This window comes from Dromiciops gliroides, chromosome 3 (assembly GCF_019393635.1).
Source record: "Dromiciops gliroides isolate mDroGli1 chromosome 3, mDroGli1.pri, whole genome shotgun sequence".
Classification (NCBI taxonomy): domain Eukaryota; kingdom Metazoa; phylum Chordata; class Mammalia; order Microbiotheria; family Microbiotheriidae; genus Dromiciops; species Dromiciops gliroides.
In genome coordinates, this window is record NC_057863.1 from 497,955,903 (window position 1) to 498,193,023 (window position 237,121).

The window sequence follows — 237,121 nt, forward strand, 5'->3', positions numbered from 1 at the left end:
TCAACTTTAAAAGGCACAAACGAGGCTAAAATATGAATAAGAAACGGAAAAAAAAAAAACCTTCACCATTGAAAATTACTATGGCGACAGGGAGTACCAAAACATAAACTCAGAAGAGGACAACGATGTCAAAATGCCTACATGTGAAGCCTTAAAGGGGAAAAGGAATTGGTCTCAAGACCAAAAAGCCCTCTTGGAAGAGTGGTAGAAGAAAAACTGTGAAAAGAAATAAGAGTTATTGAAGAGAAAGTCAATAGCTTGGAAAAGAAAATAATGCCTTAAAAAATACAATTGTACAAATGGAAAAGGGTACAAAAGCTAACTGGGCAAAATAGATCCAGGAGGGACAATTTAAGAATAATTGGACTACCTGAGAACCATGATCAAAAATAAAAAGCCTGGGGGCAGCTAGGTAGCGCAGTGGATAAAGCAGCAGCCCTGGATTCAGGAGTACCTGAGTTCAAATCCGGCCTCAGACACTTGACACTTACTAGCTGTGTGACCCTGGGCAAGTCACTTAACCCCCATTGCCCCGCAAAAAAAAAATAAATAAATAAATAAATAATAAGCCTGGACAGCATATTTCATGACATTATCAAGGAGAACTGTCCCATTGTCTTAGAACCAGCGGAAAAAATAGCCATTGAAAGAATCCACTGATCACCTCCTGAAAGAAAGCCCATTTTAGTAAAAGAAATTAAGCAAGCCATCAATGAACTCCCTAAGAAAAAAATCTCCAGGGCCAGATGGGTTTACAAGTGAATTCCACCAAACATTTGTGATGGGTAAAAAAACTGTTACAGGTAAAACTAAATGTGTGTGGTTATCCTATCTGTCCCCTTGTGGGGAAAGCTAACTAGGACAACAGTTTAACAGTTTAGGTATTAAACATTTATTAAAATATATTAGAGGTTAACAAAGAGAGAACAAGTGTCTCTGAAAGAATAGGAAAACCCTAACTAACTCAACCACTCCTAGTTCAGTTGCCAACCCCACAAGGTTCCAACCACCAACTGACAAAACCAACTGCCTCACACCCTGCTTCAAGCTGATTGGTTGAGAGTGGTCTCATGTTGATGTGAGGTAACTTTGGGACACTGAACCTTAGAAAGGTCAACCCATGCTCTCACAGCAGGGGGCCTCTGGTAATAATAATATTCTCACACATTTAAAGAACGATTAATTCCAATACTATACAAACTATTTGGAAAAGTAAGTGAAGAAGGAATCCTACCAAATTCCTTTTATGAGACAAATATGGTGCTGATACCTGTGATGTTTAAAATCTAAATGTGTGGTCGCCTTAAATTAGAAGCTTTAGCACCATTAAGCATTTATTAAAGCATACTAGGTATTAGAAAAAAAAGGGAACATGTGGAGTTAAGAAATGGCCTATCTAGCCTAGAGTTCCAGCCTGGTCGAGTTCTTCCTCAAGTCCTCTGCCACGAGCCTGCTTCAATCATGAACTCCTCTCAAACTGAGTGTGGAAGCCTTTTATAGGTCTGGAGCAGAGGCGGTCCTTACACACTGCTTCAAGCTGATTGGTAGGCATCATCCAAATCCATTGGTTCACTGGACTTGAAGGTGGTCTCCAGTTGAGTTCAAAGTCCTCAGCTTCTGAGAACAATACCTCTTTAAGGGCCAGCCAGGTGTGGTTACAATCTAATTAACTTGAAGTAGGCTAATCAGCAAAGTCAATTACTCTCACTTAATTCAATCAGTTTAGATTAATCTGCAGGTGGGCCTTTGAGTATCTGCCAAATCCCATTACTTTTTCACATACCTAAACCAGGAAGAGCCAAAACAGAGAAAGAAAATTATAGACCAATTTCCCTAATGAATATTGATAAATAAAATATTAGCAAACATATTACATCAATTTATCACCAGGACAATACACCATGACCAGGTGAGATTTAAACCAGGAATGCTGGACTGGTTCAATATTAGGAAAATCATCAACATAATTAACCACATCTATAACAAAACTAAATGAAATCATATGAGTATCTCAATAGATACAAAGAAAGTTTCTGACAATATACAGCACCCATTCCTATTAAAAACAGTAGAGAGAGGGGCAGCTAGGTGGCGCAGTGGATAGAGCACTGGCCCTGGATTCAGGAGAACCTGAGTTCAAATCTAGCCTCAGACACTTGACACTTACTGTCTGTGTGACCCTGGGCAAGTCACTTAACCCCAATTGCCTCAGGGGAAAAAAACAGTAGAGAGCATAGGAATAGATGTAGCTTTCCTTAAGATGATAAACAGTATCTAAAACCATCAGCAAGCATAATATGTAATGGGTATAAGTTAGAAGCATTCCCAAAAGGATTAGGGGTAAAATAAGGATGTCCATTATCACCACTATTATTCTATATTGTACTAGAAATGTTAGCCATAACAATAAGAAAAGAAAAAGAAATTGAAGGAATTAGAATAGGCAAGGAAGAAACAAAACTATCACTCTTTGCAGATATTATGATAATATACTTAGAGAATCCTAAAGAATCAACTATAAAACTACTTGAAATAATCACCAACCTTAGCGATGTTGCAGGATATAAAACAAGCCCACATCAGCATTTCTATACATGACTAACAAAGTTCAGCAGCAAGAAATAGAAAGAGAAATTCCATTTAATATAACTTTAGACAATATAAAATATTTGGGGGCCTCCCAGCCAAGGCAAACACCGGAGCTATATGAACATAATTTAAAAATACAAATAAAATCTGATCTAAACAAATGGAAAAATATTAATTGCTCATGGGTAGGCTGGGCTAATATAATAAAAATGACAATTCTACCTAAATTAATTTACTTATTCAGTGTCATGGCAATCAAACTACCAAAAATTCTTTCATAAAGCTAGAAAAAATAATAACAAAATTCATCTGGAAGAACAAAAGGTCAAGAATGTCAAGGGAACTAAATGAAAAAAAATGCAAAGGAAGGTGGCCTAGTTGTACCAGATCTAAAACTATATTATAAAGCAGAAACTCTAAATTATTTGATACTGACTAAGAAATACAGTGGTGGACCAGTGGAATAGGTTAGGCATACAAAACACAGTAGTAAATTAATAGAGCAATTTCCTGTTTGATAAACCCAAAGACTCTGGCCTCCAGGATAAGAACTCACTATAGGGGGCAGCTAGATGGCACAGTGGTTAGGGCGCCGGCCCTGGATTCAGGAGGACCTGAGTTCGGATCCGACCTTGGATACTTGACACTTGCTAGCTGTGTGACCCTGGGCGGGTCGCTTAACCCTCATTGCCCCACAAAAAAAAAAAAAAAAAAAAAAAGAACTCACTATATAGGGGGCGGCTAGGTGGCGCAGTGGATAAAGCACTGGCCTTGGATTCAGGAGTACCTGAGTTCAAATCCGGCCTCAGACACTTGACACTTACTAGCTGTGTGACCCTGGGCAAGTCACTTAACCCCCATTGCCCTGCAAAAAAAAAAAAAAAAAAGAAAGGAAAAAAAAAAAAAAGAACTCACTATATAACAAAAACTGCTTGGAAAACAGTATGGCAGAAACTAGACATAGACCAACATCTTACACCATACACCAAAGTAAAGTCAAAATGGGTACATGATCTAGACATAAAGGGTGATGCCATAGGCAAATTAGAAAAGAAAGGACAGGGGCAGCTAGGTGGCACAGTGGATAAAGCAACAGCCCTGGATTCAGGAGGACCTGAGTTCAAATCCAGCCTCAGACACTTGACACTTACTAGCTGTGTGACCCTGGGCAAGTCACTTAACCCTCATTGCCCCACCAAAACAAAAACAACAAAAAAAAGAAAGGACTAGTTTACTTGTCAGATCTATGGAAGAGGGATAGAATTTATGACCAAAAATGAGATAGGGAACATTTATGAAATATAAATTGGATCATTTTGACTACAGTAAATTAAAAAGGTTTTGCACAAACAAAGTTAATGCAAACAAGATTAGAAGGAAAGCAGAAAGCTGGGAAACAATTTTTACGGACAGTATTTCTGATAAAGGCCTCATATCTAAAATATATAAAGAACTAAATCAAATACATAAAAATACAAATCCTTCCCCAATTGAGAAAGTCAAAGGATATGAACAGTTTTCAGATGAAAAAATTAAAGCTATCTATAGCCATATGAAAAAATGTTCTCAATTACTACTGATTAGAGAAATGCAAATTAAAATAACTCTGAAATGCCACCTATCCAATTGGCTAATACAACAAAAAAGAAAAATGATAAATGTTGGAGAAGATATAGGAAAATGGAACACTAATGCATTGTTGGTAGAGCTGTGAACTGATCCAACCATTCTGGAGAACAATTTGGTACTGTGTCCAAAGGGCTATAAAATTGTACATACCCTTTGACCCTGCAATACCACTTCTAGGTCTATATCCCAAAGAGATCATAAAAAAGGGAAAGGGACCCACGTGTACAAAAATATTCTCTTTTTGTGGTGGCAAAGAATGGAAATTGAGGGGATGTCCATCAATTGGGGAATAGCTATTCCCAAGTTGTGGTATATGAATGTAATGGAATACTATTGTGCTGTAAAAAATGATAAGCAGGTGGATTTCAGAAAAACCTGGAAAGACTTACATGAATTGATGCTGAGTGAAATGAGCAGAACCAAGAGAACACTGTACACAGAATCAACAATACTGTGTAATGATCTACTATGATAGACTTAATTCTTCTCAGCAAAACAATGCTCCAAGACAATGCCAAAAGACTTGTGAAGGAAAATGCTCTCCACATCCAGAGAAAGAACTATGGTGTATGAATGTAGATTGAAGCATACTATTTTCACTTTTGTTTTTGCTTTTTTGTTATTCTTGTTTCTTCTTTGTTGTGGTTTTTTTCCCTTTTATTCTGATTTTTCTCTTACAACAAGACTAATGTGGAAATATGTTTAACATGATTGTAGGGGGCGGCTAGGTGGCGCAGTGGATAAAGCACCAGCCCTGGATTCAGGAGTACCTGGGTTCAGATCCGGCCTCAGACACTTGACACTTACTAGCTGTGTGACCCTGGGGAGTCACTTAACCCCCACTGCCCCGCCAAAAAAACAAACAAACAAACAAAAAACATGATTGTAATGTGTAACCTATATCAGATCACTTGCTGGCTTCAGGAGTAGGATAGCAAGGAAGGGTGTGGAAAAATTTGGAACTCAAGATCTTACAAAAATGAATGTTGAAAACTATCTTTACATGTAACTGGAAAAAAATAAAGAGATTCCCCCTCAAAAAAAATACAGTTGGTCTCCTTTAACAGAGTGTAAGATCTCTGAGGGCAGAGACTGTTTAATGTTTGTATCCTTAGCTCCTAGAACACTGCCAGGCACATAGTGGGCATTAAAAGAATACTTGGTTGATATAAACCTACCTCTACTACCAGTAGAAAAAAAAAAGCCAGACCTGGAGTCAGGAGACTTGGGTTCATATCCCTGTGTGATCTTGGGCAAGTCCCCAAACCTCGCTGTCCCCTCCAAAAGGAGAATAATTCCACTACCCACTCATGGGGCTGTTGTTAAGAAAGGACTTTATAAATCTTAAAGTGCTATAGAAAAGTCACAAATTATTGTTATCACTAAGAAAAAAAACCCAACGTCCTATTAGGGTCCTCTATGTGGTAGCAATTTCACAAATAAAAAACAATTTTAAAAAATATATCTTTGCCTTACATTTGTTCATCTTCAGAGCGGGGACTGATTATGTTTGCCTAGCTCTCTTTGTTACCCACTGAGCCAAATGCAATTAGGTATTTTCTGATGGTGCTAATGGTGTTTTGTTGCTGTTGCTCACAATAATGCCAACTATAACAATGATATTAATGTGTGCTCCCGACTGGTTGCTCCTTTTGTTGTACCCATCATTCTAGGTACCACTTAATGAACAGTAGCTCTTCACCTTGGGAAGCTGCCTCACAGGTAAGGCTCTTTGCTAATGGCTGAGAAGAAAGATCAAGATTAAGGTTCAGAACTGCTACAGGTCTCCCTAAGGAGACCTAAATTAGATCTGCCCCATTACTGTGCATCAGCTTTTTCCCCCTTGCTCCAAGATGAAAAATCTCTCTCTGCTGCTGCTGCTTCCATAAGATCAAAGCTTCAGTCTTAGTCTCACCTTCTCTGGCTAGGGAAAGTTAGGGAACATTATCATTCAATCAAGTAACACTTCTCACTGTTGGGAAAACTGCCTCAAAGTCTAGAGTTTTCTTTTCCCACTGGAAGTGAAAGTCTCTTTTGCAGCCCCTTTGCCTGCATCTTGGATCTCTCCCTTAGTCACTATCTGGGTAAGGGCTACAAACAGAAGGTATTCTGATTTTGCATAGCGTTCTACATCCCTAAGGAAACACACAGTAAAATTTCTGAAACAGGAGAGAAGTGGGGCACTGTTGACTGATAACTCTTTGCTTAGCATTCAAGACCCTCTAGAATCCCCTGGTGTTACCCCCTTTACAGCCTCATTTCATATCATTCACCCCCTCACACTCTCTCTTCCCAGAACATATGACACTCTTTCCAACCTCCAAACCTTTGCCTGACATATAGTAAGTGCTTAATAATTGCCAATTGACTGACTGAATGATTGACACTATGCCTAGACTTTCCCACTCTTTGACTACTGAACACTTAGCCATCCTTTAAAGCCTAACTTAATTATCACCTCTTCCAGGAAGCATTCCCTGCTTACCCCCCTCACCTGTGTTGAGTTGTAAATTGTCCCCTTGGGTCTCATGTAATACTTTGGTTTGTATCTTTCTAATGGCCTCATCATGTAATGTTGTGGATTATAGTTAACAATGTTGTTGTTCAGTTGTTTTCAGTCATGTCCCACTCTTTGTGACCCTATTTGGGGTTTTCTTGGTAAAGGTACTGGAGTGGTTTGCCATTTCCTTCTCCAGCTCATTTTACAGATGAGGAAACTGAGGCAAAGAGGGTTAAGTGACTTGCCCAGGGTCACACAGTAAGTGTCTGAGGTCAGATTTGAACTCAAGAAGAGTCTTCCTGACTCCAGGCCCAGTGCTCTATCCACTGCACCACCTAGCTGTTCATAGTTACCAATAATGTTATCTTATCCCTTTACTAGACTGAGGGTGCCAAGAGGACAGCAAAATGTGTCTCATGTGTCCTCCAATACCTAGCAGAGTGCTCTGTACACAGAAGGCACTTTACTAAATTTTTACTAAATGAATAATAACTTATATTTACCTAAGTCCAAAAAGTGCTTTCTTGAAAACAACAATGTGAAGTAACATAAATATTATCCTCATTTTACAGATAAGGATATTGAGGCACTAAGTTATGTAACTTCCCCATGATCACACTGTTAGTAAATATCTGAGGTCGAATCCAAACCCAGGACTCCTAACTCCAGATTCTATAGTCTACCCAGTCTTCTGTGCTATAATATATGAATGAGTGAGTGAGTAAGCGAGCAAGTGAACAAATGAACGAATGAACAAATGAATGAAACTAGTCTACAGAAGAGATTTAGGAAACTGTTATCCTTAAGTAGCACATCTGACGTTTAGGGCTCACCTTGAGTAGATTGTCTTCAGCCCCTATCACTTTCCCTTTCAGATGGCCCCATCTATTTTGATAGCCAGTCCCCAGGTACACAGTGTCCTCATATTTCCCCCACCCTGGTTAGGCAAGGCATCCTACAGTGGTCCTCACTCTCAGAGCTAGGACTAGGGAACAACAAAATAGATAATGACCAGAATATATAAAAAGGAAGCACAGTGGGCACTTAGAAATTCCTTTTATATTTGCATATGATTTTTAAAGCCTTCAGAAATATACTCTGTCTGTGGCAAATAGCTATTTCCTTCATGGTAAGTCAAGTCCTATTTGTTACAGAGAAGGTGCAAAGCCTCTAATGAAGAGTAACAATCAGTGGGGCGATTTTCAAACCTTCGCTCTAGTATACAAATGTCTTGTCCAAATTCTGGTCACCCTAACACCATGTCAATTAGCCATCTTCAGCAATGAATGTCCTATGCTCAGGACTTGTCCCTTCCCTGTTCTCATTATAAGAGTACTGACTGAAGACGAGGATTGATTGATGAGGAGGAGGATTGATGGATGATGATGGCAAAACATATGGTACTTTGCTGGGCTATTGTGAAGTTATCTGTTACTGTTGTTCCAATAATCAACCTCATGGATTCATTGTAAGGAAATCTCTCTTTAAGTACTATATAAATGTAGTTTACTATTTTTTAAAATGATGAGCAGGATACTATCAGGAAGACCTGGAGGGACCTGCATGAGCTGATGCAAAGTGAAATCTATTATATACAAAATAACAGTAATATTGTGAGATGATCTGCTGTGAATGACTAGGTTATTTTCAGCAATGCAATGATCCAAGACAACTTCTAAGGTTTTATGAGAAATGCAATCCATCTACAGAGAGAGAACTGACGGTATTTAAATACAGATTGAAACATAATTTTTTGTTAGTTACTTTATCGGAAACAAAAAAATGATGAGCAGGATGCTATCAGAAAAACCTGGAAAGACCTTCATGAACTGATGCAGAATGAAATGTACTGTATACAAAATAACAGCAATAGTGCAAGATGATCTGCTATGAATCCAAGATATGATCCAAGATAATTCTGAAAGACTTAAGAAAATTGCAATCCATCTACAGAGAAAAAATTGATGGTATCTAAAAACAGATTGAAGCATAATTTTTTTTGATAGTTCCTTAATCTGAAGTTTTGTTTTTGTCTATTTTCTTTCACAGCTTGGCTAATGTGGAGATGTTTTTCATGACTACTCATGTATAACTTTTATATTGAATTCCTTGAGTTCTTGGGGGGTGGGGAGGGAGGGAGGAAGAAAAGGTGGAACACAAAGTTTTTAAAAGTAATTTGGAAAAATAAAACTCTAAATAAATAAAAAAGAAGAAAAAAAAAGAAACCAAACCAAGCAGAGCCGCTATTGGAAAATGGAGCAGAAAGAAATGTAGTTGAATGGAAATAATACTGAATTTGGTGCCAGAGGACTTCATTTAGAATCCCAGCTCTATTACTAAGTGTGTGACATTGGATATATTACTTTATTTCTTAGAGATTCAGATTCCTCAATTGTAACAAAATAGAAGGCAAATATCCTTAACTTTTTTGTGTCATGGCCCTTTTTGGCAATTCAGTGAAACCTATGGGTCTCTTCTCATAGCTTTGTTGTTGTTATTGACTAATAATCAGTTGTGTTTGGTTCTTTGTGATGCAATTGGGGGGGGACAGGGCAATGGGGGTTAAGTGACTTGCCCAGGGTCACACAGCTAGTATGTGTCAAGTGTCTGAGGCTGGATTTGAACTCAGGTATTGTAACGATTGGAATAACGCCACCTGCTGGATACTTACTGTAGAGGAGTTCTGCCCATGAAGGGAAGGTCTTTGAGGGCAAGACCAGGAGTCAGGAAGTGACGCGGGCTAGTGGGAGGAGGAAGGAAGAGACTGGCGCTCAGTCTCGCTCTTTTTTCCTCTGGACTCTGGTGGAGAAGGGAGCTAGAAATGTGCTCTCCCTTTAATAGATAGAAATCTAGGCCTTTCTCTTTCTCTTTACCAAATTCTTATTCTCCTTAATAAATGCTTAAAAGTCTAACTCTTGCTAAAGCTTATAATTTATTGGCGACCACTCATTAGATATTTTAGACAGTTTAGCTAGAATTTTAGCCCTTAACAGTATTCCTGAATCCAGGGCCAGTGCTTTATCCCCTGTGCCACCTAGCTGCCCCCTGTGATGCAATTTTGAAGGTTTTCTTAGCAAAAATGCTGCAGTGGTTTGCCATTTCCAACTGTGTTGTTTAAAATCTAAATTGTAGGTTCTAATCTGCGCCCCCCCCCCCAGTCTTGGAGGGAAGCTGGCTAAAATCACTGATAAATTCAACAAGAGTTTAGGCTTTTAAAGACTTATGAAAATACACATTATAAGTTAGTGAAGAGAGAGATTGAAAACAGATTCCTTATAGCATGGAAATCCTAGTGGATTTCTAATTGGGTATAACCGGAGAGAACGAAAGCAATTTTCTTTCCTAGTAGCCCATGCAAAATCTCTCACCACCACACAGGTGTCCAAATGACTAAGAGGGGCCTCCCCTGTTCTCCATCTGCTGCCATGCTCGTTTCTCGGTTGAACAGAGGCTGATCCTCAATGGCTTCTCCCAGAAGCTATCTGTGAAACAGGAAGCAGGGCTGTCCACACACACAGCTGCAACCTAATTGGCTGATAGCTTTGATTGACATGACTACAGGAAATTCTATAGACATAACTTCTGGATGCCAAGTCACATGCTTTCTCCTCAGGGTGGAGTTCTGATTCTCACACTCCCCACCTGTGCTTCATGTGGAGAAACATTGTTTCCTTACATGAAACAATAACATTACAGATGCTTATCACTAACAAAGTAAAGGGAATGAAAAGAGAGAAAAAGAAATTGAGTGACGCATTGACAAAGGCTTAAGGGGGCAATCCCCTATTAGCAGGTAGACATCACAAACAGAAAAAACTAAAGGGGGCACTCCCCTTTAGTAAGTGGACATTATAAATAGTGTATACAATGTGGAAAAGGAAGGACACCTGTGTGGTGGTGAGAGATTTCACGTGGGCTACTAGGAAAGAAAATTGCGTTCTTTCTCTCTGGCTATACCCAATTAGAGCTGACCTAGGATTTCCATGCTATAAGGAATCTGTTCTCAATCTCTCTCTCTTCACTAAATTATAATATATATTTTTATAAGTCTTTAAAAGCCTAAACTCTTGTTGAATTTATCAGTGATTTTATCCAGCTTCCCTCTAAGACTGGGGGGGGGCATATTAGAACCCACAATTTAGATTTTAAACAACACACTTCTCTAGATCATTTTACAGATGGGGAAACTGAGGTAGACAGGGTTGGGTGACTTGCCCAGGGTCACATAGTTAGTAAGTGTCTGAGGCCAGACTTGGACTTAGATCTTCCTGATTCCAGATCCACTACTGCACCACCTAGCTGCTTCTCATATAATGTTTTTAAATGCATAAAATAAAATACATACAATTTCAAAGAAAGCTAATTATATTGAAATAAATATGTTATTTTTCCCAAAAAAAATTACCAAAAAAAAAGAGTACTGACTCTTAATGGTCAAAATTTCTTGGAGCTTAATCACAGAACATTGAAGCTGGAGGTAAACAGAGACATCCTCTACTTTACAACTGGTTCCACTTTGCTTTACAGAGAAGAAAACTGAAGCCCACAAAATGAGGCAATTTGCTCATGGTGGCATAGCTTTTTTTTTCTTTCTCTTTTTTTTTTTTTGTGTGTGTGTGAGGCAATTAGGGTTAAGTGACTTGGCCAGGGTCACACAGCTAGTAATTGTTAAGTATCTGAGGTCAGATTTGAACTCAGGTCCTCCTGAATCCAGGGCCAGTGCTCTATCCACTACACCATCTAGCTGCCCCACACCATCTAGCTGCCCCGTGACATAGCTTTTTAATGGCAAAGTTGAGACAAATCAGGTACCTTGGTTCTCAGGCTGGGACTCTTCGACTACAGGTTGCCTTTGGCACCTCTGTGGGTCCATGGTGGGATACTTTTTTTGATTTGTTTGGGAGTAAGGCCTTCCAGCACTTCAAACCATAAGGCAAGTTCCAAGGAGGCACCATTTTTTGGTCATTCGGTCATGTCCAACTCTTTGTGACCCCACCGGAATTTTCTTGGCAAAGATATTGGAGTGGTTTGCCATTTCCTTTTCCAGCTCATTTTACAGATGAGGAAACTGGGGCAAACAGGGTTAAGTGACTTGCCATGGGGCATAAAGTTAATAAGTATCTACTGCCAGATTGAATGCAGGTCTTCCTAATTCCAAGCTCAGCCCTCTATTCACTGCACCATCTAGCAGCCACATTCAGTCTCACCCTCAACTACCATTCATCCACTGTGAGTTTTAGGGATGTTAGGCAGTAATGGAATCTGCCCAGGAAGGATGCCTATCGCCTTGGTCAGAAATACTGCCTGAATTTGTTAGGCAGCAAAAATCTATACCTTCATCTTTGTGTATATTTCTAAGCAAAGGGCTCTGACATGAAATTATAACCAAGGATATGCCTAAAATGCAGGCACTGAGGTTCCCTTCCTGGGAAGAGCAGCTGGTTTATATCACAGAAAACAGCAACGTGAGCCATGAATTTTAAGGGGGAGACAAGGAGCCAGGCAGCAAACTTGCTGTTGGACCGCGCTCTCCCAGTTTGGTGTCTCTTGCAACATATCCTCTAAAGTGGGCTCCACCCAAAGCCTGCCATGTATGGGTTATCACCCACATCCAAGGGCCATAGTATTTAGAACTAGAAAAAGCCTTAGAGAGAGAGCCCCTCATTTTACACAAAAAGCAACTGAGGCCCAAACAGACTAAATCATTCTCCTGGAGTCAGAGAGGGAGCCAACAGCAGAACCAGGCTTGGAACTTGGGTCCTCTGACTTCTCATCCAGTGCTCTTTCTCCGACATGGTGCTGCCCCAATGATCTTAGCTCATCAAAGACTGAATTCCCCTATAAGCAGCCTTGGCCCTATTTTAATCACCCTCCTTAGGAACAAAAATATCAATAACACCAGGGTCTTCTTTCCTACCTTAAACCCTTCTTCCTTCCCAACCCTGAGAAAATGCTGAGCACCCCTAGAGCCCTACAATAATCACATCAAATTCCAGTTTAAAAACGTTCCATGGTTCCCCATTGCCCCCTGAGTAAAGCCTAGAATGCCCAGCCTGGTATTCAAGGCCCTTTGCAACCTGGCTTTAACTTTCTAGGCTTAATTCTCAGGGTTCCTACATTCCAAACATACTAAACTACTTGCATTCTGAAAACAAACTCTTTTGGGATCTGTTTTGTTCAGACCACTACTTATACCCACATATCCCCCCACATTTGGCCCACTCTTCCACTCAGTACTACAGTACCAATGTCTATCTACTATCCCAGTTGTCAGCTCTGTGAATATTTAACTTTGTACTCCCCTCAGACTTGGCACAGCTCCATTTTTGATAAATGGTTCCATTTTATAAATATTGTTGAATTGACCCTTAACAACAATGAAGTATAGTCAGTGAATGATTTAGGATTGACCTGTTTGTGAAGGTTAAAAACAGTAAAGCCCATGTAACTGGAAAAAAATAAAATACTTTTATCAGAAAAAGAAAAAAAAATACCAGTAAAGCCTGTATTTACTCTGAGAGGTAAATCAATCTCACTTGAGCTTTTGGGGATTCTGCTGGTCACCTTTTCTGTCCTATCCTGAGGGATCTAAAGTTTGCTGAAAGAAAAGAATGGAATGGGGACTTAGTAGAGTCAGGACTTCTAAGTACCAGCCCTAAAAATAAAAAGAAAGTTAGGGACTAAGAAAGATCAGGTATAACTACATTCATATGCCTAAGAAAAGCAAAGCTAATTATCCAGAAACAAACTGACTTCATGGATAAAAGACAGGACCACAAAGTGAGGAGACCTGGATTTGAATCCCGTATTAGATACTTAGTGTTACTATGATAAGTCATTTAACAATTCACTGCATCAGTTTCTTCATCTGTAAAGGGAGGATAAAGAACAATTACATTTGTACTAACTCCTTTATAGGATTGTTGTATGGAAAAAATGTGAATAATTATCATTTCATCTGGCACACAACAAACTGGTCATTACCAGAAAGTACTAGCAAACTTGCCAAAAGTTAAAGACCTTTTGATTATGAGGTTTAATTTTCCCAGAAAGTTCAGAACAAAAGTAGGAAGACAGCAAGCTTAGCGTTACCAGTATTAAAACAGTATTACATGGGGGAAGCTAGGTGGTGTAGTGGTTAAAGCACTGGCCCTGGATTCAGTAGGACCTGAGTTCAAATATGGCCTCAGACACTTGACACTTACTAGTTGTGTGACCCTGAGCAAGTCACTTAACCCCAATTGCCTCACCAAAAAAATAAAATAAAATAAAATAAACTGTTTGCTTCTAGATTAAAAAAATAAAAAACCACAAAAGTATATCAGTGGAATAAACTAGATAAGCAAGGACTAGAAATAAATAAGCATAGTAACCTGGTGTTTGATAAATTCAATAACACAAACTTCAGGGGAAGAGACTCAATTTGATAAGAATTGCTAAGGAAACTGGAACGCAAATTGTCCAAAAATTCATTAGACCTACATCTTATACAATAAATCACCAAAAAGTTCCAAGCAAATAAACTGACCTAAATATAAAAAGTCACACCATTAAAAAAACACCCTACAACTATAGACAGAGGAAAAAATCATAACTAGATAAAGAATAGAAGAAATAATATAAAACAATAGACAATTTCTACTGGTAAAACTGAAAAGGTACTGTGCAAATAAAATCAATTCAGGCAGAACTGGGGAGGAGGAAGAGCAAAGAGTCTTCATTCAGTATCTTAGCTAAAAGTCTGGCATCCAAAATATATGGGAAATTGACACAAATCTTCTAAGATTAAAGGTCATTCTCCCAAATAATTAATGGATATGAACAAAGAGTTTAAAAAAAAAAAAGAAATGGAAGCTACAAACAGCTAACCTGAAAAAAAAAATGTTCAAAATCACTAATAACCAGAGAAATGGAAATTAAAACAACATTCAGGTATTACCTCATACCCAAAGATGGGAAAAAAATTAGAAAACTAATTGTTTGATGGGATGTAGGAAAACAAACAATCATTCATTTCTGTTGAAGCTATGAGTTAGTTCAACTACTCTGGAAAACAATTTGGAATTACGCAAGGAAAATTACTAAATTGTTCATATTCTTTGACCCAGATATTCTACTACTGGGAATACACCCCAAATATGTTAAAACTACCCAAAAAAGAGCAATTTGTAAAAAATAATCCATAGCCACATTATTTATAAGAAAAATGGGGGGGGGCAGCTAGGTGACACAGTGGAAAAAGCACCAGCCCTGGATTCAGGAATACTTGAGTTCAAATCTGGCCTCAGAAACTTGACACTTACCAGCTGTATGACCCTGGACAAGTCACTTAACCCTCATTGTGCCACCTCCCAAAAAAAAGAAAAGAAAGAAAGAAAAAAGAAAATTTGGGGAGGGTTACAGAATACTAAAGTGTGCATATCCTTTGACCTATTGATACCAATCTAGGCCTATGACCCAAAGAAATAAAAGTGAAAAGGTCCTATGTGCACAAAAAATATTTATAGTAGCACTTTTCATAGTGGCAAAGAACTGGAAACTAAGGGGATATCCATCAATTGGTGAAAGGCTAAACAAAGGAAAGGTTTTTAATTATTTTAATTTTTTTCAGTTAATAGGCAATTTTTTTTTCTTCCCACCTCTCCTACACACTGAAAAAGAAAAAGAAAGAAAATGAAAAACCTTGTAACAAATATAAGGAGTCAAGCAAAACAAATTCCCATATTGGCTATGTCCAAATATATGTACCTCATCCTGCATATTTAGCCCACCATCTATCAAAAGGTCAGTAGTACTCTTCATCATCAATCCTTGTGGATGTTTGTTGATCACTGTACTGATGATAGTTCTTAAGTCTTTCAAAATTGTTCACTTTGACAATGCTGTAGTTGCAATATAAATTGTATCCCATTTCTGATCACTTTACTCTGGATCAGTTCATAAAAGTCTTTCCAGGTTTCTCTAAAAAGTATCCCCTACATCATTTCTTTTTGGGTTTTGTTGTTTTTTTAGGGGGTTTTTTGCAGGGCAGTTAGGGTTGAGTGACTTGCCCAGGGTCACACAGCTAGTAAGTATCAAGTGTCTGAAGCCAGATTTAAACTCAGGTCCTCCTAAATCCAGGGCTGGTGCTTTATCGACTGTACCACCTAACTGCCCCGCCCCCACACACATCATTTCTTACACCACAATAGTATTCCATTACAGTCATATTGTAATCTGTTTTGTCATTCTCCAATTGATGGGTATTCCCTTAGTGTCCATTACAAGAAGAGTTGGTATAAATATTTTTAAACATGTAGGATCTGTTCCTCTTTCTTTGATTTCTTTGGGCTCTACTCAAAATGGTGGCATTGCTTGGTCAAAGGGTATATACAGTTTAGTAAGTTAGAAGGCATAGTTCCAAATTGCTTAAGATTACTGTGCCATGAGACATTATGAAAGGGACAGTTTTAGAGAAACATGGCAGGACCTCTATGAACTGATTCTGAGTGAAGTGAGCAAAACCAGAATGACAATTTACACAGTAACAATAATATAAAGACAAACAACGTTGAAAGACATAGGAGTTCTGATCAATGCAATAACCAACTATGATTCCAGAAGACTGATGATGAAATATGCTACCCACCACCAAACCGAGATGTGAGGGACTCAAGATGCAGAATGAGACACATTTTGGAATCTAGCCAATTCAGGAATTTATTTTGCTTAACTATGCTTATTTGTTACAAAGGTTTCCTTTTCTCTTTTCTTTTTCTCTTCTGTGCCAAGGGGTGGAGTGGCAGAGAAAAAATAAATGCTTAGTAATTGAAAAAGATAAAATTAATTTTAAAAAAGGAAAAGAAAAATGTATACCAAAAATCTGAGAATAGCTGAACGATAAGAATCAGGAAATAATATAATAAGGAATAACAAACATGAACAACTCAAAAAATATAAGACTTGTATAAAGTAATACACAGTGAACTAAAGAGATATTGGGGCAATTAGTGGCTCAGTGGATAGAAGGCTGGGCCTGGAGTCAGGTAAACCCAAGTTTACATCCCTTATCAGGAACTTACTAGCTATGTTACCCTGGGCAAGTCAATTAACTGCTGTTTGCCTCAGTTTCCTCATCTGTAAAATGGGAATAATAATAGAACCTACCTCCCAGGGTTATTGTGAGGATCAAATGAGATAATAATTGTAAAGCGTTTGGCACATAGTAAGTACAATACCAGTGTTAGCTGTTATCATAATTTATAGATTTTTTTAAAACACCAACTCTGGTCAAATACAAAGATCAAAATTAGACTCTATTATCAAAATTAGAGGATAAGCTTTTCTTTTTTTTAATCATAAAAATATTTTAGTATTTTCCAGTTACATGTAGAGATAGTCTTCAACATCTGTTTTTTATAAGATTTCTAGTTCCAAATTTTTCTCCCTCCCCTCCGTCCCCACTTCCCAAGACAGAAAACAATCTGAAATAGGTTATATATGTACAGTCACATTAAACATATTTCTGCATTTGTCATGTTGTGAAAGAAGAATCAGAACAAAAGGGAAAAACCTCAAAAAATAAAAAACAAAAAACAAAAAATGGAGAAACAGTATGCTTCAATCTGCATCCAGATTCCACAGTTCTTTTTTCTGAATGTGGAGAGCATTTTCCATTATGAGTCCTTTAGAATTATCTTGGATCATTATATTGCTGAGAAGAGTTAAGTGTATACACAATGTCGTTGATCCTGTGTACAATGTTCTCCTGGTTTTGCTCATTTCATTCAGCATCAATTTATATAAGTCTTTCCAGGTTTTTCTGAAATCCACCTGTTCATCGTTTCTTATAGCACCATATACCACAACTTGTTTAGCCATTTCCCATTTGATGGGCATCCCCTCTATTTCCAATTCTTTGCCACCACAAAAAGAGCAGCTATAAAGATTTCTGTACATGTGGGTCCTTTTCCCTTTATTATGATTTCTTTGGATGTAGACCTAATAGTGGCACTGCTGGGTCAAAGGGTATATACAGTTTAATAGCCCTTTGGTCATAGTTCCAAATTGCTCTCCAGAATGGCTGGATCAGTTCACAGCTCCACCAACAATGCATTAATGTTTCAATTTTTCTATAGCTTCTCCAACATTTATTATTTTCCTTTTTTGTCATATTAGTCAATCTGATAGGTGTGAGGTGGTACCCCAGAGTTGTCTTAATTTGCATTTCTCTAATCAGTGGTGATTTAGAACATTTTTTCATATGGCAATAGATAGCTTTGATTTCTTCCTCTGAAAACTGCCTGTTCATATCCTTTGACCATTTCTCAATTGGAGAATGACGTGATAAGCTTTTTTTTAACCTCGTTTGGGGGGATATACTTTGTAGAATAAGGGTTATTTAGATATTTACTGGGCAGAATTTGTGTTATTTTTTAAAATGTATTAAGAAATTTTAAATAAAATATTAAGTTCAGAACACATTTTCTCCCTTTGTCTTTTTTTTTTTTTTTTTGCAGGGCAATGAGGGTTAAGTGACTTGCCTGAGGTCAAACAGCTAATAAGTGTCAAGTGTCTGAGGTCGGATTTGAAGTCAGATCCTCCTGAATCCAGGTCCAATGTTTATCCTCTGTACCACCTAGCTGCCCCCCATCTTTGTCTTTTTATAAAATGAAATCTCTCACCTCTACCCTCTACCCCAATCCCCTCACACCAATTCCTTTCATATGCATCACACTGAAAGTCTGAAGTTTAGTGAGATTCTTTGGTGACAGAGTAGATAGAGTGCCACACCTTTTGTCAGGAAGACTCATCTTCCTGAGTTCAAATCCAGCCTCAGGTATTTTTTTGTTTGTTTGTTTGTTTTGCGGGCAATGGGGGTTAAGAGACTTGCCCAGGGTCACACAGCTAGTAAGTGTCAAGTCTCAGGTATTTTCTAGCTGTATAACCCTGGGCAAGTTACTTAGCCCTGTTTGCCTCAGTTTTCACATCTGTAAAATGAACTGTAGAAGAATATGGCAAACCACCCCAATATCTGTGCCTAGAAAACTCCAAATGGGGTCACAAAGAGTCAGACATAACTGCACAACATGTTTCACTCTATACCATGTAAGCTCTGTGAGCCATAAAGCAATGCATTGTTTTCTTGTTTCAGTTCTTAAACCAATTTCAAATAAAATGTTTCAAAATTTTCAAACCTATCTGCTGATTTCCTTCTCATTTTTGGGGTCTTTTTTATATATTAACAATACTGGCAGTTATTCTTTTCTTCCCCATAAAAGTATTTTATTATTTGCCAGTGACATGTAGAGATGGTTTGCAACATTTGTTTTTATAAGATTTCTAGTTTCAATTTTTTCTCCCTCCTTCTCTTCCCTCCCCCCTCCCCAAGACAGAGAGCAATGCAATATAGGTTATAAATGTACAATCACATTAAACATAGTTCTGCATTAGTCATACTGCGCAAGAAGAATCAGAGCAAAAAGGAAAAACAAAACAAAAAATAGAGATAGTATGGTTTAATCTGAATCTAGATTCCATAGTTCTTTCTTTTTTCTGGATTTGAAGAGCATTTTCCATCATGAATCCCCTGGATCTATCTTGGACCATTGCATTGCTGAGAAGAGTCAAGTCCATCACAGTTGATCAACACACAATGTTGTTGATACTGTGTACAACATTCTCCTGGTTCAGCAGTTATTCTTAGAAAAAAAAAGTACAATTTATAATGAGTTTTAAGAATCTCTTATTACTGAAAAGTTTCCCAAATCTGTTATTTTATTTCTCCTTCCCTGAAATTTCTAGCAGAAAAAAATCTCAGAAGCTGAAGTTCTTATTTGAACACAGGAGGGGAGGGCAGCTAGGTGGTACAGTGGATAGAGCACTGGCCCTGGAGTCAGGAGGACCTGAGTTCAAATCCAGCCTCAGACACTTGACACTCACTAGCTGTGTGGCCCTGGGCAAGTCACTTAACCCCAATTGCCTCACCAAAAAAAAAAAAAATACAGGAGGGGAAAGAGAAAAGATCCTATTATAAGGTAGGCCTAGGAGAAAAACCTAGGTGGCATCTGGTTATGTAACTCTAAGAAAATGTGGGGGGCGGCTAGGTGGTACAGTGGATAAAGCACCGGCCCTGGATTCAGGAGTACCTGAGTTCAAATCCAGCCTCAGACACTTGACACTTACAAAAAAAAAATGTTAAGAAAAAAAGAAAATGTGAAGAACAGAGCTCGAGGGACAATCTTTGGGGTCTGTAGAAGAAAAAGAAAGGGATAAACAGGAAAATACCTAGAAATGAAAAGTATCCCACTTAAGTAACCAAATTTTAGAGTTGGAAGGACCCTACCTTTCTTCCTGTTTTATATATGAAGAACTGGACACCCAGAGAAGTAAAAGGTCTTGTCCAAGCTCACAAAGTCAGGTAGAGGCAGAGGTGGCACCACAATCGTCTAGTCCATGGCTTCTGATTTACTCCAGTTCCTTTTCAGCACCCTACAGTTCCTTTCTAGTTGAGTATAAGGAACAATGCGGGGGACAAGGTCTTTGGGGACATTGCAGTTGTTTTGGGTATAGTGAAGGTATGAAATGGAATGGGGAGCCTCTTTGGATATCATTAGAGACTTGAAGAGCTGTGGCAGCAGTGAGCCCATGTTTCTTACTGATATACTCTTCTACTGGGCTATTGTTTTGTTTTTGTTTTTGTTTTTTTTTGCAGGGCAATGGGGGTTAAGTGACTTGCCCAGGGTCACACAGCTAGTAAGTGTCAAGTGTCTGAGGCCGGATTTGAACTCAGGTACTCCTGAATCCAGGGCCGGTGCTTTATCCACTGCGCCACCTAGCCTCCCCTCTACTGGGCTATTGTTAAAGACCCTGACAAGAGCTGGAAACTATTCCCAAGTAGATAGCAAAAACAAGCCCCTCCCAGCATGTAACAGCAGCTGTCCCATGATGTCAGGCAGGGACAGCTCCTGATACAATTTACCACCTGGACTTAACCTCATTTCATAGCTTCATCTGTCCTCTACTGTCATCCAGCAGGCTCAGGGATTTCTGAGTTCCTCAATAATAAAGTGTTTTCCTCTCCAACCAAGTTCATTTAAAATGGGGCCAGTCTCATATCAATTTCTAGGTACTTTATAGTGTGTAGTTATTTTGCTCCTGTGATTCTCCATCAATGGACGAATGTCACTAGTGCATGTGCTAATGTCTACAAACCCTTGTCTTCAGTGCCAATGCTTGGCCAAACTGCAAACCAGATGAAATTTATCTTAAGTGCCCTTCATTTCTCCCTCTTAAAGTTCATCTCTTGCCTGCTTGTACCACACTACCCAGCTGATGTTCAGTAACCCCCTGGCTGCCCAGAGCCCTTCACTATGGCACCAAAAGCATTCTTTGTGATCTATTACCAATTCTTCACTTTGTCCCATCAGAGCCTGTCCTTAGCTAACCACAGTTAGAAAGGACCAATAAAATATAGTTTACTATAAAACATTTATGTGTTATTTATCTCTACTGGAGTACTTGCACTGACTCCAAAGAATCTTTCCACTTCTAAATCCGTGATCCTATGATTATCATGGAATTTCAGACATCAAAAGCAGACCTGTGAAAGAAGTATTTTAGGGCAGGGCAGTCTTTCCTAATGCCCTAAAAATCACACCACTCATGTGCCTAACTAATAGCAATAAGTAAATAAGTAAAATAAAAAGTACTGCATACAATGCTTTATGGCTCCTAATTTTGTAACACATTTGATACTCATGGCACGGTAAGTAGTTCAAATCAGCTGCTTCCCTTAAACCTAAAAAAAGACAATGTGCAATTGTATTAATTTCTAGTAAGGGAATACATTCTCTGAGTTACTCACCAGGTGGTACTCAACTTGAGCCACCAGTCCAGTAGTAAGCAGTGTCATCAGAGTGTGGGGGATGCATGTGTGGGATGACCTTCCTTTAAAAAAATGTAATATCCCCACTGGCCACCAGAGGACACTCAGCCTAAAGATGCCTAGATGGTTCACCCCACCTTCAGGTCTCAGACTAAGCAGGTTTAGAATTGAGCTAGGGAAGAAAATGGAGTATTATTCAGAATGTAAAAATATGTAATCTATGGTGAAGAAACAGCTCTAGAGACTTCTAACTCTCCTCTCTCTGGTCATGATTCCCCTCACATCTACTGAACTCAGATACTTAATATACAATGATCATATAGTATATTGAACATAACAAAAACAGAAAGAAAATAGGTTAAATGCTCCTATATGGAACCATCTGCCTAAAACCATCTTATAAACCTCCTCCCACTTGCCCTCCTAGATTTCAGACAGGAAGGTAAAATTCCCAAATCCAGTATGGAAAGGAATAAGACAGGACTTCGTGTGTATCCAGACCCCACTTCTGGATAATAGACAATGGCAATGAAAAGCAGAAGGGGAAGAACATTCATTGGGAACAGGAAGAGAACAGAAGGGAAAGAACATCCCCATCTCAGCTCACCCATCTACCCAGAATCGTGATAGTCGGCAGTCTTGGCACTCAGGATACCCTCTTGCCCTGGCTTATACTTCCAATACTAGCCCCAGACTCAAAAGCTCCTCATTGGCCCTGGTCTCCATCAGTCACAATCACCACAGGATGGGCTATGATAGCCAGTCTCTTTTGTCTGGTCTATGTCATGGAATATGAGCAGTCCCAATCCAACAGCAGCTGCTTCTTGCCTACAGATACCCTCAGGGTTGTCAGAAAGTCAAACTAGCAGAAGAAAGGAAAAGCAGCCAATCCTGGAGTCCAAGGAACAGATTCCATGCCCCTTTATCCTGTCTTATGGCTTCTTGCCTGTCATGAGCTAGAAAGCAAATTCACAAAAAGAAAAGGGGGGGGGAGGCAATTTAGACTAGCATCTCATACCATTTACCACAATATATTTCAAATAATATTCCTATAAGAAAGTCACATTATTAAAAATAAAATAAAAAAGAAAGAAAGAAAATGGAAGGCTATATTAGCACTCCCTGGGGAGAAGGGCAGTCTCTCCTGCATGACAAGATCATTGGAAATTGCTTTGTCAGTCCCTCTCTCCCCAAATCACCATCACCCCAGTTGCAGAGGAAAATAATAATTTAGGCAGATAAAAAATCAAAGTTTGAGTATCAGTTATAATGCCTTATGTACATGTCCATTCAGTGACACATTTAGTCAGTCAATACGCACTGGGGATACAAAGAAAGGCAAAAGACAGTCCCTGACCTCAAAGAGTTCACAGTCTAATGGAAGAAGTCAATACATAAAAAGAAAATTTTAAAAAGGAGGGAAAGAAGGGGCAGCTAGGTGGCTCAGTGGATAGAGCACCAGCCCTGGATTCAGGAGGACCTGAGTTCAAATCCAGTCTCAGACACTTGACACTTGCTAGCTGTGTTACCCTGTGCAAGTCACTTAACCCTCATTGCCCTGCAAAAAAAAAGGGGGGGGCGGGACAAAAAGGAGGGAAAGAGAGGATACCAGGCAGGAGCAAAATAAAGTCCTACTGCCTCATGGAAAGGTGTCTATTTATCACCCTGTACAATCAGAGGAAGGGAGGAGCACTAAGGGCAGAGGATACCAAGGAGGTATGAGTTTCCAGAGTTGAGGAGATCATGCAGCATGATGGATTTCTGGAAACCATGACAAGTCTGGGAGAATAGCCAGTTGAGAAATGAGATGACTGCCCTCAGTGCCCTCCTTAATTGGAATATCTGGGAGGAGCTCTCATTTATTAAGAGCCTCTCCTCTGACACTACCACCACTCTAATACAGGCCTTCATCATCTCACACCTTGATTACTATAATAGCCTGCCGGGTGGGTCTGCCTGCCTCAAGTCTCTCCTCACTCCAATCCATCCCTCTTTAGCTGCTAAAGTGATTTTCCTAAAATGCAGGTCTAACCATGTTATACACACCCCACCTTCACCCCCATTCAACAAACTCCAGAGGTTCCCTTACTGCCTCCAAGAGCAAATATGAAATGCTGTTTGACATTCAAAGACCTTCATAAATAACCTAGCCTACTCTTAGCTGTCCAGTGTTCTTACACCTTACTCCACATTATATGCATTTTCAGCTCCCAAGACCCCCATCCACCCTTCTCTAAAGCTGTTCTAGGAGCATCTCAACCTCCCCTATCCCCCTACCCTATTTTCCCCATAATAGATAGATAGATAGATAGATAGATAGATAGATAGATAGATAGATAGATAGATAGATAATCTTGTCACTGGACCTAGATGGCCCTGAGGAGAGAGTAAGGTTGGTGACTTTACATAGCCCTCCCTCACTTAAAACTCCAATTCACTGCAAGTTATGACATCATCCTGATATCATGGTCCTCTTCAAGAATGAAGGACAGGGCAGCTGGGTGGCCCAGTGGATAAAGCACCAGCCCTAAATTCAGGAGGACCTGAGTTCAAATATGGCCTCAGACACTTGACACTTACTAGCTGTGTGACCCTGGGCAAGTCACTTAACCCCAATTGCCTCACAAAAAAAAAAAATTTGAAGGACAAACAACAAAATCCTACCTTTTACAGGAAACCTTTCCTAATACTTCTTAATTCCAGTGATTTCCCCCCTTTTGATTATTTATCCTGTATATATATATATATATATATATATATATATATATATATATGTGTGTGTGTGTGTGCGTGTGTGTATACACATATATATACATATACATACATATATGTATATTTGTTGGTATGTTTTCTCCCTTGTTAGATTGCAAGCTCCTTGAAGGCAAGGACTATCTTTTGTTTCTTTTTACAGCTCCAAAACTTACCACAATGTGTGGCATATAGTAGGCACTTAATAAATGTTTATTGAATTCAGGTGAATTTTCAAATGAGGAAAGAAAGGTTAAGGGACTTGACCAAGATCACACAGATAGTGATAGAGGTTAAATTCAGATCTTCTGACTTCTTTCTCAAGCTAGCCCTGTTAGCTATGTGGACTGGTTGTGATTCAGCATGACCACAATGGAAAGAAGAGGCTTTCCTAACTGGTTTCATTTTATAGCAAACAAAAGAATTCTTAGATCTAGAGCTATTTTTCTAGGCTCTCTTTAGAAATGTCTCCTTCCTCAAACTTTTTCTAACCCTTTATCTTTGTCTTCTGTGAAGTATGATATTCAATTTTCGTTTCAGGGTATAGCAGAACAAGTACTATGCTTTGAAGCCAGAAGTTGTTTCAGTGTTTCAGTCCAACTCTTTATGACCCCTTTTGGGATTTTCTTGGCAAAGATACTGGAGTAGTTTGCCATTTTCATCTCCAGCTCATTTTACAGATGAAGAAACTGAGGCAGGGGCAGCTAGGTGGCACAGTGGATAGAGCACCGGCCCTGGATTCAGGAGTACCTGAGTTCAAATTCGGCCTCAGACACTTAACACTTACTAGCTGTATGACCCTAGGCAAGTCACTTAGCCCCAATTGCCTCACCAAAAAAAAAAAAAAATTGCCTAATGCAAGTCTTTCCTATTGCTGAACAAATTCATTAATCTGGTCTACTTTAATTCCTTATTTTTCTTATTCCTGGATTAACTATTTCTTCCTACAATACAAACTAGACTTTTCTCTCTTCTACCACTAATGACATGGATTCATTATTCTGGAAAGTTTGGCTCCATCTAAAGTCCCTAAGGTACTGGGTCAGATCATCTGAAGAGGAAAAGTTAAGGTCTATTTGATTTATAGTATCCCCTCTCAGAACCTCCATAAAAGATGCTCAGTTGGTAATTTACTCCCACAATTAACCTCACATCTAGGCTCTAGATCTTCTCTATATCTTATTTGGAATGGATGTAAATATGGCAATAGCATTACATTTCACTTCAGTAATCTAAATGAACAGAAATTCCTGGAGGGCAGGAACTGTTTCTTTTCTTTTTCTTTCTTTTTCTTTTCTTCTTTTTTTTTTTTTGGCTGGGCAATGAGGGTTAAGTGATTTGCCCAGGGTCACACAGCTATTCTTTTCTCTTTCTTCCTTCCTTCCTTCCTTCCTTCCTTCCTTCCTTCCTTCCTTCCTTCCTTTCTTCTTTCTTCCTTTCTCTCTCTTTCTTTTTTGTCTTTGTATCAGTGCCCAACACAGTGCTTAACACATAATAGGTGCTTAATAAATGCTTGTTGCTTGCTTGATTAAATTAATTGATTCCTTTATTCAGCATAGCATTTGAGTGCTATGAAAAAATGGGTAGTTGTCTCCTCTCAAGGATATAACAAATCAATCATACTCCTCCTGACCTGTTTGTAGGACAAAGGTCTCAGATCCCCTCCTCCCCCTCAGGCTAACAAAATCACATGGTTCAAGGAGCCCTGGTCTCAATAAGGTCCACTCAGGAGTTGTGTCCATAAAAGGAAATATAAGGTTCATCCCTGAGTTATGCCCATACAAGGAAGAAGGGTGGGAATACTGCATTAGTAGATAGTAGATAATGCAAAGAATTAATTGTTATTTGAGGTTTTTATGCCTCAGCATGCACTAGCCTGGGGCTCCGAAAACCGAATGGTGCTCCACCCACTGGTTGTAGCTGTTGCCATGGCGCTGGCACCTCATGTCATCACCACTCACCAACATGGGCCTGGCAAAATTATAATGATTGGAAGCCTAGTGAGGGAAGTCATGTGACTGTCAGAGCGGCCATCCCATTGGCTGGGGCTGTGTGGGGTGTTTCTAGGTTTGGGGGAAGAGAATTGGGCATTCTAGGTGGAAGCTGGAAAGCGACAGGAGTTCTGCTGCGTATTTTCAGCTAATTCCTGGGTGGTGGTATTTTTTCAAGTATTATAATTTCCCTTTCCCCATTTTATTTCCTTTCCCTTAATCCTACTGATCCTGTTTGTGGTTTTTTTTTTAAGTTCGTTCTTGTTAAAATAAATCTTGTTCTGTTTTGAGGGAGGCTACCGGTCTCCTTCCTTGCCCCAATATTGCGGCGAGCCGCTTAGCTAGGATTCCCCAATTAAAAATTGGTCCCCACAATTGTAACCCTTGAGTAATTGGACCAATGATGAAAAAGGGGAGGGTCCATTCGCATTAGGGACTAGGGTATAAAAAGGGGCTGCGAGCCCCCTTTCTTTGCACCCACTAGCTGCACACTAGGGTCCCTCCTTTTCATGAGAAGGAAATAAAAAGACCCTTTGTCACATTGCTACTGAGTTCCTGAGAATTATTGAGAAGAGGATTGTTTTTCCCCTCACAAGTGCCTACTATGAGCAATGCACGGTGTAAGGGGCTAAAATTCTAGCTAGTCTGTCTAAAATATCTAATGAGTGGTCGCCAATAAATTATAAGCTTTAGCAAGAGTTAGATTTTTAAGCATTTATTAAGGAGAATAAGAATTTGGTAAAGAGAGAAAGGCCTAGATTCATCTATTTATCTCGGGGAGTTACAGTTCTCCTGCTAGGCTCTCCACAAGATTCCTCACGAAAAAGAGTGAGAGTGCCAGCCTCGCCCCCTCTTCCTCTCACAAGCAAACTTCACTTCCTGACACCAAGGAAAAACCACATGTCTTGCCTTCAGGTGCCTTCTCCTCATGGAGAAGCTTTCCTATAGTAAGTCTCCAGCAGGTGGCATCATTCCAATCATTACAACAGTGCAGAGCACTAGAGGGTTTACAAAGATGAGTAAATCACAGATTGTATATTCCCTCAAGGAGTTTATAATCCAGTAGGACATATGGCATACACCATAAATATGACGCAAACATAACACTGGTTCTCATAATACAAAATAAGAGTATGATAAGTAAATGAGAGGTATAAATAAACAATGCAAGAGGAAAAAGGAATGATGGATGGAGTAAGTTCCTAGAAGAGAAAAGAGATCAAACCAAAGGCAAAAATGAAAAGCAGCAGAGGAAAATATCATCTCCTGTCATAGGAGGAAAGAAGGATAAATGAAAGGATTGTTATGGGCCCATAGCACCCCAGAAGTTCTCTGGGGCACATCAAAGAACCTTCTCTTTGAGAAACTAAACCAGAGGAAAGACACGCCTAGAGAGATAAATGGAACTAGATCTAGGGGCAGCTAGATGGTACAGTGGATAGAGTACCAGCCCTGGAGGCAGGAGTACCTGAGTTCAAATCCGGCCTCAGACACCTGACACTTACTAGCTGTGTGACCCTGGGCAAGTCACTTAACCCCAATTGCCTCACTAAAAAAAAAAGAAAAAGAAAAAAAAAATGGAACCAGATCTGACTGAGCTAGGACTCCCACCCTTCATTCTAGTCTCCCTCAACCCTGGGGAGATAAGATTAGGTGTGGCTACTTCCTTTGTACCCAACTCCTCCAGCTACCACCAGTGGGGGATGGTCCTCCCTCACTAAAGGAACTTTCCACAGTCAGGTGGTCACCTCCATCAGTCCTCTATAAAAGTACCTGCCAGTCTCCTGCTCGAGGAGATTGGTATCTCAGAGCCACTCTCTCTGTGCCATGCCTTTCTCCCCATGAGAAGTCCAAAGATTTCTCTCTTGGTTTCCTTTCCCTAGCACCCTAAATAAACTATTATTTTATTCTAATTGGTTTTGTGTGCAAGAGGGTGTAATTATTTAAAGAAGAATTCCTAAGAACCCCTACCCCAAACCCCCATCTATTCTCCCCATAACAGGCAGCTGTCCATGGACAGAATAGCAGAAATTTGTCTAGAACTTTCTGTCACCCAGTAACTGGTTCCTTCTTACCACTGAGTCCCTTCTTTCTCTCTTTTCTGCTAGGTGTTAGCTGATAATGAGCTCTTTTTCTTTCTTTTGTTTTGTTTTGTTTTGCTGGGCAATGAGGGTTAAGTGACTTGCCCAGGGTCACACAGCTAGTTAAGTGTCAAGTGTCTGAGGGCAGATTTGAACTCAGGTCCTCCTGACTCCGAGGCCAGTGCTTTATTCACTGCACCATCTAGCTGCCCCACCCCCATAATGAGCTCTTTACAGCCTTAATACAAATTAGTCCCCTCTATGAATAGTCCAGCCAAGTTGGACTAGATTAGAGTCTACCCCAAACTGGTCTTCTTATTGTTCCTCCTGCCTTTCTAGCTTGTCACAGGTTGTCTCCAACCATGATACGCATTCCCTCCTCACCTCAACCTCTTAGAATAACTAATTTTCTTCAAAATTCAATTCATATGCCACCTTCTTCAGGAAGACTTTACTGATTCCCTAAATTGCTGGTACCTTCCTCAACAAAACAAAACAAAACAAAACCCTACCTTCTATCCATTTTGTATATACTTATATATGAACATGTTGTCTCATGTATGAACAAACTGGACACCAAAACAAAATAAGCTTCTTAAAGATAAGGAGGGTCACTTATATCTTTGTATCCCCAATGCCTAGCATACTGCCTGGAACACATAATGAACATTTGCTGATTGAAGGTCTCCTGTTTCCTAAGAGCATTTGTATTTTAGTGGGAACACATAAACTGGAAAAGCTTTCTAAAATTAAAGGAATGAGTTTCTGATGGAGGAATTTCAGGCACAGTGACTGAATGATAATGAGTGGGGGGGCAGAGTTGGGGTGAATATATCAATGCAAGGTAGGTTTCTAGGCATTCCTCAGTAATGTAGTGGAAAGAGGACTGATTTGGAGTAAGAGGACCTGAGTTCAAATTCAGACTCTGTGATATACTTATTACCTGTGTAAGGCACTTATTAAATGATAATTGACTGGGGCAGCTAGATGGCACAGTGGTTAAAGCACCGGCCCTGAATTCAGGAGTACCTGAGTTAAAATATGACCTCAGACACCTGACACTTACTAGCTGTGTGACCCTGGGCAAGTCACTTAACCCCCATTGCCTGCAAAAAAAAAAAAAAAGGAAAGAAATGATAATTGATTGAAAATATATGACTGAGCTCAATCAATAATGGTGATAGGAATGGTGTGTCTGCCTCAGTTGGCAGGATACATTATTCAAGTCCTGGGGGTTTCTCCCCCCCCCTCCACTATTTCTTCCTTTTTCTTGCTGAGTTAACAGTTAACCAGTAGAGCATTTCTCACAGAGAAGAACAAACTACATAATCCAAGCCCTAAAAGCTTATTCCCTCTCTCCAAAATTTCCCTTCCTTTTCCCTGCTGAGTCAACAGAGGTTTTCTAAAGTTAGAGAACAAAAGATTGTAAAATCCGAGGGTCTAGTGCTCCGTGGTGGGGGCAGCAGCGTCACATCTTAGGGGGTGGTGTCTACATATTTATAAGTGTCATGAAGAATGTGAACCCAGATGAGGGAGGGACCTTGTTAGATCTAGGATAAAAGGGAGAATTTCACTGGGACAAATTGCAGCACTCATCTCAGGGTGTCTGCCGGTTCTTGCAAGACCGAGAATAGATGGCCTTCCTGCTTTGCACCAGATTGGGGGGGGGGTGTTCTGCCTCAGTTTACCTGTTTCTTACAATGGTAATCATCAATAACATTTATGAAGCACCTACTATTTGCCAAGCATTGTGCTAAGTGCTAGGGATGACACCATTTGGTGGTGGTGCTGGGGGGGGAGGGTAACGAAAATGAGTGAAGTGCCAGAGAAGCCAAGGAAGTTCAAATTGAGTGCAGCCAGGTGAGAAATGGGATTGTAGGTCTTGCCTCCTTCCTTAAAATGGAGGTTGAGGAGTTCATGGCTCCACCTTCCAATCAGAGGGGTAGAGTGCACTTGACAGGTATGAATATCAAGGCTGAGAATACCAAGATAGGTTTCCCAATGATGAATTTACCAGCAGTATCATTTAACTTCTCTGCATCTCAATTTCCTTTGTCTATAAAATGATGGAGCTAGAACAGATGAGTAGGACAGCTAGGTAGTGCAGTGGATAGAGCCCTGTGTCTGGAGCCAGGAGGACTCATCTTTCTGAGTTCAATTCTGACCTCAGACACTTTCCAGCTGTGTAACCCTGGGCAAGTCACTTAACCCCATTTGCCTCAGTTTCCTCACCTGTCAAATAAGCTGGAAAAGGAAATGACAGACCACTCCAATATCTTTACCAAGAAAACTTCAAATGAGGCCATGAAGAGTAGGATGTAACTAAAAAAGAAGAGGAGAAAGTATAGCAGACCTGAGAGTTAGGCTAGACTTTAATTGAAATGTGCATCTGACACTACCTGTGTAGCCCTGGGTAAATCACTTCTCTGCTCTTCAGTTTCCTATTTATAAAACAGGCATACTTCAACCACTCGTATTTCACAAGACTGCTGTGAGGGAAGCACTAAAAAAATGTGAGCTTTACTGTTACTGTTGTCCCTAATCATAATGTGGGGCTTTTTCTATAGCTCCTTGCCTTTTCCATTTAAATTTTGTCTCCCAAACCATTTTATGTTGTCTCTTTTCTAAAGCTGAAACAAAACTTCCTGCCTACAATTTGAATTACTCTGAATGGATCCCTTGGAATCATTCCCACTGATTTAATAATTAAAGTTTCCATCATAGAATCTCTATGGGAACATTTACTTATTTTACTTGTGTATTAGATTATTGTGACACAAAAGTCTTTGGGTAGAGATAGTTAAGTGCCTGGGCAAAGAAAGACATATGTATTGTAGTGGCCCAAAGACAGGTCACAACAAGCCTGGGAGGAAGAGTAGAGGCAGGAGAAATGAAAGAAACAGTGCCCTACTCCATGCCAAGTACAAACAAGACAGGACAGACCCAAAACTCACAGTCATTGCCGCCCCTCCTCCCCAAACCCCCACACCCCACCTCCGACTATATGTACAAAGTACATATTAAGGGCCCAACAAATACTGGTTGATTACTTGACTAAGTTAGAAATAGAGAATAGGAAGACAGGACTAAAGGGTAAAGAAGATAAATAGTAGATGTGTGCTTTAAAACTGCAATGGGGAAAAAGAGAAAGAATGCAGTGAAAGGATAATTAAGAAAGAAAAGCTGGGGAGGAAGCAAAGAGAATTCTTTAGTTTTACCTTTATTTTTATTCTGGGTCACTGCCATCTGCTGTGAATTGCAAAATCTCTGGGGGAAAGAAATTTTGTCTGCATTTCAATTAGCACAGTGCTATGCATACTACTAATAATAACTAGTATTTGTATATTTATTGCTTTTACTACTACTACTTTGGTGCTTTACTGCATATTAAAAGGGAAGAAATGGAAGTGCAAAGAAGTTAAATGACTTGCCAGGATCACATAGCTAATGTGTCTTGGAAAAGATTTGAACTCAGGTCTTCCTGACTCCAAGTCCACCACACTATCCACTGCCATCTAGTTGCCCCTACAATTGATGGACAATTCAATTCAATTCAACAAATATTTACTGAGAACATATCTGCTAGGCTGAAGCAGATAGTTACAAGTCCTTGCCCTCAAGGAGCTTATAATCTAATAGGAGAAACATTCAAGTAGCTATTATATTGAGAGATCTAAGGTTTGCAAAAGCCTTTACATATGTTATCTCATTTGATCCTCACAACAACCCTTCTTATCCCCATTTTAAAGTTGAGGAAAACAAGACACAAAGCAAATGTCTTGATGTAGGAGGCAAAAACGGGGTTAACAGAAAAAACCTATGACCCGAGCTGATTTAGATCTGAGTTCTAAGAGGGTTTCAGACACCAGTTAATGGATAACTTGAGATCTTGGGCTCTCATCAAAGACAGGGCCTAGATTCTTGTTAACTGGTACCTTGAGGTCTGGCTTCTATTAATTACCCCACATTAATCACCACCCACAACAAAAACATAAAGAAACAGGTCATAGAGACCCTAATTACAACAAAAATGCAAAGAGACAGATCACAGAGACCCTAGCTGAATACCCCCAAATCAGGCCTAGGAATAAGAAAGAGATCAAAAACACCAAGACACTCTGACCTTGGCAAGTTGAGGTATGCTTTTTATGAACATGTGCAGAAAAGCTCAGATTTGTCCCCAGATTCACCTTATGACACGTAAACGCCCAAAACACACCTCCACAGAAAAAGGTACCCACCTCTGGGGTTGGCTTAGGACCCCAGGAACTCCAAATTAGGATAAACCCTCCCCTGCACCTTCCTAAAGTCGAGATTATTATAATGAGACTGATAATCAATTTATCTATACTATAAATATAACTATCTTTTCTTTCCCTATTCAAGAGATACCTTTCCATATTTCTTTTTCTGGTTCTCTCCCTGTGGTCAACAGTCTTTCAATAAAACTAGGGAAACTGCGTCACTGAGTCTTGTAATTCTTTTGGGACGACTCACAATTGATCTGCTCACCCTAATTCCATCCGACATCAGTCTGGGGAAGTATTTGAACTGAGGTTTCCAGACTCCAGGATCTGTTTTCTCCACTGCACGACCTAGCTGTCCCAAAAAGACTGAGCAACTTCTAAGGATCCATACATTTATCAATATAGATATTCCCTCCACTGGCACAGATTATAACTCATCCTATGCAAGTTTCATCCAAACTCTCCAAAGGGTCTTCCCCTGGATTTCTTCATGTTTCATGGGTGGGAGTACAACATGTAGGCTACCCATTAGTTATCCTTCACTCTGGATACAAGATACAGCTTCTTTTTCTTAATCACTTATTTCCCTGATCCAACTAAATCCAACAAGGCGCAGGGCTCGATGCTGGGGACCCAAAGCAAAAGCCAAAAAAATTGTCCTTACCCTCCTGGAACTAAAGTTCTACTGGAGGGATGTGGTCTGGATACAGTAAGCATAGCCAGCAACTAGGAATCAGTGAAGGCCCCTCAGAAAGGTAGTTTCCTGATTTCAAGTGATCCTTAGCAATATGCTATACATTATTTACACCCTTTAGGGGTTTTGTTTGTTTGTTTTCGGGGCAATGAGGGTTAAGTGACTTTCCCAAGGTCACACAGCTAGTAAGTGTCAAGTGTCTGAAGGCACATTTGAACTCAGGTACTTCTGAATCCAAGGCCTGTGCTTTATCCACTGTGCAACCTACCTGCCCCTATGGTTTCTTTTCTTAAAGGTTCATTTGCATTAAGTAGTTAGTAGTTTCTGTGCCCAACTTCTGGAGCAGTCTTTTGGTTTTCTTTTGTTCTGTTACCCCATAAAAACCCTGTCCTCGGTTTCCATCTTTGGGTATTCCTAGCTTCTGGCTTTGCAATACCACAAGGTATGGTTCCTCTGCCCCAGTTAAAGACCTTATTTTCTCCTATGTTGATTGTTTCCTTAATTTACAGGTTAACAATGCTTGTATGAGGGGCAGCTAGGTGGCGCAGTGGATAGAGCACCAGCCCTAGAGTCAGGAGTACCTGAGTTCAAATCCAGCCTCAGACACTTAACACTTACTAGCTGTGTGACCCTGGGCAAGTCACTTAACCCCAATTGCCTCACTAAAAAAAAAAATGCTTATATGAAACAAATTTGAAATGTAAAGATTTACAAAGAGTTAAAAATGAGGGGCTAAAGAAGAATCCATTAAACTTCAGGTGAACTCAAAAAATCAGGGGTAGCAAAGTATGATTTCTGACCAGTCTATGGTAAAGCAAAACTGTTAAGCAGGGAAACTACATTATGTATAGAGGCATCACAGATGAGTGGTATCAAACTCAAATAGAAACTGAGGCCACTAATGCATACATGAAGATCCCTGGAGGCCACACATTGATGGAGTTTTTAAATGTAATTATTATCTATGTTTTAATATATTCTCATTAATTTTGTTAAATATTTCCTATGAGAAAAATGACTCCTGCTCAATAATTCTCTGGAACTCAGCAGCAGTGATATGTCAAAGACTTATTGTCACTGTCCCAAGAATGGGCAGCCTAGTGTATAGTTGGTGGGTGCAAAGAATGGAGGCTCACAGGCCCCATTTAAAACCCTAGTCCCCAGTGCAAGTGGACCCTCCCTTTTCTCATCTTAGCCAACGGGAGAGGTGATACAGGGACAATTCTTCAATTCCTCCCTTATATGGACACAGCTCAGGAGCCGACCTAATTGAGACCAGCTCAAGGTTTTCTTGAACCATGTGGGGGGAAGGAGGGGAGGAGAAGGAAACCTTTTTCCTCAAACAGGTTCCAAGGAGTGTAATTTGAATGGTGACTATTACATTCTTATTGAGAGGAGACCAATCCCCATTTCCTCACATTTCCCAATTACATTTTAATCTTAGGAGTGTTGTGGGCTCCATGCTGCCTGAGGGTCATGTGTTTGACACTTCTGCCACTGATAATAAATCAATTTCAATACTTAATATGTACTAAAAAGCATTGCACCTAAATACTTAAAATAAAAGCTAGGGGCAGCTAGGTGGTACAGTGGATAGAGCACCGTCTTTGAATTCAGGAGGACCTGAGTTCAAATCCGGGCTCAGACACTTGACACTTACTAGCTATGTGACCCTGGGCAAGTCACTTAACCCCCACTGCCCCACAAAACAAACAAACAAAAAAACAACAAAAAAAGAAAAGCTAATCAGATTTCAAGGAGAAATAGTAAAGCTATAACAGTGCAAGACTTCTAGATATATCTATCTAACAACAAAGAAGGTAGGGACCTAAATGAAACTTTTTTAAAATTAGAGGTGATAAATCTCTAGGAGTCACGAAGTAGAAAGAAGTTTATATATTTCTCACCCACACATGACACCTATGCAAAAACTGACCATATGCTAAGGTGTAAAAGCCTCAGAAAAAAAATCAGAAAAGCAGAAGTATCAAACATATCTTGTACTGACCACAATGCAATAAAAATAAACTTAATAAAGGGTCTTTGAAGAATGAATTGAAATATAATTATGGAGTAAATAGCTTAATCCTAAAGAATTGCTAAGTGAAAGAATAAATCATAGAAAAACAAAAAAACTATCATCAAAGAAAATGACTACTATGAGATAATATACCAATATAATAAAAATAGCAATGCTACTTAAATTAATTTACTTACTCAGTGCCATACCAATGAAACTAGCAAAAATCCTTTTTATGCAGGTAGTGAAAATAATGAAATTCCCTTGGAGGAACAAAAGGTCAAGAATATCAAGGGAAATGGCGCGGAAAGTGGAAAAGAAGACCTACTAGTACCAGATCTCAAACTATATTACAAAGCAGTAATCTTCATAACCATTTCATATTGGCTAAAAAATAGAGCTGGATTAGTGGAACAGATTAGGTATTGTGAGAAAATAATAGGGTATGGGGACCACCCAAAGGTCATCCCCCCCCAAGGGACTGATTGGATTGGGGGCAGCTAGGTGGCACAATGGATAGAGCACTGGCCCTGGATTCAGGAAGACCTGAGTTCAAATTCAGCTTCAGACACTTCACTTAACTAGCTGTGACCTTGGGCAAGTCACTTAACCCCAATTGCCTCACCAAAAAAAAAAAAAAATTCATTGGATTGACTAACTTCAATGATTAATTCACTTAAAGTTAAGTCAATTAAAACCACACCTGCCTGGCCCTCAAGAGGATGTGTTCTCAGAGGGCGTGAACTCTAACCTCAAAAAATCAGGACCAACCTCAAATCCAGTAATCTAATAAATTTGGTTGATGCTAGTGTTATGGGCCCATAACACCCCAGAAGTTCTCTGGGGCACATCAAAGAACCTTCTTGAGAAACTAAACCAGAGGACTAACATGCCTACAGAGAGAAGTGGAACCAGAACAGACTGAGCTAGCTCCAGGACCCCCACCCTTCATTCTAGTCTCCCTCAACCCTGGGGAGATAAGATTAGGTGTGGCTGCTGCCTTTGTGTCCTAAGGAAAGAGATGGCTTGAGAGATCTGCAGCCACCCCTCACCCAACTCCTCCAGCCACCACCAGTGGGGGATGGTCCTCCCTCACTAAGGAAACTTGCCACAGTCAGATAATCATCCCCATCAGTCCTCTATAAAAGTGATATAGATTGCATAACTACTTCAACCCTCTATTATATAAAGGAGGGAATGTAATGGAATTTATTAATTTGATCATTGACAATGCTATGCTAAGGTTTAGTAAAAATCCAGCAATTAAAACAATTAAAGAAGAGAATCCAGCTTTCCAGACCAGAGTCCAGAATCCAGTTTTCCAGATCAGAGTCCAGAGTTCAGAGCCCAGTTTTCCAGACCAGAATCCAGTTTCCTCCTGATGACATCTTACCACTTCAAGAAAACAAGAGAACTCAGAAACTTTATATGAACAGTTTTGTTTTGTTAGTTTTTGTTATCTCCTTCTGTTATTATATACCATCTGTAACAGGTACTCTCTGCAGAGGCCCGACCTCTACAAGACCAATGTCAAAGCATCACGTTCATGAGAGACTGCCCCTCTGGACAAAACTTTTCTCTCTCCCTTTTTCTATATTGATATTAACATATTATTAGCTAGCATAGGATATTATTTTTGGCTGTTTCATTGAGCAAACTCATTTGTTTTTCAAAAGGGAGGTCCTTCAAAAGCCACTTCAGTAGCATGCGCTCAACTCTCAAATGATTCAGCTAAAACTTCCGTTTTTTTACCACATTCCCCCGCTTTGTTTCATTTGAAAGTTCGGCCTCTCTGACTTTTCAGCTTAGCCGTGGTGGCGCATGCATTTGGTGTTTAGTGCTGGTTCTCGGCCTGGCAGGCACTTTGGGATTCGGTGAGTTTTATAAAGGAATATAGACTAAGTTTAGATCTAAGATTATTCATTTGTATATCTACTTTCCTATTTCCCTAATTGGTATCACCTTTTGTTGTATAATTAATTCCCAAACAATAAAAACTAATCCCTCACTGATTAAAGCTCAGAGGCGGGGGCAGCTAGGTAGCACAGTGGATAAAGTACTGGCCCTCAATTCAGGAGTACCTGAGTTCAAATCTGGCCTCAGACACTTGACACTTATTAGCTATGTGACCCTGGGCAAGTCACTTAACCCCCACTGCCTTGCAAAAAAAAAAAAAGCTCAGAGGCTTCTTTTTCTTAGTGGTCTGGGAGATATATAAGGGAAAAGTTAAAAGGGGGAGTTTAATGGTCGTATATCCAATTTTAAATCTCACAAGGGAAAGCTTTGTATCAGATTTCTCTAATAAGATTTCATTTCCAAGATTTAGAAAGAACTGAATCAAATTTATAAGAATAAAAGCTATCCCTCAATTGAAGTTAGCAAAAGAAATGAACAGGCAATCTTTCTTTCTTTCTTCCTTTCTTCCTTTCTTCCTTTCTTTCTTTCTTTCTTTCTTTCTTTCTTTCTTTCTTTCTTTCTTTCTTTCTTTCTTTCTTTCTTTCTTTCTTTCTTTCTTTCTTTCTAGTGAGGCAATTGGAGTTAAGTGACTTGCCCAGTGTCACACAGCTAGTAAGTGTTAAGTGTCTGAGGCCGGATTTGAACTCAGGTACTCCTGACTCTAGGGCTGGCGCTCTATCCACTGTGCCACCTAGCTGCCCCCAGCTATTTTTTAAGAAAAAAATCCAAGCTATCAGTAGCCATATGAAAATTCTTTCAAAATCACTAAGAATTAGAAAAATAAAAATTAAAGGAACTCTGAGGATCTACCTCACATCTAGCAGAATGGCAAAGCTGACAAAAAAAAATTACAAATGTTGGAGAAGCTTCAGGAAAACAGGCACATTAATACATTGTTGGAATTGTGAATTGGTCCAACTACTCTGCAAAGCAATTTGAAACTATATCCCAAAAGTTACTAAAATGTGAATTCCCTTTGACCTAGCAATATACTACTAGGCCTATATCCCAAAGAAGTCAAAGAAAGAGGAAAAATATCTATATGTATAAAAAAAAATATTTGTAGCAGCTCTTTTAGAAATTAAGGGGGTACCAATCAATTGGGGAATGACTTAAAATATTGTAGTATATAAATTTATGTAATACTATTGTGCTATAAAACATGATGAAAAAGATGATTTCAGAGAAACATGAGACGACTTGTATGAACTGACATAAAATGATGTGAACAGAACCAGAACAATTTATGGAATAACAATGTTGTACAGGCATACCTCAGAGATATTACAGGTTGGGTTCCAGACCACCACAATAAAGTAAATATAGCAATAAAGCAAGTCACAAATTTTTTGTTCCCCAGGGCATATAAAAGTTATGTTTACACTATACTGTAGTCTATTAAGTATGTAATTGTATTATGTCTAAGAAAAGTACATACTGTAACAATTGGAATGATGCCACCTGCTAGAGAGTTACTGTAGGAAAGCTCCACCATGAAAAGGCATCTGAGGGCAAGCCATGTGGTCAAGTTCCTTGGCGTCAGGAAGTGACGTTTGCTTTGAGGGTACTGTCTATCAAAGCTACCAGCCAATCAACTTGAGAAGCCTCCCATTTCTGGGAGGAGAACACAAAGTAGGAAGCGACCCTGGCAGAGGGTTTACTTCCTCTTTGGGCTTGGTGGCAGGACTTTAGGTGGGAGGTTAGGAAGGTTAGGATTTCCATGCTATAAGCAATCTGTTCTCAATCTTTCTTTCTCTTTACTATCTTATATCTTTTAATTAACCCTTAAAAACCTAAACTCTTGGTGAATTTATCAGTGATTTTAGCCAGTTTCCCCCCGAAACTGGGGGGGACAGATTAGAACCCACATTTAGATTTTTAAGCAACACAATACCTTCATTTAAAAATACTCCTGGGGGCAGCTAGATGGCGCAGTGGATAAAACACCGGCCCTGGATTCAGGAGTACCTGAGTTCAAAGCTGGCTTTGGACACTTGACATTTACTAGCTATGTGACCCTGGGCAAGTCACTTAACCCTCACTGCCCTGCAAAAAAACCCCAAAACAAAAAATAAAAATCCTCATAAAAAATGCTAACCATCATCTGAGCCTTCAGTGAAGAGTTGTATTCTTTTTGCTGGTAGAGGGTCTTGCCTTGATATTGATGGCTGCTGAGAAAAAAGAAAAGAAAAGAAAGAGAGGAGGATTATTGAAGTATCTCTTTTTAGAATTCAGGGAAAAAAAACAGACATAAGGTCAGAAAGACACACAGACAAGCAGGACAACTTTGAAAGCTATAGGTTGGATTCATTCTATTTTGTTAGGTTACAATGAACCTATGTGGAGAAAATACTTTAAAATAATAGTTTCTTGAAAAGAGGAATTTATGAGGGGAAAAAAATCCTCTTCTCAATAATTCTCAGAAACTCAACAGGGATGTGACAAAGGCTTTTTATTTCCTTCTCATGAGGAGGCACCCTAGTGTGCAGCTAGTGGGTGCAAAGAAAGGGGACTTGCAGGCCCTGTTTTACACCCTAGTCCCTAACTCAAATGGACCCTCCCCTTTTTCATTACTGGTCAGATTACTCAAGGGTTACAATCTACAGGCAAAAACTAGCTAATCTGAATGCAGTATTCCCACCCTTCTTCCTTGTATAGGCATAACTCAGGACTGGACCTTATATTTTCTTTTATGGACACAACTCCTGAGTGGACCTTATTGAGACCAGGGCTCCTTGAACCATGTGATTTTGTTAACCTGAGGGGGAGGAGGGGATCTGAGACCTTTGTCCTATAAACAGGTCAGGAGGAGTATGACTGACTGTTATATCCACATTGAGAGGAGACAACTACCCATTTTCTCACTCTCTATATATAGTCAATTTGCTTGAGACTAAGGAAACAGATTTTATATAGTCAGGACTATTCAGTTATCTTATACTGTTCTAAAAATAAAGCTTATAGAATCAGAAGAACTTATTGGCAGTACCATTTATAACACATAGAATAACAAGACCTTGTACATAACACCACCTACAGCACACAGAATAATAAGAATTTATATATAATACCCTTCCAAAAATGTACTTTGTTCTATTGTGTTTCCAAAAGCATATGACTACTGTTAACTCTTTATCAGGGTTCTCTTACAACTTAAAATTTAAAGCAAACTGCACATAATAGAGAACTGCAGTTTTATGGACAATCCTCTTTTTTCTGTTCTACTATGTATATGGAAATGTCTGTTTTATTTGGCATTTCTTCCCAATAACATTTTTAAAAAATAAGTATGTATTAAGTGCTTACTATTGTGCTAAATGCTGATGACTCAGAGAGGCAAAAAAAAAAGAATGGACTGTGATGCCTTTAAGTACATGGGACTAAATTTTGCATTTTGTATTACTATGCTCTCTCATAGTCTAATGTCTACTTAAAGAGTCAACTAATTTAAATTCAACAGTTTACTAAGCACTCTTCAGTAGCTCTAATGCTCCTTTCCATCTACTCTATAATGTGTTTGGTTCATACATTCTTATTCACAGATTAAATTAAAATTTAGGCTTCTGGAGGGAAGGAAAGGGACTGTTCTTTGCCTTACTTTATACCCCTAATACTTAGGACAGCACCTCGAATATATTAAGTGCTTAATAAATATTTGTAAATTGATATTCTTCTACCAATATGATGCTGTGGAACATAGAAACTACTTTTTCAAAGAATGACATTGAGTACCAGTCAAAGGGTATTAGAGAGTCTTAAGCAGGCAGCAACACACTACAAAATAGGAACATGGTCACACAATTCATCTTTTATTTTGTACATACTAAGTCTCTGATACTGACATGAAGGACAGATGCAAAGATTTAGGAGTCATGGGCCAATCTCTCTTATTAACAGAGCTGGTCATTGAATTGATGAGACTACCACCAATATAGTGATAGACAAAAGTACTCAATATTGCACAGTCATAGAATCCTAGAGTTGAAAGTGAGAACTACAAAATTTACTGAGAACTGATTCCCCACCCAGTCCCCTTTTCCCAGACAAATGAATTGCCTGGGGCTGACCAATCTTTGTCATTTCCAGACTTTTGATTACTTATGGATCTCCCCCAAACAAACTATCCCCTCCCAAAGATTCCCAAGCTTACTTCCCAGACTTTAGGTTATTATGTAAAAAGACTAATTTACATTAAATAGTTCCGGTCAGTGAGAAACTTACTTTTCCCAAGGGCAGTTTCATAGCTCCCTCTATTCTGTAACCCCATAAAAACCCGGTCCTCTGTTCCTGCCTTTGGGTATTCCTAGATTCCGCACTTTGTGATACCTTGAACTATACTTCCTCTGCCCCATTAAAGACCTTATTTTCTCCTATATTGATTGTTTCCTTAATTTCCAGGTTAACAAAAGAGACCTTGGCTTCCAACTAATCTGACATAAATGAAAGGAATCCCATTACAATATCCCCAACTATGAGGTGTCTTGAAGAACACAAAATCTACCCCTTTTTGGACAGCTCTAGACCCAGTTTGAACTGCAATTTCCACCCCAGTGTTCCTGGTACAGCCCTCTGGGGCCAAACAGCACACATTTACTACCTCCTCGACAGGATAAGTCCTTCCAATACATGAAGGTAACTATCTTGTCTACCCTAGTGTCATGGGGTGCAGAGCACCTCAGAAGTTCCCTGGGCACATCAAGGAATCTTCTCCTTGAGAAAGTAAACCAGAGGACAGATACGCCTAGAGAGATAAGTGGAACCAAATCCGACTGAGTTAGCTTCGATCTCCACCCTTCGTTCTGATCTCCCTTACCCTGGGGAGATAAATTTGGGTGTGGCTTCAGCCTTCTTGTCCCGCAGAGATCCTAGCCACCCCTCACCCAATTCCTCTAGTCACTACCAGTGGGGGATGGTCCTCCCTCACTAAAGGAACTTTCCACAGGCAGATGGTCCACCCCCATCAACCCCCTATAAAAGTACCTGCCAGTCTCCTGCTCAAGGAGATTGGTACCTCAGAGCCACTGCTTTGCTCCATACCTATCTCCCCATGAGAAGTCCAAGGATTTCTTTCATGGTTTCCCTTCCCTCCCCTCTTCCCTTCCCTTGCCCCTAAATAAATTATCATCTTATTCTAACTGCTTTTGTGTGCATTAGGGTGTAATTCTTTAAAGAGGAATTCCTAAGAACCCCTACCCCTACCCCTGTACCCCATTTTCCCCATATCACTAGGTCTTCTCCAGACCAAATATCCCTAAGTTCTTCAACCTTTCCTCATATGATGTGGATTCAAGGCTCTTCACTCTCCACATGATTCTTTGAACACTCTCCAGCTTAGTTAATTGTGACACCAGATGAGGTCTGACAAAGGTTGAATACAGAGGGACTATCACCTCCTTATTCCCAGAAACTATTCCCCCACCCACCCAATACCATCCAAGATTACATTAACTCTTTTGGCTGCTGCATCACACTGCTGACTAGTATTTGGCTTTAGTGCATTAAAACCCTTAGTTGTTTTTTTCAGAACTGCTGTCTCACCATCTCATACTTGTGAATTTTTTTTGTGTGTCCAAGTGTGCATGACTTTACATTTGTACCTACAGAATTTCATCTTATTGGATTCTGCTCAATGATCCTGAATCAAGATCATTCTGGATCCTGACTGTCATTCGTTGTATTAGGTCTGTGTTATCAGTCAATAAACATTTATTTAGCTCCAAAGAAGTGTTTGGCACTGGAGATACAAAAAGAGGCAAAAGGCATTCCCTGCCCTCAAGGAGTTTACAATCTAATGTCACCTACAGATTTGGAGTGTACACCATCTAAGGCTTTATCTAAATTAATGATAAAAATGCTAAACAGCAAGCTAAGCACTGGAGAGTGATGGACCCATGTAACTGAACCACTACTAACTACTCTTTTAATCCTGGCCATCTAACCAGTTCTGAATCCATCTGATTATGGATTTCTCCCCTTCTCCATAAGAACAGTATAAGATATTTCCTGAAAAGTTTTACTAAAATCTAGGTAAATTACATCACAATACCTTCTAGTTTAGTCATTCTGTGGAAAAAGAAAGTGTTAAATGTTAAGGAATGGTAAAAGTACTGCTGAGGCACACATTCTTCAGAAGAAGGTAGATTATTGATAACAGATGGACAGGCTGAGTTATACTAAAAGAACCAGGGGAAATATCCCAGGCTGCTGGCTGTATATCTTTTTTGGAGAATTTATGGGAAAGAATTGCCCAGGATAGGAACTCCAAAGCTACTTGGAGAGGGAAGAAATCAGGGGTCCACCAGACCGCCCAAGGAAGTTTGCCAAGTGCCTACAGCAGTTAAGATCAGATGATCCAGGGCCAGCTAGGTGGCCCAGTGAATAAAGCACCGGCCCTGGAGTCAGGAGGACCTGAGTTCAAATTTGACCTCAGACACTTAACACGGAGTTGGCTGTGTGACCCTGGGCAAGTCACTTAACCCCAATTGCCTCACACACAAAAAAAAGAAAGGGGAAAAAAAAAGATCAGATGATCTGTGAGAGCATCAACCCAAATATTTTCAAGATTAAAACAACAACAATTCACAATGACACAAAGCCCTTTTAGCGAAGAATCATCTGAGGCTCTTCCTGAAGAACAGCAGCCAAAGATGTGCAGTTTATGGAAGGAACTCCAACCGCACCTCGCTCTGAAACTAAGGAGGTGTCCTCTCTAGTATGAGTTCAGGGGAAAGTTATAACATGTTTAAAACAACAAGGGAGGGAGGAAAGGACGGAGGGAGGGAGGGAGGAAGGGAGGAAGGGAGGAAGGAAGGAAAGGAAGGAAGGCCCTGCCCTCAATGAGCTTACTGAGTAAGCTACCGAGTAGTTTGTTTGGAATTCAAAGGCAGGGTCGGGGAATACAATGCACAATGACCCTGGGTCTGGAGGGGTGCAAACAAAAATTAAAGGTATCATTTCTCTTTTGTCATTTGGGAACAGCACATCCTGCTAATTTACAGTAGTGTCAAGCAAGAAATACCAGAAACTGTGTTGGAGGAACCCTTGCAAAGCCCAGCAATATGCTAAGGGAAACTTTGGCTCCGGGGTGTACTCCAATGCTAGAGCCTACCTCGCGGGGCACTTGACACCTGACTAAGAGGGTAGGGTATTCAGAACACCAGAACGTCCAGAAGGGAAGTCTACCTCGCTTGGCAGCTCCGAAGATCGGTAAGAAATCTCCCCGTAGAAAATATCTTCTTTTCACTTGTAATGGAGTCAAGCTTGCATTTGGTCGCGGGAAATCCCTCCTTGGGTCATCTCAAATTAAAAACTGGGACTCCCTCCCGGTTGTCGGGCCCGGTTAGATCATGTTTGTATGTGTAAATACCTTCCCCAGGGTGCACAATCAGTAAATACGTGAAAGTACACATTCATCTATATAGTGCAACTGTAAGTGTGCTTCCGATACGACTACGCTGAGGCGTTAATTTCACGTGTTTCTCCCGAGGCACGGAGAAGTTAACTAGCGTGCACAAGGTCACGCTAAAGTTAGTAAGTGTCAGAGCCAGGAGTCTAACTCCGTGCTCTCGAGTCCAGTATTTGACCGCAAGGAGCTGGGGGAGCCAGCTCGCCTTTCTAGCCTACTGTTGACCAGTTTTCGGCTTTGGAGAGCAAGCAGACCCAAGCATACGCCTGCGCGCTCCCTCCCGCCCCGCCCTCCAGCGGGCTCCTCCCAGCCCCTCCACCTCTACCACTCTTCCCCGGCCCAGTCGCCTGCGCAAGGCATTGTGGGACACAAACAAAGTGCCCCCCAAACAGGCTGGAGTGAGCGGAGCCGCGACAGCGGCGGCGGCGCCCGGGCCCCGCACGCGCCGCGACCGCCTCCCCCCTCCCCCTAACCTCCCCCTCCCCCTTCCCCTCATTCCTTCCCCCCCTTCCCCCTCCCCACCCCGCCGGGAGAACGCGAGCCGCCTCCACGCTCCCCCAACCGCCAACCGCCCCCCAACGGCCGCCAGCGCGAGCGCGCCGCCGCGGCTCCCCCCAATCCCTCTCCCGCCGCCGCCGCCGTCGTGAGGGGGTGGCTCGCTCGCCGCCTTTCCGCCCACCTCCGAGACAGCTCGGCCGCCGCCGCCATGCCCGAGCCGCAGGCTCTTCACGGGCCTAGGCGCGGCGGCCCGAGATAGGGTCCCCTCCGCTGCCGCCCGGGGGAGGAGAGAGGGAGAGCAAGCCAACCGTGCGCTCCGCCCCCTCCCCCTGGGGCTGTCGCTGCCGCCGCCGCCGCCTCCGTCGGGCGGGGAGGAGGAGGAGGAGGAGGAAGGAGGAGGAGGACCAGGCCGCCGGGCCCCAGCACCGTCGTCATCACCGTCCTCCACAGGTAACGGGGAGGCCACGGGAGGGCAGCGTCGCCGCAGCCCCATTGGTGTGGGAGGGAGAGCGCGAAGACCCCACCACTGTCTCTCCGACCCCCTCGAGGGACCAGACAGCACCCCACCCCCCGCCTGCCTGCCTCCCCGGGCGCTAGAGGAAAGGAAACCCCATGCCTTCCCATGCCCGTCTGTGGGGCGACCTGGACCGTCGCTGGGATTCCCCCCCCCACCCCCATGACATCTAGTCACACATCGAGGTAAAGTCTCCAGCCCCCTTCTATCCTGGAAAAATCCTCTCTTTTTTGGGGGCGGGGAGGAAAGCATCCCATTCTTTTCCCTTTATAGACAACATCTTTTTGGCATTGGGAGAGCAGGCGTCCCGTCTTACCTGTATCGGGAGGACTTGGACCAGAGGAGCTCCCTCCCTTTCCCCCCCTTCCTTCCTCAGTAGAGCAGAGGGACGGGATGGCACTTGTTAAAAACAGAAACAACCCCCCCCCCGAAAACCTTCTGTTTCCCCCCTCTACTGAGTGATGACAGGGCGTCCGTTTTAATTTTAGTGCCGGGTTAGCTATCTGGAAGAAGCTACCCGAGAAAGTGAATGTCAGGTAGAGTTAGAAATGATGAAAGAAAACTGAATATGTTTGGAGGTCCCTCATTTTATAGGTAGATCTTAAAAAGTTGGATGGTTTTGTATTTCGTTGGTTATGTGTGGGAATTAAAACAATTAACCATAATTTTATGCTTCCTTTAGTTGTAAATTGCTCCAAGAGTCAGGGAAGAATTCTATTCTACCTCCCCCATAGTTTCTTAGTGTGTCATTCAGACGTTGGCTAGTACCAAATTCTAGCCACCCAACTTGATGAACCATTGAACTGATTCTTATGGCTAGTTTACACAGGAAATCTTGTTAGTTTCTTCTTTGCAAACTTAGTGCACTCATCTTGGAATGTAGAATGAAAGAAAGAGGTGTTTTCTGGTGGATCGTTTTAGTTTATTAAAGGTGGATGTAACCTTTACACGAGGAAGCCATTCACACTTAAGGGTCACCAGCCTGAGGTGATCCTAGAGTTGACAGAGTGGAGATATATACTCTACTTTTTTTTAAAGGTGAAGTATTCTGTACGTCTGCAACTCTGCCTTCACTCATACCTGTGATATTCTTCACACATCTCAGTTGCAGAAAGATTTTTCAGTGGATGATCGTAGCTACTTTTATAGAGCAGTAGAGAACTGCCTTTCTTTAAAGCTCTGCAATGGCAGAGTGATCTCCCAGGGAGGTGGAAAAGAATATAGATTTTACTGACTTGAAAATCAGAGGGGATTTTTTAAACTTCATTAGGTTCAGAAAACTAGACGTGCAAATTTAACTTAAATCCGTCTTCCAAGAAATATTTGTAGTGGAAAGGATTTTGTAGATTTGTCTACTTATATCAGAAAGTATAAAACTGAGAAATGTTTGTTCAGTACGAAGGAGATGAGTTACATGATTGGTAAACACAGTACAGATGTTTTGATTGTACAGAACTGAGTAGGAATTCATAAATATGTGGTTCCAAGTGTTGCCTTGGATTTTGGTTTGAGAGAAATAAGCATTTATTAAGCACCTACTATGTGCCAAGCAGTTTAAAATGTTACCTCATTTGATCTTCTCTACCCTGTAAGGTAGGTGCTTTAAGTTCAAGGGATCAGAGGTTGAACATAGCAGGCAAAGCCAGCTTAGGCAGTTCATCCACCTTCAATTAGCTAGGTGCCAAGAGGCTAAAGGTATGCCTATATTCTCCCGCTATTGCTTTAGTTCCTTATATGTTGGATTCGGTCAACAACCTTTTTTGTTTCAAATCCAAAGTTTGCAGAGATGGGGTTGGAGAGAGGAAGGCAGTAAATTAGATACTTATAATAATCAATGGTGGAGGTCTGCTAAGCTGCTAATGCTATCACACCAGACTGAGTACCCTAGTCTTCTGACAATATAGTTATCTAACCAGCCTGGAGCTACATTTGTAATCTTTATTAAGCAAAAGAACTACATAACCACCATCTATCTGCCCATTACTAGATATTCTAATACTAACTTTGAGGAGGTGCCTGGTTTTGCAAACCATAATTCACATTTGTTTTTGGCTTAACTTTGTCACCTGAGATGTTTGGGAATTGAATGCTTATTTTAGAAACAGAGGTTAGAGGAATGCCAGTGTCTACAAACCCTGGGCAGCTAGGTGTCAAAGTGGATAGAGTGTGAGGCCTCAAGTCAAGACTCTTCCTGAGTTCAAATTTGACCTCAGACACTTTAGCAGTGTGAACTTGGGCAAGTCACTTAGCCCTGTTTGCCTCCGTTTCCTCATCTGTAAAATGAGCTGGAGAAGGAAATGGCAAATCACTCCAGTATCTTTGTCAAGAGAACCCCAGATGGGGTCATGAAGAGTCAAGCACGACTGAACAAACCAAACTAGTGGAGTCACGATTAGAATTGTATAAACATTCTTGTTATCAGCACTATTTTTTTTCCCTTTCAAAACAAAAGGTGTTTTGAAAGAGAGAAAAAATTGGGGGATTTTGAAAATTCTGAACCATGTTGTAAATTACCTTTGTTGTTGCTCAGTTTTTCAGTCATGTTCAACTCTTTGGGGTTTTCTTAGCAAAGATACTTGGAGTGGTTTGCCATTTCCTCCTCCAGCTCATTTTACAGATGAGGAAACTGAAACAAACTGGTTAAATGACTTGTCCAAGGTCATATAGCAAGTAAGTGTCTGAGGCTGGATTTGAACCCAGTGTTAACCTGGAAATTAAGGAGAAAATAAGGTCTTTAATTGGGGCAGAGGAACTGTAGCTCATAGTATCACAAAGCTCGGAAGCTAGGAGTACCCAAAGATGGGAACAGAGGACAGAGTTTTTATGGGGTAACAGAACTGAAGGGAACCTAAAGATTAATGTAAATAAACCTTTAACAAAAGAAACAATAGAACTCCTCGAGTTAAGTATAGACACTACTAACTCTAAATAGAAACTACTTATAATGTAGGTGGACTCTTTTTACATAATAACATAAAGTCTGGGGGAGTAAGGCCAGGATCATTTTGCTTGGGGGACAGTACAAAAGTAGATCTAGAGTCTGGAGTTGACAAAAGATTGGTTGGCCCCAGGCAATTCAACCTGCCTGGGTAAAGGGGGCGGGGACTGGGTGGGGAATCAGTTCTCAGTAAATTTTGTAGTTATCAGGAAGATGAATCTTCTTCACTTCAGGCCCAGCACTCTATCCAATGGTCCACCTAAGATGCCCTTTAAATTATCTTGTCAACTGGGGGGTGGGTGGGGCCTGGTACACTGGAGGAGGGGGTAGTGGTTTTTTTAGATATTTCTCAGTGGTTACCTAGAATGGGAAAATCAAACAAAATTTCAGAGTTAAAACCTGTTGTCATATCTGATTACTAAACTAAAATGTTTGAGAGCTAGCTGATTTGCATGAAAATGGGTTGGGGTCATTTTTTAATCAGGTCACTGAAAGGAGAAGGCACATTTGTATTTTATTGAGCCTTAATTTACCTTTTGTTTGTTATTGGGCAAAGGTGTTAACTGGCAAACCTGTAACATGGCAAGATTACTTGTATTGCATTCATATTCTTGAAACCTAAGTCATGGGGCAGCTGGGTGTCAGAGTATTTAGAATACCAGCCCTGCGGAGTCAGGGGGACCTGAGTTCTGGGGGCCTCAAACATTTACTAGCAGTACCCTAGGCAAGTCACTTGACCCTGATTGCCTCCCCCCCAAAAAAAGAAGAGATCTAAGTCATTTAGACTTATTTTCCTAGTTGCAAAGTAACAAAAATTATATTTTTCATCACTTAGCATATTAAAACTGAAAAGACTCTTAAAAGGTTAGCCCAACCCCTATTATTTTGCAGATGAAATTCTGGTCAGGAGAAGTTGAATGACTTTCCCAAGGTCACAGAGCAACGGAGCCTAACTATGAACTAACACCATTTTAACTATAAATGCAGGGTGTCCCAAAAGTCTTAACTTTTGTATCAGTTAATACATGATTGTTAGATGCTCAATGGTTAATAAAGTAGGAACTTTGGGTGGAAGCTTTTTATGATAGAAAGAGATGTTGACCTGACCTCTTAATACTTGTATGACATTGGACATGTCTCTTTTTTTTTTGTTTGTTTTGTTTTGTTTTGTTGCAGGCAATGGGGGTTAAGTGACTTGCCCAGGGTCACACAGCTAGTTAAGTGTCAAGTGTCTGAGGCCGGATTTGAACCCAGGTACTCCTGAATTCGGGGCTAGTGCTTTAAACCACTGCGCCATCTAGCTGCCCCCGGACATGTCTCTTAATCTTTCTGAGTTTCGTTTTCTATATGTGTAAAATAAAGGGATTGGACTAGATGATCTTTAGTGTACCTTCCAACTCTCCTTAAATCTGTGATCCTGATTTTTAGTTATGGCGTCAGATTTTGACTCAACATAAGAAGAAACTCCATAACGGTTCAGAACTATACAAGTGAAATGTGCTGCCTCTGGAGGCATACTGGGGTTTCTCATTAGAGGTCTCCACATAAAGACTAGATAAGGAGTTGTTAGGGATTGTTTTTTAGAATTCTGATTTAAAGGTATGGGGGGCAAGGGTGGGAGAGGAGTCATTCATGGTCCTCTGAGTTCCTTCCCATTCAGATTCTGTAATTGTAGTTAAGGAAACTTGTGATTTGGAAGGGTCTTTCAAAAGTTTCTCAAAGCCGTGGGAAAGTGGTATGGATAGGTTTATGAAATACAGCCATAAAATTGGTTGTGCTCAAGCAAAATCTGAATGGTAATAAATGTTCAATTGAATGGTTACCTGTCGGAAACATTGATAGGTATTCCTGCATTATGTTTAACTATTATGCTTTTGAGATGTTTCATTGATGCTTTTTTTCTTTTTACATCGTGTCACTTCCTTCTTGCACCTCTCACTCAATAGAACCCTCCTTTGTAATAATAACTGCAAATCATTACCCCCCCAAATCTACACTTTGGTTCTGTTAATTAGTAACCTCATCCCCACACCTTTAATCTACCACTTTTCTGCCTAGGCATGAAACATACTTCACTGTGAATTCCTGAAAGTCATTGGATCCCAGACTTAAGATGGAAAGGACCATAGAGGTCCTTGTAGTCCAGACCTCTTATTTTAATAAAGTGATTGAGCCAAAGAGTTGCCTAGATCAGGGCTTCTTAAACTTTTTCCACTCAACCCCTTTTTGTCTGAGAAATTTTTACTCGACACCAGTATTTAGGTATATAAAATAGGTATACATAACCTTTTACTGTTGCCAATTTTTTCAAGACCCCCTCCCTCCCATTCAGTTACCCAACAGTTTAAGAATATAGGGCCTAAATCACAGATAAAAAATTTCAGAGACAGGATTTGAAATAGGTCTTTGATTCCAAATCCAGTGTGGTTTTTTTGTTTTGTTTTATGCTGTTTTATTATTGTGTAAATTGTTCTCACTGTTCTACTTTTTTCTTCATCAGTTTCTCTGAATTCTTCAAATTTGTCATTTATGGCACAGTACTATTACTGCTCACCTTGAAAACCCTTAATTGAGAAAAGCTTTGAAGGACCTGTCCAAAAGTCAAGTGAGCTGCTTCAAAAAGATAAATTATATTAGATGACCTCATCATTCATAATGTTTTTGTCTTGTTTTTTGTTTTGTTTTGTTTTAATTACCTCCCAAGAAGGACCCTTTTTCTTATTTTGTTTTTGTTTTTTGTTGTTGTTGTTTTTTGTGAGGCAATTGGGGTCAAGTGACTTGCCCAGGGTCACACAAGTAATAAGTGTCAAGGGTCTGAGGCCGGATTTGAACTCAGGTCCTCCTGAATCCAGGGCCAGTGTATCTACTGTGCCACCTAGCTGCCCCAGGACCCTTTTTCTTGGGGCAGAGTAAGTTTAGTTCTTATCTTCCTTCATAAAAGAGATCAAATCATAGAACTTTTTCTTTCTTCTTTGTCTCTGTGGAAGATTCTTGCCTCTTTTCCTTTCTCTTTCTTTTCTTTTTTTTTTTTGCGGGGCAATGGGGGTTAAGCAACTTGCCCAGGGTCACACAGCTAGTAAGTGTTAAGTATCTGAGGCTGAATTTGAACTCAGGTACTCCTGACTCCAGGGCTGGTGCTTTATCCACTGCGCCACCTAGCTGTTGCCCCTCTTGCCTCTTTACTTAACCTTGTTTGAAAAAAATCTCTCAGAATATCTGACCAATATATTCAAGTCTTATTTCCTATATATCCTTCCTCTTTTTTTGTTTGATTTTAGTCTCAAGGGCCAAGCATTCAATGCATTCATATACGTGAATTTTGACAAGTTTGCCTGTATCTATTGTAAACAGTTGATGGATACTTGGGGAAGGGAAGGGAGAGAGAAGCTGCCTTATTAAAATACTGACAGATAAAAAAATAAATAAAATTGCCATATCAAACAAAACATTGGAATTACCATTAGATCTTTCTTGTTGGGAATCATTAATAACATTTTACAGGTTAACAAAAGACTACATTCATTTCTGTACTCTGGAACTTTGAGGGGTGACACTCCTTCCTTATATATGATTATGATTATGTGGTCTACACTTTGGCTAGTTTATTTTTGCTGACCAAGTCCTATACATTCATTTAAGTGTCCTTTATTTTATCTCCTCACCCTAGTGACTTTCTATTATAATCAACCAATAACCATTTTTAAAGTGCTTGGTATGTTCCAGGCACTATGCTAAGTGCAAGGGACACAAAGACAAAAATGCCCTTGCCTTTGCAGAGTTTACATTATACAGGGAAAGATGTAAATCTATAAATATTTAGAATATATACAAAAATAATACTAGTTTTGGGAAGAAAGGGACTAGTAGTTGCAGAGGATGTGGGAAGACTTCAAGCAGAAGATGGTATTTGAATTCAGTTTTGAGGGAAACCAAATTCCAAAGGGTGGAGATGAGGAGAGAGAGCATTCTGGGTATGGAGGCAGGTGAGAGAGGCTGATTAATAAGAAATAGCTTAGTTATTTCATTTGATCCTCACTACAGTGCTATCAAGTAGGTGCTATTAATATTCCTATTTTACAAATGAGGAGACTGAGCCTGCAAAAGTTAAGTGACTTGCTCCATTCTCTGATCAAAGGTTACACATTTACTGAAGTGTCTGAGGCAATATTTGAACTCAACTCCAAGTACAGCAGTGACACCTACCTGCCTACAAGAGTACAAAAGCATTGAGACGGGAGATGGATGGAGTGCCATGTGTGAAAAACAGCAAGAGTGTGAAAATGGCTGGATAGAAGAATAACATGTTTGTTTGTTTGTTTGTTTGTTTGTTTAACTGGAACAGTAGGAAGGGGCATGGTTGTAAAGAGCTTTAAATGCCAGACAGTTGATCCCAGAAGTAATATGGAGCCTTTGAAATTTATAGAGTGGGGCAGCTAGGTGGCGCAGTGGATAAAGCACTGGCCCTGGATTCAGGAGTACCTGAGTTCAAATCCAGCCTCAGACACTTGACACTTACTAGCTGTGTGACCCTGGGCAAGTCACTTAATCCTCATTGCTCTGCAAAAAAAAGAAAGAAATTTATAGAGTAAGAGAGGTTGTCATGGTCAAACCTGAACTTAAGAAAAATGACTTTGGTGAAGGTGCTTAGTGGATACTTGAAGTCCGGCTGAGAGGTGATTAGGAAGTTAAGTAAGATAATAGTTATGTGATTAGAAAGAACGGGACAGTATTGGGGAAATGCTGTGGAGAAAGAAGCAAACTTAGGCAAATGGTTGGAAATAGGGGTGGGTAACAATGAAGAACCAATGATCAATCAACAGGTAACCTAGCCTCCTGTATGTCAGGCACACTATGATAGGCAATGGAGATAAAAGTTCAAAAAAAATGAAATACTGCTTAAAGTGAGTTTAGGTCAGGAATATCATGGGTGACTTAGGAAGGATGGTGGTATCCACAATAGAACTAGAGGAGTTTGGAAGAGGGAGTAGGACAAGATGAGTTTTTCCTAGGAATGATGAATTGGGGGGACCGGGTTAGGCAGTTGGGGTTAAGTGACTTGCCCAGGGTCACACAGCTAGTAAGTGTCAAGTGTCTGAGGCCAGATTTGAACTCAGGTCCTCCTGACTCCAGGGCCAGCGCTTAATCCACTGCACCACCTAACTGCCCCTAATGGTGAATTTGAGATGCATCAAAGCCAGAGAACTCTCTTCCCATATCTGTCCTCTAAACATCTAGTTCACAGTGTCTAGTGTTGGTTATCTGGTACTAGACCAGCTCAGGAGAATGATTAGGACTGGATTTGTAAATCTGGAAGTCATCTATCAATGGAAGCCAATGAGATCATCAAGTATGAGAGTGTTGAGAAAATAAAGCTTTGGAATATATACACGTTGGGCATTTGTGACATGAATGATGCTTTGAAGACTGAAAAGGGGCAGCCAAAGAGGAGTATCAAAAGAGTAAAGTGTTTTGAAAACCTGAAGATGGAGAGTTTCCAGGGTGAGAAGATAGTCAACAGCCAGCATCACATGCTTCTAGAGATTCAAGTATGAGGATTGAGAAGAAGCCATTAGATATGGCAACCAATTAAGAAATTGTTGGATGGGGCAGCTAGGTGGTGCAGTGGATAGATCACCGGCCCTGGAGTCAGGAGGACCTGAGTTCAAATCTGGCCTCAGACACTTGACACTTACTAGCTGTGTGACCCTGGGCAAGTCACTTAACCCCAATTGCCTCAAAAAAAAAAAAGAAATTGTTGGTAACTTTGGAGAGAACAGTTTCACTTAAGTGAAGACTTTGGAATCCAATTTGTAAAAAGAAATTGGGGTAGGGGGCGGATTCACAACTGAAAATAAAATTGAATTGAATTTTTTTTTTTTTTAAGTCAGGCAGTCCTCCACTAAGCAAGCCCTACTCAATATGTCCCATTTAGAACTCAGGGTCTTCTGACATAGATTGTCCTCAAACATAGGTTTTTTGTTTTTTTTTTGGCGGGGCAATGGGGGTTAAGTGACTTGCCCAGGGTCACACAGCTAGTAAGTGTCAAGTGTCTGAGATTGGATTTGAACTCAGGTACTCCTGAATCCAGGGCCAGCGCTTTAACCACTGCGCCATCTAGCTGCCCCAAACATACTTTCTTAATCAACTTCCATCCCTTTGGGACTTCTAGTTAGCTACATCTGGGAAAAGTGGCTTCTAATTCATTTTGTCTTCAGTGACCAACCCAAAACTTCTCTTTGTTATAGTAAGATTTTCTTTTTTTTTTTTTTTTTTTTGGCAGGGCAATGGGGGTTAAGTGACTTGCCCAGGGTCACACAGCTAGTAAGTGTCAAGAGTCTGAGGTCGGATTTGAACTCAGGTACTCCTGAATCCAGGGCCAGTGCTTCATCCACAGTGCCACCTCGCTGCCCCCTATAGTAAGATTTTCTGAGGAATGTTTTTCCTACTTTGTATTATACCCTACCATCTCCTTTATTTTCCATTGTGTCCCCTTACCAGGTTACTAGAAACTTTCTCCACTCTGGACTTTGATCTAATATAACATTCTATATCCCTATTACTTTGATTGTTTCTTGACTTTACCCTGAACTCTACTTGTTGAAGTGTTCTACCTATTATCTTTATCAGGTCAGGGCTTTGGAGGGTGGGGGGGTGTTTTGGGCATCTTTATAAAGGCTTCCTCACCGATCTCTCTATTCTCTGTTCCTTCAATTTGCAGATGATGGTAACTATCTTGTGAATCCCTTTATTGATTACTTTAAAAGTTATTCCTTTGGCAGGTCCCTACCCTTTAGGACCTCACAGATTTGCTATTATTTCATTAAATACTTAGTGAATTTTTTTTTAAACCTCCATTCCTTTTTCTCCATGTTTAATTAATTGTTTGGTTCTTCCTTGTTATTGCTGATTTCCACAAAACCTAGAGATAAATTTGACTATTACTATTTTCCTCTTCAGAACTTCTCTTTGATGTGACCTTTCTCCTGTCAAACTTAGAACCTGTCATTCTTTTCTAATTTAAAACTTGGTTATCCCTATTGTTCCCCTAGGACAGTACATTCTAATTATATCTTGGGGTTGAATTATTAGTCTTTGGTATCTAAACTTAAGGACATCTAAGTGATGCAGTATATAGAGAGTTGGGCCTAGAGTCACAAAGATTCATCTTTTTTAATTCAAATGTGGCCTTAAATAATTACTAACTGTATGACCCTGGGCAAGTCACTTAACCCTGTCCTGTCCTTCTGTAAAATGAGATGGAGAAGGAAATGGCAAACCACTCCATTATCTCTGGCCAAAAAAACAAAACAAAACAAAACAAAAAAATGGAGTCACAAAGAGTCAGGCATAACTGAAAAATGACTGAGAGACTTAAGAATTCTTCCTCTTTTATTCATAAGTTAATGCTGCTATCCAGTGGTCCTATGCATAAGAGTTGCCCCTTTTAGTTTTGTAAACTCTAAATACTTTAAACATACAGTAATACAGAAGCATTTGATTGCAAAGTAGACAATTGAACTTGATAGATACACTCTAAACTCTATTTTCACTTGTTAAAAGTGTTTCATGTATGATATATTTTTTTTCTCTTCATATCTTGGTATTCTGTAGACTTTGAGTGTACACTTTTCATAATTTGACAGACTGTTAATCAGTACCAGTCATATTAATAATGCTAGCTCTGTAAAATCACACTTGACAGCAGTGGCCTGTGGCAGATAGTGGTCTGCCATAATATGGACTACCCTTATCAATAGTTCTGACCTTTGTAAACCTGACTGAAGAAGAAATGGGTCTGAGAAAATGCATCAAAAGCCAGAGAACTCTCTTCTTCCCATATCTGCCCTCTAGACTGCTTGTTTCTCCCTCATTTCTATCATAGTGCCTCCCTACCAAAAGAGCACTTCACTGAGGAATGTCTGACTTAATGGTTTGTTTTTTTTTTTTGTGGGGCAGTGAGGGTTAAGTGACTTGCCTAGGGTCACACAACTAGTAATTATCAAGTGTCTGGGGCTGGTTTGAACTCAGGTACTACTGAATCCAGGGCCATTGCTTTATCCCACTGCACCACCTAGCTGCCCCAGCCTGGATGTACTTTTGATCCATAAATACTTAAATATAACATTTTAAATCACCATACCAAATGCTCATAATCTCTAAACTACATTAAGTGAAAAGCTTTCAAAACAGAGAGTGTATGAAAACAAAATCATAGTGAATCCTTTCAGTGTATCCAAGTTGTCTAATTGCAAAACCAATGCTCCTTCCATCTGACAGCATTTTGCCCCATTCAGGTGAGAAACTGAAATTCTTCAACAGGAGAGGATTACCTGGGATAAAAATCCTAGCACAGGACTCCCCACACTGCCAGAATTAAAGTGGTCCTAATACAATGTGAGAAAATAATGGGGTTTTGGGACTCCCCAGAGGCCACTTGAGAGAGCTGGGCCTGACCTTTCTTTTTTTTTGTTTTGTTTTGTTTTTTTTAGTGAGGCAATTGGGGTTAAGTGACTTGCCCAGGGTCACACAGCTAGTAAGTGTTTAAGTGTCTGAGGCCATATTTGAACTCAGGTTCTCCTGAATCCAGGGCCGGTGCTTTATCTACTGTGCCACCTAGCCGCCCCTGGCCTGACCTTTCTTAAGGTCAGCCCAGAGTCAGGAAGTTACCTTACTCAAATCCACACCTACCTGAAAGCCTTGTTCTGCCCAGAGGATCTGTTCTCTGATCTCAACAGGATTGCATATCCAGTGAACCGATAGATTTGAGTGATGCTAGCCAATTAGCTTTGAATTATGTGTGTGGACATGCTCTGCTCCTCCCCTCAGGCAGCTTGCAGAGACACTTAATCTCTTTTGGTGTGTGGGGAACTGGGTGAGTGCAGACACAGTCCTCTAAAGTTCCCCATTTACTCTCTTCTCTAGGCTTTCCTATCTTTCAGAGCCATGTGCCCTCTCTTTATTAATATTTAATATACTTTAATAAATGCTTAATGCCCCAAAACTGGTGTAGTAGCCTCTAATTTCTAAGTAGCAAATATATGATAAACCCCAGCTAATTTTCCCTACACTTGGGACAGTTATAGGACGACCACATTTAATTTTACTCATCACACCAAGAAGGAGGGTGGAGCAGAATGCAAGGGCTGATAGAAAGAGAAAAGTAAATCAAGGACAGGTCAGGAGATAAGAAAGAACAAATGAAAATGAACAGGGGAAAGGTTATGAAGGCTGGTGAAGAATGCTGGAAAAGGATAATTGGAAAAGATGGAGTGATTAAAACTGATAAGTTATGAGGATAGGTCAGGTTACGCGGGGCAGGTGGGAGAACAGGTGAGGAAATAAAGGTGGGACAGGTTTGGAGAATAACTCAGTAGGATCAGTGAAATCTGAGCTGAAGGACTAGTAAAACTGGGATAAAATGAGGGCAGAGCATCCTACATACCCTCTATTCACAGACAGGAGAGAGGTTTTTTCAGAGCCAAGATGATGATGTCAGAGCTGGAGTGGTGATATCAGAGCCCAGGCAGTGATGTCAGGGCTGGTGCTGATGCTGGCAGTGCAGTGCCTTATGGGCAGCTCCCTGCTTCATCATCTCCACTGCTCATATAACTCCCTTGATCCAAAGTCATGGAGCCTTGGGTAGGATGGGCCTGAAGTAGAGGGAGGGACAATTCTTCCTTCCTGTATACTGTGATGTTTAAAATCTATGTTGTGGTCACATTAAATTATAAGCTTCAGCACAAGTCTTTGGGCATTAAACATTTATTAAAGCATACAGGTATTAACATGGAGTTCAGAAAGTTAAGAAAAGGCCTATCTTCAATAGAGTTCCAGCCTGGTTGGGTTCTTCCTCAAGTCCTCCTCCAGGAGCCTGCTTTAATCAGGAACTCTCTAGCAAACTGATTGTGGAAGCTTTTTATAGGTCTGGAACAGAGGCAGTCTTTATACACTGCTTCAAGCTGATTGGTTGGCATCCTCCAAATCAATGAAGGGCTAGCCAGGTGTGATTACAATCTAGTTAACTTTGAAGTAGGCTAATCAGCAGTCAATCACTCTCACTTGATTCAATCAGTTTAGATTAATCTCCAGGTGGGTCTTTGAGTATCTGCTAAATCCCATTATTTCATCACATTACCCCCTTAGTTTCTTCTAGGAACAGCTGTTCCTTGATGAAACAGTAAAAAATAATTAAATCTTTGGAAGTCTTTTCTCAGTTCTCTTGTCTTCTTGGAGTGGTAAGATGTCATCAGGAGGAAGCTGGATTCTGGTCTGGAAAACTGGGCTCTGTACTCTGGACTGGAAAGCTGGATTCTCTTTAACTGTTTCAATTGCTGGATTTTTTACTAGACTTTAGCATAACATTGTCAATGATCAAATTTAATACAATGAAAGTTCTTAAAAACATGAATTGAGAAGACAAGAATTATGGGGATACCATAAAAGAATAGAGAATTGAAGGGATATGAGCATTCCTACACTTGAGGAATATATACAGCCCATGCAGTATGTCAGGCTTAAAATAGGTGTATGGGATATATGTCCATGCCACCAAACATATTGGAGGAAACTGAGTCAGGCTTAATCAGATGCATGGGATTGAGACGTCCATGGCATCAGGCATATTGTAGGGGAATAGAAGCCAGGTGTAGAATGAAATGGGTGGGATGAAAACTTCTAGCCATCTGTGCAGTACCTGGACTTCATAAGTGTCTCCCCTTCTGTGAGAGTTCAATGCCTGCTCCTGTATGTATTCCTCTCATGGGTCAAGGCAATTAATGTCTTAAATGGTAAATTCCCATAATCCAAGTCTCATATGGATTTAAAATTTGAGGATAATAATGATCACAAAAAATGTGAAACAATCACAAAAACTGTGAATTTGCTTTGACTCAGAATATAAGTTACAATGTACAATGATTCCAAATAATATTTTTTGTAAAAATAATATTTCTAGAATTAACTTACATTTGTCATGGCAATCAATTTACCAAGGAAATACTTTATATAATTTGATCAAATAATCAGTTGGAAAAACAAAACACAATCTTAAAAGAATGAAAATCTCTATGAAAACAAACTTATACTATTAATTTCAAAATGTGGATACAATGGCATAAAAAATCATTTATGTAACATTTGAACTGACATTTCTCTGAGTGAATTTAGAGCATTTTTGATTTCGATATCTAAAATCTCCACATCTCATATTAATATCTTGCTGTCTACTTCTGCATTTCAGCAAAATATGTCCCAGTTTATGGCAATAGAAGCAGATTCTTGAAATATGATGATGATAAAGTTTCTCTTGTCTTTCTTCAAACCGTTTTTTTTCTCTTTCATAATAATAATGCTTTATAAAGTTATTAGTTAAAGACAAAAACAGGTAAAGATAAACCAAAATAGAAAATCCACAAAAATGAAGCATTAACATACTTACAAACATAAAATTTCTTACCCAATGTGAAGATCAGAAGGCTGAGGGGTTCAGCAATCCCTTCGTGGTTGCCAAACTGATGTTTAAAATCTATGTTGTGGTCACATTAAATTATAAGCTTCAGCATCAGTCTTTGGACATTAAACATTTATTAAAGCATTACAGGTATTAACATGGAGTTCAGAAAGTTAAGAAAAGGCCTATCTTCAATAGAGTTCCAGCCTGGTTGGGTTCTTCCTCAAGTCCTCCTCCAGGAGCCTGCTTTAATCAGGAACTCTCTAGCAAACTGATTGTGGAAGCTTTTTATAGGTCTGGAACAGAGGCAGTCTTTATACACTGCTTCAAGCTGATTGGTTGGCATCCTCCAAATCAATGAAGGGCTAGCCAGGTGTGATTACAATCTAGTTAACTTTGAAGTAGGCTAATCAGCAGTCAATCACTCTCACTTGATTCAATCAGTTTAGATTAATCTCCAGGTGGGTCTTTGAGTATCTGCTAAATCCCATTATTTCATCACAATACCTACCTCCCTTTCCATCCTCCAGGTAGAAATTCTCCAGAATTGGTTTTGAGGTTTGGGTGGTTTTTTCCCCCACCATTGTCTGCTTAAGGTGAATTTGTCCTGGCTTTTCTTGGCTAGAGTGATTTCCAAGGTTAGCATGTCTCAACTTGGTTCTCATTTTTTTCCTATACTCAAATGTCTCACATTTGGTTTGCATTAGTGTTCGACATTACTATGTCTCACCTTTACTAATTCTTGTCTTTCCTCAGTTACTGTCTCTCTCTGTTAATTTTTATCACATCTTTTTTACATTAACATTCCATCTTGGCTAGCATATTTCTCATAGTAAATGTATGTCTTAAATTACCATTGTGTCTCTTTGGTTAACCAACATGTCACATTGGCTAGCATGTCACTCTTAATGCTAGCCTATTTTACTTGCCTATCAAGATTCCTGTGATCAGTTTATTTCTCTTCTCATATCTAAAATGTTTCTCTTAATGGTTTTCCCATAGATGTCTTTCCTCTTATTGCTGGTGTTAAGGGCTAAAATTCTAGCTAAACTGTCTAAAATATCTAATGAGTGGTCGCCAATAAATTATAAGCTTTAGCAAGAGTTAGACTTTTAAGCATTTATTAAGGAGAATAAGAATTTGGTAAAGAGAGAGAGAAAGGCCTAGATTCCTATCTATTAAAGGGAGAGCGCATTTCTAGCTCCCTTCTCCGCCAGAGTCCAGAGGAAAGAAAAGCGAGCCTGAGCGCCAGTCTCTTCCTTCCTCCTCCCACTAGTCCGCGTCACTTCCTGAAGCCTGGTCTTGCCCTCAAAGACCTTTGCTTCATGGGCAGAACTCTTCTACAGTAAGTATCCAGCAGGTGGCGTCATTCCAATCGTTACAGTCCCCCCTGTTGTTCCTCAAGAAACAAAATGTTTCCTTGACGGAACAGTAAAAACAATATAATAACTATTGCTAACTAATAATATGTGAACAACAATATAGAAAAGGAAGAGAGGAAAGTTTTGTCCAGAGGGGCGATTTTTTTTTTTTTTTGTCCTCATGAACCGACGCTTTGACATTGGTCTTGCAAAGGGAGGGCCTCTGCAGAGAATACATGTTACAGATGGTGTATATTATAACAGAAAGAGAAAAAAAACCAACAAAAACAAATCAAAACTGTTCATTTAAAGTCTCTGAAAGTCTTTTCTCAGATGTCCTCTAGGTGTAGTCGTGGAATGGAAGTCTTTTCAGGGGTTGAGGTATGGATGCTGGTAATCAGCCAGGAAATTTCCTACAAAATTGAGCTTAACACAACTTTAAAATAGCTTTGTCAATAATCAAATCAAACAATGAAAGTTTTCAAAAACATGTCTAAGGGAATTCAGAATCTTAGTTGTTACACATGAAACATATAATAAAACAAAAATTGAACCATTCTTTAAAATTATAATATTACTATAGTCCCCCCCTTATGGAGGGTAATTGAGAAGACAATTGCTGCGATATTAATTATTAAAAATAATTTTTTTATCTTTGTTTCATCACTTTTTGCATCATCTGCCTAATTATCCTCATGCCATTATGAGAAATTAAAAAAATCTAATATAATTGGTAACAGGTGTCAAGGCCAAATTCAACACTGTATTTATCATGACACCTGAGATAATTATGGGGGTTACCATAAAAGAACAGAGAAATGATGGGATATGAGCATTCCCACACTTGAGCAATATGTACTGCTCATACAGTATGCCAGGCTTAAAATAGGTGGATGGAATATATGTCCAAGCCACCGAACATATTGGAAGAAACTGAGTCAGACTTAATCAGATGCATGGGATTGAGATGTCCATGGCATCAGGCATATAGGAGGGAGCATAGAAGCCAGGTGTAGAAGTGAGATGGGTGGGATCAATACTTCCAGCCATCTGTACAATATTGTGGGGAAAAATAAAATAAAATATTAAACCAAGAGAATCCAACCTCAACATTTGTCAAAAGCCGTTCCCTCGGCCATACCTTGACTTCATGCATGTCTCCCCTCATGTGACAGTTCAGTGTCTGCTCTTGCACGTATTCCTCTTGTGATTGGACTGGCATCTGATAACTCAGAATAAAGGCAATTAATGTCTTAAATGATAAGTTCCCATAATCCAAGTCTCATATGGATTTAAAAATTGAGGATAATAAATGATTGCAAAAAATGTGAATACATCTTGACTCAGAACACAATATATAGTTATGCAACAATTTCAAATAATCTTTTTTTTTACTTAGTATACAATTACTTTTGTGAAAAATCAGAACATACTTAAATACAAGTTAAAGCACAACAGAATCTCAAAGAACTTTTTTTTGAAAAAAGAAAACTTTTACAAATGTTCCCCTCTTTTTTTTTTTTTGGAATATGCTTATCAAAAATAATACTTCTAGAATCAATTTACACTTGCCATGGCAAACAATTTGCCAGGGAAATGCTTTAAAGAGTTTGATCAAATAATCAGTTGAGAAAAAATAACAAAAACAAACAACTCAGAATATGGGAGCACAATACTCCTAGAATTAACACTGTATTATGAAATCAAAACCATCTTGCAATTTTTTCAAAATTAGATAAATGAATAGAAGAAAATACACATGGAACAATAAAAGACAGTGAAATTCAAACTAAGGAAATCTAAATGAACTTGAACTTAAAGAGTATTATAAAATATAAACTTGATCACATGACTAAAAAGCTTTTACAAATATTCTCCTTGTTTTAAAAACTAAGTATAAGACACAATCTCAAAAGCATGAAAATCTCTATGAAAATAAACCCATACCATTAATTTCAAAATGTATATATAATAGCATAGAAATCCTATGTAACCTCTGAACTGACATTATTACTCTGAGTGAATTCAGAACACTTTTGATTCCGATATCTAAAATCCCCAATACTCATATCAATACCTTGCTGCTTACTTCTACATTTCTGTAAAATATGTACCCTTCCATGGCAAAAGAAGCAGAGTCTTGAACTATGGTGATGATTGTCATTCTTATTCAGCTTAAGTTTTTCTTCTTTAACCCCTCTATATTGTCTGTCAGTCTTTTCACCATACAAATGCTTTATAAGATTACTAATTAAAGACAAAAGCAGGTTAGCAAAATTATGAACAAAACAAGCATATCTGGAATTTAAAGGGCTTTCTAAGGTTGTCTCAGAAGCACAGCCAGGCTGGGGAAGGGCTGAGCCTGAATCTGCAAATGTAGTTAGAGAAAGTTGAGCATGCGCATCAGATCTCTGGACTTCCCAGGCAGGGGAAGCAATGGGCTTGGCCATGGGAGGAGTAGAGGGTGGGGTCTGTAGAGGAGGGGAGGGACCAGCACAATTTGAATCAGACTTGATTTTGAACTCAGGCCTGGATTCCTCTTCCCCCACTTTGCCTCCAGGTGCTAGGGGATTAAAAGCTTCCAGAGGGTGGGTCATTGCCTCCAGGCATGCAAAATTAAAGCAACAATTACTGTTAGAACTGGGAAAAGCTGCGGGAATCTCTTCAGGTTTCTCTGAAAAAGCATGGTTGGGAGAGGGAGAGATATTTCCTTGTGTGAGTAAGTTGCTGGCTCTTTTAACAAAAATAAAAAGAAAAATAGAAAATCCACAAAAACAAAGCATTAACATGATCTTATCTCCCATTTGTCTGGTTAAACAGACTAAAATCAAAAATAGGATAATTAGGGAGTTTAAAAGGTCCATTTGAAAAAATTTAAAGGGAAAACACCAGGCAATTCAGCAGTACTTAAGATTTAAAGGGTTAGGGTAGGGAAAATTTCTTACCCAACCGGAAGATCAGAAGTGAGGTTCAGCTTTCCTCTTCGTGGTCAGCCATCTGTTAAGGGCTAAAATTCTAGCTAAACTGTCTAAAATATCTAATGAGTGGTCGCCAATAAATTATAAGCTTTAGCAAGAGTTAGACTTTTAAGCATTTATTAAGGAGAATAAGAATTTGGTAAAGAGAGAGAGAAAGGCCTAGATTCCTATCTATTAAAGGGAGAGCGCATTTCTAGCTCCCTTCTCCGCCAGAGTCCAGAGGAAAGAAAAGCGAGCCTGAGCGCCAGTCTCTTCCTTCCTCCTCCCACTAGTCCGCGTCACTTCCTGAAGCCTGGTCTTGCCCTCAAAGACCTTTGCTTCATGGGCAGAACTCTTCTACAGTAAGTATCCAGCAGGTGGCGTCATTCCAATCGTTACACTGGTCTCCTGTTATGCCCTTGGCAAGCATGGTTTCTCTTTCAACCCAAAACCCATATCTTTCCATGCCTGGTGTAGTTTTTCTTCCCTCTTCAAAATGTTCTCCAGATGGACTTGCTTTGGGTGGGGAAGGAGGGGGCCCCAATGAATGGTATAGATGACCTTTTCCCTCTCTTTTTTTTTCTTTTTCTTTTTCTTTTTCTTTTTCTTTTTCTTTTGCAGGACAATGGGGGTTAAGTGACTTGCCCAGGGTCACACAGCTAGTAAGTGTCAAGTGTCTGAGGCCGGATTTGAACTCAGGTACTCCTGAATTCAGGGCTGGTGCTTTATCCACTGTGCCACCTAGCCACCCCTCTTTTTTTTTTTTTTCCAAAAGAAAAAGTGTTCCAAAATTGATGAGAGATTTTGTTATGAGATCATTTGAGATAACCAAAGCGTGTCTTAACATTCTCTCTTTTTTTTTTTTTGGTGAGGCAGTTGGGGTTAAGTGACTTGTCCAAGGTCACACAGCTAGTGTCAAGTGTTTGCGGCTGGATTCGAACTCAGGTCTTCCTGAATCCAGGGCCAGTGGTTTATCCACTGCGTCACCCTAGCTGTCCCTAAAGGGTATCTTAAAACCAAGATTGCAAGTCATAGAATGTCAGAGTTGGAGTGGGCATCGTTGGCCATACAGTTCAACTCATCCTGAAAAAGATACCCTCCATAACATACTGAACAAGTGTTCAGTATTTGCTTGAACACTTCTAGTGAGAGGGAAACTACTACCCCCTGACACAGCTTGTCAAATTTTTTGATAGCTCTAATTGCCATGTGTTTTTTAAAATCAAATTTGTTTGCCTATTGGAGACTCCCATTCCTTGTTCCTAGTTTTACCTCCTGCCAAGAAGAACAAATCTAATCCTTCCATGCAAAAAGCCCTTTCTAGTACCTTGAAGACAGCTAACATGTCTCCCCTGATATTTCTCTTCTCTAGGCTAAATATCTCCATGTGACTTAGTCTCTTCTGTTTATCTTCCTCTAAGACACTCTTCAGATCTTCCTAAAATGTGCTGAGAATGTCAGATGTGGCCTGACTAGAAGAGAATATAACTCCTTATCCATGTTTTACTCCTGAGTTTATAGTATACTGTTAACCTGGAAATTAAGGAAACAATCTGTATAGGAGAAAAGGTCTAATGGGGCAGAGGAACTATAGCTTGTGGTATCTCAAAAGCTGGAAAGCTAGGAATACCCAAAGATGGGAACGGAGGACTGGGTTTTTATGGAGTAACTGAACAAAAGGGAACCAAAAGATTGTTCCAGAGTCAGGTAATGCAAATGAACCTTTAACAAAAGAAACAATAGAACTGCTCCTGATTTAAGTATAGATACTACTACCTCAAAATAGAAACTACTTAATGTAGGTGGACCCTTTTTATATAATAACAAAGTCCTGGGTGTAAGGCCGGGATCATTTTGCTTGGGGGAAGGTCCATAAATCAATCAAGAGTCTGGATTTGACAAAAGATTGGTTAGCCCATGGCAATTCATCTGCCTGGGTAGGGGGGACTTGGTGGGGAATCAGTGCTCAGTAAATTTTGTAGTTATCAATACTGAAACCTCATTTCTTTTTCACTTAAACTACCATCTAGCCATGTTTCCCCATTTTGTATTTGTGAAATTGTTACTCAGTTTTCCTTAATGTTCTAGCCCATTAAGACTTTTTTCAATCTTTTTATCCAGTGTATTCCCCAACTCTCGTGTCATCTACAGATTTTATAAGTATACCATATATTTATCCAGTCATTAATTTAAAATGTTAAAACAGAGATCTGTGGAGATTTTCCTTCCAAGTCAACATCAAACCATTAATGACTGTTATCTGAATCTTTCCTCCCCTACCATAAGGAGGAAAGAAGTGCTTTTCCTCATCTCATCTCCAAAGCCATGATTAGTAATTATTGACTGTTATGATTATTCTTGTGCCAGCTCTTTGAATTGGGGGTGAAGTTAGTCACTAGATAAAACTGTTCAGATCTATCTTGTTGACTCTCCCTAGAATCCTGCATTTTATGTTTACTAAGTATGACTTTGGCTAAACCCCTTAACCTTTCTGGACCTCAGTTTCCTCATCTGAAAAAAATGAGAGGTTGGACTAGATGGCTTCCGGAGATCTCTTCCAGTTTTAAATCTGTGAGCTCCTGTATGCTTCTCTCATTCCCTTTCCAGCCTGACAGACATGCTAACTTCAGATAGTTCTTTTGACCTGTTCTTGATTGTTAACCTGTAAATTAAGAAGGTCTTTAATCTGGGCAGAGGTATTACAAAGCCTGAAGCTGGGAATACCCAAAGATGGGAACTGAGGACAGGGTTTTTATGGGGTAACAGAACAAAAGGAAACAAAAGAGTGCTCTAGAGTCATTTACAACTACTTAATGAACTTTTGACAAAAGACTATAGAACTGCTACTGAGTTAAGTATAGATGCTACTTAACTCTTAATAGAAACTACTGAATGTAGATAGACCCTTTTATATAATAACCTAAAGTCCTAGGAATGAGGTGGGGAATCATCTGGAGGGGATACTCTAAATAGAAACTACTGAATGTAGATAGACCCTTTTATATAATAACCTAAAGTCCTAGGAATGAGGTGGGGAATCATCTGGAGGGGATAGTTTTCTTATGTTTGGCTATAAGATTGGTTAGCCCCGGGGAATTCATTGACCTGGGAGTGGAGAGTAGGTGGGGACCAGTCAGTTCTCAGCAAATTTGTAATTATCCTGATGAACTCTTGTTCTTTTGATTAATATGTTCTAGAATTTTGTCAGGAACGAAGTCAGACCCATTTACCTACTCTGCACTTTTGAATTAGGTCCTGAGCCATATTCCAGTTATGAATCTTATTTCCACGAAGTCTTAAGTTAGATTTGAGTCATTATACTCTCTAGTTCATCTTGCTTGATAGCATTTTTTTCCCAGTTGGCCATATTTTGTTCATTTGTGTACTGAAAGCTGAGGCCATGGGTTTTTTGACTGACTCTTTCCTTGGATATTGTACTTTTATTACTCCTCCACCTGATTTCTCTGTCAAAACTGCCCACAGCCCCTGTTCCAATACTTTGTTCTCAAGCCTTCCATACTTATGATTGACTGAGAAACACTATTCTCCTGGAGCTCCCTTTTCTCCATATTCTGCTTCTCAAAACTCCTTAACTTCACCCCATTTTCTCTTTATTTAAGCATCTGGTGAAGAAGTCTCTTCTCCCAAGTCTAACCCATCTACATTCTACCCTGGATCCCATAACTTTCTCCCATAAATGTCTTCCACAATTCATCTCCTTTACATACACTCAAGTCTCCTCCATTCTTTTTTTTCTTTTATTTTTGGTGAGGTAATTGGGGTTAAGTGACTTGCCCAGGGTCACACAGCTAGTAAGTGTTAAGTATCTGAGGCCAGATTTGAACTCAGGTACTCCTGAATCCAGAGCCGGTGCTCTATCCACTGCACAATCTAGCTGCCCCAAGTCTCCTCCATTCTTAAAAAGTTCCTTAGTAGATAGATCTACCATCCCCTCAAGTTTCAACAGTCAAACTCCTTTTAAAAGGCTGCCAATGTTTATTGCCATCACTTTACTCAATTGCTTTATTCCCATTTGACTTCCATTCTTAATGCCAACCTGAAAATATCATAAAAATGTATATATATGTGTGATGTGTGTGTTTATATGTATGTGTGTGCAGAGATATATATCTATATAGATATAGATAGATAGATATATAAAAAATGGTGGGTTTTTTTCCTTAATAAAAATCCATTTTACCCTGTCTCCTGGGGTGGAGTGAGGTAGTGTCATAGGGTGCAGAGCACCCTAGAAGTTCTCCGGGGCACATCAAGGAATCTTCTCCTTGAGAAACTAAACCAGAGGACAGATACCCTAGAGAGATAAGCGGAACCAAAAAAGGACTGAGCTAGCTTCGATCTCCACCCTTCATTCTGATCTCCCTTACCCCTGGGGAGATGACATGTGTCCTGAAGAGACATCAGTAGCCACCCCTCACTCAATTCCTCTAGTCGCTACCAGTGGGGGATGGTCCTCCACTCCTCACCCAATTCCCCCAGCTACCACCAGTGGGGGATGGTCCTCCCTCACTAAAGGAACTTTCCACTCCCCCCATCAGTCCTCTATAAAAGTACCTGCTGTTCTCCTGCTGGAGGAGATTGGTACCTCTGAGCCAAGTGCTTTGTGCCTGTCTCCCCATGAGAAGTCCAAGGATTTCTTTCATGGTTTCCCTTCCCTTGCCCCTAAATAAACTACCACCTTATTCTAACTGCTTTTGTGTGCAAGAGGGTGTAATTCTTTAAAGAGGAATTCCTAAGAACCCCTACCCCTAACCCAAACCCATACCCCATTTCCCCCTATATCAGTAGGGAGGAACAAATAAGCATAGTCAAGAAAGACAAATTCCTGCTTTGGGGATGTATTCACACACACCCAGAGCAGACAGACTAGTTAAGTAGTTCATGTATAAAAGAACCGAGGTTTTTAGTCCACTGCAAACTGGAGAGTAAGACTGAGTCTATATAAGTAAGGAATCTTTCATTCTGTCTTTAGTATCAGTCACTTCTTAAAGTACATTGCTTTGTTTAGTACTTGTTTACTGACTGACCTGACAGAATCCAGTGAACATTTCTCAACTTCATCTTTCTTGACTTCTCAGTTGCATTTGACACCCTCTCCTCCTGGGTTCCTGTTTGTTCTCTCTCTCCTCCCTCCTCTTTCTGTCTCTTCTCCCTTTATTCTCCCTCTCCTTCTTTCCTCCTACCCCATTGCTTTTACCCTGTATGACTATTCTTTTCTCAGTCTTTGCTGAATTGTCCATATCCTGTCCCCTTAACAATGGGTATGCTCCCAGGCTTTGCTTTGTTCCAGGTCTTTTTCTACTCTCTTTCTAGACTTCTGGCTCCATGAGTTCAATTGTTTTCTGTACAGATGCAGTTCTATACATTTAGCCCTAATCTTCCACTGAAATCCAGTCTCATGTCACCAGCTGCCTGCTGGATTTCCTGTAGGTATTAAAAACTCAAGATCTCTTAAGAAAATTTTTTTCTAAAACTCCCCCCCCCCCCATTCCATCCCTCTTCTCAACTTAACTTCCCTTTTAAATGTCTAGGTTATGATATGACCAGGACACTCTCTCACTCTACCTATCCAACCAGTTGCCAGGAAACACAAATTTACAACACAAATGTACTTTAGTATTTGCTAGGCACTTGTTGCTAATAAGCACTGAGGATAAAGAAAACCAAAACCCTGGTCTCTGCCTCTAATAGCTTACCTTCTAATGGGGGAGACAACTACAAACAGCCTTGTTCATACAAGATAATACAGTGTAAATAATAATATATAATAAATAAATGCAGTGTGAAGAGAAGACACAGTTTATGTTTGGAGAGACTAGGACCAGAAAAGTGTACCTGCAGAAGGTGGAATTGAATTTTGAATGAAGTCAGGAGGCAGGCTTGAGGTGAGAGAGCATCCAAGGTATATTGGGACTGTTACTTACTTGTATCTGCAACAATATATTTCACATCCAAACCCCTTCACTCACTTAGTTACAACTCTAGTGCAGGCTCTCATCACCCCTCATCTAATTAATATAATAGCTTCCTATTTGGTCTTCCAACCTCAAATGTCTACCTTTTCTTATAAAAAAGATATTCTAAAGCACAAGTCTGAACATGTCAGTCTCCCTCTCAGTAAACTCCTGTGATCCTTTTTACTTTTTGGGGATATAAACCTAGCAGTGGAATTGCTGGATCAAAGGGTTTTTTTATACAGTTTTATAAGACCGCTTATGCACAGTTCCAAATTGTTCTCTGGAATGGTTGGATCCATTTTGTGACTTTTTAAGTTCTGAACTGTCTTCCTCCCCATTCCACACTAGAGAAGGCCGCACACACGCATGTATGTGTGTATGTATCTGTAAAACCACACTATGCATATATAATATCAGTTCATTCTCCAGAGGTAGATAGCATCTTCCTTCATAGGTTCTTTGTAATTGATTTGAATATTTATAACACCCAGAATATATTAGTCATTCACAGTCATTTTTCAAGCACTATTGTTTTTATGGTATACAACATTCTCTTGGTATTCTGCTCGTTTCACTCTGTTATTTTATGCAGGTCTTTCCATGTTTTTCTAAAATAAGCCTGCTCATCATTTCTTACAGCACAATAGTATTCTATCACAATGTTATTATTTGTTTTGTTTTGGTTTTGGGGGGGGGGGGTTTTAGTGAGGCAATTGGGGTTAAGTGACTTGCCCAGGGTCACACAGCTAGTAAGTGTTAAGTGTCTGATGCCAGATTTGAACTCAGGTACTCCTGACTCCAGGGCCGGTGCTCTATCCACTGCGCCACCTAGCCGCCCCGGACAATATTATTATTAATGTGACTATGGTATGGCCAAGTCTCTTGGGAACTTGATATAATCTTAACTTCAGCTGTTATTCAAAACTTTGTGCCATCTACATATTGTTTTTTTTTGTTTTTTTTGTTTTTGTTTTTGTTTTTTTGTTTTTGCGGGGCAATGGGGGTTAAGTGACTTGCCCAGGGTCACACAGCTAGCAAGTGTCAAGTGTCTGAGGCCAGATTTGAACTCAGGTACTCCTGAATCCAGGGCCGGTGCTTTAGTGCCATCTACATATTCAACCAGTATTTCATCTTTGTCTTCATTCAAGTAATTAATGAAAATGTTGATTAGGAGACTTGCCATAGATGTACTATTAAACTGCTTTGCCAAAATCTCAGAAATGCTGATGAGTTTAGTCTAGTTGTGTGTGTGCGTGTGTGTGTAAATCTGTTTTTGATGAATTTATGATTTAACAATCATTGCTTTTTCTAAATGCTATTGTGTTCCAGAATTTGGCCAGGAATCCATGTATGGCCCCAGATGTAGTAGAGTTAGCAGATCAATCAACAATCATTTATTAAGGGTCTACTCTTATAAGACACTGTTGCATTTGTGAGAAAATAATTATTAAAAATTGATTTCTTGGGGGACCCAGAGATCAGTTTCTCAGTGCATATTCTCTCTCTACTCCTCTCCCCCCCACTCCAGAAAGTTCAGTTCTCCATGGGAAACTTTATTCAAGCTCATTTGGGACAAACCCAAGGAAGCAATTCTGAAGGACTGGTGGGATTAAACCACACCTAGATAATAGACTTTGCTTTGGGCAACTTCAGTGAGGGTCTTTTGCATTCTTTTCCCTGATGTCATCTCTAGAGCTCATTTTAAATGTAAACCACCTTCAAATCATGTCAACCAATGGAATTGCATAATGCTAACCAGGTAGCTTTGATCAATATATAATGACCCACCTCTATCTGAAGAGGACAAAAACCTTTGGAAGACTATCAGAGGCCTTCTGGGAAAGGCTCATTTTCTGTTAGGACTACATGGTTCTTAGTGGGTTCTTTTAAGTCTTTTGAATTCTCTTGTATCTCCTTGAAGACCACATGTTGTCTCTCTGGGAGACAGGATGGATCCTAGGGGGGCTTTTTCCTGCTCACTCTAACTGGCATGGTGAAGCTGTCTCTTTTCTTTCTCTACCACAGAGCCTGAGACCATGAGAAGTTAGGGAAACATGTGCTCAATCCTTTACTGGTATGATATTAATAAATGAATTTGTGCTTTCCCCAAACTGATATCTAAAGCAGTAATTTTGAAAAACATACATCCTATCTGTTGGATAAAACAGGACAAAAGTTAGGGGGTGAAAATGGTGGTGATGTAAGATGGGTTTAGGGTCAAATTGATCGTGAGTTGTCCCAAAAGAATTACAAGACTCAGTGACTCAGTTTCCCAAGTTTTGTTGCAATACTGTGAGTGACCACTGGGAGACAACCAGAATAGTGGAAAGGTATCTCTAGAATAGGGAAAGAAAAGATCTATTTATAGTTTGGATAAATTGATTATCAGTCTCATTATAATAATCTCCATCTTAGGGAGGTACAGGGGAGGGCCTATTCTAATTTGGCATTCCTAAGGTCCTAAGCCAACCCCCAGGCAGGCACCTTTTTCTGTGGAGATGTGTTTTTTGGGGTCTACACATCATAAGGTGAATCTGGGGACAAATTTGGCCTTATCTGTGCATGTCTCTTTTTGATTCCCACAACATCTTCATTTTTCATTTATTTTGAGTCTAAATTTCTATAGCCTGTCATTTTATCATTGTTACAGTTTTGGGTCTTCATGGCCTCCCTCCCTCTATTCCCATTATGGACTCTGATTTATGTGGGTAAGAGAACCTAGCATCCTGACTTCTAAGTTATTCATTAACTGGGGTCTGAATCCCTTTTAGGGTTCATGCTTGGGTCTTAGGTTTTTCTGTTAACCCATTTTTTTCCTCCTACATCAGTAGGAGGCCTTTTGTTTGTTTTTAAACAAGTGGATGAGACCTTTGAGATCATCTGGTCCAACTACTTCATTTTATAGTTGAGGTTCAAGTGATTTCAGACAGTGGTAGAACCATATTCTGAAGTAGGGCCTCTAACTTCATATCCAACATTCTGCACCACACTACTCCACAGAACTCTGCCAAAGGAGAGGCAAGCCAGCCCAGGTCAGAAATGGAGGTAAAAGCTCCTGTGCTAATCACAGTGGGCCTGTGTGGGATCTATCTCATCAGTAGCCCCTGTACTTCAGGTCTAGGCAGGAAAGAAAGGACTTTTTCTTAAAAGTTTCTTTCTTTTGAGATTATCATGTTTACCAGGGATGTGCTGGTGTTTAACATACTCTGGAGGGAAAAGGGTAATGGTACCCTTTTAAATTTAATCTGCATGATTAACATTTTCTCCATCACTTAAGTATAGACAGTCAACAAAACATCAAACCCTGATTTGTAATTTATTGATTTCTGAGGTATAAAAGCATAAAGTGGGCTCCAGCATATACCTGCCTGCATTTTTGTTTGCATGTCATCATTCCCTTTAGACTTAATGAGATCCCAGAGAGCAGGGATTGGTGTTTTGGTTTTGATGTTACTTTTTCTTTGCATAGTTGTGATTAATGTGCATCCAAATATTTCTTTACTAAGTTAGACCCACCTGCAAACCTCTACATAAAGATGTTTTTATGTAATTCGAATTTGCCCTTATCCACCTGTGTCATTTAAAATATTGGGGGGCTAGCCTGTTTCTGTCCAAATTATAGGGGAACTAGGCTGGGGTTTACTAAAATATCATCACTTATAAATTAATGGATATTGCACCCATTTAGGTAGCAAGCATTTATTAAATCATATTAAATGTTAGGAGAGCATTGACAGCATTTAACACAAGCCAGAACCCCCCCAGCACCATATTGTCTCTGAGAGCACGGGCTCCAAGCAGAATTCAGAAGTAAGTCCTACATTATCTATAGAGAGCTACTGGACAGCCTTCCTGTCAGGCCACCCAGAATGGTGTTCACCTTGTGATCCCAGTCTCTATTCCTCTTCAGAAAGAAGTGACTCTTATACACTGATCAAAGCTAATTGGCTAGCATCATTCAGTTCCTTTGGTTGACCATGACCTGAGGGTGGTCAGGATCTAGTGCAAAGACAAAACCCCCTGAGGGCAAAGGCCCTTTTCAGATAGGCTTGGTTTGAATCTCCATTTCTATTGATCCCACCCAAGGACCCTCCTGTGTTGGTCCCAAACAGTAAAGTGGGAATGGTAAAGTGGGAGTGAAGAGAAAGCTGACTCAGACTGGGACCCTGTGTCCCCCAAGAAATCCATTATCAATAATATTTTTTCCTCACATACCCATTTCATTTAGAATATAACAAAGGCATACACAAAATAATACCTTTATATAAGTCATGAAATGTACTAAAAATATTTGTTGTCAAATCATGTCTAACTCTGGGTTTTCTTGGCAAAGATACTGGAATGGTTTACCATTTCCTTCTCTAGCTTATTTTACAGATGGGGAACTGAGACAAAAAGGATTAAGTGACTTCCACAGGGTCACACAACTACTTAACTGTGTGTAGCCAGATTTTCATTCAAGAATATGAGTCTTGGGGGCAGCTAGGTGGCGCAGTGGATAAAGCACCCATCCTATATTTAGGACCCAAATTCAAATCTGGACTCAGACACTTGACACTAGCTGTGTGACCCTGGGCAAGTCACTTAACCCTCATTGCTCTGCAAAAACAAACAAACAAGAAAAAGAATATGAGTCTTTCTGACTTCAGGCCCAGTATTCTATCCACTTTCCATAAAAGTATGCAATCTTATTTTAGTTTCTCTTCCTTACCTTTTATGTGAGTAGTTTGATCCTACTTAGTATAATGATGATATTAAAAGTACGTTTAGAGATATTTGATCCAAATCGAAATCTGTAGTTCTAAAACAAGAAAGGGAAAAGAAATTGAAAGAGGAGAAAGGACATACATTTATTTTAATAAGCTTTAAAATGCAGGCATATTAAATACTGTACTATGATAATAAAAATGATAAATAAAATTATGAAAGGAAAGGTAATGATAAAGTATGTGCAGTACAGTTAACATAGGTATGTAGTATGTTGCCTCTTCCCCACCCAGGGCATCTATCCTTTTTTATCCCTGGTGATTGGCTGCACAACTTTTTGTTTTTTGTTTAGTGAGGCAGTTGGGGTTAAGTGACTTGCCCAGGGTCACACAGCTAGTAAGTGTTAAGTGTCTGAGGTCACATTTGAACTCAGATACTCCTGACTCCAGGGCTAGTGCTCCACTGCGCCACCCAGCTGCCCCCTGCTGCACAACTTTTTTAATGAAGCTATTGAGAGATGCAGTGTGGTTCGCTTTCCTTGTATATTTGACTATATATATAAAGCAATATTATCCTCAACTAGTCTTTGAGCTATCTTTTCAATACAAGAAAAAAATCCACTTGTGCTTTTGCCAAATATTTCATTATGAACCTCTTTGGTTTGAACTCAGGTTCCAAAGCTTCCCTTTCTTCTGCAATCTTCAGCTTGCAGCTCACTCAGTTCCTCATTTGACATTTCTTTACCATGAGACTCAGTCAGCTTCACATCATTCTCTTCCACTTCTAGCTGCAGTTCTTGAGCTTATTTCGTAATCTTGTTGCTCACATCTTCATATGTTTAATCTTTGTCAAATTCATGAAAATGGGGAACAAACTGGGGGCACACTTTTTTCCAAACTGTCTTAATACATGTTTCTGTTACATTATCTTCCCATGCCTTAGCAGTATTCGGATTGCACAGTATTACAGAACTTCCAGAACTCTTTGAATCTCGAGTCCTTATCTACATCCAAACTTGCAGTTTGGATGGCCACATGTAACATATAAATAATATGCTTTCCAATCACTCTGTGAGCCATAGGTTGTAATAATTAGTGTTAAACATTAGATGGATCACTTTTACATTTTCATTAAAATCTTCCAGATTGGGAGGGTAACCTGGGCCTTATCCAAAATAAGTAGAATCTTGAAAAGAATGCTATTATCATTACAAAATTTCTCAGGAATGAAGCCCTGTTGTTCAAAGATGATAAAGGGTTATCCATGCCTTAGGGTTAGTGAAATAATACTCAGGTGGTGATGCTTTACTGATTCCTTGCAATGCTCTGAGATTTTCTGAGTAGTGCACAATAACAGATTTTAATTTGCAAACTCCACATGCATTCTCTCCAAGAACAGTAACTATTTTTTGAAGCTTTATGCCCCTGAATAGTTTTTTTTTCCTCCACCAAGATGTATGTTTGAAATGGCATTCTTTGATAAAATAAGGTGGTTTCAGCTACATTAAAGATTTGCTGCAGCAAGTAGGGACCTTCATCTGTTATTTTATTTTATTTTTTCAGGAACTCTGGGAACTACTTTGCTGCTTCAGTATCTGCACTAGCAGCCCTTCCTGACACTTGTCAATCATGAAATCCTGTACGATTTTTAAAGTGTGCGAACCGATCCCTGCTTGCTGTAAATACCATTTTCCTTCAGGGTACTTTACCTTTAAATTTTCAAAGAGGCATCTTAACCTTGGCTGGAATTGCTTTCAAGCTTCAAGGAATATTCTGAGTCAAGTAGTCTATCCACGGACTTAATGGTTTCTCCATCCTTAGAACACCACCTTGTTTTTGTTTCAACGATAAGTCAACTTCATACAAGACTGCTTTTTGCATGCTGCTTTATTTAGGCAGCATCCTTCACTATGGTGTTCACAAGCGACACCACAATCCGTGTTTATTGATGACAGTTTTTGTCCTTCCTCATATTTTCATTTACACTTAGGAGATGGTTCACTTTTCCCCTCGAGCACTTTTTGGTGAAAATATAAGGATCACTATTGAACACGGGGAGAGGCACAGTATCACTCATTGTCAGCAGACACCAGGGTACTGACTTAAGAAATACTTTTCAGCTTCCCCCCACTGTTAATGATGATCACATCATGCAAAATCTGCTTTGAGTAAGGTTTTTTTGGTAATTTTTTGGAATGCACATCTTTCAGAATTCTTTATGTAAAGTTGAATTTGTGTAATGTGAATTTATATGAAGCAAGAATTTTTGTATGGTTTGGGGGGGGTGCAATGAGGGTTGAGTGATTTGCCCAGGGTCACACAGCTAGTGTCAAGTGTCTGAGGCAGGATTTGAACTCAGGTCCTCCTGAATCCAGGGCTGGTGGTTTATCCACTGTGTCACCTAGCTGCCCCTGTATAGTTGTTTTGATTCCTCCCTTCCCCCCTTTTTGTGAAGTAGATAATATAGGAGCAGTTTGGTACAGCTGAAAAAACACGCGAATTTATATAAAGCAAGAATATTTGTATAGTTGTTTTGAGTATCTCTCTCCCCCCCCCCCCCCAAGCTCCCTTTTTTGGTGTAGTGGATAATATAGGAGTAGTTTGGTACATACTGAAAGAACATTTGTGGTTAGAGAACTTGGGTTTGGATGCCACTTACTGGGAGTGTGATATTGGGCAAGTCACTTAGCCTCTCTGTGCCTGTTTTGTCATTTCTAAGATGAGAGAATGAGACTAGATGACAGTAGAGGTGCCTTCTAGCTTTAAATCAAGATTCCTGTATTTACACAGCTATATTTTTTGAAAGACTATATGCAGTGGTTTGCATTAAATGGTTTTTCAGATAGGATAGAAGGAGACTTAAGATGTGATTGTCTAGGCATGTGATGCTTAGCATCCTGAAGTAATGCAGTGACAGAGAATGGAATGGAAAGGATGTGAGAAACTTTGAAGGGGACTAGTGTGGGAAATCCGTAGCTATAAAAACTCCAACTGTTGCCACTGAGAGGTTAAATTATTTGCCCATGGTCTTCTGTTCAGTTCTGAGTTTCTGACAATGAAGAGTCTTCATTCTTTTGAGTGGGTGTCTGTGTATGTTCACATGGTGTGTACTTGTCAAAGGTGTTTGCCACTGTCACAGAGATGGTCCAATGTAGAAGTCAGGTAGGGGTGTGTGTGTGTGTGTAGGGGTGTGTGTGTGTATTCCTAACATAAGATTGTCCATGTTGTTCCTATTTGTGAATGACATTTGTTGTTTTCAAAACACTGCTGAGCCTCCTGAGTCCCATAGTTCAGCCTGACAGTCTATACAGAACAGTAAAGTGGATGAAGAGTACTTATTGTTTAAAAATATGAAGTTAGATTCTCTCTCTCTTTCTCTCACTCACTCATATCATGGGGGTTCTGGAGGTTATCTTCTTTTAAGGAATTTCCCCTATTTGAAATTTGCACTGTATTATCTCTGTGACTGAGCACCAACTCAAATGCATTTATAATTAATAAACAATGCACACAATGCTTTTTAAATTCTTTGCACCTTTCAGTCCTTGTGTCACTATAAAGATGTTATCTGTTAATGAAAACATTGTTAAAGTCTGCCCTTTTTCATGCCTTCATCAAAGTATGATCTTTGATATTTGTGTAAATTATTTTCAGAAAGATTTTTTTTAGAGATTAGGAAATATTTGTATAGCTTGTATAGCTTAACAATACTGTGAGGTAGGTGGTTGAAGTATTTTCTCATTTTATAGATCCATAAATTGTGGCCTATATTGTGTAAGGCCTCATATCTAGTAACTGGAGTCAGGGCCTTAAATTCAGAGCTCCTAATTCCAAACTAAGTATTGAAGCTACAAGTGTTGAGTTATAAGGACTGGGAAAGGGGCTTAATTTGTTACCATCAGCATCTAGTTTTAATGTGTGATTTGCTATTTTTCTAATAGTATGTACATGATTTCCTCCCCAGCAAATAGAAAAGGGGAAGAAGAAACTAATTACCAAGGACTAGAGCACTGTACTTGATGTTGAAGGAAATAGAAAGTTTAGATGAGACACCATACCTACCTTCATAGACCTCTTTGGCAAATACTTATTAAGCATCTGTTCTATACTTGCCTGAGGAACAAGTTAGAAGGTTTACATAAGAAACTCATGGTACTTCCTGGTGTAGTACCAATATAAGACATGCACTTAGTGTATACATAGCCATACTATGTAGAACTCTGCTAAATGATAGACAAAGTATAAATAAACCACAAATTGTTCCTTCAGGGAGTCTTTATTATAGTCTTATAAAGTCTAGTATAAAGCAGATTCCTTTCTTTGTATAGACTTCCCTTTCTTGTACACTGCGTGTGTTTGTTTATTTTTTAGATGCGTTTTCTAAATACAAAAAGATTTCTGGGTTTTGTTTTCCATTAAATTCTTTGATCATATTCCACCTCATTCCTTTAAAAAACAATGGCAACAGAGGCAGCTAGGTGGCACAGTGGATAGAGCACCGGCCCTGGATTCAGGAGGACCTGAGTTCAAATTCGGCCTCAGACACTTGACACTTAGTAGCTGTGTGACCCTGGGCAAGTCACTTAACCCCAATTGCCTCACCAAAAATTAAAAAAACAAACAAACAATGGCAACAGCTAACATTTTATCTGGTGCTTACTATGTGCCAAGCATTGTGCTAAGCTCTTTACAATTATTATCTCATTTGATCTTCACAACAACCCTGTATGGTAGGTATTATTATTATGCTAATTTTACATATTAGGAAACTGAGGCAAACAGAAATTAAGTGACTTGCCCAGAGTCACTCAGCTAGAAAGTATCCAAGGTAAAATTTTAACTCAGGTCTTCTAACTCCAAGCCTGAAGCTCTATCCATTGGTCCACTTAGCCATCCAGAAAAGCCCTACTCAGAAAGCTTTGCCTTGTAACAATGCATTTTTTTTTTAATGGAAGGGAGAAAAGTCTACTTCAACAACCATATCAGTCATCTGACAATATATGACATATTCCATTTCCCCATAGTTCCCTACTTATGCAAAGAACAGAAAGAAACAGAGCAAAACATGAATAGCCATTATAATTATAAAGCATTTAGGGTTTGGTTTGGTTTTGGTTTTGTGGTGGTGGTGGTGGTGGTGGTGGTGCTTCTTTCCGTTTCCATTGTCATTGTGTGTGTTATTCTACTTTTGCATACTCTAGTTTGCATTAGTTCACATAAATCTTCCTATGCTTCTGAATTTTTCATGTTCATTGTTACTTACAATAATATTTAAATGCTTCCATGTACCATAGGCTTTTTGTTTTGTTTTTTTAAGCCATTCATCAGTTGATTGCTCTCAGATTGTTTCTACTTGTTTGCTCCTACAAGAAAATGCTGCTTTGACTATGATGGTACTTTGATGTCTTTGGTGCATATGTGCCTGGCTGTGTCTTTTTACTTTTTAAGGAGATCAAGTATTTACAGGTTTGAAGTGATTTCTAGACTCTTCCTATCTTTTTGTTGTGGCAACAAAAGGTCAGTTAAACCTCTCTAAGAAACATAGATAGTCAAAGATGTCTTTATTTTTGCTCATTTTACCTTTTTGGAAAGAACAACTTGTGTAAACAGGTTTTGAACTGCTATAAATCATATTCATTGTCTTCTCTTTATCAACCGTTTCCATTGATTTTGACCTTTGCTTCAGCTTCAAGAGACCATAGTCCCCGCACTATATCAACAGGAATTCCTTCTGTAATATATGTAACAAATGGTCATCCAACCTCCATTCAAGAAGAACTAATTCCAGAGACAGACCATTTATTCCTTGCACTAGCTGGTTAATAGTTTGAAAGCAAAGAGAGCTTATTTTACTGTTGTCAGTTTCATTCTCTATAATGTATAGTGCTCATCATATCTGGCACCTTCTATCTTCTTGAGGAAAATAAACAGACATGATGCCTTTGAGTAGTTTACAGTCATATGTCTTTAAATTTATTGTTCCCAAATCATGTTTTTCAACTTAACTTTCACTTTCTTCCCTTGTTCTCATCTTTGTATTAAAGCCACCAAATAACAATGTACATGTTAATTTAGTATGGAAGACTTTGTCAAGTGCTTAGAATTTTTCTACATCTTCATGATATCTGACTAATGTTGGATTGAGTATCCTCATAGTGATCTCTTTTGTAACAATCATCAAGAGCACTATAAAATGAAATGACCAAATGTTCTCTGTAATATTTCTTGTTGCTTTTGGTTATATTATGAAACCAACTCTGCCAATTCCTTTATTTGCCTCTATCTCAAAGGACCTGGGAGTTGACCTTCCTTCCATTCAGCTACAACTTATTTATGTTATCTGGTTTCATTAATGGCACAAATCTGTATGGATATGGTTCACCTGTAATGTTTGGTTTTTAGACAAAGAACATATACGAATGCATATATACCCTCACACTGGAATGTTTTGTAAAAGGTACAAGAATTGTGTTAATTCTTAGTACTTTTCTGCCACCATCACTACAGAAAAGACCTGTCAGGCTTGAAGGCCTTTTTGTAGCATTTGTACTTCTCTTTGATTAGTAGTTGTATTTTTAATTGCATCATCTAGAGGCCAGTTTTCTGATGCTGAGCTGAGCATCTCTGTATCAAATAGATTGGTCCTTAGGCTTTTACTGGAAGCCTTTCCATCTTGGAATATAATCTGCTGCAGTAAGGCCATGGAAGTATGATTTTTATGGATATTTCAAGTTTTTTGATAATGTGGGAAATGCTACAATTTTACATTTATACACATAGTATTATCTCATAGGTTTCTATTATCTCATCCAGATGAGTAAACTATGGCTTACAGGTGAACAGACTTTCTCAGGGTCTCACAACTGGTAAGGGTCTAGAGGCACATTCCAACTCTGGTTTGTCCTGACTCCCAGTTCCATGGTACTTTTCTCCTTTGCTAGGCTTCTTTTGCTGGTAATGGTTTTGGTAATAGTGGGGTTTAAAACTCTGGTAATGGTATTTGGGGTTCCAAAATAATAGCATTAAATTATCCCTAGGTAACAAACAATAGAGCAGGGATAAAACTTAACAGCATGTCCAAGATGTGGAAGTCTGAATCAGCATTGTCAAAAACAAAACAAAACACAAAACCCAAGAGGCAAAGGTAGCCTTAAGAATCTAATTCAAGAATCTAAGCAATTGGATGGCCAAACTAAATTGAACTCATCCTCTTTTCCCACCCCTTCCCCTAATACACATAATATACATCACCTTTAATTTTCTCAGTATCTATTACTGTGTAAAGCTTCCCATTGTTGTTAGAATTTTCCACATGCATTTCCATAGTTGAATTCCCAAGGGCAGCAACTATGTGTAACGTACCTGTGGCAGAATTGAAACCATGATAATTAAGAATTGAAATGGAATTTAAATATAAGATGGTTCAATGGTAGATATATTAGAAGGGCCTGTAGTGGTAGATGTGTAAATAACATTCAGATTAATCGATTTTTAAGGTGGTATATTTTTTTATTTAACAGTTTGAAAAGTTTTGGGGATATCATTTTATGTATATCAGAATCATTGTTTTTTAAAAACAGATCGGTATATTTCATTATCACAGTAGTTGTTCAGTTAATACTGCTAAGACTCAGCATTTAAAAATCTAAGTTTTACAGCTATTTTGACTTTTACTCATTTTGTTGCAGGACCTGCCTGGTTTTTCATCATTTTGACAACTTAAAATGGTATTTACTATAACAAGTCATAACTTTTTTTCATAGCAATCTGTTTCTTTTAGTTATATAAGAAGGGGTTGTCACTTGTAGTTTACTCAATTTGAACAGATTGCATATGAAGGCTAGAAATATTGAAATTAGAAAAAATTAATAAGAAAATTAGCATGACTGGAAATTTAATTATTTCTACAGTATTATCAAATCTGGTTTTTAAAAAATACCAGTTTAGGAAGATTTGGTCACGGTCCTAAAGATTTTGTGTATATCAAAATAGAGGCAATATAGTATATTAGAAAGTAATTAGTCTTAGATAAGATCCTCATCCAAGATCCACAACTAATGTGAGTAAATCACTTAGTAATCTTTAAAATGAGGTCGTTGAACTTAATTGATCTCTTATAGCTCAACAGATTACCTTGGTTTTTTAATTAATGCTAAAGAGGCACATCCCCAATTGGGAACAGCACACAAGCTAAGAACTAGGAGATGCCTTTGTCATTCTTGTTAATATGTAGAATGGTGCAATATCAGTGAGGGATCGGCCATCACAGGTTATTAACATAATTCATACCCTAACTGGAATCCCATATACAATTTTTTTTTAAGTGAGGCAATTGGGGTTAAGTGACTTGCCCAGGGTCACACAGCTAGTAAGTGTTGTGTCTGAGGCCAGATTTGAACTCAGGTACTCCTGACTCCAGGGCCGGTGCTCTATCCACTGCGCCACCTAGCTGCGCCCCCCCCCCCATATAGAATTTTTTGGACAAGGCATCCTGCCTCTTCTTGAATATCTTCACACACAAAACTCATGTTATTTTATATTTTTATAGTGCTTTCAAGTTGAAAAAGCTCTTTTTATTTTATCACTTGAGCTCTGTAAGTAGTGAGGAAAGGTATTATTCCTATTTTTAGACAGGAGGAAACCAAGTTTCAGGGAAATTAAGCCTAAACACACTTTGTTATTCTATAGTCTCTGAGGGCTTAGGTTCCATGCCCATCTTAGGGTGTGCATGTTGGTTACAATGAGTATATTGGTCCCCTACTTTTTAAGAACAAAGGATCATAAATTTCAAGGTAGTGGTAGTCTTAGAGATCATCTGCCTTCATTTTATAGATGAAGCATTTGAGATCAGTAGAGGGGAAGTTCATTACTAGCTGTGTGACCCTGGGCAAGTCATTTAACCCCAATTGCCCCACCAACCCTCAACCGGGACGGAGACGATTAATAATTGACACATCAGCACCACCTTATGGGTGAATAATTGTGTGCGATTTATTATTCAGGATAGCTCAGTATTTAAAGCAAAAACACCACAAAGAAATCAAAGTCTCTGCAAGAATAATTCTAAGAGAATAAGAGTAATTTTTCAACCTTTCAGCTATGACATGTCATAACTTGTTCCAGACCTTAACAGGGCAAGGTTAGCACAGCTGAGTCCTGGGACCCTGGGAGACCAGCCAAGCATTGTCTCTGGAAACTCTTGCTGTTTCAGTGACTATGGCCTAAGTATGGGGAGGGGGAACCTCAGAGGGGCAACAGAAGCCTCCTGTGAAACAAGAAGCAGGGCAGTCTCAACACACAGTTCCAAGCTAATTGGCTGGTAGCATTGATTGACATGACGTACAGGTGGTCTATGAATAGATATAACTTCCAGAAGCTAGTCACATGCATTGGGGGGGGGGGGGATGGGGCATGTCACCCAGGTTCTTACAATGTCTTTCTCAGCAGGGAGTGGCACCCTGATTCTCACATTTCATCTATCCTGTTCTTCATCTATCCAACCCCCTTTTCCCCCTCTCTTTAGTACATGGTGCTGATTAAACTCATTATTAACATATTTCATAAAACCACAACATTGTAGGAAAACAGGTACACAATAAGTATCTGTATACATTTGTTGATCAAAAACAGACTGACATTTGGAAATTAACACTGCTAAAGCTTAAGCACTAATAGTGTTTATCACTGATCATATGTTTAGGGGCAGGCCTTCATATGGTGTATTATTTTCCACATTTTACAGACACAGAAACTGAGGCTCAGAAGTTAAGTGACTAGCTCAAGGTTATAGTTCATAATTTTTTTTTTAATTTTTGGTGAGGCAATTGGGGTTAAGTGACTTGCCCAGGGTCACACAGCTAGTAAGTGTCAAGTGTCTGAGGCTGGATTTGAACTCAGGTACTCCTGAATCCAGGGCTGGTGCTCTATCCACTGCACCACCTAGCTGCCCCTTCCCAGTATACTTTTTACTGTTCTATATTTCTTAGTAAACAATCATTAGGGCCTTCACTAGCTTCAGTCCAGAGATTCCTCAGAAGAACTTACCCAAGTTAGCATCTAAGAAGCCTTCTAGACTAGACCTGGTTTTCAGGATAGCTTCAGGTCTATTTCAGTTCAGAGCTGGTAGTTAAAGTAGTTAAATATTGAGCACATTTGGAAAGCTAAAGTGTGGCTTATGTTATATTACACTTTATCATGGTCTAATAGTAGAGGTACCATGAAAACCCATAGCATAGTGTCTATTACATTGTAGATAGATTTTGAAGAATATATAACGGCTTCCCAATGCTTAGCACATCAAATCCTCATTCTGGCAGAATGTGGCCCCATTTTACCTTATTCGGCCTTTATTTCCCCCTCTGTTCCAATTAAACTTGTTTTCTTCACTGTTCACAAAACTTGAAATGCTCATTCTTACCTTAATGCCTTTCTTCATGTATCCCTTGCCTGATCTATATTTATTCCTTTTTCTTTCAAGACCCTTCATTAAGCCTGCTTTCACAAGACTTAACTAATAAGGATCTTACTCTCTTGAACTATTTATGGAACTGATTGTCTATACCTTATGGCTTTTGATCACGGCTGTCTTATGTTCTCTTTATGATACTTTAAATTCCTGAGGGTACAGTGTTCCTTAAAAGTTTAGTATACTAGCACAGTTTAGTTGAAATGAATTTAGTAGTAACTACCAAAACTTTAGAAAACTTAACTTTAATTTCTTACTATTTTACTGGCCACATCTTAATTAGAGTTATGCATTTGAAAGGGACTTGTGCCATATGCATTTTAAGGTATTTTTTTCTTTGATTTGAATTGCAGTTCAATTTTAATTTGACTATAGAATTTTATACTTAAACACTTGAACACCAGGTCTTCCTGACTCCAAGGTCACCTAACTGCTAAAAGAGGTGACAGAATTTAATTCCATTAGCATCCAGATTATGGAAAAATTATAGTACTATTCTGTGCTCCTAAAGTTCACATGTAGTTAGCCTGTTGTGCCACATTTTAAGAGAAATATTAACAAGCTATAGTGTGAGAAGAGGAAATGAGGGATCAAGGATGTTGATTCATACATGAGATTGTAGCCTAGAAAAAAGAAGATCAAATTAGAAACTTTTGCAGATAGTTGAAGAATTGTCATATTCCTGGCACAGAGAAGGCACTTAATAAATGTGAATTCATTGACAGACTGACAATTGTTGCTCCAAAAGGCTAAACTTGAAAAGGCCAATGGACAAAAAATTGCAGAGAATCTGATTTTGGCTCACTATTCATACTTTCTAAAAGCCAATACTGTACAGTAATGGAAATGGTTGCCTCTTGAACTAATGATCTCTCTTAGAAGTATTAAAGTAAAGATAGATTGGCTATTTATATGGAGATAATACAGAAGGAATTTTTCTTTGTATCCGTGAGAAGTTGGAATAGAGCACCTCAGCTCCCTTCTATGGAATTCTGCAATTCCATACAAGAAAAATTTTTCTTTGCAGTTTCCATATAAGACCTGACTTTTCTAGACACTGAGGTTGTTAAGAGAGCTAAGCCTAGGCCTAAAGGATAAAAAGTAAGCTGAACTAACTAGAAATTATAGTGAAAACAAGGAAACCTAAACTCCAGGCCCTATCCACTATCCACTCTATCCACTAGGTCAAGAAGACTCATTTTCCTAAGTTCAGATCTGTCCTCTGACACTTAATAACAGTGTAACCCTGGGCAAGTCACTTAACCCTGTTTGCCTTTCCATCTGTAAAATGAGCTGGAGAAGGAAATGGCAAATCATTCCAGTTTCTTTACCAAGAAAATCCCAAATGGGGTCAATTAACAGTTGGATTTAACTGAAACAACTGAACAAAAACAAAGCCCAGTCCTATCTCAAGCTAATTCAGTAGTTCAGGTTCAGAATTGGATTGAAATAAGTTACTCATAGCCCATCTTAACTCTTTTTTTTTTTTTTTGGTTTGTTTTGGTTTGTTTGTGGGGCGGTGAGGGTTAAGTAACTTGCCCAGGGTCACACAGCTAGTAAGTGTTGTGTCTGAGGCCAGATTTGAACTCAGGTACTCAGGGCCAGTGCTCTATCCACTGCACCACCTAGCTGCCCCAATACATACTTTTTTTTTTTTTTTTTGCAGGGCAATGAGGGTTAAGTAACTTGCCCAGGGTCACACAGCTAGTTAAGTGTCAAGTGTCTGAGACTGGATTTGAACTCGGGTCCTCCTGAATCCAAGGCCAGTGCTTTATCCACTGCACCATCTAGCTGCCCCCCCAATACATACTTTTTAATGAAAAATTTGCCTGGCTTGGGTGGAGTAGATTCTTCACAAAATATAGTGCAGCCTGTGCGGCTTGTAACTTACTAGGTATTGTTCCAACCACACTTATTTTATGAAACTACTGACATTACTTCCAGGATCTTCAAACTTTTAAATTTTCCAACCATAAACATCTCTTCTTTCATAACCTCTTGCTCTTCTCCCTCCCTTTCTTCCATATACACTTGTTCCTTTGCCACATTCTGATAAACCAATCCTTTTATTCCTCTCAGTTTTTATTGATAGAGGCAGTTTCTTCACCTAGTTGTTCTCAGCACCAATACCCTCTCCTTCAATATGCCCTACTCCCCTCTATTCCCAGGTTTGACCTTCTGCTTTGTCACCTTTAATAATTAAGTAGCTTCTACTCAAGAATGTCACACAGGAACTTTTCCTTTCCTGACTTTCTAATTCTTTACCCTGGGTAATCACTGGTAACTGATTACTTTAGTACTGTGCCTAGGCTGCTGAATATCAACAAAAATAGTAATGAAATGGAGTTATTTTCCTGCACTATGTATTTAGTTTTAAATCTCAGCTAAGCATTCATTGCTGCTCATTAATTCTCTTAATATATCCCTATCGAATTCTCATGTTGAACTGTTGTGGAAAGATCTGTGTAGATACTTTGTTCTTTCCTGAGCCTGTCAAAGATTCTCTTACTTTTCACTCTTTCCTACAGATGTCTTGGACTACCCCAGTTCTTTCTAAGATGCTATTCCACTTTTGGACAAATGTGTAATTACTAGGAACTCTTCCCCTATATCTAGCCAAAAACTATAGCTCTTAGTTCTGACCTCTCGAAGGATGCATTCTTCATGAATTGTATGTCTTCAGACTAAGCTCTGTATGCTCTCCAAACATCACACACAGGTGATATTTTTAATAATCCAGTAATGTCCTTAATGTGAATTCCTCCGAAGGTATAGATCACAGAATTTTAATAGTTTTTAAAATGTTTTGATAATTATTTCAATATAATTGATTTCCTTTGGGATCCTACATGTTTATGTATTTAAAAGCATTATTTTGAAAAGCCATTTATAGACTTTACCAGACTGACAAAAGATGACACAAAAAAAGGTTAATCCTAGAAAATACTTTTCCTCTCCATCATTGATAATTTTGTGACAGTAGTCTGGCAAAAATTAGGTCTAGACCAACTGCTTATGTACCATATACCATAGTAAACTCAAAATGAATATGTGACTGAAATATTAAGAACCATAGTATAAAAATGAGAGAATTAAAATTAGGTACTTTGCACAGTTATGGCTAGGGAGTGAAGTCTTTTGGGGGGGCGGTGAGGTGATTGGGGTTAAGTGACTTGCCCAAGGTCACACAGCTAGTTAGTGTCTGAGGCTGGATTTGAACTCAGGTCCTCCTGAATCAAGGGCCTGTGCTCTATTTACTTCGAGCTTGGGGAGTAAATTCTTAACCAAATAAGAAAGGATAGTTACAAAAGATAAAATGGTTTTCACTACATATAATTTTAAAATTTTTGTATGAACAAAATCAGTGCAACTTTGTCAAGAAGGGATTTAGTCAGCTGAGGGAAATCTTTGTATCTAATATGTCTGGGAGTCTCATATTCAAGATATATAAGCTTTTAACTTGTAGGATCAAAAGCCATTTCTCAAGCAATAAGTGTCAGGATATGAACAATTTGGGGTGGGAGGGTTGGGGCAGTGAGGGTTAAGTGAATTGACCAGTGTCACACAGCTAGTAAGTGTCAAGTGTCTGAGGCCATATTTGAATTCAGGTCCTCCTGAATCCAGGGCTGGCACTTTATCCACTGCGCCATCTAGCTGCCCTATGATATGAACAATTTCCTAAAGGAAAAATTGCAAATAATTTACAACCATATGGGGGGGAAATCTACTAAGAAGAAGAGGAATACAAACCCAAAACAACTTATAAGTTTTCACCTCATTCTCAGCAAACTGGAAGTGATGAAAGGAATAGTCAGTGTTGAAGGGGTTATAGAAGGTTGGGTACATTAATACGTTGTTAGTAGAACTGAATTAGTTCAGCCATTCTGGAGAAGTTTGGAATTAAGGGAAGAAAGTATCAAAAAAAAATGCTAATATGGATATATTCTCAGAAGGTCAGTTACAAAAAGAGACCTTATATATACCAGAGTATTTATTGGAATCAAAGTAGATGACCATTGGTTGGAGAATGGCTATACAAATTGTGGTATATGAGTGACACATTGAAATTGGGAAAACTTATGAACTGATAAAAAGTGAAGTAAATAGAATCAGGAAAACAATGATTATAATATTGTAAGTGGAAAGAACAAAAAATAATTCAAACTGAGTATGTATAAGTTATAAATGAGAAGTCATAATGGCCAAGCTTCTTCTCTTGCCTTTCCCTCTGTTTTTAAAATTTTTTATTGTAAGAGATGACTGTCTAGGAAAAGAAGATGAAGGAAGTATACATTGGGCAGTGTAGGCAATATAAAAACAAAAGATTTTTTAAAAATAATTTTGAGTTCTTTAGTACAGCCCTTGGTATTTTTGTTCTTAGTAAATGATTCATTTTCTGAAGATTATACTATACACTCTCCCTTCAATGAAAGTATTCATTGGTAACAAATTGTAGCCCTTTTTTTGACCAGCCCTATCTCACTATTGCCCTTTAAGTTACCACTATTTTAAATTTTTAGAGATTGTATTTACTTATTTTTTTTATTTTTTTTTTTTAGTGAGGCAATTGGGGTTAAGTGACTTGCCCAGGGTCACACAGCTAGTAAGTGTTAAGTGTCTGGGGCCAGATTTGAACTCAGGTACTCCTGACTCCAGGGCCGGTGCTCTATCCACTGCGCCACCTAGCTGCCCCCCCATATAGACATTGTATTTAAATTCAACATCATCAGTTTGTGGGGGAGAATGTGTTTTAGGTTTAGTTTCTGGTGCCAAAAAAATTATGTAGCAGCAAACAAACAACTTATACTGGTAATCATTTTTTTAACTTTAGAAAATAAAAATTTTATTTCAATAACTGTGTACTCAATTGAGTTACATACAGTGTTATAAATCATCTTTTAAAATATTTGTTATGCTACACTGGGGAAATATACCTAGAAACACAAGAATTTGAAATCTTTTAATAGACTATTTGGTTCTTTTGATTTTTAAGAAATAAAACTTTCAGTTACCTTAATTAGCATGTGAAATTTCTTAGTTAAAGCAGATTAAGTTACTTAGTACCTATCTGCATCACATGCTCCTTTCTAAATATCATTTATTTTGCTAAACTTAGTTCCAAGGTAGTAACTCAATAAGAATGTTCTTTCTATAGTTAAAATATTTACAAGTGTATTCTTGACCTGCTGTGTAGCTGATTAAGAATGTATAGTTTATGGAGCCATTTTTCATGCCTTACAAATTCTCAGATATTTCTCTTTTATCTGAATTGGCTCAAAAATAAAGAGCACCCAGTCTAGTCAGAATACCTTGAACCAGCTCTGATAATGCTGTCATCTTTTGTTGGTAGCATAGCTATCACATGAAAATGATCCAAATTATTTTGAATTTCACTTTTATAAATAACAGTTTAAACTAGCAATTAATATTGTATTTGTATATCTTTTAGGACATTTCTGATTCATTTGCGTCACTGAAGAACATCTGTAGAAGAGGAAGGAAAAGATGGGTGTGAAAACATTTACTCATAGTTCCCCTTCCCACAGCCAGGAGATGCTTGGAAAGCTAAATATGCTTCGAAATGATGGACATTTCTGTGATATCACTATTCGTGTCCAGGACAAAATCTTTCGGGCACACAAGGTGGTACTGGCAGCTTGCAGTGATTTCTTTCGCACCAAACTTGTTGGCCAAGCAGAGGATGACAGCAAGAATGTATTGGATTTGCATCATGTGACAGTCACTGGATTTATACCCCTTTTGGAGTATGCTTATACAGCAACTCTGTCAATTAACACAGAAAATATTATTGATGTCCTGGCTGCAGCCAGCTATATGCAAATGTTTAGTGTTGCCAGCACCTGTTCAGAGTTCATGAAATCAAGCATTTTATGGAATACACCCAACAACCAACAAGAAAAGGGACTAGATGCTGGGCAAGAAAACAATTCTAACTGCAATTTTACCTCTCGAGATGGTAGTCTTTCTCCAGTGTCTTCAGAATGCAGTGTGGTAGAAAGGACCATTCCTGTCTGCCGAGAGTCCCGGAGAAAACGTAAAAGCTACATAGTTATGTCTCCTGAAAGTCCACTTAAGTGTAGCACACAGACAAGTTCTCCCCAAGTGCTAAATTCTTCAGCTTCCTATTCAGAGCCTAGAAATCAACCAGTTGATTCTTCCTTAGCTTTTCCCTGGACTTTTCCATTTGGAATTGATCGAAGGCTTCAGTCAGAGAAGGTTAAGCAGGTAGAAAATCCCAGGACTTTAGAACTACCTGGCCCATCTGAGGCAGCTAGAAGAATGACTGATTATGTGACATGTGAGAGTACAAAGGCTAATTTGCCTCTGGTCACTGAAGAGGATGTACGGGTCAAAGTGGAAAGGTTAAGTGATGAGGAAGTTCATGAGGAAGTGTCCCAGCCTGTCAGTGCATCTCAGAGTTCCTTGAGTGATCAGCAGACAGTGCCAGGAAGTGAGCAAGTTCAGGAAGATCTTCTTATTAGTCCCCAGTCTTCCTCTATAGGTATAATGTCTTTTGTATTTTTACATGTTGTAATACTGTAGTTGTTGATAATGGCGACCATTGTCATGTATTATTGGGAATTTGTGGAATCTTTTTCTTTTGTTGACCAGGTTGCTACAAGTTCTATTTGTTATTAATTTATTATTTTATTTTAAGAGAAAGTGCAAATGAGTGTATTTTTATGGAACAGTAACAAAGAGTAGAAAGGAAGTAACAGTGGGGTTTCAAGTGGGACCCTGAATACCAAAATCTTAAAGTGGAAAAAAAAATTCAGTAAGTCTTTGTTTTGGTTTGGTTTTTTGTGGGGGGCAATGAGGGTTAAGTGACTTGCCCAGGGTCACACAGCTAGTGTCAAGTGTCTGAGGTCAGATTTGAACTCAGGTCCTCCCGAATCCAGGGCCAGTGCTTTATCCACTGTACCACCTAGCTGCCCCCCAAAATCCAGTAAGTCTTCTTTTGGGGGGGGTGAGGCAATTGGGGGTTAAGTGGATCATAGATTAAGACTTCTGAAGTTCTTTTTTTTTTTTTTTTTTTTTTTAAGGCAATGGGGGTTAAGTGACTTGCCCACGGTCACACAGCTAGTAAGTGTCAAGTGTCTGAGGCCGGATTTGAACTCAGGTCTTCCTGACTCCAGGGCTGGTGCCCTATCCACTGCCCCCCAGTAAGTTTTTAATGGGACTTCCCCCCCAAAAAAATCCTCCTTAAGGATCATAGATTAAGACTTCTGAAGTTTTTTTTTTTTTTTTAAGGCAATGGGGGTTAAGTGACTTGCCCACGGTCACACAGCTAGTAAGTGTCAAGTGTCTGAGGCCGAATTTGAACTCAGGTACTCCTGAATCCAGGGCCAGTGCTTTAACCACTGCGCCATCTAGCTGCCCCCCTCTGAAGTTCTTTGAGTTTATTTTGACCAGTTACCTCATTTTTCATATGGAAAAGTGTTAAGTAAATTTGCCCACGGTCATTTGAGAATTTTAGCTCAGTATTTTGTTCACATTGCCTTTGTCACTGGTTTTCCAAATTAGTATTATGTGACTGCTATGTGCTAATGTACTGATCTAGAAATTTTAGAGAATACTAAGTAGTGTAAGAAATAGTTCCTGTACTCAAGGAGTTCACAATCTTTTGGAAGGTGTAAGCCATATGCAAAAAGCTAAATTTAACTGTACAAGCATTAAATACAAAATAGAGATGTCTGAAAACTTGATTAATTACCAAGTAAATGAATAGAACATGGTCTTTGTGGGGAGTAGTGTGGGATAAGGCTTAAAAGAAAAGTTGGTACTATATTACAGAGAGCCTTATTACCAGACCTAGGAAATTTGTACTTTTTTCTAAAACAATAAGGAGCCTAATTGTTTCTGTGTGCTCCCTTCCCCTTTCTTTCCCCCCCCCACCCCCCCTTTGAAGCAGAAGAGTGATATGACGGTTAAAATAATGAGAGACATAGCATCTGGGTAATTTAATATGGCCAGTGGGTTATTAATAACACAAGGTCTATGGCTGTCTCTCAGACCTCATGGTTGGTCAGGTCTCTGTTCATATACCTTTCCACTGTAGGAGGTCCATCACACAGCAAATAAATATAATTGATTGATATAATTTGAAAGTAGGTTATATTAAAATGAGGTTCAAGGATAACATCAGAGAAAGGAATGCAAGACCCCCACTCAGACTGGTCAGGGCAAAATAGTTAAATCTCTAGGTGTAGTTTAATCTTATCAGTAAAGTCCTTAGGCTTCTAGGCTCCTTTTGTGAGTTTGGGGTTGGGGTGGGTTTGACCTAGATAAGATTTGATAGAATTTCTCAAGAGCTTGCTTTTTGAGTAGAGGGAGAAGGAAAATTAAGAAGCAGATCCCTGGGTCCCCCCAAATATTGATTATTAATAATTATTTCTCACAATAACAAGTGAAAATAATCTGATGTCAGTAAAATACCTGAAATAGAGTGGGAACAGTATAATTAGTGAAGACAAGATGGATATATAACATAAAAGATTTCCTAGGACTTGGTGATGGGTGGATATGCATAATAATGATAGTTGGCTGGAGAAAGCTTAGAGAAGGTAAAGAATTGAACTTTAGGGAACATTCACATCTGAGGAGTGACAAAACTAAATGAGACAAAGGAATGAGCAAAAAAATTGAAGGAAAATTAGAATAAGTGTAATAGATGGCATGGATGAGAAATTTGAAAGAGAAAAAAAGAGAAAGAGAAAACTGTTGGCCAACAATAAAAACTGTAAGAGAGCTCAAGGAAAATGAAGGCTAAGAAGTCATTAATTTTGGTTTCTGGTGTTTTCATCATCAGTCATCCATTAACATCCTGCTTGAAAATTTGGTTCAAAATATCTATTTAAGATGGCCTAGTAGAAAAAGTGCCAGCTTAGAAAAAGGAAGGCCATGGGGCAGCTAGGTGGCGCAGTGGATAGAGCACTGGCCCTGGAGTCAGGAGTACCTGAGTTCAAATCCGGCCTTAGACACTTAACACTTACGGACCCTGGGCAAGTCACTTAACCCCAATTGCCTAAAAAAAAAAAAGGAAAAAAAAAAAAGAAAGAAAAAGGAAGTCCTGGGTTCAGATACCACCTCTCTAACTCAACAAACCAGGTGACCCTGCATGGACAAGTCATAAAACCTTTGTTTGCCTAAGGCAACTCCCAAATATTTATCCACTCTTAAATTTTAAAATGGTTAAAGTATTTATTTGGGGAGGGTGTTCCCAAAGTTGGGAATTTCATATGCTGAAACCACAGTTTATTTATGTATTGACCCTCTGCCCAAGGCTTATACTTTTTCATTATGAATATTGCTTTTGTACCTACCACTACTGAAACATAACGGGGACCTCTTTATTTCCACATCATTCTGATATCCTTTTCTCAGTGCTCATTTGACCTCTCTATCTTTTAACTCTGTTGACAATCATTGTCCTCCTGTAGTTTTCAAGATTTTCTTCCTGCTTTTGTACTTAAACTTCTTCTTTCTCCTTTCCTAGTTCTTCCTGATATCTTAACACAAGAAAACCCCCCTACACATTCTGTCCTTGGCCTTCTATCTTCACTCTTTCCCCTGTCAGTCTCCATTATTTCAACACACATTAATTGCTCACCCTGTGCAATGTACTACATTAGATTCTGATATCTGTAAGGTGGCTAAAGGTCTCCTGGTTGGCTCACCATCTGAATAGTTGCTATCTGTAAGGTGGCTAAAATTCTAGCTAGACAGTCTAAAAATGTAATGAGTGGTTGCCAATAAATTAGAAACTTTAGCAAGAGTTTAGACTTTTAAGCATTTATTAAGGAGCATAAGAATTTGGTGAGGAGAGAGAAAGAGGCCAAGATGCCTTCATCTGTCTCACTAAGGGAGCCAGCATCTCAGCTCCACTCCACCCGAGGTCCCAGCAAAAGAGAGAGCCTCACTCCCCTTCTTCCTCCCAGAAGCCTCCTCTCCAACAGGAAAAGGGGCTGTCCACACACACAGCTCCAATCTAATTGGTTGGTGGCTCTGGTTGACAAGTCTAACAGGTAGCTCTACAGAGACAAGTTCCTGGGTGCCAGCCAGCTAGCTTCTGGATGCTAAAGTTTTCCCTTAGGCCAGAGCTCACAATGTTCCTCCCAGCAGGGGCATCATTCCAACTCTCACAATTCTCATAATTATATCTCTAGTCCAGATTTTTCACCTGATGCCCAGACCAGGTTTTCTAGATTCACAGTGAATTAACCTTAGTTCTTAACTGGTCGGCATTTTTTCACTTGGTGGCTTGGATAAAAAAAGACATATTTGTCAGATTTGCCAATCGAAAACTAGGGGAAATAGCTAGCGTGATTGGTTGACGTTCAGAATTCACAAAGATCTCGACTAAATTAAGAGACTGATTCTAATTAGATAAATTTAATATGCTTAATGCTTGGTTTTAAAAGTCCATTTCACAGGCATAGGAGATATCATTAAACAACCATCACTTTGAAAAAGATCTAGGGAAAAAGAAAAAATATATATACCGTAGGATTTTAGTGGACTACAAGTTATGAATCAGTGGTATGAAATGATTGTCCCAAAAAACCTAATGTTTTTCTGTTAATAGCGACGTAGTATATAGAACAAAAGATATAATATCTTCGTATAGTCTGCCCTGATAATATAATGACATCTGTAATAGTCTTTAGTTGTGCGTGCCAGTTTTAAGAACAACTGGAGCATATCCAAAGAAGGAAACAGGCAAGAAGAGAGAACAAGCCCCTCACTGCCCAGTCATTTTATTCTCCTTTTGGTAGAGGCAGGTCATCATACATTTATCTAAGCTAATTGGCTAGCATCATTCAGATCCATTGATTGACACTACTTGGGGGGTGTTCTAGAGATCAAATTCCAACCATCTAGGAATGCTTCTTCCCCTAGCTAATCAAAAGAATCAATCTTCATGCCTTTCTTTTTTTTTTTTGGTGGGTCAATGAGGGTTAAGTGACTTGCCCAGGGTCACACAGCTAGAAAGTGTCAAGAGTCTGAGCCTGGATTTGAACTCAGGTCTTCCTGAATCCAGGGCTATGCTTTATCTACTGCACCATGTAGCTACCCCCCCTGCATTCCTTTTTGTAAAGCTGATGGCTCATTCCAGGTTGGTTTCTGGTGTGAGGGGGAAGGAGCTGCTAAAACTAATGTCTGAGTTTCTCCTAGAAATCTGTTATTAATAATTTCTCACACTTTGAATTCTATCTTAAGTGCAATGAAGTAAAAGCCTTTTTCAACATCTTCAGTTAACAATTTCCCCTCTAGTGGCATCTCAGACCATTTAGTTTGACTTTAACCTCTCATGTACTTGTATATTCTTTTGTATTTGTTATTTATATATGTCATGTCCTTATGCTAGACTGCGAAGTCCACAAAGATCTGAACCATGTCTTTATCATTTTTTTTCCTAGCACATGGTAGAGCAGCCTGCCACATGGTACATGCTTCATAAATGTTTTTTGAAAAGTACAGTAGCAATTTCTTTGACTAGGATATTCAAGAGTTGGAATACTGTGTGTGTGTGTGTGTGTGTGTGTGTGTGTGTGTGTGTGTAAAAAGAGCAGAAAGCAAGGAAAGGGGAAGGGTATTTTAAATCTTCAAATTCTTGAACTAAGAGATTCTTTTGACCTTAAGATACCTTTGACTCCTGCAGCAAAAAATCTTCATGAATGCTTCTTATTTCAGGACTTTGAAGAGATCTATAGTTTTGAAACCATTGGGTGTTAGTATTCCTTCTCATCATGGCTACAACTTAGTGGATGATAAATCACCCTGTAATCATCCTATTGATGAATGTTTAAACCTACATAGGCATGTCCTTATATGACAGACATACAGTCTACAATAGAACCTATAGTCAAAGCCTTTTTAGCTTATTATTCAGAGACTGTCAGTCTGCACTTTGGTGGTATAGCCATGATACACTTCCAGATCAGTCATACCATGAAGAGTCATTAGAATGACTGATATAAGAAATTCTGTGAATTAAGTTTGATCATGTTAGTACTGGTGGGGAAAAAACTCAATAGGATACAAAATTTAGTATCTTTCTAAATAATAGTGTGAAATGTCATTTTTTTCCTGACATTTCCCTAAAACTCAGAACACAAGTTTTGTTGAAATGATTAAGCAGAATTGGTAGATATAAAGTCTTTACTGATTTACTTATAGGTGATACCGTGTTATAGTAAACAGCATAACAAGGTTTTATTCTAATTAAAATAACTTACCACCCCCATTTCACAATTACATTATTGCTTTATGATAGCAACAGGAGGAAATCTTTAGAGCAAATAATAAAGTATAGAAGAAATGCTTTTTCTGCTTTCATTTTCTCTTAACCTCATTCATACAACTTGCTACCAACAATAATAACCTCAAAAAAGAAAAACTACTGCCTTAAGTACCAAACAAAACAGTGTAGTATAGAAGAAGAAAGAAGTTGGAGATCATGAGTGTATGAGACATTTTATTTTTAAAGCAGTTCATTTCAATTAAATAATGTTGTATGCCAGGCACTAGGGGTTCAAAGAGAAAGAAAACAAAATGTACATATGTAAGTAATGCTGAATAAATACAAAGTAATTTGGGGACAGCAAGTGAGTAGTAATAATTGAGGGATCAGGAAGGAAGGTCACCTTTAGGAAATGGCATTTGAGCTATTTCTTTGCGGGGGGTGGGGGGGTGGGGGGGCGATAAGGGTTAAGTGACTTGCTCAGGGTCACACAGCTAGTAAGTGTCAAGTATCTGAGGCCGGATTTGAACTCAGGTATTCCTGAATCCGGGGCTGGTGCTTTATCCACTGCACCACCTAGCTACCCCTCCCTATTTGGGCTATTCTTTAAAGAAAGTTACAAATTCTGCAGGTATAAAGGGAGAGCATTCCAAGCATTAGTAACAACCTGTGCAAAGACAGGCAGGAGATAGAATGTCACATACAGAGAACAGCAAGTAGGAAAGTTTGGGCTATGGAGTGTGTTTGGGGAGTAATATGAGATCAGCATAGAAAGACAGATTTCGGGGCAGATAGGTGGCAATCAATTGATGGTACCATTGACAGAAACAGGGAATTTAAGAAAAAGATTCAGGGCATGACGGTAATGAGCTCTGTTTTAGATGACAACAGCATAACCATATGAAGATGTTCCACAGGTAGTTGATGATGTAAGCTTGCAGCTTTGGAAAGAGATGGAAATGCTGATGTGTAAATTTGGGAGTCATTTGTATAGAGGTGATAATTGACCTATGGGAGCTAATGAATTCAGTGGAGAGACTAGAAAGAGAATTCCCAAGAGAGAGCCCTGAGGTACTTAGTTGAAAAGAAGGGGATGGACACCGGAAATGATCCAACAAAGTACACTGAAAAGCTATGTTTAGGTATAGAGAGCAAAATAAGTATACTGTTAAGACAGCAAGGAGGTTGTGATCAAAAAGGAGGACTGATCAGAGACCATCAAATTATAAGATAAAATTCACTAGAGAAAATATTTCTGGGAGTCATCCTTGTATCTAATTTCTTGATGACTAAATACAAGAATACTGAATACACAAAGAGAAGTCAAGGAGGACTCTTAGAGGTATTGGGCTTCATTGATTAGAATTGTAGTACTAGAAAAGTAATTTCTAACAAAATATTCATTATTAGAATTTTCCCAGACCATCAGACTTGGCCTGAACAAATATTCAGTCTGAAGATAAGGAGGAGAGTTAAGACCTGGGTTCAGATCCCACCTCTGACATTTAATAATCCTATATAACCATGGACTAATCCCTTCATATCATTGAGCCTTCATTTTCTCAATTGTAAAAATCATACATCACCTCAGAAGGCTGTTAGGAGGGTTGAATAAGATCATATATGTAAAACGTTTGCAAATTGTGAAATGCCAGCCACTCTTATTGAGTATAAATCACTTTTGTTTAAATAGTTGTGGTTACAGTTCCTTCTTTTTTATTTTTTTTATTAATAAAGTATTTTATTTTTTTCCATTACATGTAAAGATAGTTCTGAACTTTTGTTTATACAAGCTTTCAGATTTTTCTCCTTCCCTCCCCCCTCCCCTAGACAGCAGGTAATCTGATATAGGTTATATATATATATATATATATATATATATATATATATATATATATATATATACACACACACACACACACACACAATAACATTAATCCTATTTCTGCATTGGTCATGTTATAAGAGAAAAAATCAGAGCAATGATGAAAAACCTCAAAATAGAAAAAACAACAGCACCAAAACCAAAAGAAATAGTATGGTTCATTCAGCATCTATACTCCACAGTTCTTTTTTTTTTTCCTTGGATTTGGAGATCCTCTTCTATCATGAGTTCCCTGAAACTCTTCGGTTACAGTTCCTTCTTACCCTTCAACCTGAAGCCTTGACGCACAGGTAAAGATGGGAATAGTCCACCAAAAACCATTTTACATTTCATTAGCAACAGCAGTGAGTCAGATTGGTGAGGGTAGGTAATGTGGGTGGTGGGTGAGATGAAGCTGGAACTTCCTTAGGCCACATTCCAGAGAGATTTCTAGCACTAACTTTTGTAGAATTAGGAAAGGTATATGAGAAACAGAATAATTATAAAACCAGAAAGTTAAAGGCTAGCCTAACTCATATTACCCGACAACATTCTTCTTTGAGCTAGAAGATTCCAGCCTGTTTACCCTTTCCCTTGTAAAGCAAGTTTTTCTCCCTGACCCAGCCTTCTTGTTTCATAAGAAGAAAGGCAATTGTCAAAATTCTACTCCCCCCATCCCTAGCAGCAAACTCCTTTGAGTAATCAAGAAAAACAGTTTTTATATTTTATCAAAATACTGTTTCATTAAAGTATTGTCTCCTGATCTAATAAGTTTCTGTTGAATTAAACTGAATTATTCTGTGATGAAAATATGTGTGGTTAAGGTTTGACAGATGCCCTGATATTATGTTGTGTTTTCTTTTTCTAAACTAAATTGGTTCAGAATGGTTTTACTTTCAGGCTTCTGGTACATTTATTATAGATATGCCTATGAAAACAGAATGTTTTACTTTTTGACCACTCACAATCTCTTAGCTATGTAGGAAATATGTAAGGGCCAAGTATTGGATAAGAAAGGCTATAATAAGGGGCATAGTTCAAAATGATGTAGTATTTGACATCTCCTTTCAGTAAGATTAGACGTGCTGATTCTAATAGCTAATTCATGTCTAAAAATAATGTTAATCTAATTCATATCTAAAAGAAGTTGCTAGAATATATTCATCTCTTCTTCCTTACAAGTGTCATAGCAGACCTACCCTGATTCTCAGCCCAGGAATGGAAGCATTTGTAGCAGTGCCTAAGAAATTTGTGAGCTAAAACTTTATATTAGTTAGTTTTGCCTATTTGCAAAATCAAATATATCATAGCTCTTCATTTATGTAGGGATTACTTAACTAATGATACCAACTAACTGGAACACAGCCGAAAACTAGGAGGTATGGAACTGTCTTTGAGAAACCAAATTAGATATCATTTTCTATTCTGAAGTTCGCGAACTCTGTATAAGAGAGCTTTTCAGGCCCTCAGTCAGAGCCTGTTTGTACATGTTTTAAACACAACTTTGGTAATCTTGGTTTTCTGTTTTCTCAATCCATAGCAAATTAGAAGCCAAGTGGGGAACTGCTAGAGGAGACATACTGGCAGCAGCAAGAAATACTAGCTTAGTGAGGGAAAAGGTAAAACAACTTTTAAAAACAGACAAAACTCATAAGCTTAGCAGTCTGCCACTGTATATTAACTGCAAAAATTTTTCTGAGTCCATCCCTGTTTTAAAGCACCATAAGAATGTCAGTTGTTACTAACTAGCACCTTGCATTTTGTAGACATATTAATAAATGTTTATTTTATTGAGGCATGGCTGCAGGGACCAGCCTGTTCCAGATGAAGTTGCTTACAAGTAACCCATTGAATTTTTCTTACTTTAAATGTCTGATTACATATCTAATGGATATTGTCTTTTTTCTTTACAGGCTCAGTGGATGAAGGAGTCACTGAAGGACTACCTACACTTCAAAGCACCTCCAGCACTAATACTCATGCAGATGATGAAGATCGGTAAGTACAAACTTACTTGGATGCCACAGTCTCTTCTACTTGTTAGAACTGCTTCGAATCTCCACCCATCCATGCTTTCTGATCCTGTGCACTAATTGTTCATATAACATCCTTTTAGGTACTTGGGTATATATTCATCCATAATTCATGATGAGTCCTGCTCCATAATAAATAATGCTGAAGAACTGTTTCACAGTATTTGTTGTAAATTTAGTATTAACCCAGTGTGGGGAATTAATTATGCTTCCTAGTGCAAAATGTAATTCTAATTGGAAATGGTGAACATAAAATATTGGAGTTGCAGAGAAAGGTGTCGGCAGCTAGGTGGCACAGTGGTTAAAGGACTGACCCTGGATTCAGGAGGACCTGAGTTCAAATCCGGCCTCAGACACTTGACACTTACTAGCTGTGTGACCCTGGGCAAGTCACTTAAACCTCATTGTCCTGCCAAAAAAAGAGAGAGAGAGAGAGAGAGAGAAAGGTGTCAAGTAGCACTTTCCAGGACAGGAAATATAAGTACTCGGGTAGAAAGACTTGTTACAGGTAGTCCCAAATAATTTTTCCCCTTAAACTCAGGAAATGTATGAACACAATTACAAAACACTCTTCACACAAATAAAATCACATCTAAACAATTAGAAAAAATATCAATTGCTCGTGGGTAGGCCAAGCTAATATAATAAAAATGGTAATTATACTTAAATTAATTCCCATATTTAGTGCCATACCAAACTACCAAAGAATATTTTATAGAGCTAAAAAAATATAACAATTCATCTGGAAGAACAAAAGGTCAAGACTATCAAGGGAATTAATGGAAAAAATGCAAAGGAAGATCAACTATCCATACCAGATCTAAAACTATATTATAAAGCAGGAGTCATCAAAAATATTTGGTACTAGCTAATAGAGTAGTGGATCAGTGGAATTGGTTAGGTACACAAGACACCAAAGGTTCCAGGTTCTGGGATAGGAACTCAGTGTTTGACAAAAACTTCTAGGATAACTGGAAAATAGTATGGCAGAAACTAGACATAGACCAATATCTCATACCATATACCAAAATAAAGGTCCAAATGGGTACATGATTTAGACTTAAAGGGTGATACCATAGGCAAATGAGAAGAGGAAGGAATTGTTTACCTGTCAGATCTATGGAGAGGGGAAGAATTTATGACCAAAGATGAGATAGAGAACATTATGAAATGCAAAATGGATCTTTTTGACTATGTTAAAAAGGGTTTGCACCAAGCTGGAAAACAGTTTTTACAGCCACTGTTTGTGGTAAAGGCCTCATTTCTCAAATATATAGAGAATTGAATCAAATTTATAAGAATACAAGTCATTTCCCTATTGAGAAATGGTCAAAGGATATGAATAAACAGTTTTCAGATGAAGAAATTAAAGCTGTCTATAGTCATGAAAAAATGTTCTCAGTCACTATTGGTTGGAGAAATGCAAATTAAAACTATTCTCAGGGGCAGCTAGGTGGCGTGGTGGATAGAGCACCAGCCCTGGATTCAGGAGGACCAGAGTTCAAATCCGGCCTCAGACACTTGACACTTACTAGTCACTTAACCCTCTTTGCCCCCCCCCAAAAAACCAAAACAAACCCAAAAAAACCTATTCTCAGGTACTACCTCACACCTATCAGATTGGCTAATACAGCAAAAAAAGAAAATGATAAATTGTTGGAGATTATATGGGGAAATTGATCATTAATGCATTATGGGTAGAGTTTTGAACTGATCCAACCATTCTGGAGAGCAATTTGGAACCATGCTCAAAAGGCTATAAAACTGTTGGCTACCCTTTGACCCAGCAATGCCATTATTAGGTCTGTATATCCCAAAGAGATCATAAAAAAGGGAAAAGGACCCACATGTACAAAAGATATTTATAGCTTTTGTGGTGGCAAAGAATTGGACATTGAAGGGATGCCCATAAGTTGGGGAATGGCCAAACAAGTTGTAGTATATGAATATAATGGAATACTATTGAACTGTAAGAAATAATGAGCAGGCAGATTTCAGAAAAACCTGGAAAGACTTACATAACTGATGCTGAGTAAAGTGAACAGAACCAGAACATCGTACACAGTAACAGCAACACTGTGTGATGATCAAATGTGATATTATTAGCTCTTCTCAGCAATACAAGGCTCCAAGACAATTCCAAAAGACTCATGATGGAAAATGCTTTACACATCCAGCAAAGAAACTATGGAGTCTGAATGTAGATCAAAGTATACTATTTTCACTTTTGTTGTTTTGTTTCATCTTTCTTGCGTTTTTTTTCCCTTTTGTTCTGATTCTTCTTTCACAACATGATTAATATGGAAATATATTTAACATGATTGTACAGCATAATCTTTAAAAAAAAAATCTACTTTAGCCCAAGGGTTCATTTAAAGAGCACTAACACTTTTCATAATGTTCTTCATCAAACATGGTTGTGGTTCCTTGTTTGTTTATAAAATGGATGTTTTTACATCTTATTAATTAGTTGATGTAGAAATTGTGTTCCATTTTATTGGAAAAACTGATATGCTAGATAAGAAAATGTATTAATTTCTATAAAATACTTAATCGTTTCAAAATTCCACATTTAATTTCCTTTCTTTCTTTTTTTTTGTGGGGCAGTTGGGATTAAGTGACTTGCCAAGGGTCACACAGCTAGTAAGTGTTAAGTGTCTGAGGCCGGATTTGAACTCAGGTCCTCCTGACTCCAGGGCTGATGCTCTATCCACTACGCCACCTAGCTGCCCCTGAATTATCTTTCTTGAAATTGTACTGTTTTGTTGTGTGAGGGAATAACACAGGAACTGAGCAGATAAAATATCCATTTATTAATTTAGCAAGCATTTAAGGGCTTATTTTTTGCCAGGCACTATGTTAGGCATCAGGAATACAAAGGGGGAAACATACTTCTTGCCCTCAAGACATTTACATTCTAATAAAGAGAACAAAATGTAAAGACATTGAATAATCTAGCTAAATCTTATGATATTTTAGAGTTAACAGGTATAAAACTTTAGGAAAATAAATGCTAATATTCATCTGAGAGACATCTGGTTCAAGGAGAAACATTAAAATTAAAGAAATGAAAGTCTCAATACCTTTATATATATCCTGTGATTTTTAGATCCAAGTTTTAACCAATGATTCTGGACATTCTTTATTCCTAGCATTGAGTTTTTTTGGTTTTGTTTTTCATAATGCTTCAAATACTGGCTTTCTAATCAGTCATGATTAAGTTTGAAAAGTCATTTAAAAGTTATTTGACTTGTTTAAAATAATATATTTGCCCAGCCTTAAAATGAAAATATGGTTGCCTTTTGTGGTTCTTGGTTTTTTTGTTGTTGTTTATTTTTTAGATTGGAAAATGTTCAGTACCCCTACCAACTCTACATTGCTCCTTCTACCAGCAGCACAGAACGACCAAGTCCAAATGGTCCAGATAGGCCTTTTCAGTGTCCAACTTGTGGGGTTCGATTCACCCGCATTCAGAACCTTAAGCAGCACATGCTCATCCACTCAGGTAATGTTAGCTTCTCTGTGGTGGTTTAAATTATAATGACTCTTAAAATTTGTGTATAGCATTCTAGTCAAGTTATATTTGATTATATAAAAGCTAGGTGTTTCTGGGCTTGAAATAAAGCTTTCTGGAGAGACAAAAGTCTTGGAGCTGGTAAGACCTCCAGTTCTAAGGCAGTACATTCCCCTTTTTTGGTAACGCTCATCATTTGTGGTTTTTTTTCCTGAAGCTTCTCCCCAAAACTATTTGTACTTTTCTCTTTCATGGTCAAGCAAAATAGATGTTAGTCTCTCTTCTATAAGACAGTCTCCATTGCAACCAGATTATCATTTAACCCATGGGCTGCTGCTTCTCTAAGCTAAGCATTCCTACTTCTTTTTAAAAAAATTTTTTTTTACATTGATTCATTTATTTATTTTTTGCGAGGCAATGAGGATTAAGTGACTTACCCACGGTCGCACAACTAGTACATGTCAAGTGTCTGAGGTCTTATTTGAACTCAGGTCCTCCTGGATTCAGGGCTGATGCTTTTATCCACTGTGCCACATAGCTGCCCCCTATTCCTACTTCTTTCAATTAGACCTTGTATAGCATATTTTAAAGTCTCATTTTCACCCTGGGCCCTTCCCTTAGAATATACATCAACTTTTCCTCTTTGAAAATGTAGCACCTAGAACTGAATGCAGTACAAGGACAAAAGTTTGTCAGGATTATCACCTCCCTTGTTTTATGGACACTATATTTACAAAGGGGGGTTTTTTTGTGAGGAAAACAGTCTAAATCTTAGAGCTCTTCATAAGTGTGTCATTTATTGTTGTTGTTATTAACCTTCAGGTCTGGTTTTTGTTTTGTTTTATATGAAGTATTATGTATCTTCCTCATTAGCCATGGAAAGTTTTAAACCAAATTGGGAATTTTACATTTATCCTAGTTCATCTCATAGATTTTACTCAGTAGTATCTTGGAAAGATAAGTCATTAATAAAAATTTGAGCATCATGACCATATGATATACTCCACTTTGAAGTCTAATAACAGTAACCGTTTGGTCTTACCCTGATAAACAGTTGGCATATATCAATATTCTGTCTCCAGTTTCTGAAATATTTTAGGAAATGTTTTTTGCTAATAATTTTGGGTTTTCAAGTTACACATGGCAGCAAAATTGCATTTTTAAAAATCTGTTTCATTAAAATTAAAATCTGTTTGATTTAGGGACTCCCCCCCCCTCCCCAAATTGCTTCTTTCATAGTAACAATATTTCTTTCTTCCCTACAGGCATTAAACCATTTCAGTGTGACCGCTGTGGGAAAAAGTTCACCCGGGCTTACTCGCTAAAGATGCATCGCCTAAAGCATGAAGGTAAACGCTGTTTCCGGTGCCAGATATGTAGTGCCACTTTCACTTCCTTCGGGGAATATAAACACCACATGCGGGTTTCCCGGCACATTATCCGCAAGCCTCGGATTTACGAGTGCAAAACTTGTGGCGCCATGTTCACCAACTCTGGAAATTTAATCGTTCACCTGAGGAGTCTGAACCATGAAGCGTCAGAGCTAGCAAACTACTTCCAGAGCAGGTGAGGTGCACAACAAAAATCTAACCAGGGAAACTGCTTTTCTAAACTTTCTTTTCCTACTTTCAGGGCAACCTGCTTTGCTAACAGGTTGCCAGCTAACAGAAGTCACATTCACTTTTAACCCCCATTCCACTATCCATACTCTGATCACTTCTGAATTGTTCTGAGTTGTATACATTTTTATATGCTCACTATTAAGATTTATCCCAGAACACTTTTAAAATGCTATTTTTAAAGTAATAGAAAGCTAACAAAGTAATTCTATAATAGTAATGTTATTTCCATAGTGGAAATATAATTAACCATATCAAATAATACTTGGCTATAAGGAATTATTTCATTCACACTTTGGTTAGGCATAGATTTTTGACCATTTCTTTTTTGTTTTTAGTGCTATAAGAATATTTTTATCAAATGGATTATTTCTATAGAGAAACTTTGGAGCAAACTATAGTAGATCAATTGCATTTATTTCCTTTTTACCCATTTGAACAAGATCAATGAAATCCTGTCTTCCTTTTATCTTTCTCCTGTGGTAGCCTGCTCTAAACAGTAATTTTTTTGCTTAGTACCTGCTTCCCAAATATTGGCCTACCTTGGGATTATTTATTTATTTATTTGGGGGAGGGGGTGTGTGTGAGGCAGTTGGGGTTAAGTGACTTCCCCAGGGTCACACAGCTAGTAAGTGTCAAGTGTCTGAGGCTGGATTTGAACTCAGGTACTCCTGACTCCAGGGGCGGTGCTCTATCCACTGCACCACCTAGCTGCCGCCGCCATGCCCCCCACCCCCAGCCCCCTTTTGCTTTTTAAAGAAATTTCTCATTCTTTGCTTTAAAAAGCCATAGTGGCCAAGTTTTAACTATCCTTTTATTGGTAAACTGAGCTTTTTATATCCTTATGATTGTTATACTCCAGAACTTGAACTGTGTACAGTTTTCTCTAAGCTAGAAGGTTTTCATTGATTGTGTGGACCAACTAAACTTATTTAGGCATTATACTTTGAAGGGTAAATGAATGTGGTTCTTTTGTTTTATATATCTAGTCTTCTTCCTAATAACATCTTAGGACTTTGTTGAAATTTACATAAAAGGCACTTGTTCTAGTGCTTAAGGATGTGAAAATTGTTTCTAAATACTAACAGAGGAGTCAGTAAATATATTCTTAAACTAACAAAAAACAACTGTGCTTTTGTGACTGTTGTGCACTTTTCTATAAAATCTCTAAAATGTAGTGTTCTTTTTTTACAGATTCCTTAATTCTATATTTGAGTACTAATAAACAGAAGAAATATATTTTTTAACCTTCTTTGTTAGGTAAAAATGTCCAGAATCCCTTCTCTCCACAAAAATCAACATATAGAGTGGTTGCTTCTTTATCTTGTGTTTATGCATTTAGGCATTCCTCCTTTAATAAGTGGACATATCTTTGAAAGCATTCTTCAGCCCGTTTACACATTTTAACATTTATATGCACTTATATAACTCCTCCATTCTCCCCCAGTTTCTAGTATTATTTTCATTATCTCTACACACTGTAATCTTGAAATGTATACATGCCTACTAGCATTTAATTTTTAAATTTTTGATCAATGTAGGAATTCATATTTCCAGTTTAACATTTTCATACCTTTCATAACTGAAAATAAATATTATGCCATTATGATAAGAAACTTTAGAGAGGATGATGAAACTACTGTAAAATATTGCATGTTTGGTCTCCTTTGTTTTAATTTTACTCAGGAGCAATGCTATTAAAAATATCTGTTGCAAATCAAATTTTTCTTTCTTTGTAATTTTAGTATGTATTTGGTAGGGCAAGGACTTCACTGTATTTAGTGCTTCTTTGAAAAGTAACTTTATGTTTTGTCCTTTGCCCCTCATTTAGTGATTTCCTAGTACCGGACTACTTAAACCAGGAGCAGGAAGAGACCCTTGTTCAGTATGAGCTTGGAGAACACAGTTTTGAAAGCAATTCGTCTGTCCAGATGCCTGTCATTTCACAGGTCTCATCAACTCAGAATTGTGAAAGCACTTTTCCTTTGGGGTCTCTCGGTGGTCTGACAGAAAAGGAGGAAGAAATGCCAGAGCAGCCAAAGACCAGTGCCAGTACTGAGACAATTAGAGATGACCCCCCAAAATTGGAGCTGTCTTCTATTACTATTGAATAATTTAATGGTTTGGCTTTATTTTTTTGTTTTTGTTTTTTAGAAAGTGCCTGTGCTTGGTCTTGTACATTTTTAAATTTAATTTTATAAAGAAGAAAGGTTGCAGTTGGGGGGAAATCCTTTTTAAAACAGAAAACTGCAACAGATGTCACATTTCTCATGATAGATCACTCTAAGACTAAATGTACAATAAGATCATGTCATCGTAATATAAGCTGTGACACACTTAAGGAAAACTGACTCAGAACACTTACTAATTTCTTCTTCCACCATTAGTGTAGGTTGCCTCTTGTCTGCAAGCCATTGGGTAAAGAAGAAATCAGAAGACGATATGACTAAAATGCAAATATATACCAGAAATAAATTACCGTACAGACCAATGTCCTAAGTAAATACTTATCCCCCTACTTGGGACCTTGAACAATATTTTGGAAAGCCTACTGTTTTCTTGAAGTGTTTACAGTAACGTTTTTGTTCTCAAATTATTATGGTAAATATTTCTGAAACTTAACTAAATTGCCTTTTTGAAGCTTTGTCATTCTTTTTTTTAATGGTACTCCATCTTCTAATGTTTCACCATTATAGAAACACTCCTCCAAATACGTATTTCTTGCTTATGTGGAGGTTTGCAAGAAAGCATGATTTTTTTTTTTTAAGTCGAGCTGTGCATTTAGAAATTAAGAATATCGGGAAGGAGAAAAATATATACCCTGTCCTAACAGGAACTAGTCTACACATCTTCATGCCATACTTTTTTGGCTGAAAATTTGTTTTCCTGAGCTATGACTGTTGACATTTGGCTAAGTGGTTTATTGCCCAAATACGTTGTCTTCTTCCCCCATCTTCAGTTGTATTTTTCAAATCCTGGCCCAGTAGCAAATTTACTGAAGGAAAAATATTGGAGTCTTTTATGTTTATACATATGTATGTGTACTGTTGGGGATTTTTATTATTCTATTTGGGATAAAACAAGTAATTCTCTGTAGAGCCCAGCAGGGGGTTGTTTACAAAATGTCTATATGACAGTGATGAATTGTCCTTTTCCCAAAACATTTTAAACTATTGCCAAGTATATTAAAAGCAGCAGTTACTAGAATTTATAGAAACAGTTAAAGAAATAGAGAAAGAGTTTGTGGTTCCACTTTCTCCGCTTTAGAAAAGGCTCAGTTGGAACTGGTCGTCTTACATACATGAAGGTATCTGAAACAGATCTGACAAGTATCATTAGGGATTAACAGTAACATTAGAGCCATAATAGATTAGTGGGTATTCCTCATGTCACTAATGGTGTTCAACTCCCTGAGTCATAGCTGAAGCTTCTGTGATGCTAGTGATTATGTTCTTTAGCACATCTAGTGCTATTAAAGCATCACAGATCTTGAGCCTCCGAAGAAAATATATGTTGATTCCAAGAGTTACAAAATTTGAAGTAATTCTGTATTTCTCCATGTGCCCATGATAAATTTATAAAATCACTTGGACACAATATGAAAAGGAAATCCAAAAATAATACTCTGATTAAAACATGAAATATCTAAATTGCTGTCAGGTGCTGGGCAGTAATTGTAGAATTGTTTTTAAAGGAAATGTGCTAATTTCATTGGACTAGTTACCTTTTCAAAAACTGACTAATTCAGTGTCTAAATTTAATCAAATTTTGGGTTTCTCTTTCATGGCTTTTTATGAAGGTAGAAATGCTATAAGTTAAATTATAAATTATATTCCTTTATAACAGTCAGAACTTAAATAATTTGTTCTGAAGGATATTAACATCAAATATTTCCATATTTTTACAAATACAGGCAAAATTAACTCATACAGATTTTTCTTAGAATAAAGATACTTGCTCAAGCTTCAAAGTGTTCTTAACTAATCTTCCAATCTTGCTTCCATCTCCCTATGTTACCTCCATGAAACTGTTGTTTCTAATTTTGTTCCCAAATAAAGGACTTACCTGTTTACTTTTTAGGAAGATAAGTAAATAGTATTCCACCAGTCACACTTCTTTGCTGACTGGGTTGACTTACTTTTTGCAAAAGTTTGTGATCTTTTTGAAACAACGCTGCATCCATACTAAAGAAAATAGGCTTTTAAACTTATTTTAATGTACTTTGTTTCCTAATAAATGAAACTTTATAAAGTTTATTTTTAAGTCAAAGGCAAGAAGGGAACCTTTCTGTACCCCCTCCCCCCCCAAAAAATCAAGGAGTTAAGATTGTTCCCATTTCTTTGGATGGGAAAAATGTGAAGTATCCATAGAGAATATGAAGCATTCTTTTCTACCTTCTTTTTGCCATTTTAGTATCTCTTCCCTTTTAATTAATGTGTATCCATAGCTACAGAGGGAGAAGAGTTGTGTTCAGGGTAAAAGGAAGAAAGAAGTAGAATTAAATAGTTCTATCCAAGCTCCTATACTCCCATCCCATCCCATCCTGAGAATCAAAGAATAAGGTAGTTGCTCTCAAGGCTGGCTGGCTATATTCTGAATGTGAGATAAGCAACACTGGATACTCTACAAATGGACGTTTCAGATTTCCAAGTTTGTATAAGTTTGTAACAGCCTCTAGAGCTTCCCTAATTCCTTACTGTTTCATTCTCACCACCACCACCCCCTATCAACTTATGCTGGGTGTTTTGCAAATTTTTCATATGAGAACATTTAAATTAAATCCTTGGTTTGTTTTCAAGGGGAGAGGTAGGTAGATTATTTCACTGAAATACATTTGGTACAAGGATATTTGGCTTATCAGGTCTGTTTTTAGGAAGTAAAGCTATAGAATTATAGCAGGTAGTATTTAATTATGTCTATTTCTGATTCCTCAAAAAAAGGCTTGAAAACAATTTTTACCATTATTAATTTGTAGGAAAGCATACAAAGAGGTGAAAATACCAGTGCTTATTTTGTTTCTTCCCAGAAATTACCACACAATACCTAAGCACTGGAATGTTTTCACCTAGGTTATTTAAAATAGCTATCTTTTTTATGTTCCCAAAAACATAGTGTTATGTTTTAAAGGGCTTAAAGTTTTAGGATGTATCATAAACTGCCTTTTTTTAAACTAAGGGTTTTATATAAGAAAAGCCTTTATTTTCAATCTTTTAACTTCTAAATAAGTCTAATGTAATTTAGAAATGAGCAATGGCGCTCATAACTAACCCTTTGATGCCAGGTGTCATATCTATATTAGCTCATTCTACCTTCAGTCTGTTCTTTCCATTAGCAATGGTCAAAGTTCACTTTATACCATTATGAAAATATGTATTGTTCAGCCCTAGTCTATAAAAAGCTTTACAGCCATTTTAACATCAGCAGTGTTGTTCTTTGTAGTATTTATTTAAGTTGTAAATCTATGTAGGAAAGGGGGACATATCTAAACCTGGAAGGGGGAGAGGGGCAGGAAGAATTGTATTTTGTTTTTTAAAAAAAATTAATGAGTTGTTGGATTGCTCTTAATTTGAATTTTAAATAATAAGATGTGTATTTAATCACTTCAGTTTTTAAAGTTCTCAAGTGCAAGTTGACTTAAGGGGGTGAAATGTTTGAGTAGTTAACCAAAGTTTATTCATTCAGTCTTACTCTTTATTATACAAAAATATTTCAAGTTCTGTTCTGGTTTACAGTAAACATAGTTCTTTGTGTGTCCTTTAGTTCTTTAAAACAAAGGAAAACCTCCTATCTTGCTAAAATTTTTTCAATAGGCTAGATCTATTAGAATGTTTAGCAAACTGTTATTTGCTCCACTAAATTAAACCTCCTTAGCCAAATTCTTGTAGTATATACATTCTTGACTTAAGAGGAGCTTCTTAGAAACTAATTTAGCTTTTTCATTCTGCTAGGGTTAAATTATTTCTTTGCTCCACTAAGATTTTATTGGCCTAAGTTAGTGCAGTAACCAAAGCTCTAAAAGGATCTTGTTTACTGTTTCTGTTTTGAAGATTCTTTTATAATGCTTTGGTCTTTGTAATTTATCATAACTAGCCCCCTCCCCAAAGTATTTACCATTTACAAGATAATGCAGTAGCCATTCTGCAGTTGTAGCATATAAAGAAGTTTATCTTAAACTGAAGAGTTTTATGGTTTAGCTGAGGAATTTAGGAACTGGTTTAAAATAAGCTTATTGATGTCTCTGTCTTGCTTTCAAAGACTACCTCATGTGAGTGTAGTTAAATAATATTTCAAATAACATGGATTTGAAAGAGTATTACAAATATAAAATAGATATTTTAAAGGAAGAAATTATCAAAATGACTTCTTTCCATTTATGATTATCGACTTAAGATGCTCAAATACTAACTTTAGATTTTGAAAGTTGGTTTGAGAGAATAAGAAGAAATCTCGTATTTCCTTAGGAATCTTCCAATTAGAATTAGCCTGTAATTTTAGTAGGCAGTAATGATTCACGGTAAAACAAATTACTCTGAACTGACTGTTCATTAGACCAATGTCAGAACCATTGAACATTGAAGTATCTCTGGCAGTTGAAAGTATCATTTTACATTCAATACGACTGAGGCCCTAAGTTACTTGAACCTATAGCAGTTTGTGGGAGAATTATTGATAGTTGTCTTATTTTCTTTTTCAGAAGAAAACTTTGTACCTTCAACCTACCGGTTCCTTTTTACACTTGAACCTAGTCTCTACAGTTTTCTATTTTGTAATAAACTGATGCTCTTAAACACATTTATTACATCATAGCAAATACAATTTTTGTGGTAGAAAAAAAGTACAAAAGGATTGAGTTTGTGAAAGTGAGATTGTTAAAACAGAAAAACTTTTACCAATTCTGAGATATTTCCATGTTTGTATAAATAGTAATATATTCATAGCCCCCATCCATATAATGTTGCTGAGTTACATAATTTGAGATTGTCATAACAAAGTTTATTTTCATGCCTCAGTAACTGAGCTCCTCTTTATAGGTTCCAAGTAGGATCTACTTTATACCAAATTTCACTCTATAGCAAATACTGTTATAGTGAAGTTCTAGTGTTCATAATAATAGTTTATAGAGAGCTTAGGATTTCAGATGGCTGATTGAAAATGTAATTTTTTTATTCATACTTTTGAAAAATACTTTTTTAGTCATTTAATTTTGAAGTGCCTGATTTAAAACAAATTGTTCAGTTCTAGCTCTCTTTTAAATTATCTTCATTTATTGCTTAGGCCTCAGTCTGGATTTTAACTATGATCTTTTGACATACTTCTGTTCCTTCAAATTTAGTTTTGTGATTCTTAAAATTCCTTGGTTCTACACACACACACACTCTCTCTCTCTCTCTCTTTTTTAATAAATTTCTAACCACAGCTGAATTTGATGATGCAATTTAAGGAAACCCTTTCCTTTCATGCTTCAGTATCTGAATAATTTAAAAATCAGTTTCTGGACAAGTTAAAAAATCTCATTGGTGGATGCTCACATACCAAAGTACATCTGCTGGGGGAGAAATAGTTCTTCTGCCTTGCTTTGGGGGAACATTAATTACCTCCCTCTTGATGTACATTAAGTTCCAGTTAGCATTAGTAGAAACTATGTTCATTTTAGAAGTCTGTCTCTAGGCCTCTAGGAGCAGATACTTATAGTAAAAATCTGTTATAAATGTTGTGTTTCCTTAGGTGGCTTATTCTGATTATCAATTTAATTCTCATGTTGACAAATGCTATCTTAAAAGTCTCTCATACTGAGAGAATAGCAAAGTTTTGAAAATTGCACTGCTTTTCAACTTTCAGGTGCCTGATATGAATGATTCACATCAGGTATTTGGAAGAATGACCACGAACTTTGTTCATTTTCTTTCCTAACAAGTAATGGCTTCCAATGCTTATAAGAGATTTTAAAACATTGTTTTAAACTTTAAAAGAAAAAAACTTCTTTGGTCCCCCAAAACTTGGTTTTGGATTTAAGTTTCCAAGACTATTTAATTTCTTTGGTTTCTGGTGCCTCGTGGTGCATCAGATATTGCCTGCCTCTTTTTAGGGCATCTTTGTGGCACCTTATATCCAACTTGGAAGATAGTATATGTCTCAATTGCACATATATCATCTTTTCAAAAGCCATTTTATAAAAGTCCTAGTATTTTAATATTTAAATATATATATTTGTGAAAGATACTTTTAGAATGGACCCCTTTTTTTTAACATTTAAAATTCTCATTTTTTTAGAATCAAACTTTCCAAGACTTCCTAATTGTCTTTCTCTATAGCAACATAAAAAGATAGTCAAATTGATGTCAAAGGCCATAACCTGACTATCATAGAAGAAATTGGTGGTGGTTAATGCAAAACATTATGAAAAGCAATGACCCTTAAAGAGACACAAGAAGGAAACGATTCATGATTTTGATGCAAAAGAACTAGATTTTTATATAAAACTGTGCTGCTTTTTTTTTTTAATGATTTCATATTTGCTGCCATAGTAGCTCAGTGTTTTACAAAGCTAATAAGGTCTGGCCCCACCAAAAAAAAAAAAAAAAGATGAAAACTATACCCCACTGTCTTCCAGATGGGTGGCTATTTTGTTTAACCTGATGCATGCTTTAATATTTTGCCTATATCCCTGGCAACAAGGAAATTTGGGGTTGGTTTTCTTAACCCTGCCATTTTATGACTTTCTGGGTACTGGCAGTTTGTGAAACCCCTTGAGATAGCATATTGCTGGAGTAAAAATGTGAATTAAATTATGTGGGTGGGTGGTGGTGTTGGTGTGTATTCTCCCACTCCTACCCTCTCCCCTTGCTCCTAGCAACAGTAAATAGTAACTGTGCCAGTCCCCAATCACCAGCTCTATATCCAGTTGTCATCTCATTCAAATATAGCTTCTTTTTGGTGACAGTGGCCACAGCTAAGTTACTTGGCATGTTTGACTTTCAACAACAGAAATGGTTTTTGTTTTGCTTTTGTTTCTTTAATGTGTACAATGTTTAAAAATTCACATTTTATATACTTGTATCTGGCTATTAGTATTTTTCAGGAACCATAGTTCTTGGTGGCTATATATGTGTATATATACATATATATATATATATTTTTGTGACTTTTTTTGTAAACTAAGTGCCGTTTGAACGTTACAATCATTTTTAGAGTTATTGTAATCAATGTGAATATCATGTTTTTTCAAATCTGTTCTGAGCCTGTAGTGTTTGCTTTGTGATCCTACGTGTACTGTATATATTCTGTATAGTAATACTGTACCGAAATACTAGCTTGTTTGATATAAGGAGAGTTATGTATTGAGTACTTTTTTGCTAGCCTGGTTGTTTAATCTTAAAAAAAAAAGTTTTAAAATACAAAAAGAAAAAAATTTCTCCAAACTGGTCCTTATTGAGGTCCAAAATTGAGGTGCAGTTGGGCAGAAAGGGCAGGGAAACACTAGTTTTGAGTGTCTTTGGATAGAAACATGAGGCTAAGATTTTTTCATTAAAATATATTATTGTTTATGGAGTAAAATTTTTCTATTTGTAGTTATTTAACCAAATATTTCTTGCCTCCTTGGCTAAACAGTTAAGTGTGAATGGTATCTGAGGGCAGAGAAACAAATATTGTTCCTAATTTGTCTCTCTGAGAAGGAAGGACTTTGCTTAAGGAGACATTTATTGAGCACCTACTACATAAAAGCACGATGCTAGATGCTCTCTGTGCCTCAGTTTCTTGGATAAATGTATACAGAGAATTGAATAATTCTTCCTAGTGTTTTATACACTCTCAGTAATGAAAAGGGACCCTATGAGAGAGGACCCTGGAACTATCAGATTTCCCTTACCTGAAATAATCCATTTGAATGTGGCATCATATATGTGTGTGTCTATACACACACACACACACACACACACTTTTTGCAGCAGAAATTACTGAGTATATGCCCAAGGAGATTGAAAAAATTAACGTATCTTTTCAGGGCATGTTATGGGAGTTTGGGTCAGTATGTTTGAGTCAACACTGTCACATAATGAGGAAGGATGCTGATAAGTTAGTATTCAGAAGGCAGCCACAACAATGAAGGAACTCAAAAATCATAACATGAGGATTACCTGAAGAAACTAGGAATAGTTTAACCCATTTCCGGGATGGGGAGGTTGGACATGTTAGCTGGCTTTGAATATTTGAAGGACTAATATGTGGAAGAGAAGAATTAAAATTAATTATTACTTTTGGGTCCAAGTATGAGAACAATGGATAGAAGTTGCAAAGGGACAAATTTCAGGTTTGATGTAGGAAAAAACTTCCTAACAGATGCACAAAAACACAATGGGATGTATTGGAATAATGGGTTTCTTCTCCCTGGAGGTCTTCATTGTTATGCTGCAGAGGGGATTCTTATTTAGCTCTTTTTGAAATTCTATGATTCTACTTAGTTCCTTTGCTTGGGAACAAAATTCACTCCCAGCCACAAGTTTCTGCTCAAAAGATTGAATTACTATAAGGTCCACATGAATGGTGAGCTTCTTTTTCTAGTGCAATTACCCAAGGAGACAAAAAGTGATGGGGCAGAAAGGAGCATAAGTGTGACTTGGACCTCTAGTGATTTGTTTTGCCAGAGTTCTGGTGGTCTGAATCTTAACAGTAAAGCTTAAATACTGAGGTTTAGAATGAACATAACAGAGGAGAAGTAGGTGAAAGTTGTTAAGGCAAAATTTCTGCTTGAGATCAGGAACAACTTAACAGAACTCTCCAAAAGTGAAATGAACTGCCCAGATAGAGTAGTGGTTTCTCTCTCACTGGAGGCCTTCAGACAAAAGCTAGATGCCTACTTATTGGGTAATGTTCCCCCACTGCACCTACTCACAAAAAATAGTAAGAGCTATTCTTCCCCAGACACACTCAGCCTGTTTTCAGTTGTAACCTACACAACCTTCAGTTGATAAAAACTGAAGATTCCACTTGGGTCTTCAATAGGATGAGATAAATGTATCTTGCTGTAGACAAAGGTTTGGTTTTGGAGATCTAGTCCAGAGGTCTCGGGAGTAGAGGCTAAGGTATTAACAGATCATGACCAAAACAATTTTTTAAATAAAAACAGACACCTAACAACAACAAAATCAAACACCAAAATGTTTCCTGGTCTAATAAGAGTTCACTGCTGGATAAGTATGTAAGAAGCATAATTGCCCAGACAAGCCAAGTAGTCTGACAAACCATCATCACTGAGAGCCCTTAGAAAGTCTCAGGCCAAATGCTGGCAGCCACTATGGGTTTTATTTTTAAAAAAAGAAAAAGAAAAAACTTGGCAAATATGGTTCATTCTCTGCAACCAAAGTTTCACCTTTTATAGACTTTGCATAATTTTATTCATTAAATTTGTTTCTTGTGCCTTTCACCTATAATCCATCAGCTTGACAAGTTCAGACATGCACTACCAACACATACACCTCCCCCTCTCGTGTAGGCACTTCACAGATTTCTACTTTCACTTTCTATAGTAATTAACACTACACAAAAATGAATTTATCTGTACTTACACAGACTGTATGTGCATATTCAGTAGCACTGGCCCTGGATTCAGGAGGACCTGAGTTCAAGTCCGGCCTCAGGCACTTGATGCTAGCTGTGTGACCCTGAGCAAGTCACTTAACTCACATTGCCCTGTCCCCCCCCCCTCCAAAAAAAAAAACCCCCACAGATCCACTGTTACTAGATGATATTCAGTGTACTGTATATGAAGTTAACACATTTAGCACCCACTATATGCCTGGTTTTACTAAGTGCTTCGGTATGAAAAAGCAACACAGTCTGCTCTCAGTGAGTTCACAGTCTGGAGAGACGGCATGCAAGCAAATATGTACAAGCAAGATGTATACAGAATAAATTGGAGATAAACAAGGGAGAAAGTGCAATAAGAGGGTCTGAAAAACCCTCTTGCAAGCTGAGACTTTGTAGGAAGCCAGGGTAACCAAGAGGAGGTGAGAAGAGAGAATTGGAAAGATGTGGTAACACCTCGTGAAAATGCCTGTAGTCTTATTTAAGGAACAATATGGAAGCCAGTATCACTGGATCATCAGGTACATGAAGGGAAAGTTAGGTGTAAGAGGTTTGAATACCAAACTCGTTTTTCTATTTGATCCTAAAAGTGATAAAGAGGTACTGAAGTTGACTGAGTCACATTTGACAGTTGAGTTGAGTGGAGGGTGGATTAGAATGGGGAGAGATTTGAGACAAGGAGAAGCAAATAGTTTATAACTGGTCCAGGTATGAGAGCATATGGTGACAGTGTCAGAGGAGAAGGCATATGCAGAGATTAAGAAGGTAGAATCACTCAACAGGCTTTAGTTATAGATTGGCAGTATGAGGTGAATGAGAAGTCAGTTTACTGAGTCTGGGTTACTGTAACAGAAGTTCAAGATGTAGTCCCTGCCCTCAAAGAGCTTAAACTATATACACAGGGAGTGTACAAGAGAGGCTATGTTAAGTGCTGCATAAGTAATGGATAAATGCTATAGGAGTTCTGAGACTGCTTCAGGCTGGTTTTGTCAGGGTCTTAATGTACAATTGAACTGAATTTTAGAATTTCAATAAAATAAAGAGATGAATCATAGATTTTTAGAGCTAAAGGAATCTTAAAGAGATTATCCCAGTCCCTTCATTTTGTAGATAAGGAAACAGACCCAGAAAGGAGAAAATAATTTTCCTGAAGTCTCCTAACTAGAGAATGACAATTAGAACTAGTTTAGTAAATCTTTACCCTTTTCACAACACCACACCACACTCTCTGCTGACAGACGTTCCATAACATAAGCATATTAAGCCAGATGCTTATAGACAATGTATTTAGGCTTTATGGTAGTCACATGTAGACGTGGCCTGCATATATTATACAAACAAGTATATATTCCAAGTCACACCTACACAGACATCTGTGGGTATAGACTTTTAGGCAGCACAAACAGGTTTCTTCTAGTTGGTTATACAGGGGAGATGTGCCAGCATAGTTTAGTCACTTAGCTTAAAGATGAAGGACTGGTCTGCAAGGTAGCTGAAAAATTGTTGGCACTTACATGCTTATTGATTGGTATGTGCATATATTTTTATTAAGTTATAGTAATGTTAGAAATAATAAACCATCATTTGGGGAAGCAGATTTGTATTCCTGGTTCTAGTGGTGACTGTAGGAGAAGAGGCTATAGAGAAGAAGGGGTGCTACAGAGGATTCTTGGTAGAATAAGGGTTGAATGGTCTCTGCGGTCCCTTCCAAGTGAGTTTCTCTGACTTCTTCCAAATGCCTACCCCTTGATACACCCATCTTTGGAATTAAGTGAACCTTAGTGAGTCCTAGACTTTTCTAATGGGCTGCTGTTGTCTATCACTCATGATCTCCAAGTCTCAGAACTGTTGTCAGACCACTGGGACTGAGGCTCCCGCAAGGGCCCCCGCTTTTTTCCTTGTTGCCCCTCCATCAAGGCAAAGAACCAAATGTCCTCTCCCACTTCATTTATTCCCTAGAAAATCAACAGGTACCCAGCTAGGGTGAATATCCCCACACACACACACACACACACACACACACACACACAAACTTTCTTGCCATCCTCTTTTTTTTCTCACTAATCATTGAGCCTAACTGTCCCAACTTCCACCCCTTCCCCCCAAAAAAGTATTGTTTTCTTTGTGCTTCACTGGCTACTTGGAAACTACCTCTAGCCAAGACCAACATAGATCTAGGTCCAGAATTGGGAAATGAGGAGATCCTGTTCCCACTTTCTCAGCTCCCTTTCCCTTTTCCACCTGGAGCCTTTCTCCCACACACACTCTGGTTTATTCCAGCTCCTGTATGAGTCAGTGGATTTTCCAGTTCTCTCCCACTGTAAAGTGTATGTTGGGGGTGGGGGGAGGTGGAGGGGCTGCAGCAGAGCCAAGAGCAGAGGAAAAAGTGACTCCTAACTTGATTCAGCCCGGCAACCCCCCAACTCCAATGGGAACCAGATGCCTCATATGGGCCTTTGTTTCCTAGCCAGAACAGCACAGTTCTTAGCACCAATGTGGCCAGAGCCTTAGAGCAGAGGGTCTCCAGGACCACTTCTAGGTATATGGAAAATGGGTCACAGCCAATGCAATATGTACTCATTTGAAGGTACACCCCAATGGTTATCCTATGCTATCCACAAATAATCTAGAGATACAAAATTAGGAATGATTCACCAAGCCCAAGGGCAACTAAAAAGAATTAGGGAGGGTCCTAATGGACCACAAGTTGAACATAAGTTCAAGTATAGTACTACTGTTAAGGTGATATGGACTATAGTAGCCAAAAGCTTACTTTTGAGCTGTTCATCTGTGGCAAAGCACTGCGTTTAATTCTGATGTCCCTATTCTGGAAAGGATACAAGTAAAATCCCATTACAACAAATAGTATGATGGAAAATATCAAACTTCATATCCTGTAAGACGTGGAAAACTATGTGGGTGTGCATAGTTAAGTATATGTGTGATTTGTGAAGAAAATGAGCATGAACAACTAAGGATAAAAGAAGATTCTCTTTAGCGGTGACAACATGAGCTGAGATTTGAGGAGTTGGATGTAGGGCCGGCATGAACAATATGACATGGTAGCAAGAGATGAAGTACTGAGTTCTTTGAAGAGCAAGGAGGCTCAGTTTCTTGGAGTACAGAATATGTAAAGGGGAAGAGAAAACTGTTCAAGAGTTTGGAGTAGCCCTGGATTCAGGAGGACCAGAATTCAAATCTGGTCTCAAACACTTGACACTTACTTAATAGCTGTGTGACCCTAGGCAAGTCACTTAACCCTCATTGCCCCACAAAAAGAAACAAACAACAACAACAAAAAACCTTGGAGTAAATGGGGTGAGGGAAAAAGTATACTCACAATAGCTACTTCTTGCCCTCTTATCACTACATATATTTCAAGTTCATTATGAAAACAGAGGCTGGGCTCTTTTATCTCTAGCCTCTGTACACTAAAAATATAAATGCTACCTTTGTGTCAGTAGAATTTGATAGGGCCCTTTCTAGAGAATGGAAGAGGCTCCAAAGAAGAACAATTGAAATTATATTGACAATGTCATTTAAGTTCAGTTCTATAAAGGCAAAACCAGTGTGCTATGAATGGAGGAAAAAACAAGAGTTTGAAACTTTGAGAATTACTTATTTTAAATTACCTTAGGAACTGAGGAAAAAGATAAATTTTATGCTTGTGGTGCTTCTCTATGGGTAAAACACAAAACCAGACAAAATGTCAAATATACCATGTAACATCACATTACTAAATGTATTTTCATGAACTAGCTAATTTGCAGTTGCTCATTGCTAAAAGTAAAAGGGGGAGTGGGCAGAGAACTAGCTGATAGAAACATTTTGTAATAAAGTCTAGGAAAGGAAAAATAAGTTCTGAAGCTGATACTTGTATTCCTCTGATACTAGGTTTTAGCTTCAAGGTTGGAATATACGTGCGGACTTGTTTGCAGACAGGCATATAGATTTTTTAAAAGGCACTAAAAGAAAAAAAGCTGGGGACAGCTAGGTTGCGCAGTGGATAAAGCACCAGCCCAGGATTCAGGGGGATTTGAGTTCAAATCCGGCTTCGGACACTTGACAATTACTAGCTGTGTGACCCTGGGCAAAAAAAAAAAGCTGAAAGAAGACAAATGGTTAAGGTATCTGAGATAGGGTTGTCCTAGTGGCTCTCTTCAAGGACAATAGAAGAAAATGAGTAATTCCAGGGATAAATTATGCCGTTTTAAAAGGGTGCAGGGCTCTGAGCCCTGACTTTGCAGTCATAATCCCAAATCCTATCAGACCAACTGAGGTCTTGCCAAGGACTCAGGAAATTACCCTTCTCACATCACACACCCTCTGGGCCCCGTAAAGGTTCAGAGTTGAAGTTCCAAGACCAGGAATTGAAGTTGGCCATCAAGTTCAGAAATAAAAGTAAATACTTGAAATGAAAATGCCATCCAGTTTCTCTAAGCCTTGGCGAGTGCATCATTTCTGGATTGAGAACAGTTGTCCATTGGCCAGATAACACGGTGGGTGGGGGATTGAGGAGGGAAGGAATGTGCCCTTTGGAGAGTAATGAGCACGGCAGTGGCCTGAGCCTCCTTCATGGGTGTCATCCAAATTTACCTTGAACCCCAGAGCAAGCACACTGACTTTTTGCATTTTAACTCTATCCGGAAAATTGCATTGAGTTCTCAGAACCGAGGCTTTTGTAGTAGCTTTTGCAGAACGACTTGAAATGCAGTGTGTGCTACAACATCATTTGCCCCATCCATATCTATGTGTGGCAGGAAGAGGGCAAGGATATGCACAGTCTGTGTTTCATCGGTTTGCTACCATCGCTCCCTTTAATTTTGGAGAGGTTTAAAGACAGTCCATGAGCGCCCCCTACTGCTCTTACCACCATCAGGGAAAAAAAGGTCTTCATCTGGACCAAAATTCAGTACAACCAAAGAAAAAAATCATTTCAAAAAAAATAATTTTTATATATATATAAATTTCTAAGAGATTCAAAGGACTTTCAAGGACACGTGCACACACATACATTTACCCTAAGTGAACCAGTTCAAACTGAGACCTACAATTTTATGTTTTATAAAGTTTTTGAACAGCAAGGAAATCAAACAAACTTACATGGTTCATTTAATTGAAAACCTAACACATCACTTTTTGGCCATAGTCTCCAAATTAACCCTAGGTGCTTGTCTAAGTATATTTCACTGTCATCCTTGCAACAAGCCTAGGTTGTCCTACTCCATATGAATTGTGTTGTCCCTGGCAGTGACCCTTGTATCTTAGCAGCTCCAGGCTAGCCAACCACAGCTCAGGGGACTATCCTGAATTATTCCATGGCTCCAAATCAGAGCTTCCCCCTGCAACAACTCTCCTCCCACACACTGCTCCGGGTGGAGGTTTTCCCCGTCACATTTGGCCTCTTCACTCCTCTCTCTGGCTCCTTTCACCAAGGCAAAATAGCATCTGGAGAGGTGAGCATTCTGGGAAGCAGGATGAAGGGGGCAGAGACTGGTCCTTCTGAATCAGTGGAGGGAACATGCTGTCCTGCTGGCCTAGACCATAGCAGCGAGGAAACCTTTGTCTCCTTCCACTCAGCATTGGCCCAGGCAGAGAAATAAAAGGAAGCAGCTGTCCTGGCCACCCTGTGAGGGAAATAGGCAGAGGACTGCTGGGGAGGTGTAGGAGTTATCAGTCCCAACTGGGGAAAGAGAATAACCCCAGGCCACTGGGAAAGAAGTGTCAGGGATAATTTCATTTTTAGAAAAGCATTTTGGTGCCCAGCCAACCCTGGGAATGTGTCTGAACCAGGGAGCAGGCCACCTGACATGAGGAGCAGGTGAAAAGACCCTTGCTGGGGGCCATGAGTTTGCTCCTTTGGACTATATTCTTGAGGCCTTTCCTAGCACATTCTCCCTTTCCCTTCTCCTATGTGTGTGTGCCCTCTAAAATGCTTTTCTTTTGAGGTCACAAGGAGAAAAAAATCTCCACACATTTTTCAAAACTTGGCCCAGGGCTGACCCTTGGGTAAGTCACTAACCTTCTCTAAGCTTCAGTTTCCTCAAGTGGTACAGGCCAGATGACCAGTAAGATCCTTTCTAACAAATACTAACATCCTCTGACATTCTTCTTTATTTCAGCATGTGACCCTGATAAACTGGGCCAGATGGCCCCACCACCACTTGGGAATCAAGACACCCGAGTTCTATTCCCAAATGGCTATGGGTGTCCTTTATGACTTTTTTTTTTTCTGCGGGGCAGTGAGGTTTAAGTGACTTGCCCAGGGTCACACAGCTAGTAAGTGTCAATTTTCTGAGGCCAGGTTTGAACTCAGATCCTTCCAGGGCTGGTGCCTTATCCACTGTGCCACCCAGCTGCCCCCATGACTCATTTTTTTAATTTTTTTTTTTTTTTGGTAAGGCAATTGGGTTAAGTGACTTGCCCAGAGTCACACAGCTAGTAAGTGTCAAGTGTCTGAGGTTGGATTTGAACTCAGGTCCTCCTGAATCCAAGGCCGATGCTCTATCCACTGTGCCACTTAGCTGCCCCTCCCATGACTCATTTTTAAAAAGCAAGTTCTTGCCTCCTGACATTAATCCCACTTTTTAAAATATACTATGTGCAAAGCATTTTGTAACTACAAAGTTATGTAAATTTGAGTTATCATGGTTAAGCAGACCTCAAGTTTGGATCAACTGGTCTTTTACCCCTTGTCCCTAATCTCCCTACCCCCTTTTCCCTGGACCAGACACTCACCGAAATAAGCACTTAGCACAAGGCAAAACACTTACTTTCTCAGTTTTCTGGGTGACTCGGTGATTAAAGATTGCAGATCAACTCCCTATACCATTGAAATCACAGATTCGTCCCTATCCATTGTACTCTAAGCATGTGTCTGTCTGTTATCTATGATTTTTGGTGGGGTGGGGTGGGCCAATGAGGGTTAAATGACTTGCCCAGGGTCACACAGCTAGTAAGTGTCAAGTGTATGAGGCCAGATTTGAACTTGGGGCCTCCTGAATCCAGGGCCAGTGCTTTATGGACTATGCCATCTGCCTTCCTTGATCCCTTCTCCCTTAGGTTATGAACTTCAAAGTAATGCCTAGAAAAGGGTCTGATACAAGAGTTTATTCATTAAGCAGACATTTGATAGTGAGCCAACCTTGATTGGATACTTAGACTGTGTCTGCCCCTATAGTCTGTACTACTTTGTAAAATGAGCGATAATGCCATGTCCTACCTCCCCCTCAGGTGTTTTAATTATGATATCTATAAAAGGATCGTCTATGACCCCCTCATCTTACAGATAAGAACACTGAGGCCCAGAGAAGTGACTTGCCCAAGATCACACAGGTGGTAAAAAAACAGGCAAAATCCAAAGGTATCGTTTCTGACTCACAATCCAGCACCAATTGCATAACACTGGGTTACAGAACCATCTAGGTAGGGCCCAACTGACATTTCTTTAAGTATGGAGAAGACCATGCATCTGACCCAATGGACAGTTTCAATCTTGGGTATGAGCAAGGAAAAAGCCTATAACTAGAGGCAAAAGAAGAGGAGTGGAAGAAAAGTGTGGTCAGCCAAGGGGAAAGGAAAAGTTAGGTTTGCATCCCGGGAAAACCCTTGCACAGATCACCCCTGCTGGAAGATTCTGAGACAATGGAATGGACAGACAATGGAATTGTTTCCACTTGCCCCTGGAAAGAACAGTGACTTTAAGGAACAAGTGGGGGAGGCTTGGTGGTTAGAGTTAGGCCTGCGGAATTCCATGCTCCCAGTCCAGGATTTAGGGAAGAATGCTTTGACATTCAAAGATCGAGTTTCATATCCTTCAGGCTATACCCAAGCCAATCATCCCCAGTGTCTCCTACCCAAGCTTGCAAGGACCTGAGCTCTGAGGCAAAGTAATTTCAAACTTTCACCCATTATGAGTACGCATTTAATAAATATGTGTTGTCTGTCTCCTGCCCTTTCCACCCCCCCCCCCACTTCCACTGCCAAATAAAGATTGCCCTTTTTTCTTTTTTCTTTTTCTTTTTTTTTGGGGGTGTTGAATTTGGAGTCAGAGGTCCTTGGGTTCAACCCCAGATTTACCACTTAGTAGCTGTTACATTGGGCAAGTCAGTTCACCTGTCTGGACCTCAATTTCTTCATCTGTAAAATGAGAGGTTTGGACTAAGCAACCCCTGAAGTCCCCATTTGCTATGATCCCATAATCCTCTCAGGTGGCATTCCTTGTTCCCCCTGCCTGGGCCCAAAGAGGCTGGAAAGAAGATACAAATACAGTTTGTATCTCCAGAATCGGACAAGCCAATTTAAGGACACAAGTGACATACTGTTTTGATGCAGGGGATCCTAACAGATATATCCTAATATAATCATAGTTCTCTAGACTTGTTGCTGTAATAAAACTCCTTTTCTCCATCAAGATTTATCCTCGGGGCAGCTGGGTGGCGCAGTGGATAAAGCACTGGCCCTGGATTCAGGAGGACCCGAGTTCAAGTCCGGTCTCAGACACTTAACACTTACTGGCTGTGTGACCCTGGGCAAGTCACTTAACCCCTAATTGCCTCTCAAAAAAAAAAAAAGATTAATTCTCAGCATCTCCCTCTCCCCCCATCTCAAAGCTTCAGAAAAATAGAAAGTCATGGTCCCTCAGAAACAGTCACATTTATATAGCACCGTAAGGCTTACAAACTATCTTCCGAATAATAGCCTAGTGAGGCATAAAGTGTATTCTCGTGTCCATTTTATAGATGAAGAAACTGAGATGTTGGGTTCCTTGCCCTATAATCACACAATCTAAGATCAATATAAAGTTGGAACACACCCTTGTGATTGCTTCGTACCTATCTTGTGTTTACGTACCTATGTATATTTTGTTTTTGTCCAGCTCCATAGAATGAATGTAGACTCTCTCAGAGTAGACACTATTTTCATTTCTGTCTTTGCATACCTAGCGCCATCTGGCATGAGGTAGACATTTATTAAATGTCTGTTGAGTCCAACCCACTCAACCTTAAGAGTATAAAATGATTTTTGCTTAAGGTCAAACAGGGAATAACAAGAGTTCAGATTTTAACCCAGGCTCTCTAGTGCCATGTCCCCTACTCTTTCCCCTCCACTAGGCTATGCCCTCTTTTAAGAGTCTATTCCAAGGGGCAGCTAGGTGGCGCAGTGGATAGAGCACTGGCCCTGGAGTCAGGAGGACCTGAGTTCAAATCAGACACTTAACATTTACTAGCTATGTGACCCTGGGCAAGTCACTTAACCCCAATTGCCTCACAACAAAAAAACAAAACAAAAACAAATCCAAGTTTCAAAGCCCGGTTTTCTGACTCCCAAGTCCCATCTCTTCTCACTGTACCCACTGACTCAGAAAAACTGGGGTGGTCTATCTAGCTTAGCTTCCTACCTGACAACACCTGCGAACCTAGATGGAATATGCCATGCAAAGTAAGCATTTTTTTGATAAGAGGCTGTAGATCCTAAGATTGTTCCCCCCCCCCCCCCCCGGAGAAATACAGAAATGGAAAGTAACCCTAAAGATCTGGAAAAAGTCCTGTTGGTTTTTTCAGGGGGGGCAGGGCAATGGGGGTTAAGTGACTTGCCCAGGGTCACACAGCTAGTAAGTGTCAAGTGTCTGAGGTCGGATTTGAACTCAGGTACTCCTGAATCCAGGGCTGGTGCTTTATCCACTGCGCCATCTAGCCGTCCCCCAAGTCCTGTTGTTCTTAAGGGCTCAACCCTGCCTGGCAAGGGGGACAGATTTAGCTGGAAAGTTCTTCATATTTGAATCTTCCTTACATTTGCACTTTTACCTTTAATACTCCCAGGTCCAAATCCTCTAGGTGGTCTATATGACCATAGGCAAATAACATGATCTCCCTGGGCCACAGTTTCCTCCTTTTTAAAAAACTAAAGGTTTTCAATTAGTTGGCCCCCTCGGGTCACTTCCTCTAGATTTGTGAACTTATGATATACACACACACACACACTCTCTCCTCTCGCTCTCGCTCTCTCTCTCTCTCTCTCTCTCCTAGGAGGAAAAGGGTGTCTGAATCGGCAAGTTTACTTGATAAACGTGGCTATGAAAATAGTGAAACCTCTCACTTGGGGGTTAGGGATGGGATATAGAAAATCTTATGGTTTAGCTCTAGGTTCAAATGAGAAACAACTCTGCTATAACCACTGCTCTTTCTTAATCTTCAGACTAGGCAACTTCAAACCCAACTATCCCCTCTGTGGGCAACCTTCCAGTCTCAACCTAGACTGAAGAAGAGTAATCCTAAGGAAGGGTCAGGTGACATTCCTGGGAAAGAAAGAGGCCATGACAGTGCTGAGGAAATCAGCTCTCTCTAAGAGGGAAATGTGTTAGCCTGAGATGAAGTTATTAGGGAGTCCCAAAGGAAGCCAGGCCACACATCTGAAAGCTTCTATCTGGGACTGGCTCCTAAAACTCTTTAGTCCAGAGTCTAATCAGCCTGATCAGTGGATCCACTGAGCTTCACTAACCTTCAGCTCTAACACATAAATGCTGTGTTCATTAGCATGTTTTTCCTGTCTTCCCTTTAGCCCAATTCAACAAATATTTATTTAAAGTGCAGTGTGCACTGTGCAGGACTAACTGGTAAGCTCTTCCAGGAAGACGACCCTGTCTTATGTCGCTTTCTATCCCCCACACTTTATATTGGTCCTTGGCACCTAGTAGGTACAAGGCAGCTTATTGAGTTTCTGGATCACTGTCTCTCTTGCGTGGTAAGATTTAAGATTTCACCTGTGTGGGCTGCAGAGAACATTTATAAGTAGGCCCTTAACTGGTTGGTAGACATTCCTAGGATCCAAAGCAGCCCTGAAGGATTGTCCCTTTGAAGATTCCAGGGGTGTCAGAAGTAATCCAGACATCAGAGAAATGTCTCGGCTAACATTTTCCAGTTTTTCATCTGGGGTATGGGTCATCCATTGAATACCATCATCCAACTGTAGAATTCATGCGTGACAGATTCTGGTAACTGACCATCTGTGCAGATGAGCCCCTTGCCAACAAGGATGAGCCCCTTGCCCCTAAGAGTTCCCACCTGGGCCCCTGTCCACAGCTCCCAAGTTTGCTTCTGCAGTTGCTACCAATAGGTATGGTCTTCTAGCATAAATAGCAGGAAAGGTCATTCCCTTGCCTAAGCTTCTATTGCCTTTCCTTCCCAAACACCTCTGCACTCAGCTCCATCTTGTGTGCTTATTCTCAGTCCATTCCATCTATCCCCCTTAATAGGGGACCGACCCACGGCAGGCTGGCCCTTGTTAGTAGGGAATTTTGGAGTAGCCATATGGAAGGGTAGAGGCTGGTCATACTATGGCCTGAGGGGAGGGCACAGTAGGGAGGAAAACCGCAAAGATTAATTGGATTTAAAATACATAATTCATTTCATGCCCTGAATACTGCATTTGGCTACAACCGAAGGAGACTGCAATAATTAAATTGTGTTTTATTTTACATGCTCAGAGTGAAGTTTTTGGATTCAAAATGCAAATTTATGCCAAACAGGCAAAAATCAAATTGTGTGTGTGTGTGAAACTGGAAAAAAATATTCTGTCAGCCCTTCTCTGATATGGAGTAGAAAGCAAAGGAAAAGCAGGCAAGCGCTTTAGCTTCTAAATCTATGCAACCTTCCCTAACCCCCATCTCTCCCTCTCTCTCCAGCACCTCCTCCCCAATATAATTAGTTCATGTGTCACAGCTAAACTAGGGCTAATACCTCCAACAAGGGAGAAAAATTAGCAAATTTGTTAACTAGGGTCCAACTGAAAATAATGTTTGCTTAAACCAGTGTGCAGGATTCACTAGAAGCATTAGCACCTTAGAAAGCTAATGATAATATGCAATATTTTCTATGGTTCCCCTCAAGTCACTGGGAACTTTGGATTAGTCTTAAAACAATGAGCACTAGGTTTTGCTAGGTCTTACACTCACTTTTCTGAAACTAACCAAAACTTAGCTCTCATCTAAGAAACATTGACCAGATATTTGTATATACATGTCGTGTGTATATTCTTTTTTTTTTTTTTTGTGAGGCAATTGGGGTTAAGTGACTTGCCCAGGGTCACACAGCTAGTAAGTGTCAAGGGTCTGAGCCTGGATTTGAACTCAGGTACTCCTGAATCCAGGGCTGATGCTCTATCCACTGTGCCACCTAGCTGCCCCCTGTATATTATTTTCTTAGATATACTTGTATATATATGTGTATATTGTGTGTATTTTCTTTTGAGTACATATGTACCAGTACATCTTTCCTCTACACATCAGATTCCCAGGTAACTTAGTACCTAAAAGTAGCTCACATGATTGAATCCAAGGCATAGCCTTTCTAGGCAAAAGTATAAAATAAGGGGGGTGGGGGGTGGGGGGGTGTGGGTGTGTGTGTGAGACACAGAGACTGAGACACAGAGAGAGGTATGCACACACGCACACATACACACACCCCTGACCACTTTCTGTGCCATATACCCCTTACCACCCCAAAAAAACATAGCCAAAACACCACCTCCCCTTTAGCACTAGACACATGGACCTGCTCTGTCTCTTACAATCTCTCCACCTGCCAAGTTGACCCAGGTCTTTCTTATTGTGTGTTTTTTTCCCCCCTCGGGGCAATGAGGGTTAAGTGACTTGCCCAGGGTCACACAGCTAGTAAGTGTCAAGTGTCTGAGGCTGGATTTGAACTCAGGTCCTCCTGAATCCAAGGCCAGTGCTTTATCCACTGCACCACCTAGCTGCCCCGACCAAGGCCTTTCAACCTTTCCTTTTTTCGATATGCTGGCCACTCTGGGATGGCTGGTTGACCACTCTTCCACATTCAAGAGGCTTCTCTCCTGAGTCTCATTCTCCCAAACTAGGCTGTGTATGTTATTTGGGAGAAAGCCTGGGATCCCCTATGATCTTGGGAAATGCATGCATTGTAATAAATCTGGAAGCAAGGGTTTGCCTTGTCCAATATGGGAGAGTAATAATAGAAGGGAAACATGGGACCACGACAAGCTACTGAGGGAAGAAGACTGTGGACAAGAGGGTTCTGTGTCAATTTCCCCTCTCCTCCCTCTTCATACTATTGTGGAAAACAAAAGCAAACCGTGTCTAGGAATGGGGTGCATTCATCCTTGCTGCTGAGTTAATTATTGAATACTTAGCAACCACACCAAGGGCAGGAATCATGGAAAACTTTTCCCTTTAATGTACATTTGGTCCCCAATTTCTTCCCTGGGGCTCTGGCACCTTAAATACATTTGAGTGAGAAAGCCCAGAATAGGGCCCTTACCAAGAACAGAGCAACAATTACAAGAATAAACTGTACACATCAGTCATTTCTTTGGAAATCATTTTCTTATTCTTCCTATTATTCACCCTCCTCCCCTCTATTGCAGATCAAAGTCCCCTCCCTCACCCTGGGCCCCAGAGGGGGACCCATTCACATACTTGTCTATCAACCCCAGTGCTTTGTGAGGTCCAGTACAGACAGACCACAGCCATTCTCCCTTTCCCCCAAACACAGTAGAACAAGTACAAGGGGTCAGACTGGGATGAGAAAAGCAACAGGAGGCCGTGTCCAGGCCCTGGGAACAAGGAACATCTAAGACTCCACCAGACTTGTAAGCTCCAGGAAGGCAGGGATTGTTTTATTTCAACTCTGTACTTCCCCTAGTATGAAGCCCTGTGTTTTCCACCCAGTAGTCCCTTTAAAAGTGTCTGCTGATATGAATTAAATTGAACTCTTCTCCAGCTCTGAGGAGCATCAGCCAACACTGACCCTCAGTGGGCCATCCCAAGCACAAAAGCCAAGAAAGTTGGGGTTTTTTTTGGGGGGGGGTGAGTCAATTGGGGTTAAGTGACTTGCCCAGGGTCACACAGCTAGTAAGCATCAAGTGTCTGAGGCCACATTTGAACTCAGGTCCTCCTGACTCCAGGGCTGGTGCTCTACCCACTGTGCCACCTAGCTGCCCCCCAAGAAAGTTTTAAATTAAAGAAACAAAGCTAAATTTTCTTCTCCTGTGCCTGAGGTAGAGAGAATCCAAAGTGGGGGACAAAGGGAGGTTGAGGGTGTCACAATTCCAACAAGAAGATATTGTTTCTCCATGGTCCAAGAACAACATTTAGTCTAGGAATAGGACTGGCAGCCCATCCATGTGTAGGACCTTGGTCAGCATAGATATATACTGTTATTTCCCCCTTCTCAGAGTAGGGGGAATCCTTCTCTCCTAAAGCAAAAGCATCTGGAAGGGAATAGCCTGGTGCTTCCTAGAGAAACCTCTGTGTGACCAAACTCTAAGCCGCTGCCGTCCCCTGCACTCAATGACCCCTTTTACACCTCTGAAGCCTGCAGAATTTCTGTTCTTCCAAGGGGCCACAGGAGAGACTATGGAGCTGGCTTGTTTGGAGAATACAGTAAGACTGGCCACCCTCTCTCCGTGGCACTGTATCATACAGTCTGGTACTCCCATGTGCCCCCCAACCCACCCACTCTGTGAGTGTGTAGATATAATAAAGGCATGTCTGACCTGCAGTGGAGGAGGGAAATCAATTCTGGTGTAAAATCATTAATTTAAAAAGTATTAAAAACTACACACACACACACACACACACACACAAACTGGGAGTCAGGAAAAGCAGTTCAGATTCTTCGTCCTCATTTTCTTCAGGGTCAGGCATGAGCTGAGCTCCATGGCCCAGATCCCCCAGCAGTAAGTACTGACCACATAGGATGTCCTAATCTGAGCAAAGCGGGGAGACACACTTAGAGCTTCTCCTTGGGGACAAAACACAGAAAGCTTAGGAAAGTCTCTCGGATCCAGACTCAGGGCTGGGGCTGGGGGGAAATCTGGGTCCCCAAACCTCAGACACTAAGCTGAGGCACAGGTGCTGCTCAATGGTCCTCCATACCCATTTCCTACGAGTTTGTTTGGGGCTGGGCCTGAGGTAAGTCTGAGGCTCCCCAGGTAGGTTCACGATCCCCAAAGACAAGAATAGGGTTTATATCCTGGAGGCGCAAGTCCATTGGTCCATCTTCAATTTTCATACGAATGTGTTAGGAGAGGACAGCACATTTAGGGCAACTCCTACACTCCTGTCTTCTCTTTAATCCAGTCCCGAAGCGTGGGGACTCTCGTGTAGACACCTGGCTTGTTCCGTCGAGCACAGCCTTCACCCCAGCTCACCACCCCAGCCAGGAACATCCGTCCATCATTCTCTACACTGGAGAGAGGGCCTCCTGAATCACCCTAAAAGAAAAGAAATCCCAAACCATGTGAGAACCCTAAGGAAGAACTCCCATCTCCTAGACCTGGCCTCTCCTATCCCAACCGTCACTTCCCAAACACCCTCAAAGCCTCCTCACCAGTTCACCCCTCCTATCGCACCATCTCACACACATATTCTCTCTCTCTTCCCTGCCCCCCCACTCCTAGTCAGCCCCTGTTGGAGGAACCTTCCCTCCCCACTCTAGAACTGTCAGGAGCCTACCTGGCAGGCATCGACACCGCCATTGAGGAAGCCCACGCACATCATACGTGGGGTCACCTGATTGGGTAGCAAAGACTCACACGTGGTCTGATTGATCACTCGAATCTCCCCCTTCTGCAGGACCAATGCCCCAGAGCCTGGTGGTTGGGAAGAAGCAGGAGAAAAACATCATGAGGTGCCTGGCTCCTCTGTTGTCTTGGCTTCCCATGGTAGAACAACAGCTTTGGAGGATGCTAACCCTCTTTCCTCTACCCCACTTCCACCTCTGCCTCTTCCTAAGGAGGAAGAAACCAGAGTCAAAGCCCACCCTGGGAACGAACAGAGGAGTTACCTGTCCAAGGCGGTGAGCCCCACAAAAAGATCAATAGGGAATGAAAGGAAGGGAATCAGGACAGGGCAGCAAGGTGACCACCACAAATGGGGGACAGAAACAGAGGGGAAGTTCTTTCTGGGGAACCCTCTGAGCCCAGGGACCGGGCTCTCACCTCCTTCCTTTGTGTGCCCCCAGCCCGTCACCCAGATGGTCTTGCCCGCAGGGAAGGTGTGAGATGAATCAGGCAGGCAGATGGGCCGAATCACAGAGCTGAACTCCACAGGCTCATCCAGCTCTAGAACAGCGATGTCATAGTCAAAGGTGTAGTCGTTAAAGGCCGCGTGAGGGATGATCTGTTTGAACCCCCTCTCTTCCACCCCTCGGGCACTACGCTTGCTCTGGTCATGCAGACCCAGATAGGCTGTCCATACACTGGGCTGAGAGTACCTGGGAAACAGAAGAGAGACAGCGTCACATTTGACAGCAGGGTCCTTGTGGGAACAAGAGAGCTCTGGATGCAGGACTTCATTCTTTTACCAACTTACTCGGTGATCCTGGGCCCATGCCACGAACTCTCTGGGCCTCAGAACAAGAACACTGAGATTCACTGTTTCAACAAATACAGAGTCCCTGCTATGGAAAGGCAGTGTGGTGTTGTAGGAAGAATGATGGGCTTGGAATCAGGTGTCTCCTCATTCCTCTGCTGCTTAATAGCCCCCTAAGCATGGACAAGCCAGAGGGAATCTCACCACCAATCCAGGCCTTAGGACCCCTACACTGAACATTCACCAGAAGACTGAAGCCAGGTTCCTCAACCCCCTGCCCTCCAATTTCTCAAATCTTCTCAGCTTCATTACTTCCTCTTCCCTCCCCTCTAACACAGAGAAGGAAACATCCCTCATGTTCACTAAAGTTGATCCCTCTTTCTTTGACCCCATTCCCTCCACCATGTTCCTTGACCAGCAACCACCCCCTCTCTCATGCACATTCAATCTCTGCCTCTTCACTCCAAGGAGAGAGCAAAGCTGATGACTTTACACAGCTCTGCCTCACTTAAATCCAATTCACTTTCTTTCTTTTTTTTTTTTTAGTGGGGCAATGAGGGTTAAGTGACTTGCCCAGGGTAACACAGCTAGCATCTGAGTTCAAATTTGAACCCAGGTCCTACTGACTCCAGGGTGATTGATCTATCAACTGCACCACCCAGCTGTATATTTCAGCTCATCATCCCTAACCCTAAAATGCCAAACTTGGTTCCATTTGACCAAATACTTCCAGATTCCTCCTTAAAAGAAATATATAAGGGGGCGGCTAGGTGGCGCAGTGGATAAAGCACCAGCCCTGGATTCAGGAGTACCTGAGTTCAAATCCAGTCTCAGACACTTGACACTTACTAGCTGTGTGACCCTGGGCAAGTCACTTAACCCCCATTGCCCCGCAAAAACAAAACAAAACAAAACAAAACAAAACAAATATATAAGAAGAGCACCTGAGTTGTTTGCTGAAAGGAAAACCCTGAAAAATGTGGGAATATGGGGGACAAGTAAAGTTCCTAAAACACTTGAGTTTCATTTAACTACATTTTCTTATCTTTACAGTAATACACAAAACAATCACTTGCAAAACTAGTTCCGATTTTTTTTAAAGACAGTGGAAAAATGGCATGCTTTAATCTTCATTCAGTCTCCCTCAGTTCTTTCTCTGGAGGTGAATAACATTTTTCATCATGAGTCCTTTGGAATTATCTTAGATCATTAATATTGGAGAAAATGAATAGCTAAGTCATTCATGGTTAGTCACAATACAGTATTGCTGTTACTGTGTATGCTGTTCTCTCCATTTTGCATCAGTTCATATAAATCTTTCCAGATTTTTTGGTTCAGATTTTTTTTTTAATTGGGGGGGGGCAGGGAAATGAGGGTTAAGTGACTTGCTCAGGGTCACACAGCTAGTAAGTGTCAAGTGTCTGAGGCCAGATCTGGACTCAGGTCCTCCTGAATCCAGGACCAGTGCTTTATCTACTGTGCCACCTAGCAGCCCCCGGTTCAGATTTTTAAATACCAAATACTTTATATAGGTGTTTGGAAGTTACTTATATTTATATGATATGCAGCTATTAATGATTTTCTCCATCAGTAACCGCACACCAGGAAGGCCAGGTCAGACACAAATGAGGGAATGGAGTGTTCCCAAAGCTGCAGTGTGAAAAGACTATAAATGATTAATTTCATGCACATGGATGTGTTCTCTGTTATGGGAAATTCAAATAGAGCTATAAGGAATGGAGACATATAAAAAAGTTTCTTGAGAGAAAAGAAGACACCCTGCATGAATTTTCATTTTCTGTGCCTTCTGCAGCATCACATTCTTCTCCTGCACTGTCTGATGTCCATCCTGTTAGGTTGTCTCTAAGCAATTGCATGGTCGTTTGCTGTATCAAGCTCTACAACAGTCTCATCAAAAGCCATTTTAGCCGATGTGCAGGCAAGCTCTGGATTATTAAGGATCTCATGGTAAAATACAGAAGAGTTAGCCCCAGGAGAACTGGGTGTGGCGGTTATATCTCTTTCTTGCTGCTGTCAAATGTTTCTGGGTTGGGGGCAGCTAGGTGGTGCACTGGATAGAGCACTGGCCCTGGAGTCAGGAGGACCTGAGTTCAAATCCGGCCTCAGACACTTAACACACACTTACTAGCTGTGTGACCTTGGGCAAGTCACTTAACCCTCATTGCCCTGCCCCCCCAAAAAAAAGAAAAGAAAAGAAAAAATTTTAATGCTTCTGGCGAGCAGCTAGGTGGTGCAGTGGATAAAGCACCAGTCTTGGATTCAGGAAGACTTGAGTTCGAATCTGACCTCAGACACTTTACACTTAATAGCTGTGTGACCCTGGGCAAGTCACTTAATCCTCATTGCCCTGCAAAAAAAAAAAAAATATGCTTCTGGGTAAACACCTTGGGAATTATCTATTATTTGTGTTCAATCATCACCATGGGCTACTTCAGCAAGGTATGTAAGGCAGAAGGGATGTTATTCGGTAATCTAGGCAAGAAGTGATAACGGTTTTATCATGGGATCATAGACTTTTACAGACCTTTACATCTTTCATTTTCTAGCCCTCTGAATTAGTTGCATTGGCTATTAAAAACTTACCCCAAAACTCCAGGATGGTGGTGCAGATGGACTCCACTTTCTCCTGGTAGTCCTTGACCAGCTCCATCTTCTGGTCAGTGGTGCCAGTTTTCTGCTCAGTGCTAGAAATGACCCTCCACAATCTCTCTTGCTTCTGTCTCCTTGTCTCCATTCAAATGCTACCAACCTTAGTTCAAGGTTCCAATCCTAGTTCTCCTAATAGCTAACTATGCAACCTTAGGCAAATAACTTGGGCCTCAGTTCCCCTGTCTGTAAAATGAGGCTGTTGGATCAGATGACTTCTTAAGGCCTTTGAAACTCTTAAGTCTATGATCCCATGATAAAGCTTTTATCACTTCTTGCCTAGATTACTGAAATAATATCCTTCTCCCATCTCTCCCTTTCCAATCCATCCCTTCAAAAATAATCTTCTGGGGGCAGCTAGGTGGCACAGTAGATAAAGCACTGGCCCTGGATTCAGGAGGACCTGAGTTCAAATCTGACCTCAAACACTTGACACTTACTAGCTGTGTGACCCTGGGCAAGTCACTTAACCCTCACTGCCCTGAAAAAATAATAAAATAATAATAATAATCCTGACTCAGTAGGTGTTCAGTCCTAAATCATCATTGCCTACATGTGACCATGGACATTAAATCAGCAAATTGCCCCATGTTCTCCATTATATTATAGTATCTGCCTACCCAGACTCTCCATTCTGGCCCTTTCTAAAAAGCCCTACCCTGCCCATGAGTTGGTCCGACTCTAGAGATGAACAGACCAAGATGCTTTGTAAAGCATTTCATAAAACACAAAGCAGAGACACTTGTCCTCTCTTACGAAGGGATGAAGGAAGCCCACAGAAGATACAAGGAAGTTTCCCTCCCCCCCCCCCCGCCCCCACAGCCACCCCATGCTTTACACCCCCAGGTAGAGCCTCTAAGAGAATACAGCCACCTACCTGATTCCTAACTCATCAACGAAGCAATGGGCCGCAGAAACAAGCCAGGTGGAGGAGATTAATGACGCCCCACAGATGTGACCCTGGCCCTCGGCGTGGAGGCTCACCTGCCACGGCCACTCTCCTTCATCTGAGTTCTGGCCTCCAACGATCCTTGACTGTCTACTGAATGACCGGATTCCACAATCTATTGAGTGATGGTTGAGAACTCAGGTGGGGTGTGTGAGCGAGGAAGGGGAAGCCCCCCACTGTCCAAAAGCCCATACTGCTGGCCCCAGACAATTAAAATGGAGACTTTTCTTTATAAGCCACCCCTGATATGGACTAATGATACAATAAAGCTATAACTGTGGGGGGTCCTAACATGCTCCTTTGAAGCACATTCCCAACTGCCTGGTCAGCTCAACTTCTCCCAAGGAATGTTAACTATCCGCCCCCCCCCCACCTCAATACCAGGAGACCTTTTTGAAGCTAAAGGTACCTATTTTAGCCTCTTCTCCTCCTGGTTCACTAGAATTTAGGAAGATTTCTGATTTTTAGTTGCTTTTTATATTAGTTTCAAAGGTTTTAAGCCATCCCTCCTTTGCATATATTTGCATATATCATCTTAAGAGGCTCTAAAGATAAATTCACTCAGCTGCTATAGCTGTATTCAAATTCAGGACTCGAAATACTGAAAGGCAGCCCAGCTTCCCAACCATAGATCTGATAGGAAGGAGTAAGGAGAACAGGCCACCTTCTGTTTTTTTCTCCCTTCCTGATGGGCACAAAGGCTAAGCCAGTCAGGGACTTGGCTTCCCTCAGCTGTTTCCTACAAACCAGGGGCAAAGAGAAACCAAAGCAAAGGGACCACGTCTGGCCTTGTCCTTGACTTCCATACCACAGTTCTTCTCATCCGAGCCATCACTGCAGTCTTTCTGCCCATCACACTCTGGGTTCCCTTTGCTCAGACACACTCCACTCTGGCACTTGTATGTGTGTTGGGTGCAGGGCACAGTCCAAACTGACAGCAAAGGAGGAGAAAAGGTCAAAGCTGGGGGTGGGGAATAAGACTCAGTTCTTTCCTGCAGTATGTTGCTTTTCTGACCTGGGTCTGGTCACTCTGGCCCCCTGCTCCTGAGGTTTACCCATATTAATGCAGACACCCATTAGACTTTAGCACTACTATAGTTAAAAACTCCCAAATTCAAGCTATCCATCAGATTTAGCTTTCCCAAGATCAGGGATTATCTATACACCACCATGTCCAAGCCATTAATTTCTTTTTTTTTCTTTTCTTTTTCCTTCTTTGGTTTTTTTTGTTTTGTTTTGTTTTGGGTTTTTGGGGGTTTTTTTGGTGAGGCAGTTGGGGTTAAGTGATTTGCCCAAAGTCACACAGCTAGTAAGTGTTAAATGTCTGAGGTTGGATTTGAACTCAGGTCCTCCTGACTCCAGGGCCAGTGCTCTATCCACTGTGTCACCTAGCTGCCCCCATTAATCTCTAATAGTTTGCAGCCTACCCTGCCTAGGACCACCAACCCGAATCCCAATCATGCCTCAAAACACTTCTCAAGATTCACCACCTTCAAGAAGTCTTCCCTAACTTCCAATTAGTGTGCAGTGTTGTCTGCATTTATTAAATAGTATTTGTAGATATGTTGTTGTTTTGGGTGTGTCCGAATGTCTTTGAATGGGCCCTCTGTCCCACTCAGACTGCATGTCTCCCTGACAGTCAGTGTGTCCCCTCTTTATTTCTTACTTGCTTACAAGGTATGAGGTAAATACTCCATTCAGAGTCCTCAATGTCTGATCAAGGGAAAAAGGATGGAGTGAAACACTCCCAGTAGTCGAACCCAGAGGAATTTTGATCCAGGAATTTTTGTCTGTTCTAGGGGCAATCTCTGATACCTTAAATCCCAGATTCCCAGGAGAGGTCCCCAACCTCTTCAATAAGCCCAGGACCAAGTCCCATGATGGGGCAGCTCTTTCATCAGTCCTTACCACTATCACACTCGGCTTCATCACTCCCGTCTCCACAGTTATCCTTCTTGTCACATTTCTGGCTCTCCGGGATGCATTTCCCATTCCTACACTTGAAGGTCTGATCTGGGCAGCCTGAAAAAGCACACGGCCTCAACAAACAGCTAATTGTTTCTCTCTATCCCATGACATCCCGCTATCCCAAGACAAGCCACCACTGTCCTAAGGGACAGGGACGGTGGTGTCCAACTCAAATAGAAATGAATCTCAGTGGGATACAAAGTGACTTGGAAAGCCACAAATTAACTTTATCTAGTTTATTGTCATTTTATTGATTTAATTAAATATTTCCCAGTTATATCTTTTTTCTTTTCTTTTTTTTTTAAGTGGGGCAATGAGGGTTAAGTGACTTGCCCGGGGTCACACAGCTAGTGTCAAGTGTCTGAGGCTAGATTTGAACTCAGGTCCTCCCGAATCCAGGGCCAGTGCTTTATCCACTGTGACATCTCGCTGCCCCCCTTCCCAGTTATATTTTAATATGGTTCAGGCCACATAGAGTTTTGCAAGTCACTTGTGGCCCAACTGCAAGTCAACCTCTCCCAGTGAAGACTAAAAAAGGGTCAATGCCCCAGAGGAAAGAACCCAGGCCTCTTCCCCAGGAGCCCAAAATGCCCAGGGGACCTCAAAGGGAATTACTCACTGCATTGCAGCTCATCACTGTTATCCCCACAGTCATTCAGTCCATCACAGACCCAAAAGAGGGGCTTACAAAATTTGTTCTTGCAAGTGAACTGGCTGGTTGCATTACACACTGTTGGAGGGATGAGATCAGAAGAGGTGTGAGCAGCAGGGTGTGGATAAGGGAGGACACTTTCACAAACAGGGGATTTAGAGGGCCTCAAGGTCATGTAGTACATCTGGTAATTCTCCAGGAAGGCTTAGCCAAGTAACAATGTCCCATAAACAGAAGGAAAAAGTCATACCTAGGGTGTTCGGGGGCTACAGGGCAAATGCTGCAGAAATGCTTCATGTCATTAAAGAGATTTATGAATGAGGCTGGGGGATTAAAGAGATCCTGTGCTACACAGTTATCCCTTCCACATCAAGGGGGTCAGGGGCATGGCAACCCCGTGATCTGGAAAATCTGCATAAAAATTGTTGGCCCTCCCTTCATATCAGAGAAGTTATTATGGTATTAGATAAATTATGTTGATATTATATACTACTATACATATATTTTATGCATTTAAGTTTCTAAACCTTTTATGTGTCATCTGCTGAACTTCACATGTCACTTATGGCTTCCACAAAACTCCTCCAAAATTTCCATTTAATTTCTTATACTGACCCACGATATATAGAAATCAAGATGGGGAAGGCCATGATATGGAAGGGATAACTATTTCCATGTGAGGAAGGATGACCTCAATCAGCTCCAGATTTATCCTATGATAGGCACAGGACAGCCACTTTCTTGGGGTGGGGGTGGGGGGGAGGGTCTAGCAGTATCCATGGGATTAAAGAGTCATATGGGGTAATTGGGCAAGGCAAGAGGCAGCTGAGCTGGGGGGGAGTCATGGGACCCAGGGCCTCAATCTTGGAAACCAAGTCTCTCCTGTAGCAGACTCCTTGACTTACCACAATGAAGCTCATCACTGAAGTCTGTGCAATCGGCCCAGCCATCACAACGCAAACTGTTACTGATACAGCGTCCCGTTTTGCAGGTGAACATACCAGGGCAGGCTTTGGGTGAGGGAGGGGGTGGAGGAAGAAAAATGGGGGTTATGTGCTAGGTTTGCAGTTCTCATAGCAACTCTACTAACCCTCCCCTAGCAGACTGTTACCCCTGTCTATACAATCAAGGCATTTTTATAATCATACAGTGCATAAAGAGTGGAAACCACCTCCCACTTCACCCCAAGGCCAGCAGGGTTGGAGAGGCTCAGGGCAAGGACCAGCTGCTCCAAATATAAAATTCCCAGTCCCAACAAATGACTGAATTTCTGGAAACCCCCTACTCAGCATCTGAGGGCAAGAACTATAACAAGAGATAGCCCTGGACACTGGTGGATGCAGATCAGAGAATTCTAGTGAACTCCCTTTTAAAGGTTCAATGGCTTGAACCCCCAGAGAGCTACCATGATAAATTAGAAAGAGCACAAGACTGGGTGGACATCCTAGTTCTAACCCTGATTATGCTGAATGTGCACCCTTAGATAAATCAGTTGACCTTTCTGGGCCTCAGGCTTTCTTATCTGTAAAATGGGGGTAAACATGCCCACCTTCCTTACCTCACCAGATTGTTGTGAGGATCAAATAAGATAATGGTTGTGTAAAGTGTTTTGCAAATATATAAAAAAGTAGAAAGCTCCTCTTGGGCCAGTTTCCAAACCGGTTAACTTTCCAAAGCCACCCCCTTCTTTACTCACGGTCACTGGAGTCATATGAGAGGTACTCAGCGAAGAACCCCGTGTCAGTATAGGACTCATCTGAGTGGAAACGGACAGTGATCTTGTTAGTGCTGCTGGACACCACGAACTGTGGCTTCTCTCCGCAGTACCTGGAGGGGACAGGAGAGAAATGCTGGCATGCACACTGTTATAACCATGACTGAACCCCGGCCAAAGGGAGGGAAGGGATCAGGGGGCCAGGAAGTAGGGGGGGGGGATTGAGTCCACAAAGCCGGAGTTAACAGAGACCTCCGAGGAGGGACAAAGGTGGGGCTGGGGCGGGGGCAGGGAGGGAAGCCGAGGAGCAAGCAGCACAGGTGGAAGCAATGCTTCCTCCTCTCCTCCACCACAGATGATTCTAGGTAGAGAATTCTCAAGTTCTTCCCTATTTCCCACCAGAGCACTTACTTTTCCCCATTGACTTCCACGTAGTCCTTGTTGCAGGTACCCACAATTTGGTGGGGCTCCACCAGATAGAAGATTTTGAAACGAATCTTGACATTTTGGTTTCTGGGCACCTGCAAAGGGAGGTGATGATCAGCAACTGTTTTCCCTCACCCTCTACCCCAAAGTCCTGAGATCCCTAAAAAGGGATCTAAATTTTCCATTACCTTCTTCAAACTCTTCACTGTCTATCATTTCCTTCCCCTGACATTTCACCCAATATTGGCAGCATCAAAGACATGGAAAATATGGATAATAACAATTCAGATCTCTAAGGGCAGCCCAAAGATTTCAGTGCAATTTCAGCTTTAACATCTTGAGCAGCTCAGAATTGCACTAAGATGTGCAAACACTCTAGAGTGCTTTCAAGTTCACAAAGGGCTTTTCACGATGACCCTGAGAGAAAGGTAGTACAAGTATGACTATCCCTGTTTCACAATGGAGGAACCTGAGGATTATGTGATCTGTCCATGGTCAACAGACCTAGGAGGTGGCAGAGACTTGGAAGTTCTAAGTCTTTTGAGTCTGACCAAGTCTAACATTCCTTACCTTCAATTGCAGCAGAAAGGTCATAGGTTAGATGGTGAGCAGGATTTCCTCCCCTTAAGGGTGAGACACCAGACATTGTTGCTAAGGGAGGTTAAGCATTTCCAGCATCGGGAGATCATTAGAGAAGAAAGGGACTAGAACGATCTGGAGATCAGTCCTGCCAATCTCCTGAAGCCATAACAACGTGTAACCTTTTCCCATCCCTTCTTTCTCTCCTTCCTTATTCCACTAACTATACAATTAGACACAGCCAGCTCCTACCTCAATGACCCACGTGCAGTCAATATTGGGGGGATAGTGGCCTGGGTAATAGGGGGTGTTGAATGTCCCCTGCGCTCCAGTCAGGTGACCTCCACATTCTGAAAGTCAAAAAACATGAGAAGTGGTGTGATGGATCCAGAGACATAGTTTAGAGGGGAGGCAGAAGAAGAGACAGATCAAATGGATTCTTTTCAATGGAAGCTTCTAGGTGAGAAGCCAGACACTGTACTTTTTTTTTCTCATTCCTGGGGTGGGAGGAAGAGCAATGATCTGAGGACCTGAAAATTCTGTGTGGTAGTTGGACGTACCAAGGCCTTAACTGGCTTCCTTTAAGAGGGTCCTCTAAACCCAAGCTACTTATTCAGCCTCACAGACAGCAGATAAAGGACAACATCTGAAGGCTGGAGTTCTTAACCTTTTTTGTGCTATGGACCCCTTTGACAGTGTGGTAAAGCCTATCTAAGAATAACATTCTTGAAATGCATAAAATAAAAGGCATATGATTACAAAAACAATTACATTAAAATAGTCATGAAAATGTGTCTTTAAAAAAAAGTTCACGGGGGCAACTAGGTGGTGCAGTGGATAAAGCACCGGCCCTGGATTCAGGAGAATGAGTTCAAATACGGTATCAGACACTCGACAGTATCTGTGTGACCCTGGGCAAGTCACTTAACCCTCATTGCCCCACAAAAAAAAAAAGTTCACAGACCCCAGGTTAAGGACCCCAACCCTAGAGGATCCATTTTTTTCACATTTTGAATCATCCAAACTGCCCCTTAGCTGGCCCCTCAGCCTCTAATTTCCCAAGCATCCTTGGTACCAAAGGTTTCAATTTAATTTAGTAAATATTTTTTTATCTATTCATTCATTCATTTGTTTATTTGCTTGTTTATTTATTTGTTTGCTTATTTATTATCTATCTATTCATTTATTCATTCATTCATTCATTCATTCATTCATTCATTCATTCATTCATTCATTCATTCATTTATATGGGGCAATGAGGGTTAAGTGACTTGCCCAGGGTCCCACAGCTAGTAAGCGTCAAGTGTCTGATGCTGGATTTGAACTCAGGTCTTCCTGAATCCAGGGCCGGTGCTTTATCCACTGCACCACCTAACTGCCCCCTGAGTAAACATTTATTAAGTGCCTACTATATGCTGGGGCACTGTGTTAGAGTTGGGCTGTAAGGACAAAAAATAGTCTCTGCCTTCTAGGGACTCACATTCTAATAAAGGAAGAGAAGTGAGGAGGGGGAAGGAGAACATGCATGTGAATAAGTCAAAACAAAATCTACAAAGTAAGCTCAAAGTCATTTTGAGGGAGGGAATCAAAAACGATTAGGAGTATCAGGAAAAGTCTTATATAGGCGACAGAAACTGAGCTGAGCCTTGAAGAAGAGAGCTCGGGATTCAAAAGGGCCTGGATAAGGAAGAAGTATATTCTAGACATATGGAACAGCTCATGCTATTGTAGTTGTTGTTTGTCCTTCATTTTCAAATAGGAGCGTGGCATCAGGGTGATTGTCATGACTTGCAGTGAATTGGATTTAAGTGAGGGAGGGCTGTGCAAGGTCACCCTCTCCTCCAGAGCCATCTGGGCCCAGTGGCAAGATATACATCAGGACGACTGGAGATGGCCCTGGATGTTTTAAGGCAATTGGGGTTAAGTGGTTCAGGGTCACACAGCTAGTAAGTGTTTGAGATTTGAACTCAGATCCTCCCAACTTCAGAACCATGGTCAGGAAAGATAATTTGTGTCATGATCTGGGAAGCCAGATTGCAAAAGGCTTTAAATGCCAAACAAAGCAGTTTGTGCTTCATCCTAGCTACAACAGGGAATCACTGCAGCTTATTGAGTAGGGGAGGAACGTGGTCAAGAATATTTTTTAGAAATATCAATTTGGCAGCTTGAACAGAAATCATCTGTGCTCTCTTGTGAAGCATGCCCTACGTAGGCAGCAGCAGCATCTTCTAGGGAAGGGGTTCTTAATCTAAGGCCCCATAACTTATATTTTTAATGTTTTATATTCATACAAATATAATATATTTTAACATAGGTGGGCTTCCTTTGTATTCTATTTTGTTTTATGAATTTAAAAACATTATTAGGAGGAGGGGTCCAGAGACTTCACCAGCCAACAGGGTCCATGATACACAAAAAGTTAGGAATTCCTGCTCTAGGTTTCCAAACAACCCCCACCTTGATCCTCTTGTTGTTTAGTCGTTTTCAGTTTTGTCTGACTCTTCATGATCCCTTTTAGGGTTTTCTTGGCAGAGATATTGGAGTGGTTTGCCATTTCCTTCTCCCAGCTCATTTTACAGATGAGAAAACTAAGACAAACCAGGTTAAGTGACCAGGTAAGTATCTAAGGCTGAATTAGAACTCGAGTCGTCCTGATTCTGGGCTAGCACTCTATCCACTGTGCCATCCAGATGCCTACCCCATTCCCCATATATCACCAGTATTACCACCACCCCAAACCTCTTCCTTACCAGTCATCTTGGACAACTGGAAGAACTCAGCCTTAAAACCAGGATGGCGCCGAACAGTGTTGGTGATGAGCGTGATAAGCATGACATTCTGAGAGGAGAGGAAGGTCAGGTTGTAGGAGGGAGGGTAAACGCCACACAACCTGCAGGATGGGAAGGAAGGAGAACTTAAGGGAAGAAGATGCAGGTGAACCACCCCATGCATCCCTCCCAATCTCGAACTGGATCTTAGCCCTGACTCTAACCACCGCCCCCTCAGGAGTCAGATCTAGAATGTGACCCCTGAGCCAAGCCCCCTGCACACACCGGTGCCCCACCACGGTACCCGACAATCAAACAGTGATGATTTGGTTTGAGGAGTCTATTGATGAAATTGCTTCTGAAATGTTCCATGTTTGAATGCTCAGAACATTATTTAGTAGCTCATCCCGAGGACTATGCCTGTTCCTCGCTTTAGATTATGGGTTTTTAACTCTTGGGGGTGTCTTGGACCTCTTTGGCAGTTAAATGATGCCTACAACATTTTTAAACATTTTAAACATTTAAAATAAAATACAGAGGATTGCAAAGGCAACCAGTTTTATTGAAAAAGAGTTCTCAAAACATTAAAAAAAAAAAGTTCGTGGCTCCCCAGTTTAAGAGCTCCTGCTTAGGGGTAGCTAAGTGGCACAGTGGATAGAGCAGTAAAGTCAGGAGGACCTGAGTTCAAATACAGCCTCAGACACTTACTAGCTATGAGAGCCTGGGCACTTAACCCTGATTGCCTTAAAAAGAAAAGTCCTTTCTTTAGAACCTATAGAATGGCCTTTAGCCAAAAGCAATGACATGAGCTTCTACACTGTAAGATCAGTGGCTCCAGCTCATCCCGCAGATGCTCTCTCAGCACACTGAATGAGGTGCCATGTGTGACGTTCTTTGCAGCCCTAGAAGTGCTGTATAACTGCTTGCTAGTATGGTCATTCCATCTTGTCATCTCCCTATCGACTCTCCATATGCCACCTGTTCTCCTTGAAGAATCAGTCTGTTTGTTATGTCAAGGGGCTCCAGTCCCAAGCATACTCACTGCACCACAGCTCGAGGTTCCACAGGGGTCAGGGTGTCATATACCATGACCACATCATTCCCATCGTCATCACATGCTGCGACATCAAAACTTTGGAAGGTGAGGCTCAGCACCAGGTCGGCATCTCCACGCAGAGCCCACTGGCAGCGGGCACGTGCTGGGTAGGGGCTGTCTGGGAAACCTGGTGTGGTAAAGCGGGTTACCTCACCAGCCCGGGCATGTAGGGAAAAGCTGCAGCTGTCTGCACAGAAAATAATTTTAAAATGAGAGAATTTAAGGGAGGGAACAATAAAAAGAGAGCAGGGGCGGGGTGGGGGTGGGGGACAGGACAGGCAGAGATAAAAAGAAAATACATATAACGTGTACAAAATAAATTTGGGTAATGGGGGAGGGACATCAGCAACTGGTAGGTGTGATACAAATCAGGAAAGGTTTAATGGAAAAAAATAAGAGCGAAGTCTTGGAAGAAACAAGATTCTAAGAGACAAAGATGAAGAGAAAGGGCAATGTGTGCTTGGGAGAGCTGAGATGGAGGGTCTCATATGAGGCATCACAAGAAGGTGGGTCTGGTGGGACAGCTGACTATGGAAAAGTGGATAATGTATGATAAGACTGCTGGAAAAGTAGTTTGGCACAATAATGATGTGGGGGAAATACCTTTAAAAGACTGAAGAACTCTGATCAAAGGAACAACCAAATGATTGTAACTTCAAAAGATTGATGATGAAACATGCCTCCTACCTCCTGACCAAAAGCTTATAAATTAGGGTTACAAAAGGAGACCTGCATTCTCAGACATGAGCAATATGTTGATTTCCTTGCTTGACTGTGTAAATCTGTTACAAGGGAGGGCTTCTACCTGGGGAAGAGGGTGAATTGGTGCATACAGACATATGTGCAAAAAAGAAAAAAGAAAAGAAAGAGCATCAATAAAACATCTTTAAATGCCCAAAGAAGACCAAAAAAAGTGCAAAAGGGAACACAAACTGAATGATTTTGCTACTACCCTCTACATTTTATGTTTTACAGAAAAAGAGATCTGATTTTCTATATAATTATTTTTCCTGATCTTTGTATAGAGATATATTTGTGTTTACTTTTAAAGACTTAAGAACTCAAAGCAATGCAATGCAGTGTCCGACCACAATTCCAAAGGACTAATGATGGGGCATCCCATCTACCTCCTGCCAGAGAAAGAGACATATTTTTAGACTTGGCTAATGCAAGAATTTGCCTTGCTTAATTCTCCATGTCTATTACAAGGGGCTTGCTTTTCTTTTTTTAATGAAGGGAAGTGGAAGAAAAAATAATTTTTTGTTTATTGAAATTTTTAATTAAAAAAAGAACTAATCAGTGTAGTGACCAACTACAATTCCAGAGGATCACGATGAAACATGACACCCCTCACGCTTGACAAAAAAGAGATGGATTTAAGGTACAGATGAGACATGTTTTCGGGCCTGGTCAATGTGGGAATTTGTTTTGCTTGACCATGCATATTTGTTACAAGTTTTTTGTTTTGTTTTGTTTTACTTGGGGTGGAGGAGGAGGAGGAGGAGGAGAGAGAGAGAGAGAATAAATACTTGTTAATTGAATAAAAGTCCAAAAAAGAAATGTTTGGGTTTTTTTCATAATTAAAAAATAATTTTTTAAAGTCATGAACTACGTACAAAACTATTTATAGCATCTATTTTCATGGTGGCAAAGAAGTAGAAACTGAGAAGATGCCCATAAACTGAGGAATGGCTGAACAAATTATGATATATGAACATGACAAAATACAATTATGCTGTAAGAAATGATCAAGGTGATGGTTTCAGAAAAACCAGGGAAGACTTATATGAACTGATAAAAAATGAGAATAACCATGAGAAAAATGTACACAAGTAACAGCAATATTGTAACAACAATCAACTGCAAAAGATTTAGCAATCCTGACTAACACAATGATCCATGAAAATTCCAAAGGACTCAAAATGAAAAATGCTATCCATCCCCAGATAGGGAACTGATGAATTCTGGGTACCAATTGAAGGATATTTTTCTCTTTATTTTTCTTGCCTTTTTTTTTTTTTTTTTTGGTGTGGGGCAATGGGGGTTAAGTGACTTGCCCAGGGTCACATACCTAGTAAGTGTCAAGTGTCCGAAGTCAGATTTGAACTCAGGTCCTCCTGAATCCAGGGCCAGTGCTTTATTCACTGCCCCTTGCTTTTTTTTAAACAACATGGCTAATATGAAAATATGTTTTGTACAACTTCATATGTATAGTGAATATCATATTTCTTCTAGAGAAGGAGAGAAAACTTGGAACTGAAAATAATTTTTCTAAAACAAAATAAGACAAAAAAATCATAAAAGAAAAAGTTAAGGTATGCTGGAGTCAGGTTGTGAAAGAATTTTAAATCCAAAGAAAATTTATCTTTGATCCTAAAAGTCAATAGAAAGCCATTGTTTTTTGCTGAGACAAGGAGAGAGTCAGACCTGTGCTATGGGAAAATCATCTTTAATAGCTCTGTGGAGAATGGATTAAAATGTGGAAAGACTTGAGTCAGGGAAAGAAATTAAGAGCTCATTGTAATAGTTCAGTAGAGAAATATTAAGGGTAAGCTAGGGTGCTGGCTATATGAGTAGAGAAAAGGAAATAGATGTAAAAATTTTTTGTAAATAGACAAAATTTGATAATTTCATCAAGAAACAGAAAGTGTAGTAGTCTTAAAGAAATCAATGTGGATGCACAGGGAATTCAGTGGCTAACTTAGTTTTAAAAAACACACATACAGAGGAGAACAGCATTCCAAATACATCAAAATATTCAAAGAAGCACTTTCTCTAGAAACAAAGAACCAAAAACAAAGTAGATGCACACTGAAGGAAATGGCTAAACAAATTGTGGTACATGAATGTGAAGGAACATTACCATACTATACTAAACAATGAAGATGAAGCGTTCAGAGAAGCATAGGAAGACATATTCACTGATACAGAATGAAATAAGCAGAACCAGGAAAACAACATGCACAATAAACACAACAATATACATAGAAAAAAACAGAAAACACTCTGGCTGCTTATATAAGTTATAATTAACAAGTCCGGCCCCAGATGGAAAATTCCACCACTCTCCTTCTCTTGCAGAGGTAGGGTATAATGGGTATGGAATATAGCAGAAACTGTCAGGCACAAATAATATGTTGACTGGTTTTGCTACAATGCCTTTTTTCCTCTTTTTCTTTTTTATTACAAAAGATGAGTCTTTGGGTGGGGAAAGGTATATATTAATGAAAGAAAATAATTAAAATAAATATTTAAAAATTAAATGTGAAAATTAGTATTAAAACGAGGAAGGAAGGGAGGGAGGGAGGGAGGGAGAGAGAGAGAGAGAGAGAGAGAGAGGTGTGAAACTGGATTTGGAGTCAAAGTCCCTGTGTCCAAATTGCTTAACTTCTCTGAGTCCCAAGTCCCCATCAGTAAAACGAGGCAGCTACATTTGTTGACCTCAAAGGTCCCATCCAGCTCTAAATATGCAATCCTATGCTGCAATCATAAATAGCTATGGATGAATACATAAGAGGAACATGTGCTGTAAGAAGAGTAAGGAGTGTTAACCAGAATGTGCTGAAGTTGTCAATGAGTAAATATTAAGAACAATAAGGTGGCTGCTTTTTAGGAAATCTATAGTGGGGATGAAAGACCAAACAAGAGACTGAGACCACTGCTTTGGTAGATAGGTCCTTGATTATGGACAATAAAGACGGTAGAATTACTTGATGCTTATTTTGCTTCTAGTTTTTTTCCTCCTACCAAGGAATAGGAATAGGAAGGATAAGATAGAAATAGCAAATAAAGGACTAAAAGCAAAGATGAGTGAGAAGATGCTAAGAGAGCAACTAACTGTCTTAATGAGCTCCTCACCAGGTTAGCAATATCTGAGGGCACTGAAAGAATCAGCAACATAAGTGTTGAGTCTCTTTCAGTGATCTGTGGAAAAGCCAAAAAGAACAGAAGTGTTGCAGGTCTGGAGACAGTAAATTTCCCCTAACATCTCCACCCAATTTTCAAAACAAAAACACAAGAAAGTCATCTTTAAAGTAGAGGCTGGGGGCAGCTAGGTGTCACAGTGGATAGAGTACCGGCCCTGGAGTCAGGAGGACCTGAGTTCAAATCTGACCTCAGACACTTGACACTTACTAGCTGTGTGACCCTGGACAAGTCACTTAACCCCAACTGCCTCACCAAGAAAGAAAAAGAATTTAAAGTAGAGGCTAGGAACCTTGACTTCAATTACTTCCTTGATTCTAAAAGATATTAATTATTAAAGAGATGGGGTCCAAACACCAAGAAAGGGAAGCAGTAGCCACTAAGAACCAATATAACTACATCAAGTATGGACTGTGTCGAACTAAATTAATTTCCTTTCTTGACAAAGTTTCTAGACTGTAAGGAATTAATTGTGATTTGGGTTTCCATGACCACATCTTTGCTTCATTATGGTCAGACTGAAAAGATGTAATCTTGAAAAGCCATATCACATTAGCATCCAGAAGCTGGACGGCTTGCAGCTGTAGAGCTGCCTGTTAGTTCTATCAATCAAAGGTACCAGCCAATTAACTTGGAGCTCTGTGTGTGTGGACGGCCCTGTTTTCTGTTTCACAGGAGGCTTCTGGGAGGAGGGAGGAGGGAGGGGTGAGGAGCGCTTTTTTGCCTGGGAGAGGAAGGTAGAGGAGCTGATGATGGATTTTCGGACCAAGCCGAGAGACACTACACAGCTGATTCTCCTTGGAAATACAGATTCCAGGTAGTAGTGACTTTGTCTATCCCCTTTCCTATTGTCCCTAGCTCTATTAACTTTGCTTGTGTTGGAAATTTTGTTCCCATTAATAAAACCTGATTTGTTTTTGGAAAAGAGAATGTTAATCTCCTTTCTTATCAGTCTGAGAGAAATAACTAAAGAAAAGGCAGTTTGGAAGAGAGGAAACTCTCCCATTATTTCCTGAACCCCAACATTATGGCGAGCCACCCAATTAACTCTACCCATACTAAATTTGGCCCTTGCAAGACTAGTAGGTCAGTGGAAAGCCCTAAACATAATATACCGATATTTTTAAAAATCATTTAACAAAGTCTCTCTTGATGATTTTGTAGACAAGATGGAAAGATGTGTGCTAGATATTGGCATAGTTACATTAATTCAGAACTGTTTAAATGATTAATGCCCAAAGATTCGTGATTAATGGATCCATGTCACTGGGGTTAAGGGATGGGAAGGAAGGTGTCCTACAAAATCCTACAAGGATCTGTCCTGGGAGCTGTCTTGCTTAAGATTTTTATCAGTCTTAGATAAAAGCATAGTTAATACACTTACCAAAGGAAGGACCAATAATACATGCTGAACAAGAGAACTAGGATCCAAAATGATAAGTTAGAATAGCCAAATGATATATGATGAAATTTAATAATTATCAATGCAAAGACCTACACTTGAGTTCAATCAGCTGTACAAGATGGGGAAGTATGGCTGGACAACAGTTTATATGAAAAGTTTTAGTGAACTGTAAGCTCACTATGAATCACAAAACAGCCCAAATAAAGCTGATGCAATCTTAGGTTGCACTCATAGAAGCATACTGTCCAGAATGAGAGAAACGATCATCCTGGTTATTTTACACACCCTGATCAGACCACATCTGAAGTTATGGGTCTGGTTCTTGGCGCCACATTTTGGGAAGTACATGGGCAAACAAGAGCAAGTCTAGACAAGTGTGATCAGGGTGGAGCGAGGACTAAAGGCCATGCCATAGAAGAATAAGTAGAAATTAGAAATGTTCAGTCTGGAAGGGAAGAGGTAAGGTGTATATGGTAGGTATCTTGAATTACATGAAAGGCTACTGCATGAAAGAAGAATTTAACCAACAACAGGTACAAGATACAGAGAGATAGATTTCAATAAATCTGATAGAAGAAAAAATTTCCAAGTACTAAGAGCAATCCAGAAAGGGAATGGGTATCCTTGAGAGGAGATGGTTGCCTATTATTGGATGTTTTCAAGCAGATGCCAGGCCATCCCTTTTTGGGGAGGTCCTAAAGGCTACAGAGATAGCCTACATTACATGACCTCTAGGATCCCTTCTGGAGAACCTGAGATCCTCTGTGCCTATAAAGGCAATCGATTAGTGGGCCAAAGAGAAATCTTTTAGTATTTCTTGTCCTACTTTGTGTAGCATCATCACAAAAATTGTGCCTTGAGGACTGCACCATCCTAGGCACAGGAACCTGAAATGAGCTACCACCCCTAAGAATTGAAGAGGTGCCTGGGAGTTACTAACAGTCAAGGACTAATCAGCAAACATTCATTAAGCACCTACTCATGTTCTAGGCACTGTACTAAGTTCTGAAGATATAACGAAAGGCAAAAACAGTGCCTGCCCTCAGAGAGCTCACACTCTAATAGGGAAGACAACAAAAAAACAACAATATACAAACAAGCTAAATCCAGGACAAACTGGTATAATCAACAGAGGGGAGGCATTAATTAAGGAAGACTGGGGAAAGACTTCCTGGAGATGGGGGGATTTTAGCACAGACCCCAAGGCACCAGAGAAGCCAGGAGGTGGGGATGAAGAGGGAGAGCACTCCCGTTAGTACTACTTACTGTCTCGAGATGTCTGTACTGTTCTGGCATCAGTGGCTAAGAAAAGAAGAGAAAGAGCAGATTATTTATGGAGTCTATGTATTTCCTTCTCTCCTGCTTCCTTATTGCCCCAAAGGGAGGAGGAGTTCTGTCAATAGGCTAAGAACTCTGCTCCCCATGCAAGTCTGCTGGACTATTCTATTAAAAAAAAGGAGGGGGGGGGGAGAATTCTACAGACTGAGCCTTGAATGACAGATCCAAACTCAGCCCCTGTCTTTTCCTTATCCCTTCCTTCTCTCTTCTTTGCCCCTATTTACTCTGGCTCATCCATTCACCTCGAAGCCCAGAACTCACGGAAAGCCACAACTGAAGCCACATTGAAGGACTGTAAGGCGCGGGATCTGGGAGGTAGTGACAGGACATATTCTTTTGATATGGCTCGATCAACCTCCTCTACCATATCTTGGGGGACACTGAATTCTGACCAGTAGTAGGCAATGATACTGCCCTCACTGAAAAAAGAGAAGGACATGAAACAGTTAGGTTTATCAATCAGTCGATTGAGCATCTACTTTGTACCAGGCATGGTATACAAAGAAAGGCAAAAAACAGTCCCTGGGAGCTCATGGCTTCATGGGGGAGACAACATGTGAACAACTATGTACAAGCAAGATGTATACAGGATCAGTTGGAGATAATCAACTGAGGGAAGGCACTAGAACTAAGATCTGTGTCTACAAGGAGTAGGTATAGGGAGCTTAAATGGGCTCTGGACCCACCCAAACTAGGGATCATAAATAGACCCTCAATTCATGTCCTGATTTAGAAACCACCTATCTTTTCTCCCCAGCTCTCTAGACAGGAAAGGTGTCTATACCACCAAGAAAGTGTGGCACTGGATAGAGCCTTAGATGTGGAGTCAGGAAGACCTGAGTTTGAATTCTGCCATAAACATTTACTAATTAGATGATTGTGGGAATGATGATGGGAATGTGTCAACCTCTCTCAGTCTCAGTTTTCTTATGGGTAAAATGGGTATTATAGTAGCACCTACCTCATAGGATTGTTGTGAAGGTCAACTGAGACAACCTTTGTAAATCACTTTGAAAACCTTATGGGGCTAGGTAAGTGTCAGTTATTATTATTACTGTTACTTTATTAGGTTCTCTTTAATTAGATTTTATTAAATAATAACAGTCACTTGCATTCATAGAGAGCTTCAACATTTATGAAGCGCTTTCTTTCTTTCTTTCTTTTTTTTAGTAAGGCAATTGAGGTTAAGTGACTTGCCCAGGGTCACACAGCTAGTAAGTGTTAAGTGTCTGAGGTCGGATTTGAACTCAGGTACTCCTGAATCCAGGGCCAGTGCTCTATCCACTGTGCCATCTAGCTGCCCCAAAGTGCTTTCTTTTTAATAAACTTTATAATAGACTCTCAGAGATGGGAAGTAACTTTGCCCACAGACACATGACTGGAAAAGGTAAGAGATCAAATGTGAAATCAAGTCTTCCGAATCCAGGTCTACAACTCTCCAGTATACCTTCCATTCCCATGTGGAAGATCGCTTTCCTGCTCCTCTGGGCTCTAGCCATCTGGTATTGGTCCATTTACCATCTCAGAACCCAACCTAGGGCTAATTCAGGTTCATAATGGCCCACTTGCATCTCTAAGTAAGAATAATGGTAAGGCACTAGCCTATGGCTCATATAATCCATACTGTTAATTTTCCTCAAGTCACCTGAACTGGAATTCTAGATGACTCCCACTACCCCTGTCCATTTCCCAAAGGGACACGTCACTCCCAAGTAAAAGTAAAAGCTCTTTGCTTTTTTCCATTTGATCCTCTTGCCCCATCTCCCATCTAGCCTCTACCCCCAGTACCTTACCTGAAGGCTGTTACTCCAGATTCCTTGTAGAAGGGCCCAAGGGCTGGGATTCCATGGTATAAAAACCTTAGCTGCCAAGGAGCACAGGGTGGGCAAAGAAAATGGAAGAAGAGAGGAAAGTCACAGCAGACCCAACTGACTGGCTTGCATATTTCCTGTACTTCATACCCACCGTACCCAGAACCCTAAGTCTATTCTCAGACCCCTTCCCATTCAGTGTTCTTGACAGACCAATACTCAACCCCAGCCTGAAGAGCTTCATCTGGAAGAGGTGACTTACTGCTTCCTTAACCTTGCCCGCCAGGTTTGCAAATTCTGTGGAGTTGGAATTCTCATAGGCATCTATAAAGTTCTCGTTTGTAATCCTCAGGTAGCCATTGAAGATTTTCTGCACTCGTGCATTCTTATCTACAATAAACCAAGGAAAGTAAAACAAATTAGAAGACCGAGGCAGTGCCCACCTTCTACCAGTCCACTCCCTTAAACTCTCCCTCAGTCATTGTCCCACCTTCATTATAAAATAAGGGGGTTGGACTAGATGAACTCTAAAGTACTTTCCAGTTTTAGCTTGAAAACCTCAGGTCCTAGGACATTTGCCCCCAGTGTAGGCAATGCCAGGAGACAGAGCAAAGCAATGAGCCTATGTCTCTCCTCCCCAACCCTTATCCTATTACACCAACTCTCTGGGGTCTTCTAGCTTAGACTCCAGGGTCCAAAGGCCAGAGTCCTACACCAAAGGTGTCAAACATGTAATTCCCGAGTGAAGCCCAAACCAGACTGTAATGAGGAGGGGCAGCTAGGTAGCGAAGTGGATAGAGCACCGGCCCTGGATTCAGGAGGACCTGAGTTCAAACATGGCCTCAGACACTTGACACTTATTAGCTGTGTGACCCTGGGCAAGTCACTTAACCCCCACTGCCCCACCAAAAAAAAATGTAATTAGGAAATATTCAATAAAATAAATAAAAATGCAATTAAACATAGATAATGTTAATGTGTAATTTTCTAAATCAATAGGCAGCCCACGGGGATCCTTATGTCTAAGCTAGTGGCCTTCATTTCTATTTGAGTTTGAGATCACTGTGTTAGACTATAAGTAATTATAACCTGTCCATCCCCAACCCTTATCCTCCCCTCAGACCATTACTCAGGCTTCCAACCCCACCCCCCTCACTGACCACTCCCTCTGACTATTAGTATATTAATGGCACCTTTTCCAGTACTCACAGTTAAAATGCCACACCAAGAATCCAACCATAAGGGAGATCAGGATGAAGAAGAGCACCAATGCTAGCAGCACAACCCAACGCTTCGGTCCTCTTTTTTCCACCTTCCTCGAATTGTTGGCTGGCAGGAATTCCACTCCTTCCTCAAAGCCATTTATATTCTAGGAGGGAGGAGGGAGAACCATAGAATCATTTGTTTCATCTGGGAAAGCTTCAAGGTCATCTAAATCAACCACCTCAAGTTAACAGATGAAAAAACTGAGACCCGCGGGGATAAAGTGGGTTTGTCCAAGATTTGTGTCAGGATTTGAATCTCAGTCCTCTGACTCTAGATCAATTAGGTTGCTCAGTGAATAGAGTGCCAGGACTGGAGTCAGGAAGACTCATTCCTGAGTTCAAATGTATCCTCGGTCACTTACTAGGCTATGTAACCCTGGGCAAGTCACTTAAACCTGCTTGCCTCAGTTTCATCTTCTGTGAAATGAGCTGGAGAAGGAAATGGCAAACCACTCCAATGTCTTTGTCAAGAAAACTCCAAATGCGGTCACAAAGAGTCAGACTGGAATGAAAACGACAACATGTGCCAAGCCTCATCCTAATTGCTGAGAATACAAAGAAAGTCCTTGCTCTCAAAGACTTTACAGTCAGGTCAATGACAGAGCCTCAGGATACACACATAGTTAGTGGGCATGACCTAGATTTAGCAACAGGACTAGAGCCCGCAGTTCAGACGGGTAGGAAGAGAAGCCGGAGAGATCCACTTACAAAAACCTAGAGAGGAGAAAGAGTCAAGAAGAAGGTGAACAACCGTGTCCAAAGCTGCAGAGAGGTCAAGAAAGATGAAGGCCAAGAAGAGACCATTAGCCCCAGCAATTAAGATGCCACCGATAACCATCACTAAATGGAAACTGTTCTCTCAAAGGTCAGCAACAATCTCTGAACTGCTAAATCAAAATTTTCCCCTCAGTCTTCATCAGTCATGACTATGACCTAACCCTTTGACACGGCTGACCAATCCTCTCGTTTTTCCTCCCTTGGTCTTGGGGACATTAGTCCCTCTTGGCTCTCAGCCTGCCTAACCATTCCTTCTGAGGCTCTGGATCATCATTGTGTCCCATCCCCTGAGGGTCCCCTGGACTCTGTTCTGAGTCCCTATTTTCTACATATCTCTTCTCTCTCAGTGATCTCATCATTTCCCATGATTCAACTACCATCTGTAAACAGATGGCTCCCAAATAGCTATAGCCTACCCTGATCTCTCTCCAGAATTCTCATCCCTCACTTTCAATCAACAAGTATTTATTTAATGCCTATGTTCCAGGAACAGTGCTAGGTGTGGGAGATGAGGACAAAGAAAAAACAGTCCCTCCTCACAAGGGGCTCACATTCTAATGGGAGAGACAAATGCATGTAAAAATATTTATAGTAAAAATATAAAGCTAGTGGATAGAGCACCGGCCCTGGATTCAGGAGTACCTGAGTTCAAATCAGATTTGAACTCAGGTCCCCCTGAATCCAGGGCTGGTGCTTTATCCACTGTGTCACCTAACTGCCCCCAGTTGCTAATTATTATTGATTCTAGTTCTACCACATCTCTTAAATCTATCAGCTTCTCTGCACTCGCATAGCCTCTACCTTACTTCAGACTCTCTCTCCTCAACTCCTACATCCACACCTATCTTTTGGACAACTAGAACTCAATATCGAGTAAATATCTAAAACTCAATATGTCCAAAAAAGAACCCATCTTTCCCCTCAAATTCTCCCTCTCCAAATTTCCCTGTTAACAATGAGGGTATCGTCATCCTCCCTAGGCTCACGATCTTGATGTCATCCTCAACTCCTCACTCAAACTCATCCCACACATCCCATCTGTTGATAAGTTCTGTTATTTCTACCTTCACAACATCTCTAGTACATGCCCCCTTTTCTCCATTCACACAACCCTCACCCAGACTATCAGAAAAGCCATCTGGTTGATTTCCCTGCCTCAAGTGAAGATTCTGACCATGTTACCCCTCTTACTCAATAAGTTCCAGTGGCTCTTTATTGTCTCCATGACCTGGTCTCTACTTCCTACCTTGCTAATCTTACACTCTATTTCCTTTCAGATCCAGCAACGCTGACCTTCTTGCTGTTCCATGTGCACAACACCATCTCTCTGAGTCTTTTCACTGGCTGCCCTCCATCCCTGGAATATTCTTCTCTGCTTCTACCTCCCAGTTTCCTTCAGAATTCAGCTCAAAAGTCACCTTCTGAAGGATCCCTTTCCCTTTCTCTACACATTCTCCACCCTCCTCTAATGTAATCCTCTGAACCCTTTTATTTATTATATATTACATACTACCCAATAAACAGATTATACTGTACATATTTTGTATGTACATAATTACTTGCACCTTGTCTCCCCCTTTAGAAGCTCTTTGAAGTCATCTGCCATGTTTTTGCTCTTTCTTTGTATCCTTGAACTTAACTCAGTACCATGGCACATAGTAGGTGCTTAATAATTTGTTGTTGGCTTACTGACTGACTACTACAAAAGCCTTCTGTTTAATCTTCTTGCTTCCAGTCCATCCTCCATAAAGGTTCCAAATAGGTGTTCTCTAAACAAAGATCACATCTCCAATCCATCCTCCATATAGTTTCCCAATAGGCATTCTCTAAACAAAGATCTGACCGTACTTCTCTCTAACTCAACAATCTCCAATGGATTCCTACTGTCTCTAGGATAGAATACAAAATCTTGGCCTGGCATTGTAGAATCTCCACAATCTGGCTCCCACCCACCCTGCAATTTGACTTCCTATTCCTCCCATTCACACATCCTCTTTTACAATCAAAATGGCCTATTAATTAAGCTCCACACGTGAAATTCAACGTCCTGCCTTTTGCAGAGTTCCAATGTCTAGAACACACTAGTATCTCAGAATCTGTAACTTCCATCAAAGCATAGCTCCTACGCAGAGCTTTTCCTGATTCCTAATGATTTCCTGATTTCCTAATACTCCCTTTTGAAATTACTTCTAATAACATTGTACTTATTTATCTCTGCATATAACATATAAGATCCTCATAGGGGCCCCGTTCTACCCCAAAAGAAGGTAAGCTCTTTAAAGTTAGGGGTGGTTTCATTTTTGTCCTTGTGCCCCTGGCACAATGCCTGATGCATAAATATTTATTAAAATGAATTTGAGGGGCCATCTAGGTGGCACAGTGGATAAAGCACCAGCCCTGGATTCAGGAGGACCTGAGTTCAAATATGACCTCAGACACTTGACACTTACTAGCTGTGTGACCCCGGGCAAGTCACTTAACCCTTATTGCCCCACAAAAAAAGAATAATAATTTGAACACTAACTTGGGCAAAGAGGCAAAGATGAGGCCAAGGGGCATAGAAAAGTGGAGGAGAGATTTGTCCCTGAAGTCAGTGAATGATTTTCTCTAAGGATCTCAAAGCTTTTTCAGAGGCCTGCGTCTTCCTCTGCTGAGAAGAAAAAGAACAGAGTGTAACATCCTCAGAAACAAAATTTTTTTCACTCTCAGAAATTCAAGTTCTCAGCTCCAGCTGGAATGGACCACCTATTTACATTGTAGGTGAACCGTGTAGGGAGAGGTGGACCGCAGCCAACATTTAACAAGCCAAGAGGAAAAAGGCTTTATGGCAACAGACTGGCTGTTCTGATTATCCTGTTTGCGAACAAACTATGTTGATTTCAACCTTCATTGTCCCAAAAGAATTCAGCTTGAGAAGTAAAGCACAGAACTCTGCCACAAGCCATCCATATCCAAGGGGTCCCATCTGAAAGAATGTTGAGATGCAGTAAAATGTGAAGATGTAAAAGGCACTGACTGTGGGCACCTACCCCAGACCCTTGCAAAGGGACAATCAAATCGAGTTGGGAGGCAAGGGTGAATGCAGACTGACTCATAAAGCCGAGGTCAGGAAGCATTAGAAACGCTCAAATTGTTATGTGTGATAAAAAGGAGGTCAATGGAAAGAATGATGGATTGGGGAAAAGGAGAAGAAGCATTTATTAAATGCCTACTGTGTGCCAGGCACTGTGCTACGCATGTTACAATATCATCTCATTTGATCCCAACGACAACCCTGTGAGGTTGGTGCTATTGTTATTTGGGAGTCGGAAGACCTGGGTTTGACACCTGGTTTTGTCACTTACTATCATGGGCAAGTCACTTAGTTCCTTTGGGCCTTAGTTTCTTCCTCAGTCGAAGAGAGGATTTGATGAGCTTGACGATCCCTTCCAGCTCAAACTCTAAGGTCCTCTGCCCTATAGTACAGGTCCTTTCCTGTCTCTCCTGCCCCAGGAAGCCCCTTTACATGCCCTTAGTTTGAGGCTTAACCAGGGCCAGGTACCTTGTGTCCAGACTTGGCATGCCTCTCCAGGTACCCAAGACAAGCATACAAAAGCAGTGCAGGTAACCTCCCAGGATGGGGATCTAAAGCACTGGATCAAATTTCTATTGGTAGGGGGCAGCTAGGTGGTACAGGGGATAAAGCACCGGCCCTGGATTCAGGAGGACCCGAGTTCAAACCTGGCCTCAGACACTTGACATGTACTAGCTGTGGGACCCTGGGCAAGTCACTTAACCCTCATTGCCCTGCAAAAAAAAAAAAAAAAAGATGAAAAAGAAGAAGAAAAAAATTCTCTTGGTGCTGGATATTGTAGTACCCTAAGATCCATGGAAAGATGCAAACCTGATGTCTTGTCTCATTGAGGATTGGACAAATACCCAGTTATCCACTAGAGCAGTATAACCTGGAGTGGGGGATGGGGCACTGGAAATAATATTACCACCAGAACAATAATTACTACCAACAAAAAAGACCTGATGTGTCTAGAGCACTTTCCATTCATCATATCCCATTTGATATTCAGCAAAATGCTATGTATTTGGCAAGACATCTAAGCTTCTAGAAGGCTAACTGGTTTTGGTTTTTGTAGTCCCAGTGCCAAGTACAATGCCTTGCACAGGCAAGCCCTTAACAAATGAGTGCCGATTTAAAGCCCATTATCATCATTTTTACAGATGGGAAAACCAAGGCTCAGAGAATAATTTGCCCAGTAATTTACCTTGCTCAGAAAATAAAGTTGTGTGGGTAGTACTAAAACCAGATCTTCATCTGGTGTTCTTTGTAGTACAACACATAGCAGGAGGGGGGAAAGGTTCTTCCAACAGGGTCAGAGAGAAAAGATGGGATGCTAGGAGGCAAAGCTGTGTTTCAGGAGTCCTCACCATAGCAGAACTCTGCAAATTCTTCAGGTTTAGGACACTGTTTCTCTGCTCTGAAACCTGAGATCAAGAGTTCAAAGTGGGTGAATTTGAATTCTGCATCTGCACTGGACTGTGGAGATCCGTTTAATTAGTAACTAAACTGCCTCCCTCCACAACCTAGGCTTCTCTTGAAATTTAAGTGAAAAGATCTGGAAGGCCTTTACAGACTCTGCCTCCTCCTTTTACTGATAGGAAAGCAGATTCAGCCCTTACACTAGCATCTCGTACTCAATCTCTCCACAGCTTCCCCAGGAGGAAAAGGAAGGCTGGGTACTCATCCAGTTCTGCTCCGTAGCATGAATGGACCAACTCCACCCACTTCCAAAAGCTAAGGGGAGAGATACTGCACTCACGTGCACAAGCCCCCAGTGCATACACAGGAAGGAACCCACCCAGAAAGAAAACTGGGGGCCTAGTAGGTATCTAAGAGGACTCCTGCAAGGCTTGCTGAGATTCTCCACTAGTAAAGAAGAAACAGATGAGCATAGAAGTCAGGACATTGCTATTTCCATCCAAGAGAATAGCTATAGTTGAAGGAAATGATCAGAAGGTTGGGGAAGAAGAATGTAGAGCAACTATGGTCAGCCCAGGTTCAAATGTGCCTTCAGTCACTTACTAGCTGTGTGACCCTGAGCAAGTCACTTAACCCTGTTTGCCTCAGTTTCTTTATCTGTCAAATGAACTGGAGAAGGAAATGGCAAACCCCTCCAGTACCTTTGCCAAGAAAATTCCAAATGGGGTCATGAAGAGTCAGATACGGGGCGGCTAGGTGGCGCAGTGGATAGAGCACCAGCCCTGGAGTCAGGAGTACCTGAGTTCAAATCCGGCCTCAGACACTTAACACTTACTAGCTGTGTGACCCTGGGCAAGTCACTTGACCCCAACTGCCTCGCTAAAAAAAAATTAAAAAAAAAAAAAAGATGAAGAGTCAGATACAACTAAACAAGAACTATGTAGAGCAATCAGTCAATCAATCAATCAATCAATCAATCAATCAACAAGTACTTAGTATCTAAGAGTTGGGAATATAAATACAAAGAATGAAACAATCACAATGGCCTTACATTCTATTGGGAGAGACAAGTACATATGAATATATATAGCATACAAAGTTAATAAATATACATATAAATGCACATACAAGTAGTTCAATACAAGATCATTTGGGAGAGAGGGCTCTGTCAGGTGGAAAAGGATCAGAAAAGGTTTCATGGGGGCAGCTAGGTGGCGCAGTGGATAGAGCACTGGCCTTGGAGTCAGGAGGACCTGAGTTCTGTAAAAAAAAATAATTATTCACTAGCTAATCTAACCTGGAAAAATTTATAAATTGGACTTATGAAAAATTATGATTATATGAAAAATTATAAACTTAGAGAAATTATAATTGGGCCATAAGTCCCTTCGTGGTCGCCATTAAAATGTGGAAATATTTTGATTTACTGGCCAATTTGAGGGGCTAATCTGACTGGAGGACTAATCTGGGAACTGTTGACTAACTGGCTATCTGACTGCTATTAATTTAATGTGGGCCGTTTATAAAGTTCCACCACACTGCTCCACTCCTAAAATGATAAGCAAAATATTAAGAAGCCTCTTAACTAAATAATCAAAGCAGAGTTTATTTATGAGACACCATTTAAAATTAAGAATACAGGGAAATAAAATGTACAACCTGACTGCATTACAGTGCGTCTCTTTCCCACCTGCTGTGCCTCGAACTTTTTTAATACAATAAGGGTCTTAGCTGCAAGAGGCCTTAGGGCACTTAGGTCATTTATTCTAACTCTGAGCCCCTTTCACTTTGTAAATCCCCTTGCTTCTAACTTTCCTCTCCTCCTTACTGCCACCGCTGAACCCCTGTGTTTCTCTCTCACCGACCTTCTGTTTGTCTGCTCCGTCAGTCTGCCCTTCGGCCTCTCTTTTCCCTGCTCCTAGTCCTCGTCTTCTCCTGCATCCTTGTAGCCCTGTCTCTAGTCTTGTCCCCTGAGTCTAACTCCCAGGTCTATATATACCTTTTCTTCCCTCCACTCAAATCTGCGCCCCCACAGACCAAGCTAATCCACCAGCCAGGGCTGTGGCTGGTGGTGGGGTGGGTGCGCTTCAGCCTCCACGTGCCTCAGCACAGGCTATCTAGGATCTTTCGGATAGCTCCGCTCAGGTTGGAGGGAACTGGGGGCTTTTTTTTTCCCCAGTTGTCTGACCTGGCGTCTTGTATAGCCCACAGGGCTTTTGGGCTCAGCTGAAGCAGAGGGGGAGGGGCACCAGCCCCTCCCACACAGAAGAGACCCTGAGGGCCTAAGGCTTTCCAATCTCAGCCCAAAGGTAGGGTTCCCAAATCAAAATAAATTTCCACAGTTCAAATGCAGTCTCAGACACTTGACATTTACTAGCTGTGTGACCCTGGGCAAGTCACTTAACCCTCATTCCCTCCCCCCCAAAAAAAAAGATGTCCAACAGACAGATGGTGATATAAACTGGATATCAAGAATGAGTTAAGGAGTGGATAAGGATATTTGATAATTATCTGCATAAAAATGATAAGTAAATACATGGGAGCCTATAAGAACAGCAAGCAAAAACAGAATACAGAAAAACAAAAGAGGGCTCAGGATGGAGTTTGGGGAGATAACCACCATTAATGGGCACAATCTGGATGAAGATCCAGAAAAGGTCTGACAGATAGGAAAATCAGGTACAAGCAGCATCATGAAAAGAAAGAAAGAAAAGAGGAGGAGAAGAGGGTGATTGTGTCAAAGGCTACAGAGAAGTCAAAAAGAATAAGAAATGAGAAGAGGCCATAAGATGTGTTAAGAAATCATTGATAACTTTGGAGAAAGCAATTTCCATTGAGTGATAAGGCTGGAAATCAGACTGCAGAGGGTTTAGAATAGAATGAGGGAAGAAATGGAGGCATCAATTGCAAAGATCTTTCTTAAGGAGTTTAGCCACAAAAGGGAAGAGACATCTAGGTTGACAGCTAGTAGAGGCAACAGGATCAAGTGAGGGGTTTTTAAGGACAAGGGGAACTTGGGTGTGTCTGAAGAAAGCAAGGAAGCAGCCAGTAGGTAAAGAGAAACTGAAGATTAGTCTGGGAGAGAGACAGAGACAGAGAGAGGAAGAAAGGGAGGGAAAGAAGGAGGGAGAATGAGCAATCTGCTGGAGAAGATGAGATGAAACAGAATGGGATCAGTGGTGCATGTTGAGGGGTCTGTCTTGGCAAGAAGGGCCATTTCTTTGTGTGAGACATGGGCAAAGGAGGAGATAGTGACGTGATATAAGGGGTGAAGGGGGAGCCCTCAGTGAATGGCTTCATTTTTTTCAATGAAGCATGAGGCGAGGTCCTCAGAAGTAAAATAAGGGGATGTCATGGGAGGCGTGAGGAAACATAAAAAGATGTGAAATAACTGATGTGGTAAGTGTGAATTTATTAGAAGAACTTTAAAGGATTGCATTGCTGCAGTGGGGGCCCCCGCTAAGATTATGCAACATAAACTGGTAGTGAACATAGTCTGCACGGTTTCATTATTTTCTCCAGCTTTGTTCAACATGTGCATAATAATGAAGGCGGTGCGGGGCAACTAGGTGACACAGTGGATAGAGCACCGGCCCTGGAGTCAGGAGGACATGAATTCAAATCCAGCCTCAGACACGTGACACTAGCTGTGTGACCCTGGGCAAGTCACTTGACCCCAACTGCCTCACAAAAAAAAAAATAATAATAATGATAATGAAGGCGGTGGATGAGGAAACCATCCAAGGCTGGGATTTGGCAAGGCCTGACTGGCAATAGGATAAGGACACAATGGACTCAAGTGGAAAGGACAGTGTAAAGTTGAACAGGTTCATCAAAGGGTCAAGATAAGGAAGAGAGGAGGCTGTAACCACTGTGTGGACTGACAGTCTCAGATATAACTGAGAAATGGAGTGATAGTTAATTAATGAAACAAGAATTTCTTATCACCTATGCACCAGGTACCATGTTAGAGGCTTGGGATACAAAGAAAAATATCAAGCAGCCCCTTTTCTAGGACCTTAAAATATACAAAATAGATACAAATGCAGGGGCAGCTAGGTGGTACAGTGGATAAAGCACTGGCACTGGATTCAGAAGGACCTGAGTTCAAATCCGGCCTCAGACACTTGACACTAGCTATGTGACCCTGGGCAAGTCACTTAACCCTCATTGTCCTCCAAAAAAAAAAAAGATAGATACAAATGCAAAATAATTCCCTCCAACTCTGCAGCCCCCTTTTCCCATTATTGAGTTCCTCTTGGAACCTTCATTTTGAGGAGAGGCCCAGTCCATTTATCATCACCATCCAGGCTTTGCCACCATGCCTTCATAGTACCTTTCTCCCCTCCCTCCCAACTCTTCAACTCCCTTTTTCATGCTGTCCTCCCCCATTAGAATGTAAGCTCTTTGAGAGCTAGCTTTCTTTTTGTTTGTATTTGTATCTCCAATGTTTGGCACAGTGCCTGGCAAATATAAAGTACATAATAATAATAAATCCTTGTTGACATATAACTATTACACAAAACACTCTTTACAGAAATAAAGGAAAACAAATAATTGGAGGGATATTCAATCTTCATGGTTGGTCCATGCCAATAAAATATAAATGATGAAACCATCTAAATTAATTACCTAAATTAATGTACACATTTAGTACTACACCAAACTACTAATGTGATACTTTACAGAATTAAACAACATAACAACAAAATTCAACTGGAGGAGGGTGCAGCTAGGTGGCACAGTGGATAGAGCACCAGCCCTGGAGTCAGGAGTACCTGAGTTCAAATCCAGCCTCAGACACTTGACACTTACTAGCTGTGTGACCCTGGGCAAGTCACTTAACCCCAAATTGCCTCACCAAAAAAAAAAAAAATTCAATTGGAGGAACAATAGGTCTAGATTCACAAGGGAAATAAATGGAGAAAAAAAGTAGGAGAGAGCATAGCATTTCTTGACCTCAAAGTATAACATAAAGCAGAAATCACAAAAAATGATTGGTACTATTTTCTATTTTGATTAAAAAGTAGGAAAGCAGTTTAGTAGAAAAGACTAAATAAGCAAGAATTAGAAGCAATTAAAAACAATGGACCATGTTTAATAAAGCCAGAACATAGCAATGGCTACACAACCTGAATTTTAAAAAAGGTCACTTTAAAAAAATAGGGGAGAACAGAAGGATTTACCTTTCATAATTATGACTAGGTCAAGTGTTCTCAACCAAACAAGGGCTAGAGATCATCATAAAAGACAAAATAGACCATCTTGATTACATAAAATTTAAAATTTTGTTCACATAAACAAAATCAGTGCAGATGAAATAAAAAAGAAAACTTTCAAAATAGGAAAAATCTTTGCATCCAGTATTATTGACAAAAATTATTCTATCAAGGATATGTATATAAATATCAGAGCAGTAATAATAAGTTTTTATATAGTTCTTTAAAGTTTGTAAAAGCATTTTAAATAAGTTATATCATTTGATCTTTACAGCCTTGTGATACAGGTGCTTTATTAGCTCTGTTTTACAAATGAAGAAATTGAAGCAGAGAGAGGCTAAGTAACCTGTTGCCCGTAGTCCAAGTGGCAAGGCAGGATTTATACTTAGGTCCTCCTGACCCCAAGTTCAGTACTCTACCTACTATGCCAACCAATCCCCAATAAGTATGTGTTCAAAGGATATAAATAAACACTAGTCACAGGAAAACATGATCAAAACAAATCACTATTAATCACCCTCATTGCCCTGCAAAAGAAAAAAAAACAAAGAAATTAAGTGACTAGTCCATGGTCACACAACTGGTAAATGTCTGAGGAAAGATTTGAACCCAGGTCTTCTTGACTTCAAACCTAATGCCTTTCCCTCTACACTATGCTGCCTTTCACCCCTGTAATCCTTGAGGGATTTTTGGGGGGATGGGCGGGGCAATGAGGGTTAAGTGACTTGCCCAAGGTCACACAGCTAGTAAATGTCAAGTGTGTGAGGCCAGATTTGAATGCAAGTCCTCCTGAATCCAGGGCCAGTGTTTTATCTACTGCTCCACCTAGCTGCCCCCACCCCTATAATCCTAATACTGTGCATACATACCCTCCAAAGTTTAAAAAAGCAGAAAGAAATGGAAGGAGGGAGAGAAAGAGAGAGAGAGAGAGAGAGAGAGAGAGAGAGAGAGAGAGAGAGAGAGAGAGAGAGAGAGAGAGAGGCTGCTGATGGATTCAAATCTTTCTACACTTAGGTCTGGTCATTAGGCTGCAAGGCTGGCTGGGTTACTTATTAACTCAGATGATCTGTAAAAATGGCCCAAGAGAGATAATTAAAGACTATCATGCGCTAATTGATATCCTACTGCAGTTTAGTGCTTTAGACAAAGGTTGAGAAGCAGAATGATCTCATTTGCTCTGGAGACTGTCTGTCTTACTCAGACCTGGAACTTTGGACAAGGGTGTCTCAACTCAGGCTCCATTGCTAACACTACTTCTCACCTACTGAGGCTTCTATTCACTCCCCCTTTCAAATGACTGAGTTTATGAACTTACAAAATGGGGTATATAAATGAGATCTCATCACCTTCAGTAGTCACCAAGAGCCCCAGGGTCTGCTGAGCTTTTAAAGGAGTGAGGGGGAGGATTTCTTGGACAGCCTATCATAGGCCAGATTGTACACACTTGAGGAAGTCTTTGGCATTTCTGGGATAATTAAACCACTATCCTTTTCCAGAGAAGAGAGGATAAAGCTGCTTGCAGTGCTTGGTAGAACATCTCTCTGTTTACTTTTTTGTTTTGTTTTTGTTTTTGTTTTTTGCAGGACAATGAGGGTTAAGTGACTTGCCCAGGGTCACACAGCTAGTAAGTGTCAAGTGTCTGATGCCAGTGTTTTATCCACTGCGCCACCTAGCTGCCCCTCTGTTTACTTCTGTAAGCAAAATCCTGACTAGGATTCTGAGTTTGGGGCCTGTTCCGGAGTTCCTGGAAACATAATGAAACATAAGGTCACAAAAAATAGCCAGAGACATGCGGACAACAGGGAATGACTTTAAAACTTTGATTCTATATTCACCAGATCTCTAGAGAGATTTACACCTGGGGTCCCCAAGCCAAAAATTCAGAAAGGCTTGGCATACAGTTGTTTTTTTTAATTATCAAGCATTTATTCTCTTCTCCTCACACTCTTCTTGTAACAAATATACATAGTCAAGGAAAACAAATTCCCATGTCCCAAAATGTGTGTTACATTCTGCATATTAGTCCATCATCTCACTGTCAAGAGATAGCTTTCTTTATCATCAGTCCTCTGGAATCATGACTGATGATTGCATTGATCAAAGCTAAGTCATTCAAAATTGTTCATTTAGCAATGCTGATGTTATAAGTTTTTTTTCCTGGTTCTTCTCACTTCACTCTGCATCAGTATATACAAATCTTCCCAGTTTTCTCTGTAACTGTCTTTCTATACTTTTTATGGTTCAATGGTATTCCATTATATCCATATATCCATATATCATATATCATATCCATATCCATATATCATAATTTGTTCAGTCATTCTCCAATTGATGGGTATCCCCTTAGTTTCAATTCCATAAGTCCCAAAGTGTTTTTTGCTAATTCTTAAAAACAAAACAAAAATAAGCATCTATCAAGAGAGGAGTGTCACTTGGGCAATATTGTTTCTATGATCAGACACCACCAGAAAACCTTGGCTATGGTTATGATTACTTGGATGTAACAGGAAGTTCACTGAGAAATTAAAGTTCCCTTAGGATGGTATCGCTGGGTGTGTGTGTGTGTGTGTGTGTGTGTGTGTGTGTGTGTGTGTGTGCATGTGCCAAAGCAATGGTGCCCTGTCTGACCCACCTACCCTCATCTGTAGAAAGAACTGGTTATGTAAGAGATTCCATCACCCTATTTTAGTCAGTCATGTTCAATGATGCAACACAGGCCTGGAAAATTATGTCAGACTTGCGTTCAGTACTCTGGGAAACTACCAGTTCAATAGGCTATAAAGTACAGTTGGGAGCCCTTAGGAGTCTGAGATAGCAATCTCAGAGCTTCTTCAGAATCACTGTTTCTCTGGAAACATATTGATTCATTCATCTGTTCAACAAACAGTTACTAAATGCCTACATCTTCCAACCACCTCTATCCCATACTGTCTACTCCAACCATCATCACCATTTCCCTCCATCCCTGGAAACTTGAGCTCTGTTAGATGACCTTACACTTGATCTTGCCCAGAATCAGGCCTCTAAATGACTTCTTCACTATCTGGACATTATAACTCCTCCTCCTTCTCAATCCCTTTGCTTCTCCACTTTGTTTATTTGTGGTCTTCTCCCATTAGAATGTAAACAATAAGTACACTTGCTTGTGCTCTGTTCGTGTGTGTCTGTCTGTCTCTGTCTCTCTCTGTGTATCTCTATGTCTCTCTGTATCTGCCTCTGTGTCTCTGTGTCTGTGTGTGTCTCTCTCTTGCTCTCTTCTAATTACCCCACACATTCCCTGAGATTATCGCTCAGTAAACTCTCACCCTATTTGTTACTTCATTATCCAATTCATGGACTAACACAGTCCCTTCCCACCTCCTACTGACAGCCAGGCCTTTGTTTATGTGACTGTTCCTTAGCCCTTCCACCAAAAGAAGAATTAGGAGTCACAGAGATGAAAGGATTTGGGTTTTTTTTTTATTCTTTTGTATCAGGTTTATTCAAAAGCCTGGCCTGGGAAGAAGATACAACTACTGTCTTCAAGTCTTTATTATTTGTGGATTCCAATGTGCCAAGTTCTTATAGGCCCTGGCCCATCCAGGCCAACTAAAAGTGGGTTGTAAACTCACAGTTAACAACAAATAAGCAAACAAAACAAAACTCCACACAAAAAATGCTATAGGCATTCTCACATATGCACCACCCATTCTAAAGCCAAAGGGAAAGCCCCTAGGAGGCCTGACTCAGCAAACCCAGGATGCTTTGTTTTTTGTTAGCACACAGAAACTAAACCAGGGACACTTACCACATCTGTCTACTCTAGCCTGCCGCTGGTTTCAGGAAACAATAGATTTTTACAACCTGTGTTATCTTCCCTCTCCCTTCTCTTCCCAGAGATGGCCCTACCCAGATTCATTGCCAGGGATGCTTACGTGGTCATATTGCCAGTCATAAAACTCTGGACCCACTCTCAGCAGAGCACTACTAGGGAGGAAGGAAAGGGAAGAACAATCAGAGGAAAGTTAAAAAGAGAGATACAGAACAGTGTGGAAGATCCATTTTCTTCATCCCCTTAATTAGAACATAATGAATAGAATAAGGAGAAGGGAAGAGAGGGGAACTCTGAGCTGGGATCCATGTTTCCCAGCTCCCTCGGATTTCAGTGATCCCATCTGTAAAATGAGCTTAATGATTCCCTATGTCCTTCCTTGCAGAGGTGCCACAAAGGTTTATTATGTAATTGCTCTGTAAATGAAAGTTGCTTATTACTCTCAAGAGTAGTGAAACGCTGCTGCCTCTCCCAACCTAGAACAAGACACAGTCTTTTTTTTTTGGCGGGGGGGGGGGGGGGGGGGGGGAAGGGGGGGGCAGATGAAGGAAGAGATGGGACAGGGCCAGAAGTCAGGAATTTTGGTTTAAAAACAAAACCTAACGTCAGAGGCCATCTGGGCCAACCTCCTCATCTTCAAAGTGGGGCAGGGGAGCTAGGTGGCGCAGTGGATAAAGCATGAGCCCTGGATTCGGGAGGACCTGAGTTCAAATTCGGCCTCAGACATTTGACACTTACTGGCTGTGTGACCCTGGGCAAGTCACTTAACCCCCATTGCCCAGCCCCCCCCCCAAAAAAAGTGGAGCAGCTAGGTGGTGCGGTGGACAGAGCACCAGCCCTGGATTCAGGAGGACCTGAGTTCAAATGTGGCCTCAGACACTTAACACTTACTAGCTGTGTACTCTGGGCAAGTCACTTAATTGACTCACCAAAAAAAAAATTTTTAAAACAAATAAAAACAAAACAAAAAAATGACGTGGCAAAAACTAACTTTTTTTTTTGCAGGGCAATGGGGGTTAAGTGACTTGCCCAGGGTCACACAGCCAGTAAGTGTCAAGTGTCTGAGGCCGGATTTGAACTCAGGAACTCCTGAATCCAGGGCCGGTGCTTTATCCACTGTGCCACCTAGCCGCCCCAAAAACTAACTTTGTGACACTATCCAGAGAAATATTCACTCCTCTGTGATACATGTTATATAACATGCTCCTGGGTAGAATGTTAGCTCCCTAAAAGCAGGACTGCTTCATTTTCCATCTTTGTATCTCCAGCACCTAGCACAGCACTGTAACAGATATTTATTGAATTCACTTGAACCCAAGATAGCCCAAATCTATTAGGTTCACAAATGCATAATGATCCCCCAACCTAGACTGGGTAATAAGCACTGTTTCTTTTTTAAACATCACAGCACTAACCATCTCCCTGGGCCATATGTAGGAAAGTTAACCTTCCCTTAAAAAGACACAATCAGTAATATATCAAAAGACTTCACCCTCCTAATCAGGGCTCATATAAATCATAACTCCTCTATATAAAAGAAAATAAATGTCTACCTTCGATGAAAGAAGGTTCAAGATGGACCATATACACCAATGGGAAGGAAAAGGGAGATTTCTGTTTAGTCTCTCCTCACCCTGTTCAGATACCCTCTAAAAGCCAATGTACTGAATATAGTCAAACTGGAGATTAAATAACCCAGAATGGGGCAGTTAGGTGCTGCAGTGGATAAAGCACCGGCCCTGGATTCAGGAGCACCTGAGTTCAAATCCAGCCTCAGACACTTGACACTTACTAGCTGTGTGACCCTGGGCAAGTCACTTAACCCTCTTTGCCCTACAAAAATAAATAATAATAATAATAAATAACCCAGAATACTAGGGGTCAACTGTTCTAAACTCTCACAATTTGTGACCACAGAAAGTCCACAGAGGATAAGAGAGTTCCTTCTAAGCCCCATGAGTGTAACATCTTGCTTCAGTCCTAGGCACTAAAGTCTCCCTAACATTTCTTCTAATCACAAACTCCTTTGCCTAGACCTACACAACACAACACCTGGAATTCAACCACTTAGCTGATCTGCCCCGAGATGCTGTCTCAACATCTCTCCTTCCAGATGTAGGTAGAAGTCCCAAACCTGAAAGTAACTGGTAGTAGACTTATTCTAGATTATAGAATTCATGCCCTCTCTGCCTCTGTTCACCTTAATCAACCCATCCTCTCCACCCCTCCTCAAGTCCCACTCCCTGGTAAAGCTTTCACTAAACAATTCCATTCAACAAATTTTACAGGGCAGCTAGGTGGTGCAGGGAATAGAACACTGGCACTGGAATCAGGAGGCCTTGAATTCAAATGCAGCCTCAGACACGACACTTAACTAGCTGTATGACACCTAGGCAAGTCATGCAACCCATATTGCTTCACCACCCCCCACTCCAAAAAAAAATTTTGGAAACACCTATAATGAGGAAGGCACAGGGTAGGTTGCTGCAGAAATAAAGATTAAAAAGTGACAGGCACTGACCTCAAAGAGTTTTCAATCTACCATAAGAGTTTTAACAAAGATATTCATAAGTATAAGAGGTAGAATGTGATAAGGGAAAGGGGGTAATCCAGACAAAGTGACCTAGAAAGACTTGAGAATGGAAGGACTACTCTCAGTGTAATTCCATGGAAAAAATGGTAGTAATAGAGTTGAGTCTTGAAGAAAGAAGGATTCCCAAAAGTGGAGATGCAGAAGGAGGGCATCCTAGAAATGGGGAATGGGCTGTGCAAATGCCAGAAGTAGAAGACAGCATGTAAAGTTTGGGAAATAGCTACTAGTTCAATTTGGCTAAACGCAGTGTTTGGGAAGAAAAGGAATTTGAAATAATTAAAAAGAAAAACAGGTTGGAGCTGAACTGCAGAGAACCTTAAAAGAAACTTAATGAGTTGTTATTGCTGTTTTAATCCTATAGGCGATGGAAAGCTGTGAAAGTTTGCTGAATTTTCTTGTTTGCTTGTTTTAGCAGGAAAGCAACATGATCCAACATGCATTAGGAATGTTACTTCAGAGGTTGTTAAAAGGATGGCTTAGAAAGGGTAAAAACTGTTGATAGGAAGAGTAGTTAGGGAACTATTATAATATTCCAGGGTGAGTTGAGAGAAAGGGAGAAATGCAATAGATGCTAGAGGTAGAATCAACAGAACTTAGCCATTCTCTAGACATTGGGGGTGGGGAGTGGGGGAGAGCAAACTGAAAAAGTCAAAAATATGAATAAATTTTGAGTAATTTAGCACAGTGCCTGGAACATTATATGTTTTTTGAGTGACTGACTGAAATAAGGAAGCTGGAAGGACAGATTCTCAAGTCCAAGGGTGGATAAGGGATACAGGAAAAGATGAAGAGTTAAGTTTCAGGCATGTTGCATCTGAGGTCATGACAGAACATCTGGGTGGAGATGCCCAGAAGGTAGTTGGAAATGCTTTCCTGAAGTTTAGGAGAAAGATTAGAACTTGATAGATAGATCTGGCAGTTATCCACGTAGAAGTATAATTAAACTCACAGGAGTGGATGAAATCATCAAGTGATAAGAGAATAGAGTCCTTGAGAAACACCCACACTTAGCAGGGCAGGAAAGATGATGAACCAGTGAAGGAGACCAGGAAATATTGGTCAAACCAATAAGAAGAGAATCAGAAAATCACAGTATCATGGAAATCCAGGAAGAGAAGAAGATCCAGCAAGAATGAATGATCAATCATGTCAAGTGATACAAAAAAGCAAAAAGGATAACTGAAAAAGGCCACTGGATTATTAAAAAATTAAAGAATTCACAGGTAGTTAAGAAATGTAAGAGAAAAATTGGTGGAGTTATAAAGCAGATGGGTTAGAGTTATACGGCGCTGGTTATAAGACAATGGGTTGAAGAGGAAATGGGTAGTAAGGAAGTGAAGGCAATAAATGTTGACTACCCAGGGCAGCTAGGTGGCGTAGTGGATAGAGCACAGGACCTGGATTCAGGAGGACCTGAGTTCAAATCTGACCTCAGATACTTGACACTTACTAGCTGTGTGACCCTGGGCAAAATCACTTAACCCCCATTGCCCCTTGCAAAAAAAGATAGTTCAGATATGATCATGTATACAGGCATCAGGAAAGAGTCAGAGACAGGGAGAGATTGAACATGTTGGAGAACAAAGGAATGATAGATGAGATGTAGTGGAATTTGCATATACTAAGATCCTGCCACATAGGCTATGCTAACTTTCCCCCCAAAAAAAGATAGTGAAACAGTCCTTGAGACATTTTTGGCCCAGAGGACTCAAAGCTTGAGCTGTTGATATAGTTTAGTCTTCTGCTGACCTAAACACAAAACCAAGTACAGGAAGAATCACTGGGTCCTACCTTAGGTTTGACACACACTGGTACCCAGTGGAATTAAATGCCATGTCCTTGCTGAACATCTTTTCCATGCTCTGGCTAAATGAACTTTTTTGTTAATTGTTTGGTGGTTCAAAAGTATCTACTTCATTGCAGTCCCAAATATGAACCATCAGACTTGACCTAGCCCTCAAGAGGTGGCAGCATCAAAAGCACAAGTATATGTAAGAAGAAGGCCCACCCATATTCTCTGAGCCTATAGCAATGGAGGGTTAGATGGAGGAAGACATAGAGATATTTTGAAGGGTGGAGAAGATCAACTCATCTTAATAAAATAGGAGTTAATGTCCTCTGCTGAGAGACAGTAGAGCAGGAGGTGGAGCTAAGGGCTTGCTCCCGGAGAGGTCTGGAAAAACCCAGTCCACAATGATATTTCTAATATCTCCCTCCTCTCATCACCCATAGCATTAACTGTCTACCTCATTCATTTAGTATTTCATGGGATCATATGATCCCCTAAAAATATAAGCTCCTTGAGGGCAGGGAATATTTCGCCTTTTTCTTTGCTTCTCCAGTGCCTAGTACAGTGCTTGGAACATAGTTGGCACTTAATAAATGTTTGCTGATTGATAATCATTTACAGCCAGACAGAGCCTTATAGTTCACTTGGCTCAACATCCCACCTATCTCACCCCCATCTTACAGATATGGGTTACTTAGAGTCAGAGAGATTAAGTCATTTGCCCAAAGTCACAAGGATCATAAGTGTCAGAATTTAATCTTTTTTTGTTGTTTAGTTTCTAGAGAGCAGGACCAAAATCTAGAATGTCTTTGCATTCCTCACTGTGCCTGGCACATTGAGAGGCACCTAATATATATATTTGCTAACCAACAAACAGCTTTAGATGTTCTTTCTAAATCAAGCAAATTCACATATTACAAGAACACTGGGCAGTTTCCAGTAACACAACTTAAAAATGTGCCCTTTCTCCCTCCCTCTCCTCCATCCTTCCCTTTGAAGAGGGCAAAATGTTCAAGTCGCCCACCAGATACATGCTGCTCAGCACCTCCTCTCTGGGGTCACGTCACCCAGGTAGACATCGCCCAGTCTAATCTTGGCTGCCTGGGGGGGTTAATCTGAGGGCCACCTGCCCTGGAGCAATAACCCACTTTTAGTTTGCTCCTTAGAGGTAGAGTAGAAGTTTCCTTTAGGCTTTGATCCCTAGGACTATTTTTCTACCCAGCCCTTCTTCTCCCCAGCCCTTCCACTTAGGCTGTTCTCCCAACCTGATTTTCCAGACTACTAACCCTGTTCCTGAGAATCCCATGGGACTCAACCTATTTTGCTGATTAGTGTTTAAGAATTTGGTTTCTAGCTCTAGGAGAATGTGAGGTCCACCAGCCTGGTTTTCAGGGTGCAAGGGAACATCCCAGTAAATATCCTCTGGCCTTGCCCTTCTTCCTGCATCCCTCCTCCATCTCAGTCATTCCTACTTCCTGTTCTCCCATTGCCAGGCTCACAACAGAAGCCTGTGCCAGTAGAAACTGCACTGGGCTTTTGCTCCAATAGATTCCCATGGAAACCAAACACAAAGAGAGAAAGAAGAGGCAGAAGCATGACCGCTTTTCACCAGTTTCCTTTCCTGTATCTGCTTGTATATAGATAGATGATAGATAGACAGACGTTAGATACATATATACATACACACATACATACACATAGATAAATACATAGTTACATAGACATAGATAGATGGATAGATAGATAGATAGATAGCATGATTACAGGCCAGTGTTTATTTTTACAACTACCCCAAAGGCATTGAGTGAATTGCTGAAGTGCAGCAAGTTAATGGAGAAATAACAATATCTCAGACTTGGAAGAGCCCTCAGAAGTCATCTGTACATGAACAGAAATCCCCCCTGCAACCAACTCAATATTCATTCATTCATTCATTCACTCATTCATTTTTTGGTTTGTTCATTCATTCATTCAGCCTAAGCCTGAAGAACTTCAAAGAGGGCAAACCTACTACCTCCCATGGAAGCCCATTCAACTTTATGTTAACTCTGATTGTTAAATATTTTCCAGTCACTTCTCCTAATTCTATCTTCTGGGGGCCAAGCAGACCAAGTTTAATCTATTTATACATAGGACAGTCCTTCAAATCTCTCCTCCCAGTTCTTGACCTCCCTAGACAGTGCTCCTAAATTCCTACTTTTATAGAGCTTATGCATACTGATTAAGTCACAGACCCAAGTTGACCCATCAGCATCAGTTAGCTGCTTTAGCATCTAAATATGCAAAAGGGACACAGGACATAGAGTTTGGGGGGCCTCCAGTCCTATGCCTCATAGATGTAAATAGAAGGTAAGATGAGAGGCAGAGTCGTTAGAACTCCTGAATTATGTTAAAAAGGGTCATGAAATCCTGGTTATAAGGCACCTTCAGGGTCACTTAACCTGACTTCTCAAGCAATGCAAGTGACCTCCTAGTTTCTTCTTCGTTACTTTCAGTGATGAGAAGCTCACTACTAAACAATTACATTGCAAAATAGCCTTAATGTAGAAGCTGCTAAATCTTGTGTTATCCTGTTTGTGGCTCCACAATACTTGAATTGTTTCTTTCTGGCTGCTTGCAATATATTCTCCTTGACTTGAGAGCTCTGGAATTTGGCTATAATAGTCCTGGAAGTTTTCATTTTGGGATTTCTTTCAGGAGGAGATAGGTGGATTCTCTCAATTTCTACTTTACCTCTGGTTCTAGAATAGCAGGGCAATTTTCCCTGACAATTTCTTGGAAGATGATGTCTAGGCTCTTTTTTTGATCATGGCTTTCAGGTAGTCCAGTAATTTGTAAATTCTCTCTCCTGGATCTATTTTCCAAGTCAGTTGCTTTTCCAAGGAAATATTTCACACTGCCTTCTATTTTTTATTCTTTTGGTTTTGCTTTATTGTTTCTTGATAAAGTCATTAGCTTCCATTTGCTCAATCCTAATTTTTAAGGAGTTCTTTTCTTTTCTTTTTGGGGAAGGGCAAAGAGGGTTAAGTGACTTGCCCAGGGTCACACAGCTAATTAAGTGTCAAGTATCTGAGGCCAGATTTGAATTCAGGCCTTCCTGAATCCAGAGCCTGTGCTTTATCCACTGTGCCACCTAGCTGCCCCTGAGTTATTTTCTTCAGAGAGCTTTTGTATCTCCTTTTCCATTTGGCTAATTTGGCTTTTCAAGGCATTCTTTTCCTCATTGGCTTTTTGTACCTCTTTAACCATTTGGCCCAGTCTGTTTTTTAAAGTGTTATTTTCCTCAGTATTTTTTGTGTGTGTGTCTCCTTTACCAAGCTGTTAACTTTTTTTTTCCAGAATTTTCTTACATCACTCTCATTTCTCTTTCCATTTTTTCTCTACTTCTCTTACTTTATTTTCAAAATTCTTTTTGAGCACTTCTATGGCCTGAGACCAATTCATATTTTTCTTAGGAGTTTTGGATGTAGGAGCTATGACTTTGTTATCTTCTGAGGGTGAATTTTGATCTTCCTTGTCACCATAGAGACTTTCTAGGGTCAGCATTTTTTTCTGTTTGCTCATTTTTCCAGCCTAATTCTTGACTTTTAACTCTTTGTTAAAGTGGGACACTGCTTCCAGGGTGGAGGGTGCACTGTCCCAAGCTTCAGTGCGTTTCTGCAGGTGTTTTCAGAGATACTTCTAGGAATTCCTAAGTTTTTAGTTCTTCCAAGGTGGTATGATTTAAGGAGAGGTATGTTTACTACTCCCCTGGCCTGTGCTCTGGTCTACAAGCAACCACAGGCCTGCTTTTCTGACCTAGAACTATGAACAAAGTCATGCTCCACTATGACTACAAGCTCTGGTGTGCTTGTGCTCCTCCCCAACCTGGGACCACCACCCAAGACTGTGACCTGGATTGGAGCATGGGCAAAACAACAGAGTCCTGCCTCAATGCTAGCAAAGACACCCCTGTAATCTCCTTCAGGCCAACTGTTCAACCCTCTTTCCATCTGTTGGCTAAGAATACTAGAAGCAGTTGCTGTTACTGCTGATTCAGAAGCTCCCAAGGCCCACTCCTGGTTTGCTGGGGCTAGGTCTGCACTGGTATGGCTTGTGCTGGACTGTGCTTCACTCTCACCCCTATACAACAGACCTTTCCTGTTGACCTCCTAAGTTGTCTTTGGCTGGAGAAGTATTTCACCCTGTCCTTTGGTGGGTTCTGCTGCTCCAGGAATTATCTTATGGAATTATCTGAAGGTATTTAGAAGGATCTTGGGGAAAGCTCAGGCAAGTCACTGCCTTTCCTCTGTCATCTTGGCTCCATCCCCACAAAATAACTTTTATTGTTAGAAAGTCCCTGCTCCCTCTTTCATCCTTTCCAGGAGCCAAGATGTCTAAGCGAGGACGTGGTGGGTCTTCTGGAGCCAAGTTCCGAATTTCATTGGGTCTCCCAGTGGGAGCTGTCATCAATTGTGCTGATAATACAGGTGCCAAGAACCTGTACATCATCTCTGTGAAGGGAATTAAGGGAAGATTGAACAGGCTTCCTGCAGCTGGTGTGGGTGACATGGTAATGGCCACAGTCAAAAAGGGGAAACCAGAGCTCCAAAAGAAGGTTCATCCAGAAGTGGTAATAAGGCAACAGAAGTCCTATCGGAGAAAAGATGGTGTGTTCCTATACTTCGAAGACAATGCAGGGGTTATAGTAAACAATAAAGGCGAGATGAAAGGTTCGGCTATCACAGGACCTGTTGCTAAGGAGTGTGCTGACTTGTGGCCCAAGATTGCATCTAATGCTGGAAGCACTGCTTGATTCTCCTAAAACCCACTTGTAAAATCACCTCATGAAAATGCCAACTGATTTGCTAAAAAAAAAAGTCCCTGCTTACTTGGAGCTGGAATCTGCCTCCCTAGAATTTTCAGCCACTGGGGTAAGCTATGTGGCATAGTTCTAGGGTCAGGAAGACTTAAGTTCAAATCCAGCCTCAGACACTTACTAGCTATGTAGCTCAGGACGAATTACTTAACCTCTATCTGCCTCAGTTTCCTCAGCTACAAAAGGGGGGATTAATAATAGCACCTACTTTAGAGGGTTGTTATGAGGATCAATGAGAATGTGTGCGTGCATGCACATGCTTAGCACAGAGCTTGGCACATAGTAGGCATTTAGTGAATGAGTATTCCCCTTCTCTTCCTCCCCTTCTTATGACCTATAAAGTTAAACAGAATTAGTCTAGTCTCTCTCCCACATGACAGCCCCCCAAATATCTGTGCTTAAGATTTGTCTTTTCCAAGCTTAACATCATCAGCTCCTTCAACAGCTGCTTACATGGCATAGTATAGAGAGCCTTCACCCTTCTGGGCACCTTGGAATCCAGCTTATCAATGTTCCTCCTAAAAGATAGAACCTAAGAACTGAACTCAATTCCCTGTGTGTGGTCTCCCAAGTACAGGGTAGAGTAGAGCTATGAAATTCCTTGTTCTGAGTGTCATTTGAATATTTTACAGCCTTCACATTGGGGTTTTTTTTTTGGCAGCTACATCCCAACTAATTGCTGACTAATGCTGAGCAAACTCAGACAACTACAACATCTCAATCTTTTCCCCATGAACATTAATATACATGGCTATAACACACAACTGTCAGTGCATTATGGAGATGGAAAATAATTGTGATTTCCAAGGGAAAAAGGTGGAACATTTAAGTTTTATTATGGTGGGGTTTTGGGGGGGGAGTTGTTTGTTTTGTGAAGCAATTGGGGTTAAGTGACTTGCCCAGGGTCACACAGCTAGTAAGTGTCAACTGTCTGAGGCTGGATTTTAACTCAAGTCCTCCAGACTCCAGGGCTTATGCTTTATCCACCGGGCCACCTAGCTGCCCCAGGACATTTAAGTTTAATTTTAAGGAACTGGTAAGAATTCAACAGGTGAGGACAGGGAGGGACAGCATGTTAGACACAGAGGGGAACAAAAGCAAAGAAGGAAAGGGAAGGAAATAATCATTTATTAAGTACCTACTATGTGCAAAGCACTGTGCTAAGCACTTTATAAATATTATCTCTGGGGATGGAGACTGCTCCAGTTGGTTGTAGCAGATTATAGAGTGGGAGTAACATGAATAAAGGTCAGAAAAGCAAGATGGCATCACACAATGATCCCTTTCCATGAACCCTGGAGGTTCCAGGACTCATGTTCTAATACCAGCATGCACACACCTTAGGATTCATTCTTTTGGCCAGGATTTTTTTTTTTGGTCTAGATCTAAGATTGGTATGGAATTCTAGGTGAGGAAGACTTCCTCTAGCGATGTAGATCTACAACTATTTAGAAGGTTAAGAGTCTCAGAAAGTTCCCTAGGGGCACTGAGATGTTGATTTGTCCAAAGTCACACAGCCAACTTATGTGTGAGTGTGTGTCTGTCTGTCTGTCTGAGAATCCAAACTTGAATCCTGATTCTGAAGCCAGTCCTCCTCTACCTCTCTAGCTCAGAATTCTACTACTTTCAATATCCAGAATTTTGAAATTATATTTGCCATCTACAATCTCTTATCCTTAGACCTCTTCCACTCTCTAACACCAAACCTATTCTTTGCCCTGATTGTAAACTATGCCTCCTGGACCCTCAAGCCATTTGCATTTTCCCAATATTCTCCCAATCTTCCCAACTATCTAGTGTCATTTGTTTTCTTAACCAACCTTGATCCCCTCCCCCTAGCTCTGAAACTTTAACATTTTACTAAGTACTGTTCTAGAATCCATGCTCCCTTGAACTTCTGCCACTGCAGATCAGTAAATCTTTATCCCTAAATAACCCCTATCATGATTTCTCCGCTCTTTTTCCAGGTCTGTAGAATATCCCTAGAGAAAGTCACAGAATTGATCTGATTTCACCCACTACATATTCATGCCACATAACTTTATCTGGGTTCTTGCAACTTTGTTTTGGTTTTTGGTTTTTGGTTTTTTTTGGTGAGGCAATTGGGGTTAAGTGACTTGCCCAGGGTCACACAGCTACCAAGTGTCAAGTGTCAGGACCTCCTGACTCCAGGGCGGGTGCTCTATCCCCTGCGCCATCTAGCTGCCCCTGTTCTTGCTACTTCTTGACAATCCTGCTCTATCCTTTCCAACTACCTATCTCATTTCCCAGATCTATCATTCCAATCCTTTTCTTCTCTACTCTCAAGTAACTCTACCCCAAGAGTCATAGCAAATGACCTAGTCTCCTACTTCCCTCAGAAGACTGAGGCCTTCTGATGTGAGATCTCTCAGCTCTCTATCCAGAGCTATAACTAACACGGGCTAGTAGGGCTTTGTCCCAAGGTGCTGATATCTCATGTGTATGTGGAAGGGGCCAAGGGGTGGCTGTACTTTCTCCCTAGGAAGAGCTGTCTAATGTGCTATCCCTGAGTCTTGGTTCATGTCCTCTTCTGATCTGAGGCAGTATAGCTGCATCTATCTACCAGATTCCCAACGCTATGACTCCTTCTCTCTTGGGGCCTCCTTTCCCCTCCACCCCCAAAAGATGAGAATCAGACTATCATCTCTTCGAGAGTGACTATAGGGGCAGCTAGGTGGCGCAGTGGATAAAGTATCGGCCCTGGATTCAGGAGTACCTGAGTTCAAATCCGGCCTTGGACACTTGACACTTACTAGCTGTGTGACCCTGGGCAAGTCACTTAACCCCCATTGCCCCGCCAAAAAAAAAAAAAAAAAAAGAGTGACTATACCCTGAATCCTCATGCCTTTTCTGCCTTTCCTCTTACACTGACCTCTGCCCCCAGTCAGGTTTCTTGCTGCTATTCTGTTGTAATCCTTTAAAAGCTCCTTGCCTTATTTCTTCATTACAATTCTCCTCTGATGTTTTAATATGGTATGGAGGTAAGAAACACATATGTTGAAAAAGTTGAGTGACTACAAGATTGATAGGTGGCAGCAGCAAAGATAAGGATACACTGCACAGATCTCAAGATGGATGTTTGTAGAAAGACGGTCTGAAAGCTACAGTGGGGAACAAGGAGTGTGCCTACCTTTCCCCCAGCCCTGTTGTGGGAAGTGGGAGTGGGGAGAGGGAGGGGAAATAGGAGAAGTGACTTCCAGTGGAGAAGGCTACCATTCAGTGGAGAGGGTCACAAGGGATGCAATTAATTCCCTTGAAAAGGTCATTTTTCTGGTCAAACAAAGATATAGAAGAAATGTTGGTCGAAAAGTTCAATGACATGAGGAGATTTGTGAGACTATAGTAGGCATTTTAAAGAGCACATGGGATAGGGTAGAAGATGGGCAAACCATTTTATGAATGGTCTTGGGAAAGAGGAGGCGTGATGAAAATAGGAATGAGGCAAAACAGTTGAAAAGGAGGATTGCAAAATTACAAAAAAACAAGTATGGTCCCACAGAAGAGCTATGAGGAGACACTTCTACTTCTCTGCAGAGGTGAGAGGTCCATGAGTGTGGAATATCACAAACAGTTTTATATTTTTTCAATGGATTGATCAGTTATGCTGATTTTTTTTGTGTTCTCTTTTTCTTTAAAAAAATGTGTTTTGGGGGCGGCTAGGTGACGCAGTGGATTAAGCACCGGCCCTGGATTCAGGAGTTCCTGAGTTCAAATCTGGCCTCAGACATTTGACACTTACTAGCTGTGTGACCCTGGGCAAGTCACTTAACCCCAATTGCCCCACAAAAAAAATGTGTTTTGGGGGCAGCTAGGTGGCACAGTGGATAAAGCACTGGCCCTGGATTCAAGAGGACCTAAGTTCAAATCTGTCCTCAGACACTTGACACTTACTAGCTGTGTGACCCTGGGCAAGTCACTTAGCCCTCATTGCCCCACCAAAAAAAAATATGTTTTAAGGGATGGATCACTGAGAAATGAATGGGAAGGGAAATGGGGGGATTTAATTGTTGCAACAAAAGATATCAATCAAAACTTATTTTAAAAAAGAATGAGGTGGTTAAAGCACCGGCCCTGGATTCAGGAGTACCTGAGTTCAAATCCGGCCTCAGACACTTAACACTTACTAGCTGTGTGACCCTGGGCAAGTCACTTAACCCCCATTGCCCTGCAAAAAATGCAAAAAAAAAAAAAAAAAGAATGAGGAGGGCAGCTAGGTGGCACAGTGGATAAAGCACCAGCCCTGAATTCAGGAGTACCTGAGTTCAAAACCAGCCTCAGATACTTGACACTTACTAGCTGTGTGACCCTGGGCAAGTCACTTAACTCTCATTGCCCCACCAAAAAAAAAAAAAAGAATGAGTACCCAGGAAATATGCATATGTTCCTGAAAGTAGTGAGACTAGAGCACAAGACTGGGAAGTCAGCACACTCTGTGGGTAAAACTAAGGTGATAAGTAGCAGAATTAATCCATTCCAGGGTTCAAAATAGAATTTAGAATGCTAGTATTTCCAACTGTACCTGTACCTGCATAAAGTCTTAGCAGCACTGTGCTTCAGTTCTCTAGAATCCCCTCAAAATACAACCCAACTGGGGGGCAGCTAGGTGGCGCAGTGGATAAAGCACCAGTCCTGAATTCAGCAGGACCTGAATTCAAATTCGGCCTCAGACACTTGACATTTACTAGCTGTATGACCCTGGGCAAGTTGCTTAACACTCAATGCCCCGCCCCCCCAAAAAATTATAGGAGCAGCTAGGTGGCACAATGGATAGAGCACTAGCCCTGGATTCAGGAGGACCTGAGTTCAGATCCAGACTCAGACACTTGACACTTACTAGCTGTGTGACCCTGGGCAAGTCACTTAACCCCAATTGCCTCACCAAAAAAAAAAAAATCCAACACTCTCATCCTTGGTAATACCTTCTTCCCTATTTGCATTATGATGATTTCAAGCAACTGTGAGAGATGGTTGAGGGGAGAGGGGAAAAGGACAAATCCTGGCTCTGCCACCAACAACTAGCATGAGCCTAGGCAACCCCCTTCAACTCCCTAGGCTTCATTTTCCTTATATGTAAAATAAGGTGGCTGGATTGACTTCTACAATCCCTTCTAGTTCTAAATCTCTGATTCTGTGAACTTTTCCCTTGTTAATATTTAGATGTTCAAATTAGCTTGTACGGAACATTTGGAAGCCACTGAAAGCCAAAGGCCCCAGGCACCACAGCATGTAAGAAGAAGTGGACACACCTCACTCTACTTCCTCCACATCTAGTAACATAATGTTTCCCTAGAAGTGAGCCAGCTGTTTGGGCAGAACCACAAACCAGAGACAGACAAACCTAATGAAGAACCCAGAGACCACAACATCCTGAGTGACAGACAGCCACAGGTACAATACCGACAGCAGAAATTGTGGTCACTGATGAGTTGAACTAAAGGCTTAAGATAGAACAATGTATCTTGGACCGTGTTTGGCAGAATTTAGGGTCCCATGGTTATCTGTGTCAGAGGCAGCTGTAGTCCATGGGGTAGTAGGCTGGGAGTCAAGACTCATGAGTTCCAATAAGCCAGTTCCTTCTCTTCTTAGTGCTTCAGTTTTTTCCACCTGCTATTGGATAGGATGATCCTTTCTCTCCTTCCTTCTAGACAACAGGTATAGTAAATAGAGTGCTGGACATGGAGTCAGGAAGATCTGAGTTCAAATTCAGCGTCAGATCCCCATCACTTAACTTCTGTTTATCTCAGTTTCCTCATCTGTAAAATGAGGATAATAATAGCACCTACCTCCCAGAGCTATTGTAAGGATCAAATGAGATAATATTCATAAAGTGCTTTGGAAATCTTAAAGTGCTATCTAAATGTTAGTTATTCCTGATATGAAGCCAGAGGAAAAAAATCTAAAAGGCTTCTGGAGAAAGCAAACACCCAATCCAAACCCAATATGTATTGAATAATAGTCCTGACTGCTGGTTCCAACCAAAAAAAGAAATAGTCATGTCTCCACCATCACAACAGCCAGCAAGCTCCCAAGCCTCACCGTTTCCAAGAATAAACAGGTGACAGTTCTGCTGTCAGGGTGACTGCCTCTGTTAGATTACATTTGGAGTTGAGCTCATGCAATATGAGGATGAGGAAGTATCACAGTTATCTTCAAGTCCTTCAAGGATTGTTCACATAGAAATGGAATTAAATTTGTTCTGCATGGTCCCAAGAAGGGAAAACAAAACAAAAAAACAGTGGGCAGAAGGTACAAAGAGGTAGATTGGGCTTTGAGATAGTAGGTTCCCCTTGAAGGAGAAGTCTTCAAGCAAGGCTTCTAGGAGAGCTGCTCTTCCAGTGGGCTCCAAAAAGGAGCAAATCTTTTTTTTTTTTTAATTTTTTTTTTGAGGCAATTGGCGTTAAGTGACTTGCCCAGGGTCACACAGCTAGTAAGTGTTAAGTGTCCGAGGCTGGATTTGAACTCAGGTACTCCTAACTCCAGGGCCGGTGCTCTATCCACTGTGCCACCTAGCTGCCCCCACCCCCATAAATTTTCAAATGACACAGAAGGAATCAAGGGATGTAGAAAGAAAAGCTTGTCTTTACCATCAAGTGACCTACAGGGTCCAGGCTGTTTTGTAAGGCAAGTTCTAAAGGTCTCCTTAACAAGCGTACTGATTGACATGTATATACCTGCTAAGCAATACTCAGTGTGAGTCAGGCCCCAGGATGGTCAAGTCTTTTAGTATCTGTGTGAATTTGGCAAGAGAGGTTAAGTCCAGGATCTGAGATCCCAAGTGTGAGGCACTGCCTCATGAAGAAGACAAAGAGGTATTTAAAAAAGGGAAAAAGCCGGGGGCGGGGGGGGGGCACTAATGACCTGAGTTCTAGTCTCTGAAAATATATAAATATAATAAAATAATATGTAATATAAATGTAAGACATATAAAATAATATAAAATTTACAAAGTACCTGAAGGTTTGGAAAGTACTTTAAGTTCTCACATTTGAGACTTACGACTTTGTGAAAAACAGGTGGGGCAGGCATTATTATCCTCATTTTACAGATGAGAAAACTGAGGCTTAATGAGGTGATGTCTCTAAGTACAGATTCAAATGAGGGGTCTGGACTAAATAATAACAGCTCTCATTTATATAGGTTTTACCAAATGCCTTTCAGAAAGGTTGAACCAATTCACAATTTCAACCAAAGCAATTTGGAGTTATACTTAAGAAAGCGACTAAAATTTCCTCTTCCTCTAGCCAGAGATCATGATGCTAGATATATACCTGAAGAAAATCAAAGACAGAAGAGTCCCATATTCACCAGAATATTCACAGCAGCATCTTTTGAAAGCAAAGAACTGGAAACAAAGTATATGTCCATAGATTGCAGAAAGAATACACAAACTTAAAGCTATCTTCAGCCATATGAAAAAATGTTCTCAATCACTACCGATTAGATAAATGCACATTAAAACTACTCTGAGGTACCACCTCACACCTATCCAGTTGGCTAATATGACAAAAAACGGGAAAATGATAAATGTTGGAGATGTTGTGGGGAAATTGGAACACTAATACACTGTTGGTGGAGCTGTGAAGTGATCCAACCATTCTGGAGAAAATTGTGCATTTTGATGTGAATCAAAATTCAGCAATACCATTACTAGGTCTGTATTCCAAAGAGATCATTAAAAAAGGAAAAGCACCCACATGTACAAAAATATTTATAGCTGCTCTTTTTGTGGTGGCAAAGAATTAGAAATTGAGGGGATGCTCATCAATTGGGGAATGGATAAACAAGTTGTGGTATATGAATGTAATGGCATACTATTGTGCTGTAAGAAATGATAAGCAGATGAATTTCAGAAAAACCTGAAAAGACTTACATGAATCGATGCTGAATAAAATGAGCAGAACCAAGAGAACATGTACACAGTATCAACAACATTGTGTGAAGATCAACTGTGATTGACTTAACTCTTCTCAGAAATACAATGATCCAAGACAATGACAAAAGACTCATGGTGGAAAATGCTCTCCACATTCAGAAAAAGAACAATGGAGTCTCAACGCAGATTGAAGCATACTATTTTCACTTTTGTTGTTGTTGTTTATCCTTTCTTGTGTTTTTTTCCCTTTTGTTCTGATTCTTTTCTTACAACATGACTAATGTGGAAATATGTTTAACATGACTGCAGTGTATAACCTATATCGGATTGCTTGCTGGCTTCGGGAGGGGAGAGAGAAGGGAGGGTGGCGAAAAAATTTGGAACTCAAAAAATTATGTTTATACATAATTGGAAAAACATTTTTTAAAAAGAATACACAGGGGCAGCTAGGTGGCGCAGTGGATAGAGCACTGGCCCTGGATTCAGGAGGACCTGAGTTCAAATCTGGCCTCAGACCCTTAACACTTACTAGCTGTGTGACCCTGGGCAAGTCACTTAACCCCAATTGCCTCACTAAAAAAAAAAAAAAAAGAATACACAAACTTTGGTACAGAAATATAATAGATGGGCAGCTAGGTGGTGCAGTGGATAAAGCACTGACCCTGGATTCAGGAGGACCTGAGTTCAAAGCCGGCTTCAGACACTTGACGCTTACTAGCTGTGTGACCCTGGGCAAGTCACTTAACCCTCATTGCCCTGCAAAAAAAAAATACAGTTATCAGAAATATAATAGAATGTTACTGCACCATAAGAAACAATGAATATGAAGACTACAGAGAAACCTGGGTAGACTCATGCAAAGTTAAAGCAGAATCAAGAAAGAAATGGTACACAATGACTACAAAAGTATAAGTGGCAGGGAGGGAAAGGAAAAGATGAGAAAAAGAGGAAGGAAGGAAACATTGTTTAATTACAGCCAAGCTTGTCTCTAAAGAACAGATGAAAAAATACAATTTCCTTTCTTCACTGGAGGTAAGGGATTATGGATGTAGAGCATTACATATACTCAGTTTGGTGTATTGGTTGTTGCTTTTTTTCCTTTTTCCTTTTTATTCTTTGTTATAAGGCTTCCTGGATGGTTGGGGGAGAGATATATTTGGACATTGAGTTGATATAAAAACAAAAGGCATCAAAAATAATAAATATCTTCAATTTAAAAACATACACCAAGTGCTTTCCTCCCTCCCTACCCCTGAGAGTTAAGTAGTACATGTATCATTATTCTTTTTTTTTTTTTTGTGAGGCAATTGGGGTCAAGTGACTTGCCCAAGGTCACACAGCTAGTAAGTGTTAAGTGTCTGAGGCTGGATCCGAACTCAGGTACTCCTGGCTCCAGGGCCAGTGCTCTATCCACTGTGCCACCTAGCTGCCCCATGTATCATTATTCTTGACCCTCAAGTATGGTCCTCTTGCCACTCTGTGTGGTGTCAGTTTCTTTCTAACTCTAAAAGGCTGCAAGTGTAAGACTTCCAAATGAGGATTTCTTAACTGCTATTTAGAGATTGGGGAAGAGAAAGAAAGACTGGGAATAAGAGCACTAAAGTTACCTTGAAAGGGTAAATGGCTGAGGAAGCCTAAGAGACTAGACAAGTGAAAAGGGACCAATATTCCAAATGAGGCCAAAGGCAGAAGTCAAGAAGCTTAAGGCAGTTTGGTTCAGGGACCTTCAATAGGAATCTGCATATGCACATGACAGAAGGATGGCATCATATTTAGTTTAGAACACACCTTGGGTTGTTCTTTGAATGGGTACATCCATGGGTCCTTCTGGGAACTTCAGAATAACTGTAATCCATCCCATTTAAGGATCAGTTACAGGATGTGGGAATATATTTAATCGTTTTTTAATCTCTTATTTTTATGATGTCACCCAAATATCCCCCAGTATCCCTTCCCCTTTCTCTTCCCCTTCCTAGTGAGCCATTTTGGTCACTTTTTAAGGTATAATTTCAAATTGCTCTTGTTGAAATTGTAAATTGATCCAATCTTTCTGAAAAGCATTTGGTAAAACCTATACAATAGGTAGCAAATAATTTTTTCTTTTCTTTTTTGCAGGGCAATGAAGGTTAAGTGACTTGCCCAGGGTTACAGAGCTAGTAAGTGTCAAGTGTCTGAGGCTAGATTTGAACTTAGATCCTCCTGAATCCAGGGCCAGTACTTTATCCACTGCGCCACCTAGCTGCCTCCACAAATAATTTTTTCAAAGAGAAAATTTTAAAAAGGAAGAGGAGAAAAATGATTAATACACTGATTAATATATTAATAAAAATATCATTAATACCTATGCACTCCCCCACCTCTGCAAAGGAGTAAGGGAATGTGTTTTCTCCTATCTCAACTTTGGGGACATGTTGTTCTTTGTAATCTTGCAATACTCATTTTGCGTAGTTTTGTGGGTGGTTCTTTCCATTTATGACATTGTAGTCATCGTGTATGTTATTTCCTTGGCTCTGCTTACTTCACTGTGCATCAGTTCATGTAAGTCCAGCTTCTCTGCATTCATCATATCCACTGTTTCTTACAACAAAGAAATGTCCTATTACATTTACATACCACAATTTGTTTAGCCATTCAGCTGGGTTGCAAAGGAGCATATTTGGGTTTGATGTCAGGAAAGAGCCTCCTAACACTAAGAGCTGCCCCAAAGTGGAATGGGCTGCCTCCGAGTGTGGTGGGGTCCCTTCCCCTTACTGGAAGTTTTCAGGCAAATCCTGGAAAATCACTTATCAACTGTGCTGGAATGAGTCTTTTTCATACTGAGTTGTCCAGGCAGCTAGGTGGCGCAGTGGATAAAGCACTGGCCTTGGATTCAGGAGGACCTGAGTTCAAATCCAGCCTCAGACACTTGACACTAGCTGTGTGACCCTGGGCAAGTCACTTAACCCTCATTGCCCTTCAAACCCACACACACAAAAAAACCCCCCACACAAAAAACCATACTGAGTTGGCTTAGCTTCTGAAAAGCCCTTCCAGCTCTGAAATTCTGTGATTTTAGGTCATAAGCTCCTAAAAAGGTTACAACTCCTCTGTTTAACTGGGCAAAGCCGAATCCTAATAGCTCTCGAGCAAATGGATCTGATCCAGTGACAGTCCTGTCATGTACAGTGCAGGTTGTACTAAATGCAAAAAACCACACCCAAGACACAAGAGCAACTGGGTCATCATCAGAACAGGTGGGTACACAAGGTTAAAGAGTCCACATTATGTGTAAGCATTAGTTGTGTGTGTATGTGTTTGTGTTTGTGTTTGTGTGTGTGTGTGTGTGTGTGGCTTTTTGTGTGTTATAAGAGAAACAGAAAAGGGAAACTAATGACAATTTTCAAGAAGAAAGGTGGGGGCAAGGGTGTCTCCAAATCTCTCCAGAAAAGCAAGATTTTAAGACACATTTTTATATGAAATTTCATGACCTTCCATTATACTTATTTTAGAGGCATAAGATATGTTTTCAAGTGTTGCCTATCATGCATACCATAGGCAAGATGTTTAACCTTTAAGACAAATTGAAGATCCCGATTTTCATCTAAGGAGGGGGTTTTCACAGTGGGAGTTCACTATGCCTAATAAAATCAAAGGTTCACTCTCCCCACAAGCACCAATTATAGCTACTAATTATACCATGCAAGTAAACATTTTGCTCTAGACTTATGTGGGCCTCTAATAGTTTTAAGTACATAATTCTTCCTTAACCAAGTCGTTTATGAGCATTGTTTTCTGATTACATGTGATCTTGCAAAAATTATTTGGGACAGTCCTCTGGATTTCAGTTTATTTAGTTTACTGTAGATTAGACAACATGATCAATATGGGTACAATAGAAAGAAAGATGTACTGGGAATCAGAAGGCATGGGTTCAAATTCAAGCTCTGTTATTTAGTACCTGTGTGATCCCAAGCAACTTCTTTAACCTCTCAGACTCGTTTCCTCATCTGTAAAATGGGCTGGCTGAGAAGACCTGGTCTCCTTTCACTCCAACATTATCCAAGTCTGTTATAATTCTTTGGTTGCCATGCCCTCCCTGCTACTGCCTAGGACAAAGGCATTAACATCCATTTAACAAATATTTTCAAGAACTGTACTATGTATAAGGCACTGTGTGAGATGCAAAAGGGAATATAGAAGGAAGTAAAACTGGGCTGTATGCCTACCTCCCCTTTGAAGCTAGTAGGGGAAGGTAGGACAAGTATGAAAAGAATAGGAGTTAGAATGTGTTGTCATAAAAGAGGTATGTTATGAGAGTCCAGATTAGGTAGATATCACAACAGTTTGGGCATGGTCAGTCTGTCAAGTCCCTAACATTTAAGTGTTACTATGTGCCAGGCACTGTGCTAAGCACTGGAGATGAAAAGAAAGGCAAAAGACAATCCTGGCTCTTAAGACACTCACAGTCTAATGGGAGAGGCAGCATGCAAATAACTACATACAAACAAGCTATACAGAAAAATTGGAGAAAATCTACACTATCATTAAGAGAGATCAGGAGGAGGTGGCTAGGTGGCTCAGTGGATAAAGCACCAGCCCTAGATTCAGCAGGACCTGAATTCAAAGCCGGCCTCAGACACTTGACACTTACTAGCTGTGTGACCCTGGGCAAGTCACAACCCTCATTGCCCTGGAGAGAGAGAGAGAGAGACAGAGAGAGAGAGACAGAGAGACAGAGAGATCAGGAAAGCTCTCCAATAGAAGGTAGAATTTTAGCTGGGACTTGAAAAAAGTCAGGGAAGCTAGGAAGTGGAGCTAGAAACTCTAATAGAAAATCAGTAACAGCTTCACAAAGATGGCACCTTATGAACTAGATTTTTTTGTTTGTTTTTTTGTTTTTGTTTTTGGCGGGGCAATGAGGGTTAAGTGACTTGCCCAGGGTCACACAGCTAGTGAGTGTCAAGTGTCTGAGGCTGGATTTGAACTCAGGTCTTCCTGAATCTAAGGCCAGTATCCACTGCACCACCTAGCTGCCCCCTGAACTAGATTTTAAATGGATAAGATATGGATGGATAAGGAAGAGAATTCCAAAGGACTTTTAATCAGGTCAAGCCTCAATGAACAAAAATGTTCCATAGTTTCCCTTTGTGTACAGGAAAAAGTCCAAACTCCTTTACCTGGCACTCAAGGCTCTTGAGGATTTGGTTCCAAACTATGATTCTACCCTTAACTCCCAATACTTTCCCTCACATACTTTACACTGGACCATCCAAATACATGCTTAAGGTTTTTCTGCTTCTATATTTTTGTTTGTTATTCCTTCCACCTGAAATCTCTCTCTCTCTCTCTCTCTCTCTCTCTCTCTCTCTCTCTCTCTCTCTCTCTCTCTCTCTCTCTCTCTCTCTCTCTCTCCCCCCCCTCTTCTCCCCCTCCCTATCTCCTGTCCCCATCCCCTCTCTCCAGCTCCACCTAATTCTTATCCATCCATCAAGGACTACCCAGCTCAAGTGCTGTCTCCCCTCATTGAAACATACCTTGATTTACCGCAGATGTAAGTAATCCCCTCAGTATGTGGTACCTACCTAATTGCACTTTTAGATTCTCCTGTGCATTAGAATTATCTCCCCTACCATTAATAACAAGGGCTCACATTTATAAAATGCTTTGTGGTTTCAAAACATTTTATTCATAAACAACCTTATAAATTACTAGTGTATTCCCATTTTACAGATGAGAAAACTGAGGCACAAAAATGACTTGCCACAACTATATCACACTCCTAGACAATAAGATCTGGGAGAGCAGAAATTCCTTGTTCTTTTTTTAAATTGTATTTATTTTATTGTCAACTTAAGACATGAAACAAGCATTTCCATAATTTTTATTCCATAGAATAAAAAAAGATGATTGCACATGAGACTGCAAATCTATTATGTACAAGATATTCCTTCTTTGTATTTCTCACAATATCTTTGCATATAGTAGATGCTCAGCCAACAACAATGTTGGTTGAATAACTGAATAGAAGGATTTGTTTCAGTGAAATGGAGAAGATGAACCAAGGTATACCACTAGGTCAGAAAGGCTAGGGATAATTAAAGAAGTCTGGTAGTCTAGGGAAGCTTAATGATGACCTGGAATATCAAATATGAGCATCCATTCTAATAGATTGTTCAGGGAAAGGGAACTAGGTGGAAGGTTTGTGATAGAAAAGCATTGTTCCACCCTTCATAAAAAGGGGAGCTTAGTCTCTGTTATCCACAGATGTGACGATGATAATGATGATGAAAAAGAAAAAAGACCCTGATTTGAAACTGACACCCAACTTTCTCATTTTTCAAAATTCCTTATCCGACATTTCCTAGCTGTGTAACCATAGGTAAGTCACTTGACCTTGCAACCTCAGTTTCCTCAGCTTTCCTGGGGTTGTAAGAAACAAATAAGATAATGGGCAAAAAGTACTTTTGTACAACTTGAAGGGCTACAGAAATGTCAACTATTATTATAATTATCAGTTGACAGATTATATTCATTATGCACCCCCAATATCTCTTGGATCTGCCCCTTCATACATCATAGCCTTTAGGAATATACATACATATGTCCACATACACATGCATGTGTATATATGTGTATATACATACATATGTGTATACATGAGTACACATGTGTGTGGTTTGAAAGATCCTCTAGTTCAATGGCCTCATTTTCACAAATAAAGAAGCAGAGACTCAAGCACATAGGCATGCATAATGAACAGAGCCTGGATTTCAAGCCAAGTCTTTTAGCTCCAAGTGCAGTATTCCCACTGTTCCACCATGATGTCTGCTTCCTTTCTGTTTTCACTGTCACCACCCTAGTTCAGGCCTTCATCACCTCCTATCTGGACTCTTACAATATCTCCTAAACCAGTTTCCATTCCCTTCCAATCCACCCTTCACACAAATGGCAGATTAGCCTTTGTTATGCACAAACCTGATGATGAAGATGATAACAATAATAATCACTGACATTTATATATCACTTCAAGGTTTACAAAATGCCTTTCGCACATTATTTCATTTGATCCTCACACTTGATGTATCACTACCCAATTTTACAGATGAAGAAACTAAGGCTGAGAAAGGGCGAATGATTTAATAATAATAGCTAGCACCCATGTAACACCTTAAGGCTTACAAAGTGCTTTAAAAATATCATCTCATTTGATTCCTGGAGGCTAAGTGCTACCATTATTCCCATTTTACAGATGAGGAAACAGACGTTAAGTGACTTGCCCAGAGTACTACTTCTCATACCATTCCTTTTCTCAATTTTTTTTTCAGTAACTTTTTGTTGCCTAGCAAAGGGTAAACTCTTTAGGCTGTCATTCAAGGACTTATACAATCTGGTGCCACCAAACTTTTCTAGCCTTATTTCATGCTATCCTATATGCATGCTATATTCCAGCCAAATGAGCCTTCGCTTATACTTATCCTTACATTTGAAATAACATTTTCTTCCCTAACACACCTGTCTCCATCTATTGAAATCCTACTTCTCAATGACTAAAGCAGTTATGGTACACGAATGTAATGAATACTATCAGTGTGCTGTAAAACAAACGAAATAAACCCCACAATGACTAAGATGAATAGAGAGATGGAAGGTTTATATGAAATGTTGCAAACCAGGAAAACAATATATGCAACTAGGACAATGTAAATAGAAAGAACAACAAAACAAATGAAACTGAATACTGTTAAATTATGACCAAATTTGGTCCCAAAGAAGATATTTGAAAAGGTCCCTCCCATCCTTTTTTGACATGACTGAGTGGTTAAGGTGGGCATAGAGGACTATGGGTATGGAACAGTGCATACAACAAATTATTTGGGGATATATTAGTTTTGTTGAACAGATCTTTTTCCTTTCCTTGATTCTTCATCTCACAGCTCTTTGGGAGTGTTTTATATCCATTATCTTATTTGTTCCCCATAATAACATGGTGTAAAGTATGTCCTATAAGGGTATATTTGCAAAGGGAGATGATATAAAAACAAAAGATATCCTTTAAATGTATTTTTAAAACCTTCAATTATAAACTCCCCCAAAAGAATTCCCACTTCTTAAAGTCCCATTTCAAATATCACCTCCTCTATAAATCTTTCCAGGATCCTCTTCCCCCCCCACCACAGGTAAATAATGATATTTTCTTTCTCTTATGGGGTATCTCTTACATATTTAGTTTTCTTTTATTATATTTTATTTTCTGTATGCTTCACTTGATTATATAGGACTTTGCCTCTTCCCTAGAGCATAGTGCTCTGAACAAAGCAAATGCATAAGTGTGTTGAATTGAACCAAGAGGTTAGAATGAATAAGTGAGACCAAGATGCAGTCCCCAAACGAAAGAAAGATGGGAAGAACAGATGATTTATAGGCACAAAAGAAAAACAACCTTAAAATAACAAATAACTGGCCCTCTGCTGAGAAGGCAGGAGGCTAAAGCCCAAGCAGGCAATTATCAGGAAATCATAAACACTACAATTACTATAAGGAAAACAACAAGATAAGTGAGTAAATGTGTCACACTGCAAGGTAGAATCAGACAGAACAGACAGAGGCTAAGACTTATCTGGGGACCTGCTCTGATCACACTTCCATTCTCAATGAATGAGAAAGAAAAGAAAACCACAGGACTCAGATTTCAGTTGTCCCTCAAGGCCTGAGTAGCTAAGGTAGCCTAGAACCTACCCCACCATAAGCTCAATATACCTCAGGATACTATATGGGGGGGGGGAGGTAACAAGATCAAAAATATTTGAGAAATCTGCCATAGGAGCCTGGGACCCCAAACAGCAGCTGTGTTTTCCATCACAGAAGAGGAAGAACATGTCCAGGAGAGCAAAGGAAGAAGAGAGTGTGGCCATGTTACCCTCCCATCCCTTACACTGTAGCAAAGGCTTTTAACCTTACTCTAAGTGCCTGAAAATGGGTGTCTTCAGAGTTCTCATCCAGAGTCCCAGGGAGACAGAGTGATGTTAGCTTTAGCTCGCCAGATATAGTGATAGGGTGGATATAGGGATGGGTGAGTGAGAGTGCCGCATCTACAATGAAAATGGACAGTCCTACAGTGGGCTTTTTCTTTCTATAGTATAAGAAAGGCATCATGGAATAGTGAATAAAGAGCTGACAGGATCAGGAAGACCTGGGTTCAAATCCAGACACATGTTGGCTGTGTGACCACAAACCAGTTGCTTTCCCTTTTGGTGTTCCAAGCAACAAAGATTATAAATTGCAAAATAAGTGCCTACCTTTTTTTTTTTTTGCGCCAGAAAATCTCTATACTAAGGGACTCACAAGTCAATGCAAAATGGGGGGAGGGGGAGAAAAAAACAGAATAGAAAGTGCAACCTGTTCCCTATCCAGATGACAAAAAGTGTTATATGAGGACTGGCTGAAGATACTGGGCATGTTTAGCTTGGAGAAGGGGGAAGAGAGGGAGGGAGGAAGAGGAGGAGGAAGAGGAGGAGAGAGAGAGAGAGAGAGAGAGAGAGAGAGAGAGAGAGAGAGAGAGAGAGAGAGAGAGAGAGAGATTGTCATGTAGAACTATTGACCCCAGAGGGCAGAACCAGGAGCAATGTGTGGAAGCTGTAAAAAGATAAATCTAGGTTTGGTGTCAGGAAAATTTCCCTAACCATTAGGCCTGCCCAAATGTGAAATGGGTTGCCTTGTAAGAGCCAGATTCTCCCTCATTAAGTGGCCTTCCAGCAGAGCTGGATATATTAGATATGCTTTCATGTATAGGATGGGTGAGATGGTTACTGAGATCCTTTTTAACTCTGAAATTCTATAATTCTGTTTAGAGATCTTTGGAGAAGGAGTTATTCATCTTTTCATGATCAACTGTCTTGACGATTCTGTCTTATAGCTTTATTATGTAGTAGGGTTAGGAGGTAGAGACTCAGCCTTATGTAGGTAGAGACTTTTCCTTTGACACATATTACCAGTGAGAATACAGGCAGGTCTCCTAACCCCTTAGTGTCCCTGAACAACTCTCTAAGTCTTTGAGTTACAGAGAAGTTGCAGTTCTGCATCAATTTTCACACAGGAAGTTCCCTACAACTACAAGCTTGTGGGTTCCGGGATGGGTGGTTGAGGGTGGGAACCTATCCTTGAGAAGTTTCCATAAAACAACCTGGCCAGAAAACCCAATATTTTACTATGCCCTACTCTGGCATCATCTGCACCAGAGAAGTCCTACAAAAGCCCATGGCAAGACATCCATACTCCAACCAATCCCGGTCCCTCTAAACAGCATGAAAGCAGAGCCCCTGAGCTCTCTGTGGGAGAGAAGACACTTTCTCAGCTCGGGGAACATTATCAATCAAAGGGAGATAAAATTCCAGATTCAAAGATGGAATTTTAAAATCCAAAAGAAAAGTGTTCTCTCTTCCTTTCTTCCTTCCTTCTTCCCTCCCATGCAAACCTAGTCTGGGTTTAGTTAAAACACCAGGGCTTCCTTTATCCAGTTGCTAAAGCATGGTTCAATGATGCCAATGGAGCTTTAGGCAGCAGAGTTGGGGAGGCAAGGAGAGGAGAGGAGATGCACAAGCCGAAAAGTTGGTACATACTTAAAGGTCCTTTCCATATGCAGGCCCCAGAGATTTTTTTTTAAACTATTTCTCGTTTATTTTCAGGCTTATAGCACTAAACGCGCCCGCTTTCGTTCAGTTGGCCTCCGAAGGCTGGGGTTTGCTCCTCAAAGATCCGGCGTGCACCCACAATCCCACAGCCCCAGTCCTTCCTGCCTGCCCTTCTTCACCAGGTAGAGGCCAGGCACCTGCCAAACAGGAAATTCCACCTGTCCGGCAAGGGCCCGCCGCAAACAAAAGAGGGGAGAGCCAGTGGGTTCCCTTTCCCAAAACCGGCGCACGGGGCCGGAGAGGCCCGGGATTGGGGGGAGATGAGGTGGCCTCAACCCAGGCCAGGAAAGGGCAAGGGGAGGGTAGCAAGAAACTCCTACAATTCCTCCCGCCTCCGTTTCCGTAGCTTCCAATCCCAGCAGGAGGGGATGAAAAGGACGGTGGACTGGTGGGGGAGGGGGGAGCAATTTCTGACCCTTAAAGGGGAGACTCTGAAATCGGTGCAGGACTCCCTCCCCCTCGGGTCCGGAGAGCCAGGGAGGGAACGCAACGCAGGGTGAGAGCGTGAAGGTAGCCGAGAAGACTGGGAGGCGTCAGGCTGGGGGAGGGGAGCTAGTATTCCCTGATCAGGTCGAAGGGGGTTCCCAACCTAAGCAGGAAGCAGCCCCCCAGGAATCGGAAAGCAGCCGCCTGGCCACCGACTTGTACAAGTTCCCCGGCTCGCCGCCCCGAGGGGCAGGGCCCCTAGGGCTCCCGGGGAGCGCCCCCGACGGCTCGGAGCTGCCCAGGGACTGGACCCTGAACCCCACTCTCACCTGGGATTGGTGGCTGTATTTAAGCCCGGCGTTGAGGTCCTTCTTGCCGCCTCTGCCCTTCTGGGTCCGGTTGCTCTTCATGGTCCCTGATGGAAAGGTGTGAGGAAGGGCTGCCCCACCTATGGAACCAAGCTGGGGGGGCGGGGGGGGGGTGGAAGGGTCTCAGCAGCGCGATCCCGGCCGGCAGCCGGCTCCCATCACAGCCGGGGCTGTGGCTTTGCAGAAACCACGCGAGTCGAGCCGGGGGAGGAGAAAAGGCAAAGAAGCGCGCTCCAAAGAGTCCTGCTCCGCTTGGTGGGTTCCTGGCCCCACTCCTCTCGGTTCTCCTGCCCGGATGCCGGCACGGTGCTGCGCAGAGTCAGCTCCAAATCCCAGGTCCAGCGAGGAGTCTTCTCTGTCTCACTCTCACTCTCGTTCTTACTCTTCCTCCCGGACTCAGGTAGTTTCAGGGTGTGGCCTCTTCTTTTGCCCGGGCTGGGCCCGGCCCCGCCCCTGGCCCCGCCTCCTCGAGACACGCACCGGCAAACTTTGCCCAGCTGGGCCGCGCCCCCAGCCCGGCCTCCTGTCGCCTGTCCCCTAGCACTAGGGCGAGACCTGAAGCCAGGACTGGATCCCGAGCCTAGGACTAGGTTATGTGATCCCGTGGAGAGAACCTGGACTAGGTATGCAAAAGACCGGAACCAGCAGCTCTGCTGCTACCTAACCAGGAGTGCGACATTGAGCGGCAAAGTCCCTTCACCTGTCTGCGCCTCAGAGATTTCTTCAGCTCAATCACCCAACTCACAAGGTGGTTATGAATATCAGTGTTATAAACGAAGCATTTAGTAAGCAAGAGCTGATGGTGATTTGTGACCCCACTGGCAGTGGTACTAATAATAACCAACGTTTGTATAGAGATTTAAGCGTCTTAAAGTACTTTACATTTCATAGTATAATTTAATTTTCACAACAACCCTCTAAATGCTACAAGTCAGCTAACGAGTCAACAAGCATCTGTTAAGCATTTACTACGTGCCGGAGACTGTGTTACAGTGCTAAGTGCCGAAGACACAAAAAAGGGCAAAAACACAGTCACTGGCCTCAAGAAAGGGGAGACAACATGCAAAATTCTTGTGGGGGAGACAAGACAAGATATATGATGTTAACTCAGAAAGAAGGTGCTAATCCGGCGGATGTCTATCAATTGGGGAATGGCTGAATAAGTTGTGGTATATGAATGTAATGGAATACTATTGTGCTTTAAGAAACGATGAGCAGGCAAATTTCAGAAAAACGTGAAAAGACTTACATGAACTGATGCTGAGTGAGATGAGCAGAACCAGAACATTGTAAGAGTAACAGCAACATTGATCGATGATCAACTGTGATGGACTTAGCTCTTCTCAGCAATACAATGATCCAAGACAATTTCAAAGGACTCATGATGGAAAATGCTCTCCACATCCAGAAAAAAGAACTGTGGAATCTGGATGCCAATTGAACCATACTGTTTCTACTTGTTTTTGTTTTTGTTTTTTGAGGTTTTTCCCTTTTGTTCTGATTCTTCTTTCACAACATGACTAATGCAAAAATATATTTAATGTGATTGTACATATGCAACCTATATCAGATTGCTTTCTGTCTGGGGGAGGGGGAAGGAAAGGAAGGAGAAAAAACTGAAACCCTAAATCTTATAAAAACAAATTTTGAAAACTATCTTTACATGGAACTGGAAAATAGTAATATACTTTGGGGGGGGGCAGAGCAATGAGGGTTAAGTGACTTGCCCAGGGTCACACAGCTAGTAAGTGCCAAGTGTTTGAGGTCAGATTTGAACTCAGGTCCTCCTGAATCCAGGGCCAGTGTTCTATCCACTGCACCACCTAGCTGCCCCCAGTAATATACTTTTAAGATTAAAAGAAAGAAGGAGCTAGCAGTAAGAAGGAGCTGGAAATGCCATAGGTTTGAATTGAATCTTGAAGGAAACCAGGAGATCCAGGGGAGCCAGGAGGCAGAGATGAAGAGGGAGATAATTCCAGAAGTGAGGACCGACCTAGTCAGACCTGAGCTTTGGGAAAGTCGATTTAGCATCTGAGTGGAAGATGGATTGGAACTTGAAAGACTTGAAGCAAGGGAACCAATTAGAAGGCAGAAGTGACAAGATTTGACAACAGATTGGATAAGTGGATAATAATATACTATTATTATTATTCCCATTTTATAGATGATGAAACTGGGGCCCCAGAGTGGCCAAGCGACTTTTCCTGGGCATTGGGCTAAAAAGTACTGGAGATAAGATTCAATGCAAAATTTCCTGATTAAGAAGTTCAGTAGGCTATATACTAAGCTAGGATATCTGCCAGTCAGGTACTTGATTCAGTTTTATCCTATGAAGTCATGCTGCATTATTTTATATAATTAATACACTCTAATGCCAAGCAGACCCTCATTCAGTAATAACCAAACAAAAATTAAACTAGTTCTGTTCTAGCAACTGGAGCAGACTGCAAACCTACTTTTTTTTTTAATTAACAAACTTATTTTCTCTCCCACTTTTCTCTCTCCTCAGGAGAAAAAAAAAGAATACAGAAAAAAAGAAAACCCTTGTAACAAATACATTTAATCAAGCAAAACAAATCCCTACATTAGCCATGTAAAGAACTGTGTCTCATTCTGCACCACCTCTCTGTCAGGAGGTAGATAGCATTCTTCATCACTAGTTCTCTGAAATAATGATTGATCACTGCATTGATCAGAATTCTTAAGTCTTTCAAAATTGTTCATTTTGATCAATTTTTCCTAATGGTTATTAATAGCTTCTCTTTCTTCCTTTGAGAGTTATTTGTTAATATCATTCACCCATTTATCAGTTAGGAAATGGTTCTTATTCTTATAACTTTGAGTCAGTTCATTATATATTTAGAAATGAGAATTTTATCAATATAGAGCTTCTTTAAAAAAGACTTGGTTGAGAAGTGAATTGCCTATTAAATCATTCTCATTTATCCACTTTGTGAATTATACTTTGCAAATTTTAAAATGGCATCCTGGTTTGTTCTGGCCACTCAGCACACTTACTTGGAGGCCACTTATCCCCAGTGTCAGTGGTGGTATTCCAGGGAGATTTTGGTTATCCATCTAGCATAGCATTCACCAGAACAGCCTACTGTGATTTCACTTAAGTCTACTATTGAGGAAATGACAAATCTGAAATATATGTATGTGTGTGTATTTATATGAAATATATTCATATATATATATGAATGAAATATAAATGAAATTACAGGATTTAGAACTGGAAGGGTCCTAACCTTCTGGTATCCAATACTTTCATTTTACAGATGAGGAGAATAAGGCCCATAAGAATTAAAATAAGGTGACCTATGTAATAAGTCACAGAGCTAGGACTGAACCCCAGTATCCCAGGCCTCTTTCCAACATATATCATGTCGCCTCTTATGTAAGTGATTCAATTTAATACTAGTCAGGATAATAATAATAAATGACATTTGACCTTAAGGTTTGCAAAATACTTTCTACCATATATTATCTTATTCGGGCACTACACAACCACCCCAAAATATTACAGTCTCCATTTTACAAATGAAGAAACCAAGGTTCAACATGATCAAATACACAGCTAGAGTTGAAAGCAGAATTTGAATCCAAATTTTCCAGATTCCAGATTCTCCAGATTCTCTCCAGAAGAAGGAGGCACATATTGAGAAAATAGTGTCCAATGAAGGTTCAGTCTTTTCGTGGGACCAAAAGCCATAGGATCAAAGATCTTGAGCTGGAATGGCTCTCAGAGACCACCAAGTCCAGTATGAGGAAAGTGATGCTAAGGACCATTAAAGTGACAACCAAGATCACAGAGATAAGTACCAGGGTCAAGATTGAAATCCAGATCTCCTGTCTCATCAGTGATTTTTCCCCATGTATTCACACACCTCCCTTTTTCTTTGTACCTATTCTTTCTGAGTGTGCTAGACTTTTAATGAATGCTGGGGCAGCTAGGTGGCACAGTGGATAAAGCACTGGCCCTGGATTCAGAAGGACCTGAGTTCAAATTCGACCTCAGATACTTGATACTTACTAGCTGTGTGATCCTAGGCAAGTCACTTAACCCTCATTGCCCAACAACAACAACAAAATAATAGAATGAATGCTGATTCCTTTTTAGGGGTAGGTGGGTAAAGGCTGATTTGCTCAAAGTCAACCAGTGGCAGGAGAATTTGAACCCAAGATTTGTGACATACTTTCAGCAATGATGTTTCATAAACTAGTCTGTTCTCCACCCACTTGTTCCCTTAGTACTCCAAAACCCTTGACCTCTGGCCTCTTAAAGAGAAGAAGTGCTAGGTTGTGCTTGAATAGCGGGCCAGATGCCAGGTGCTTTATTTTCTTTAAAGTCAAGAAGAACTGGGAAGATCCTTTGTAATTCCATTTACTGTAAGTTCAAAGCTAGGATTGTCTTCCGGGGACCACAGTGAGCTTGCCCGTCAATCACTCCAGGTTCCCAATCATGTCCAGGGACATTCAGAAGGTGTGATAATACCATCTGAACTTCCCACAGTGTAGGTATTACTGGCTTAAAAGTGGTTTTATCAATCAATAAATCAACTATCATTGTCATGGTATTAAATGCTGAAGATAAAAAGAAAGAAAAAAAAGCCTACCTCCAAGGTGCTTACATTTTAATAGGAATAAAATTAGAGGACGGGACTAGATGATCTTTTCCTTCATGTTCTAAATTTATAATCTAGAATTTCCTCAAAGAAGAAATATACTCATTCAAATGGGTGTGTGAGATCATGTTCTTTGTCCTTCCTCTTGAAAAGGATCAGTGACGTCATTCTTGCTCATGAATTGGATTTAAGTGAGGCAGAGTTGCATAAAATCATCAGCCTCACTTTCTTTTCCAGAGTCATGGAAGTCCAGTGGCAAGACAAAAATCAGGATAACTGGCAATGGCCCTCAGTGTAGTGGATGACCTTGGTGTCTTTGATATTTCACCAAGGTCTAAGCACTCCACAACACCTGCTTTAGCCACTTTCATGGCCATTGGAACAAATTATTCCCATCCACCCATTTCACCTGGGGAAGTCTTCACATGCTTGGGGTAGACATTCCCCTCCCCCACCTTTGGGCTTAAGGCCTGTCAGTTCCCCTCAACCCACTTTAGCCTATCTGCTGAGATAGTTTTTACCAAGGTGTGGTCACTGAACATGCTACCATCTTCTTGGAGTCACAGATGAGAGTTGGGTGAAAGGTGGACACCAAAGGTAGATAAGTAGCCCTGAAAAGGGCTTGGCAAGCCCTCACACCAGAGGTGCTAGTCCTCCCTGGACACCCCATCCATCCCTATGAGATTATAACATCAATCTAAATGTTCTCTCTTACAATACAAACTGCACTCCCACAACTTTGCCACAGTTTTCTGTCCTTCCAACAAGTAGTGAAAACTAGTGGTAGTTTACTCAGACTATCAGCCTGTCCTCCCTCACATCATGACCACAGAAAAAGATGAGACATGCTCAAAGACCAAGTGGAAAATAACACTGGTCCCCCCCCCCCCCACAGAGAGAGAGAGAGAGAGAAAATGAATCATGTGGCTTTGCAGGAAAAAGACAGTCCAGGATTCAGATAGAGTACCTCTTAAGCAATCAGTACCATTGACCCCTTAGAATAGAGATGCTGACAACTCTGAATATGTTGATCAAGAGGAGAGTTTCTAACACAGACTTCCCTTCCCCCCACCATAGACCATCATACACACACACACACACACACACACACACACACACACAGAGAGAGAGAGAGAGAGAGAGAGAGAGAGAGAGAGAGCCAGCAGTCCTCTTCACTAAAAAGCAGCCAGCAAAGAGAGACTTGAGGGGTAAAGATTCCCCCTCTAAGGATATCCATGGAGTTCCAGCTCAGCAGCCAATTAACACTTTGCTTCGCCAAGCAATATAAACCCCCAGAATCATCATAGCTGACTGAAGGCAGTCAGAGGATGTCTGTTCTTGCTCTGAAATGGAGCATGGGATGGGATTGGTTGGGGAGCAGCTTCTGGTCATTGAAGTGGCAGCAACTGTAGAGGTGGAGGCTAGATGGGACAGCCAGCTTTGTAGAGAAGGTGAGAGACAGGAGCTAAGAAATGCATTCCTGTCACAGTCTAGAATACCCAGCTTAGAATTCAAAGTATAAAGGGGATAAAGGTGCATTGTTTTTGTTTTTTGTTTTTAGGGGGTTTTTCGGGGCAATGAGGGTTAAGTGACTTGCCCAGAGTTACACAGCTAGTAAGTGTCAAGTGTCTGAGGCCGGATTTGAACTCAGGTCATCCTGAATCCAGGACCGGTGCTTTATCCACTGAGCCACCTAGCTGCCCCACTAGGCACTCTTAGGAAGTAATTGTGATATGTCTAAATTAGATATCACTTTATTTTAAATATCTAGACTGCTGAAGGAAATGAAAACATGGCTGAGGAGTGAAATTCCTAGGTTACAGGCAATTTCCAGTGGTGAAGAGGAGAGAGAGAGAGAGAGAGAGAGAGAGAGAGAGAGAGAGAGAGAGAGGAAAGAAGAAGAAGGAGGAGGAGGAGGAGGAGAAAGAGGAAGAAGAAGGAGGAGGAGAAGAGGGGGGAGATGGGGAGAGGGAAGGGAAGGGAATGGGAAGGATGGGAAGGGGAGGGGAGGGGAGGGGAGGGGAGGGGAGGGGAGGGGAGGGGAGGGCAGTTACACACTCAAGGTAGGGTGAGGTTAGGAACAAACCAAAGATATAACTGGGATCTTAAGCAAGTTGCTTCATTTTTCTAAACCTGTTTCCCCATACATATAACGAGGGGTTTAGACCAGATGATTTCTAAAGTTCTCTGCTGTTCAAAACCCTATAATCTTAAGCTCTTCTCAATAGAATCAGCTTTTTTCTGCACCCAGCCCAGTGGGTATGGACAGTGTGACCTTGGGTCAGAACTGGAGAAGAGGAGGAGGAGAAAGGCAAACTGGATTGCCTTTGGGCTTTTGTACAGTCCTTTTCAATGCTCCAAATTTGTCCCTGAAACCAAGTTTCATCTTTTTAGCATCAATATTCCTCTCATTATGATGTATTACTGTAAGACATGTGCTAGCTGTAACCCTGGGCAAGTCACTTAACTCTGTTTGCCTCAGTTCCTCAACAGCAAAATGAGCTGGAGAAGAAAATGGCCAAACCAATCCAGTCTCTTTGCCAAGAAAACCCCAAATGGGGTCATGAAGAGTTGGACATGACTGAACGTGACACGACATGACTTTGCTACCTTGCCTGTGGGCAGGTACCTTCCCCCACCGCCTTTTCATCTCCCTTTTATGTGTTGTCTCCCTAACTCACCAATGGTTACCCTCAACCTAGTTTAGCCCTTCTGCCAAGACAGTTTTACTGGGGTGTAACACTGCCCATGTTACACCTTCTTGGAGCCATGGATGAGACTTGGGTGATAGGAGGCTATAAGACTAAAGTGGAGAAGAGTTGATGCTCTACTTTTTGTTTGCAGAAGGTTGTGCACTCAATGCAGACTCTGAGGCTTAAATACAATAGAGTATGAAGCAATTCTCTTCATCTTGTGCTAATTTTGGCCTGACAACACCAAGAAAAGAGAAGTTCTCCACCAGACAGCACCACACTATCCATATATGGAAACATTAGTGATGGTAAATGGAGAAATTTTGTGGATAAGTTACTTACTTGGTGGTAAACTTTGCAGAGATGTACACATAGATAATGAAGTTGACCTATGCATTTCCAGAGCTAGCTCAATGTTTGGGAGGCTCTGAAAGAAAGTGTGGGGAAAAAAGAGGCTGGTGGGCTGCCCACCAAAATGAGGGCCTACAGAGCCATTGTGTTGACTTCACTGTTGTATACCATGAAATCTGAACAGTTTACCAGTGCCGTGCCAGGAAACTGAACTGCTTCCACTTGAATTGTCTTAGGAAGATTCTGAAGATCACCTGGCAAAATAAGGTTCTCTCTCGACCTCAACTGCCAAGCATTCAAATTCTACTGCAGAGAGTGCAACTACAAAGGGTTGGCCATGTAGCCTAAAAGCCAGATACATACTTACCTAAAAGACTATGTTACAGAGAACTCATACAGGGAAAGTGCTCACACAGAGGTCAAAAGAAGCAATACTAGGACACCTTCAAGGTCTTTAGTATCAATTATGAGACATTCCAGATACTAGCACAGGATCATCCAAATATGGTGTGCCCAAATCAAAGACGGTGTTGTGTCCTATGAGCAAAGCAGAATTACAGTTGCACAAAGGAAATGTGATCTACACAAATCCAGAGAAATCTCCATCCCAAATGTTCTGAAGGACTACCTGTGCTTGACTTGTGGTAGAGCCTTCTGAGCTTTTATTGTACTAATCAGCCACAGCCAAAAACACTGTACCTTGACTCCAAAGTTGTGAAGTCATTGGTCTTCTTCGAAAATGAAGGCTCGGGGGCAGCTAGGTGGCACAGTGGATAGAGCACCGGCTCTGGAGTCAGGAGGACCTGAGTTCAAATCTGAACTCAGACACTTAACACTTCCTAGCTGTGTGACCCTGGGCAAGTCACTTAACCCCAATTGCCTCACCAAAAAAAAAAAAATGAAAAAGAAAGAAAGAAAATGAAGGATGAACAATATGTGTTGTCTTCCCTCAATAGAATATAAGTTCCTTGGATAAAGCACCGGCCCTGGATTCAGGAGGACCTGAGTTCAAATCCAGCCTTAGACACCTGACATTACCTGTGTGAACCTGGCTAAGTCACTTAACCCTCATTGCCCCACCAAAATAAAGAAAAAAGAAAAAAAAAGAATGTAAGTTCCCTAAAGAAAAGATCTCTCTCTCTCTCTCTCTCTCTCTCTCTCTCTCTCTCTCTCTCTCTCTCTCTCTCTCATTTGTATTCCTAGTGCTTACCATGGTATCTCTCATGGTTAAGGGCTTAATAAATGTTTTGTCTAATCTTATAATCTACTCTACAGGAATTCGGTGGGGGGGGGATATGATTTTCCTTCTTGTGGGTTGTCAGGGAAACAGGTGAGACTCTATAGGCCATAAAGTAAGGACAAGATTTTTTTTTTTAAGTGAGGAAATTGGGGTTAAGTGACTTGCCCAGGGTCACACAGCTAGTAAGTGTTAAGTGTCTGAGGCCAGATTTGAACTCAGGTACTCCTGACTCCAGGGCTGGTGCTCTATCCACTGCGCCACCTAGCTGCCCCCAAGGACAGGATTTTGACAAGCAATATGGTACAGAGAAAAGACCTCGATTTGGATTCAGAGGACCTAGCTTAAAATCCTGCCTCCATTACTTCCTTTCTATATGATATCCCTGATATCTATATGGTGTTAAATCTGTGATCCTATAATTGATGGAGAGGAGAGGAGAGGAGAGGAAAGGAAAGAAGAGGAGATGGGGAGAGGGGAGATAACTATGCAGGGGAACAGCTTGAACAAGACAGAGAGATGATGTGTGTGTGTGTGTGTGTGTGTGTGTGTGTGTGTATGTGTGTGTGTGTGTGAGAGAGAGAGAGAGAGAGAGAGAGAGAGAGAGTTTGGCAGGGGCGCAATATGGAAACACACCTACTGGAAAAAAGTTTGGCATAGTGGAAGATAACAACAGAATGTGTAAAGTAGCTTCAGTTGTTGGAAGACTTTGCATGCCAGGCTGATGAATATTACTGGGCTCAGACTTTTCCAGCTCTCGATCCTATGATTCTTTGACAAAAACCAATAGACAACAGGAGGTCATATTAAGTTTTAACACTAATGGAAATAAACACGTAAACAATCTCTTAGGAAGATTAATATGGCAGCAATGTATAATACAGATTTGGGGGTACAGATAAGGAAAGCACCAAAGGCAATAACCAGTTATTCTGGAACCTTTTGACAGTAATCTAGGCAAGATGAGCTAGGGATGGGGGTTGAGGTCTAGAAATGTAGATTTGGGAACCAATAGCATATGGGTAAGAGTAGAAATAAGCAGATAAATCTTCTGAATGAATGAATGAAGGTAGCAGAAGAAAGCAGAGGTATGAGCATTTTATTAGATATCCACACAGAGGGAATAGGAGGAAAAAAAGACCAATCAGAAGAAATAAGGACTACTCAGAGAAATAAGAACCTTTAAAACATCTTTCAGGAATGTCAAGAATTAGGGAAATGATCAGCAAGCAGAGATTAAAAACCATTATAAGCCTCATGTGGAGTGTTTGATCAATAAATAAGCATTGCATTAATAAAACACTGCAAAGTTCTGCCCTAAAAATTGGGGGAACAAAACCAAAAAGACCCCTGCCACCAAGGAGCTCACATTCTAATGGAAGAGAAATGTATGGAAGGGAATGGGGATATAATTCTCCCTCAGGTCAGTTAATGTAATCACAAAATATAGTCAGCCTATGAAGTTTTAAATGTATATACAAGGTGGTTTAAGCCTTGTGAGCCTCTTTGATTGGGTCAAGAAAGGAACAGCTGATTAGCCAACCAAACAAGCTAACCCTATTTGGAGACTTTAAATACTTGGAGATATTTCCACAGTTGGGCAGTGCAGCAATGGAGAATTTCATCTTGGGAACTCGAGATAAGACCTGAGAGGGAATTGCTCTTACAGAGGTGAAGCTCTCATCTCCCTTCCTTCTTACCCTTTCCTCTTCCTCCCTTGCCCCAGCTTCTTTCCTCCCCACTCCTCTCATTTTTAAAAATTCAATTTTATTTTCAGTTTCAAATTCTCTCTTTCACCCTCCCTTACCCAATGAGGTGAAAAATTACATATATGTATAGTCATTAGAAACAAAATCTCGCATTAACCAATGTGAGACAGAGAGAGAGGGAAGAAAGAAACAAAGATGGAAGGAAGGAAGGAAAGAGAAAGAAGGAAAGAAAGAAGGAGGGAAGGAAAGAGAAAGAAAGAAACAAACAAAGAATACACTTCAGTCTCCACTCTCAAGCAGTTCTCTATTTTGAAGTAGATAGCATATTTCAGCATTAATCTTTTGGAATTGTGGTTGGTCATTGTGTTAATCAGTTATTTACTCTTTTGAAACTGAGTATCTTTACAATATTGCTATTATTCTGGTTTTACATACTTTGCATCAATTCATACAAGTTTTCCCAGATTTTCCTGAAACCATCCTCTATAACATTTACAAAAGTATTCCATTGCATTCATATGTTGTAACTTATATAGCCATTCCCCAATTGATGTGCCTCCCCATTGTTTTCAATTTCTTGCCACCACCAAATTAATATTTTTTGTCCATATGGGTCCATTTCCTCTTTTTTTTGATATCTTTAGGGTAAAGACCTAGAAGTGGTATTGCTGAATCAAAGATTACAAATTGTTTTTTAGACTGGTCGAACTAGTTCACAGCTCCATCAACAATGCATTAGTGTGCCCATTTTCCTACATCCTCTCTAGCATTTCTTAGTTTCCTTTTTTGTCATCTTAGCCAATCTGACAAATGTGAAGTGGTACCTCAGAGTTGTTTTAATTTTCACTTTCTAATTACTAGTGATTTAAAACATTTTAATGTGGTTAATAATAACTTTCATTTCTTCCTCTGAAAATGGCTTATTTGTATCCTTTGACTATCAACTAGAGGATGGTTCTTCTTCTTGTAAATTTGGCTCAGTTCTGTCTATATTTGAAAAATGAGACCTTTATCAGAGAAACTCACAGCTAAGATATTTCCTGTTATTCTTCTCATTTTAGCAGCATTTGGTTTTACTTATACAAAACCTCTTTAATTTTATGTAATAAAAATTATCCATTGTAGCCTCCTGTGCGTTTCTCTATCTTGTTTAGTCATGAAATCTTCCCCCACAGATCTGACAGGTAATTTTTTACATGTACCACTGAATTTGCTCATGATGGCACTCTTTTTTTTTTTTTTTTGACTTGTCTAGGGTCACAGAGCTAGTAAGTGTCAAGTGTCTGAGGCCGGATTTGAACTCAGGTTCTCCTGATTCCAGAACCAGTGCTTTATCCATTGTGCCACCTAGCTGCCCCTGATAGCACTCTTTATGTTTAAATCATGTACTCATTTTGAGCTTATATCAGTATATGTTGTATATATGTCCTATTGTAGAAATATATTATATATATGTATATGTGTATATATATGTATATTTATATATAAATATATTTAATATATGTATATGTGTATATTTATATATAAATATATTATATATGTGTGTATATGTATATATATGTATATGTGTGTGTACATATACACACACACACACACACACACACACACACACACACACACATATATATATATATATCTCAGATGTTGTCCAATACATAGTTTTGGCCAGAATATGTTCTAGTTTTCCTAACAATTATTGTTGAATAGTGACTCCTTGTCCCAATAGCTGGGCTCTTTGGATTTATCAAACACCAGGTTAGTGTGCTCATTTGCTTTTATATATTATGTACCTAATCTATTCAATTGATCAACCACTCTATTTCTTATCTAGCACCAAATGGTTTTGACAATTATAGCTTGGAAATATAGCTTGAGATCTGCAACTGCTGGGCTCCCTTCCTATTTTTCCATTGATTCCCTTTATATTTTTGACCTTTTGTTCTTCTAGATGAATTTTTAAAAATTACTTTGGTTAGCTCTCTAAAGCAATTCTTTGGTAATTTGGCATGGCACTAAATAAGTAAATTAATATAGGTAGCATTGTCACTTTTGTGACATTCGTTTGGCCTAGTCATGAGCAATTAATACTTGTCAAATTTGATAAAACTATCTTTGTGTGAAAAGTGCTTTGTAATTGTGTTCATATGCTTCCTGTGTATGGCTTGGCAGGTAGACTGATTCCCAAGTATTTATTCTGTCCATGGTAATTTAGAATGTAATTACTCTATCTCTTCCTGGTGGGTTATGTAGGTAATATGGAGAAATGCTGGTGATTAGTGTGGATTGATTTTATATCCTGAAACTCTGTAGAAGTTGTTGATTCAGTTTTTTAGTTGACTCTGGGGTTCTCTAAGTAAACCATCACATCATCTGCAAAAAAAGTGATAGTTGTTTCCTCTGTATCTAGGTTTATTCCTTATATTTTGCATGATTGCTCATATATAGCCTATATCAAATCGCTTACCATCAAAGTGAGAGAGGAGATGAGGGAGGGAGAAAATTTGGAGCTCAAAAATTTAAAAAAAAAAAAAAGTTAAAAATTGTCTTTAGGCAGCTAGGTGGCGCAGTGGATAAAGCACCGGCCCTGGATTCAGGAGTTCCTGAGTTCAAATCCGGCCTCAGACACTTGACACTTACTAGCTGTGTGACCCTGGGCAAGTCACTTAAGCCCTGCAAAAAAAAAAATTGTCTTTACATGTAATTGGGAAAAAAAATTATTTGCATCTATACTTATTCCTTCGATTTCTTTTTCTTGTCCTATTGCTATAGCTAGCATTTCTAGTTCAATATTAAACAGGAGTGGTGATAATGGACATCCTTACTTCACCACTGATTATTGAAAAGGCTTCTAAGCTTATCCTCATTACAGATAATGCTCACTCTTGGTTTTGTTTTTTTTTTTTAGTGAGGCAATTGGGGTTAAGTGACTTGCCCAGGGTCACACAGCTAGTAAGTGTTAAGTGTCTGAGGCCGGATTTGAACTCAGGTACTCCTGACTCCAGGGCCAGTGCTTTATCCACTGCGCTACCTAGCTGCCCCTCACTCTTGGTTTTTTAAAGAGACACTACTTAGCATTTTTATGAGAGCTCCATGCTTTCTAGTGTTGTTGTTTTTTAAACAGAAATGGGTTTTCTATTTTGTCAAAATCTTTTGCTGCATCTATTGAAATAATTTTATGATGCTTTCCTGGTGTAAATCCAGCCTGGGTATAGTGTAAAATCTTTGTGATATATTGTTACATCTCCTTGATTTTGCATCAATATTTATTGGGAGAAATTGGTCTATAGTTTTCCTTCTCTTATTTTGGCTCTCTCTGGTTTAAGTATCAAAACCATATTTGTGTCTTAGAAGGAATTTGATAGAATCCCCTCTTTACCTTTTTTTTTTTTTCAGTTTGCATAGTATTGGAATGAATTTTTCTTTAGCTGTTTGGCAGAATTCAATTGTAAAAGCAAAAGTCCTGGAGCTTTTCCTTTGGCAGTTTATTTATGGTTTGTTTGGTTTCTTTTTCTTTTTCTTTTTTTTTTTTTCAGTGAGGCAATTAGGGTTAAGTGAGTTGCCCAGGGTCACACAGCTAGTAAGTGTTAAGTGTCTGAGGTCAGATTTGAACTCAGGTACTCCTGATTCCAGGGCCAGTGCTCTATCCACTGCAGGTTTCTTTTTCTACAATAGGACTGCTTAAGGACTATTTCCTGTTCTTTTAATCTGGGCAATTAATATTTTTATAAATATTTATCCATTTTATTTAGAGTTCAGTTTTGTTGACATATAGTTGCATGAAAAAGATCCTCGAGACTCAACCAAAGAGTGCAAATCAGGGGAGTAGCCTTCAATGGGTTGTTACGAACATAAATAAGTATACGTAAGATATAAACAGAATAGACAATGTAACCCTAGAGAACACTCTGGCACCTGGGGGAATCTGGACAGTCCTTCTGCAGAACATTGGATTTAAACAGATATTTGAAGGAAACCAGGGATTCTAAAAGGTAGAAGGAGAGAGAACAATTCAAACATGGGGACCAGAGTATGGAGACAGGAGACTGAGAGGCATGTGTGAGGATTAGGCCAGAGTGGCTGAATTCTAGAGTAGATAAAGGGGAATGATGTTTAAGAAGATTGGAAAGGTAGGAAGGAGCCAGTGTGTTTGAAAAAAACAATACCAAAACAACTTTGAATGTCAAACAAAGGGGTTTATATTTGATCCTGGAGGTAATATTGAGCTTCTGGGATTTATTGAGTTGAAGAGAATAAAGTCGATGTGTCATGATTAAACTTCTGCTTTAGAAAAATCCCTTTGGCGTGGAGAATGGATTGTAGTGAGAAGAAACTTGAGGCAGGAAGATTAATTAGAAGCCTATTGTTATATTTCAGGTGAGAGGTGATAAGAACCTGAATTACGGTGATAGCTGTGACTGGAGTTGGGGGGGGGGGCGGGAAGTAAATTAGGGAAATGGTGTAGAGGTAGGATTGATGTGACTTGACCACTGACTGACTGACTGTCTGTAGGTATAAGATAAAGTGAAGAACTAAAGACACATTCTGTAATGGGAACCTGGAAGACTAGATAGATGGTGATGCCTACAGAGGTAACAAGGAAGAGGAGTCAATTTAGAGGAAAGAAGAATGAGTTGTTTTGGTCTAACTCTATTTGAGCTACCTACAGGACAGCCAGTTAACTATGTCTAATAAACAGTTGGAGCTCAGGAAGAGAAACTAGGCTGGATATTTAGATTTGGGAAATATCTGTCTAGAATTAATAATTAGGTAATTGAGCGCATGGGTGAGCCCATGAGGTCACCAATTAAGAAGGCATGGAGAGAAAATAAAAGAGGGCCCAAGAGCAACACCGACATTAGTTCGAGGGGAGGGAAGGAACAAGCACTTATTAAGTACTTATTATGTGCCAGGTACTGTGCTAGGTCCTTTACCAATATCTCATTTGATTTTCACAACAACACTATGAGGTGGGTCCTCTTATGAGTCTCTTTTTACAGTGGAAGAAAATGAGGCAGACAGAGGTGATTTGCCCAGGGTCATATAACTAGCAAATATATGAGGCTAGATTTGAACTCAGGTCTTCTTGACTCTAGGGCTAACACTCTATCCACCTAGCTGCCTTTAGTGGGCATGATATAGAGGAAGAGTAGACAAAGTAAACACAGAAGAAATGATGGAACGGGTAAGAAAAGAATCTATCATAAAACCCCACAGAGGGAAAGTATCCAGGAGGGGATGATTGTCAAAAGCACTAAAAGGTGTAGAGAAATCAACACGGGTGAGCATTGAGAAAAAGCCATTAGATCTGGCAGTTACATCGTTGGTAACTTGGGAGATGAGTTTCTCATTTGAGTGATGGGGTAAGAAGCCAGATAGAAGAGCATTTAGAAGAAAGCTAAAGAGGAAGAAGTAGTGGCACTGAGTATAAATGACTTTTTTTAAAGGAATCTGGGAGAGAAAAGATATGATAGCTGTCAGGGATGGTATGATATAGTGAGGACTTATTTTAAGTACTGGAGACCCTTGGACATAGCTATAAGCAACAGAGAAGAAACTAGTAGGTATAGGGTGAGGGAGATGTGTATGTGTGTGTGTGTGTGTGTGTAAGAGAGACAGAGATAGACAGAAGGAAGGAGACAGAGAGAGAGAAGAAAAAAGAAAAAGAGACAGAGAGGGAGAAAGAGAAAGAGGGAGAGGAGAGGAAGAGGAGAGAGGGGGAAAAGAGAGAAAAGGGGAAAGAGAGGGAGAGAGAGAGGGAGAGAGAGAGGAGAGAGAGAGAGAGAGAAGGGGAGAGAGAGAGAGAGAGAGAGAGAGAGAGAGAGAGAGAGAGAGAGAGAGAGAGAGAATCAGACCTATTTTTTAAATTAAAAAATGGTGGGAATGAAAATGGGAACAATCCACTGGAAAATACAGGAAGGCAATATTAGCAAGGATACATGTATGTAGATCAGAAGATGAAACTGGGGGCCCAGAGAGGGGAGGTCACTTAACATACATAAACAACAAAGAAAGGATTTGATAATAAAAATAATACAAGAGCTGCCAGAAAGATATACATATTTAATTCCCAAATAACTACTATAGATAATGAGTGCTGTGAATTCGGAGGAGGGAGAGATCAAAATGAGTTCAGGAAGTCTGAGAAGATTTCATTGAGAAGGGATTCTTAAGTTGGGCCTTCAAGTATGGGCAAAATTCTGATGGATTGGAAAGGAGGGTATCATGGGGAAGGCAGTGGCTTGAACAAAGTCAGAGGTGAGGCCCTGAGATCAAAACAATTTGGTTAAAGAGAGGAGTTATATCAAGAACATGTAGAAGATAAAGCTGGAAAAAAGTTGGGGATAGATTATCTTGAGCACCAGGCTAAAGTTTTAGGTTTTACCCTGTGTTGCTATTACATTTCATAGAATTGTAGACTATAAGGTGGAACCTTAAAGGTACCTTAAAGGTAACCTAGTCCTACCTCAACTGCCTGTGGGACCCTTTTTTCCACCTATCCAAATCCTACCCATTTGTGATAGAAGTGATAGTAGTCAAATAGTAGCAGTGGTCAAGAGCCAGCTTGTATCAGCTTTCGAGAGCTGATTGTCAAATTTTAACTGGGAGCATTCACACATTAGAAACTGGCAAATGCCAAAAGGCTATAAAATTGTGCTTACTCTTTAACCTAGCAATACCACTGCTAGATCTACATCCCAAAGAGATCATGAAAAAGGGAAAAGGACGGACATATACAAAAATATTTATAGCTGCTCTTTTTGTGGTGACAAAGAATTGAAAATTGAGGGGATACCCACCAATTGATTCCCCACCATTTGGGGAATGGCTAAATGAGTTGTGGTATATGAATGTAATGGAATATTATTGTGTTATAAGAAATGATAATCAGATGGATTTCAGAAAAACCTGGAAAGACTTACATGAATCGATGCTGAGTGAAGGGAGCAGAATCAAGAGAACATTGTAGGGGCAGCTAGATGGCGCAGTGGTAAAGCACCGGCCCTGGATTCAGGAGTACCTGAGTTCAAATCCGGCCTCAGACACTTGACACTTACTAGCTGTGTGACCCTGGGCAAGTCACTTAACCCTCATTGCCCTGCAAAAAAAAAAAAAAAAGGAGAACATTGTATATAGTAACAGGACCATTGTGTGATGATCAACTGTGATAGACTTAGCTCTTCAGCAATACAATGATCCAAGGCAATGCCAAAAGACTTATGGTGGAAAATGCTCTCCAAATGCAGAAAAAGAATGATGAAGTCTGAATGCAGATTGAAGCATACTATTTTCACTTTTGTTGCTGTTTCCTTCTTTCTTGTGTTTTTTTTTTCTTCTGTTCTGATTCTTTTCTCACAATATGACTAATGTGGAAATATGTTTTAACATGATTGTAATGTATAACCAATATCAGATTGCTTGCTGGCTTTGGGAGGGGAGAGGAAAGGGAGGGAGGGAGAAATACTTGGAACTCAAAATCTTACAAAAATGAATGTTATGTAGGGCAGTTAGGTGGTGTAGTGGATAAAGTGCTGGCCCTGGATTCAGGAGGACCTGAGTTCAAATCCACCCTCAGACACTTGACACTTACTAGCTGTGTGACCCTGGGAAAGTCACTTAACCCTTATTGCCTCACCAAAACAAACAAACAAAACGAAAAAGTATTGAGACCATCCTAGAAACTTGATTGGCTCAGGTGACTAAAGGCTCAGGCTGTTGACATAACTTCTTGGTTGGAGACGGAGCCAAGATGAAGGGAGAAAAGACTGTAACTTTTGGAGCTCCCTGCAATCCATCCACATACCTTAAAAAAAATGCCATAAGACAATTCCTGGAACAGCAGAACCCACAAAAGAACAGAGTGCGATAATTTTCCAGCCAGACTTTTTTTTTTTTAAGTGAGGCAATTGGGGTTAAGTGACTTGCCCAGGGTCATCCAGCTAGTAAGTGTTAAGTGTCTGAGATGGGATTTGAACTCAGGTCCTCCTGACTCCAGGGCTGGTGCTCTATCCACTGCGCCACCTAGCTGCCTCCAGCCAAAGACTTCTTAAAAGAATGGCAGGGAAGGTCTGCTGTACAGGGATGAGAGAGGAACACAGCATGCAGTGCAGATCCAGCCTCAGGCAGCCTCAGGGGCTATTTCTGAAACTTGACTCACTGACTAATGAGAAGGTCCAGTGGTTGGCCAGGGGGAAATAGCAGGGGTCTCTGCTAGAGCTAAGGTGGAGTGTCCATGTTTCTGAACCAGTAAGCAGATTTGAGTGGCAGCAGCCCAGTGAGGGAGGGGCATAGGCATGCCAAGCTTGTGATTACAGAGAATCAGATATCAATCAGATTTCTGCCTCTGAGTTAAAGAGCAAGCAGGTCCATGGTTACTTACAGGTTAGGTGGGCTGAGAATGAGCCTCTCCTTAAATCGTACCACCTGGGACCCCCAGATGCTTGGGACAGTGTACCCTGGAAGCAGTGCTTTACTTTAAGAAGGAGTTAAAAGTTGGGGGCAGCTAGGTGGTGCAGTGGATAGAGCACCGGCCCTGGAGTCAGGAGTACCTGAGTTCAAATCCGGCCTCAGACACTTAACACACACTTACTAGCTGTGTGACCCTGGGCAAGTCACTTAACCCCATTTGCCTCACAAAAAAAAAAAAAAAAAAAAAAAAAAAAAAGGAGTTAAAAGTCAAGAAGTAGGCAGGCAAAGGGGTAGTTAGATGGCACAGTGGATAGAGCACTGGCCCTGGAGTCAGGAGGACCTGAATTCAAGTCTGGCCTCAGACACTTAACACTTACCAGCTGTATGACCCTGGGCAAGTCACTCAACCCCAATTGCCTCACCAAAAAAAAAAAAATAGGTAGGCAAGATGAGCAGGCAGAAAAAGCAACAGATCATTGAAAGTTTCTTTGGTGACAAGGTAGATCAAAATACATCCTCAGAAGAAGATAACAAAGTCAAAGCTCCTACATCTAAAGCTTTCAAGAAAAATGTGAATTGATCTAAGGCCATGGAAGCACTCAAAAAGGACTTTGAAGATAAAGTATGAGGTAGAGAGAAAAGTAAGACAGGTAGAGGAAAAAATGGAAAGAGAAATGAGAGTGATGCAGGAGGATCATGAAAAAAAAAGTCAACATTTTGAAAAGCCAAATTAGCCAAATGGAAAAGGAGGTACAGAAGCTCTCTGAAGAAAATCATTGCTTAAGAATTAGGATAGAGCAAATAGAAGCTAATGACTTTATGAGAAATCAAGATGCAATAAAGCAAATCCTAATGAATAAAAAAATAGAGGACAATATGAAGTATCTTCTTGGAAAAATAGCTGACCTGGAAAATAGATCCAGAAGAGATAATTTGAAAATCATTGGACTACATGAAAACCATGATCAAAAAAAGAGCTTAGACATCTTCCAAGAAATTGTCAGGGAAAATTGCCCTGATATTCTAGAAGCAGAAGGTAAAATATAAATTGAAAGAATCCACTGATCTCCTCCTGAAAGATATCCCAAAATGAAAACTTCCAGGAATATTATAGCCAAATTCCAGAGCTCCTAGGTCAAGGAGAAAATATTGCAAGCAGCTAGAAAGAAACAATTCAAGTACTGTGGAGCTACAGGAAGGATAACATAAGATCTGGCAGCTTTCACATTAAAGGACTGGAGGGCATGGAATATGATATTCTGGAGGGCAAAGGAACTGGGATTACAACCAAGAATCACCTACCCAGAAAAACTGAGTATAATGTTTCAGGAGGAAAATTGGGACTTCAATAAAAAAGAGGACTTTCAGGCACTCCTGATGAAAAGACCTGAACTGAATAGAAAATTTGACTTTCAAATACAAGACCCTAGAGAAGCATAAAAAGGTAAACAGGAAAAAGAAATCATGAGGGATGTTAAAAGGTTAAACTGTTTACATTCCTACGTGGGAAGATGATACTTCAAACTCATAAGAATTCTCTCAGTATTAGGGCAGCTGAAAGGAATACACTTAGACATAGGGCACAGGTGTGAATCGAATATGAAGGGATGATATCTGTAAAGCATTTGTTTTTTGTTTATCATTTTTTTTTTTTGTGGGGCAGGCAGGGTAGAGTGGCTTTTGTCTGGGGCCGGCTTCAGGCTCAGGTCTTCCTGGGTCCAGGGATGGTGCTTTGTCCACTGTGTCACCTAGCTGACCCATGCTGACATCTTTAAAATAAAGTTATGGGGTAAGAGGAACTCACTGGAAGAAAGGGAAAAGGAGAGGTGGAATGGAGTAAAGTAGCTCACATAAAAGAAGCAAGAAAAAGCTTATGGAGTGGCTCTTTGCAGCTTGCGCTGAACAGGACAATTGGCACAAGTACCGCAAGACCGGGGAAAGGTGCAAGCCCTACCACAAGAAGCACAAGTATGAGCTGGAGCGCCCACCCACCAACCCCAATATCAGCCCCCTCTGCATCCACACCCTGCGTGTCTGAGGAGACAACAGAAAGTACCAGGCGCTGAGGCTGGACGTGGGCAACTTCTCCTGGGGCTCCAAGTGCTGCACCCACAAAACAAGGGTTATTGATGTGGTCTACAATGCATCCAACAACGAGCTAGTCTGGACCAAGATGCTGGTGAAGAATTGCATTGTACTCATTGACAGCACCCCATACCACCAGTGGTATAAGTCCCACTATGCCCTGCCCCTGGGCCAGAAGAAGGGAGCAAAGCTGACCCCTGAGGAGTGTAACGATTGAAATGACGCCACCTGCTGGAGAGTTACTGTAGGAAAGCTCCACCATGAAGAGAAGGCGTCTGAGGGCAAGCCATGTGGCTTTTCTTTGGCATCAAGAAGTGACATTTGCTTGTGGGAGGAAGAAGGAGGGAGGCTGGATCTCTTGCTCTCTTTTGTCTGGACTCTAGTGGAGAGTGGAGCTAAATGCTCTCTCCCTTTGATAGATAGATGAATCTAGGCCTTTCTCTCTTCACCAAATTCTTATTCTCCTTAATAAATGCTTAAAAGTCTAAACTCTTGCTAAAGCTTATAATTTATTGGCAACCGCTCATTAGATTTTAGATAGTATAGCTAGAATTTTAGCCCCTTACAGGAGGAAGAAATTTTAAATAAGAAGCGGTTGAAAAAGATCCAGAAGAAATATGAAGAGCAGCAGAAGAATGCCAAGATCAGCTCACTTCTGGAATAGCAGTTTCAGCAGGGCAAGCTCCTTGCCTGTATCACTTCTAGGCCAGGCCAGTGTGGCCGAGCAGATGGCTACATGCTGGAGGGCAAAGAGCTGGAGTTCTACCTGAGAAAGATTAAGGCTGGAAAGGGCAAATAAACCCTGACCTGGACATAGCCCTAAGTCAGACACTTGCTTATGGAATAAACCCCCCAGATTGTCCAAAAAACAAACAAACAAAAAAACCAACTTATGGAGTGGAGGGGAAGATGGGGAAGGAGTGGGGGAGTGAGTGAGCCTTACTCTCATTAGAACTGGCTCAAAGAGAGAATAACATACACACTCAAGTGAGTATAGTAATATATTTTGCTGAGGGAAAGTGGGAGGGGAAGGGGAAAAGAGGGGAGAGGTAAAGAAAGGGAGGGAAGATTGGGGGAGGGGACAGTAAAAAGCAAAACACTTTTGAGGAGGGATAGGGTGAAAGAAGATAGAAAATAGAGTAAATATCAAGGGGAGGGAATAGGATGGAAGATAATACAATTAGCAATAGTAACTGAAAAGAAATGATAAGCAGGATGCTATCAGAAGCACTTATGAAAAATGCAATTCATCTACAGAGAAAGAACTGATGGTATCTGAATACAGACTGAAGTATAATTTTTTTTGTTAGTTCCTCTTTCTAAAGTTATTTTGTCTGTTTTCTTTCACAACTTGACTAATGTGGAAATGTTTTGCATGACTGCACATGTATAACATATTGAATTGCTTGATTTCTTAGGGAGGGAAGGGAAGGGGAGGGCAGGAGGAAGAAAATTTGGAACACAAAGTTTTAAAAAAATAAAATTTTTAAAAATAAATAAAAAATAACTTCCTGAATATTAAAACAGTCACCAAAAGCTCCAGGAGCTCTCTGATGCTTGGCTGGTGTAAAATGAAGGACAATTCATGGGTGAGGGAGATATGCTCAGCCAAATCAATGTTCTCAACTCCTGTCCTTGTTAAGTATCCATTTCCTACTATGGCTAAGGAAATCTCCTTTTCTTAAGTAGTGAACAATCTATGAGTGTCTCATTTTGTTCCAATGCCTAAACTTACCCAGGGACCCATGTGAGTCAGAGCCAACTAAACAGCTGTAATCCTTAGGAAATTCTTTACATTGAAATGAAATCTACTTCCTTATAAGTTGTACTCACTGCTCTTACTTCTGCCCTTGGGGCCAAACAAAATAAATCTAATTCACTGCTCCTCCCACATTCCCTCTACAAACACACACACACACACACACACACACACTCTTTAACTACTCTATTTAAAGACAGATCATATCTTGGCAGGCTACCTCAGTTTCAAAGGTCTCCATGGGATTGCTGCCTTCCTTATACCTGCTACCTTTCCTGTTTCCCTGACAGTCTTGTCCTGCCCCCGGGTCCCTGTGATTTCCTGGTTTCTGACTACTCATTTGACTTCTGGTTGCTTGTTTTTTGTTTTTGTTTTACCTTGCCCTCTGATACCTAGGCTTCATCACTCCTGATTTCCCGCTGGTTTCACTACCTTCTTTATTTACTGGACTGTAAGTTCCTTTCTCTAAAGGAAGGATTATATCAGTCATTTCTATACCTTTTGCCCAGGACCTCATAGATAAGCCTTGGAGATAAGTGTGCTTAATAAAGGTATCAGTCAAAAAAACATTTATTGAGCATTTACTATATTCCAGGTACTATGCCAAGGGCTAGGGATACAAGAAGAGGTAAAAGACAGTCCTTGTCCTCAAGAAGCTTACAATTTAATGGGGGGTGGAGGGGGAACAAACACATACAAAGCAAGCTATATATAGTCTAAGTAGGAAATAATTAAAAGAGGGAAAACACTATAATTAAACAGCATTTGTAGAATTCCTGTCGAATGTGGGACTTTCATTGGGACTTAAAGGAAGCCAAGAAGGTCAGCAGAGGAGGCATGGAGGATAGTCTGAGACAGTGCAAGGAGCTGAGAAATGAAGCGTTTTATTTTTGGAACAGGCAGGACAACAGTAAGGTATAAGAAGACTAGAAAAGTAGGAGAGGACTAGTTTTGCTTTAAATGACAAAGTATTTTGTATTTGTTCTTGGAGGCAATAGAGTTTGGTGTGTGTGTGTGTGTGTGTGTGTGTGTGTAGGGGGGTGACATGGGGGTGACACGGCTGGACCTGTGCTTTAGGAAGATTAGTTTGGTGGCTTAAGGGAGGGTGGATTGGGGCAGGGAGACTCTTGAGGCAAGCAGACCCACCACTAGGCTATTGTAATAAGTACAGGTGTGAGGAGCTGAGGGTAAGTACTGGAGCAGTGTCAGTGTCAGAGTCAGAGGAGGGAGGGAGTATATTTGAGAGATGTTGCAAAGATGAAATGGTCAGGTCTTGGAAACAGAGTGGATGGGAGGGAAGGAGGCGGAGAGAAATAGCGAAGAGTCCAGGATGACTCCTAGACTGTGAGCCTGAGGGATCGGAAGGATGTTGCTGTCCTCTATAGTAGATAGGGAGGATAAGAGTGGGGAAGGTTTAGGGACAAAGAAAAGGAATTCTGCTTTGGATATGTTGAGTTTAAGATTTGGGGTTTTTGCCATACTCATTCCCAATATACCCCACTGCATAGAACCTTTTCTTACAACAAAGAAAAAAACCCCAATTAAGCAAAACCAACCAACATAGCAACAGTCTCTTGCAACATATACAGTTTTCCATATCCATAGATTCCTATCTTTCTACTGAGTGGAGGGAGGGGTATTACGTCATCCTTCCTCCAAAACCCAAGTTTGGTCAATTTAATTAATCTACATTCTTTTCCACTGAAATTACTGTATTCTAGTGTTATTCTATTCTAGTATTGCAGCTAGGTGGCGCCATCGAGCACAGAACGCCAGGCCTGGAGTCAGGAAGGAAGATCTGAGTTTAAATGTGGCCTCAGACACTGACTATAGCTCTGTGACCCTGGGCAAGTCACTTAACCCCCATTTGCCTCGGCTTCATCATTGGTAAAAGGGGGATAATAACAGCGCCTACATCACAGGGTTGTTGTGAGGATCAGATGAGAATTAATCATTGTAAAGGCTTAGCAGAGGACTTCACACAATGTTATATAAATGTTTGCCATCATCCTATTGTTGCTCTGATTCTGCTTTGTTTTGCTTTACATCCGTTCATATGAATCTTTCCATGGCTCCTAATTTCCTCATATTTGTTATTTTTTGTGGTGCAGTAATATTCCATAGTCATATAATTTTTGTTAGCCATTCTCCAATCAATGGGCACCTTTTTTATTTCTAAATACTTGCTATGATAAACAAATAACATTAAATTGAATAAAATTAAATTGAATGTGTCCCCAAGTTTTCTAGGATCCTCATTGTATCCCATTGTATTCTCTCTTCATTCATGTGAACTTCTGAATGCGTTTTAACCATGTGTTGGAATGGACTAGCAAACCCTAGATGAGGAAACTCTACCAATACCAGGACCTGGAGTCAAGAAGACCCAAGTTCAAACCCTGCCTTGGATACTTGCTAGCTAACTGTGTGACTTAATCTGTCTGGCTTAGTTTCCTCATCTGTCAATGAGGATGATGGTAGTACTTACCTCTCGGTGTTGTTGTGAGGATAAAATGAGATACTTGTATAGCATTTTGCAAACTTTAAAGTGTTGTATAAATGCTACCTATTATTAATGCAGTCTGGCAAACATACTTAAGATATGCCCAAGATATTGAGAAGCTGTGATCACTATGAACAAAGGTTTTCCTGACTGAAGACAGCTCTTTATCCATTCTGGAATATTGCCAATTCCAATTTGTTTCTCCTAAAATGTGGGACACATAACTGACCACAATACTGCAAGTGTTGTTTGACTAGGGCTAGGGATGATAATTCTTCCAATTTATATACGTCTACAAATAGAGCTAAAGACTACATGAGCTTCTCTAACATCTCTGCCACAGTATTAATTTGCATTGATCTTGTGAGTACACTCTGATGATCAGGTCATTTTCTTTTTTTTTTTTGGTTTTTTTGGTGGGGAGTAGGGGTAGGATAATGAGGGTTAAGTGACTTGCCCAGGGTCACACAGCTATCAAGTGTCAAGTGTCTGAGGTCAGATTTGAATTCAGGTCCTCCTGACTCCAGGGCCAGTGCTTTGTCCACTGTGCCACCTAGCTGCCCCCTTATTTTCATATGAACTATTGTCCTGTACTTGCAAGTTGAGTTTTTTGAGCCTCAATGTAGGACTTTACCACTTAACTCTCTTCCATCTATACCCTATTCTCCAGTTAACATAGCTACACAATCACCTCTTACCTGGAATATTTTAAGTCCTTTAATAGTTCTTTTCTTCCAGGTGTTTCCTGTTTCCAATTCATCTTTTATACACCCCCCCAAGACAATCTTCTTAAAGCATAGATCTCATCCTTTCTCTGCCTCACCCCATATTTTATCTGACCCTGTTGTCACTCTCCTGCTCAAAATCCTTCAGTAGTTTACTGTCAACACTGGGATAAAATACCAACTCCTTAGATTTTGCACGTAAAGCCTTCTGGTTTCAGCTGACCTTTCTGGACATCTTATTTGACACTCCTTCATGTACTCCACATCGCAGCTAAAGTGGTAAGATACATTATCAGGAGAACTAGAGATGGCCCCGGGGGGTGGGGGGGGTGTCAGGAAGTCCTGAGTTCAAATACAGACTAGGCTTCTTAAACTGGGGGGTCTCGAACCCATATGGGATTGTGTAACTGAATGTGGGGTTGAGAAAAATTTGGCAACAGTAGAAGGTTACATATACCTATTTTATATACCTATATACTCAGGGTCATATAAAAAATTCTTGGGTGAAAAAAGTCTGTAGTAGAGAAAGTTTAAGAAGCCCTGGCCAGGGCAGCTAGGTGGTGCAGTGGATAGAGCACGGGCCCTGGAGTCAGGAGTACCTGAGTTCAAAAAAGAAGCCCTGGCCTAGGATACTAGCTGTATGACCCTGGGCAAGTCACTTTCCCTCTCAGTCTCAGCACCTACCTTAAATCAATAAATATTTAATTGCCAGTTGTGTGGCCTCCATTCAGCCCCACCCCAGGGGCAAAGGCTATTAATGAGCTGTAGCAGGGCTGATGTGATAATGGAAGATGATGGTGGATAATGGAGAACTCTCAGCGTTGTTGTGAGGATAAAACAAGTTAACATTTGTAAAATGCTTTGCAAACCTTAAATATGTAAATCTATAATTAATAAAATATTTATAATTATATTGTTTTATCTTAAATATAGAATACATTGAGCAGGTTAGCTGCCAAACTATTGTGTCTGTCCCCATTTCTGGGTTCAAATCTCCACTCTGCTACATAAAATCTGTTTGACCTTGGGGAAATTGATTTATCTCTCTGGGCTTTCCTTACCCATAAAAAGTGGACTTTGTCTAAATGATCTCTCTCTCTCTTTTTTTTTTTGGCATGGCAATGGGGGTTGTGACTTGCCCAGGGTCACACAGCTAGTGTCAAGTGTCTGAGGCCCGATTTGAACTCAGGTATTCCTAAATCCAGGGCCGGTGCTTTATCCATTGTGCCACCTAGCTGCCTCCTATGATCTCGAGTCCAACCACTGAATCCAATTCATAAATTGTGACATCTGTCACAGTCCTTTTTGAGAACAAAGGACAAACAACAACATATGCCTAGAATGCCCATAATCCTTAGATTCATCCAAAGCTTTTGTCATCTACCTGGTTGTTGGTACTCTTTCCTCAAAGTATTTCATATTTACATGTTTGTGTAACTGTCCCATTCCCTAGTAGAACTTGAGGGCAGGGACTGCTTCTGATGCTCCCTACATCTGAGACTTCAGCAGTCACTTAAATTCTTTGGGCTTACACTTCCTTATCGGCAAAATGAGAGGGGTCTGACTAGTTGATCTCTATATTCCCTTCTAGCTCTAGGCTATGCTCCAGTTTTCACTGCACCTACCGTCTTACCCATGAGGATGTTGTCAAATACATGGTAACTATCTCCAATGCAAATTAAAACTAATCTGAGGTACCACCTCACACCCATCCAGTTGGCTAACATGAAAAAAAAAGGGAAATGTTAAATGTTGGAGAAGACGTGAGAAAATTAGAACTCTAATGCACTGCTGGTAGAGCTGTGAACTGATCCAACCATTCTAGAGAGCAATTTGGAACCATTCCCAAAAGGCTATAAAACTGTACATAACCTTTGATCCAGCAATACCATGACTAAGTCTCTATTCCAAAGAGATTATAAAAAAAGGGAAAAGGACTCACATATACAAAAATATTCATAGCTGCTCTTTTTCTGGTAGCAAAGAATTGGAAATTGAGGGAATATCCATCAGTTGGAAAATGGCTAAATAAGTTGTGGTATATGAATGTAATGCAATACTATTGTACTGTAAGAAATGATAAGCAGATGTATTTCAGAAAAACCTGTTAAGACTTTGCTGAGTAAAATGAGCAGAACCAAGAGAACATGTACACAGTATCAACAACATTGTGTGAAGATCAACTGTGATTGACTTAACTCTTCTCAGAAATACAATGATCCAAGACAATGCCAAAAGACTTATGATGGAAAATGCTCTCCACATGCAGAAAAATAACTATGGAGTCTGAATGCAGATTGAAACATACTATTTTCACTTTTGTTGTTTTTTTGTTATTGTTCTTGTCTCTTCTTTCTTGCATTTTTTTCCTATTTGGTTCTGTTTAATGTGGAAATATTTAACATGATAGTAATGTATAGCCTATATCAAAGTGTTTGCTGGCCTTGGGGCAGAGGAGGGAAGGGAGGGTGGGAGAAAATTTTTTTAAAATTGTAAATTAAAAAAACAAACAAGAAAGTCTTGGAGTATGGGTGGGGGCAGCATTGGTATTTTTTTGAAGCACATTCATAAACAGGTATCTAAGGGGACTTTAAAAGAAAGACATTATAGCAATACAGAACAGAGGGAGTGGAAACAAGAAAAGGCAGGCAACTATGGCTGTATTCCCATCAGAGCTAAAACAGGGAGGGGCAGCTTGGAAAGGATTTGAAAGATTTCAAAGCAAAAGTGGCCTTAATGATGAATATGAGGACTGAAAAGGGGAGTGGGGGAGAGGAAGATCTTTTATTCCTTCCTGGGTTTCCTGTCCAGAACCAAAATTTTTTCTCTGAATCCATGGCAATCCAATTTCTTAAAGGCTTTTTCAAAGTAAAAATAAATCAAGCTTTGTAATTTTTTATTATTCTTATGCCTATTTAACCCCCAAACAAATTGATGAATCAAGCATGATTTCCCTATTTGTGCTAAGTGATCCTTTCATGATAGGTACAACCCATTTCTCCGTGAAACCTAAAGAATTCCAATTCCCCAAACCTCCTCTGGAGCCCTTCTTATGAACAAAAGTAATGTTGGACCAGCAGTTGTTTGCTGCTACCAGATTTTCCCCAGGATGCACATTTATTATTTAAAAGGATATATGTTATCTAAATACACTCACCAAGGGCAACCTAACTGGTTTCCCTAAGGACTTTTCTTGACCTGCTACCATTTTATTTCTCACACAGCTACCATCTTTTATCCCTTCCTCCTAAGAAACCAACCATTTATCTCAGGTGCTCAGACAAAAGTGAAAATGTCCCTGCTCTCAACCAATCAATTTAGGGCACTGAGCAATGGCAGATAACCTTCCAGGCAGCATTAAACTAAATTGGCACATTGGCTCACTCCAAGCCATGAAAGTTGAGGGGAGGAGAAAGATGACCCTTCCCAGTTCTAGAACTTAGAATTAAGGAGGGAAAGTGTTTTTCAGGGTGCTATGCAGCATAATCTAATCATACCTTAGGCAGGTTTAAAGAAAATGTAGAACATTTCATGTTCTACATGTAGAACATGTAGAATATTTCATCTTCAAAATTAGGCAACTGAATAAAATCCTAAATTCCTTCTATGTCTAAAATTACTCGTTTGTTATTTCCTTATTCCCTGACCCCTCAATTAACAACTAATTTAGGGGGCGGCTAGGTGGCGCAGTGGATAAAGCACCTGCCCTGGATTCAGGAGTACCTGAGTTCAAAACCAGCCTCAGACACTTGACACTTACTAGCTGTGTGACCCTGGGCAAGTCACTTAACCCCCATTGCCCCATAAAAAACAACAACAAAAAAAACCCCAAACAAACAAACAACTAATTTAATACAGCTTGAAATAAGAACCATTCCCATGGAAGAGAATCCTTGAGCTGGGTCCACTCAAAAGTGTATGTTTATAGGGCAGCCAGGTGGCATAATGGATAAAGCACCGGCCTTGGATTCAGGAGGGCCTGAGTTCAGATGTGGCCTCAGACACTTACTAGTTGTGTGACCTTGGGCAAGTCACTTAACCCTCATTGCCCTTCAGGACCCCCCCCCAAAAAAAAAGATGTCCAACAAGCAGATGGTGATATAAACTGGATATCAAGAATGAGTTAAGGACTGGATAAAGAGATTTGATAATTATCTGCATAAAAATGATATGCTTATGTTCTCTTAATATCTCAATTCAAACCTAAGTGAAAGTTTCCTGTCATGGTAACTGAAATCTATGAAATTGGCCTGTACCAGAATCCTGGTGATCCATGTGATCTGATTTGAACACCTGCTAGAATTCTGGCTTGTTAACAATTACCAACAGGAAAACTCAGCTGAGAAATCTGTAGGCACCTGAGACTGGCAGAAGGTGGCAGGGCCACATTCTTGTGAGGTCAGGGCATGACTCATGGAAACAGAAACTACCAGTGGATGAATAAACTTCTCTCAATACCAGATTTTTTTGGGGGGGAGGTTGGAGAGGAAAGGCAACTGTACTATTGGATTTCAGGATAACTGGCTTAAGGTAAAGCAATCAGATTTTCCTGGAGGATCCATATTCACTAAATGTGTTACAAACATATGTATAGTGATTGGGTAGTTAACTATAAAAAGTCATTAATCTGAGTATGTGGGTAGACTTACTCAGCAAGATTGTCCCACATGTGGAGGAAGGAAAGCTCATTCAGGAGATGATGCTAGTGGGAATAAGACTCGACGATTTTACTACTGCTTGGTTAATACTGGGGGAGTTACTTAGAAACAGAAAACTTTATAGCCCTTTTAAACCCTCCCCTCCCACAATTTTAACAATAAGGAAACTCAGGTCTAGAAAGTTCCCACTGTTTACTCAAGTCTATCATGCTGACTAATGTGAGAATTTAGAATTCAAATCTGTGGGGTGAAATTTAATGCTCTTTCACCACAGTGGCCAATGAGCTGTCACTTGCCCTACCCCACCCCGTATTAAAAAAAAAACAAAACCCAAGTAACACACATACATGAGTGGCAATGCCATTTCATCAACATCTATTTTCTACATTGCACTATCACTCATGGAACTGAAAATGGAACATTGAAACTCCAGAACCCCATTGGCTAGGAAATTATAAACCTAATTAACTGGGATAGATTCTAATGATAGAATTGGGCCTATTGCCTTCCTAGATGTCTTTGATGTCAAATAATCAACAAATTCTAAGTAGTCCCTCAGGGTCAACCAATGGCATCCATCAAAGCTGTCTAGTTGTGAGGTCGGACCTTCCTAGGAATTTCCCTATTATTAGTTGGGAAAGCTTTTCTTTTTTTCCCTTTTTGACAATCTCTTCTGGTCTTAGAAGTGGCGTGTGTAGGAGGGAGGGACTGATGTGGAAACCCTAACACAGCCTGTTGGACTGGTTCACAGTTAAAGTTCTTCCTGGCAGAAGTCTCCAACAGCATCCTTCCTTATTTTAGAAAAGGCTTCTGAGTCCTCCTCATTATCTAAATGCATTGGGCATCTGTCATAAAGGGTTGTGCTAAATAAGAGTGGGCTCTCTGAGGGGCAGCTAGGTGGCACAGTGGATAGAGCACTGGCCCTGGAGTCAGGAGTACCTGAGTTCAAATATGGCCTCAGACACTTAAAACTTACTAGCTGTGTGACCCTGGGCAAGTCACTTAACCCCAATTGCCTCACCAAAAAAAAAAAAAAAAAAAAAAAAGTGGGCTCTCTGAACTCTTGATTGATTGCTGGGCCAAGGAGGTAAATGTGTAATTTAATTTAAGCTGTCAAAATTCATGAGACCCCATGCAAGATGCTGAAAGCACAGGCAGCAGCCCACCTGCTGTAGAACTCTCCCAACATTACCTCCTCAACAACTTTAACACGATGTCTCAGATCAAACTTTGGAGCAGCAGAGACAACAAAAGGCCAAAGTGAGACACTTTTCTAGTCTGAGACAACCCGGAAGGTCAGCAGGAGAGGTCTGTGACACTAGAGTGGGCACCCTCCAGGAGCCTTGAAGATGTCTGTGACAGCAGGAGCAGCAGCAGCGTTATGAGCTCTCAGCCCAGAGATGTTAAGGGTACAACTGGTCAGAAAGAGATTATGGGGGACCCTTTACTAACACTGGGAGCAGTGGGTGCTGGCTGGCAACTCTATTGCCCATAAGCAGTTCTGGGTGACAGTTACAAGGTGGAGAGGAATGCTTGTGGAGCAGGGGATCTGGCTGAAGTTTCAGGGATGGCAGGAGCACTGGCTGCAGGACAACAGGGGACCTGGTCGCAGTTCCAGGGCCCCAAGAAGAGCATCTGTGTTTGCAGGATCCAAAGCCATCCCTGGGAAAAGACCAGAGGCAAAAAGCAGAACAGTGACCATACTTTTCCCTGGAGCATTCCATCTTAGAAGCACTGAAAACTTGAAGACCCCCAGAACTGGTTTTGAAAACAGCAGTATGGAAAAGGCCTGAAAGGAGTAGGGGAAAAGTTCCCCAGGTGAGCAGATCCCAACTTAACATAAAGTACAAAGTCAAGAAATAAGCTGGAAAAATGGCCAAATGCAAAAAAGGAAGGGGGGGGGGAGGGGAAGGAAGAGAAAGAGAGAAAGAGAGAGAAAGGGAAGGAGGAAGGAAGGAAGGGCAGGAGGGAGGGAGCATTAAGAAACTATTGTGGTGACAGGAAAGACCAAGACAAGGTGGGGGGGAGGGGGGGTGCAGGGGGAGAGAGAATGTGAAAACATCTGCAACCAATGCCTCAAAGAAAAATGCTAACTGGTCCCAAAGTCTGTAGGAATCCTGGAACAGTTAATGATCTAAGTATGGTAGAGGAAAAATTGGGAAAAGTGAGTGATGCAAAAAATTATATATATAAAAAAAACCCAAAACTTGGTAAAAGCAGCATAAAAAAAACCATTGAAGATAACATCTTAAAAAAAAACAACAACAGACTTGGCCTAATGGAATAGGTCTGGGCATCACATTGAAGAAATATTATAAAGGACATTAAGAGAAGCTTGAGGGGCAGCTAGGTAGCACAGTGGATAGAGCACCGGCCCTGGAGTCAGGAGGACCTGAGTTCAAATCTGGCCTCAGACACTTAACACTTACTAGCTGTGTGACCCTGGGCAAGTCACTTAACCCCAATTGCCTCACTAAAAAAAAAAAAAGAGAGAGAGAGAGAAGCTTGAAATCATAAGGGATTTAATATATTTAAACTATTTACATTCCTTATATGGGAAGATGATACTTGCAACTCTTAAGAACTTTATCATTATTAGGGCAGTTAGAAGGAATCTACATGAACAGAAGGCACAGGTGAGTCATATGTTGGGATGATCTTCCCCCACATCCCCCTACCCAAAAAAAGAAGAGTGAGAAAGAAGGATGCAATGGGAGATGGGAAAGGAAGAATGGAGAAATTTTTCTCACATAAAATGGTACAGAAGGAAGGGGAAAATGAAGGGTGATGGGCAAGGCTTGATCCTCACCTGTCATTGGGATTGGTTCACAAAGGAAAAAATATACACATAGACAAACACACTCAGTTGGGCATAGAAATTTAATAGATTCAATAGGAGAATAGGTGGGAAAGGGGATAAGAGAAAGAAAATTATTAAAAAGAAGACAGATTAAAGGAGGCAGTGGTTATAAGCAAAATCATTTTGAGGAGGGATGGAATAAAAAGAGGAGAAACAGAAGAAAACAGGATGAAGTGAAATAGAGTTAACAATCACTACTGCAAATGTGAATAGGAGGAACTCACCAATAAAATGGAAGCAAATTGCAGAACAAATTAGAAATCAGAATCCAACAATATGTTGTTTACAAGAGACACTTTAACAGGAAAAACACAGAGTTAAAATAAAGTACTAGAGCAGAATCTAATATGCTTCAGCAGAACTTTTCAAAGAAAGACTTTTAGGGGGGCAGCTAGGTGGCACAGTGGATAAAGCACCGGGCCCTAAATTCAGGAAGACCTGAGTTCAAATCCAGCCTCAGATACTTTAAACTTAGTAGCTGTGTGACCCTGGGCAAGTCACTTAATCCTCATTGCCCCTCAAAAATAAAAATTAAAAAAAAAAAAGAAAGACTTTTAAATTAATGCTCTCAGATAAAACAAAAGCAAAAAATGGATCTAATTAAAAGAGATAATCAGAGAAACTACATTTTCCAAAACATACCATAAACAATGAATATAATAATTTTTTACATTAGGTGTTTTTGATAAAGGCCTCATTTCTCAAGTACCTGAGGGGCAGCTAGGTGGCACAGTGGATAAAGCACTGGCCCTGGATTCAGGAGTACCTGAGTTCAAATCCCACCTCAGACACTTAACACACACTTACTAGCTGTGTGACCCTGGGCAAGTCACTTAACCCCAACTGCCTCACCCCCGCCCCTCCAAAAAAAACGCCATTCTCTATATCCCAAAGGGATCATAAAAAGGGAAAAGGATCCATATGCACAAAAATATTTATAGCAGTTCTTTGTGGTGGCAAAGAATTGGAAATTATGGGAATGTCTATCAATTGGGGAATGGCTGAACACGGTGGTATATGAATGTAATGGAATACTATTGTACTGTAAGAAACGATGAGCAGGAGGAGTTGAGAGAAACCTGGAGGGTCTTGCGTGGGCTGATGACGAGTGAGATGAGCAGAACCAGAAGAACATTGTACACAGTATCATCAACATTGTGTGTTGATCTACTGTGATGGACTATATTCTTCTCACCAGTTCAATGATACAGAAGAGTTCCATGATAGAAGAGGATCTCCAAATCCAAGGAAAAAAAAAACTGTGGAGTATAGATGCTGAATGAACCATACTATTTCTTTTGTTTTGGGTGCTGTGGTTTTTCTATTTTGAGGTTTTTCGTCATTGCTCTGATTTTTCTCTTATAACATGACTAATGCAGAAATGTGGCTTTTTTTGTTTGTTGTTTTTTTTGCGGGGCCATGGGGGTTGACTTGCCCAGGGTCACACAGCAGAAATATGTTTAATGTTAATGTGTGTGTGTGTGTGTGTGTGTGTGTGTGTGTGTGTGTGTGTGTGTATATATATATATATATATATATATATATATATATATATATATATATATAAACCAAGAAAGACTTACATGAACTGATGCTGAGCAAAGGGAGCAGAACCAGAAAATTGTACAGAGTAACAGTAACACTGTGTGATGATCAACTATGACTGACCTGGTTCTTCTCTGCAATACAATGATCCAAGACAATTCCAAGACTTGTGATGGAAAAGCCTATCAGAATCCAAAGAACTGATAAGAGTCTGAATGAAGATAAAAGTATACTATTGTTACTGGATTTTTTTTCCTTTGATCTGTTTCTTCTTTCACAATATGGTTAAATGTGGAAATGGTTTACACTAATGCAGATAGATAACCTATTGCTTGCTGTCTTGGGAAGGGAGAAAAACTTGGAACTCAAAATCTTTCCAAAAAACTGAATGTTGAAAATTGTCTTTATATCTAAGTGGAGAAAAATAAAAAACTAAATAAAAACTTTCTAAATAAAGAAAAAATAAAAGTCATTCCCCAACTGTTAATAGTCAAAGGATATGAAGTAGTTTTCAGAAGAAAAAAAGTTATAGTCATAGGCAGTATTGATTAAAGCAATGCAAATTAAAACAACTCTAGGGTACCACCTCACATCTTTTTTTGTTTTGTTTTGTTTTGAGGCGCAATGGGGGTTAAGTGACTTGCCCAGGGTCACACAGCTAGTAAGTGTCAAGTGTCTGAGGCTAGATTTGAACTCAGGTACTCCTGAATTCAGAGCCAGTGCTTTATCCACTGCCTAGCTGCCCCCGGGCAATTCTTTTTTTTTTTTTAACCACCTCACATCTTAAGAAATGACAAACACTGGAGATGGTTGATGAAGTTGTGAATTACTCCAATCATTCTAAAGAATTTGGAACTATGCCCAAAGGGCTATAAAAGTGTACATACTCTTTGACCCAGCAATACCAGTACTAGGTCTATACCTCAAAGAGATCAAAGGAAAAGAACCGTTATATATAAAAATATTTAGAGCAGCTCTTTTTGTGGTGATAAATAATTGGAAATTGAGGGAATGCCCATCAATTGGGGAATAGCTGAACAAGTAGCACGTGATTGTGATGGAATACTACAGTGCCATAAGAAATGATGGAAGGAAGATTTCTGGGAAATCTGGGAAGACTTGTATGAACTAATAAGGGAAAATGAGCAACAAGCAATAAAAATAACAAGATATTGTAAAAAAACCAAAACAAAACAAAAAACCCCCCAAAACTTTGAGATACAACATCTCTGACCAAGCAATGATCAACTACCATTCTAGAAGATACATGATAAAATATGCCACTCACCTCTTGACAGACAGTAGACCCAGACTGCAGATGGAAATGTTTATTGTTTTGATGTGGCCAATGTAGTTATTTGTGTTGTAACAAGGGCTTTGTTTTTCTTTCTTTTTCAACCAGGGGTAGGAAGGAGAAAGGGCAGACATTGGTTCAATGAAAAAAAATTTTTTTATTGCCCCTGCCAAAAATAGTAAACTGCTAGGGCAGTGCCTGGAATTTCCTTTAGAAAAACACTCACATAAGAAAATATAAGCATACTAGAAAGGGTAATGGACTTGGGAGGTACTGGATTGGGAAGCCTGCATTTGAGTCTTGGTTCCTCTGTGAACAGTCATGGTGAATTATTTGGACCTCAGTTTTCTTTGGACCAGCCTATTTTTAAGACACCCCATCATCTGGAAAGCCTGTCTATGCACGGAAC

The 237,121-nt window shown here is 40.3% G+C and overlaps 3 protein-coding genes, 1 long non-coding RNA gene and 2 pseudogenes across 11 annotated transcripts; 3 read left to right on the forward strand and 3 right to left on the reverse strand.

Moving 5' to 3' along the window:
* Positions 1–19,368: 19,368 nt before the first annotated feature.
* Positions 19,369–45,543, reverse strand: LOC122746778. Of its 2 annotated transcripts, none has more exons than XR_006355571.1 (4): positions 45,406–45,543; positions 39,420–39,489; positions 21,564–21,756; positions 19,369–19,398 (listed from the first exon to the last, which is right to left on the reverse strand). It is a non-coding gene; the product is annotated as an uncharacterized LOC122746778 (long non-coding RNA). The 2 variants fall into 2 exon arrangements; XR_006355570.1 differs by having other exon boundaries at positions 39,420–39,492; positions 45,406–45,511.
* ZBTB44 (zinc finger and BTB domain containing 44) lies at positions 45,292–116,442 on the forward strand. 7 transcript variants are annotated; one of them, XM_043992719.1, is made up of 6 exons: positions 45,292–45,674; positions 91,042–92,115; positions 101,635–101,719; positions 105,096–105,259; positions 106,534–106,834; positions 108,719–116,442. In XM_043992719.1, the coding sequence occupies exons 2-6, from the start codon at positions 91,098–91,100 to the stop codon at positions 108,999–109,001; spliced, it is 1,851 nt and encodes a 616-aa protein (XP_043848654.1). In that variant the 5' UTR covers positions 45,292–45,674; positions 91,042–91,097; the 3' UTR covers positions 109,002–116,442. The 7 variants fall into 7 exon arrangements, with proteins under 7 accessions (XP_043848654.1, XP_043848656.1, XP_043848657.1 ...); XM_043992721.1 differs by having other exon boundaries at positions 105,147–105,259; XM_043992722.1 differs by having other exon boundaries at positions 105,150–105,259.
* A 15,151-nt stretch (positions 116,443–131,593) lies between these two features.
* On the reverse strand, positions 131,594–158,221 carry ST14 (ST14 transmembrane serine protease matriptase). Its single transcript, XM_043993642.1, has 19 exons — positions 158,135–158,221; positions 157,328–157,487; positions 156,381–156,508; positions 156,101–156,171; positions 154,569–154,726; positions 154,236–154,271; positions 147,587–147,827; positions 146,527–146,666; positions 144,029–144,126; positions 143,183–143,292; positions 142,754–142,884; positions 141,963–142,067; positions 141,025–141,135; positions 140,346–140,459; positions 139,246–139,368; positions 138,366–138,552; positions 134,449–134,723; positions 133,964–134,100; positions 131,594–133,722 (listed from the first exon to the last, which is right to left on the reverse strand). The coding sequence occupies exons 1-19, from the start codon at positions 158,219–158,221 to the stop codon at positions 133,561–133,563; spliced, it is 2,574 nt and encodes an 857-aa protein (XP_043849577.1). The 3' UTR covers positions 131,594–133,560.
* LOC122746165 lies at positions 134,881–137,576 on the reverse strand (annotated as a pseudogene).
* Positions 158,222–180,415: 22,194 nt separating the features above from the next.
* Positions 180,416–180,841, forward strand: LOC122745474 (60S ribosomal protein L23-like). Its single transcript, XM_043990795.1, has one exon. It carries the CDS (start codon positions 180,419–180,421, stop codon positions 180,839–180,841), a length of 423 nt encoding a protein of 140 aa, XP_043846730.1. The 5' UTR covers positions 180,416–180,418.
* Positions 180,842–221,156: 40,315 nt separating this feature from the next.
* Positions 221,157–222,167, forward strand: LOC122747823 (annotated as a pseudogene).
* Positions 222,168–237,121: the final 14,954 nt, after the last annotated feature.

What these genes read in the sequence shown, in the direction of transcription:
- ZBTB44 (XM_043992719.1), top strand. Translation starts at nt 91,098, where the DNA reads ATGGGTGTGAAAACATTTACTCATAGTTCCCCTTCCCACAGCCAGGAG. An exon ending in CATGCAGATGATGAAGATCG is followed by an intron (nt 101,720 to 105,095) that starts GTAAGTACAAAC and finishes TTTATTTTTTAG; the next exon opens with ATTGGAAAATGTTCAGTACC. An exon ending in GCACATGCTCATCCACTCAG is followed by an intron (nt 105,260 to 106,533) that starts GTAATGTTAGCT and finishes TCTTCCCTACAG; the next exon opens with GCATTAAACCATTTCAGTGT.
- ST14 (XM_043993642.1), bottom strand. Translation starts at nt 158,221, where the DNA reads ATGGTTATCGGTGGCATCTTAATTGCTGGGGCTAATGGTCTCTTCTTG. An exon ending in TCTCTGCAGCTTTGGACACG is followed by an intron (nt 157,488 to 158,134) that starts GTTGTTCACCTT and finishes CCTCCCTCCTAG; the next exon opens with AATATAAATGGCTTTGAGGA. An exon ending in GCGGTGTCGATGCCTGCCAG is followed by an intron (nt 133,723 to 133,963) that starts GTAGGCTCCTGA and finishes CTTTTCTTTTAG; the next exon opens with GGTGATTCAGGAGGCCCTCT.
- LOC122745474 (XM_043990795.1), top strand. Translation starts at nt 180,419, where the DNA reads ATGTCTAAGCGAGGACGTGGTGGGTCTTCTGGAGCCAAGTTCCGAATT.